General features: G+C 47.4%; 2 protein-coding genes across 2 annotated transcripts; both read right to left on the reverse strand.

Moving 5' to 3' along the window:
• Positions 1-12,936: 12,936 nt before the first annotated feature.
• Positions 12,937-178,214, reverse strand: LOC127568331 (guanine nucleotide exchange factor VAV3). Its single transcript, XM_052011949.1, has 28 exons — positions 177,877-178,214; positions 174,634-174,750; positions 120,298-120,356; positions 115,412-115,477; positions 110,325-110,433; positions 104,833-104,925; positions 99,463-99,531; positions 98,979-99,082; positions 93,631-93,730; positions 92,625-92,720; positions 90,623-90,691; positions 87,322-87,408; positions 87,127-87,212; positions 86,348-86,480; positions 75,240-75,349; positions 54,474-54,575; positions 52,858-52,955; positions 47,746-47,768; positions 45,703-45,748; positions 38,965-39,012; positions 37,324-37,457; positions 31,543-31,608; positions 23,491-23,525; positions 22,280-22,396; positions 19,764-19,851; positions 14,751-14,880; positions 13,949-14,100; positions 12,937-13,285 (listed from the first exon to the last, which is right to left on the reverse strand). The coding sequence occupies exons 1-28, from the start codon at positions 178,078-178,080 to the stop codon at positions 13,232-13,234; spliced, it is 2,595 nt and encodes an 864-aa protein (XP_051867909.1). The 5' UTR covers positions 178,081-178,214; the 3' UTR covers positions 12,937-13,231.
• Positions 178,215-196,852: 18,638 nt separating this feature from the next.
• slc25a24 (solute carrier family 25 member 24) lies at positions 196,853-240,258 on the reverse strand. The gene is made up of 11 exons (XM_052011950.1): positions 240,120-240,258; positions 239,976-240,089; positions 230,603-230,729; positions 229,556-229,643; positions 213,975-214,086; positions 208,382-208,540; positions 207,346-207,498; positions 203,408-203,515; positions 201,618-201,785; positions 200,677-200,827; positions 196,853-198,817 (listed from the first exon to the last, which is right to left on the reverse strand). Exons 1-11 carry the CDS (start codon positions 240,171-240,173, stop codon positions 198,633-198,635), a joined length of 1,419 nt encoding a protein of 472 aa, XP_051867910.1. The 5' UTR covers positions 240,174-240,258; the 3' UTR covers positions 196,853-198,632.
• Positions 240,259-256,870: the final 16,612 nt, after the last annotated feature.

Genomic DNA, 256,870 nt, shown 5'->3' on the forward strand with positions numbered 1-256,870 from the left:
CCAATGTTGAAAGATAACATAAATATCTTTGCCAGGGCCACAATTACTTCCTTTGCTTCCCACAATAATCAAGGATACACTTGGGTGGTAGTTGAGAGTTGTTTGTCAGATTGGACGCCATTGACCAGTGGTGTGCTGCAGGGCTTGGTACTGGGTCCACTGTTGTTTATCATATATATATTCTCAATTTGGATTAGAAAGTAGGTGGCTTTATTTCTCTTATAGCCAGGAGAGCTGTGTTGCTTAAATGGAAGGAAGTCACTCCGCCTACTCATGCTCAATGGTTACGGGATGTTAGGTCATACCTAAATTTAGAGAAGATCCGTTGTTCAATTTCTGAATCTAACTTAGATTTTCAAACGCTGTGGGGACTTTTTTTGAATTATTTCCAAAACCTTTGATTTGGTGGCTAAAATACAGATATTGGCTGATATTGTCATGTGTCAAGGGTTTTTCCTTGTCCTTTCCTTTATTAAACAGCTTCGGTCTTGGTAGGGGGGTTAGATTTTTTTATATAATAAAATTATTCCAATTTGTTTGTTATTAATTAATTATCATGTGTGATTATTAACATAGAATATTGTGATTTCAAGTATGATTTAACGCAATATATTTAGTAGTACTTTTACCTTTTTGATTCATGTACTCTGTATTTTCTTTGCGGAATTAATAAAAATATTGTAAAAAGAAAGAAAGAAAGTAGGTGGCAATGATTAGTAGCTCTGTGGATGAAACCAAAAATCTGTGGTGTGGTGGACAGTGTAGAAGGTTGTCTAAAGATACAACAGGATTGAGATCAACTGGGAAAATTGGCTAAGGAATGGAAGATGTAATTTAACTTGGACAAATATGAAGTGGTGCATTTTGGGAAGTTAGTTAAACCAGGTCAGAACATACAGAGTGAATGACAGGACCTTGAGCGGTATTGTAGAACAGAGAGACCAAGGGCTACAAGTACATACTTCCATGAAAGTGGTGACACAGGTCAACAAGGTGATGAAGAAAGCATATGGCACAGGGCATTGAGTACAAGATTTGGGACATCATGTTACAGTTGTACAAGACATTGGTGAAGCTGCACTTGGAATGTTATTGTTGTTCTTGTTGCTGTAGTGAGTTGATAGACCTGTTGATTAACTAATTTGATAATTGGGCAGCATCTGCCAATAAAAAGAAGTTAGGGTCAAGTGGAGTGGCCATCGTGGAGTGGCTATTATGTAATTGGACAGTGTTAGAGTGGGCAGCTGAGGCTTTGGCAAAAGACGCTTTGACGTAAAGAGGCAGAGTAGGTGAGTGGGCACTTCTGGTAGGTTCTCTTTCTTTCTTTGTTATTTATAATTTTTAATTCATCTCAGATATCTGCTCACTCCCAAATGAAATGGCACAGTCTATCATCCATACTAATCCCATTTTCAAGCACTTGGTCCATGGCCTTCTATGTCTAGGTGATTGAAGTGTAGACACTTTTTAAATGCTGTCAGCTCTTCCACCATATTCTCAGGCAATGTATTCCAAGTACTCACCACTCTGAATGATAAAAGATCCCCTCTAAATATTTAACTCCTTACCCTAAATCTCTGACCTCTCATTTGATATACTTCTGATATAGAACACAGAACAGAACAGCCAAACTGTTCCTGTCCTTTACTTTTCTATGTTCCACGTCTATCTACTCCATCTTGATTTGTTGTAACTAATCTGGGAGCAGGATATGGGGGAGACAGTTAGAGCAGTGATGTGCTCCTTATGCGGTATGTGGGAGGTCAGGGTCAGCACAGTTGTCCCTGATGACCACACCTGCAAAAGGTGCGTCCAGCTGCAGCTCCTAGTAGACCGAGTTAGGGAATTGGAGCAGCAGCTGGATGAACTATGGATCATTCGGGAGGCGGAGGCAGAGATAGATAAGAGTTATCGGGAGATAGACACATCGATAAGACAGGAGGAGAGTAACTGGGTAACTGTCAGGAGAGGGAAGGGGAGCAGGCAGAGAGAGCAGAGCACCCCTGTGGCTGTCCCCATCAATAATAGGTATACCACTTTGGATACTGTTGGTGGGGATGACCTACCAGGAACTAGTTGCGGAGGTCTGGTCTCTGGCACCGAGAGTGGACCCTCAACTCAGAAGGGGAAGAAGGAAGTGAGGAGAGCGGTAGTGATAGGGGATTCTATAGTCAGGGGGATAGATGGGATATTCTGTGGGGATGATCGGGAATTCCGGATGGTCTGTTGCCTCCCTGGTGCCAGGGTCCGGGATATCTCTGATCGGGTTCAGGTTATTCTCAGGAGGGAGGGCGTGAACCCAGATGTTGTGATCCATGTAGGGACTAACGACGTGGGCAGGAAAAGAGAGGAGGTCCTGTGTAAGGAGTTCAGGGAGTTAGGTGCTAAGTTGAGGGGCAGGACATCCAGGGTAACAATCTCAGGATTGCTACCTGTGCCACATGCGAGTGAGGAGAGGAATAGGAAGATTAGGCAGATTAATACGTGGCTGAGGGGATGGTGCGAGAGGGAGGGCTTCAGGTTTATGGATAATTGGGATTTGTTCCAGGGAAGATGGGATCTGTTCCAACGGAATGGTTTACACCTGAACTGGAGGGGTACTGACATTCTTGCAGGAAGGTTTGCTAATGCTGCTCGGGGGGGGGTTTAAACTAAATTTGCAGGGGGAGGGGATCCAGAATGAGAGAGAGGATAGCGAGATGGAGGGTAGAGGACAGGTAGGAACTACACAATTTCGGAACATTAATATGATTGGAGAGAGGAGAAATGGGTTAAAAATCCTATATCTGAATGCACGGTGTGTCAGGAATAAGGTAGGCGAGCTTGAAGCTCAGATACGAATGGGTAAGTATGATGTTGTTGGGATAACGGAGACATGGCTGCAGGGAGATCATACCTGGGAAATGAATTTTCAAGGGTATACATGCTATCGTAAGGACAGGAAGGTGGGCAGAGGGGGTAGGGTGGCCCTGTTGGTGAGGAATGAGATTCAGTCCCTTGCAAGGGGGGGACATTGAATCAGGAGAAGTTGAGTCAGTGTGGATAGAACTGAGGAACTGTAAGGGCAAAAAGACCCTAATGGGTGTTATCTACAGGCCTCCGAACTGTGGCATGGATATTGGGTGCAAGCTGAATAGTGAGTTAATGTTGGCATGTGGCAAGGGTAATGTCACAGTAGTTATGGGGGATTTCAATATGCAAGTGGACTGGGAAAATCAGGCTGGTACTGGACCCCAGGAAAGGGAGTTTATAGAGTGCCTCCGGGATGCATTCTTGGAGCAGCTGGTACGAGAGCCGACCAGGGAGAGGGCTATTCTGGATTTAGTGCTGTGTAATGAGCAGGATTTGATAAGAGAACTGGAAGTAAAGGAGCCATTGGGAGGTAGTGACCATAACATGATAAGTTTTTATCTGCAATTGGCGAGGGAAAAGGGCAAATCAGAAGGGTCAATTTTGCAGTTGAACAGAGGAGACTATGGAGCCATGAGGGAGGAGCTGGCTAAAGTTGACTGGGCGGGCATCCTAGCAGAATTGTCAGTGGAACAGCAATGGCAGGTATTCTTGGGAATAATGCACAAGGTGCAGGATCAGTTTATTCCCCAGAGAAGGAAAGACTCAAAGAGGGGAAAGGGGCCACCGTGGCTGACAAAGGAAGTCAGAGATAGCATTGTGTTAAAAAGGAAGAAGTATGGCAGAGCCAAGCTGAGTGGGAAGATAGAAGATTGGGAAATTTTTAAGGTGCAGCAGAATTTAACTAAAAAGGTAATTCGGGAAGAAGAAATGAGGTACGAAGGCAAGCTAGCCAGGAATATTAAGGAGGATAGCAAAAGCTTTTTTAGGTATGTGAAGGGAACGAAGTTAGTTAGGAACAATGTTGGGCCCTTGAAGACCGAATCGGGTGAAATTATTATGGGAAACAGGGAGATGGCAGTCGAATTTAATAAGTACTTTGGATCTGTCTTCACGGGGGAAGATGTAAGAAATCTCCCAGAGGTAAAGATGGACAAAAGGCAGAGGGTGACAGAGGAACTGAAGTGGATTGACATTAGGAAAGAAATGGTGATGGGTAGACTAATGGGGCTGAAGACTGACAAATCCCCAGGTCCAGATGGTCTGCATCCCAGGGTACTGAAGGAGGTGGCTCTAGAAATTGTGGATGCATTGGTGATCATTTTCCGATGTTCCTTAGATTCGGGGTCAGTTCCTGAGGATTGGAAAATGGCTAATGTTATCCCACTTTTTAAGAAAGGAGGGAGGGAGAAAACGGGGAACTATCGTCCAGTTAGCCTAACATCTGTGGTGGGGAAGATGCTAGAATCCATTATTAAGGATGAAATAGCGGCATATTTGGATAGCAATGATAGGATTGGGTCGAGTCAAAATGGATTTACTAAGGGCGGGTTGCACTTGAATCCTAGGGGGACCAATATCCTGGTGGGGAGGTTTGCTAAGGCTACTGGGGAGAGTTTAAACTAGAATTGTTGGGGGGTGGGATCCAAACTGGAGAGACTGGGGAAGAGCTGTTTGGCTCTCAAATAGAGAAAGCTAGTAGTAGGTACGATAGGTAGGTGATAGAGAAGGGATGTGCTCAGACCGGTTTGAGATATGTCTATTTTAACGCAAGGAGTATTGTGAACAAGGTGGATGAGCTTAGAGCTTGGATCAATACTTGGAGCTATGATGTGGTGGCCATTACGGAGACTTGGATGGCTCAGGGACTGGAATGGTTACTTCAAGTGCTGGGTTTCAGATGTTTCAGAAAGGACAGGAAGGGAGGCAAAAGAGGTGGGGGGTGGCACTGTTGATCAAAGATAGTGTCACGGCTGCGGAAATGGTGGACGTCCTGGAGGGACTGTCTCCGGAGTCTCTGTGGGTGGAGGTTAGGAACAGGAAGGGGTCGATAACTTTACTGGGTGTTTTTTATAGGCCGCCCAATAGTAACAGGGATATTGAGGAGCAGATAGGGAAGAAGATCCTAGAAAGGTGTGAGAATAACAGACTTGTTGTGATGGGGGATTTTAATTTCCCAAACATCGATTGGCATCTCCAGACAGTGAGGGGTTTAGATGTGGAGGAGTTTGTTAAGTGTGTTCAGGAAGGATTCTTGACACAGTATGTAGATAGGACTACAAGAGGAGAGGCTGTGCTTGATTTGGTATTGGGAAATGAACCTGGTCAGGTGTCAGATCTCTCAGTGGGTGAACATTTTGGAGATAGTGATCATAATTCTATCTCTCTTACATTAGCACTGGAGAGAGATAGGAACAGACAGACTAGAAAGGTGTTTAGTTGGAGTAAAGGGAATTATGAGGCTCTCAGGCAGGAAATTGGAAGATTAAATTGGGAACAGATGTTCTCATGGAAAAGTACGGAAGAAATGTGGCAAATATTCAGGGGATGTTTGTGTGGAGTTCTGCATAGGCATGTTCTGATGAGACAGGGGAGTCACGAGAGGATACAGGAACCGTGGTGTACAAAGGCTATGATAAATCTAGTCAAAAGGAAAAGAAAAGCTTACAAAAGGTTCAGAGAGCTAGGTAATGTTAGAGATCTGGAAGAGTATAAGACTAATAGGAAGGAGCTTAAGAAGGAGATTACAAGAGCCAGAAAGGGGCATGAGAAGGCCTTGGCGGGCAGGATTAAGGAAAGCCCCAAGGCATTGTACAAGTATGTGAAGAGCAAGAGGATAAGATGCGAAAGAATAGGACCTATCAAGTGCAGAGTGGGAAAGTGTGTATGGATCCGGAAGAAATGGTGGAGGTACTTAATGAATACTTTACATCAGTATTCACTACGGGAAAAGATCTGGGGGGTTGTAGTGGGGACTTGCAGCAGCCTGAAAAGCTTGAGCATGTAGATATTAGGAAAGAGGAGGTGCTGAATCTTTTGGAAAGCATCAAGTTGGATAAGTCGCCAGGACCGGATGAGATGTACCCCAGGCTGCTGTGGGAGGTGAGGGAAGAGATTGCGGAGCTTCTGACAATTATCTTTGCATTGTCGATGGAGACGGGAGAGGTTCCAGAAGATTGGAGGGTTGCGGATGTTGTTCCCTTATTCAAGAAAGGGAGTAGAGATAGCCCACAAAATTATAGACCTGTGAGTCTTACTTCAGTCGTTGGTAAGCTAATGGAGAAAATCCTGAGAGGCAGGATTTATGAACATTTGGAGAGGTATAATATGATTAGGAATAGTCAGCATGGCTTTGTTAAGGGCAGGTCCTGCCTTACGAGTCTGATTGGATTTTTTGAGGATGTGAATAAACACATCGATGAAGGGAGAGCAGTAGATGTAGTGTATATGGATTTCAGCAAAGCATTTGATAGGGTACCCCATGCAAGGCTTATTGAGAAAGTAAGGAGGCATGAGATCCAAGGGGACATTGCAGTGTGGATCCAGAACTGGCTGGCCCACAGAAGGCAAAGAGTGGTTGCTGAAGGGTCGTATTCTGCATGGAGGTCGGTGACCAGTGGTGTACCTCAGGGATCTGTACTGGGACCCTTGCTCTTTGTGATTTTTATAAATGACCTGGATGAGGAAGTGGAGGGGTGGGTTAGTAAGTTTGCGGATGACACAAAGGTTGGGGGTGTTGTGGATAGTTTGGAGGGCTGTCAGAGGTTACAGAGGGACATAGATAGGATGCAAAGTTGGGCTGAGAATATGCAGTTCAACCCAGATAAGTGTGAAGTGGTTCATTTTGGTGGGTCAAATATGACGGAAAAATATAGTCTTAAATGGTAGGACTCTTGGCAGTGTGGAGGATCAGAGAGATCTTGGGGTCCAAGTCCATAGGACGCTCAAAGCGGCTGTGCAGGTTGACTCTGTGGTTAAGAAGGCATATGGTGTATTGTCCTTCATCAATCAGGGAATTGAATTTAGGAGCCGAGAGGTAATGTTGCAGCTATATAGGTCCCTGGTCAGACCCCACTTGGAGTACTGCACTCAGTTCTGATCACCTCACTACAGGAAGGATGTGGAAGCCATAGAGAGGGTGCAGAGGAGATTTACAAGGATGCTGCCTGGAATGCAGAGCATGCCTTATGAAAGAAGGTTGAGGGAACTTGGCCTTTTCTCCTTGGAGTGACAAAGGATGGGGGGGGACTTGATAGAGGTATATAAGATGATGAGAGGTATTGATTGGGTGGATAGTCAGAGGCTTTTCCCCATGGCTGAATTGGTGACCACGAGAGGACATGGGTTTAAGGTGCTGGGGAGTAGATATAGAGGAGATGTCAGGGGTAAGTTTTTTACTCAGAGAGTGGTGAGTACATGGAATGGGCTACCGGCAATGGTGGTGGAGGCGGATACGATAGGGTCTTTTAAGAGACTTTTGAATAGGTACATGGAGCTGAGAAAAATAGAGGGCTATGGGTAAGCCTAGTAATTTCTAGGGTAGGGACATGTTCCGCACAGCTTTGTGGGCTGAAGGGCCTGAGTTGTGCTGTGGTTTTTCTATGTTTCTAAGTCCACCAATCCAGGCAACATCCTGGTGAATCTCCTCTTTACTCTCTCCGGTTATTAAGGGACCCCTTGTCAATTTATTTTCTTCTGCAAAGTAATATGCTTAAATTCAGTGGGTTGTCACATCTGATCTAAGGTCACAGACAGAGGAGATGCAGTGGGCACTAGGCTCTGCATTTAAGGGGATGAAGAGGAGCTAAGCCCCTCTGAGATGCCCCAGCCATACACTCTAGAGCCTGCAGCAAGAAAGCATGATTGATTGTTCAAGCAACCTTCAGACAGGCAATAGACCTAGGAGAAACCTGTGGCCGCAGTCTGTTCGAAGTGTTGATGATCAATGTGTCCCACAATTCACATTAATTCTCACAGCTAGCTGTGTTCTTCAATGCACTAGCCAAGTGACCCAGTGCCTGAGAGGTTCCTTTGGGATTTTATTGTTGTTTTGCCAGCCTCAGAGCTTCCTTTGCTCCTTCTCCACCTGTCAGCTTGCAACAACAGTTGTTTCTTGTCTTCCTTCCCTCAACAGAGGGACCTTGGTGTGCAAGTCCAAAGATCCCTGAAGGTGGCAGCGCTATTAGATTACGTGGTTAATAATCAGATGGGATATTGGTCTTCATTAAAGAGCAGAGAGGTTATGCTCCAATTTTATATAACACTGATCAGACCTCAGCTGCAGTATTGCGTGCAATTCTAGTTATCTTGAGCAAAGGTATAATGGTACTAGCGAGGGTACAGAGGAGATTCACCAGGATGTTGGCTGGGATTGAGCATCTCCGTTACAAGGAGAGGCTACAGAGCCCTGGTCTGTTTACCCTGGCGCGGAGGAGGTTAGGGTCAGGTGATCAGGGAGAGGTAGGCTGATATTCTGGGGCATGTTGATATCAAGAAGGAGGATTTGTTGGTCTCTTGAAAAATATTAAGGTGGATAAGTCCCCAGGGCCTGATGGGATCTATCCCAGGTTATTGAGAGGCAAGAGAGGAGATTGATGGGGCATTGACAGTGTATCTGCTTTAGCCAAAGGCAAAGTCCCAGAGGACTGAAGAATAGCCAGCTGATCCTTTGTTTAAGAAGGGAAATAGCGATAACCCAGCAAATTATAGGTTGGTGAGCCTTACATCAATGGTAGCAAAATTATTAGAGAAGATTCTTAGGGACAGGATTTACTCACATCTGGAAAAGCATAAACTATTAGTGCTTTAAAGTAGGATTTATGCAATGGCCACTGGCCAGCATGTATGTGGTGGGACAAATGGTTTCTTTCCATGCAGTATGACTCTATGTCCGTTTGTTGCAGACCTTGTCAGAAAAACACCCTTCCACCTTCCGCCTCTTGCCAACATAACTTGGATCCCTGTGCCTTAACCTTCCGGACAAGCCTACTGTGTGGCACCTTGTCAAAAGATAAGAGATGATTTCTTTATTAGTCACATGTACATCGAAACACGCAGTGAAATACACCTTTTGCGTGGAGTGTTCTGGGGGCAGCCCACAAGTGTCACCACGCTTCTGGCGCTAAATTAGCATGCCCACAACTTCCTAACCCATACGTCTTTAGAATGTGGGAGGAAACCGGAGTACCCGGTGGAAACCCACGCAGAGAAGGAGAGAACGTACAAACTCCTTACAGACAGTGGCTGGAATTGAACCTGGGTCACTGGCACTGTAATAGTGTTATGCTAACTGCTACACTGTGGAGTCCATGTAAGCCACTTTACATGGTTCACGACTCTTTCACTTGCAGTCGTGCGGAGGGAAGGAGACGTCTAGGTAACCCTGTTCAACGGCAAAGGGAATTGAGTGACTACGACCAGAAGTGTCCTGCTCAAGGGGCAGTGTTATTCTCCCTTTCAAAGCGTGCATAAAAGGCACTGAGCTCATCAGGAAGTGAGGCATCACTGCCATTTACGCTGTTAGGTTTCACTTTATAGGTATGCACGCCTTAATGGCATGCAAATCCTGCCACAGCTCTGGTTTGGGAAGACTTGGTATGTTCTCAGCGGCACACACTCGTCCACGCAGGTCTTGATGAAGTGGCATATTCATTCAGATGCAGAGATGAATCCCTGAATATAGTCCAGTGCACCAATTCAAAGCAGTCCTGTAAATGCTCCTCCGCCTCCCTTGACCATATCTTCACGGTCCTCACCACTGATGCTGAGGTCCTCAGTCTCTGTGTTAATGCCAGCAGTAGAAGTACAGCCCGGTGATCAGACTTGCCAAAATGCAGGTGTGGGATAGCACGGTGAGTGTTCTTGATGGTGGTGTAACAGTGATCGAGTGTGTTGGCTCTTCTGGTTCCACAGGTAATATGTTGGTGGTAGTTGGTCAGAGACTGCTTCACACCAGCCTGGTTGAAGTCCCTCGTGATGATTGGGAAGGCATCAGGGTGCACTGTCTCGTGACTATTGATCACAGTTCTTAGCTCCTTCAATGCCAGCTTGACCGTTGCCAGAGGCGGAATGTACACTGATACCAGGATGACAGCAGGGAACTCCCCAGGCAGATAAAATGGATGACCCTCCTTCAATACCGCCCCTTTTTTTTAATAATAAACGTTTATTCACTAAAAGCACTACAAAAGACAACCAGTGTCAATACACTACATCTAATATAGAAAAGAAGAAACTACGCAACGACATACTATGGTAGAGAATGCAAACTAATACTAACGAAACACACATACGCCGCTACACCCGTCAACGCGACATGTGACACTTCAAATAAGAATCGCGTTTGTACCGTCCATGACACACGCGATCCCCTGAGGGGCCCACCGAGCACGGAACTCAGCTAGGGTGCCCGCGGAAACCGCGTACTCCCTCTCTAAACGCACCCGTGCATGCACGTAAGCGCGGAAGACAGGCAGGCAGGCTGACCTGCCGGTACCCTCAGCCGCCCGCTGCTGCGTCCCATGGATGGCCAGCTTGGCCAGGCCCAGCATGAGACCCACCAGGAGATCCGCCGCGCGCCCCTGCCCGCGCTGCACCGGGTGCCCGTAGACCAACAGCGCCGGGCTGAAGTGCAACCAGAACTTCAGCAGCAGCCCCCGCAGATACTCGAAGAGGGGCTGCAACCTCTCGCACTCCGCGTATGCGTGGTACACCGTCTCCTCCCGGCCGCAGAAGTGACAGGCGGTCGGTCAATACCGCCCCTTTTTTTTGTACAAAACGTTTATTCGTTAAAAACTCTACAAAACAACCAACAGCAAACACGCTGCGTCGAGTACAGAAATAAACAACCTGGCCGAAACCAATACCCGCGCAACGCTACGCCCGCAACCGCAAAACGCACGACACTTCACACCAGAATCGCGTCCATCTCGTCCACCACACACGCGATCCCCTGAGGGGCCCAGCGAGCGCGGAACTCGGCCAGGGCGCCCGAGGAGACCGCGTGCTCCCTTTCCAACAACACCCGCGCGCGCACGTAAGCGCGGAAGATGGGCAGGCAGGCCGACCTGCCGGGACCCTCGGCCGCCCGCCGCCACGTCCCGTGGATGGCCAGCTTGGCCAGGCCCAGCAGGAGACCCACCAGGAGATCCGTCGTGCACCCCTCCCCGCGCCGCACCGGGTGCCCGTAGACCAACAGTGCTGGGCTGAAGTGCAGCCAGAACTTCAGCAGCAGGCCCCGCAGATACCCGAAGAGGGGCTGCAACCTCTCGCACTCCGCGTATGTGTGGTACACTGTCTCCTCCCGGCCGCAGAAGTGACAGGCGGCCGGTCAATACCGCCCCTCCCACAGTGTGACCCTCCCTCAGTACTGCCCCTCCCACAGATGTTCCAGGTCAGGGGAGCAGGACTATGACAGAACTGCCATGTCTGTGCACCACGAAGAGTTAATCATGAAGCAAATGCTGCTGCCTCTGCCTTTACCTAATGCCACCGTCTGGCCCATGCAGTGGGTGATGAAGCCCTCGGGCTAGAGTGCTGTATCCGGAGTGCTGGGGGTGAGCCATGTCTCTGTGAAACAGAGTACACAACAGTCCCTGATGTCCCTCTGGTACTGCAGTCTCGCTCTGAGGTCTTCAATTTTATTTTCCAGAGATTGTACATTAGCCAGGAGGATGGTAGGAAGGGGGGGGGGGGGCGTGGAGGGCCCTTAGGACCCTGCGTTACAGTTTTACCTGCAGCCCTGCCCTGCAGCCACGTTTCCTGAGACCTTCCCTGAGCTCCAAGCTGCTGCACTCGCTCCCTGGGTGCTCTGGACACCCAAATCTGCCGGTTCTTTTAAATGACTTGAAACAGTGTTGCTTACTGCAGTGTTTGTGGCTGCAGATTTCAGCTGTAGTAGTTGTAAACAGGAGTATTTTATAATCCCCTTGGGAGCTGCATACAAAAAGTCTCCTCTCTCCGTCGCCAATTTATCTTATCTGTGGGGGGAAAGGAATTGTTGACTTTTCAGGTGGAAACCCTGCATCAGGACACACAGCTGTGGTGTCGCTGAGGGGCTCAGCTCCCAAAGTGTAGACCTCTCTGTGTCTGCCCGTGTTTGACCATTGCCCCCTGGGCATTACCTTTGCACATGGTCAGGGACAACACTTCCCTCAGCACACTGCATCTCCCTGTGTTGGGGTTTCATTCCATTGCCTCCCCAGTTTACCTCAGGGATGGCAGGGCACACAATGCAGGGATCATTGTTGGGTGGGATTGTGGGGTACTGCAACCGCCTGTAAGGGGGTAACAATGGAAGCCTCCCCTTCCCTCAATGAAGAGCTTCCATGGGGAGCTCGGGCACCGTGACCATTGGGACTTGATGACCTGACCCTGTGACCCCTGGCTGCTGGGTTTAGAACATAGAACATTACAGCACAGTACAGGCCCTTCGGCCCACAATGTTGTGCTGACATTTTATCCTGCTCTAAGATCTATCTAACCCATCCCTCCCACATAGCTCCTCATTTCTCTATCATTCATGTGTGAAGGGATGACGGCCTGAGATGATGCAGTAGATTCAAGCAAGAAAAGCTCATTCAATAAATAACATTTCTCAACAACCTCATTTTAATAAAAGGGTTTACTTAATAAACTGTGAATGTACATCCTAAGAAAGTCTTTATAATTGTAAATACAAATGATCTTTATGCTCATTGTCTCTCTGACCTTTAACCTTGACAATAACTTGGTAAAAGGTCAATTGATTTGGTTTGTGTCAAATTTCACACAGTAAGATCCCACAAGATGTCCATGTGATACTTCTTAGTAATGTTCATCTTCATAATCATGCTGTGGGATATTTGGCGTCTGCTTCAGCCCTGGGATTTATGTCTTCACAATAGATACCATCTCATGACTGCCCCTCCCACAGTGGGACACTCCCTCAGTACTGCCCCCTCCACCCCACAGTGTGACCCTCCCTCAGTACCGACCCTCCCAGTGTGCCCCACCCTCAGTACTGCCCCTCCCACAGTGTGACCCTCCCTCAGTATCACCTCTCCCACATTGTGCCCCTCCCTCAGCACCACCCCTCCCACAGTGTGACCCTCCCTCAGTACTGCCCTCCAACAAAACAGTGACACCATTCCCAGCAGCTGGTGCCAGGGCTCAGGACCAGAATCAGAGGGGCCGCAGTTCCCACCCTGGAGTTGATTGGGTTTTCCCCTCCTGTCCCACCTACACCCCATCCCAGCAGACCAAAATCCAGACCCCTCCAGCAGCTCCAGGATCCTGGACGCACTTGCTCTCCCTGTCTGCTGAGTGCTGCCTCCCAAAACCTCCGACGATGAGGTTATCATGAAGCAATCCTCTTCCTGCATCCCACTCCTCTGGCACTGATTCAGTAAAGGAAGCAATCCTCCTCCTCTACATAGGTGGAGGGGAACCAACCAATCTGCAGGCAAACAAGCAGCTGTTAGACAACCTGGCAGCAAGACTGCAGACCCCGTGGGAAACACCAATGCAGTTGGGCAGCATCTGTGGAGCAAGAAACAGGGACAGACCTGCAGCCTGCAGTGGGTGATCCCTGGTCGCAGCCTCCTCGCATGTTGGCCCAGTCCAGCGGTGTTCATTCACCTGTCTGCCCACAGTCGGACTTTCCCTCTGTCCAGTCCCCTCAGTTAGACACTCCCCCATTCACGAAATCACCTCCTGTCGGACTTCCTACATCCATCATGGGGCTGCCGACAGTCTGTTCACCTGCCTGTTCAGCTGGCCACACACAGTCAGACTCACCCTCCTGTTCACCCAGTCACCTACGGTCGGACTCACCCTCCCGTTCACCCAGTCACCTACAGTCGGACCCACCCTCCCATTCACCCAGTCACCTACAGTCGGACTCACCCTCCCGCTCACCCAGTCACCTACAGTCGGACACCCTCCCGTTCACCCAGCCACCTACAGTCGGACTCATCCTCCCGTTCACCCAGCCACCTACAGTCGGACTCACCCTCCCGTTCACCCAGCCACCTACAGTCGGACTCAGCAACCCGTTCACCCAGTCACCTACAGTCAGACTCACCCTCCCGTTTACCCAGCCACCTTCAGTCGGACTCACCCTCCCGTTCACTGAGCCACGCCACCACCCATTGGGTCCTGTCTTGCTGTGAATCGTCACCACATCTCCTTCCTGCAGGGACAACTCTCTCATGTCCCGGGCGGAGAAATCGTATTGAGCCACGGCTACACCGACCACCTTTGGTCTCACAACTGTCAACAGAAGCAGAGGTGCATTGATGGTCGGCATGAAATTAGTGGGCTGAATGGCCTGCTTCTGTATCTCCAACACCAACACCCGTACACCCCCTGTAACCCTATCCAGCCCCAACACCCCACCCCGTCTCTGTAAATCCCTCCGGCCCCTACACCCCTCCCTGTCTCTAACGCCATCCATCCCCGACACCTCTCCCTGTCTCTGCAACCCCTACTGGCCCTTACACCCCTCCCCGTCTCTGTAACGCCATCCATCCCTGACACCTCTCCCTGTCCCTGCAACCCCTTCTGGCCCCTACACCCCTCCCCATCTCTGTAACCCCCTCCGGCCCCTAAACCCCTCTCCACCTCTGTCACACCATCCATCCCTGACACCTCTCCCTCCCTGTAACCCCCTCTGGCCCTTACACCCCTCCAGCCCTCCCTGTCTCTGTAACCCCCTCCAGCCACTAGCCAATCACTTATGACCACCTCCAATGCTAACATATCTTCTCATAAATGAGGTGATCAAAACTACAGACTACTTTAGGATTGGGAGGTCTAAGTAGCAGCCAGTACAACAAACTGAGGTTTGGATCTCCTGTTCTGGACAATGTGGGTCAGTGAGGACCTGGTCCATCAGTGGCTAGGCCAGGGGAGGTACTCACACAATCCTGCTGACTGTGCAGCTCTGTTACCACTGGCACCTTCTGGGATCTTATATGGAATCTGCAAGGTGGTATCCAGACAGCGGAAACCTTCCTTCAAGGAGTGGTAGCTGTAATAGTCCACGAGCTCCTGTCACCAGAAAGTGAGAGTGAATATGAGCAACCACCAGGCCTGGTGAGTGCAATACAGAAGACGAGGGGCCACAAAGTTCAGTGCCCCACTGCTCACCTGATCGCTTCACTACTGAATTGTTTCCCGGCGGAGTGTTCATCAGAGGCTTTCAATCCATTGCACTTTCACAGAGAGATGGCATCACTGATAGTGTGACCCTCCCTCAGTACTGCCCCTCCCACAGTGTGACACTCCCTCAGTACCACCCTTTTTTTACATAAATGTAAGTCTTTATGACATATTACACACGCACTACAAATCAACCACCAGCACAGACAACAAAAGAACACAATTCAACCGAACATCCAGGCAACGCAACAACACTCGCCTTGCCCCCCTTGCCCCCCCCCCCACAGTCACGGACACAGCTTGTAACCCACTGTCCAGACTGACTGACAGAGGCACAGTTGTTAATCAACAAATAGTACGTCTATATTACATATTACACACACACTACAAATTAACTCCAGCACAGACCACAAAAAGAACACAATTCTACCGAACATTTTGGTAAACGCAACACCACTCGCCTCATCCACCTCCCCCCACCACCCCCACCCCCCCGCCACAGTCTCGGACATGGCCTGGAAACCACCATCCAGACCGACTGACGGAGGCACAGATGGAGGCACAGAACTGTGCACAGCAATTCACAAAGACACCAGACTGAAAGGCGATGTCTTCATAGGAGCCATGCCTCCAGGAGCTACAACTGCTGTGTAGGACCGAGGCCGCGCCATCTTAGAGCCTTTACAGCCGCCATGACAAGGCACTACACAGTCAGTAATCACAGAACACTGCTGGTGCGATAAACAGCGACACAACCAGCAGAGCACACCAGTAATTAGTCCCGTAAAGGAGCAGTGCAGAGAAAGGAAAGGTGGGGGTTTTCTCCAGATAAGCAGACAGTCTGTGGGATGAAACTCCAGCGCCGTCCCTCCACAGCGCCTGTAACACAGACTCCAACACCTGGCAAAACAGAGTCCTTGCAAGAAGAAAACTGCTCCAGCCCACTGCTCCAGATGAAAACCACACTCCTCCACCTTCCAACATGCTCCACAACTGCACTTTTGGATTTATACAATTACATCTTCGGTTCAACGGGAGAGCGCACTCAGTACCCCGCTTCCCACAGGGTGACACTCCCTCAGTACTGCCCCTCCCACAGTGTGATACTCCCTCAGTACTGCCGCTCCCACAGTCTGACACTCCCTCAGTACTGCCTCACCCACAAAGTGACCTCCCTCAGTACTGCCGCTTCCCACAGTCTGACCCTCCCACTGCCCACCCCACAGTCTGACACTCCCTCAGTACTGCCCCTCCGATGGCTCGTTGCTCCCTTATCTTGTAACTATATCTCCTCATTCAGGACATTCCCACTTGATGGAACATCTCAAAATCTAACATGTCGTGCTCCCCTAGAATCTCCTGTTTCAAAGAAATATCTAAGTTCCTCCAATAGCTTGCTTTTTTGCTCCAGATCCAAGTATCTGCACTCTCTTATATCTGCTAGATATAGTGATGATAAGATGATCCATCTCATCTCGGAATTAGCCTGGTGAATCTCTTCTGGACTGCTCCTAATGCTTGTATACCCAAATATCTATGGGACACTTACACTTCCAAATCCAGCCTAGATCCAGAAGAACTCCTTCTTTAACATAGGTCATAGAATCATAGTGTTGTACAGCACAGAAACAGGCTCATCATGTCCATGCCGACGATTTGCCAGCGATAGTCTATATAAAGATAATCCATATCCTTCAACGCCTGTTTCTGTCTAAATGTCTCTTAAATGTAGCAATTGTATCTAATTCGACCACTTACTCTGGCATAGTGTTATAGATATCAACCACTCTCTGTGTAAAATACTTAACCCTCAGTCCCCTTTCTCCTCTCTCTCACCTTCAACTTATGCCCTCTTGTTTTTGATACTCCTACAATGGGAAAAACATTTTGATTATCTACTGTCTAGGGCTCTTATAATCTTGTATTCTTCTATCAGGTCACCCCTCAGACTCCTTTGTTCCAGGAAAAACAAACCCAGCCTATCCAATCTCTTCCCATAACTAAGGTCCTCCAATCCATGCAACGTCCTGCTGAATCTCTCCAGCGAATCACATGTTTCCTATAGTGTGGCAAACAGAACTACACATGTTACTCAAGTTCGGTCTAACCTGTGTTTTGTAAGGATGAAACATAACATCCCAACTCTTATATTCTAGCTCTGACCTGTGAAGGCAAGTGTGCCACATGCCTTCTTCACATAGAACCATAGAACACTACAGCACAGAAAAACAGGTCATTCTGCCCTTCTAGTCTGTGCCGAAACGTTATTCCGCTAGTCCCATTTACCTGCACCCAGTCCATAACCATCCAGACCTCTCCCGTCCATGTATCTATCCAATTTATTCTTAAAACTCAAGAGTGAGCCCGCATTTACTACATCAGATGGCAGCCCGTTCCATACTCCCACCACTCTTTGAGTGAAGAAGCTCCCCCTAATGCTCCCCCAAACCTTTCCCCTTTCACCCTAAAGCCATGTCCTCTCATACTTATCTCTCCTAATCTAGGTGGAAAGAGCCTATTCACATTAACTCTGTCTATACCCCTCATAATTTTGTAAACCTCTATCAAATCTTCCCTCATTCTTCTGCGCTCCAAAGAATAAAGTCCTAACCTATTCAATCTTTCCCTGTAACTCAACTCCTGAAGACCTGACAACATTCTAGTAAATCTCCTCTGCACTCTTTCAATCTTACTGATATCTTTCCTATAGTTAGGTGACCAGAACTGCACACAATACTCCAAACTTGGCCTCACCAATGTCTTATACAACCTCACCATAACATCCCAACTCCTGTACTCAATACTTTGATTTATGAATGCCAGGATGCCAAAAGCCTTTTTTACAACCCTGTCTACCTGCGACGCCACTTTCAGGGAATTATGTATCTGAACTCCCAGATCCCTTTGTTCCTCCGCACTCCTCAGTGCCCTACCATTTACTGTGTATGTCGTACCTTGATTTGTCCTTCCAAAATGCAACACCTCACACTTGTCTGCATTAAATTCCATCTGCCATTTTCTGGCCCATTCTTCCATTTGGTTCAGATCCCTCTGCAAGTTTTGAAAGCCTTCCTCGCTGTCCACTACGCCTCCGATCTTAGTGTCATCAGCAAACTTGCTGATCCAATTTACTACATTACCATCTAGATCATTGATATAGACAACAAACAACAATGGTCCCAGCACAGATCCCTGAGGCACACCACCAGTCACAGGCCTCCAGTCTGAGAAACAACCATCCACTACCACTCTCTGTCTTCTCCCACACAGCCAATTTCAAATCCAGTTTACAACCTCTCCATGGATACCTAGTGTCTGAACCTTCTGAACTAACCTCCCATGTGGGTCCTTGTCAAAGGCCTTACTAAAGTCCATGTAGACAACATCCACAGCCTTTCCTTCATCTACTTCCGTGGTAACCTCCTCGAAAAACTCTACAAGATTCGTTAAACACGATCTACCACACACAAAGCCATGCTGACTAAACTTAATCAGCCCTTGGTTGTCGAAATACTTGTATATCCGATCTCTCAGAACACCTTCCAATAATTTACCCGCTGCTGATGTCAGGCTCACCCGCCTGTAATTACCTGGCTTACTTTTAGATCCTTTTTTAAACAACGGAACAACATGAGCTACCCTCCAGTCCTCCAGCACCACACCCGTGGCTAAGGACATTTTAAATATATCTGCCAGGGCCCCTGCAATTTCTATACTAGTCTCCCTCAATGTCCGAAGAAGTATCTTATCTGGCCCAGGGGATTTATCTACCTTTATTCGCTGTAAGGCAGAAAGCACCTCCTCCTCTTTAATCTCTATATGTTCCATGACACTACTGCTTGTTTCCCTTCCTTCCATATACACTATGCCCGTTTCCTGCGTAAATACTGATGCAAAAAAATTAAGATCTCCCCCATCTCCTGAGGCTCCACACATAGACGACAACTCTGATCTTCTAGGTGACCAATTTTGTCCCTTACTATCCTTTTATTCTTCATATACTTGTAGAAACCCTTCAGGTTTACCTTCACATTATCTGCCAAAGCAACATCATGCCTTCTTTTTGCCTTCCTGATTTCCTTTTTTAGTATTTTCTTACTTTTTCTATACTCTTCAAGTACCTCATTTGTTCCACCCTATTGACTTCAGGGAACAATAGACTGTTCATCAACATTCTTTCGTGCCCTACTGTTTAATGTATCTGTCCTACCCCAATCTGACTTCCCAAAATATATTACTTTGCACTTGTTGGGACACTTTGTAAATAGTTCACACAAACCAACTGTATATTTATTATTATCTACAATGATCTTTCTACTCCTTTTCCTGACATTAAGCCACAAGCAAAACAACAAAAAGCACCAGGATCAATTGAAGCTTGGGTTTCTGTGTATATCTTTTCTTAAATGAGAGAAAAACTGTACACAAATTGCAATCCCACAGCACTGTACAGTTCCCATCCCTGGCTGCTCCAACAATACCTCCCTAAATTCTAAGCTCTATCACAAAAAGGACAAGGACTGCAGGGAACACCATCACCTGCAGGTTTCCCTCCAAGTAGATACCATCCTAACTTGGAGGGAAACCTGCAATGTCTCTGGTCCTTCACTGTCACTGGGTCTAAATCCTGGAATTCCCTCCCTGCAGCAGAGCACTGCAGCAGTTCGAGAAGGTGGCTCATCACAATATTCGAAAGTACAGTTAAGGCTGGGCAATAAATGCTGGCCTTGTCAGTGGAGCCCAGATCCTCCCTCAGAGCGAAGGTCACTCACCTGTAATGTATGAAATCTCTTGTTCTGTGCGATGTAGAAGGATGAATCTCTGGAAATAATCTTAATGTGTTTCACTTCATTGTTGTAGCTGCCAAGAGATTGGAAGGTGATGAGAGTGAGTCACATAGGGACACAGATCTAGTACACCCACCACCCCCTTCGATCGTGTCCATCTCACCAACCCTGTGGTTAACTTGAACTCATTATCAAGGATGCTTTCACCGTGTAGGATTAGTGTAAATCTGACCAGATGGTGAGACCGCACTTGGAGTATTGTGCACAATGTAGGTAGGATGTCATTAAGCAGGAGAGGGTGCAGAAAATATTCACAAGGGTGTTACAATCTGCTGGAGGAACTCAGCGGCTCAAGCAGCATTTGAGGGGGGGCAGGAAATGTTGACATTTAGGGTCGAAACCCTGCATCAGGACTGCATCATTTCCTTTCCCCCTGCAGATGCTGCTTGACCGGCTGACTTCCCCCAGATGCAACAGTTTGTTGTTCCAGATTCCAGCATCTGCAGTCTCTTGTGTCTTCACAATGTACTTGCAATGACTGGAGGGTTTGAATTATAAGCAGAGATTGGATAGGCCGGGGCTTTTTTTCCCTGGAGTGTACGAGGCTGAGAGGTATCGATAAGGTGAATGGTCACAATCTTTTTCTCAGGGTAGCAGAGCCTAAACAGAGGGCATAGGTTTAAGGTGAGAGGGGAAAGATTTAAAAGGGCTTGAGGGGCATGCTTTTCACACAGAGGGCAGTGGGTTGATAATCAAGCTGCCAAAGAGTACAGTTACAACATTTAAAAGACATTTGGACAGGACTTAGACAGGAAAAATTTTAGAGGGATATGGGCCAAATGCAGGCAAATGGGACTAACTCAGGTAGGCACCTTGGTTAGCATGGACGGTTGGGCCAAAGGGCTTGTTTCTGTGCTGCTTAATTCTATGACTCTAAATGGGTGGTAGATGATTTGTCTGGACTTGGTGGACCAAAGGACCTATTTCCATACTGTATTTTTCTATGACTCTATGAAAATGTTTGGACTAGAGACGAGCAGTGTCAGCCAGCAGAAAAACAGGAAATGCTGGAAACACTCAACAGACTAACACTGTCCATTTGTTTGGGAAAACTCTACCAGTTACTTATCAGTTAGTAAAAAGGTGTCACCTTACTCAGCGTGTTATGAGCCAGGTTGCTACTTGGTGACTGTCCCTTTAAGTCACCTGGACAGCAGAGTAGTGGTGTGTGTGTGCTATCTACAAGCTTCAAGACGGCAAGACTATAAGACTATAATTGGAGCTGGACTGGCTATTTGCACAGAGAGTCAGAGGGAGGGAGAGAGTCAGAGAGAGAGAGAGGGAGACTGACTGCTGGTCTCTGCATCAATGGATGAAAAATTATAGCTGTGTCTGTCACTGCAATCCATGTATGGATTTTTGGAGCAATCAAAGTGGAGTTCACTTTGTCGTTAACCTGTACTGGAAAGCAGGTATTTCTGTGGGCAGCCACGTATCGAATGCCTTCAGGGTGGCAGATACTTCGGAATAAAGCAGTGGAGATCTTCAGTGATTGAGGTGTCACATGGGTTCCATCGTGGAACATGTGGATTTCGTAAATTCTCTCTCTATATTCTCTTTACATTTTCTCTTCAGTCAACGGTGGTTTTGCAAAAGCCTTTGCTCACATTCTACCTTATGACTTGCTGAACTGAACCTTGAGAACTATTCCCAGACTTGGGGTTTGGGAATCTGCCACACATACACATTTCTCGTTTAGTTTTGGGGTTAATGTTTAATATCTAACATTTTTACTTTTCTTATCATTACAAGTAGTTATTAATAAAATAGTTTTTAACACTTACACATGGCTTGTTGCGTTTCTATTGTCGCTGGTATGTAACACCAGCATCTGCAGTCCTTTCTTTTGCTACATCACTATAGTTACCTCTCCCTACATCAGGACATCCCATTTAGGCCTGAGGCTTTGCCCTCTGGAACTCTGCCAATTTGCTCCCTGTTTCCTCCCTTTCTAATAGGGTCATACAGCATGGAAGCAGGTTCTGTGGCCTGCCAACATGCTGACCATCAAGCATCCACTTGCACTAATCCCACACTAATTCCACTTTTATTCTCCCCACATTCCTCTCAACTACCTCACCAAGATTCCACCACTCATCTATATCTTGGTGACAATTAACCAACTTACCTTCCCATGTCTTTGGGAAGAAACCCACGCACTTACATTAATGTTAAAACTCCACACAGATAACACCGGAGGTCTGATCAAACCCAGATCGCTGGAGGTGAGACAGCTGCATCACCAGTTGTGCCTCTGTGCCTCAAGGGTGTTGGAAGTTCCCAATGAGCTCATCGTTTGGACAATGGTTCAGCTCAGTGTCTTTGGTGAATGGAGGTGAAATGGTCACCTGGAGTGAATCCCATTGAACAGGCACTCTTTTTATTTGCAAGACTATAAGAATAACAAGAGCTCTGCCCTTGTGCAGGTAGCAGCAACTCACTTGATGCTGATGGCAAATTCCTCCAACTCCTTAGGCCTCTGCCGAACAAGGAAAGTGCTGTTCCCACGGTTGATCAATTCAGCCTCTGCCTGCAGCCGATCGACTGCTCCAGCAAACCTGATCAGTGGGCAAACTCTGCCAGTTACTCATCGGTCAATAAAACAGTGTCACCTCACTCAGTAAAGGCAGACAGACTCCACATCACTATAGTCACCTCTCCCCACACCAGGACAGCCCAAAATGCTCACAATCACTGGAGTACTGGTTTAGAACATAGTACGATCCCGCATATTAAAATCTGGAAATGACCTGCCAATTACTTCCGAATCCTTTTTTGCCCATGAAATGTGATGGTCATTTTAGAGGCAGCCAATAACATCATCAATAACATCAATAACATCATCACAGAATGGAAATAACCAGGTCATTTTCAGCGGGAAGCTGCAGGGATTGGTGCTGGGACCCTGGCTGTTCACAATCATATTAATGGGGAATCAAGTCTAATATATCCAAGTACATGGTAGTGTAGCAGTTAGTGTAACGCTTTACAGCACCAGCGACCCAGGTTCAATTCCGGCCGCTGCCTGTAAGGAGTTTGTACGTTCTCCCTGTGTCTGCGTGGGTTTCCTCTGGGTGCTCCGGTTTCCTCCTGCATTCCAAAGGCGTATGGGTTAGGAAGTTGTGGGCATGCTATGTTGGCGCCGGAAGCGTGGCGACACTTGTGGGCTGCCCCAGAACACTCTACGCAAAAGATGTATTTCACTGTGTGTTTCAATGTACATGTGACTAATAAAGATAGCTTATCTTATCTTAGATTGTGCAGAGAGGCTGCAGGTGGGTATAGGCAGAGTAAGTGAATGGGGCAGGTCCAAGGCAAGTGGAGTATAATGTGGAAAAATGTGAGGTCATCTATTTTGGCAGAAAAAATAGAGAGTCAGAGTAATATTAAAATGGTCCTTCCCTCCTGGAAAAGAAGAGAGCTGCTGACAGGCAGCAGTCAGTCCTTCTCACACGCTGAAACCAGTGAACCTGAAGTAAAGTGCTTTATACAATTTACCTCCCAACCCCAGGCTGTGAGCTCTGCCAGAGCTATGCACTGTACACTGCCAACCACAGGCAGCCGCTGCTTTGACCTACTGAGTCAATGATTGTTTGCCAGTCTGCCAGTGTTGGGCTGCGCCTCCAAGCAATGGTGTGATGCACATACGTACCATGCAAACCCTGAGTAATCCACACGTTTCGGAACCTGCAAACGAAGCAAAGGGCAAACCATCAGGGACTGCACTCTGGGAGAACTGTCATCAGAAATATATTGAGAGAGTCCACCGATCTTTATAATGTCAGGGATGTTGGGATTTATACCAGAGTTTGGAGCATGAAGGGCAGAGATTACATGAGAACAACACAAAAGCCCTGTTGGACCACACCTGTAGCTCTGGGACCAGCTGTGCTCCCACACTGGTTCACTGGGACCAGACCTGGTCACACATTGGTGCACTGGGAGCAGCTCTGTTCCCACATTGCTGCACTGGGAGCAGACCTGGTCACACACTGGTGCACTGGGACGAGACCTGGTCACACACTGGTGCTCTGGGAGCAGACCTGATCACACAATGGTGCACTGGGACCAGACCTGGTCACACACTGGTGCACTGGGACCAGACCTGGTCACACACTGGTGCACTGGGATCAGACCTGGAACACTGAGCGCAGTGAGGTCCCACAGCATAGGCTGGTCCAGAAAGTTAAGGCACATGGATCCAGGACAAGCCAACTAATCGGATCAAACATTATCTTAGTGATAGCAGAGGGCAGTGGTGGAAGGATGTTTTCCTGTGACTACTGGTGTACGGATTGGTGCTGGGACCTCTGACGTTTGTGATACATATTAATGACTTGGATGTGAATACAGGAGGTATGATTAGTAAGTTCATGGAAGACATTAAAATTGGTGTTGCGGATAGCGAGGAAGGTTGTCTCAGGTTACAGTGGCATATAGATCAGAAGGAAAGTTGGGTGGAGAATTGGCAGATGGAATTTATTCCTGACAATTTTGAGGTGATGTCTTTGGGAAGTCAAATAAGGGTAGGGCATAGACAGTAAATGGTAGGACACTAAGCAATGTTGATCAACGGGGACACTTCAGGGTCCAAGGTGGTCGCCCTGCCGTAGGAAAGATGTTATTGAACTGGAAAGAGTGCAGAAAAGATTTACAAGAATGTTGCCAAGACATGAGGGACTGAGTTATAGGAAGAGGTTGGACAGGCTAGGAGCATAGAAGAATGAGAGGTGTTCTCAGGCTTCGGTTCGGAGGACTTTGGAGCAGCTAAATGTTTTCTCTGTTTATCACTTTTATTAGGGTTTTTAGGTGTAAGGGTTAGTTTTTGTTAGGGTTTTTAGTGTAAGGGTTAGATTTTTATAAGTTTTTTCTAAGTAGTCGAGTGGGGGCTGGACTGCGCAGGCACGGTGCAGGCAGCTTAAAAAGGAAACAGCCTATACAGCGGGCAGCATCGGAGCGGGCAGCGGAGTGAGTGGCAGCAGAGTGTTCTGGGCTTTGGCTCAAGGGGCTTCGGCGTGAAGGGGCAAGGAGGGTAAGTAGCTGGTAAGTAGGTAAAGGCAAGGTTTACCTGTTGTTCATTATAGATTTGTAGGTGGGACTAACTAGGGAAAAAAGAAAGGTAGTCAGATGGAGGACATGGTCATATGCTGCAGCTGTTTGATGTGGGAACTCGTGGACCTTGCTGCGGTCCAAGATGGCCACATCTGCAGTAAGTGCTTGAGGCTGGACGAACTTCTGCTCAGAGTTGATGAGCTGGAGTCGCAGCTACAAACACTGCGCAGCATAAGGGAGGGAGAGAGTTATGTAGACACGGTCCATCAGGTGACAGTCACCCCCGTTAGGGTAGGTACATCTGAGGTTCAGGAGGCAGATGGAATGGTGACTGTCAGGGGAGGGAAGAGGAAGAAGAAGTCAGGCAGGCAGACAGAGCAGGGAACCCTGGAGGCTGTTCCCCTCAGTAACAAGTTTTCTGCTGTGGAAGCTGTTGAGGGGGATGACCTGCAGGGGCCTAGCTGCAGTTACCAGGTCTCTGGCACTGGCACTAGTACTGCTGCTCAGAAGGGAAGGGTGGGAAAGAGACATGCGGTAGTGATAGGGGACTCGATAGTCAGGGAAACAGACAGGAGGTTCTGTGGCAGTGAGCATGAATCCCGGATGGTATGTTGCCTCCCAGGTGCCAGGGTCTGGGATGTCACTGATCGGGTCCACAGGATTCTTGAGCGGGAGGGAGAGCAGCCAGAAGTTGTGGTCCATATTGGCACCAACGACATAGGTAGGAAGGGGGATGAGGTCCTGAAGAGTGAGTTCAGGGAGCTAGGCAGAAAATTGAGGAACAGGACCTCAAGGGTAGCGATCTCGGGATTGCTGCCAGTGCCACGCGATAGTGAGGGCAGGAATAGGAGGAGGTGGCAGATAAATGCGTGGCTGAGGAGCTGGTGCAGGAGGGAGGGTTTTAGATTTCTGGATCATTGGGATCTCTTCTCGGGAAGGTGGGACCCGTAGAGAGAGGACGGGTTACACCCGATCCAGAAGGGGGCCAATATCCTTGTGGCTAGGTTTGCTAGGGTGGTTCGGGAGGGTTTAAACTATTTTGTGAGGGGGAAGGGAACTGGAGGAGTAGGTCAGAGGAAGAAGGGAATGAGGAAAAGTTAGATCAAACAGGTAGAGAGGCTTTGGGGAAGGAGAAGCAGAATACAGGCTATGAAAGTAGTAAGGTAGATGGACTGAAGTGTGTTTACTTAAATGCAAGAAGTGTCAGGAATAAGGGGGATGAACTGAGGGCTTGGATAAGTATGGGGGACTATGATATCGTGGCTATTACTGAGACGAGGCTGACGTCAGGAGAGGAGTGGATATTGAATATTCCTGGTTTTCGGTGTTTTAAGAGGGATGGGGAAGGGGGGAGAAGAGGAGGAGGGGTGGCGATACTGGTCAGGGACACTGTTACGGCTGTGGAAAAAATGGATGTTGTAGAAGGATCATCTCTAGAGTCCATATGGGTGGAATTAAGGAAAAAGAAAGGAGCAGTTACTCTACTAGGAGTATTCTATAGGCCCCCCGGTAGCAGTAGAGATATAGAGGAGCAGATTGGCAGGCAGTGTTTGGAGAGAAGCAAAAATAACAGGGTTGTTATAATGGGAGACTTCAACTTCCCAAATATAGACTGGAACCTGCTTAGTGCCAAAGGTTTAGATGGGACGGAATTTGTTAAATGTGTCCAGGAGGGATTCCTGACGCAGTATGTTGACAGGCCGACTAGAGGGAATGCCATGTTAGATCTAGTTTTAGGAAATGAACCGGGACAGGTGAAGGATCTATTGGTGGGTGAGCATTTGGGGGACAGTGACCGTTGCTCTATAACCTTTAAAATTGTCATGGACAGGGACAGGTGCAGATAGGACAAGAGGATTTTCAGTTGGGGAAGGGCGAACTATGAGGCTATAAGGAGAGAACTTGGGAGTGTAAATTGGGATGTCCTTTTTGAAGGAAAATGTACCATGGAGATGTGGTTGATGTTCAGGGATCTTATGCAGGATGTTAGGGATAAATATGTCCCGGTGAGGCAGAGAAGGAATGGCAGGGTGAAGGAACCCTGGGTGACGAGAGAGGTGGAACGACTTGTTAGGGAGAAGAAGGTAGCGTACGTGAGGTATAAGCAGCAAGGTTCAGACAGGGCCCATGAGGAATATAGGGTAGCGAGGAAGGGACTTAAGAAAGGGCTGAGGAGAGCTAGAAGGGGACATGAAAAGGCTTTGGCTAGTAGGGTTAAGGAAAATCCCAAGGCCTTTTTCAAGTATGTGAAGGGTAGGAGGATGGCTAGGGTAAAGGTAGGTCCGATTAAAGACAAAGGTGGGAGAGTTTGCCTGGAGGCGGCGGAAGTGGGAGAAGTTCTCAATGAGCACTTCTCTTCGGTATTCACCAGGGAGAGGGGCTTGATGACGCGAAAGGGAGTGCTGGTAGGGGTAATGTTCTCGAGGTTGTAGATATCAAGAGAGAGGATGTGTTGAAGTTGTTAAATAATATTAAGACAGATAAATCTCCGGGCCCTGACAGGATTTACCCCAGGCTGCTTCGAGAGGCTAGGGAGGAGATTGTTGAACCGCTGGTAAGGATCTTTGAGTCCTCGTTGTCCACGGGGATGGTGCCGGAGGATTGGAGGGTTGCGAATGTTGTCCCCTTGTTCAAAAAAGGTAATAAGGATAGGCCAGGGAACTATAGACCGGTGAGTCTCACGTCTGTGGTGGGTAAGCTGTTAGAAAGGATTCTAAGGGATAGGATTTATGAACACCTAGAGAATCATGGACTGATTAGGGACAGCCAGCATGGCTTTGTGAAGGGAAGATCTTGCCTCACAAGCCTGATAGAGTTCTTTGAGGAGGTGACCAGGAAGATTGATGAGGGCAGTGCAGTGGATGTGGTTTACATGGATTTTAGTAAGGCGTTTGATAAGGTTCCTCATGGTAGGCTTCTTCAGAAGGTCAGAGGCCAAGGGATCCAAGGAAGCTTGGCTGTGTGGATTAGGAATTGGCTTGCATGTAGAAAGCAGAGGGTTGTGGTGGAAGGAGTGCCCTCGGATTGGAAGGCAGTGACTAGTGGTGTCCCGCAGGGATCGGTTCTGGGACCTCTACTTTTTGTGATATTTATAGATGACTTAGATGAGGGGCTGGAGGGCTGGGTTAGTAAGTTTGCGGATGACACTAAGATAGGCGGTGTTGTGGATAGCGTGGAGGGCTGTCGGAGCTTACAGAGGGATATTGATAGGATGCAGAGCTGGGCTGACAAGTGGCAGATGGAGTTCAACCCGGAGAAGTGTGAGGTGGTACACTTTGGAAGGACAAACTCCAGGGCAGAGTACTGGGTGAATGGCAAGGTACTTGGCAGTGTGGAGGAGCAGAGGGATCTGGGGGTTCATATTCACAGTTCATTGAAAGTTGCCTCACAGGTGGAAAGAGCAGTTAAGAAGGCCAATGGGATGTTGGCTTTCATAAGTCGCGGGATTGAGTTTAAGAGCCGCCAGGTGATGATGCAGCTTTACAAAACTCTAGTTAGGCCACACTTAGAATGCTGTGTTCAGTTCTGGTCACCTCATTATAGGAAGGATGTGGAGGCGTTGGAGAGGGTGCAGAGGAGATTTACCAGGATGCTGCCTGGATTAGAGAGTATTGAATATGAGGAGAGGCTTAAGGTGCTAGGGCTTTATTCACTGGAAAGGAGGAGGATGAGAGGAGACATGATAGAGGTATATAAAATACTGAGAGGAATAGATAGAGTAGACAGTCAGCGCCTCCTACCCAGGGCACCAATGCTCAAGATGAGAGGGCATGGCTTTAAGGTTATGGGTGGGGGGTTCAGGGGAGATGTCAGGGGGAGGTTTTTCACCCAGAGAGTGGTTGGTGCATGGAATACACTGCCTGGGGTGGTGGTGGAGGCAGATACATTGAACAGGTTCAAGAGCTTGTTGGATAGGCATATGGAGGAGTGTGGGATGGGGGGATATGCGGGAGGAAGGGGTTAGGTAGTGTGAGGGTGGTTTGATGGACGGCACAACATGGTGGGCTGAAGGGCCTGTTTTGTGCTGTATGGTTCTATGTTTCCATGGTTCTTAAATTATGAGGGGCATAGATAGGGTGAATGCACTCAGTCTTTTTCCAGGGTTGGGGAATCAAGAACTAGAGGGCATAGGTTTAAGGTGAGAGGGGAAAGATTTAATAACAACATGAGGGTTAACCTTTTTACACAAGGGGTGGTATGTATGTGGAATGAGGTGCCAGAGGAAGTGGTTGAGACAGTTAGAATAACATTTAAAAGACAGTTGGACAGGTACATAGATAGGAAAGGTTTAGAAGGATATAGACCAAGTGCTGGCAAATGGGACTAGTTTGGATGGGGCATCTTGGTCAACATGAACCAATTGGGCCGAAGGGTATTTCCCTGCCTTAAAGCTCTTTGAACTCCAGCACTGGGCACACACCTGGAATACCAGGAGCATGCTGGTATCCACACCTGGAACACCAGGAGCGCTCTGGGATCCACACCTGGAACACCGGGAGCTCTCTGGGATCCACACCTGGAACACCACGAGCTCTCTGGGACTCACACCTGGAACACCACGAGTTCTCTCAGATCCACACCTAGAACACCAGGAGTGCTCTGGGTTCCACACCTGGAATACCAGGAGTGCTCTGGGATCCACACCTGAAACAACAGGAGTGCTCTGGGACTCACACCTGGAACACCAGGAGTTCTCTGGGATCCACACCTGGAACACCAGGAGTGCTCTGGGATCCACACCTGGAACAACAGGAGTGCTCTGGGACTCATACCTGGAACACCAGAAGCTCTCTGGGACCCACGCCCGGAACACCAGGAGCACTCTGGGACTCACACCTGGAACACCAGGAGTTCTCTGGGACTCATACCTGGAACACCAGAAGCTCTCTGGGATCCACACCTAGAACACCAGGAGCTCTCTGGGACCCACATTTGTGGCAGAAGATTTACCAGAATGTTAATTGGGGGGACATACTCCCCTTTAGTTGCATACATTGACCCAGTCAGCCTGAGTCCCAGCTGGTGCTGCCGCACAGCTCCAGAGATCCGCGTTCAACCCGAACTTCTGATGTTGTCTGCATGGAGTTTGGATGTTCTCCTAATGATGAAGGATAGTGCCAGAGCATGGTGACACGTTGCAAGCTGCTCTCTGCAGATCTACTCATTTACCATGTGGGTTTCCTCTGGGTTTCTCCCACATCCCAAAGATGTGCGGGGTTGGTGGTTTAATTGGCCACTGTAAATTATCCCTAGAGTGGTAGTGAACTTGGGGAGCATTTGATGAGGACGTAGACTGACAGTGAGATTTGTGTAAGTGGAGACACAAGAGGCTGCAGACGCTGGAATCTGGAGCAACAAACAATCTGCTGGAGGAACTCAATGGGTCGAGCAGCATCTGCGGGAAGAAAGGAATTGTCGATGTTTCAGGTCGAAACCTTGCATCAGGACTGAGAGTGGAGAAGCGAGATGGCTGGTATAAGGGGAGGTGCGAGAAAGGATTCTGAGGTGACTGGTGGACTGAGGAGGGATGTAACATGACAGGCAGGTGGTGCCAGGTAGGGTAGGGGAGGAGAGGTGGACTTGGAAAACAGTGGGAGATGGAGGCAGACAGAGAGAGGGAAAAGGGAAAAGCAGATGGGGCGAGGTGGTGGGAGGGAAGGGTGAAGGTGGGAGACGGCTGCTAGAGGGAGAGAAGCAGGAACACAAAGGGCTGCCAGTGCTGGACTCTAATACGTAAAGGAGGTGAGAATGGGACCATTGGGGGAGAGGTGAACGGCAGATGGAACCAAATGGGGGGTGGGCGGGGGGAACGTGTGTGAAGTGAGCGGCTGGAACCCGGGCAGGAACAAAGATGAGTGAAAGGGGGCTCGAAGTGTGTGGGAAAGGGAACAAAAATGGGAGGACTGGAGGGGGGGTGGGTAAAACAGTGTAAAATTATACTTAATGGTGGGCAGAGGCTCGGTGGGCTGAAGGGCGTATATTGGTGCAGCACCATCAGGGTGACCAGGTTGCTGAGACAGTGAAATGGCAGGAAATTGAACAAAAGGAAGACCACTTCCTGGAACTCACTAACTGCTGGATACCTAACCTACTGCAGAGAACGGAGGGATATGGACCTTGTGTAGACAGAAGGGATTAGTTTAGTTAGCTGTTTAATTACTAGGTTAATTAGTCTGGCACAACATCGTGCGCCGAAGGGCCTGTTCCTGTGCTGTACTGTTCTGTGTTCTATGCTCTATCACGGGAACAACCTTCCCCACCATCGAGGACATCTTCAAGAGGCGGTGCCTCAAGAAGGCAACATCCAGCACTGAGGACCCTCAACATCCGTGACATGCCCTCTTCTCATTACTACCATCAGGGAGGAAGTTCAGGAGCCTGAAGACCCACACTCAATGATTTAGAAACAGCTTCTTCCCCTCCACCATCAGATACCTGAGCAGTCCATGAACCCGACAAAACTGCCTCATTATTCCTTTTTGTCGCACTATTTATTTTGTAATTTATAGGATCTTTTATGTCTTTGCATTGTACTGCAGCCGCAAGACAACAAATTTCACATCAAATAAGTCATTAATAATAAACCTGATTCTGATTCTATGTTCTATGTTTTACTTTGAGTGGAAGAAAAGAATGGGTTGGTTTTACTCACACAGGGCAAGGGCTTGACGCAGTCTCGGGGGAAGAAGCCCTCTTCCCTCGTTGTCAGATTTCGACCCTTCAACAGAAACAGAGTGAGCGTTACATCACAGCCAGGCAGTGCCCCCACTCAGCCCCAAGGGATGGCCCAGAGTCCTTAGGTGCAGCCAATCTGTACACAGCAAGATCCCAAACACAGGAAAGTGACCAGTTGGGATGAATGAGTGATCCCGGGGAGGGGCAGCAGTGAGGCTCACCAGATCTTCTTCAGACCACAGGCCAGGAAACTTCCCCTCCCACCTGAGATCCCACAGCTCTTACATAGAGTTATATAGCATGGAAACAGGCCCTTTGCCAACCAAGGTGCCTACCTGACTTGGTCACATTTGGCCCATATCTCTCTAAACCTTTCCTATCCATGAAACTGTTCAAATGTAATTGTACCTGCCGCTACCATTTCCTCTGGCAGCTTGTTCCATATACCCACCACCCTCTGTGTGAAAAAGTTACCCCTTTGAATCTTTCCCCTCTCACCTTAAACCTATGCCCTCCAGTTCTAGACCCCCTACCCTGGGGAAAAGTCACCTTATCTATGCGTTTCATGATTTTTATATACCTCGGCCCAACCAGTCCATGCTGACCATGGTGCCCACCCAGCTAGTCCCAATTTCCTGCGTTCAGCCCATAACCCTCCAAGCCCCGCCCCTCCATGTACCTGTCCAAGTGCTTCTTAAATGATACTGTTGTACCTGCCTCACCCACGTCCTCTGGCACCTTGTTCCATACACTCACCACCCTCTGTGTGAAAAAGTTGGCCCTCAGATCCCTTTTAAATCTTTCCCCTCTCACCCTAAACCTATGCCGCTTAATATTGGACTCCCCCCCCCCCCCCCTCCGGGGAAAAGTCTGTTACCATCCACCTTATCTGTGCCTCTCATGATTTTAAACACTTCTATAAAGTGTTTAAAAGGAATAAAGAACTAGCGTGGCCAACCTCTGCTGATTACTCAGGCCTTCTAGTCCTGGCAACATCCTCGTAAATCTCCTCTGCACCCTTTCCAGTTTAACCACGTCTTTCCTATAATGACACTAAATTGAGTGGAGAAGCAAATTGTGCAGAGGATGTGGAGAGTCTGCAGAGATATAGATTGGTTAAGTGAGTGGGCAAGAGTCTGGCAGATGGAGTATAATGTTGGCAAATGTGAGGTCATCCACTTGGGAAGGAAAAATAGAAGATCAGATTATTATTTAAATGGTGAAAGATTGAAGCATGCTTTTGCGCAGAGGGACTTGGGAGTGCTTGTGCATGAATCGCAAAAGGTTGGTTTGCAGGTGCAACAGGTTATCAAGAAGGCAAATGGAATGTTGGCCTTCATTGCTGGAGGGATTGAATTTAAGAGCAGAGAGGTTATGCTGTAACTGTACAGGGTACTAGTGAGGTTGCACCTGGAGTACTGCGTGCAGTTCTGGTCTCCTTACTTGAGGAAAGATATACTGGCTTTAGAGGTGATGCAGAGGCGGTTCACCAGGTTGATTCCGGAGATGAGGGGGTTAGCCTGTGAGGAAAGATTGTGTTGCCGAGGACTATACTCACTGAAATTCAGAAGAATGAGAGGGGATCTTATAGAAACATATAAAATTATGAAAGGGATAGATAAGATTGAGGCAGGAGCGCAGAAGAATGAGGGGAGATTTGTAGAGGTTTACAAAATTATGAGGGGTATGGACAGAGCAAATGCGAGCAGGCTCTTTCCACCTAGATTAGGAGAGATAAGTACGAGAGGACATGGCTTTCGGGTGAAAGGGGAAAGGTTTAGGGGGAACATCAAGGGGAACTTCTTCACTCAGAGAGTGGTGGGAGTGTGGAACAAGCTGCCGCCTTACGTGGTAAATGCGGGCTCACTCTTAAGTTTTAAGAATAAATTGGATAGATGCATGGATGGGAAAGGTATTGGTATTGGTATTGGTTTATTATTGTCACTTGTACCGAGGTACAGTGAAAAGCTTGTCTTACAAACTGATCGTACAGGTCAATTCATTACACAGTGCAGTTACAATGAGTCAGTACAGAGTGCATTGATATAGTACAGATAAAAACAATAACAGTACAGAGTAAAGTGTCACAGCTACAGAGAAAGTGCAGTGCAATAAGGTGCAAGGTCACAACAAGGTAGATCGTGAGGTCAGAGTCCATCTCATTGTATAGGGGAACTGTTCAATAGTCTTATCACAGTGAGGTAGAAGCTGTCCTTAAGTCTGGTGGTACGTGCCCTCAGGCTCCTGTATCTTCTACCCGACGGAAGAGTAGAGAAGAGAGAATGTCCCAGGTGGGTGGGGTCTTTGATTACAAAGGTCACAACAAGGTAGATCATGAGGTCATAGTCCATCTCATTGTATAAGGGAACCGTTCAATAGTCTTATCACAGTGGGGTAGAAGCTGTCCTTAAGTTTGGTGGTACGTGTCCTCAGGCTCCTGTATCTTCTACCTGATAGAAGAGGAGAGAAAAGAGAATGTCCCGGGTGGGTGGGGTCTTTGATTATGCTGGCTGCTTCACCAAGACAGCGAGAGGTAAAGACAAGAGTCCAAGGAGGGGAGGCTGGTGTCCGTAATGTGCTGGGCTGTGTCCACAACTCTCTGCAGTTTCTTGCGGTCCTGCGCAGAGCAGTTGCCGTACCAAGCCATGATACATCCAGATAGGATGCTTTCTATGGTGCATCTGTAAAAGTTGGTGAGAGTCAAAGGGGACAAACCAAATTTCTTTAGCCTCCTGAGGAAGTAGAGGCGCTGGTGAGCTTTCTTGGTCATGGCTTCTACGTGATTTGACCAGGACAGGCTGTTGGTGATGGTGGTCTGGAGGGTTATGGACTTAGTGCAGGTCAATGGGACTAGTGGAATAGGGTTTCGGCACAGACTAGAAGGGCCAAATGGCCTGTTTTCTGTGCTGTAGTGTTCTATGGTTCTAGGAAGGTTGTTTCCATTGGTAGGTGAGACTAGAACTAGGGGACATGGCCTCAAGGTTCGGGGGAGTACATTTAGGGCAGAGATGAGAAGGAACTGCTTTTCCCAGAGAGTAGTGAATCTATGAAATTCTCTGCCCAGGGAAGCAGTAGAGGCTACCTCATTTAATACATTTAAGACACAGTTAGATAGATTTTTGCATAGTAGGGGAATTAAGGTTTATGGGGAAAAGGCAGGTAGGTGGATCTGAGTCCATGGTCAGATCAGCAATGATCTTACTGAATGGCAGAGCAAGCTTGATGGTCCAGATAGCCTACTCCTGCTCCTATTTAGAACATAGAACAATTACAGCACAATTCAGGCCTTTTGGCCCGCAAAGCTGTGCCGAACATGTCCCTACCCTAGAAATTACTAGGCTTACCCATAGCCCTCTATTTTACTCAATAGGATGACCAGAACTGTACACAGTACTCCAAGTGCAACCTCACCAACAACTTATAGAACTGCAACATTATATTCCAACTCCTGTACACAGTGCCCTAATTGATGAAGGCCAGCATGCTAAATGCCTTTTTCACCACCCTGTCTGCCTGTGACGCTGCTTTCAATGAACTATGCACTTGTACTCCTCAGTCCCTCTGTTCCATTACACTCCTAGTGCCCCACCATTCATACTATGCTGGTTTGATTTTCCAAAATGACTCACTTCATACAATCGGTGTTGCCACTCCTCGGCCCTCTTCCCTAACTGATCAAGGTCCCCCAGTAATTTACGATAACCTTCTTCACTATCAATAACACCTCCTACTTTCGAGTCATCTACAAACTTACTGATCAAGCCTTGTACATTCGCATCTAAATCATTTATATAAATAATGAATGACAAGGGTCCCAACATAGACACCTGCAACATTCCACTAGTCACTGGACTCATTCTGGGAAACAATCTTCAACCACGACCCTCTGCTTCCTACCTCCAAGTCAACTTTGAATCAGTCTAACTAGCTCTGTCTGGATTCTATGGGACCTAACCTTCCACTGTTCCCTGCTGCAGGTATCTAATCTGAAAAACAACCCTCCACTGTCATTCTCTCTCTCTTCCATCAAGCCATTTTTGTAACCAATAGGCTCGCTCACCCTGGATCCCATACAATCTAACCTTCCAGGCCAGTCGACCACGTAGGATCTTCTCAACACTTTGCTAAAGTTCACGTGGACAATGTCTACCATACTGCCCTTGTCAATCATCTTGGTCACCTCTTTAAAAACCTCAATCCAACTTGTGAGACACAATTTCTCATGCATAAAGCTATGTTGACTATTAGTCCTTGCCTTTCCAAACACAGATAGATCCTGCCTCTCAGAATCCCTTCAGGTAACTTTCTCACCACTTATATTAGGCTCACCAGCCTGTAGTTCCCTGACTTGTCCTTGCAGTCCTCCTTAAATAAAGGCACAACATTAGCTACCCTCCAGTCTTCAGATACCTCACCTGTAACTAAGGAAGATAAAAAAAATCTCTGCTAGGGCCCCAGCAATTTCTACCCTTCCCGCCCATAACATACAAGGATACACTTGGTCAGGCCCCAAGAATTTATCCACCTCTATGTGCCTCAACACTGACAGCATTTCCTCCTTCGTAATGTTTCTATGTTTCAGGACATCTCAATTATCTTTTCCAATTCCCTAACTTCCATAACTTTTTGCACAGAAAATAGAGACGAGAAGCATTCATTCAAGACCTCACCCATCTTCTGTAGCTCCACACACAGAGGAACATACTCTGCTGATCCAAAATTAGTCACCTAATGGTCAGTGAAGAAGATTGTCTAAGATTACAACAGGATTAGTAGTCCAAAGAATGGCAGATGGAATTTAACTTGAACAGTGCGAAGTGACGCACTTTGGGAAGTTAAACCAGGGCAGGACAACACAGTGAATGACAAGGCCCTGGAGAGTGTGGCAGAACAGAGAGACCAAGGGGTACAAGTACATTGTTCCCTGAAACAGGAGACACGGGTAGACAAGGTGGTGGAAAAGGCATATGGTGTGCTTGCTTCAACAGATGGGGCATTGAGTACAAGAGTTTGGATGTCATGCTGCAGCTGTACATGGAGTTGGTGAGTCAATACATGGAATACCATGTACTGTTCTGGTTACCATTCTATAGGAAGGATGTGATTAAGCTAGAGAAAGTGCAGAAAAGATTCAGAAGGATGTTGTCAGGACTTGAGGGCTTGAGTTATTTGGAGAGACAATGACTCTATGTACTCCTATATCCCTTATACTCCTGAAGGGATTGACTTGATCTCAGTGCCTATACCTGACTATGCCTTCTTTTTCCTGAAATTGAGGAAAGGCACCTTCAATAGTACGGCTCTTCCTCAGTACTGCCCCTCCTACAGTATGACACAGTACCGCCCTTCCAACAGTGCAGTGTTCCCTCACCACCGCCCCCCCACAGTGTAACCCTCCCTCACCACCACCACCCCCAACAGTGCGGCAATCCCGCACCACCGCCCCCCCCCCCACAGTGTAACCCTCCGTCACCACCACCACCCCTCCCACAGTGCTGCAATCCCTCACCACCACCCCCCCCCCCACAGTGCGGCACTTCCTCACCACTGCCCCTCCCACAGTGCGGCAGTCCCTCACCACCACCCCTCCCACAGTGTGATGTTCCCTCAGTACTGCCACAGGACTGAGGCCAGGATATTTGGAGTGAGCCTCAGGCAGTGTTGCACCCAGGGAGCAGATTGTTCCTGGGGGCGACCCTGCATTGGCAGTGCTGGGAGGGGCTGCTCCATTTAGATGTGTTGAACTGTTTCCTCATACCTTCCACCAGATAGAATGTGCCTCAGCACCGTGAACCTCGATAACATCTCCCTGCTGAATGGTCAGCGCTGGACCGGTGTGGGGTGGCTGCGGTGTTCCTTCATAGCACCTGGTCACCTGCATTCTTGGCAGTCCTGAAGGGGGAGAAGCAAGTCCGGGCAGTCATTACCAATCTGTCCTGTTTCCAACCTGTCAGCTGTCTGTCTTCATCCCCCAGCCAAGCCAGTGAATGTCCAAATCACTGGCAGCCACAGGACATTGTACTTCTCTGCACTCACTGTCTATGGACTTTATCCCAACCCATTCAAGAGAGTTCCAGATCATCTGTGGATTTACAGTGTGGCTGCAGCATACTGACAGTTGTCAAGAACAATATTTATTTGTATTTGGAAAGGCAGGAACGGATTAGGAAGAGTCAGCTAGCCCCTGTGTGTGGGAAATCATGTCTCACATATTTGACATAATGAATGGCAGGGTCCTGGGGAGTGTTGTTGAACAGAGAGATTTTGTGGGTACAAGCACATAGTTCCCTTAAGTTTCAACATAGATTGACGGGTGGTGAAGAAGGTGTAAAGCACACTTGTTATCATCAGCCATGGCATTGCGTAGAGTCACAGAACAATACAGCATGGATACAGGCTCTTTGGCCCAGTAAGTCCACGCTGACCACAGCGTCCACCCAATTCATCCCAATTTCCTGCATTCGGTCCATATCCTTCTAAGCCCTGCCCACCATGTACCTATCCAAGAGGTTCTTAGATGATATTATTGTACCTGCCTCAACCACTTCCTCTGGCAGCTCGTTCCATATACCCACCACCCTCTGGGTAAAAAGGTTGCCCTTCAGGTCCCTTTTAAGTCTTTCCCATCTCACTTTAAACCTATGCCCCCCAGTTTTGGACTCCCCTACCCTGGAGAAAAGACTGTTACCATCCACCTTATCTATGCCTCATAATTTTAAAAATTTCTATAAGGTCGCCCTTCATTCTCCTACAATCCAAAGAATAAAGACCCAGCCTGGCCAACCTCTGCTGATAACTCAGGCTTTCTGGTCCTGGCAATATCCTTGTAAGTTTTCTTTGCACCCTTTCCAGTTTAACCATACCTTTCAAAACTGTACACAGTACTCCAAGTGTGGCCTCACTAACGACTTACACAACTGCATCATAATGTCCCAACTCCTATACTCAGTGCCCTGACTGATGAAGGCCGTTGTGCTAAGTGCCTTTTTCACCACCCTGCCTACCTGTGACACCACTTTCAATGAACTATGCACTTGTACTCCTAGGTTCCTCTGTTCCATTGCACTCCCTAGTACCCTACCATTCATAGTGCAAGTCCTATGTTGTTTTGACTTTCCAAAATGCATCATCACACTTAATCTGTATTGAAATCCATATACCATTCCTTGGTGCACTTCCCTAACTGATCAAGATCCCCCTGTAATCTATGATAACCTTCTTCACTATCAACAATACCTCCTAATTTTGTGTCATCTGCAAATTTACTGATGAAGCCTTGTGCATTTGCATCCAAATCATTTATATAAATAACAAATAACAAGATTAACATGTCAAAGGGTCATACAGCATGGAAACAAGCACATCAGCAAAACTTGTCCATGGAGATTAAGATGCCTACCTGAGCTAACTTGGCCCAGATCCTTCTGAACCTTTCCTATCCATGTACCTGTCCAAAGGTTATTAACAACATAAGTTGGGATGTCATGTTACATGGAGCACAGACATGCTAGGCTGAAGGGCATGTTCCTATGCTGTACTGTTCTGTGTTCAATGTTCATCCAACACTCAGCAGGCTGTAGGACTGGCTGTGAGCCTGGTCATTTCCCACAAGCTCAGGGACACTCAGTGTGTGACCCCACTGTAAACTGGCCAAAATGAACACGTGGCAGTAAAAGGAATTGGAGGTTAGAATCACAGAACATATACAACACAGAATGAAGGGGTTCAGCTCATTCTGCTTGTGTTGGTTGGAAAAGACCACTCATTTTGATCTCATCTTGCAGGACTGGATCTGAAGTCATACACAATTCTTCAGCTGCACATCAGATCCTGTGTATGACCTCAGATTACAGAGTTTCCGCCCCCCAGACAGCGAGTCCCATATCCACCCCCACCATCTGGGTGAAAAACGTCCCTATCAAGATTACTCCGTGCCAAGAAATGGAAAGATAGTGCAGTTAAATGCATGGCTAAGGATCTGGTGCAGGAAGGAGGGTTTGAGGTATATGGATCATTGATGTCTCTTCCAGGGTAGGTGGGACCTGTGCAGGAGGGAGGGGTTTGAGGCTGGCAGGGAGGTGGGATCCAAAGATGTGGTGTGGCAGGTGGGAAGTTGAGGCTTATATAAATGCTAAAATGAGCAAGTTCAGTAGATGGGACAGGTTAAGAGCTAGGCAGGGAGGTGACAAAGAGGATTGGTCATGTCAGGAATGTGTATATGTTGTCTACATGGACTTTGGCAAGGCCTTTGTCAAGCTCCCTCATTGTAGGTTGGTCTGGAGGGTGAGATCATGTGGGATCCAGGGTGAGCGAGTCAATAGGATACAAAATTGGCTTGGTGGTAGGAGCCAGAGGGTGGTAGTGGAGGCCTGTGATCAGTGGTGTGTCTATATGACAAACAAATTGGCTGGTGCAAGGGCAGGAATGGCTGCTGGATATTCCGGGGTTTAGATGTTTCTGAAGAGACAGGGATGGAGGTAAAAGAGGTGGGGGAGTGGCTTTGCTGATCAGGGACAGTGTCACAGCTGTAGAAAGGGAGGATGTCCTGGATGAATTGTCCACTGAGTCAGTGTGGGTGAAGTCAGAAACAAGAAGGGAGCGATCACTCTATTGGGAGTATTCTACAGACCACCCCCCCCCCCCCCCCCAATAGCAGAGAAATGCTGAGGAGCAGATCAGGAGGCAGATTTTGGAGAGGTGCAAAAATAACAGGGTTGTTGTCATGGGTGTTTTCAACTTCCTTAATATTGATTGGCACCTCCTTGGTGTAAAGGGGATAGATAGAGCAGAGTTTGTTCGGTGTGTACAGGAAGGGTTCCTGACACAGTATGTGGACAGGCCAACTAGAGGAGAGGCCATACTGGACCTGGTACTAGGCAATGAGCCTGATCAGGTTTCAGATCCCTCGGTGGGAGAGCATATTGGAGATAGTGACCATAACCCCCTGACCTTTACCATAGCTTTGGAGAGGGATAGGAGCAGACGATATGGGAAAGTATTTAACTGGGGGAGGGGGAATTATGATGCTATTAGGCAGGAACTTGGGAGCGTAAATTGGGAACAGATGTTCTTGGGAAAGTGCACAGTGGAAATGTGGAGGTTGTTTAAGGAATACTTGCAGGGGGCTCTGGATGGGTTTGTCCCACTGAGGCAGGGTAAGGATGGTAGAGTGAAGGAACCGTGGTTGACATGAGATGTAGAATATCTTGTCAAGAGGAAGAAAGAAGCTTACCTGAGGTTTAGAAAGCATGGATCAGACAGGGCTCTGGAGAGTTACAAGGTAGCCAGGAGGGAGCTTAAGAATGGACTTAGGAGAGCTAGAGGGGGGCATGAGAAGTCCTTGGTGAGTAGGATCAAGGAAAAACCCCAAGGCGTTCTGCATGTATGTGAAGAATAAGAGGATGACTAGAGTGAGGGTAGGACCGATCAGGGATAAAAGAGAAACATGTGCCTGGAGTCGGAAGAGGTAGGGGAGGTCCTTAGTGAATACTTTGCTTCAGTATTCACCAGAGGGAGAGACCATGATGTTTGTGAGGGTGGCGTACGACAGGCTGATACGCTGCGGCATGTCGACGTGAGGAAAGAGGATGTGCTGGAACTATTGAAAAACATTAGGATAGATGTTACAGGGGCTGGATGGGATATATCCAAGGTTATTACGGAAGGTGAGGGAAGAGATTGCTGCGCCTTTGGCGACGATCTTTGCATCCTCACTGGTGACGGGAGTAGTGCCAGATGATTGGAGTGTGGCAAATGTTGTTCCTTTGTTTAAGAAAGGGAGTAGGGATAACCCTGGGAATTACAGACCAGTGAGTCTTACTTCAGTGGTGGGCAAATTACTGGAGAAGATTCTTAGAGACAGGATTTATGGGCATTTAGAGAAGCATAGGCTGATTAGGGGCAGTCAGCATGGCTTTTTGAGGGGCAGGTCGTACCTCATGAGCCTGATGAAATTCTTTGAGGATGTGACAAAGCACATTGATGAAGGTAGAGCAGTGGATGTGGTGTACATGGATTTTAGTTAGGCGTTTGATAAGGTTCCTCATGGAAGGCTTATTCAGAAAGTCAGGAGGCATGGGATCCAGGGAGACTTGGCTGTGTGGATTCAGAATTGCCTTGCCCATAGAAGACAGAGGGTGGTGGTAGATGGAGCATATTCTGCCTGGCGGTCGCTGACCAGTGATGTTCTGCAGGGATCTGTTCTGGGACCCCTGCTCTTTGTGATTTTTATAAATGACTTGGATGAGGATGTAGAAGGGTGGGTTAGTAAGTTTGCTGATGATACAAAGGTTGGTGATGTAGAAGGTTGCTGTAGATTACAACAGGATATTGATAGAATGCAGAGCTGGGCTGAGAAGTGGCAGATGCAGTTCAACCTGGATAAGTGTGAAGTGATACACTTCAGGATATCGTATTTGAAGGCAGAATACAAGGTTAATGGCAGGACTCTTAGCAGTGTGGAGGAACAGAGGGATCTTGGGGCCCACGTCCATAGATCCCTCAAGGTTTCCATGCAGTTCGATAGGGTTGTTAAGAAGGTGTATGGAGTGTTGGCCTTCATTAGTCGGGGTATTGAGTTCAAGAACCACGAGGTGATGTTGCAGCTCTATAGAACTCTGGTCAGACCACACTTGGAGTATTGTGTTCAGTTCTGAATACCTCATTATAGGAAGGATGTGGAAGCTTTAGAGAGGGTGCAGAGGAGATTTCCCAGGATGTTGGCTGGATTGGAGAGCATGTCTTATGAGGATAGGTTGAGCAAGCTAGGGCTTTTCTCTTTGGAGAGGAAATGATAAGATGATAAAATGATAAGATATCATCATCATATCATCAAGAAAATGATAAGATGTACAAGATGATAAGAGGCATAGATCGAGTGGACAGTCAGAGACTTTTTCTCAGTGCGACAATGGCTAACAGGAGGGGACATAATTTTAAGGTGATTGGAGGAAGGTATAAGGGGGATGTCAGGGGTAAGTTTTTACACAGAGAGTGGTGGGTGCGTGGAATGCACTGCCTGCAGAGGTTGTGGGAACAGATACATTAGGGACCTTTAAGAGACTCTTAGATAGACACATGAATGTTAGAAAAACAGGGGGCTATGAGGGAGGGAAGGGTTAGATAGATCTTCGAGCAGGATAAAATGTTGGCACAACATGGTGGGCCGAAGGGCCTGTACTGTGCTGTAGTGTTCTATCTATATTAATGATTTACATGAGATTGTAGTTGGCATTGCGGATGACACCAAGATTGTTGGTGTAGTGGACAGTGAAGATGATTATTGTAACTGCACTGTGGAATGAATTGACCTGTACGATCAGTTTGTAAGACAAGCTTTTCACTGTACTTCGGTACAAGTGACAATAATAAACCAACACCAATACCAATTTAAGATTACAGCAGGATCTAGATCAAGTGGGGGGAGTGGGCCAAAGAAAGGCAGATGCAATTTAACTCAGAGAAGTGCAAACTTGGCTAAGATTTACATGGTAAATGGTAGAGTTCTGGGAAATGTTGTAAAACAGAGAGATCTAGGTGTGTAGGTACATAGTTCCCTGAAGCTGGCGACATAGATAGACAGGGTGGTGAAGAAAGTGTTTGGCACGCTGGCCTTCATCTGTCAGGACAATGAGTACAAGAGTTGGGACGTTATGTTAGTCATTGCTGAGACCACACTTGGAGAGTTGTGCACACTTCTGGTCACCAGCTATAGGAAGGACATCATTAAGCAGGAAAGGATGCAGAAAAGATTATTGAGAGGACGTTACTGGGACTGGAAGGTTTGAGGTATAAGGAGAGGCTTTTATAAGGAGAGTTTTTTCTTGGAGTGTAGGAGGCTCAAGGTAACCTTATAGAGGTTTATAAAATCGAGGGGAATAGATAAGGTGGATGGTCACAGACTTTTTCCCAGGGTATGGCAGTCTAAATCTCAAGTTAGATGCCCCTTAATGCTTAAATTGAGAGGGGAAAGAATTAACAGAAACCTGAGGGACAATTTTTGCCACACAGAATATGCTGGTACATGGAACAAGCCGTTGAGGAAGCTGTACAGGCTGGTACAATCACAATGTTTAAAAGACATTTAGACAGGTACATGTACAAGAAAAGTTTAGAGGAATAAGGGCCAAATGCATTTAAATGGGACTAGCTCAGGTCGATAAATGGTTGGCATGGACAAGTTGGCCGTAGGGCCTGTTTCTGTGCTGGATAACTCTGTGACTCCACAACTCTATCTCCCTGCTACTTCTATCGCAATTACTTTCAATCTCTGCACCCTGGTATTGATCCCTCTAATGATGGAAACAGTTCTTCCCATTTAGTGTCTTTGAACGTCTCTAATTCAGTCCCGCTCAGCCTCATCTGTTATAAAGAAAACAGACCCAGCCCATCTAAATATTTTTCATTGCTACAATTTTACATCCTGGGAGCAACCTCATACATCCATGTGCCCCAGTTCCAAAGTCACAGGAGCAAGATGGGTCGGATGGGTCCTACAGTGCGACGCTCCCTCAGTCTTACCTCTCCCACAGTGTGACACTCCCTCAGTATTGCCCAGTGCAGAGCTCCCTCCCTCAGCACAGCCCTTTTATTTTTACACATACTTATTCACTAAGAGCACTACAGAAGGACATCCAGTGTCAAAACTACAACTACTAATACAGGAAGTAGAAAAAACTATGCAGACAGATTCAACCCACATAACTAATGACTGCAAAATGCACTACTTCAGATAAGAATCTCGTTCACACCGTGCACAACACATGCAATACCCTGAGGAGCCCACTGATCGCGGAGTTCACCCAGGGTGCCCATGGATACCATGTGCTCCCCTCAGTACCACCTCTCCCACAGTGTGACCCTCCCTCGATACTGCCCCTCCCACAGTGTGTCACTCCTTCAGTACTGCCCCTCCCACAGTGTGACCCTCCCTCGATACTGCCCCTCCCACAGTGTGATCCTCCCTCGATACTGCCCCTCCCACAGTGTGTCACTCCTTCAGTACTGCCCCTCCCATGGTGTGTCACTCCCTTAGTACTGCCCCTCCCACAGTGTGACCCTCCCTCAGTACCACCCCTTTTTTTTACAAAACGTTTATTAGTTAAAAGCACTACAAAAGACTACAAATATCAAATGTATATATCTAATACAGAAAGGATCATCTAATCAACTACATAACTTCAGAGATTACTGTAAACTAACACCCGTGAAAACACACATACGTCACTAAGCCCGCTACCGCAACACTCAATACTTCATATCAAAATCGTATTGGTGTCGTCCATGACACACACAATCTCTTGAGGAGCCCACTGAGCGTGGAACTCAGCCAGGATGCCTGCGGAGACCGCGTGCTCCCTTTCCAAAGACACCCGCGCGCGCACGTAAGTGCGGAAGACAGGCAGGCAGGCAGGCAGACCGGCCAGGACCCTTGGCTGCTCGCCGCCACGTCCCATGGATGGCCAGCTTGGCCAGGCCCAGCAGAAGACCCACCAGGAGATCCCCCGCATCGGTACCGCCCCTTTTTTTAATTACAAAACGTTTATTCGCTAAAAGCACTACAAAAGACAACCAATATCAATACATTACAGATAATACAGAAAGAAACAACTAAGCAACTACATAACTATAGAGAATAATGCAAACTAATACCGCGAAACACACTACGCCTGCTACCGCCACACACAACACTTCAGATCAAAATCACATTCGTACTGTCCACGACACACGCGATCCCCTGAGGGGCCCACCGAGCACGGAACTCAGCCAGGGTGCCCGCGGAGACTGCATGCTCCCTCTCCAAAAACACCCGCGTGTGCACGTAAGCACGGAAGATGGGCAGGCAGGCGGACTGGCCGGAACCCTCGGCCGCCCATCGCCGTGTCCCGTGGATGGTCAGCTTGGCCAAGCCCAGCAGAACACCCACCAGGAGATCTGCCGCATCAGTTCCGCCACTCCCACAGTGTGATGTTCCCTCAGTACCACCCCTCCCACAGTGTGATGTTCCCTCAGTACCACCCCTCCCACAGTGTGATGTTCCCTCAGTACCACCCCTCCCACAGTGTGATGTTCCCTCAGTACCACCCCTCCCACAACGCTGCCCCTCCAGTGAATGGTTTACACTGAGGAATGAACTTACCCATGTCCAGTGTGCTGCCTTGCTTCTTGTCTCCTTTGAAGCAATTCTGTGTTAAAGTGCAGACAACTGAGCAAATTACATCGAATTTACAACTGAGGAACAGGCCACTTGGCCCCTCTGATCTGTGCCAGGATTTCTGTCTCACACTGTCCTTTACCCACCATTCCACGCTTTCTTCCTTAGTCTTGTGTTAGTCCAGCCCCTGCTCCCTCCACCCCTCCAGGTCCTGCTATTCCCCTGACCCCTCCCAGTAAGTGTGTCCCAGATCCGACCTCCCCCCTCCAACTGTCATGGGGTGGGGCAGAGTTTTTCCCAAATTTCCCATGGGACTGAGCAGACTTCAGTTAATGGTCCCGAGTTCCAATCTCCCCTCCAAGCGTGGACACATCTCCCTCCAACTCACACCAGAGAACCCCTCCACAACTGCAGGCCATGATAGTCTTCCCATCCCCAGCCATCACCCTGCCAATGGAAGGGTCTCCAGCCCCGATTTACCTCTATGTTCCCCAGATTCAAAAAGAAATCACTAATTATTGCCCAGCCTGTACTTGCTGCATTTCAAACTCAAAATAATTTCTGAAAATGACTCACGAAATTGCAAGTGAACAAAAACAGAGAATGCTGGAAACACTAAGCACGTTGGGCAGTGTCTGAGCAAACAGAAACAGTGGTTTCAAGTCCGTACCCTTCAGCTGCAGGTAAAACCTTCCTCCGATGATCATCGACTCCAGTTACTTACATCATCACCCTGCGAGCCCCTCCACAGAGCTGCTGAACTGCCACCCGATCAAACCTTTCATCAGGAGTCTGGTCACAAACTCCAGCAAGCAGCCACTGCCTGAGACTGGACCTGACTGTTCACCTCTGGTGCCCTGAGATGGCCTTTGCCACGTGGTAACCAAGACACTATTGGTGCCACCCCCTAAGCAATGCCTGAGTCCGCCCTTTCTCAGCTCATCCGCGGCACTGCGAGCTCCCAGACTTGGTAAGTGTGACAGTCTCCAGGCCACTTTGCAAGGTTCAAACCATCAAAAGCCTGTGTTCATGCTCACCCTGACCCGTCACCCTGTCTACTACCATTCGCCCCCATCATGTCGCCCCTTCCCCATTACCCATCTGTTTCCCCACCAGTCTTTCTGTCCATTTCTCATTACCCACCACCCCTTTACACCATCCTGTTCCCCTGTCCATTCTCTCTTCCACCATCTACCCTCCCTGTTCCCCATCAATTCCACGTCCGCTCCCTTGTAGCCCTGTCCACCGTTCCGTCTGGCTACTAGAATCATAGAATCAAAGAGCCACACAGCTCCCTTCAGCCCGAGTCCATGCCAACCCAGCTAGTACCAATTTTCTGTGTTCGGCCCATATCCCTCTAAGCCTCGCCCCTCCAGGTACCTATCCAAGTGCTTCTTAAATGATACTAACGTACCTGCCTCACCCACTTCCTCTGGCAGCTCATCCCGCATACTTACTAACTTCTGCATGAAAAACTTGCCCCTCAGGTCCCTTTTAAATCTTTCCCCTCTCACCCTAAACCTTTGGCCCTAGTTTTGAATTCCCCTACCCTGGGGAAAAGACTGTTATTATCCACCTTATCTATACCTCATAATTTTAAAGATCGCCCCTTATTCTCCTAAATTCCAAGGAATAAAGACTTGCCCAACTTCTCCCTATAACTCAGGCCTTCTAGTCCTGGCAACATCCTCGCAAACCTTTTCTGCACTCTTTTCACTAGTCAATGTCAACTGAGGTGATGAAGGCAGCGAGCATGAAACCAGCCTATCAAGGCAATATGAAGCTAAGTTCACACGTACACAGCCACACACTCAAGCACACAAGGACACATGTGCACAGGTATGCACATACGCGCACACATGCACACGAGCATGCATGCACAAAAACACACACACACACACACACACAAACAAACATATGCAGAGGCATTCACAAGAAGCATAGATCCAAGCACACAACTACATACAGACTGGTACACACATAAAAACACATGTGCGCAATGTCAGCAAAAGCAACATCAGAACTCACCATCTGTTTGCCTCTTCTGGGATCTGAAAAAAGATGAATCACGTAATTAATGGAGTACACAGCAAGATCATAACCCCAGTTTCATACTCACTGCAACTGGCAGCTGCTGAAATTGGAGCTATAGCCTACTCCTCACTGGCCATTTGACTGCTCATTGGCCACTAACCCCTCTTACCAGAACAACAGAGCCCTCAGCCAGATCAGCAGAGCCCCTCTGTCAGACCAACAGAGCCTATGAGACCAGCGGAAACCCACCAGACCAGCAGAGCCCCTGTCAGACAGGTAGAGCCCCGTAGGTAGGTAGGGTGGTGAAGAAGGCAAAGGGATACATGCCTTCATTAGTCAGGGCATAGAACATGAACAGGGGAAATGGGCCAAGGAACGGCAAATGGAATTTAACTCGAACAAGTGTGAAGTGTTGCATTTTGGTCAGTTATACCAGGGTAGGACTTGCACAGTAAATGTAGGCTCTTGGAGAGTGTTATAGAACAGAGAGAGCTTGGGGTACAGGTACATGGTTCCCTGAAAACAGCGACATGTAGTCAGGGCGGTGAAGAAGGCGGTTGACATGTTTGCCTTCATCGGTCAGGACACTGAGTACAGGAGTTGTGTGGTCATGTTACAGCCATACAAGTTGTTGTTGAGATCACACATGGAATATTATAAACAGTTCTGGTCTCCCAGCTATAGGAAGGATGTCATTAAGATGGAAATGATGCAGAAAAGATTCACAAGGATGTTATCAGGCAGGCTTGAGTTGTAAGGAGAGGCTGGGACTTTTTCCTCCTGGAGAGTAGAAGGTTGAGGGGTGACCATATAGAGGCTTATAAAATCATGAGTGATGTAGATAAGGTGGATGGTCACAGTTTTTTTCCCAGAGTAGGGAGACTAAATCAGATTTAAGTTGAGAGGGGAAAAATTTAAAAGGGACCTGAGGGACAACTTTTTCACACAGAGGATGGTGGGCATATGGAACAAGCTGCCAGAGGAAGCTGTAGAGGTGGGTACAATTGCAATGGTTAAAAGACATTTGGACATGGATAGAAAAGGCCCAGAAGGATATGGGTGAAGGGTAGGAGATTAAAGAGGAATCGATAATTTTTTTGTTTGTCATCCAGAGGGTGGTTAGAGTCTGTATCACACACTGAAAAGGTGGTGAAGGCAGGTACTCACAACATTTAAGAAGCAACTTTATGAGCACTTGAACTGAGGATGGAGTGGGTCAGGACCAGAGGGTTGGGTGGGGTGATTGTGATTGATACAGAGCTGTGGAGAGAGAGTGGGGCAGTGGGGTTGGTTTGGGATTCTCACAGGGCTTTGGATACATAAGGCAGTAGTACTAGAGTCACAGAGCTACACAGCACCATTTACTGAGTAAGTTTAACTTCCCAACATGCATGACCTTGCACTTGTCCAGGTTAAATTCTATCTGCAGTTCCTCAGCCCACTTTCCCAATTGATCTAGATCCTGTTGTAATCTTGGATAATCTTCTTCACTGTCCAATATAACACAATTTTGATGTCATTTGCAAACTTACTAACCATGCCAACTACATTCTCACACAAATCGTTAATATATGCCATGCTAAATATATAATCATACCAAAGGCCTTGCTAAAGCCCATGTAGACAACGTCTACTGCCCTGCCCTTGTCTCGGTTACTTCTTCAAAAAACTCAAATTTGTGAGACACAATTTCCCACACACAAAGCCATGCTGACTATCCCTAATCAGTCCTTGATTTTCCAAACACAGATATATCCTGTCTCTCAGAATTCCCTCCAGTAACTTTCCCACCACTGATGTTAGGCTCACTGGCCTATAGTTCTCTGGCTTGTCCTTGCAGCCTTTCTTAAATAAAGGCACAACATTAGCCACCCTCCAGTCTTTCCGTATCTCACCTGTGGCTAATAATGGTGCAAATATATCTGTCAGGGCCCCAGGAATTTCTTCCCTGGCTTTCCATAATGTCCTAGGATTCACTTGGTCATGCCCCTGGCCTTTATCAACCCTTATGCACTTTAAGACCACCAGCACCTCCTCTTTTGTAATATCGATATGTTTCAAGACATCACTATTCTCTTACCCTTCACTCCAACAGGAACATATTGGTTTGAACTCTCCTTATCTCACTTTTAAAAGCCTCCCACTTGCCAGATTTACCTGCAAACAGCCTCTCAATCAACCTTTGAAAGTTTCTGTCTAATGCCAGCAAAACTCCTGCCTCCAGCCCTCTTCTTCCACCTGGACTCCCCCACCAGGCCCGTTACCTTCCCTGGACCTATTCATAGCCAACCGTCAGCAGGACATCAGCAGCCTCCTCCCCTCACCAACTCCAATCTCAGCCCTTCTGAACGTTCTGCTCTCCACTCCCTCCGCACCAACCCTGACATTGTCACCAAACCAACTGACAGAGGTGGTGCCGCGGTAGTCTGGCGTACTGACCTCTACCTTGCAGAGACCAGATGTCAACTTTGAGACACTTTCTCCTACCTACCCCTTAACCGTGACCCCACCAAGGGCCACCAAGATATTTATCTCCCGCACCATCACTAACCTCATCACCTTGGGAGATCTCCCCCCACAGCTATGACTATGATAGTCCTTCGACCTAGGACTGCCCACTTCTATCTTCTCCCCAAAATCCACAAGATGGACCGTCCCAGCAGACCTATTGTCTCCACATGCTCTTGTCTGACAGAGCTTGTATCCTCGTACCTGGACACTATCCTGTCCCCCTGGTCCAATCCCTTCCCACCTACATCCATGGCACATCACCAACTCTTCTATATCTTTAAGTTCTCCAGCATGCGCAACCTCGTCTTCACTATGGACGTCCAGTCCTTATATACCTCTATTCCCCACCGCCCTCTGCTTCTTTCTTGACCAGAGACAGAACCAGTCCCCTTCCACTAACACTCTCCTCTGCCTGGCTGAACTTGTCCTCATCCTAAGCAACATTACTTTCGATTCCTCTCCCTTTCCACAGACCAAGGGTGTAGCTATGGGCACTCGCATGCGCCCCAACTATGCCTGCCATTTCGTTGGCTATGTTGAACAGTTTCAGTTCCAAGCCTACTCCATCCCCATTCCTCAGCTCTTTCTCCGCTATATTGATGACTGCACTGGTGCCACCTCTTGTACCGTGTGGAACCCGACAGTTTCATAAATTTTGCCACTAATTTTCACCCTGCTCTCCAATTCACTTGGATGATCTCTGACACCTCTCTCTCCTTCCTCAATCCTTCCATCTCTATCTCAGGAGATTCCGTATCCACCGACATCTTCTACAAACCCACTGACGCCCACGGCTACCTCGATTACAGCTCCTCCCACCCTGTCTCTTGCAAGGACGCGATCCCTTTTTCTCAATTTCTCCGCCTCCACCGCATCTGCTCCCATGACGAGGCTTCCCACTCCGGGACACCCGAGATGTCCAACTTATTTTCTAACCGTGGCTTCCCCCCATCTGTGGTCAAGAGAGATCGCACCCGCATCTCTACCATTTCCTGCACCTCTGGTCTCACCCACACCCCTCCCACAGGGATAGGGATCCCCTTCTCCTCACATTTCATCCTACCAGCCTACATATCCAACACATCATTCTCCGCCACTTCCGCCATCTCCAACGGGACCCCACCACCAAGTATATCTTCCTCTCCCCACCCCTTTCTGCCTTTTGCAGGGACCATTCTCTCTGCGACTCCCTAGTTCACTCTTCCTCCTACCCCCCACCCATCTCGCTCTCACGCCAGGAACTTTCCACTGCCCCCGCCATAGGTGCAACATCTCTCCCTACACCATGTCCCCCTACACCACCTCCATCACCTCCATCCAGAGATCCAAACTTCTTTCAGGTGAGACAGAGATTTACCTGCACCTCCTTTAATATCACCTACTGCACTTGGTGCTCCAAGTGTGGTCTCCTCTACATTGGCGAGACCAGACGCATACTAGGTGACTGCGCTCCGTCTGTAACCGCGATCTGCATCTCCCTGTTGTCAGTCACTTCAACTCCCCCTCCCACACTATCACTGATATGTCAGTCCTCGGCCTCCTCCAATGCAGGAGAAATCCAAGTGCAAACTGGAGGAACAGCACCTCATTTTCCATCTTGGAACCTTGCAGCCTAATGGCATGAACATTAAATTCTCCCACTTTAAATAACCCCTACCCCCTCCACACACATCATGCCTCTTCTTTTCTTCCCTTTCCTAGCCTATCTCTCTTTTTTCTGCCCCCCCTTTTTTCCTCCTTACCTTTGACCCATCCCCTGGTGAATCTGCTCTCCCCTCCTCCCCCGCACCTGTCTATCACTGCCTCTTACCTGCATCTACCTATCATCACCTTGTGCCCATCCTGCCTCCCCTCTTTTGTCCACCTATCATTGCTCTGCTTTTCCCTCCTTTATATTGGGCTTCCTGTTTTCCTATCTTCAATCCTGACCCGAAACGTTCACCGCCTGTTTTTCTCCACGGATGCTGCCTGGTCTGCTGAGTTCCTCCAGCAGCATCATGTTTTTTCATCTAGATTCCAGCCTCTGCAGTCCTTTGTTTCTCCAGCAAAATTAGCCTTGCCCCAATTTAGGACTTTAATTTGTGGACCAGTTCTGTGTTTAATCCGTAACTATTTTAAAACTAATAGAACTATGGTCATTGGTCCCAAAGTGCTCTCTCACTGACACTTGAGTCACTTGACCATCCACATTTCCCAATGGGAGGTTGAATTTTGTTCCTTCTCTGATAGGGCCATCTACATATTGCATGAGGAAGCTTTCCAGGACACATTTAACAAATTCCGCCACATCCAAGCCCTTAGCACTATGGCAGTACCAGTCAATATTAGGGAAGTTAAAATCACCCACTATTATAATCCTGTTATTTCTGCAGCTATCTACAATTCACTTTAGGGCTGCGGGGATAAAGCCAGTCAGTGGGATTAGTTTGGGATTGATACAGGGTTGTGGGGAGAGCGTGGGGCAGTGGGATTAGTTAGGGGATTGATACAATTCTAAAACATTAATGATGAACCTGTCACTTTTATTGGTTTCCTTGGTGCTGACATTTATTTCCCAATGTGTATTGGTGAAGACACATTCCATTGGTTAATTACCTGCTTCAGCTTTGCTGCAGACTCCAATTCTGCCCAAGCACTCTTTGTGGGCACCCGTTCCACACCTCATGCACAGATATCCCTGGTAAAATGTCCCTCTGAGGGAAAAGCAGGAGCCAACATTAAAACAACTCAGTGCACACACAGCGACACGAAAAAGTAAAATGCAAGAGTAAACCAGAGACACTCAGGAGGGGCCTGGACAGGAAAGCAAATTCTGGTCACACAGGGGAGGGTGTGCAATGAGCGTCTGAATGGGAGGATGAGGTGGAGAAGGTCAGGAAGGAAATCCGGGGCTCAGACAGCGGCATGCCAGAGCAGGAGAATGTCGCAAGGTTCTGGTACCTGTTTCACCATGGCTCGCTCTGTACCTCAGTCTCTCCCCATCTGATGCTCACATCCATTAATTCCAATAATCTGCAGATCACAACCAGGATACAGAATACAGAGCCTCTGTGTGAGGAAATCTGTCAAGGTAACTCACTCATTATCAAGTTCCACAACTTCAGGTAACTCACTTTCTCTGGAAACACAAGAAACTACAGATGCTGGAATCTGGAGCAACAAGCAAGATGCTGGAGGAACTCAGTAGGTCAGTCCAGTCAGGATGAAGAGTTTCGACCCGAAATTATGTATGTCTGTTTCCTTCCACAGATGCTGCCTGACCCACCGAGTATCTCCAGCATCTTGTTTGCAACTCAATTTCTCTGTTTATATCAGAAGTAGGCAGTTTTGATGAAGGTTATCGATCTGTGAATGACTCAGTTGTTCTCTCTCCATCAGCACAGCCTGACCTGTTGGGCATTTCCTCCGGCTCTGCGCTTCACAGCTTTTCCATTCCATCACTCATGGTCTCTTTTTCCTATCAGTCAGGCCAACAAGACATTCCGTGTCTATACAACCTGTCCCTTGACCTGTCCATGCACCCCCACCTTCTCTGCAATTTCAAACTAACTTGGCCTCACTTCCTCAACTCCAGTGATGGATTTTAAATCTGAAACGTTCACTGTTTCTCCCTCCACAGATGTTACCTGACCTGCTGTTTCCAGTATTTTCTGTTGCCGTTTCTTTGCCCCTGATCTCTGCCACATGTAGCTGCTGGTGGAATCAACCCCTCTTCACATCAACACCTGCCCTCGGCTCCATTTCCCCATCACCAATTGCTCATACCCCCCCAGATTTCCAGATCTTGTCTGTCCAAAGCGCAGACCAGCCCGGGACCACCCCCTCTGGAGTCGCTGCCTGGTCATTGCTTCATTTTGGCAGAGTGGGAGCTGGGAGCTGGATGTGGGAGCTGGGAGCTGGGAGCCAGAAGCTGGGATTCGGAGCTGGGAGCCGGGAACTGGATGTGGGAACTGGGAGTTGGAGCCAGGAGCCAGGAACTCGATGTGGAAAGCAGGAGCTGGATGTACGAACTGGGAGCTGGAGCTGGGAGCCCGGAGCTGGGATCCAGAGCTGGGAGCTGAGAGCTGGGAGCCAGGAACTCGATGTGGGAACCAGGAGCCAGATGTGGGAGCTGGGAGTTGGAGCTGGAACCGAAGGTCAGTACCAAAAGCTGGAGATGGGCACTGGGGGCTGGGAGTTGAAGTCAGAAGAGGATCCTGAACTGGACTCACCGGAGCAACATGCGGCAGGCACTGCAGACGGTGACCTGGTCGAAGGTGTACATGGTGAAACTGTGCTCATTGCTGTCACTGTGTTCTGGGCGAATGTTGGACCTACAGCAAGACAGAGAACAGGTGCAGCTGTCAGGTGAAGCCTTGAATCCCGAGACCCCAGACGCAGTGCAGAAGCCCTCACAGCTCGAGGGAGGACACACTCTGAGCAGAACCAGTTCCATCCTGGGCCAGGCACAATGGGGCTGTGATCTGCCACAGTTACATCCATGGGGATGCTGGGTACTGACCTCATCATGGAAAGAAGGTCACTGATGAAACAGCTGAAGATCGTTGGGCCAAGGACACTGTCTGAGGAACTCCTGTAATGATGACCTGGGGCTGGGATGACTGACCTCCAATAACCACCATCATCTTCCTTTGTGTGATGTGTGACTCCAGTCACTGGAATACTTTCCCTTTAGTGCCAAAGACATCAGTTTTACCCTTGATGCCACACTTGGTCAAATGCTGCACTGATGTCAAGGGTGGTCACTCTCACCTAACCTCTGGAATTCTGTTTTCTAGTCCATATTTGGAATAGGGCAGTGATAAGGTTTGGAGCTGAGTTGAGAATGTAGGGTATGATAAGTAAGTTTGCAGATGACAGAGAAATTGGTGGGGTCGTACATAGTGAAGAAGGTTGTTTAAAGATATGGCAGGACATAGCTGGAAAGTAGGGTGGAGTGGTAGCACATGGAATTTAATTCAGGCAAGTGTGAGGTAATGCACTTTGGGAGGTCAAATTTTGGTAGAGAGTAAATAGCAGGGACTTAGGAGTGTTGATGTTCAGAGACACCTTGTGGTGCAAGCCCATATCTCCCTGAAAGTGGCAGCACAGGTGGATAGTGTAAAAGTTGTCCCGTGCTGAAATAAAGCAGGTGACAACAGCAGAACCAAAGAGCGTATAATTAATGCTTTATTATTTTAATGCTTTATTATTTTAATGCTAGCGGGAGTGAGGGATACAGAGAAAGAGTAAACAGTGTAACCAGAGCTCTGTACTGATCCCCACTCAGAGATTTACATGTTAGTATCCCTTCTTTTATACTTAATCTAAAGAAGCCTATGTGGGAAACTGCACATACTGTATGCCTTAAGCACTTCTTTGTCTCTCACCAGCACCTGCACAACTTGCAGTCATAACTATAGTCACACCATGGTTGAAGGAATATCATGCCATGGTAGAAGAAATAATAGCGGCACACCATTAACCCTTACATTTCCAGTTACCTTCTACAATAGGGTAGTGAAAAAGGGATTGAGTATGTTTACCTTCATAGGCTGAGGCATTGAGTATAAGAGTTGGACGTCATGTTGCAGTTGTACAAAACTTTGGTTAGACCACACTTAAAAGTACTGTGAACACTTCTGGTCGCCACACTGTGGAAGGATGTGGTAGCATTAGAGAGAATGCAGAAGAGATTCACCAGAATGTTGCCTGGAATGGAGGGCTGTAGCTATAAGAAGAGATTAGACAGGCTGTTTACTCTCACAGGAACATAGGATGCCGAGGGGTGACCTTATAATGGTTTACAAAATTATACAGGGGCACAGATAGGACAGATACAATCTTTCCTTCAGGGCAGGGGAGTCTGGAACTAAAGGGCACAGGTTGAAGGTGAGGGGGGAGAAATTTAAAGGAGCTCTGAGGGGTTTGTTTTTCACACAGAGGAAGGTGAATATCTGTAATGAGCATCGAGAGAAAGTGGTGGAGGCAGGAGGCTCTTATTACAGGCATATAAAATCATGAGGTGCATGAATTAGGTGAATGTTCACAGACTTTTTCCTAGGGTAGGGGAGTATAAAACTAGAGTGATAGATTTCAGGTAAGAGGGAAAAGGCTTAAAGGGGACGTGAGGGGCAACTTTTTCACACAGAGGGTGGCGAATATCTGGACGAGCTGCCAGAGAAGGTGGTGGAGGCAGGTACAATTACAACACTTAAAAGGCATTTGGACAGATAATGGATTAGGAAAGGAATATGTGCCTAATGCAGGCAAATGGGATTAGTGTAGATCGGCATCACGGTCGGCACATGTGAGGTGGGCTGAAGGGCCCACTTCTGTACTGTACGATTCGATGAATGGTCCATGTGAAAACTAAACTGGGCAATGGTAAGCAGGTTGTCAGAACATAGAATATAGAAAACCTACAGCACAATTCAGGCCCTTCGGCCCACAAAGATGTGCCGAACATGTCCCTACCTTAGAAATAACTAGGCTTACCCATAGCCCTCTATTTTTCTCAGCTCCATGTACCTATCCAAAAGTCTCTTAAAAGACCCTATCGTATCCGCCTCCACCACTGTTGCTGGCAGCCCATTCCACACACTCACCACTCTCTGAGTAAAAAACTTACCCCTGACACCTCCTCTATACCTACTCCCCAGCACCTTAAACCTATGTCCTCTTGTGGCAACCATTTCAGCCCTGGGAAAAAGCCTCTGACTATCCACACGATCAAAACCTCTCATCATCTTATACACCTCTGTCAGGTCCCCCCTCATCCTCCGTCACTCCAAGGAGAAAAGGCCGAGTTCCCTCAACCGGTTTTCATAAGGCATACTCCACAATCCAGGCAGCATCCTTGTAAATCTCCTCTGCACCCTCTCTATGGCTTCCACATCCTTCCTGTAGTGAGGCGACCAGAACTGAGCACAGTACTCCAAGTGGGGTCTGACCAGGGTCCTATATAGCTGCAACATTACCTCTCGGCTCCTAAATTCAATTCCATGATTGATGAAGGACAATACACCATATGCCTTCTTAACCACAGAGTCAACCTGTGCAGCTGCTTTGAGCGTCCTATGGACTCGGACCCCAAGATCCCTCTGATCCTCCACACTGCCAAGGGTCCTACCATAAATACTATACTCTGCCATCATATTTGACCTACCAAACTGAACCACTTCACACTTATCTGGGTTGAACTCCATCTGCCACTTCTCAGCCCAACTTTGCATCCTATGTCCCGCTGTAACCTCTGACAGCCCTCCATACTATCCACAACACCTCCAACCTTTGTGTCATCAGCAAACTTACTAACCCATCCCTCCACTTCCTCATCCAGGTCGTTTATAAAAATCACAAAGAGTAAGTTTGCTGATCCTTGAGGTACACCACTGGTCACTGATCTCCATGCAGAATATGACCCGTCAACAACCACTTTTTGCCTTCTGCGGGCCATCCAGTTCTGAATCCGCAAAGCAATGTCCCCTTGGATCTCATGCCTCCTTACTTTCTCAATAAGCCTTGCATGGGGTACCTTATCAAATGCCTTGCTGAAGTCCATATACACTACATCTACTGCTCTCCCTTCATCGATGTGTTTAGTCACATCCTCAAAAAATTCAATCAGGCTCGTAAGGCAGGACCTGCCCTTGACAAAGCCATGCTGACTATTTCTAATCATATTATACCTCTCCAAATGTTCATAAATTCTGCCTCTCAGGATCTTCTCCATCAACTTACCAATGACTGAAGTAAGACTCACTGGTCTATAATTTCGTGGGCTATCTCTACTCCCTTTCTTGAATGAGGGAACAACATCCACAACCCTCCAATCCTCCGGAACCTCTCCCGTCTCCATTGATGATGCAAAGATCATCATCAGAGGCTCCGCAATCTCCTCCCTCGCCTCCCACAGTAACTTGGGGTACATCTCATCCGATCCCGGTGACTTATCCAACTTGATGCTTTCCAAAAGTTTCAGCACCACCTCTTTCTTAATATCTACATGCTCAAGCTTTTCAGCCCGCTGCAAGTCCTCACTACAATCTCCAAGATCTTTTTCCGTAGTGAATACTGATGTAAAGTATTCATTAAGTACCTCTGCTATTTCTTCTGGATCCATACACACTTTCCCACTGTTGCACTTGATAGATCCTACTCGTTCGCATCTTATCCTCTTGCTCTTCACATACTTGTACAATGCCTTGGGGTTTTCCTTAATCCTGCCCGCCAAGGCCTTCTCACGTCCCCTTCTGGCTCTCCTAATTTCCTTCTTAAGCTCCTTCCTGTTAGCCTTATACTCTCCAGATCTCTAACATTACCGAGCTCTCTGAACCTTTTGTGAGCTTTTCTTTTCCTTTTGACTAGATTTATTACAGCCTTTGTACACTACGGTTCCTGTATCCTATCATAACTTCCCTGTCTCATTGGAACATGCCTATGCAGAACTCCACACAAATATCCCCTGAATATTTGCCACATTTCTTCTGTACTTTTCCCTGACAACATCTCTTCCCAATTTAAGTTTCCAATTTCCTGCCTGAGAGCCTCATAATTCCCTTTACTCCAACTGAACGCCTTTCTAGTCTGTCTGTTCCTCTCTCTCTCCAATGCTATTGTAAAGGAGATAGAATTTGATCACTATCTTCAAAATGCTCTCCCACTGTGAGATCTGACACCTGACCAGGTTCACTTCCCAATACCAAATCAAGCACAGCCTCTCCTCTTGTAGGCTTACAGTGGCATGCAAAAGTTTGGGCACCCCGGTCAAAATTTCTATTACTGTGAATAGTTAAGTGAGTAGAAGATGTACTGATCTCCAAAAGTCATAAAGTTAAAGATGAAACGATCTTTTCAACATTTTAAGCAAGATTAGTGTATTATTTTTGTTTTGTACAATTTTAGAGTGAAAAAAGGAAAGGAGCACCATGCAAAAGTTTGGGCACCCCAAGAAGTTTGAGATCTCAGATAACTTTTACTAAGGTCTCAGTCCTTCATTAGCTTGTTAGGGCTATGGCTTGTTCACAGTCATCGTTGGGAAAGGCCAGGTGATGTAAATTTCAAAGCTTTATAAATACCCTGACTCCTCAAACCTTGTCCCAACAATCAGCAGCCATGGGCTCCTCTAAGCAGCTGCCTAGCACTCTGAAAATTAAAATAAATGATGCCCACAAAGCGGGAGAAGGCTATAAGAAGATAGCAAAGTGTTTTCAGGTAGCTGTTTCCTCAGTTCGTAATGTAATTAAGAAATGGCAGTTAACAGGAATGGTGGAGGTCAAGTTGAGGTCTGGAAGACCAAGAAAACTTTCCGAGAGAACTGCTTGTAGGATTGCTAGAAAGGCAAATCAAAACCCCCGTTTGACTGCAAAAGACCTTCAGGAAGATTTAGCAGACTCTGGAGTGGTGGAGCACTGTTCTACTGTGCAGCAACACCTGCACAAATATGACCTTCATGGAAGAGTCATCAGAAGAAAACCTTTCCTGCATCCTCACCACAAAATTCAGCTTCAGAAGTTTGCAAAGGAACATCTAAACAAGCCTGATGTATTTTGGAAACAAGTCCTGTGGACTGATGAAGTTAAAATAGAACATTTTGGCCGCAATGAGCAAAGGTACGTTTGGAGAAAAAAGGGTGCAGAATTTCATGAAAAGAACACCTCGCCAACTGTTAAGCATGGGGGTGGATTGATCATGCTTTGGGCTTGTGTTACAGCCAGTGGCATGGGGAACATTTTACTGGTAGAGGGAAGAATGAATTCAATTAAATACCAGCAAATTCTGGAAGCAAACATCACATCGTCCGTAAAAAAGCTGAAGACGAAAAGAGGATGGCTTCTACAACAGGCTGATGATCCTAAATACACCTCAAAATTCACAATGGATTACCTCAACAGGCACAAGCTGAAGGTTTTGCCATGGCCCTCACAGTCCCCCGACCTAAACATCATTGAAAATCTGTGGATAGACCTCAAAAGAGCAGTGCATGAAAGACAGCCCAAGAATCTCACAGAACTAGAAGACTTTTGCAAGGAAGGATGGACGAAAATCCCCCAAACAAGAATTGAAAGACTCTTAGCTGGCTACAGAAAGCATTTATAAGCTGTCATACTTGCCAAAAGGGGTGTTACTAAGTACTGACCATGCAGGGTGCCCAAACTTTTGCTTTGGGCCCTTTTCCTTTTTTGTTATTTTGAAATCGTAAAAGATGGAAATAAAAAAGTAATCTTGCTTAAAATATCAACAATATGTTTCATCTTTAACTTTATGCCTTTTGGAAATCAGGTCATTTTCTACTTGCTTAGCTATTCACAGTAACAGAAATTTTGACCAGTGGTGCCCAAACTTTTGCATGCCCCTATATCTATATATTGTATCAAGAATCCTTCCTGAACACATTTAACAAACTCCACCCCATCTAAACCCCTTGCTGTATGGAGATGCCAATTGATATTTGGGAAATTAAAATCTCCCATCACAACAATGTTATTATCACACCTTTCAAGGATCTGTTGCCCTATCTGCTCCTCGATATCCCCGTTACTATTGGGCGGCCTATAAAAAACACCCAATAAAGTTATTGACTCCTTCCTGTTCCTAACCTCCACCCAAAGAGACTCCGTAGACAATCCCTCCATGACATCCACCTTTTCTGCAGCCGTGACACTATCTCTGATCAACAGAGCTACTCCTGCACCTCTTTTGGCTCCCTCCCTGTCCTTTCTGAAACATCTAAAGCCCGGCACTTGAAGTAACCATTCTTGTTGGTGAATAAGTGCCAATTAACAGCACTGCTGATGACACCTTCCATCACTTTGCTGATGATTTAGATTGACTGGGTGGTAATTGGCCAGAATGGAGTTTTCCCATTACATACCCGGGCAACTTTTCATGTTGTTGGGCAGTTACCAGTGTTGTAACACTGGAACAGCTTGGTTAGGGGAGTGCCTTGTCCTGAAGCACAGGTCCTGAGACATTGGTCCTGTAGTCTCTGCTGTATACAGTGCTCTCAGCCAGTTCTTAATATCATGCAGAGTGAACGTCATTGGCTGGAGACTGGCTTCTGTGATGCTGGGATCTCAGGAGGAAACCAAGATGGATCACCCACTCAGTCCTTCTGATTGTGAACTGGTTGTGAAAGCTTCAACCTTGACACTTGTTGGATCTTATCACTGAGTATTGGGGGTCTTCCAAGTCCATAGCTCCCCGAAAGTGGCTGCACAGAGAGATAGGGAGGTAAAGAAGGCATATGGCATGCTTGCCTTTATTAGTTGAGGCACTGAGTTCAAGAGTTAGGAAGTTATGTTGCAGCTTTATAAAACTCTGGTTAGGTGCACTTGGAGTGTTGCATTCAATTCTGGTCAGGAAGGATGCAAAGGCTTTGGAGGGGGTGCAGAAGATGTTTACCAGGATGATGCCTGGATTAGAGGGCATGTGCTATGGAGAGAGGTTGGACAGGCTTCAGTTGTTTTCTCTGGAGTGGTGAAGGATGAGGGGAGAACTGATAGAAGTTTCTAAGATTATAAGGCATTGATAGCCAGTATCTTTCTCCCAGGGTACAAACGTCTAATACTAGAAGGCATGCATTTAAGGTCAGAGGGAGAAAGAACAAAGAAGATACGCAGGGCAAGTTTTCTTTACACACAGAGAGTGGTATGTGCCTGGAATGTGCTGCCAGGTGGTGGAGGCAAATATGATAGAGACGTTTAAGAGGCTCTTAGATAGGCACATGAATGTGCAGAGAATGGAGGGACATGGACCTTGTGAAGGAATTTGTGTTTAATTAATTTGGCACAACATCATGGGCTGAGGAGCCTGTTTCAGTGCTATACTGTTCTATGTTCTCAGAGCCTCCTCACACTTGATGTAGCAAGACTGCAGAGCCTCTACTTCTAACGTCCTCAAGGATGCCAGTTTTGAGCTGCCAGATTCACTCTGAGTGTGTCCTGTTCAGTACATAGATTGTGCAACACAACAGGATGGAGAGAGTCCTCAGTATGAAAAGATGGGTGACTCCACCTGGAGTGAACAGTAACCCTTCCTATCAATGGTGCCATGGACAAATATGTCTGCTATAAAGAGATTGGTGGAGGTGCAGGCTACTACAAAAACCTCTGAATTTCACCAGCCTTGAGTATCCCAGAGATGCAGCTGGTAGAGCCATAGCCTCACAGCTCCAGAGACCCAGGTTCAATCTGTGTGGAGTTTGTACGTTCTCCCTGTGACTTGGTGGGTTTCCTCTGGGTGCTCTGGTTTCTTGGACATCCCAAAGATGTGTGGGCTGCTATAAATTGACCCTAGTGAGTGGCTGAATAAGAATCAGGGAGAGTTGATGGGAATATGGGGAGAACAGGTTACAGGGAATATCAGTGAGGAATGGGATTGCTCTTTGAGCTGGTAAAGACTTGATGGACCAAATCAAGTGTAAGACCTCAAGCAGGGGGTTAGGAAAGCCAAAAGAGGCCATGAAATATCCATGGCAAGTAGCATTAAAGAGAATCCCAAGGCGGTTTGTACTTACATTTAAAGAAAGAGGGTGACGAGGGAAAGGGTAGGACCACTCAAGGATAAAAGAGGAAATTTATGCCTGGAATCAGAGGATGTGGGCGAGGTACTAAATGAGTACTTTGGTCAGTATTCACCAAGGAGAAGGACATGGACGATAGTGAGAGCAGTGTGAGGTATGCTAGTATGCTTGGGCATTTTGAGATCAAGTAAGGGACAAAATTGGTCCCCTAGAAGATCAGAGCGGACGTCTATGTGTGGAGCCTCAGGAGGTAGGGGAGATCTTAAACAGTTTTCTTGCATCAGTATTTACTCAGGTAACGGGCATAGAGGATATGGTAGGAAGAGAAACAAGCAGTAGTGTCATGGAACATATAGAGATTAAAGAGCAGGAGGTGCTTCCTGCTTTACAGCGAATAAAGGTAGATAAATCCCCCGGGCCTGACAAGATATTTCCTCGGACATTGAGAGAGACTGGTGTAGAAATTGCAGGGGTCCTGGCAGATATATTTAAAATGTCCTTAGCCATGGGTGCGGTGCCAGAGGACTGGAGGGTAGCTCATGTTGTTCCGTTGTTTAAAAAAGGCTCTAATAGTAAACCAGGTAATTACAGGCGGGTGAGCCTGACATCAGTATTGGAATTATTGGAAAGTGTTCTGAGAGATTGGATATACAAGTATTTGGACAGCCAAGGGCTGATTAAGGATGATCAGCATGGCTTTGTGCGTGGTAGATCATGTTTAATGAATCTTGTAGAGTTTTTTGAGGAGGTCACCAAGAAAGTAAATGAAGGAAAGGCAGTGGATGTTGTCTACATGGACTTTACTAAGGCCTTTGACAAGGTACCACATGGGAGGTTAGTTCATAAGGTTCAGTCACTAGGCATCCATGGAAAGGTTGTAAACTGGATTTGAAATTGGCTGTGTGGGAGAAGGCAGAGAGTGGTAGTGGATGATTGTTTCTCAGACTGGAGGCCTGTGACTAGTGGTGTGCCTCAGGGATCTGTGCTGGGACCATTGTTGTTTGTTGTCTATATCAATGATCTAGATGATAATGTGGTAAATTGGATCAGCAAGTTTGCTGATGACACTAAGATTGGAGGTGTAGTGGACAGCGAGGAAGGATTTCAAAGCTTGCAGAGGGATCTGAACCGACTGGAAGAATGGGCCAGAAAATGGCAGATGGAATTTAATGCAGACAAGTGTGAGGTGTTGCATTTTGGAAGGACAAATCAAGGGAGGACATACACAGTAAATGGTAGGGCACTGGGGAGTACGGAGGAACAAAGGGATCTGGGAGTTCAGATACGTAATTCCCTGAAAGTGGCGTCACAGGTAGACAGGGTTGTAAAGAAGGCTTTTGGCATCCTGGCATTCATAAATCAAAGTATTGAGTATAGGAGTTGAGATGTTATGGTGAGGTTGTATAAGTCACTGGTGAGGCCAAATTTGGAGTATTGTGTGCAGTTCTGGTCACCTAACTATAGAAAGGATATCAGTAAGATTGAAAGAGTGCAGAGGAGATTTACTAGAATGTTGCCAGGTCTTCAGGAGTTGAGTTACAGGGAAAGACCGAACAGGTTAGGACTTTATTCCTTGGAGTGCAGAAGAATGAGGGGAGATTTGATAGAGGTTTACAAAATTATGACGGGCATAGACAGAGTTAATGCGAGTAGGCTCTTTCCACCTAGATTAGGAGAGATAAGTACGAGAGGAAATGGCTTTAGGGTAAAAGGGGAAAAGCTTAGCGAGAACATCAGGGGGAAACTTCTTCACTCAAAGAGTGGTGGGAGTATGGAACGGGCTGCCATCTGATGTAGTGAATGCGGGCTCACTCTTGAGTTTTAAGAATAAATTGGATAGATACATGGACGGGAGAGGTCTGGAGGGTTATGGACTGGGTGCAGGTAAATGGGACTAGAGGAATACCGTTTCAGCACAGACTAGAAGGGCCAAATGGCCTGTTTTCTGTGCTGTAGTGTTCTATGGTTCTATATTACAGCTGCAGAAAGGGTGGATAATGAAGAAGGATCCTCTCTAGAGTCAATATGGGTGGAAGTTAGGAACAAGTAAGGAGCAGTTACTCTACTGGGAGTATTCTATAGGCACCCCGGTAGCAGCAGGGATACTGAGGAGCAGATTGGGAGGCAGATTTTGGAAAGATGCAAAAGTAACAGGGTTATTATCGTGGGAGACTTCAACTTCCCAAATATTGATTGGCACCTGCTTAGTGCCAAAGGTTTAGACGGGGCAGAGTTTGTTAAGTGTGTCCAGGACAGATTCCTGTCACAGTATGTTGACAGACCGACTAGAGGGGATGCCATATTTGATGTAGTTTTAGGTAATGAACCAGGTCAGGTGACAGATATCTCAGTGGGTGAGCATTTGGGGGACAGTGACCATTGCTCCATAACCTTTAGCATTGTCATGGACAGGGATAGGAGCAAAGAGGACAGGAAGATGTTTAATTGGAGAAAGGCAAATTATGAGGCTATAAGGCGAGGAGAGTGTAAATGGGGATGACATTTTTGAAGGGTAATGTACGATGGAGATGTGGTCGATGTTCAGGGATCTCTTGCAGGGTGTTAGGGATAAATTTGTCCTGGTGAGGCAGAGAAAGAATGGCAGGGTGAAGGAACCATGGGTGACAAGGGAGGTTGAACAACTAGTTAGGAAGAAGAAGGCAACATACATAAGGTGTAAGCAGCTAAGATCAGATAGGGTTCATGCGGAATATAGAATAGCAAGGAAAGAAGTTAAGAAGGGGCTGAAGAGAGCAAGAAGGGGGACATGAAAAGGCTTTAGCGAGTAGGGATAAGGAGAATCCCAAGGCTTTCTTATCCTATGTGAAGAGAAGGATGGCTAGAGTAAAGGTAGGTCCGATTAAAGACAAAGATGGGAAGATGTGCCTGGAGGCTGTGGAAGTGAGTGAGGTTCTCAATGAATACTTCTCTTCAGTATTCACCAAGGAGAGGGGTCTTGATGATGCTGAGGACAGTGTTGGTAAGGGTAATGTTCTAGAGTATGTTGATATCAAAAGAGAGGATGTGTTGGAGCTGTTAGAAAATATTAGGACGGACAAATCCCCGGGGCCTGACGGAATATTCCCCAGGCTGCTTCGTGAGGCAAGGGAGGAGATGGCTGAACCGTTGCCTAGGATCTTTGAGACCTTGATGTTCATGGGAATGGTACCGGAGGACTGGAGGGTGGCAAATGTGTCCACTTATTCAAAAAAGGTAGTAGGGATAGTCCAGGGAATTACAGACCAGTGAGTCTCACGTCTATGGTGGGTAAGCTGTTAGAAAGGATTCTAAGAGATAGAATCTATGAGCACTTAGAGAATCATGGACTGATTAGGGACAGCCAGCATGGCTTTGTGAAGGGAAGATCTTGCCTCACAAGCCTGATAGGGTTCTTTGAGGAGGTGACCAGATTGATGAGGGTAGTGCAGTAGATGTGGTCTACATGGATTTTGGTAAGGCTTTGACAAGGTTCCACATGGTAGGCTTCTTCAGAAGGTCCGAGGCCAAGGGATCCCGGAAGGTTTGGCCGTGTAGATTCAGAATTTGCTTGCCTGTAGAAAGCAGAGGGTTGTGGTGGAGAGAGTGCATTCGGATTGGAGGGCGGTGACTATTGGTGTCCCACAGGGATCGGTTCTGGGACCTCTACTTTTTGTGATATTTATTAATGACTTAGATGAGGGGGTGGAAGGGTGGGTTAGCAAGTTTGCAGATGACACAAAGATCAGTGGTGTTGTGGATAGTGTGGAGGGCTGTCGAACTTACGGAGGGACAATGATAGGATGCAGAAATGGGCTGAGAAGTGGCAGATGGAGTTCAATCCGGAGAAGTGTGAGGTGGTACACTTTGGAAGGAGAAACTCCAAGGTGGAGTACAAGGTCAATGGCAGGATTCTGGGCAGTGTGGTGGAGCAGAGGGATCTGGGGGTTCATATCCACATGTCACTGAAAGTTGCCTCACAGGTGGATAGGGTAGTTAAGAAAGTTTATGGGATGTTAGCTTTCATAAGTCGTGGGATTGAGTTTAAGAGCCGCGAAGTAATGATGCAGCTTTACAAAACTCTGGTTAGACCACACTTCGAGTACCGTGTCCAGTTCTGGTTGCCTCATTATAGGAAGGATGTGGAGGTGTTGGAGATGATGCAGAGGTGATTTACCAGGATGCTACCTGGATTAGAGAGTATGGATTATGAGAAGAGACTAAAGGAGCGAGGGCTTTACTCATTGCAGAGAAGGATGAGGGGAGACATGATAGAGGTATACAAGATATTAAGAGGAATAGATAGAGTGGACAGCCAGCACCTCTTTCCCAGGGCACCACTGCTCAAAACAAGAGGACATGGCTTTAAGGTAATGGGTGGGAAGTTCAAGGGAGATGTCAGAGGGAGGTTTTCAGCCAGAGAGTGGTTGGTGCATGGAATCCGCTGCCTGGGGTGGTGGTGGAGGCTGATACATTGGTCAAGTTCAAGAGATTGTTAGAAAAGCATATGGAGGAATTTAAGATAGAGGGATATGTGGGTGGAAGGGGTTAGATGGTCTTAGGTAAGGTTTGAAGATCGGCACAACATGGTGGGCCAAAGGGCCTGTATTGTGCTGTATTGTTCTATGGTTCTATGGAAGGGTGTTGTTCTGGTTGAAGGTCCATGACCAGTGGTGTTCCATGGGGATCGGTGCTCGGGCCTCTGTTGTTTGTGATAGAAAGAAATCACTTGGATGAAAATGCTGATGGGTGAGTTAGTAAGTTTGCAGATGAACCATAGAACCATACAGCACAAAACAGGCCCTTCGGCCCACCATGTTGTGCCGTCCATCAAACCACCCTCACACTATCTAACCCTTTCCTCCCGCGTATCTCTCTATCTCACATTCCTCCATATGCCTATCCAACAAACTCTTGAACCTGTCCAATGAATCTGCCTCCACCACCACCCCAGGCAGTGCATTCCATGCACCAACCACTCTCTGGGTGAAAAACCTCCCCTTGACATCTCCCCTGAACCTCCCACCCATAACCTTAAAGCCATGCCCTCTTGTCTTCAGGATTGGTGCCCTGGGTAGGAGGCGCTGACTGTCTACTCTATCTATTCCTCTCAATATTTTATATACCTCTATCATGTCTCCTCTCATCCTCCTCCTTTCCAGTGAATAAAGCCCTAGCACTCTAAGCCTCTCCTCATATTCCATACGCTCTAGTCCAGGCAGCATCCTGGTAAATCTCCTCTGCACCCTCTCCAACGCCTCCACATCCTTCCTATAATGCGGCGACCAGAACTGATCACAGTACTCTAAGTGTGGTCTAACTAGAGTTTTGTAAAGCTGCATCATCACTTCCGGGCTCTTAAACTCAATCCCAAGACTTATGAAAGCTAACATCCCATAGGCCTTCTTAACTGCTCTCTCTACCTGTGAGGCAACTTTCAGTGAACTGTGAATATGAACCCCCAGATCCCTCTGCTCCTCTACACTGCCAAGTACCTTGCCATTTACCCTGTACTCTGCCCTGGAGTTTGTCCTTCCAAAGTGTACCACCTCACACTTCTCCGGATTGAACTCCATCTGCCACTTGTCAGCCCAGCTCTGCATCCTATCAATATCTCTCAGTAAGCTCTGTCAGCCCTCCACACTATCCACAACACCGCCAATCTTAGTGTCGTCCACAAACTTACTAATCCAGCCTCCCACCCCCTCATCTAAGTCATCTATAAATATCACAAAAAGTAGAGGTCCCAGAACCGATCCCTGCGGGACACCACTAGTCACTGTCCTCCAATCTGAGGGTACTCCCTCCACTACAACCCTCTGCTTTCTACAGGCAAGCCAATTCCTAATCCACACAGCCAAGCTTCCCTGGATCCCTTGGCCTCTGACCTTCTGAAGAAGCCTACCATGAGGAACCTTATCAAACGCCTTACTAAAATCCATATAGACCACATCCACCACACTACCCTCATCAATCTTCCTCATCACCTCCTCAAAGAACTCTATCAGGCTTGTGAGGCAAGATCTTCCCTTCACAAAGCCATGCTGGCTGTCCCTAATCAGTCCATGATTCTCTAGGTGTTCATAGATCCTATCTCTTAGAATCCTTTCTAACAGCTTACCCACCATAGACGTGAGACTCACCGGTCTGTAATTCCCTGGATTATCCCTACTACCTTTTTTGAACAAGGGGACAACATTCGCCACACTCCAATCCTCCGGCACCATCCCCGTGGACAGCGAGGACTCAAAGATCCTTACCAGCGGTTCAACAATCTCCTCCCTCGCCTCTCGAAGCAGCCTGGGGAAAATCCCGTCAGGCCCCGGTTTTTTATCTGTCTTGATATTATTTAACAACTTCAACACATCCTCTCTCTTGATATCTACAACCTCGAGAACATTACACTTACCAGCACTCCCTTCCGCGTCATCAAGACCCCTCTCCTCGGTGAATACCGAAGAGAAGTATTCATTGAGAACTTCTCCCACTTCCGCCGCCTCCAGGCACATTCTCCCACCTTTGTCTTTAATCGGACCTACCTTAACCCTAGCCATCCTCCTACCCTTCATGTACGTGAAAAGGCCTTTTGATTTTCCTTAACCCTACTAGCCAAAGCCTTTTCATGTCCCCTTCTAGCTCTCCTCAGCCCTTTCTTAAGTTCCTTCCTCGCTACTCTATATTCCTCACGGGGCCTGTCTGAACAGATGACACAAAGTTAATTGAATTTTTGATGATGTGACCAAGAAGGTCAATTAGGGCAGGGTGGGAGACATAGTCTGTAGGGGCTTCAGTTAGGTCTTTGATAAGGTTCCACATGGTAGTCTACTCTGCAAGGTGAGATCTTATGGAACCCAGGGAGAACTGGTTAATTGGATACACAGTTGGCTGACAGTAGAAAGCAGAGGGTGATGGTGGAAGGTTGTTTCTTGGACTGGAGGCCCGTGACCAGTGGTGTGCCTCAGAGGTTGGTGCTGGGCCCATAGTTGTTTGTCATCTATATCAACGATTTGGATAAGAGTGCACAAGGCATGGTTAGTGAGTTTGCAGATGACACTAAAATCAATGGTGCAGTGGACAATGAAGAAGGTTATCAAAAATTACAGGGGAATTTTATACAGCTGAGTAAGTGGTCTGAGGAATGGCAAATGGAGTTTAATTTGGATTAGTGCGAGGTGTGACATCTTGAAAAGTCAAATCCAGGTAGGACTTTCACAATGAACAGCAGGATTCTGGGGAGTGTTGTACAACAGAGGGACTGTGAAGTACGAGTACATGGTTCACAGAAAGTGGAGTCACAGGTAGGGAGGTGAAGAAGGCTTTTGGCACGCTGGCCTTCAATAGCACTGAGTACAGAAGTTGGGAGATTATGGTGCAGTTGTACATGATGCTAGTGAGGCTGCACTTGGAGTATTGTGTTCAGTTTCATAGAATCATAGAACAATAGAATCACAGCATAATACAGGCCCTTCGGCCCACAATGTAGAGCCGACATTTAAACCTCACCTAAGTCTATCTAACCCCTCCCTCCCACATATCCCTGTATTTTAAATTCCTCCATATGCTTATCTAGCAATCTCTTGAATTTGACCAATGTACTGCCTCCACCACCACCCTAGGCAGCACATTCCATGCCCCAACCACTCCCTGGTAAAAAAAAACCTCCGTCTGATATCTCCCTTGAACTTCCCACCCATTACTTTAAAGCCATACCCTCTTGTATTGAGCATTGGTGCCCTGGGAAAGAGGCGCTGGCTGTCCACTCTATCTATCCTTCTTAATATTTTGTATACCTCTATCATGTCTCCTCTCATCCTCTTTCTGTCCAAAGAGTAAAGCCCTACCTCCCTTTGTCTCTCCTCATAATCCATACTCTCTAAACCAGGCAGCATCCTGGTAAATCTCCTCAGCACCCTTTCCAACGCCTCCACATCCTTCCTATAATGAGGCAACCAGAACTAGACACAGTACTCTAAGTGTCGTCTAACCAGAGTTTTGTAGAGCTGCATCATTACCTCGCGGCTCTTAAACTTGATCCCACGACTTATGAATGATAATATCCCATAAGCTTTCTTAACTACCCTATCCACCTGTGAGGCAACTTTCAGGGATCTGTGGATATGGATCCCAGATCCCTCTGCTCCTCCACACTGCCCAGAAACCTGCCATTAACTTTGTACTCTGCCTTGGAGTTTGTCCTTCCAAAGTGTACCACCTCACATTTCTCCGGATTGAACTCCATCTGCCACCTCTCAGCCCAACTCTGCATCCTATCAATGTCCCTCTGCAATCTTCGACAATCCTTCACACTATCCACAACACCACCAACCTTTGTGTCGTCTGCAAACTTGCCAACCCACCCTTCTACCCCCTCATCCAAGTCATTAATAAAAATCACGAAAAGCAGAGGTCCCAGAACCGATCGTTGTGGGACGCCGCTAGTCACAGCCCTCCAATCTGAATGCACTCCCTCCACCACATCCCTCTGCTTTCTGCAGGCAAGCCAATTCTGAATCCACACGGCCAAACTTGTCTGGATACCATGCCCTCTGACCTCCTGAAGAAGCCTATCATATGGAACCTTGTCAAATGCCTTACTAAAATCCATGTAGACCACATCTACTGCACTACCCTCATCAATCTGTCTGGTCACTTCCTCAAAGAACACTATCAGGCTTGTGAGACATGATCTGCCCTCATAAAGCCATGCTGGCTGTCCCTGTTCAGACCATGATTCTCTAAATGCCCATAGATCCTATCTCTAAGAATCCTTTCCAACAGCTTGCCCACCATAGACGTAAGGCTCACTGGTCTATAATTCCCTGGACTATCCCTACTACCTTTTTTGAATAAGGGGACAACATTTGCCACCCTCCAATCCTCCAGTACCATTCCTGTGGACAATGAGGACTCAAAGATCCTAGCTAACGGTTCAGCAATCTCCTTCCTCGCCTCACGGAGTAGCCTGGGGAAAATTCCGTCAGGCCCCGGGGACTTATCTGTCCTAATATTTTCTAACAGCTCCAACATATCCTCTCTCTTGATATCTACATACTCTCGAACATTAACCTTACCAACACTGTCCTCAGCATTATCAAGGCCCCTCTCCTTGGTGAATACTGAAGAGAAGTATTCATTGAGAACCTCACCCACTTCCACAGCTTCCAGACACATCTTCCCACCTTTGTCTCTAATCAGTCCTACCTTTACTCTCGTCATCCTTCTGCTCTTCACATAAGTGAAAAATGCCTTGGGGTTTTCCTGAACCCTACTCGCCAAGGCCTTTTCATGTCCCCTTCTTGCTCTCCTCAGCCCCTTCTTAAGTTCCTTCCTTGCTACCCTATATTCCTCAAGAGCCCCATCTGATCCTTGCTGCCTACACCTTAAGTACGCTGCCTTCTCCCTCCTAACTAGATGTTCCACCTCTCTTGTCACCCATGGTTCCTTCACCCTGCCATTCCTTCTCTGCCTCACCGGGACAAATTTATCCCTAAAATCCTGCAAGAGATCCCTGAACAACGACCACATCTCCATAGAACATTTCCCTTCAAAAATGTCATCCCAATTCACACCCGCAGGTTCCAGCCTTATAGCCTCATAATTTGCCCTTCCCCAATTAAATATCTTCCCGTCCTCTTTGCTCCTATCCCTGTCCATGACAATTCTAAAGGTTATGGAGCAATGGTCACTGTCCCCCAAATGCTCACCCACTGAGAGATCCGTCACCTGACCCGGTTCATTACCTAACACTGGATCTAATATGGCATTCCCTCTAGTCGGCCTGTCAACATACTGTGACAGGAATCCTTCCTGGACACACTTAGCAAACTCTGCCCTGTCTAAACCTTTGGTACTTAGCAGGTGCCAATCAATATTTCAAAAGTTGAAGTCTCCCATGATAACAACCCTGTCATTTTTGCACCTTTCCAATCTGCTCCTCAGTATCCTTGCTGCTACCAGGGAGTCTATAGGATACTCCCAGTAGAGTAACTGCTCCTTTCTTGTTCCTAACTTCCACCCATACTGACTCTAGAGAGGATCCTTCTACATTATCCACCCTTTCTGCAGCTGTAATAGTATCCCTGACCAGTAACGCCAACTCTCCTCCTCTTCTGCCCCCTCCACCCCTTTTGAAACACTGAAATCCGGGAATATTCAGTATCCATTCCTGGTCTGGTGACAGCCAAGTCTCTGCAAGAGGCACAATATCATAGTTCCATGTATTTATCCAAACTCTCAGTTCATCACCCTTATTCCTGATGCTTCTTGCATTTAAGCAAATGCACTTTAGCCCATCCACCTTACTACTTTTATACCCTATACTCTGCTTCTCCTTCCTCAAAGCCTCTCTGTACGTTCTATCTGTCTTTACTCCATGCACTTCAACCACAGACCTATCCCTCTGGTTCCCATCCCCCTTGCAAACTAGTTAAAACCCTCCCGAACCACAGTAACAAACCTGCCTGCAAGGATATTGGTCCCCCTTGAATTCAGGTGTAACCCATCCACTCTGTACAGGTCCCACCTTCCCCAGAAGAGATCCCAATGATCCAAAAATCTAAAACCTTGCCCCCTGCTCCAACTCCTCAGCCACACATTCATCTGCCATCTCCTCCTTTTCTTACCTTCACTACCATGTGGCACTGGCAGCAATCCTGAGATTTTGGTCACTCTGCTGTAGAAAAAATGTTACTAAACTGGAAAGAGTGCAGGAAAGATTTACATGGATGTTGCCAGGATTTGAGGGACTGAGTTATTGGGAAAGGTTGGACAAGCTTGGGATGTACTGTATTTCTCATAAAGTAGACTGAGAGGTGATCTTATAGAGGTGTATAAAATCATGAGGGGCATAGATAGGGTGAATGCGCTCTATGGTCTTTTTCCCAGGGTTGTGGAATCAAGAACTAGAGGGTATAGGTTTAAGGTGAGAGGGGAAAGAATTAATAGGAACTTGAAGGGCATCATTTTTTTACACACAGAAGGTATGTGGAATGAGATGTCAGAGTAAGTAGTTGAAGCAGGTACAATAACAACTTTTAAAAGATAGTTGGACAGGTAGTGTAGCGGTTAGCATAACGCTTTACAGTGCCAGTGATCCAGGTTCAATTCCGGCCACTGTCTGTAAGGAGTTTGTACGTCCTCCCCCGTTTCTGCATGGGTTTCCTCCGGGTGCTCCGGTTTCCTCCCACATTCCAAAGACGTACGGGTTAGGAAGTTGTGGGCATGCTACGTTGGCGCTGGAAGCGTGGCGACACTTGCAGGCTGCCCCCAGAACACTCTACGCAAAAGATGCATTTCACTGTGTGTTTCGATGTACATGTGACTAATAAAGAAATCTTATCTTATCTTATCTTACATGGATAGGAAAGGTTTGGAAGGTTATATGCCAAATTCAGGCAAATGGGACTAGTTTGGATGAGCAACTTGATCAGCATGGACCAGTTAGACCGAAGCGCCTGTTGCTGTATGACTGTATGACAAAGATTGGTGAAGTTGTGCAAATGTAGAGGGCTATCAAAAGATACAGCAGGATGTGGATCAGTTACAGTTATGGGCGGAGAAATGGCAGATGGAGTTTAATTCGAGCAAGTGTGAGGTGTTGCACTTTGGGAGGTATAGAGAAAGTATACAGTTAACGGCAGGACCCTTAACAGCATTGCTGTACAGAGGGATCTTGGGGTCCAAGTCCATAGCTCCCTGAAAGTGGCCACACATGTAGATAGGGTGGTAAAGAAAGTGTATGGCCTGCTTGCTTTCATTGGTTGGGGCATTGAATATAACAGTAAAGAAGTCATGGTTCAGCTGTATAAAATTTTGGTTAGACTGCACTTGGAGTAGATGTGCAATTCTGGTTGGTCCATTGTAGGAAGGATGTGGAGTCTTTAGAAAGGGTGCAAAAGAGGTTTACCAGGATGCTGCCTGGAATAGAGTATATGAGCTATAAGGAGAGGTTAGACAAACTTGGACTGTTTTCTCTGGAACATCAGAGGCAGAGGGGCGACCTGATATGAAAGGCATAGATAGGGTAGACAGTCAGAATCTCTCTCCCAGGGTAGAAATGTCAAATACCTGAGGACATGCATTTAAGGAGAGGGGAAAAATTTAAAGGAGGGCCTGATTTTTTTACATACAGAGAATGATAGGTACCTGGAATGGGCTGCCAGGGGTAGTGATGGAAGCAGATGCAATAGTGGCATTTAAAAGGCTGTTAGATAGACACATGAATATGCAGGGAATGGAGGGGTATGGTCTAGGAATAGGCAGAAGAGATTTAGTATAATTTGGCATCATGTTCAACCGGACATCATGGGCTGAAGGACTATTCCTGTGCTGTACTGTTTTACGTGCTATGTTCAAGTGGCCTCCTTCTATGTGGGGTGGATGTATGGGAGAACACTGCAGAGCTAAACACCAGTGCATTTTCCCATCCCAGTGTAAGTTGGTGTTTTGGAACCCTCTCCTGGTGAGACCCAGTGTGTGCTGCACAGATAATACTCACAGAGCCATTGCAAACTGCTCCAGCCACTTTTTCTTCAATTCCTTGGTCTTACAGAAGAATTCAAACCCGTTGTGTCCATGGAGATGTGTGAGGTAGAATCCATGGGACCACTGTGCCAATGGGAGAGAGATGGAGTTAAACACATTGGAAGCCAATCGTTTGCAAATTCTATCCCAGCTGTTCAATTCCAGCAGGAATCTCACAGCCTCACTGGAAGTGTCCTTGGAGTCAAGGAATGAGATAGGGGCTTCAGCTTGCACTCTAGGGACTCTAGCACAAACTCCAGGCAGGGTCTCCAATATAAGAAGGCTTTAGTGATACCAAATGAGGGAAGACTATGGGCCAGGAGCATGACAGAAGTTCGCCGATGCTTCAGAGAAAAAAACCATCTGTGTTTTCATCCCTTCGTTGAAGGGAGTGTGCTGTGGGATGGACAGTGCTGAGGGAGTGTTGTATTGTCAGAATTCCCTCAAACAATATGTACTAGAGAGGGGACAACACCTGACCCCTTCTTGGAAAATGATGTGCCGTGGAGAGTACTTTGGACCAGTGACCATAATTCTGATAGTTTAAGATAGTTATGGAAAAAGACAGGACTGGTCCACAAGTTAAGGTCCTAAATTGGGGCAAGGCTAACTTTGAGGGCATTAGACAGGAACTTGTAAAGGTAATTGAGAGGCTATTTGCAGGTAAAGGGACATCTGGCAAGTGGGAGGCTTTTCAAAGTAAAATAGGGAGAGTTCAATAACAGCATGTTCCTGCTAGAGTGAAGGGTAAGGTTGGCAGGATTTGGAACCCTGGTTAATGAGGGATATTGAAGCTCTGGTCAGGAAAAAGGAGGCAGCTGGGATTAAGTGAATCCCTTGCCGAGTATAAGGGATGCAGGAGTACACTTAGGAAGGAAATCAGGAGGGCAAAAAGGGGACATGAGATATCTTTGGCAGATAAGGTAAAGGAAAATCCTGAAAGATTCTATAAATATATTAAGAGCAAAACGGTAGTGTAGCGGTTAGCATAACACTATTACAGCGCCAGCCACCCGGGTTCAATTCCGGCTGCTGTCTCTAAGGAGCTTGTATGTTCTCCCCGTGTCTGCGTGGGTTTCCTCCGGGTGCTCCAGTTTTCTCCCACATTCCAAAGACGTACAGGTTAGGAAGTTGTGGGCATGCTATGTTGGTGCCAGAAACATGGTGACACTTGCGGGTTGCCCCCAGTACACCCTACGCAAGGATGTATTTCACTGTGTGTTTCGACGTACATGTGACAAATAAAGATATCTTATCTTAAAGAAGGGTAATGAGGGAGAGAATAAGTCCCTTAGGGATCAACATGGTCATCTGTGTGTGGAGATAAGGTGGACAGTCATAGTCTTTTCTTCAGTGTTGGGGAGTCCATAACTAGAGGGTACAGATAAGAAAAGATGAACGAGGAGCAGGAGTCGGCCATGTGGCCCATCGAGCCTGCTCTGCCATTCAATAATATCATGGCTGATCTTACTGATAAAAGATAAGGGGGGGAGAGATTTAAGAGAGACCTGAGGTAACTTCTTTACACAGAGGGTAATGAGTACCTGGAATGAGCTCCCAGAGGAAGTGTCGAGGCGGGTACAATTACAACAGAAGAGGCATTTTGATAGGTACATGGAGGGGAGGAGCTTGGAGGGTTATGGATTGAACACAGGCAACTGGGACAAGCAGGGAGTATGCTGTGGTCAGCATGGACCAGTTGGGCTGAAGGGCCCGTTTCCGTGCTGTATTACTCTATGACTCTACCTGTCCAAATGTATTTAAAAATTGTAATTCTACTTGACTCTCCCAATTCCTCTGGCAGCTCATACCCACCATCCTCTCTGTGAAAAATGTGCCCCTTAGATGTCATTTAACTCTTTCCCCTTTCACCTTAAACCTCTGCCCTCTAGCTTTAGACTCCACTACCTGGGAAAAAGACCGTGACCATCTATCTTATTTATGCCCCTCATGATTTTATAAACCTCTATAACGTCACCTCTCAGCCTCCTTTGCTCCAGGGAAAACAATCCCAACCTATCCAGTCTTTCCTTATAACTCAAGCCCTCCAATCCTGGTAACATCTTTGTGAATCCTTTCTGCACCTTCTCTACCTTAATCACATCCTTCCTATAGTATGGTGACCAGAACTGCACACAACACTCCAGGTGTTGTGTCATCAATGTCACGTACAGCTGTAACATGTACTCTTGTACTCAATGCCCCATCCAATGAAGGAAAGCACCACCTTATATACCAGTGTAGCTACTTTCAGGGAACTATATACTCGTACCCCTAAGTTCCTGTTCGACAATAGTCCCCAGGGCCCTGACATTCAATGTGTATATCCTGCCGTGGTTTCACTTCCCAAAATGCATCACTTTGCACTTACAACATAGAACATTGAACAGTACAGCACAGGAACAGGCCCTACAGCCCATGATATTGCGCCGAGCTAATTAAACCAATGACTCCTAATTAATCTTGTCCCTCTTTCCCCACACATTGACCATGTCCCTCCTTTCTCTGCATATTCATGTGCCTGTCTAAGAGTCTTCAAAACGCTCCTAAGCTATCTGCCTTCACCACCACCCCTGGCAGTACATCCCAGATACCCACGACTCTGTGTGAAAAACTTACCCCGCACATCTCCTTTGTACTTTCCCCTTCTCACCTTAAATACATTCCCTTTAGTACTAGACATTTCAATCCGGGAAAAAGATACTGGCTATCTACTCTATCTTATCTATGCCTTGTGTAATTTTATAAACTTCAATCAAGTCTCCCCTCAGCCTCCACCACTCCAGGGAAAACAGCCCCAGCTTGTCCAACCTCTCCTTATAGCATATGTCCTCCAAACCAGACAGCATCCTGGTAAGCCTCCTCTGACCCTCTCCAAAGCCTCCACATCCTTCCAATACTGAGGAGACCAGAATTGAACACAATACTCTAAATATGGCCTAACTAGAGTTTTATAAAGTGTAACATAACTTCCTGGCTCTTGAACTCAATGCCTCATCTAATGAAGGCAAGCATGCCATACGCCTTCTTTGCCACCCTATCAACCTGTGCAGCCACTTTTAGGGGGCCATGTACCGAAAATCCATGTAGACAACATCCATTGCTACACCCTCAATTACCTTCGTCACCTCCTTGAAACACTCAATCAGATTAGTCAGACATGACCTGCCCCAAACAAAGCCATGCTGACTGTCCCTAATTAGACTGTGCTTTTCCAAATGCTCTTAAATCTTTTCCCAAAGAATCCATTAGTTTCCCTACCACTGAAGTGAGACTCACCAGTCTATAATTTTTAGGATTATCCTTATTTCCCTTCTTGAACAAAGGAACAACATTCACTCCCCGCCAGTCCTCTGGGACCTCACCTGTGGCCAGCGAAGATACACATATCTTGGTCAAAGCCCCAGCAATCTCATCCCTCCACTCTTTCAATAACCTGGCGTAGATCTCATCGGGCCCTGGGGACTTACCCACCTTAATGTTTTTTTCAAGAGACCTAACACTACCTCGTTCCTAACCTCAAAATGCCCTAGCATTTTAGCATGCTCCACTCTGATCTCACGATCCTCTACATCCTTCTCCTTGGTAAACACTGATGCAAAGCACTCATTTAGGTTCTTGGCCACATCCTCTGCCTCTAAGCACAAATTCCTTCTTTTATCCTTGAGCAGTTTTTCAGGGGGATGGGAACCCAAGTGATAGTTGGTGCATTTAGTGTACAAGTAAATGAAACGTATGCAAAGACGGTGAGGAAGGAAAGGCAGCTGAAAGGGCAAAATTGCAGTCAGTTGGATGGGCTGAAATGTGTCTACTTCAATGTGAGAAGTATCAAACAAGGGTGATGAACTTAGAGCGTGGGTAAGTACATGGAACTACAATGTGGTGGCCATTACAGAGAATTGGCTGTCACAAGGGCAGGAATGGCTGCTGGATACTCCGGGGTTTAGATGTTTCAAAAGGGACAGGGACGGAGGTAAAAGAGGTGGGGGAGTGGCTTTGCTGATCAGGGACAGTGTCACAGCTGTAGAAAGGGAGGATGTCCTGGAGGGACCGTCTACTGAGCCAGTTTGGATGGAAGTCAGAAACAGGAAGGGAGCGATCACTCTATTGGGAGTATTCTACAGAGCCCCCCCAATAGCAGAGAGATGCTGAGGAGCAGATCAGCAGGCAGATTTTGGAGAGGTGCAAAAATAACAGGGCTGTTGTCATTAGTGATTTCAGCTTCCCTAATATTGATTGGCACCACTTTAGTATAAAGGGGATAGATGGGGCAAAGTTTGTTAGTTGTGTCCAGGAAGGATCCGTGACACAGTATGTGGACAGGCCGACAAGAGGAGAGGCCATACTGGACCTTATACTAGGCAGTGAGCCTGATCAGGTTTCAGATCTCTTGGTGGGAGAGCATTTTGGAGATAGTGACCATAACTCCTTGACCTTTACTACCGCCTTGGAGAGGGATAGGAGCAGACAATGTAGGAAAGTATTTAATTGGGGGAGGGGGAACTATGGTACTATTAGGCAGGAACTTGGCAGAGTAAATTGGGAAATGTTCTTGGGGAAGTGCACAATGGACTCTGGTTAGACCACACTTAGAGTACTGTGTCCAGTTCTGGTTGCCTCATTATAAGAAGGATGTGGAAGCGTTGGAAAGGGTGCAGAGGAGATTTACCAGGATGCTGCCTGGTTTGGAGAATATGGATTATGAGGACAGACTAAGGGAGCTAGGGTTTTACTCTTTGGAGAGAAGGAGGATGAGGGGAGACATGATAGAGGTGTACAAAATATTAAGAGGAATAGATAAGAGTGGACAGCCAGCGCCTCTTTCCCAGGGCACCAATGCTCAATACAAGAGGCCATGACTTTAAGGTAATGGGTGGGAAGTTCAAGGGAGATATCAGAGGGAGGTTTTTCACCCAGAGAGTGGTTGGTGCATGGAATGCACTACCTGGGGTGGTGGTGGAGGCAGATACATTGGTCAAATTCAAGAGATTGTTAGATAAGCATATGGAGGAATTTAAGATAGAGGGATATGTGGGAGGAAGGGGTTAGATAGTCTCAAGCAAGGTTTAAATGTTGGCACAACATGGTGGGCAGAAGGGCCTGTATTGTGCTGTATTGTTCTATGGAAATGTGGAAGTTGTTTAGGGAGTACTTGCATGGGGCTCTGGATAGGTTTGTCCCACTGAGGCAGGGGAAGGATGGTCAAGTGAAGGAACCGTAGTTGACACGAGATGTAGAATATCTTGTCAAGAGGAAGAAAGAAGCTTACCTAAGATTTAGAAAGCATGGATCAGACAGGGCTCTGGAGAGTTACAAGGTAGCCAGGAGGGAGCTCAACAATGGAATTAGAGGGACCTAGAAGGGGGCATGAAAAAACCTTGGTGAATAGGATTAAGGAAAACCCCAAGGCATTCTACATGTATGTGAAGAATAGGGAGATGACCAGAGTGAGGGTAGGACCGATCAGGAATAAAAGAGGAAACTTGTGCCTGGAGTCGGAAGAGGTAGGGGAGGTCCTTAATGAATATTTTGCTTCAGTATTCACCAGTAAGAGACACTTTGATGTTTGTGAGTATGTTGTACAACAGGCTGATACGCTAGGGCATGTCGAAGTGAGGAAAGAGGATGTGCTGAAACTTTTGAAAAACGTGAGGATAGATAAGTCACTGGGGCCGGATGGGATATATCCAAGGTTATAATGGGAAGCAAGGGAAGAGATTGCTGCACCCTTGGTGATGATCTTTGCACCCTCACTGGCCACAGGAGTAGTGCCAGATGATTGGAGGGTGGCAAATGTTGTTCCTTTGTTTAAGAAAGGGAGTAGGGATAACCCTGGGAATTACAGGACAGTGAGTCTTACTTCAATGATGAGCAAATTACTGGAGAAGATTCTCAGAGATAGGATTTGTGGGCATTTAGAGAAGCATAGGCTGATTAGGGACAGTCAACATGGTTTTGTGAGGGGCAGGTCCTGCCTTACGAGCCTGATGGAATTCTTTAAGGATGTGACAAAGCACATTGATGAAGGTTGAGCAGTGGATGTGGTGTACATGGATTTTAGTAAGGTGTTTGATAAGTTTCCTCATGGAAGGGTCATTCAGAAAGTCAGGAGGCATGGGATCCAGGGAAACTTGGCTGTGTGGATTCAGAATTGGCTCACCCATAGAAGACAGAGGGTGGGGGTAGATGGACCGTATTCTGCCTGGAGTTCGGTGACCAGTGGTGTTCCACAGGAATCTGTTCTGGGACCCCTACTCTTTGTATTTTTATAAATGACTTGGATGAGGATGTGGAAGGGTGGGTTAGTAAGTTTGCTGATGACACGAAGGTTGGTGGTGTTGTGGATAGTGTAGAAGGTTGCTGTAGGTTACAACAGGACATTGATAGGATGCAGAGCTGGGCTGAGAAGTGGCAGATGGAGTTCAACCCAGAAAAATGTGAAGGGATACACTTTGGTACATCAAATTTGAAGGCAGAATACAAGGTTAATGGCAGGACTGCTTAGTGTGAAGGAACAGAGGGATCTTGGGGTCCACGTCCATAGATCCCAAGGTTGCCGTGCAGGTTGATTGGGTTGTTAAGAAGGTGTATGGTGTGTTGGCCCTCATTAGTCGTGGTATTGAGTTCAAGAGCTGCGAGGTAATGTTGCAGCCCTATAAGATTTTGGTTAGATGGAGTACTGTGTTCAGTTCTGGTCGCCTCATTATAGGAAGGATGTGGAAGCTTTTGAGAGGGTGCAGAGGGGATTTACCAGGTTGCTGCCTGGACTGGAGAGCGTGTCTTATGAGGATAGATTGAGCGAGCTCGGGCTTTTCTCTTTGGAGTGAAGGAGGATGAAAGGAAACTTGATAGAGGTGTACAAGATGATAAGAGGCATAGATCGAGTGGATAGTCAGAGACTTTTTCCTAGGGCGACAATGGCTAACACAAGGGGACATAATTTTAAGGTGATTGGAGGAAGGTGTAGAGGGGATGTCAGAGGTATGTTTTTTATACAGAGAGTTGTGGGTGCGTGGAATGCAATGCTGACAGAGGTGGTGGTGGCAGATACATTAGGGACATTTAAGAGAGATAGGCACATGAATGATAGAAAAAATGGAGGGGTCTGTGGGAGGGAAGGGTTAGATAGATCTTAGAGCAGGATAAAATATTGGCACAACATCATGAGCCGAAGGGCCTGTACTGTGCTGTAATGTTCTATGTTCTCTTCCTAGTTATTCTCTTGCTCTTGATGTATGTGTAGAATGCCTTGGGATTCCTTAATCCTAGTCGCCAAGGACTTTTCATGTTTCCTTCTTGAGTTTCTTTCTGGTTCCTTTATAGTCCTCAAGCATCCTGTTCGATTCCAGCTTCCTAAGTCTTACATATGCCTCCTTCTTCTTCTTGACTAAATTAACTACTTGTCTCGTCATCTAAGGTTCCTGAACCTTGCCATCCCTGTCCTTCCTTCTAACTGGAACTAACCAGTCCTGATCTCTGTGCAGCTGGTCTTTAAACAACCTCCATGTGTCAGATGTTGATCTAGATCCTGTTGTAACCCAACCTTCTTCACTCTCCACCAATTTTGATGTCAACTGCAAACTTACCACGCCATGTAGATTCTCATCCAAATCATTGATATACATGAGAAACAACAGTGGACCCAGCACTGATCCATGGCACACCACTGGTCACAGGCCTCCAATCTAAAAAACAACTCTCCACTACCACCCTCTGACTCTTACCACCAAGCCAATTTTGTATCCAACTGGCTTGCTCACCCTGGATCCCACGTACTCTGGCATTCCATACCAGCCTACCATGTCAGACATCATGAAAGGTCTTGCTAAAGACCCTGTTGACATCCACTGCCCCGCCCTCCTCAATCCTCTAGGACAGCTCTTCATAAAACTCAGTGAAACTCATGATTTGCCATACACAAAGCCATGCTGACTATCCCTAATCTGTCCTTGGCTTTTGAAATGCAAATAAATCTTGCCTCTCAGAACCCCTTCCAATATCTTTTCCATCACTGATTTAGGCTCACTGGCCTGTAGTTGCCTGGGTATCCCTGCTGCCTTTCTTAAATAAAAGGCATAACATGGGATAAGGAGAGAAGTAAAAGATGAGGGGAGGGGGGAGTGGCATTGCTAATCAGGGATAGTATCACAGGTACAGAAAGGGAAGACATCACGGAGGGATTGTCTACTGAGTCATAAAACAGGAAGGGAACAATCACTCTATTAAGAGTATTTTATAGGCCCCCCAATAGCAACCAGGACACAGAGGAACAGATGAGTAGGCAAATTTTGGAAAGGTGCAAAAATAACAGGGTTGTTGTCATAGGTGACTTCAACTTCCCTGATATTGATTGGCACCTCCTTAGTGCAAAAGGTTTGGATAAGGCAGAATTTGTCAGGTGTCCAGGAAAGATTCCCACACAGTATGTGGACAGGCCGACTAGAGGAGAGGCCATACTGGACCTAGTACTAGGCAATGAACCTGGTCAGGTGACAGACCTCTTGGTGGGTGAGCGTTTTGGAGATAGTGACCACAACTCCCTGACTTTTAGCATAGCCATGGTCAAGGATAGGAGGACACAATATGGGGAAGCATTTAATTGGGGGAGGGCTAATTACGATGGTGTTAGGCAGGAACTTGGGAGCATAAATTGGGAAAATATGTTCTCAGTGAAATGCATAGAAGAAATGTGGAGGTTGTTTAGGGACCACTTACATGGGGTTCTGGATAGGTTTGTCCCACTGAGACAGGGAAAGGATGGGAGGGTGAAGGAACCATGGTTGACAAGAGAAGTGGAACATTTGGTCAAGAGGAAGAAGGAAGCATGGGAAACAAAAATCAGACAGGGCTCTTGAGAATTATAAGGTAGCTAGGAAGGAGCTTAAGAAGGGACTTAGGTGAGCTAGAAGGGGACATGAGAAGGCCTTGGAGAGTAGGATTAAAGAAAACCCCAAGACGTTCTACACATGCACAAAGAACAGGGGATGACTAGAGTGGGGGTAGGATTGCTCAGGGATAAAGGGGGAAATATGCCTGGAGGCAGAGGAGATAGGAGAGGTCCTTAATGAATACTTTGCTTCAGTATTCACCAGTGAGAGAGATATTAACGTTCATGAGGATGGTGTACAACAGGCTGATATGCTAGGGCATGTCGATGTGAGGATAGAGGATGTGCTGGAACTTTTGAAAAACATGAGGATAGATAAGTCACCAGGACCAGATGGGATATATCCAAGGTTATTACAGGAAGCTAGGGAAGAGATTGCTGCACCCTTGGTGATGATCTTTGTACCCTCATTGGTCACAGGAGTAGTGCCAGATGATTGGAGGGTGGCAAATGTTGTTCCTTTGTTTAAAAAAGGGAGTAGGGATAACCCTGGGAATTACGGGACAGTGAGTCTTACTTCAGTGGTGGGCAAATTACTGGAGAAGATTCTTAGAGACAGGATTTATGGGCATTTGGAGAAGCATAGGCTGATTAGGAATAGTCAACATGGCTTTGTGAGGGGAAAGTTGTGCCTCACAAGCCTGAATGAATTCTTTAAGGATGTGATAAAGCACATTGATGAAGGTTGAGCAGTGGATGTGGTGTATATGGATTTTAGTAAGGTTCCTCATGGAAGGCTTATTGAGAAAGTCAGGAGGCATGGGATCCAAGGAAACCTGGCTGTGTGCATACAGAATTGGCCATCTATAGAAGAAAGAGGGTAGTGGTAGATGGAGTGTATTCTGCCTGGAGGTCGGTTTCTAGTGCTGTTTCACACGGATCTGTTCTGGGACCCCTGCTCTTTGTGATTTTTATAAATGACTTGGATGAGGATGTGCAAGGGTGGGTTAGTAATTTTGCAGATGACACGAAAGTTGGAGGTGTTGTGGATGGTATAGAAGGTTGTCACAGGTTTCATTGGGATATAGACAGGATGCAGATTTGGGCGGAGAAGTGGCCGATGGAGTTTAATCCAGAGAAGTGTGAAGTGATACACTTTGGAAAATAAAACTTGAAGGGGGAGCATAAGGTTAATGGCAGGATTCTTAGCAGTGTGGAGGAACAGCGGGATCTTGGGGTCCAAGTCTATAGATCCCTCAAAGTTGCCACGCAAGTTAATTGGGTGGTTAAGAAGGTATATGGTGTGCTGGCCTTCATTAGTCGGGGGATTGAGTTCAAGAGCCACAAGGTAATGTTGCAACTCCAAAACTCTGGTTGGACCACACTTGGAATATTGTGTTCAGTTCTGGTCGCCTCATCATAGGAAGGATGTGTAGGCTTTAGAGAGGGTACAGTGGAAATTTACCAGGATGCTGCCTGGATTAGAGAACATGTCTTATGAGGAAAGGTTGAGCGAGCTAGGGCTTTTCTCTTTGGAGTGATGGAGGATGAGAGGCAACTTGATAGAGATGTATAAGATTATGAGATGCATTGATAGAGTGGACAGCCAGCACCTTTTCCTCAGGGTGGCAATGGCCAATACGAGAGGATGTCCATTTCAGGTGAATGGAGGAAAGTTTAGTGGAGATGGCAGAGGTATGTTTTCTTGCAGAGTGGTTGGTGCCTGGAATGCACTGCTGTGGGTGGTGATAGAGGCTGATACAAAAGGGATATTTAAAAGACTTTTAGGTAGACACATAGATGTAAGAAAAATGAAGGGTTATAGGCTGTGTAGGAGGGAAGGGTTCAATTGATCATGGAGTAAGTTTGTATAGGTCGGCACAATGTTGTGGGCCCAAGGGCCCATACTGTGCTGTACTGTTCTATGTTCTATGGGGAGGGGTGTTGTGACTGGAGGGGTTCAAAGAGATGGGGTGGGGTGTAGGGGCAGGTCCATGGAGGATGGGGTGGAAAATCTGGATGGTTGAAGCAGGGGATTGGTAGGGACAGAGTGGGTGAAGGTGAGGATGGGGAATGGGGAGGGTCAGACTGAGAGATAAAATGGTGAAGGGTGGGAAAGGAAAGGGTGAGGGATGGTGTGATGGGGTGGAAAGGGGTGGGGGATAAGGAGAAACGGAGTGGAGGAAGAGAGAAGCAGTGGGGGGTGGTTCCTGGGAAGGGGAGTTGCTGATGGGAACCTCAATTGGTTCACACACCTTCTTGTTTTCCTTGTCTGTTGTTGGGTTGTTGGTGATCTTGTAGCTGTTCAGGTCGATAATTTCCTTCATTTCATAGTTGTCTCCTCGCCTCTTGCACACAATGACTGCTTTGTCAAACAGGAAGGCATAGCTGGGCCGGGAGAGAATACATATGATATCTGGTCAGTGTCTCAGCAACGGGAATTGACAGGTCCATAAAGGAGCACCTACCTGTTTCACCTCAGTCCACCTCCCCTCAGGCACTGTGACACCCACTCCAGGAGGGAAGTGGCTGTACAGGGTCTCTGCGGACAGAGTGTAGCTGGTCACTGCATTTACAGTGTCAGCTACAGTCTGAGGACAGCATGAGAGCATGCTCCAGAATGTGGAGGACTGAGGCCAGGGTCTGGAGGTAACTCAGTGACTGATGTCCCTCAAGGGGTGGGGTGGAGCACAACAGGGGAAAATCCCTGCTGTTCAGCGTGATATCAGGGAGCCCCCACACATTGGCCAGGACTCTGTTGTTCTTGGGATCAGTGGAGCAGGCAGGACAGGACAGCAAGGGATATGGAGAAAGACATGGCTGGGAGTAAGCTGCAGGTCAGGGAGATTCAATACAGTTCTCATGGGCACAGTCACATTCAGGTGTCTACACACACGCGCGCGCATGCAGGTGTGCACATTCACAGACTAACACCATTGTCATTTCTGTTATGCTGAGTAACCTCATAGCCACATAGCCACAGTGCATTTACAGTGAGCAGCTATAGCTCCAATAGAGGCACCTTGCCACTCACCGGTCCTGCCGACCTCGTTTGTCCAGAGTGAGTATCCGTAGCTCCCCATCCACCTTGGGCCGTCCGTAGATCTCCAGCGGCTGATTCTGCAACATAGACATTTACACTCAGTCACATCTCAGGGAACCAAAGGCAGCAGAATATGTGGTGGGGAGGTGGGGCAACGGTTCTTCACACAGATTGCCCCTCACTCACCATGTTATCGATGCAGTGCTGGAACTGGGCAATCTCTCGAAGAGTCTCACTGTCACGCTTCACCTCATTCACGTATTGAGCTAAGTCCTGGAGACACAGAGCAAAGAACGAGGTGAAATCAACAAAGGCAGTGAAACCTCCCAGAAAATAAATACAGGCAACGTAGCTCATGTCTGCAGTGTGTTATCACCTGTTGCCCATGTCTGTTGTGCATTAATACCTGTAACTCATAGCTACAGTGTGTTACCAACTGTTGCCCACATTGGTATTGGTACTAGTTTATTATTGTCACTTGTACTGAGGTACAGCGAAAAATTTGTCTTGCATATCATTCATACAGATCAATTCATTGCACAGTGCATTGAGGTAGCACAGGGTAAAAACAATAGCAGAACACATAGTAAAGTGTCACAGCTACGGAGGAAGTGCAATAAGATGCAAGGTCATAACAAGGTAGATTGTGAGGTCAAGAGTCCATCTTATCGTGTAAGGGAACCATTCAATAGTCTTATCACAGTGGGATGGAAGCTGACCTTGAGCCTGGTGGTATGTGCTCTCAGGCTCCATTAAACGTGGTGACACTTGCGGGCTGCCCCCAGAACACTCTATACAAAAGATGCATTTCATTGTGTGTTTCAGTGCACATGTGACTAATAAAGATATCTTATGCCTAATGGGAGAGGGAAGAAGAGAGAATGACCTGGGTGGGTGGGGTCTTTGATTACGTTGGCTGCTTCACCAAGGCAGCAAGAGCTATAGACAAGAGTCCATGGAGGGGAGGCTGGTTTCCCTGATGTGCTGGGATGTGTCCACAACTCTCTACAGTTTCTTGCAGTTCCGGCAGAGCAGTTGCCGTACCAAGCCATGATGCATCCAGGTAGAATGCTTTCTACGGTGCATTGATAAAAGTTGGTGAGTGTCAAAGGGGATGTGCTAAATTTCTTTAGCCTCTTGAGAAAGTAGAGGTGCTGGTGAGCTTTCTTGGCTGTGGTGTCTACGTGGTTGGACCAGGACAGGCTATTGGTGATGTTCACTCCTAGGAACTTGAAGCTCTCAACCCTCTCAACCTCAGCACCATTGATGTAGACAGGAGCATGTACACCGCCCCCTTTCCTGAAGTCAATGACCAGCTCTTTTGTCTTGCTGACATTGAGGGAAAGGTTGTTGACATGACACCATGTTGCGAATGATCGTGCTGGAGGTGTTGCTGCCTATCCTCACTGATTGTGGTCTGTTGGTCAGAAAGTCAAGGCTTCAGCTGCAGAGGGAGGTGTGGAGTCCCAGGTCTCGGAGTTTGGTGATCTTACGTCTTCAACAATGACCAGGGGTTCAGTTGCATTGGAGGCTGTCAGGGTGGGTGTTAAAACCATGCATAGAATGCATTAAGCTCATCAGGAAGGGATGTGCTGTTGTTAACAATGCTGCCCAACTTCAGTTTGTAGCCCATTACAGCATGTAAACCCTGCCACAACTGATAGCTGGTCTGGGACTCTATTTTGAACCGTGGCATTCCTGATAGCTTTCTGAAGGTCATATCTCGAATTCTTGTAAAGGTTAGGGTCACCTGATTGGAATGCAGCAGTCGACTTCAGTAGGGAGTGGATCTCCTGGTTCATCCATGGTTTCTGGTTTGGGAACACCCGTATTGTCCTCTTTGGTACACAGTCGTCAACACATTTGCTGATAAAATCTGTGATGGTGGTGACATACTCATCTTGGCTGGCAGCTGAGTCTTTGAACATGGACCAGTCCACTGTCTCAAAGCAGTTGCATAGAAGCTCATCTATTTCCTCAGACCAGCACTGCAAGACTCTCTATACCAGATCCTCCCGTTTCAGTTTCTGCTTGTATGCAGGGAGGAGCACAGCCTGGTGGTCTGACTTACCAAAGTGAGGGGGTGGGGTGACTTTCTGCAGTGTGTTACCGCCAGTTCCCCACATCTGCAGTGTGTTATCGCCTGTTGCCCACATCTGCAGTGTTTTGCAAGTCCATATCTCTCTGTAAATGGCAACACTAGCACATAGTAAATAAGGTGTATGGCATGCTTTCCTTCATTGGCTGAGGCTTTATTAAAAAGAGGCAGGAGACTTTGGAGAGGATGCAAAATGGTTTCACCAGGATGTTGCCTGGATTAGAGAGCATCAGCTATAAGGAGAGGCTGGAGAAACTTGGATCTTTTCCTCTGAAGTGTTGGAGGCTGAGCAGTGATCTGATAGAAGTACACAAAATAATGAGAGGCATAGATAGGTTAGATAGTCTGAGTCCTAATCCAAGGATGGCAAAGTTTAAAGGAGATGTGCGAGGCAACTTGTTTTTTATTACACAGAGGGTGGTAGGTGCCTGGCATGTGATGCCTGGGGGAGGGGAGGAGGTGGTGGAAGCAGATACAACAGTAACATTTAACAGGCATTTAGACAGTCACATGAACATGCAGGGAATGGAGTGATATTTATCATGTGTAGGCAGGTGGGATTAGTTTAATTGGCATCATGGTTGACACAGAGATTATGGGCTGAAGGGCCTGTTCCTGTGCTGTAGTGTTCTATGTTCTATGCAGTCCATTGCTGCAGTGTGCTACTGTTTATAACCTGTGTCTGCAAAGTGTTACTGCCTCCAGCCCAATGTGTAGAGTGGTTTAGCACTTGTAGCCTATACTGTATCTGCAATCTGTTACCTCCTGTAGTCTGGGTTTACAATGTATTCACTGTGTTACCACTGCCTGTAGCCCAGGTCTACAGTGCATTGCTACTGCCTAGTCCCAAGATCTACAGGGTGTTATTACCTGGTCGTCCATGTCTACAGTGTGTTACTGCTTGTGGTCTATCTCCTGACTCCAGAGTGTCTTACCACCTGTAGTTGCCACATAACCTGTGTCCACAATGTGTTACGACTTGTAGTGTGTAGTACCCTGTGTTTACAGTGTGATTTATCCTGTACAATGTGTCCAGTATGTTATAGTCCATATCCTGTGTCTACAATGTGTTATTACCTGTAGCCCACGCTACAGTAAGTTACTGCCTGTCACTAGGTCTACAGTGTGTTTCATTTTGTAACCTTATTCTGAAAACACAATTTGTGATACTCATTTCTACCCTAAGGGAACAGCCCCATCTTTCCCAATCTCACCAGTGAGCTGAGGTCCCTCACCCATGGACTACTCTAGGGCCTGGACACTATCCTGATCCCTGGACCCAGAATTGGTTGCATTCCTCTGGCTGACTGCATGTTCTGCTTTAGTAAGGGGTCTGTGTTTGAAGCTCCCATTGGAATCCAGAGACTCCTCCCCTCACCATCCTCTCACCTTCATGGCATCCAGCGCCAGGCGTAGGTTGGCCTTCTCTGGCCACTCAGTGGTTTGCTTCGCCAGCTCCTGCAACGTCAGAGATGTGGGTTAAACGCCCAAACAGACCATCCGATTGGATCCCAGCTGGAAGAGTCCTGACCAACTGCCCAGCCACTCTCCCCGAAAACTTGGTCAACCAGTCTTGTTGTAACTTCCCTCTCCCATTCTATCACCATTCAGAGAACCCATTTGCCAGTTTTAGAATTACAGTAGACAATGTCACACTTGTCCCCATTAAACTGCATCTGCAATGCATTTGCTCACTTACGCAACTTGTCTAAAACACATTGAAGCATCTTTGCATCCTCTTAACAACTGAGAGCACCCCACACACACACATACACCCTGCTTTTTTGTCAACTGCAAACTTGGAAATGTTACAATTAGTTCCCTCATCCAGATCATTGTGACATAGTGGGGCTCCCCACTGGTCTCTGTCCACCACCTTGGAACAGAGTCCTTTAATATGACTCCCTATTTCCTGTCAACCAGTTTTCATGACAGAATATTACTCCCAGTCCCATGTGCTTTAATTTGGTAGTACCACCCCTCCCACAGTGCAGTGCTCCCTCAGTACCGCCCTTCCCACAGTGTGACCCTCCCTCAGTACTACCCCTCCCACAGTGTGACTCTCCCTCAGTAGCGCCCTTTTTTTAATAATAAACGTTTATTCACTAAAAGCACTACAAAAGACAACCAGTGTCAATACACAACATCTAATACAGAAAAGAAGAAACTACACAACGACATACTACAGTAGAGAATGCAAATTAATAATACCGAAACACACACGCGACTCTACACCCGTCAACGCGACACTTCAAATAAGAATCGCGTCCGTACCGTCCACGACACACGCAATCCCCTCAGGGGCCCACCGAGCGCGGAACTCGGCTAGGGTGCCCGCGGAAACCGCGTGCTCCCTCTCTAGATGCACCCGCGCGCGCACGTAAGCGCGGAAGACGGGCAGGCAGGCCGACCTGCCGGGACCCTCGGCCACCTGCCGACGCGTCCCGTGGATGGCCAGCTTGGCCAGGCCCAGCAGGAGACCCACCAGGAGATCCGCTGCGTGCCCCTCCCCGCGCCGCACCGGGTGCCCGTAGACCAACAGCGCCGGGCTGAAGTGCAACCAGAACTTCAGCAGCAGCCCCCGCAGATACTTGAAGAGGGGCTGCAACCTCTCGCACTCCGCGTACGTGTGGTACACCGTCTCCTCCCAGCCGCAGAAGTGACAGGCGGCCAGGGTGTCGGTGAACCGTCTCAAGAATCGGTTGCACGGCACGGCCTGGTGCAACACCCTCCACCCCAGGTCCCCGACGTACAGCGGGAGGACTCCCGCATAGAGAGACCCCCACCGGGGACCGCCCTCGCCGCCCGCCGGCAAGACGGACCGCCACGGCGTGTCCGGCCGGCAGACCAAGGCAAGGAAGTGAAAGGTGTGCAGGAGCAGCCCGTACAAGAACCGCCTCAGCGCCTTGCGGAACGGCACCATCGGCTTGTCCGCCAGGTGGCTCAGGTTGTGCCACACCACCTCCCGCGAGAGACGCCGGGCCCTGGGCCCGACCAGCAACTCCAGCGGGGCCAGCGCCGGCGCGGCCTCAGTACCGCCCTTCCCACAGTGTGACCCTCCCTCAGTACCACCCCTCCCACCGTGTGACCCTCCCTCAGTACTGCCCCTCCCACAGTGTGATACTCTCTCAATACAGCCCCTTCCGCAGTGCGGCCCCTCCTTCAGTACTGCCCTTCCTCAGTACTGTCCCTCCCTCAGTACTGCCCATCCCTCAGTACCACCTCTCCCTCAGTACTGTCCCTCTCAAAGTGCAGTGTTTGGATTTAGTCATCCTGTCCATGGGGTGTGAGTGAGTGTGACGGTGAGCGTGCTGGTGCTGAGGTTCTGCATAGTTGCTGGGTGGATGTTGTGTGAATTACTTGTCACCCTCGAACAAGCTGAGTGACTCACCTGAAGCAGGAGATGGTACTTGAGGACTCTTTGCATGGGCACCACCAACAGATCTCTCAAGGTGAACTTTCCATTGTTGGCTCGCCTTGCACATTCCTACACAACAACAACCTGCATTGATATGGTTGCACACAGAGACACAAGAGATTCTATAGATGCTGGAATCTGGAGCAACACACACAAAATGCTGGGGGACCTCATACTTCCCTCCAAAGATGCTGCCTGACCTGCTGAGTTCCTCCAGCATTTTGTGTGTGTTGATATTGTTGCATCAATATAGCAAACATCCCCAGTGATGGTCAGGAGCAATCACTGGGCAGGTGACAGCACAGGTGAACAATGAGATAAGCTCTGGAGTGAAAGTGGTTGCAGAGACATCAAGGTGAGGACTGTGTCAGATGCTGGTGTTTGGATAGTGAAACCATTTTGTGTGGTTTTAATGTGTGAACTGTGAGGTCATCCTGTGGAATATTAATTCCCAGAGAGTTCTGTAGGATGTTTACGCCCCAACTGTGTGTCACATTGGGATATTGATGTACAGAGTCTGAAATCACACATCTGGATATGAATTCTAAAATCAGCCTGTGGGATATTTATTGACGAGATTGTGAAATTACACTGAGTCAATCAGACCATTAGACATTCATTTCCACAGGGTGAAAGGGAATTCTGGGATATTATATCCAGTTTGTGAAATCACACTCTGTAATTTTATTTTCTATTGTTAAGATTTTGAGATTTCAAGTCACATTTTAATGTATGTGATTTGAAATCATTCTGTGTGATATAAATTTCTGGATTGTGAAATTTCATTGTGGGATTTTATCAGCTGATCCTGAAACCACACTGTAGATACTGAAGCTCAGTGAGGTCCAGTGTCAGATGATGAATGAATGTCCAAAGTAAATAAATTTCGTTGAATTGCATGGCTTGTTCTCATACTAATCCTGCACAAAAGAATTTAACTGTAAATAGTATTAACAAAAATACTGAGCTTGATTATTACCTCAAACTTCAGCCGCAGATCTTGTCTTGATTTACTGATCTCATCCAAGCACTTTATGGCATCCTCCACTTTACTACAATACTCGCCGTAAATTAGCAACCTTCAGAGTGGAGACAGAGAAGGAGAAAGAGAAGCACAAAGAGAGAGAGGGAGAGAGGGAGAGAGACAGAAGGAGACAAGAGAGGGGAAAAGAAAGAGAGATCAAAGACAGAGGGAGAGATAGAAATAGATAGAGAGGGAGGGGGAAGAGAGCCAGACAGACAGACAGACATAGCCAGAGACAGAGAGACAGACAGACAGACAGACATAGCCAGAGACAGAGAGACAGACAGAGAGAGAAAGAGTTAGAGAAGGTGAAAAGAGAAACAAGACAAGAGAGAGGTTGAGAGAGAAACAGAGAAAGAGTCAGGAAGCGAGACAGTGAGACATACACAAAAAGTGAGTGAGATAGAACAGAGAGATCAGTAAAGGGAGATCAGATTGACGGAGGGAGACAGACAGAGAGATGAAGACAGAGAGAGAGAGGGGGAAAATGAATTAATAAACCATGAAGAAGTAAGCACAGTTCTATGTGCCTTTCAGCACACCAGACAGTACCAAGTACCTTGCAGACTGAAGTACGATGGGTGCAGGTGTATAGGCAATTAGGCATCCAAGAGATTGGATGATCTGGTATCTACTGGTGCTGGGCACTGGCCCAGCACTATACGAGATCTACAACCTCCACACCATAAACAAATGGCATCTCAGTCCAACATTTTGTCTGAGAGTCAGTAATTATTTCTTCTGCTTTGTTGTTGTTTTAATCCGTTCGTTCCTCAGTACTTTCATTTTTAATGGGCTGACTATTAGACATGTTTCGTTCATGACCTTTGATGGCTGATGCACCTGCCAAAGCCACAGTGTGGGAAATGGGGTATCAGGATCTCCTCACTCACTGGAGCACGATAAAAGTTTGGAGCGTGATGGAATACTCCAAAAGCTCGAGAAAAGCAACACCATCCAGGGCAAGCAGTCTGCTCACTCTAAACACCCTCCCTCCACCACCAGCACACAGTGGCTACAAAATGCACTGTCTACAAAATGCATTACAGATACTTATCCAGACCACTCTGACAGCACCTCTCAAATCCATGACCTCCATCACCAAGGACAAGGGCAGCAGGTGCGGGGAACACCACCACTTGCAGATTCCCCTCCAAGTCATGCACTCTCATAACTGGGAAATAAATCACTCTTCCTTCATCGTCACATGGATCTAAATCCTGGAACTCTCTCTCCAGCAGCACTGTGGGACCACCTTCACCAGAAGGACTGCAGCCATTCAGGGAGGTAGCTCACCCCCACCTTCTCAATGGCAATTAGGGATGGGGACTAAATGCTGACCTTGTCAGTGACACCACATCCCGAGAGGGAATGAAATATGATTGGCATTGATAAAAGGTGGGGCAGGGTTGAAGGACCGTGGACCACCCCTGAAATCTACTGAGTTCTATGGACAAAATGGAGATGACTGGGGCTTGAAACAGCCTGTAATGATTAGCAAGTCGGCACGGGTTGGCATCACTGCCTCACTGGGGATAACCCAGCATTGACAGAGTCATCATCCTGAAATGTTGACTGTTTCTGTCTCCACAGACACTGCTGACCTACTGAGTGGTTTCAGCACTTCCTGCTTTTAATTTATATTTCCAGTAAACCTTCTCTGAGATGGTTCCAACATGTTAACATCCTTCTTCAGAACAGGAGTCCCCAATACTGTACACAATCATCCAGACGCGATCACACCAGGTCCCCTCCATAAATGAAGCAGACAGCACCTCCCTACTTCAGTATTCGATTCACCCAGGAATAAGTGACAACCTCATTTTAGTTCTCCTATTTACTTGCTGTTCCTGCACACAAGCGTTTTGTGAGGCAGCCCTCAGGTTATGTAAGGACTCCATTCCTGAGAAATGTCCGTAAACCAATTTTTTCATATCAGAAACAATTTCCCCCAAAACCAAGACAAAGATGCACTGCCAGAAATAGTTGAGCCTCCCCTTCCTGATGAACTACTCTCAATACAATTTCTCTCAATAGTGCATTGTGCCAACATCCATTTTCTGTAGCTATCCATATTGTATAAATTAGACCGGAATGAGAAGGTTGTAATGTCAAAACTCTGCTCTCCTATTGTTCGTAAATCCTGATAATTCAGCATCAAGCTCACTGGGATGCTGTTTCCCGCACTCCCTTTAAACCCACTGGGCCCCATTTCCCGCTCTCTCTTCACCCACTGGGGCCCCAAGGAGTAGTGTGGTTCTGGGACTTACCGTTTTACAGTTTATATAAATGACTTGAATGAGCTCACTGAAGGCATGGTTACTAACTTTTCTGATCACACTTTGCATCTGTATACACCAAGGAGAAGAACATGGAGGAAAGTGAGATCAGGGAGAGATACGCTGATAGTCAAAGGCATACTGATATCAAGAAAGAGGAGGTGTTGGGTCTTTTGAAGAACATTAAGGTGTATGTCCCCAGGGCCTGATGGGATCTATCCCAGTTACTGAGAATGGCAAGGGAGGAGAATGCTGGTGCCTTGACAGAAATCTTTGTATCCTCTTTAGCCACTGGTGAGGTCCCAGAGGACTGGAGAGTTGCCAACATTGTTTAAGAAGGGCAATAGGGTCAAATCAGGAAATAATAAGCTGGTAAGCTTTACATCAGTGGTATGAAAATTATGAGAGAAGGTTCTCAGGGACAACATTTACCCTCATCTGAAAAAGCATGGACTCATTAGGTATAGACAGCATGGCTTTGTGTGGGGGAGGTCATGTCTTACAAACTTGATTGAGTTTTTTGAGGAAGTCACAAAGATGATTGATGAGGGTAGGGCAGTGGTTGTTGTCAATATGGACTTTAGTAAAGCTTTTGACAAGGTCCTTCATGGTACGCTATTCCAGAAGATTAAGGCATATGGGATCCATGTAGATTTGGTAGAATGGATTCAAAATTGGCTTGGCCACAGAAGACAGAGGGTAGTGGTGGAGGGGTGTTATTCTGACTGGAGGTCTGTGACCAGTGGCGTTCTGCAAGGATCAGTGCTGGACCTCTGTTGTTTGTGATATTTATAAATGACTTGGACAAAAACGTAGGTGCTCTGATTAGTAAACTTGCAGACACAAAAATTGGCAGAGTTATAGATAGTGAAGATAGTTGTCAAAGGATACAGCAAGTAATAGATCAGTAGGAAATGTGGGTGAAGAAGTAGCAGGTGGAATTTAATCCAGACAAGTTGAGATGATTGACTTTAGGAGGTCAAATGTAAAAGGAAAGTATATAGTATATGGCAGAACCCTTAGGAACATTGATGTACAGGGGGATCTTGGTGTGCAAGTCCCTAGCTCTCTGAGAGTGCCAATACAAGTATTCAAAGTGCCAATACAAAGGTGGTAAAGAAAGTGTACGGCATGCTTGCCTTCATCAGTCAGGGTGTTCAGTATAAAAGTTGGGAAGTTATGTTGCATCTGTATAAAATTTTGGTTAGGCCACATTTGGAGTACTGTGTGCAGTTCTGGTCACCACACTAAAGGAAGGATGTGGAGACTTTAGAGGGGATGCCAAAGAAGTTCACCAGGATGCTGCCTGGATTAGAGAGCATTAGATATAAGGAAAAGTTGGACAAACTCTGGAGCGTCAGAGGCTGAGGGGAGACCTGATAGAAGTTTATAAAGTTATTGGAGGCATAGACAGGGTAGATAGTCAGTCTTTTCTCCAGAGTGGAAATGTCAAATATTACAGGGCACAGATCTCAGTGAGAGTAGATTTGTAAGGGACAGAGAGTGGTTGATGTCAGTGGAACATGCTGCTAGGTGTGTTGGTGGAAGCACATATGATAGTGCAAAGTCATTCAGTTTGGGAAGTTAAACCAGGGCAGGACATAAACAGTGAATGACAGGGCCCTGGGGAGTGTTATGGAACAGAGAGACCTAGGGGTACAAATACAATGTTCCCTGAAAGTGGCGACATAGGTAGACAAAGTGGTGAAGAAGGTGCATGGCACATTTGCCTTCATTGGACAGGGCATTGATTATAAGAGTTGGGACAACAGCTGTGCAAGACATTGGTGAGACCATACCTGGAATATTGTGTGCATTTCTGGTTGCCCAGCTATAGGAACAATATGGTTAAGCTAGAGAGGGTGAAGAAAAGATTCACAAGGATGTTGCCGGGACTGGAGGGCTTGAGTTATAAGGAGAGACTGGACAGGCTGGGACTGTTTTCCCTGGAGTGAAGAAGACTGGGTGTGACCTTATGGAGGTTTATAAAATCATGAGGGGCTTTGATAAGGCGGATGGTCACAGTCCCTTTTGCCAGGGTCAGGGAGTCTAAAACTACATGGCACAGGTTTAAGGTGAGAGGGGAAAGATTTAAAATGGATCTGAGGGATAAGTTTTTCACATAGAGGGTGGTGGGTATATGGAACCAGCTACCAAAGGAAGTGGTAGAGGCTGGTACAATTACAGTGTTTAAAAGACATCTGGACAGGTGCATGGATAGGAAGGATTTAGAGAGATATGGGCCAAATGCAGGCATGGACGAGTTGGGTTGATGGACCATTTTCCATGCTGTATAAATCCATGAGTCTATGATGGTAATACTTAAGAAGCATTTATACAGGCACATGAACTGGCAGGGTGTGGAGGGATATAGACCATGGGATTAGCTTAAATTGGCATTATGGTTGGGACAAGCATCTTAGACTGAAAGGTCTGTTCCTGTGCTGTCATGTTCTATGTTCTACAGATAGCTCAAATGTTGTGGAGAGGACATAAGGATCTGTATCTGTTGAGGTTTAGAAGAATGAGGTGAAATCTTATTAAAAACATAGAAGGTCCTGAGGGGACAAGGCAGGGGAGACTTGAAGATGGTTCCATCAGTGGGAGAGTCTCAAACAAGGGGATGCAGTTACAGGATTAGGGGGCGGACATTTAAAACTGGGGTGTGTAGGGACTTCTCACAGAGGGAGGTGAATCTGTGGGATTCTCTGCCCCAGGGGGTGTGGAGACTGGATCACTGGGGGGATCCAAAGAGGAGGGAGGTAAATGTTTGAAAGATCAGGGAACTGAGGGCAATGGGGAACTGGCACAGAAGAGGAGATGAGGCCTGGGGCAGATCAGCCATGGTCATATTGAATGGTGGGACAGGAATGAGGGGCCGAGTAGCCTACTCCTGCTCCTATTTTCCTGTTTTCTTCTGTGATGGAAGAGAAAGAGCAAACTGTTCCTAGTTTGGCAATTCTTGCAATTTAATACACAACTCGAATAGATGTTAGAAATGCCCCAACCAGAGCAGTCAGTTACCTTTCCTTATACTTGAGGAAGACCTGGTAGAGGGTCTGGTGATTTTGGGACATGATAACAGACTTCACTTCCGTATTCAAATCCCTGTGTACATTAACCAGAGCCTGGGCAGAGAGAGAAAACATCTCAGCAGTTGTTACAACCATTATAATCCTCTGTACATTCTTGTAAATAATGAGACATTTAATATATATCCAGTGCATTCCAGTGTATATCTATCTCAATACACAGAACCTATTTACATTCACGTTCTACAGACAGCCTGCAAACTCACTCTCAAGGACACTCATTCATAATCTTACTCAATCACTCCTCTCACTACCACCCACTTCCTCATCTCCCTCTCCCTCACACACTTGCCCACTCACTCCTGTCTCCTTCCCCCGCATCCCATCCAGGCCCCCTCACAGTCACCCACTCCACTTGTTCTCAGCTCTCTCTCCCCCAATTACCCCCACCCCCAATATCCTCCCCCAGTCCTCACCTCCATGTTGATGAAGATTGTCTCCATATCGGCCGCTGTTAAATGTTGTCTCAATGGGCCCATGAAATACTGCAACCGAAAGACAGAGCTGGTGTGAGAGCCTCGCTCTGTCACCCGCAATCCTGGGTGAAGGGGGGTCAGCCAGTTGACCCAGGGCATCCCAGTAATCACTCCACCCACTGTGGGACCACACATGCACGAGGAAACTCAGGGGATCGGAGGACCAGAGCTCAGAGGGAGGAAGGGGGACAGCTGGGATGGAGTGGAGGGGTGGGAGGGAATATGGGGATGGGGAGTCATAGAGCAATACAGTACGGATACAGGCCCTTCAGCCCAACAAGTCCATGCCAACCACGGTGCCCACCCAGCTAGTCCCAATTTCCTGCATTTGGCCCATATCCCTCTAACCTCGCCCTGCCATGTACCTATCCAAGTGCTTCTTAAATGTTACTATTTTACCTGCCTCAACCACTTCCTTTGGCAGCTTGTTCCATATACTCACCACCCTCTGTGTGAAAAAGTTGCCCCTCAGGTCCCTTTTAAATCTTTCCCCTCTCACCCTAAACCTATGCCCCCTAGTTTTGGACTCCCCTAACCCAGGGAAAAGACTGTTATCATCCACTTTATCTATGAATCCTCTCATAATTTTAAATACCACTATAAGGTTGCCCCTCATTCTCCTACGTTCCAAGGAATACAGACCTAGCCTGGCCAAGCTCCGGTCCTGGCAGCATCCTTGTAAATCTTCTCTGCACTCTTTCTAGTCTTTCCTATAACATGGTGACCAAAACTGTACACAGTGCTCCAAGTGCGGCCTCACCAACGACTTATATAACTGCAACATATTATCCAAACTCCTATTCTCAATGCCCTGATGAAAGCCACTGTGATAAACGTCTTTTTCACCACCCTGTCTACCTGTGATGCTGCTTTCAATGAACTATGCACTTGTACTCCTAGGTCCCTCTGTTCCATTACACTCCTTAGTCCCCTACCATTCATAGTATAAGTCCTATGCTGGTTTGACTTTCCAAAATGCATCACATCACACTTACCTGTATTGAAATCCATTTGCCACTCCTCATTTCACTTCCCTAACTGATCAAGATCCCCTGTAATCTCTGATAACCTTTTTCACTATCAACAACACCTCCTAATTTCCCTCAATGTCAGCAAAACAAAAGACCTTGTCATTGACTTCAGGAAAGGGGATGGCGTACATGCTCTTGTCTCCGTCAGTGGTGCTGAGGTTGTGAGGGTTGAGAGCTTCAAGTTCCTAGGAGTGAACATCACCAATAGCCTGTCCTGGTCCAACCACATAGACACCATGGCCAAGAAAGCTCACCAGCGCCTCTACTTCCTCAGGAGGCTAAAGCAATTTGGCATGTCCCCTTTGACACTCACCAACTTTTATCGATGCACCATAGAAAGCATCCTATCTGGATGCACCACAGCTTGGAATGGCAACTGCTCTGCCGGGGAATGCAAGAAACTGCAGGGAGTTGTTGACACAGCCCAGCACATCACGGAAACCAGCTTCCCCTCCATGGACTCTGTCTATACTCTCGCCGCCTTGGTGAAGCAGCCAGAATAATCAAAGACCCCACCCACCCGGGTCATTCTCTCTTCTCTCCTCTCCCATCAGGCAGAAGATTCAGGAACCTGAGGGGACATACTACTAGGCTCAAGGACAGTTTCTATCCCACTGTGATAAGACTATTGAGCGGTTCCCTTATACAATGAGATGGACTCTTGACCTCACAATCTACTTTGTTATGACCTTGCACCTTATTGTCTACTTGCAATGCACTTCCCTGCAGCTGTGACACTTTACTCTGTATTCTGTTATTGTTTTTACCCTGTACGACCTCAATGGACTGTGTAATGAATTGATCTGTACCGCAGTACAAGTTACAATAATAAACCAATACCAATACCAATAATTTCATGTCATCTGCAAACTTACTGATCAGGCATTCGTCATTTATATAATTTGTCATTTATACAAATAATGAATAACAAGGGTCCCAACACCCACCCCTGCGGCTCACCACTAGTCACCGGCCTCCATTCCGAGAAACTACTTTCGACCATCACCATCTGCTGCCTACCTCCGAGCCAGTTTGGAATCCACCTAATTAGCTCTCCCTGGGTTCCAGGGGACCTAACCTTCCAGACCAGCCTACCATATGGGATCTTGTCAAAGGCCTTGCTGAAGTCAAAATATACAACATCCACTGCCCTACCCTTGACTACCTTTTTGGTTACCTCTTCAAAAAACTCTAAAATATTTGTCAAGCATGACTTCCATGCACAAAGCCATGCTGACTCCTCCTAATCAAATGTTGTCTATCCAAATTCTGGTAGATTCTGCCCCTCAGAATTCCCTCCAATAACTTCCCCACTAGTGATGTCAGGCTGACCATGGCTTGTCCTTGCTACCCTTCTTAAACAACAGAATGACATTAGTCACCTTCCAGTCTTCGGGAACTTCACTAGTGGGTAATGATGAAGCAAGTGTCTCTGCAAGGGCCTCCGCAATTTCTTCTCTAGCCTCCCACAATGTCCAAGGATGCAACTGGTCAGGTCCTGGGGCTTTATCAAACTTAATGTGCTATAAGGCTGCAAATACCTCCTCTCTGGTAATACGAGTGTTCTACAAAACATCTCAACTTGTTTTCCTTCTCTCCTGAGCAACCATGGTTTTCTCCTCAGTGCTTGTTAAAAATCCCACTCATCTCCTGTGGCTTGAGACATAGGCACCCTGCTGATCTCTAAGGGTATCTGCTCTCTCCCTAGCTACCCTCTTACTCTTAATATAGCTATAGAACCTCTTGGGATTTTCCTTAACCTTACCTATCAGATCCATCTCATACCCTCTCTTTGCCCTCCTGATTTCCCTCTTAAGTGTATTCTTAATCTTTTTATTGTCATCTTGGGATTCACTCGTCCCTGACCCCCTAAACCCAATGTATGCTTCCTTCTTTTTCCTGACCAGAGACTCAATATCTCTAGTCAGCCAAAGTTCCCTAAACTTGCCAGGTTTACTCTTCATCTTAACAGGGACAGACTGCCCCTGGACTCTTGATATCTCACCATTAAAAGCCTCCCACTTACAGTTTGTTCCTTTCCCTTCAAACAGGCTCTCCCAATGGACCTTTGCTAGACCCTGCTTAATTCCCCCAAAATCAGCCCTGCTCCAGTTTAGGACCCTAACCTGTGGACCTGTCCTATCCTTTTCCATCACTATCTTAAAACCAATAGAATTATGGTCACTGGAGCCAAAGTGCTCACCGACAGACACTTCTGCTACTTGTCCTACCTCATTTTCTAGGAGGAGGAACGGTGTCACACCCTCCCAAGTCGGGCCCTCTATATATTGACTCAGGAGACTTTTCTGGACACATTTCACAAATTCTATCCTGTCCATGCCCTTAACACTCTTGATGGCCCAGTCAATACTGGGAAAATTAAAACCTCCCACTTATACAACCCTATTATTCTTACAACTGTGAGCAATTGTGACCCCCCACTGATTATTGGGGGGTCTATAATACAGCCCCACTAGAGTGATGCTCCCCTTCTTGTTTCTAAGTTCTACCCATATGGCCACATTGCACAATGAATGCCCCAAGAATGGCATCTCCAAGCACTGCTGTTATGTCCTCCCTTATCAAAAAGGCAACACCCCTTCTCACTTACCTGTACCTCTGTCATGCCTGTAGCATCTGTATCCTGGAACATTGAGCTGCCAGTCCTGCTTTTCTCTCAGCCATGTTTCTGTTATGACTATAACATCCCAGTCCCCAGAGCCAACCCACACTCTAAGTTTGTCCACCTTACCTGCCGAACCTTGTGCATTGAAATAAATGCAGTTCAAGTGGGTATTCCATTCCCTCCCTCTACTGTGCCCATGGCTATCCTGATTACTAACCTTGCTCTTGCTGGCTGCTGCTTTATCCTATGACTTGCTCCTACTCAGAGTCCCACTGCCCCAGCCAATCTAGCTTAAACCCTCCCGTGTAGCTCTCGCAAATTTCCCTGCAAGGATATTGGTTCCCCTCTCTGGTTCAAGGGTAACCCATCCCTCTTATACAGGTCGCCTCTACCCCAGAAGAGATCCCAATGGTCCAAGAACCTGAATCCTTGCCCCCGAACCAAGTCTTCAGCCACACATTGATCTGGCCTATCTTTCTATTTCTGACCTCCCTAGTACGTGGCACAGGGAGTAATCCGGAGATCACTGCCCTCGAGGTCCGGCTTCTTAACTTCTTACCCAACTCCCTGTGCTCATTCTGTAGGACCTCATCCCTCGTTCTGCCTACGTCAGTGTACCAACGTGTACAACAACCTCTAGCTGTTCACCCTCCTCCTCAAGAATGTTCTGCACCCACTCAGAGACGTCCCTGACCCTGGCACCTAAGAGGCAACACACCTTCCTGGCATCTCTTCTGCGGCCACAAAATCTCCTGCCCGTTTCCCTCACTGTGGAGTCCCCTATCACTATCACCCTGTCTGACTGCATCCTTTCCCTCAGAGCTGGTCACAGTGCCAGAGACCTGACTACTGCTGCTAGCCCCTGAAAGAATATCCCCATCAACAGTATCCAAAGAGGTATACCTGATAGTGAGGGGAATGGCCACAGAGGAACCCTGCACTGTCTGCCTACTGCCCTTACTTCTCCAGGTATCTGAAGTCTGTACCTTGTCACCCATCTATCTGAAGCCTGTACCACCTCAGTAAAAGTGTCATCTATGATGCTCTCAGCATCCCAGATATTCCTGAGTATGGAGGATGGAAATGAGTATGAGGAAGGAGGGAAAGGTGAGGGAGGAGGGAGAAGAGTGTGAGGGAAGTGTGAGGGAGGGAAGTGTGGGGGAGGGAGTGTGGGGGAGGGGAATGTGGTGGAGGAGGGAGGGGAGCCTGAGGGAGGGGAGTGTGAGGGAGGAGGGTGTGAGGGAGGGGAGTGTGGGGAAGGAGGGAGGGGAGCCTGAGGGAGGGGAGTGTGAGGGAGGAGGGTGTGAGGGAGGGGAGTGTGGGGAAGAAGGGAGGGGAGCTGGAGGAAGGAGGGAGAGGAGCCTGAGGGACTGGAATGTAAGAGAGGGAGGGAAGTGTGGAGGAGGGGGATGTGGTGGAGGAGGGAGGGGAGCCTGAGGGAGGGGAGTGTGAGGGAGGGGAGAATGGTGAGGGGAGTGTGAGGGAGGGGAATGTGGGGGAGGGAGGAGCATGTGAGGGAGGGGGTTGTGAGGGAGGTGTGGGGGAGGGGGTTATGAGGGAGGAGGGTGTGAGGGAGGGGAGTGTGATGGGCAGTGAGCAGAGTGTGAGGGCACTCTGGGGTATCGACCCACTAACCTGGCCCTCCCCAATTACCTTCTCGATGGACTCCAGGGTCTCCGTGTACTTCTCTTCCGTCTGCTTAATCTCCAGCAGGCAGCAAGTGCGGATGTCACTCTCTGTCGGTCTCTGCTCAGGGACAGAGGTTGTGATTCACACAGGACCTTCTGATAGAGCCCGGAAGGTAATCTAAATCTCAAGCCCTTCACAGGAGAGAAAAGCAGGCAAAGAACCCACACACATCTTGGCAAGAACAGGACAGCAGGAGAGAAGCTCAGCCAAGGAGTGTGGACAACCCATCAACACGAAGGGCAGATTTCCAGAATGGAGCTCAGGGGCTGCTGAAGAGATGGGCAGCTGTGGCAAAATGATTAAAATCAGAAACAATCTGAATGTGCAGCTGTAAAGGGCCCTAAAGAGTCAGGGAGGGATGTAGGGGATGGAGGGGGTTACAGAGACAGGGAGGGGTGTAGGGGCTGGTGGGGGTTACAGAGACAGGGAAGGGGTGTAGCGGCTAGTGGGGGTTACATGGATGGAGGGGTGTAGGGGCTGGTAAGGTTACCGAGATGGAGGTGTGTTGGGGAAGGAGGGGGTTACAGAGACAGGGAGGGGTGTAGGAGCCAGAGGGGGTTACAGAGATAGGGAGGGGTGTAGGGGCTGGTGGGAGTTACAGAGATGGGGAGGGGTGTAGGAGCCAGAGGAAGTTACAGAGATGGGGAGGGGTGTAGGGGCTGGTGGGAGTTACAGAGATGGGGAGGAGTGTAGGGGCTGACGGAGAGCAGAGAGTGTCAGCAGCGGAGAGCGGAGAGTGCCGGAAATTAACAAGGAGCAAGTTTTTTTCTCTTTCTAGCGTTCGGGATAGCGGCGAGTGACTGCGCAGGCGCGTGTCGTCACTCGGCAGCGCGCGGGCGATTTAAAAAGAAGACCCGCCATATCCAGCGGGCAGTGTCGGAGCGGGCAGCGGAGTGAGAGGGAGCATAGTGGTTTGGGCTTTGGCTCAACGGGCTTTGGCGAGACCGGGTAAGAGGCGAGATTTATAGAGAGGGGGTAAGTTATTAGTTTATTTATCTCAGTAGTATAGTATTGGACAGTGCTATAGCAGTATGCATCTGGGGTTGGTCTTATGTTTGGAGTGCCAGATGTGGGGACCCTGGGAGACTACCAGCCTCCCCAATAACTACATCTGCACAAAGTCCATTGAGATGCGGCTCCTCAAGGAACGTGTTGAGAGTCTGGAGCAGCAGCTCGATGACCTTCGGCTGATTAGGGAGAGTGAGCAGGAAATAGACAGGAGTTATAAGGAGTTTGTGGACAGTACCTCTGTGGCGGTCCCCCTTGAAAATCGGTATCTCATTTTAGATTCCGTTAGAGAGGATGACCCGACAGAGGAAGACCTCAGCAACCGGGACCTTGGCACCGTGCCTGGTGCTGTGGTCCAGTGGGGAAAGAGTAGTGCAGTGGTTATTGGGGATTCTATAGTGAGGGGAACGGATAATAGATTCTGCGAAACTGACAATGAATCTCGGATGGTGTGTTGCCTCCCTGGTGCCAGGGTACGGGATGTCACGGACCGGGTCCAGAATATTCTGAGGGGAGAGGGTGATCAGCCAAAAGTCTTGGTACATGTAGGTACCAATGACATAGGTAGAAAAAAAGAAGAGGTCCTGAAGGAGGAATACAAGGAGTTAGGAAGAAAGTTGAGAAGTAGGGCCTCTAAGGTGGTAATTTCAGGATTACTACCTGTGCTACGTGCTAATGGTAGTAAGAATAGAAAGATCTGGCAGATGAATGTGTGGCTAAGTGACTGGTGCAGGGGGCAGGGCTTCAGATTTCTGGATCATTGGGACCTTTCTTGGGGGAGGCATGACCTATTTACTAAGGATGAGTTACACCTAAACTCCAAACGGTCCAATATCCTGGCGGGAATGTTTAAGTTAGCTGTTTGGAAGGGTTTAAACTAATCTGGCAGGGGGATGGAAATCAGGATGTTAGGATACAAGCTGTTAGGGTAAGGGAGGAGGTTTATAGAAACAAGTCCAAGACAGTGTGCAATGAGGATGGCAAGAAGGACAGGCAGGTGAAAAGTCAGGATAATTTGCTGAACAATAGAAGTACAACAAACCAGGATGTTAGGATACAGGACGTTAGGATAGAGGATGAGGTATACATAAACAAGTCCACGATAGTGTGTAGTGAGGATAGTAAGAAGGACAGGCAGGTGAGAAGTCAGGATAATTTGTTGAACAATAGAAGTACAACAAAATCAATAGCAGATACTGGACTAAATGTACTATATTTAAATGCACGTAGCATTAGGAATAAAGTAGATGACCTAGTGGCACAACTACAGATTAATTAATACGACATTGTGGCAAACACCGAGTCATGGCTTTATGACGGACGTGATTGGGAACTGAATGTCCAGGGGTACACAGTGTATAGGAAGGATAGGCAGGTAGGCAGAGGGGGTGGTGTGGCCATGATGATTAGTAATGCTATAAGATCAATAGAAAGGAAGGACATTGGGTCAGAAGAGGTGGAATCCTTATGGGTGGAGCTAAGAAATAGCAAGGGTAAAAGGATAACAGTAGCAGTTATATATAGGCCCCCTAATAACTGTCAGGAAGTGGACTATAAGTTGCAGTTAGAAATAGAAAAAGAGTGTCAGAGCGACCGCGTTAAGGTAATTATGGGGATTTTAACATGAAGGTGGACTGGGAAATCCAGCAAGCCAGTAGATCTCAGGAGAGTGAATTTGTGGAATGTCTACGGGAGGGCTTTTTGGAGCAACTTGATGAGCCCACCAGGTGATCGGCTGTTTTGGATTGGGTGCTGTGTAATGAACTGGAGGTGATTAGGGACCTAAAGGTAAAGGAACCATTAGGAACTAGTGATGACAATATGATTGAGTTCAGTTTCAAATTTGAGAAGGAGAAGCTGATAACTGGCGCATCGATATTTCAGTGGAACAAAGGAAATTACAGTGGTATGAGAGAGGAGCTGACCCAAACTGATTGGAAGAGTAAGCTAGCTGGAGGGATGGAGGAGCAGAAATGGATGGAATTTCTACAAGAAATAAGGAAAATGCAGGATAGATATATTCCAAGAAAAAAGGTTTTGAATGGAAAAAAGGCACAAATGTGGATAACAAAAGAGGTGAAGGCTAAAATAAAAGCAAAAGGGAGAGCATACAAGGAAGCAAGAATTAGTGGGAAAACAGAAGGCTGGGAAACTTTTAAAAACCTGCAGAAAGAAACTAAGAAGGTCATTAGGAAAGAAAAGATGAATTATGAAAGGAAGTTGGCAGATAACATTTGAAAAGATACTAAGAGTTTTTTTAAATATATAAGGAGTAAAAGAGAGACACGGGTTGATATAGGACCAATCGATAATGGTGCGGGAGAGATTATAATGGATGATAAAGAGATGGCACAGGAACTAAATGAGTATTTTGCATCGGTCTTCACTGTGGAGGACATCAGCAATATACCGGATAGTCAGGGGTCTCAAGGAATGGAACTGAGTTCAGTTAAGATTACTAGAGAGAAGGTGCTAGGAAAGCTAAATGGACTAAATACTGATAAATCTCCCGGACCGGATGAGGTGCATCCCCGGGTTCTGAAGGAGGTGGCTTTAGAGATAGTGGAGGCATTGGTGATAATTTTCCAGGAATCGATAGACTCTGGCATGGTTCCGGAGGACTGGAGGGTCACAAATGTAGTTCCGCAGTATAAGAAAGGTGGGAGGCAGCACAAAGGAAATTACAGACCTATTAGTCTGATGTTGGTGGTGGGAAAGTTATTGGAATCGATCCTCAAGGATGAGGTTATGGAAAACCTAGAGGTGCAAGGCAAGATAGGTACAAGCTAACATGGCTTCGTGAAGGGAAGATCCTGCCTGACCAACCTATTGGAGTTTTTTGAAGAAATCTCAGGTAGGGTGGATAAGGGAGAGGCGGTAGATGTTGTGTATTTAGACTTTCAAAAGGCCTTCAACAAGGTGCTGCACAAGAGACTGATTGATTAATAAGATGAGAGGTCATGGAATTACAGGTAGGATATTGGAATGGGTGGAGCATTGGCTGGTTGGCAGGAAGCAAAGGGTGGGAATAAAAGGATCCCGTTCTGGTTGGCTACCAGTTACTAGTGGTGTTCCGCAGGGGTCGGTGTTGGGGCCGCTTCTTTTTACCCTGTACATTAACGATTTGGATGATGGAGTAAATAGTTTTGTGGCTAGGTTCGCGGATGACACCAAGATAGGTGGAGGAGTAGAGAGTATTGAGGAGACAGGAAGGTTGCAGAGAGACCTAGATAGTTTAGGAGAATGGGCAAGGAAATGGCAGATGAAATTCAATGTTGAGAAATGTGCAGTTGTACACTTTGGAAACAGAAATAAACGGGCAGATTATTATCTAGAAGGGGATAAAATTCAAAGTACAGAAGTACAAAGGGACTTGGGGGTACTCGTGCAGGATACCTCAAAGGTTAACCACCAGGTCGGATCGGTGGTAAGGAAAGCGAATGCTATGTTGGCATTCATTTCGAGAGGTATTGTGTATAAAAGTAAGGAAGTGTTGATGAGGCTCTACGGGGCACTAGTGAGGCCTCATTTGGAATACTGTGTACAGTTTTGGGCCCCATATCTTAGGAAGGATGTGCTGATGTTGGAGAGGGTTCAGAGAAGATTTATGAGGATGATTCCCGGAATGAAAGGACTTACGTATGATGAGCGTTTGTCGGCTCTTGGACTGTACTCACTGGAGTACAGAAGAATGAGAGGGGACCTCATGGAAACATTTAAAATGTTGAAAGGACTGGACGGAGTAGATGTGGCCAAGCTGTTTCCCTTGGTGGGTGAGTCCAGGACCAGAAGGCACAATCTTAGAATTAGAGGGTACAGGTTTAAAACAGAGATGAGGAGAAATTTCTTTAGCCAGAGGGTGGTGAATTTATGGAATTCCTTGCCAGGTACAGCAGTGGAGGCCAGATCATTGGAGGTGTTTAAGGAGGAGATAGATCGATATCTAATTAGTCAAGGTATCAAGGGATATGGGGATAAGGCTGGAAATTGGGGTTAGAATAGTTTATTTTTGCTCATGGAGCAGATTTCGCTCCCCCCCACCCCCATTTCTCATTTCTTTTTTCTTTCTCCCCTTTTCTTTGGAGCAGACTCGATAGGCCAAATGGCCTACTTCTTCTCCCTTGTCTTGCGACCTTGTGATCTTGTGGTGGGGGTTACAGAGACGGGGAGGGGTGTAGGGGCTGGTGGGGTTACAGATGTAGCTGTCGGATGATCGATGGCTTTGAACATGTGGCTGAGAACTGTAATCAGCATCCCTCACACATGCTTCCCACCAACACTGCCAGTGAAGTGAGCTGGAACAGGGGACACTGGGAGACATACTGGGGACAAACTCCATTTGAAACTTCCCTTCCCAACTCTCAATTAAATCTCCCTTTCCCAGACAAAGCAGCACCTCCCACCCAGGTCCGTGGAGTTGGCTGCAGGAGTTGTACAGAGGGTCTTACTGCTGGCTGGGCTGCTTCAACCTTCATCAAGTCCTCGTAAACCTCCCCACCCTCGTCATCGCCGTAGACACAGTCATAGAGATCTTCATCATCTTCAACACTCTCCTCACTGTAACACAAACCACAGGATCAGCAGTGGGGAGGGGAGTACAGCATGAACACCATGTAGACATGGGCTCCCACAGCGCGGACAGAAAACAACACAAGGCAGTCCACCGCCGGAGACTCCCACCAGTCTTAACCAGGGACATGTCACAGCTTCCAGAGCAGAGCAGGCAGCAGAGAGAGTGGCAGCTCCCAGCAGGAATTACTGAGCAGTTCCTCTGTCCACACTGCTGTGGGTCGAGGCACGAATTCTCTGCCCAGTGACACCAGGAACATCTGCCCAGACTTTCTCTTCAATGTTGACTCAACACCAAAGGCAAAACTGGGGCTGGTGAAAACATCCCATCTGAACAACAGCACTCCCTCAGTCCTGCCCCTTTTTCATTTCTTTTCTTGGTTTATTTCATTTGAAATAAAGAATCAAACTTCAGCACATTCCCCGTGGTTCTTAACAACCTGCACCTTTCTGCAATGCTGTCTCCTGACACAGCGTCACTCCCTTAGTACTGCCCCATCAATAGAGCAGCATTCCCTCAGTACTACTCCTCCCACAGTGTAACCCTCCCTCAGTACTGCCCCTTTTTCTTTTCTTATATATAATACGTTTATTAACTAAAAGCACTAGTTTAAATGACACTAAGATTGGAGGTGTAGTGGACAGTGAGGAAGGCTTTCAAAGCTTGCAGAGGGATCTGAACCATTTGGAAGAATGGGCCAGAAAATGGCAGATGGAATTTAATGCAGACAAATGTGAGGTGTTGCATTTTGGAAGGACAAATCAAGGTAGGACATACACAGTAAATGGTAGGGCACTGAGGAGTACGGAGGAACAAAGGGATCTGGGAGTTCAGATAAGTAATTCCCTGAAAGTGGCGTCACAGGTAGACAGGGTTGTAAAGAAGGCTTTTGGCATCTGGCATTGATAATCAAAGTATTGAGTATAGGAGTTGGAATGTTTTGGTGAGGTTGTATAAGTCATTGGTGAGACCAAATTTAGAATATTGTGTGCAGTTCTGGTCGCCGAACTACAGGAAGGATGTCAGTAAGATTGAAAGAGTGCAGAGGAGATTTACAAGAATGTTGCCGGGTCTTCAGGAGCTGAGTTACAGGGAAAGACTGAGTATGTTAGGACTTTATTCCTTGGAGTGGAAAAGAATGAGGGGAGATATGATAGAGGTTTACAAAATGATGAGGGGCATAGACAGAGTTAATGCAAGTAGGCTCTTTCCACCTAGATTAGGAGAGATAAGTACGAGAGGACATGGCTTTAGGGTGAAAGGGGAAAGGTTTAGGGGGAACAGTAGAGGGAACTTCTTTACTCAAAGAGTGGTGGGAGTGTGGAATGGGCTGCCATCTGATGTGGTAAATGCGGGCTCGCTCTTAACTTTTAAGAGTAAATTGGATAGGGACATGGACGAGAGAGGTCTGGAGGGGTATGGGCTGCGGGCAGGTAAATGGGACTAGCAGAATAATGTTTTGGCACAGACTAGAAGGGCCGAATGGCCGGTTTTCTGTGCTGTAGTTTTCTGTGGTTCTATGGTTCACTACAAAAAAGGACAAACCAACCCGCGCCGCACCGGGTGGCCGTAAACCAACAGCGCCGGGCTGAAGTGCAGCCAGAACTTAAGCAGCAGCTCCCGCAGATACTCGAAGAGGGGCTGCAACCTCTCGCACTCCGCGTACGCGTGGTACACCATCTCCTCCTCAGTACCACCCCTTTTTTTTACAAAACGTTTATTCACTAGAAACACTACAAAAAACACCCAACATCAAATACAGCACATCTAATACAGAAAGAAACTAGGCAAAACTAATACCCACGCAACACCACGCCCCCCAACCGCAACACTCAATACTTTATACCAAAATCACATTGGTGTCGTCCACGTCACACACGATCCCCTGAGGGGCCCACTGAGCGTGGAACTCGGCCAGGATGCCCCGCGGAGACCGCGTGCTCCCGTTCCAAAGACACCCGCGCGCGCACGTAAGCGCGGAAGACGGGCAGGCAAGCAGACCAGCCAGTACCCTTGGCCGCCTGCCGCCATGTCCCGTGGATGACCAGCTTGGCCAGGCCCAGCAGAAGACCCACCAGGAGATCCTCTGGGCGCCCTGCCCCACACAGCACCGGGTGCCCGTAAACCAACAGCGCTGGGCTGAAGTGTAACCAGAACTTCAGCAGCAGCCTCCGCAGATACTCAAAGAGGGGCTGCAACCTCTTGCACTCTGCATATGCGTGGTACACCGTCTCCTCCTCAGTACCGCCCCTTTTTTTGTACAAAACATTTATTCTTTAAAAAACACTACAAAAAACCAACAGCAAACATGCTACACCTAGTACAGAAGAAACAACCTGGCCAAAACCAATTCCCGTGCAACACTACGCCCGCTACCGCAACGCACAACACTTCATATCAAAATCGCATCCGTCTTGTCCATGACACACGCGATCCCCCGAAGGGCCCACCGAGCGTGGAACTTGGCCAGGGCGCCCGAGGAGACCGCGTGCTCCCGTTCCAAGGACACCCGCGCGTGCACGTAAGCGCGGAAGACGGGCAGGCAGGTCGACCTGCTAGAACCCTCGGCCGCCCACCGCTGCATCCCGTGGATCGCCAGCTTGGCCAGGCCCAGCAGGAGACCCACCAGGAGATCCGCCGCGCGCCCCTCCCCGCGCCGCACCGGGTGCCTGTAAACCAACAGCGTCGGGCTGAAGTGCAGCCAGAACTTAAGCAGCAGCCCCCGTAGATACTCGAAGAGGGGCTGCAACCTCTCGCACTCTGCGTACGCGTGGTACACCGTCTCCTCCTCAGTACCGGCCCTTTTTTTTTAATAATAAACGTTTATTCACTAAAAGCACTAGAAAAGACAACGTGTCAATACACCACGTCTAATACAGAAAAGAGAAACTACACAACGACATACTACGGTAGAGAATGCAAACTAATACTAACGAAAACCACATGCGACTCTACACCTGTCAACGTGACACGCGACACTTCAAATAAGAATCACGTTCGTACTGTCCACGACACACGCGATCCCCTGAGGGGCCCACCGAGTGCGGAACTCGGCTAGGGTGCCCGCGGAAACCGCGTGCTCCCTCTCTAGACGCACCCGCGCGCGCACGTAAGCGCGGAAGATGGGCAGGCAGGCCGACCTGCCGGGACCCTCGGCCGCCCGCCGCCGCGTCCCATGGATGGCCAGCTTGGCCAGGCCCAGCAGGAGACCCACCAGGAGATCCACTGCGTGCCCCTCCCCGCGCCGCACCAGGTGCCCGTAGACCAACAGTGCCGGGCTGAAGTGCAACCAGAACTTCAGCAGCAGCCCCCGCAGATACTCGAAGAGGGGCTGCAACCTCTCGCACTCTGCGTATGCGTGGTACACCGTCTCCTCCCGGCCGCAGAAGTGACAGGTGGCCGGGGTGTCGGTGAACCGGCTCAAGAATCGGCTGCACGGCACGGCCCGGTGCAACACCCTCCACCCCAGGTCCCCGATGTACAGCGGGAGGACTCCCGCGTAGAGAGACCCCCACCAGGGACCACCCTCGCCGCCCGCCGGCAAGACGGACTGCCATGGCGTGTCCGGCCGGCAGACCAGGGCGAGGAAGTGAAAGGTGTGCAGGAGCAGCCCGTACAAGAACCGCCTCAGCGCCTCGCGGAACGGCACTGTCGGCGTGTCCGCCAGGCGGCTCAGGTTGTGCCACACCACCTCCCGCGAGAGACGCCGGGCCCTGGGCCCGACCAGCAACTCCGGTGGGGCTGGCGCCGGCGCAGCCGGGACCCCCCCCAGGACCCGCCGCGACCCGAGGGGGAGCAGCCGCGCGCTTGCCGCGCGACACCGCGCCCCACACCCGCATCAGATCCCGGTAGAACCCGGGCAGTTCCCGCGGGGCGGCTCGGCTGCCGCCCGCCGCCAGGAGACGCGCCCCCTCCCGGAGGCAGCGTCCCCGGCGGAGGAAGTAGGTTGCCAGCGCGTGCCACCGCGGGGGATTCTCCGCGTACAGGTACCTCTGCAGCGCCCGGAGGCGGAGGGCCGCCAGCTGGGTGCGCACGCACACCAGCGACTGACCCCCCTCTGCCGACGGCAGACTCAGGACCACCACAGAGACCCAGTGCCTCCGGCCGCCCCAGAAGAAGTCCGTCAACCTCCTCTGGGTGGTGGCGATGAAGACGTTGGGCGGCACCAGTGTGGCCAGCCGGTACCACAGCACGGACGCCACCAGCTAGTTGATGACCAGCACCCTGCCCCGGTACGAGATCGCCCGGAGCAGACCCGACCAGCGCCCCAGCTGGGCGGAGACATTTGCCCCCAACTCCTGCCAGTTCGCTGGCCAGGACTCCTCGGCCGGGGACAGGTAGACCCCCAGGTAGAGGAGGTGCGTGGTGCTCCACTCGAAGGGCCGCAACTCCTCCGGCAGGGAGTCCGCCCGCCACGGACCCACCAGCAGACCCGAACACTTCGCCCAGTTGACCCTGGCGGAGGACGCGGCCGAGTAGACCCGCTGGCACTCGCGCATCCTCCGCAGGTCCGCCGGGTCGGTGACCGCCAGGAGGACGTCGTCGGCGTAAGCTCAGCACTGTCCTTCCCACAGTGTGACCGTCCCTCAGTACGCCCCTCCCACTGTGCAGCACTCCCTCTGCACTGCGCCTTCTCTCCCACATTCCCATGAACTCCGCCAGGTTCTACCACTCACCTACAGACAAGAGGAAAATTACAACATTCGACCAAACTACCAACCTGCACGTCTTTGGGATGTGGGAGGAAACTAGAGCCCCCGGGGGAAACCCATGCGGTCACAGGGAGAACATGCAAACTCCACACAGACAGCACCAGTGGTCAGGATCAAACCTGGGTCTCTGGAGCTGTGAGGAAGCTGCTTAATTAGCTACACTATTGTGCAATGCCATAAGAACAGAATTTATACATTTAAAGGATTTACTAACGACCTGAATGTATTTTAAGCCATAAAGTATTCAACCTACTCAATAAGGTCAGCAAGGCTCCTGTAAATGTCCTCGTCAGCATCGGACTCTTCAGTGGGAAATGGTCTGAAAAAGAATCACATGAAATGTTGCAGTTGTACCAGGTGTTTTTTGAGGCCGCATTTGGAATATTGTGTTCAGATTTGCTCATTCTGCTATGGGAAAGATGCCATTAAGCTGGAACGAGTGGAAAGGAGATTTGCGAGGATATTGCCAGGACTCAAGGGACTGAGTCATGGAGAGAGGTTGAGAAGGTTGGGACTGCTTTCAATGTAACATAAGAGAATGAGGGGTGATCTTATAGAGGTGTATAAAATCATGAGAGGCATAGATGGGGTGAATCTGCTCATCTTTTTCCCAGGGTTGGGGAAACAAGAACCAGGGGGCATAGTTTTAAGGTGAGAGGGGAGAGGTTTAATAGGGACCTAAGGGGCAACTTTTTCGCCCAGAGAGTGGTCAGTACATGGAATGAGCTGCCAGAGGAAGTGGTTGAGGCAGGTTCATTATTTAAAAGGCAACATTTAAAAGACATTTGGACGGATACATGGATAGGAAAGGTTTAGAGGGATAGGCGCTAAACACAGGAAATGGGACAAGCTTAGATGGGAATCTTGGTCGGCATAGACCAGTTGGGCAGAAGGGCCTGTTTCCATGCTGTGTGACTCTGTGACCCTATGACTTTAGGTGGTAATGAGGACAGGGTAGTAACAAGCCAGGTGTAAACTTCGAAGCATGGAAGGGAAGTGTGGGTGTCACTGAGTCGTAGAATGACACAGGATTGGAGGGCTTGAGTTATAAGGAGAGACTGGATAAGCTGTGCCCTGGAGCAAAGGAAGCTGACAGCTGACATGATGGAGGTATACAAAATTATGAGAGGAATAGATAGGGTAGATAGCCAGAGTATCCTATGGAAGGGGTATCCATAACTAGAGGCATAGGTTTAAGGTGAGAGGGAGGATCTGAGGGGTAAATATTTCACACACAGAGTAGTTGGTATCTGGAATGAGCTGCAAGAGGAGGTGGTGGAGGCAGGAACAGTAACAACATCTGGACAGGTATTTGGGCATAGAGGTAATGGGCTGAATGGCCCGTTTCTCTGCTCACCACCTGGACAGCAGGGGCAGTGCTGTTCCCATTTTAGAATGACCAGTTAGTCAGCAGGGACAGTGTGGGTCCTAGTGGGGAGTGGTCATCCAGCCAGAAGAGGGCATAGTGGGTCCTGGTGGGGTGGTCATCCAGCCAGCAGAGGGCAGAGTGGGTCCTGGTGGGGAGTTGTGGGGGAGGTGGTCGGGGGGAGGGGTTGGGTGGTGTTGTGGTGAGTCTGGTGTGGAATGGGTTCTTCTGTAGAGTGACCATCCAGCCAGCTGGGAGTAGTGTCATTTCCAGAAGACACCAGAGACTGCAGATGCTGGAATCTGGAGCAACAAACAATATGATGAAGGAACTAGTGGGTCAAGCAGCATCTGTGGGGGAAAGGAATTGTCCACGTTTAGGGCTGAAACCCTGCATCAGCTCTGAGAGTGGAGATGGGAGATGGCTGGTATAAAGAGGAGGAGCGGAGTGTCCCAGGTGATTATTCCCCATCTGGAGTTGCCATCCAGCCAGTAAGTTGGGCCAGAGTGGGTCCCAGTGTTGGATGAACACCCTCCCTGAAGGGGTAGTGTTTCCTGGTTTAGAGTGACTTTGTCCTCATGTTTCATCCCACCAGCCTACGTATCCAACACATCATTCTCCGCCACTTCCGCCATCTCCAACGGGACCCCACTGCCAAGCATATCTTCCACTCCCCACCCCTTTCAGCCTTTCGTAAGGAATGTCCTCTCCACGATTCCCTAGTTCACCCCTCCCCCCCTACCCATCCTGTTCCCACCCCAGGGACTTTCCATTGCCCCTGCCATAGGTGTAACACCTGTCCCTACACCACCTCCATCATTTCCATCCAGGGACCCAAATAGTCCTTTCAGGTGAGACAGAGATTCACCTGCACCTCCCTTAATATCATGTTCTGCATTCGGTGCTCCATGTGTGGCCTCCTCTACATCGATGAGACCAAACGCAGACTAGTTGACTGTTTCGCAGAACATCTGCACTCCGTCCATAACCACGATCTGCATCTCCCCGTTGCCAGTCACTTCAACTCCCCCTCTCACTCCATCAGTGATATGTCAGTCCTCAGGCTCCTCCACTGACAGGAGGAGTTCAAACGCAAACTGGAGGAACAGGACCTCATTTTCGATCTTGGAATCTTACAGCCTAATGGGATGAACATCGAATTCTCCCACTTTAAGTAAACCAAACCCTCTGCACCCCACTTTGCCTCTTCTTTTCTTCCCTTTCCCAGCCTCTCTTGCTTCTTATTTTTTAATCTCTCTTTTTCCTCTCATCCCATCCCCCTATGCTGCCTGCCTCCACACCTTTGACCCATCCCCCAGTGGATCTGCTCTCCCCTCCTCCCCCACATCTGCCTATCACTATCTCTTACTTGCATTTACCCTTGCATCTTCCCTGCCTTCCCTCTTTTGTCCACCTATCATGGAACCATAGAAAAATACAGCACAATACAGGTCCTTCGGCCCAACATCTTGTGCTGACCTTCTAACCACACCTAAGACTATCTAAGACTATCATTGCTCTGTTTTTCACTCCTATATATTGGGCTTCCCTTTTCCTATCTTCAGACCCGAAGAAGGTCCTGACCCAAAACGTTGACTACCTGCTTTTCTCTACAGATGCTGCCTGATCTGCTGAGTTCCTCCAGCATCTTCAGTCTCTAGCGTGACCATCTGACCAGCAGGTGTCAGTGTGGGACCTGGTGTAGAGTGACCATCTGACCAGCAGGTGTCAGTGTGGGACCCGGTGTGGAGTGACCGTACGACCAGCAGGGGCCAGAGTGTCCTGACCATCGGGAAGTCTGGGCTCGACTCTTGGCACAAAGAGCCCATGTTACGTTTCCAGTGGAGCCCTTTGCAACATCAGACACTGGGGTGTACACTCACCTCAAAAACTATTCCAGGCTGTGTTGGAGATAGCAGGGACTGAGGGACTTGGCTCTCAAGGATGAGTAGGAACACAGGGGCTTTATTTAAACAGGTGAAGTACATGAGTGAGGAAATCATGATGAGACCAAAAATATCCAAACAATAACAGATAATGAAGGGAGCAACTTAAAGCAATCTGCATCGCTCAAGAAAAGTACCAGGAACACTCATGGGCAAAGGTCCACAAGACCCCTGCACTTGACATGTATAAGATTTTTTGTTAGTCACATGTACATCGAAACACACAGTGAAATACATCTTTTTGCACAGAGTGTCCTGGGGACAGCCCGCAATTGTCACCACGCTTCCGGCACCAACATAGCATGCCCACAACTTCCTAACCTGTACATCTTTGGAATGTGGGAGGAAAGTGGAGCACCCGGAGGAAACCCACGCAATCACAGGGAGAATGTACAAAATTCTTACAGACAGCAGCAGGAATTGAACCCAGGTCACCGGCACTGTAATAGCATTACGCTAACCACTACACTACCGTGCTTGCCCTACACTGCTCTACTTGCCCATATGAGGGTCAAGTATTTGCAGAGATAGTGGGTGTATCAATGAAAATTCCCTGGATTCTGGAGGTGTCTCAGAGGATTCAAAACAGCAAATGTAACACTACAGTTCAAGAATGGAGGGAGGCAGGAAGAAGGAAATTATCCGTCAATTAGCCTGACAACTGTCACTGGAAAAAAGGCCTGAATCCATCATCAGGGATATTTAGAAAATCATTACCCAATCATGATTCAGCATTGTTTCACAACAAGGACATGGTTTGATAAATTTGCTGGAGGATGTAACAGATAGAGGGACTTAGTAGGAGTGCTGTATTTGGATTTCCAAAGGCATTTGTTAAGGTGCTGCAAAAGGTTACTGCACAGGTACACACGGGATAGGGGGCAATATATCGGCAGAGACAGGGGTGTGGATAACTGACAGGAAACAAAGTAGGGATAAAGGGCCACAGTCAGATTGTCAGTCAGTAACTGGTGAGGTGCCGCAGGAAGTAGTCCTGGGGGCCCAACTACAATCTATGTTAATGACTTTGGTGAAGACAAATTCGCTGATGATACAAAGATAGGTGGATCAGCAAGGTGTCAGGGGCACTCAAAGTCTGCAGAGGGATAGAAATATGTTCAGTAAGTCGGCCAAGAGTTGGCAGATGGTGATAATGTGGGACCTTGTGAGGTTACCAACAATGAAAATCAAGTGTTATATCAACAGACTTAGACTGCAAAATGTTCTGGTATAAAACGGTCTGGGTGTGCCCCACTGAATGTAACACAATGGGTTTACCTGTAGGCATCAGTGAGGAGGTGGGTGTGTCAGTGAGGAGGTGGGTGTGTCATAGGGGTCAGTGAGGGCTGGCTGTGTCAGTGAGGGGCTGGGTGAGTCAGTGAGGGGTCAGTGAAAGGTCAGTGAGATGCTGGGTGTGTCAGTGAAGAGTCAGTGAAGGGTCAGTGGGAGGCTGGGTGTGTCAGAGAGTGGGTGCATGTGTCAGTGAGGGGGTGGTTGTGTCAGTGAGGGTCAGTGAAGGGTCAATGGGAGGCTGGGTGTGTCAGTGAGGGGGTGGGCGTGTCAGTGAGGGGTCAGTGAAGGGTAGTGGGATGGGTCAGTGTTAAGAGGACAGTGGGAGTCAGATGAGGTGGTAAATGGGCAGTGTTTAGAGTTGAGGGGTTGGCTCAGGATGGGGGGATTTGGATTGGGGGGTGGTCATGGGGTGGCGGAGATGGGATGGGGGGAGAAAGGCAAGGGTTTGGGAGAGATGTTGGAGGGAGGTACGGGGTGGGAGTAGATGGAGTGGGGGGAGTGGACAAAGACAGCAGGAAACGACTCGGTCCTTACCTGACCCCAGAGCTCAGGGCGACGGCTGTGTGCGAGAGACGGGACAGGGTGTCGATCACCTGGGGAAAGGAACCGACAGTGAATATGTGACAGACCCACTCCCTGACCCTACTGTGGTCAGCCTCCTGACCTGCACCATCCAACCCCATCACCAAACCCCTTCACCAGTCTTGGCCCTCTACAACCCTCGCCCTCCTCCTCCCCAGACCTATCTCTGTAACCGCTTCCAGCCCCTCCCTCCTCCCCATCTCTGTAACCCCCTCTGGCCCCTTCCCCTCTCCCTGTCTCTGTAACCCCCCTCTGGCCCCTACACCCCTCCCCGTCTGTAACCCCCTCCGACCCCTTCACCTCTCCCCATCTCTGTAACTCCCTCTGGCCCCTATACCCCTCCCCATCTCTGTAACTCCCTCCGGCCCCTACACCCCTCCCCGTCTCTGTAACCCCCTCTGGCCCCTACACCCCTCCCCGTCTCTGTAACCCCCTCTGGCCCCTACATCCCTCCCCATCTCTGTAATCCGCTTCAAGTTTGTTTTACTGACTCTCACTTAAACATTTTGTTTATCCACTTTTTTCCCTTCGGAACTTAACTCTGTACCTAAATCATTTTACTGTGTTTTTAAGCAAAAAACAATAAATTAAATCATTATTCTCTGTGTCCAGGAGCAATCCAGTTGGTGTGGAACTAATGGGTCCCAGAAGGTCTCCAGCTAGCCAGCGGATACCCGTGTGCGTGGACACCCAGGCATGGACGTATCCTTGGAAGAGGGGCAGGCTGTTGACTCAGATTGAACCCTCGACAGCCAGCTGCCCGGACCTGTGAAGGGCCACTCTGGCCAGGCCCAGGAACAGACCAATGACAGTTCCTTCACATCTTGTTCCCTTCACCCTCCTGCACCGGGTGCCCAAAGAGCAGGATCCTGTTGCATGGGATTGCTCGATGCAAAACTCTCAATCCACAGTTTCCAATGTAAAGAGGGAGGATTCCCCCATTGAGAGACTTCCACTGGGGATGCCCCATTTATATAAATGATTTGGATGTGAATGTACATGGTTAGTAACTGTGTGGATGATACTAAAATAGGTGGTGTTGTAGACAGTGTAGAAGGTTATAAAAAGTTACAGAAGAATTTTGATCAGCTGGGTATGTGGGCTGAGGATTGGCAAATGGCTTTCAATCCAGATAAATATGAGGTTTTGCATTTTGGGAGATCAAACAGGGTAGGACTCATACAGTGAATGGTAGGGTCCTGGGGAGTGTTATGGAACAGAGGGACCTAGGAGTGCAAGTGCATAGCTGGCTGAAAGTGGCATCACAGGTAGATAGGGTGGTGAAGAAGGGGTTTGGCACACTGGCCTTCATCAGTCAGGATATTGAATATAGGAGTTGGGAAGTTATGACGCAGTTATATAAGACGTTGGTGAGGCCACACTTGTAGTATTGTGTACAATTTTGGTCACCCTGTTATAGGAAAGATGTTATTAAACTCGCAAGAGTGCAGAGAAGATTTACCAGGATGTTGCCTGGACTTGGAGGTCTGAGTAATGAGGAGGTTGCGTAGACTAGGATTTTATGCTCTGGAAAGCAGGAGATTGAGGGGTGACCAGATAGAGGTATATAAGATCATGAGGAGCATAGACAAGGTGAAAGCACATAGTCTTTTTCCCAGGGACGGGGTGCTAAAAACAAGAGGGCACAGGTTTAAGATCAGAGGCGAGAGATTTAAAAGGGACATCAGCACTTGTCTGCTTTAACATTTGTACTTGCCTCAGCTATCCCATCCGCCCCATCCCTGTTTACATCACACAGAAAGGTTTTATTTTCACCTTGTGCACACTTCTCCTCTCCTCCCACCAATAGGAGATGGAAGGAGATGGAAAAACAAGCCAACTTTCTCCCCTGAACTCCAAAGGCTCCTTTGCTCTGCATTACAGCTGTTACTCACTGACTAGAGTTAGGTACCCTAGTTAATAAATCGATTATGTTTGTGGAGGGAGCTTCACTCTGTGTCTAGTACATGTCCTGGGAGTATGTGATGGGTCAGTGTGGAGGGAGCTTCACTCCGTGTTGAACCATTGCTTACCCTGCCCAGGGAATGCGTAACAGGGCAGTACAGAAGGAGCTTCACTTTGTATGTGAAATGCAATGTCCCTGCCCTGGGAATGTGTGAGGGCAGTGTAGAGCAGCTTCACTCTGTCTAACTTGTGCTGTACCTGCCTTGCAAGGGAAGAGAAAATGGATAGTGTGATGGAGACAAAGAGACAGGCAGACAGACAGAGAGTTACGGAGAGAGTGAGAGAGACAATTAGAGAGATACACAGACGGAGTGAGAGAGAGAGAGAAAGACAAGGATGGAAAAAACTGAAAGGGAGTGAGGGATATATAAATTAGAGAAAGATCAGGAGGAGATAGGAGAGAGAAAGAGTTTGATAAAGTGATAGAGAGAGATTGAGAGAGAGAGCAAAAGAGACAAACAGAGATAGAGGCAGACACAGACACAGACACAGAGGGAGATAGAGAGAGAGGTTCAGAGACAGCTGATCAGACAGGCACTGCAAGAAACTTTGTATGGTTGACCACATACAAACCTCCTGAAGCAAGCTGCATTTCTGATGTCCTGTTGACAACACTTCCCTTCACAGCTGCACCTAATCTGTTAAACCAAAACCTCTCAACAGGTCAGAACATTGCAGAGTCTGAGAAGCAAGCAAACAAACCCAGACTTACACAGCACAGAGCGGACAGACTCTCTGAGTTACTTCAATGAACTGAAATCCAACTTCAGTCTGGCTCTTGTGGGGTGTAAAAGGATCCCTGTAGGGTCCTGAGCCATCAATACTCCTTCGGTCTGTGCAGCACAGTGCCATAGTGCTGTCTGTGTGGAGTTTGCATGTTTTCCAATGTGACGGTGTGGGTTTCCCCCAGGTGCTCCGGTTTCCTCCCATATCCCAACGGTATGCGGAGTCGGTGGGTTCATTGGCTACTGTAAATTGTCCCCAGTGTGTGACTGAGGGGTAGAATCTGGGGGGAGTTTATGGGAATGTGGGGAGAATGGGTTATAGGGAAAATCAGCGGGAAGATGGTCCAAGAGCCAGGATAAATTCGATGGGCAAAGTAGTCTCCTATGTCTTAGAGAATATGAAATACTGATCAGTGGTATGCACAAATAGTCACTTTACTGTTCATGGGATCTTAACTGTGCACAATCTGGGCTTTTTTGAGTTGGTACTTCCCACTGCCTGATTTTGGACAAGTTCTATGCTGTGTCTAGGGCCTCCTGACTGCTGGACAGGGAGAGGATTCAGCTTGGCTGTAATTGCTGTATGAACCATCCTCAGCCCAATGGCAGCACTGACCAACACACACCTTTGGCCAATTTTTAGCCCAAGGCAATTACACTTAATGACTTTAATCATCTGTTTACAGTGAACAGCACTCCCAGGGAAATGGGTGGAGCCATTCATTAAGTCTGAATAAAGAGCACCTTATTGCACTGCACTTCCCCTGTAGCTGTGACACTTTACTCTGTACTGTTACTGTTCTTACCTGTACTACGTCAATGCACTCTGTACTAACTCAATGTAACTGCACCGTGTAATGAATTGACCAGTACGATCGGTTTGTAAGACAAGCTTTTCACTGGACCTTGGTACAAGTGACAATAATAAACCAATCCCAATACCAATAAAGAGCAACACCAAACTGCTGGAGGAACAACAGGTCAGGCAGCATCTGTGAAGGGAAATGGACAGGCGACATTTTGGGTTGAGACACTTCATCTGGACTGAAAGACAGGGAGGTAGCCAGTACAGAGAGGTGAGGGGAAGGGGTGGAGCAAGAGCTGGCAGGTGATAGGTGGATCCAGGTGAAGAGGGGTGGAGAGCAGAAATAGCTAAAGAGGCCGGGAGGTGAGAGGTGGAGGCAACAGAGGGCTGCAGATGGTGGGATCTGACAGGAGAGGAAGGTGGAACATGGAACCAAGTGAGGGAGGTGGGGAGAGCAGACGGGAACAGGGGGGAGTGGACGCAGTGGCAGGGGTGTGTGGGTGATGGGCAGATGGAGGTGAGGAAAGAAACAGTGATGGGGTGGGGTGGGGGTAGGAGGAACTGGGTAGATCAGGAGAGGAGAGAAAAGGACGGGGGAAGCAGGTTACCTGAGATTGGAGAATCCAATGTTCATGCCGTTGGGGTGTGGACTCCCCAGGCAGAATATGAGGGGCTGTTCCTCTAGTTTGTGTTTAGCCTCACCCTGGCAGTGGAGGCTGAGGACACATAGGTCGGTGTGGGAATGGGGAGGGGAATTAAAGTGGCTGGCAACCAGGAGCTCCAGACAGCCACAGCGGATGGAACACAGGTGTTCGGCAAAGTGGTCCCCTAGTCTGCGCCTGGTCTTACTGATGTAGAGGAGGTCACATCAGGAGCACTGGATGAAATAAGTAAGGCTGGAGGATTTGTATGTGAATCTCTGCCTCACCTGGAAGGGCTGTTTAGAGTGCTGAATGGTGGTGAGGGAGGAGGTGCAGGGACGGGTGTTACACCTCCTACAGTCACAGGTGCCTGAGGAGGGGGAGGGATGGGTGGGGAGGGATGAGCGGACCAGAGAGTCACAGAGAGAGTGGTCCTTGTGGAAAGCAGAAAGGGGTGGGGAGGGCAAGATGTGGTTGATGATGGGATCACGTTGTAGCTGGTGGGAGTTACAAAGAATGATGTGCTGGATGTCATACAGTCATAGAATTATAGAGTAATACAGCATGGATAAAGGCCTTTCAGCCCAACTCGCTCATGCCGACCATGGTGCCCACCGAGCTAGTCCCATTTGCCTGCATTCGGCCCATCACCCTCCAAACCGTTCCTCTCTATGTACCTGTCCAACTGTCTTTTCAAAGTTGTTATTGTACCTGCCTTAACCACTTCCTCTGGCAGCTCATTCCATATACTCACCACCCTCCGGGTGAAAAAGTTGTCCCTCAGTTTCCTATTAAATCCATCCCCTCTCACCTAAAACCTATGCCTTCTAGAACACAGCACAGTACAGCACAGGAACAGGCCCTTCGGCCCACAATGTTGTGCCGAACTAATCAAATTAGTCATCAAATGCCCAACTAAACTAATCCCTTCTGCCCACACAATGTTCTTATCCCTCCATTTCCCACACATTCCTGTACCTATCTAAAAACCTCTTAAATGCCCCTATCATATCTGCCTCCACCACCACCCCAGGCAGTGCATTTCAGGCACCCACCACTCTCTGTGTAAAAAACTTGACCCTCACATCTCCTTTGAACTTTCGCCCTCTCACCTTAAATACATGCCCTCTGGTATTAGACATTTCAACCCTGGGGAAAAGATACTGGCTGTCTACTCTGTCTTTGCCTCACATAATCTTATAAATCTTTATCAGGTCTCCCCTCAGCCTCCGCTGCTCCAGAGAAAACAACTCAACTTTGTCTAACTTTTCCTTATAGTACATGCACTCTAATCCAGGCAGCATCCAGGTAAACCTCTTCTGCACCCTTCTGCAAACCCTCGACATCCTTCCTATAATGGGGCGACCAGAACTGAATGCAATACTCCAGTTGCAGCCTAACCAGAGTTTTATAAAGCTGCAACATAACTTCCTGACTCCGTACTCAAAGCCTCGATTAATGAAGGCAAGTGTGCCATACACCTTCTTTACCACCCTATCAACCTGTGCAGCCACTTTCAGGGAGCTATGAACTTGGACCCTAAGATCACACTTTACATCAACACTGTTAATGGTCCTGCCATTGACAGTGTACTGTCTCTTTACATTTGATGTCCCAAGGTGCAACACTTCAAATTTGGCTGGGTTAAACTCCATCTGCCATTTCTCCACCCATATCTGCAACTGATCTATATCCAGCTGTATTCTTTGGCAGTGTTCTACGCTATCCATAACACCACCAATCTTTGTATCATCTGCAAACTTACTAACCCACCCATCTATGTTTTCATCCAGCTCATAGAGGTCCCATTATGAATCCCTGCAAAACGCCACTAGTCACAAACCTCCAGCCAGAATAAGTCCCATCAACCACTACCCTCTGTCTTCTATGGGCAAGCCAATTCTGAATCCAAACAGCCAATTCACTGTGGATCCCATGCATCTTAATCTTCTGCATGAGCCTCCCATGAGGTACCTTGTCAAACCTTACTGAAGTCCATGTAAACAACATCCACAACTCTACCTTCATCAATCACTTTTGTCACATCCTCGAAAAAAATCAAGTTAGTAAGACACGACTTGCCCCGCACAAAGCCATGCTGACTGTCCCTAATTAAGCCATGGTTTTCCCAAATGCTCATAAATCCTATCCCTAAGAATCCTCTCCAGTAACTTCCCTACCACTGATGTGAGACTCAACAGTCTATAGATACCAGGATTATCCCTGTCTCCCTTCTTGAATAATGGAACAACATTAGCTACTCACTAGTCCTCTGGGACCTCACCTATGGCTAGAGAGGACATGAAGATATTGGTCAAAGCCCCAGCAATCTCATCTCTTGCCTTCATAATAAACTGGGGTATATCCCATCAGGCCCTGGGGACATCCACCTTAATGCTCATTAAGAGATCCAACACGACCTCCTCCTTTATCTTGAAATTCCCCAGCATATTAGCACACTCTCCCTGTCCCCCATGTCCTTCTCCTTGGTAAATACGGATGCAAAGTACTCATTTAGGACCTCACCCACATCCACCACCTCCAAGCACATGTTCCCTCCTTTATTCTTGAGTGGTCCTACCTGCTCCCTAGTTATCCTCTTGGTCTTGATGTATATATGGAATGCCTTGGGATTCTCTTCAATCCTACTTGCCAAGGACTTTTCATGGACCCTCCTGGCTTTCCTAATTCCCTTTTTGTGTTTTTTCTGGCTTCTTTATAATCCTCAAGGGCTCTGTTTGATCTTAGCTTCCTAAGCCTTACATATGTTTCCTTTTTCTTCTTGACTAAATTCACCACCTCTCTTAGCATCCAAGGTTCCCCTCTAGTTTGTTCCATATACTGACCACCCTCTGGGTTATTCCTCAGGTTCCTTTTAAATATCTCCCCTCTCACCCTAAACCTATGCCCTCTAGTTCTTGATTCCTCAACCCTTGGAAAAAGACTGAGTGCATTCACCCTATCTATGCCCCTCATGATTTTATACACCTCTATAAGATCACCCCTCATTCTACTATCCTCCAATGAAAAAAGTCCAAGCCTGTCCAACCTCTCCCTATACCCCAGTCCCTTGAGTCCTGGCAACATCCTTATAAATCTTTCTGCACTCTTTCCAGTTTAATAACATCTTCCCCTTAGCAGGGTGACTAAAACCAAACACAATACTCCAAGTCTGGCTTCAGCAGCATCCTGTACAACCACACCATGACCTCCCAACTTCTATATTCAATGCCCTGACCAATGAAGGCCTGCATGCCAAAAGCCTTCTTCACCACCCTGTCTTCACCACCCTATAAGTACAAGAGGACATGGCATAAGTACAAGAGGACATGGTATAAGTACGGGAGGACATGGCTTTAGGGTGAAAGGGGAAAGGTTTAGGGGGAACATTAGAGGGAACTTCTTCACTCAAAGGATGGTGGTAGTGTGGAATGGGCTGCCATCTGATGTGGTAAGTGCGGGCTCGCTCTTAACTTTTAAGAGTAAATTGGATAGATACATGGACGAGAGAGGTCTGGAGGGGTATGGGCTGGGGGCAGGTAAATGGGACTAGCAGAATAATGTTTCGGCACAGACTAGAAGGGCTGAATGGCCTGTTTTCTGTGCTGTAGTTTTCTATGGTCCTATGGTCTAACTGTGATTCCAGTTTCAGGGAACCATGCACCTGAACTCTAAGATCTCTCTGTTCTACAACACTCCCCAGTGCCCTACCGTTCACTGTGAAAGTCCTATTTTGATTTGACTTTTCAAATTGCAACACCTTGCACTTATCCGAATTAAACTCCATTTGCCATTCCTTGGCCAACTTACGCAGCTGACCAAGATCCCCCTGCAATTTTTAATCACCTCCTTCATTGTCAATGATACAACCTATTTTAGTGTTATCTGCAAACTTACTAACCATGCCTTGTACATTCTCATCCAAATCATTGATATAGATGACAAAAAAACAATGGACCCATCACCGACCCCTGGGGCACACTACTAGTCACGGGCCTCTAGTCCAAAAAACTCTTCCTACCATCAAGCCAACTGTGTATACAATTAGCCAGCTTTCCCTGGATTCCATAAGATCTAACCTTCCAGAGCAGCCTACCACATGGAACCCTATCAAAGGCCTTACTAAAGTCCATGTAGACTATGTCTACTGTACTGCCCTTATTGACCTGTTGGTTACTTCTCCAAAAAAATTTATCAAATTTGTGAGACATGATCTCCCATGCACAAAGCCATGCTGACTGTCCCTAATCAACCCGTCTTTCCAAATGCTTGTATATCTTATCCCTCAGAATCCTCTCTAGTAACTTAACTACCACAGATGTTAGGCCTACTGGTCTATAGTTTCCAGGTTTTTCTTTGCAGCCCTTCTTAAATTCCCAGGGTTATCCCTACTTCCTTTCTTAAACAAAGGAACAACATTTACCAACCTCCAATCATCTGGCATTACTCCTGTGGTCAGTGAGGATGTAAAGATCATTGCCAAAGGTGCAGCAATCCCTTCCCTCACTTCCCGTAATAAACTTGGATATATCCCATCCAGCCCGGGTGATTTACCTATCCTAATGTTTTTCAAAACTTCCAGCACATCCTCTTTCCTCACATCGACATGCCCTAGCGTATCAGTCTGTCGTACGCCATCCTCACAAATGCCAAGGTCTCTCACTCTGGTTAATACTGAAGCAAAGTATTCATTAAGGACCTCCCCTACCTCTTCCAACTCCAGGTATATGTTTTCTTTTTTATCCCTGATCAGTCCTACCCTCATTCTAGTCATCCTCCTATTCTTCACATACGTGTATAATGTCTTGGGGTTTTCCTTAATCCTACTCGCCAAGGCCTTCGCATGCCCCCTTCTAGCTCTCCTAAGTCCATTCTTAAGCTCCCTCCTGGCTACCTTGTAACTCTCTGGAGCCATGTCTGATCCATGCTTTCTAAACCTTAGGTAAACTTCTTTCTTCCTCTTGACAAGATATTCTACGTCTCTTGTCAACCATGGTTCCCTCACTCTACCACCTTTCCCCTGCCTCAATGGGACAAACCTATCCAGAACCACATGCAAGTATTCCTTAAACAACCCCCACATTTCTGCTGTGCACTTCCCCAAGAACATCTGTTCCCAATTTATGCTCCTAATTTTCTGCCTAATTGCATCATATTCCCCCTCCCCCAGTTAAATACTTTCCCAAATCATCTGCTCCAATCCCTCTCCAAGGCTATGGTAAAGGTCAAGGAGTTATGGTCACTTTCTCCAAAATGCTCTCCCACCGAGAGATCTGAAACCTGATCAGGCTCATTGCCTGGTACCAGGTCCAGTATGGCCTCTCCTCTAGTCGGCCTGTCCACATACTGTGTCAGGATTCCTTCCTGGATACACCGAACAAAGTCCGCTCCACCTATCCCCTTTACACTAAGGAGGTGCCAATCAATATTTGGGAAGTTGAAATCACCCATGACAACAACCCTGTTATTTTTGCACCTCTCCAAAAGCTGCCTCCCGATCTGCTCCTCAGTGTCTCTTCTGCTATTGGGGGTTCTGTAGAATACTCCCAATAGAGTGATCGCTCCCTCCCTGTTTCTGACTTCCACCCACACTGCCTCAGTGGACGATCCCTCCAGGACATCCTCCCTTTCTTCAGATGTGACACTGTCCCTGATCAGCAAAGCCACTCCCCCACCTCTTTTATCTCCGTCCCTGTCCCTTTAGAAACATCTAAACCCCGGAATATCCAGCAGCCATCCCTGCCCTTGCGACAGCCAAGTCTCTGTAATGGCCACCACGTCATAGTTCCAAGTACTTATCCATGCTCTAAGTTCATCAGCCTTGTTCCTGATACTTCTTGCATTATAGTAGACACACTTCAGCCCATCCAACTGACTGCAATTTTGCCCTTTCAGCTGCCTATCCTTCCTCACAGTCTCTCTACACTCTGCATCTACTTGTACACCAACCTCTGACCTATCACTCTGGTTCCCATCCCCCAAACTAGCCAAACTAGTTTAAACCCTCCCCAACAGTTCTAGCAAACCTGCCCACAAGAATATTTCATCTCAGACTATTATCATGATGTTAGAACATAGAACAGTACAGCATTTGGCCCATGATGTTGTGTTGAACTACATGAAATATTAGACCCCTCCAGTTAAGGTGTAACCCGTCACTTTTGTACAGGTTGTACCTTCCCCAGAAGAGCTCCCAATGATCCACAAATCATGGACAAGGATAGGAGCAAAGAGGACAGGAAGATATTTAATTGGGGAAGGGCAAATTATGAAGCTATAAGACTAGAACTTGGGAGTGTAAATTGGGATGATACTTACGAAGGGAAATGTACCATGGAGATGTGGTCGTTGTTCAGGGATCTCTTGCAGGATATTAGGGATAAATTCAAAGAATGGCAGGGTGAAGGAACCATGGGTGACAAGAGAGGTGGAACAACTAGTTAGGAGTAAGAAGGCAGCATACATAAGGTGTAGGCAGCAAGGATCAGAAAGGGCTCAAGAGGAATATAGGGTAGCAAGGAAGGAACTTAAGAAGGGGCTGAGGAGAGCAAGAAGGGGACATGAAAAGGCCTTGGCGAGTAGGGTTAAGGAAAATTCCAAGGCTTTTTTCACGTACGTGAAGAGCAGAAGGATGACGAGAGTAAAGGTAGGACTGATTAGAGACAAAGGTGGGAGGATGTGCCTGGAAGCTGTGGAAGTGGGTGAGGTTCTCAATGAATACTTCAGTATTCACCAAGGAGAGGGGCCTTGATGACGCTGAGGACAGTGTTGGTAAGGTTAATGTTCTAGAGCATGTAGATATCAAGAGAGAGGATGTGTTGGAGCTGTTAGGAAATATTAGGACAGCTAAGTCCCCGGGGCCTGACGGGATATTCCCCAGGCTGCTCCGCAAGGTGATGAGGAGATTGCTGAACCTTTGTCTAGGATCTTTGAGTCCTCGTTGTCCACGGGAATGGTACCGGAAGATTGGAGGGTGGCAAATGTTGTCCCCTTATTCAAAAAAGGTAGTAGGGATAGTCCAGGGAATTACAGACCAGTGAGCCTTACGTCTGTGGTGGGCAAGCTGTTGGAAAGGATTCTAAGGGATAGAATCTATGATCATTTAGAGAATCATGGACTGATTAGGGACAGCCAGCATGGATTTGTGAAGGGAAGATCATTTCTCACAAGCCTGATGGGATTCTTTGAGGAGATGACCAGGAAGATTGATGAGGGTAGTGCAATAGATATGGTCTACATAGATTTTAGTAAGGCATTTGACAAGGTTCCACATGGTAGGCTTCTTCAGAAGGTCAGAGGGCATAGGATCCAGGGATGCTTGGGCGAGTGGATTCAGAATTGGCTTGCCTGTAGAAAGCAGAGGGTTGTGGTGGAGGGGGTGCATTCAGATTGGAGGGCTGTGACTAGTGGTGTCCCACAAGGGTTGGTTCTGGGACCTCTACTTTTTATGATATTTATTAATGACTTGGATGAGGGGGTAGATGGGTGGGTTAGCAAGTTTGCAGACGACACAAAGGTCGGAGGTGTTGTGGATAGTGTGGAGGGCTGTAGGAGACTGCAGAGGGATATTGATAGGATGCAGAGCTAGGCTGAGAAGTGGCAGATGGAGTTCAATCTGGACGGGTGTGAGGTGGTACACTTTGGAAGGACAAACTCCAAGGCAGAATACAAGGTAAATGGCAGGAATCTGGGTAGTGTGGAGGATCAGAGGGATCTTGGGGTTCATATCCACAGATCATTGAAAGTTGCCTCGCAGGTGGATAGGGTAGTTAAGAAAGCTTATGGGATGTTAGCTTTCATAAGTCGGGGGATCGAGTTTAAGAGCTGTGAGGTAATGCCTACCATGAAGTCAAGAAGTTATGATGCATCTCTACTGAACTCTGGTTAAGCCGCATGAGAGAGAGAGAGAGAGAGAGAGAGAGAGAGAGAGAGAGAGAGAGAGAGAGAGATTGTTATTAGTCACATGTACAGTACATTGAAACACACAGTGAAATGCACGAAGACACGGGGAGAATGTACAAACCCCTTACAGACAGTGGCCGGAATTGAACCTGGGTTGCTGGCGCTGTACTAGTGTTACGCTAACCACTACACTACTGTGCCTGCCCTGACTACCGTGCCTGCCTCCTCTGAATCTTTCCTATCCATGTACCATTCCAATAGTCTGTTAAATGTTATTAATGTACCTGCCTCACCCACTTCCTCTGGCACCTCATTCCATATACTGACCAATCTCTGGGTGAAGAAGTTGCCCCTCAGGTTCCTATTAAATATCTCCCCTCTCCCCTTAAACCTATGTCCTCTAGTTCTTGATGCCCCGACCCTGGGATAAAGACAGTGGCCATTCATCCAACGTATACCCCTCATCATTTTATACACCTCTGTAAGGTTACCCTTCATTGTCCTACATTTCAATGAATTAAAGTCCCATCCTGCTCAACCCCTCTCCATAATGCAATGCTGTTCACCTCACTACAGGAAGGATGTCAAGGCTTTAGAAGAGAGGTTTACTAGGATGCTGCCTGGATTAGAGGGCATGTGCTATCAGGAGAGGCTGGACAAACTTGGGCTCTTTTATCTGGAGCGACAGAGGCTGAGGGGTGATCTGTTGGAGGTGTATAAAATTATGAGGGGCATAGATAGGGCGGACAAGCAAGATCTTTCTCCCATTATTGAGCGATCCAATACTAGAGGGCATGCATTTAAGGTGAGAGGGGGTAGGTTCAGAACAGATGTGAGGGGTACGTTTTTTTACTGAGAGAGTGGTGGATGCCTGGAATGCGTTGCCTGATAGGGTGGTGGAAGCAAATTCACTGGGGGCTTTTAAGAGGGGCTTGGATGGGCACATGAATAAGAGGAAAATAGAGGGATATGGGCATTCTGTAGGTAGGGGGGAATAGCGATGTCAACAAAACATTGTGGGCCGAAGGGCCTGTTCTGTGTAGTACTGTTCTATGTTCTATAATTCGGATAAGTACAAGTTATTGCATTTTGGGAAGACAAATGAGGACTTTCACAGTGAACAGTAGAGCCCTGGGGAGTGTTGTAGAACAGAGGGACCTAGGAGTACAAGTACGTCGTTCCCTGCTGACCTTCATCAGTCAGGGCATTGAGTGTAGAAGTTGGAATATTATGTTGCAGTTGAACAAGATGCTGGTGACACCGCACTTGGAATATTGTGTTCAGTTTTGGTCGCCCTGCTAGGAGTGAAGAGGAGATTTATGAGTATGTGCCAGGACTTGAGGGACTGACTTATGGAGAGAGGTTGAGCAGGATGTGACCTTATTCATTAGAACGTAGGACAATGAAAGGTAACCTTACAGAGGTGTATAAAATGAAGAGGGGTTTACCTAGGCTGAATAACCACTGTCTTTATCCCAGGGTTAGGGAATCAAGAACTAGAGGACATAGGTTTAAGGTGAGAGGGGAGAGATTTAATAGGAACCTGAGGGGCAACTTCTTCACCCAGAGAGTGGTCCATATATGGAATGAGCTGCCAGAGGAAGTGGTTGAGGCAGGTACATTAATAACATTTAAAAGACAATTGGACAGGTACATGGAAAGAGAAGGTTCAGAGGGATATGGGCTAAATGTGGGCAAAAGGGACAAGCTTAGATGGGAATCTTGGTCAGCATGGATCAGTTGGATCAAAGCACCTGTTTCAGTGCTGTATGACTATATGACTCTACATGTGGCAATGATAAACCAATACCAGTACTACTACAAATATCTCTGCCAGGGCTCCAGCAATTTCTATCCTGGCTTCCCACAATGTCCTTGGATACACTTGGTCAGGTCCTGGGGATTTATCTACCCTTTATTCACTTAAAGACCGCCAGCACTTCCTCATGTGTAGTGAGGGTATGTTTCAAGACATCCCTCTTCCCTTCCCTAAAATTCCAAGCTTCCATAACCTTCTCCACAGTATGAGAAATATTCATTTAAAATCTCGTGCATCTCCTGTGGCTCCACACACACAGGACCACGCTGATCCTTATCAGGAACCGATTCTCTCCCTGGTTACATTTTTACTTTCAATATTCTCATAAAATCTCTTTTGATTCTCTTTTACCTTATCTGCCAAAGTTATCTCATGTTCTCTTTTTGCCCTCCTGATTCCCCTCTTAACTGTACTCCCTAATCCCTTATACTTCTTAAGGAATTTATTTGATCCCAGCTGCCAATACTTGACCCATGCTTCCTTTGTCCTGACCAATGCCTCAATATCCCTCATCAACCAGGTTTCCCTAATCCTGCCAGCCTTGTACTTCACTCTATCAGGAACATGTTGGCCCTGAACTCTCCCTCTCACACATTTAAAAGCCTTTGTGGGCCAAAGACCTGTTTCCATGCTGCATGACTATGCCTCTGGCCAGATATCGCAAGACTGCTTACATTGGTGTAAAACTTTCTGAACAGTAGTTAAAAATGGAACTGGGTACAGAAGAGCAAATGGCAAGTGCCTATCGTGAGAAGCAACTGGGAAGTGAGTCTTGACTGCATGAAGCCAATGTAAAGCGTACGTTTAACCCCGAGTGCAATGCTCCAGAGTATTGGTCTGTAATCAGTCACACTAAAGGTAGTCAAGGTGATGAACACAGAGAGGAATTCTACTCAAACTGAAGAAAGGGCATTGGATTATCAATGGATTGGAATGCTTTCCTCAGTTTCCATCTAGCAGGATAATTTACCCTGGTCACTGATCCCAAGCCTGGAAAGAGTGAGAGAACTTGGGATGTGATGGTAATCAAGGGATTTGGAGTTAGTGCAGGAAGTTGCACTGAAGTAAAAGATCAGCCATGATCTTGTTGAATGATGGAGCAGGCAGGATGGGCCAAATGGTCTGCTACTGGAATTATGTTCTTCAATTCTAGATCAGGAATTAGGACAGCATGCAAAGGAGGTTCATGTGGACAGGGAACAGGGAACGATTGGTTCGGGTTGCTCACTTTGGAACAGAGAAGATAGAGGGAAGACTGAATTGAGTTGAATATAATTATGAGGGAGATAGAATAAATAGGAAGGACCCATTTCCCTAAGCAGAGGGACTAATAAAAACGGAGGGCAGAGATAGGGAGGGGTGATGGGGAGGGATACAGAGATAGGGAGAGGTGTAGGGGCTGGAGGGGTTACTGAGATAGGGAGAGGCGTAGGGGCTGGAGGGAGTTACAGAGACATGGAGGGTGTAGGGGCCAGACGGGGTTACAGAGACAGGGAGGGGTGTCGGGGCTAGTGGGGCGTTACAGAGACAGGGAGGATGCAGGGGCTGGAGGGGGTTACAGAGACACAGAGGGTGTAGGGGCCGGAGGGATGTAGGACTGGAGGGGTTTACAGAGGGAGGGGTGTAGGGATGGAGGGGGTTACAGAGACAGGGAGGGGTGTCGGGGCCAGTGGGGGTTACAGAGACAGGGAGGAGTGTAGGGGCCGGAGGGGGTTCCATAGACAAGGAGGGGTGTAGGGACTGGAGGGGTTCCAGAGACAGGGAAGGGTGTAGGGATGGAGGGTGGTCACAGAGACAGGGAGGGGTGTCGGGACCAGTGGGGGTTACAGAGACAGGGAGGGGTGTTGGGGCTGGAGGGGGTTACAGAGACAGGGAGGGGTGTAGGGATGGAGGGTGGTCACAGAGACAGGGAGGGGTGTAGGGGATACAGTGATGTTTCAAGTGGAGTACGAGCCTCTGCTGCTGCTGAACGAGACTAACCCCTGGCAGCAGCAAATCCGAGGAAGCAGTCGGAGAGGATACAGAGTGAATAACAGGAAGTGAGTGGGGAATTCTGCACATTTCCTGCCCCCCTGTTGATAGTTCTGAAGCAGTTCAAACATCAGCGTCACTGGCAATGGCCCAGCTGGGATAAGAACTGCCCCTCACCCCAGGGGCCCCTTCACCTCCTTCAGCTCACATTTCCTTGTTTGTTCTTGGAGGCCATCATCAGCCCAGCTCTCTCTCTCTACATTCAGCGCCTCTCCTTTCTATAGACTCTCCAACCCAGGGACAGGCTGTTCAGCCCTCTCCTGCATGCTACCTCCTCCCACCTTCACAATTTTCCTCTCCTTTTCTCTGCTTATCCATCTCTCCTCTCTCTGCTCTCCCCTGAACCCTGCCCATGGAAGCATGCCCCAGAATTCCCCACCGCCCCCAAGTCTCGAGGTAACAAACTCTTTCCTGAATTCCTGATGGAATTGACCAAACTGTCTGACCTTTATGGCCCTGAGTTCTGGTCACTCTCTCACCCATCAATCTTATGTGTGAAAAACTTGCCCCTCAGATCCCCTTTAAACCTCCTCCCTCTCACCTTAAACCTCCGTCCTCTTGTATTAGACATCCCTGCCATGGGAAACAGACTCTGGCTAGTTACCCTATCTGTGCCTCTCATAATTTTACATGCCCCTATCATGTCAATTCTCAGCCTCCTTTGCTCGAGTGAAAACAGACCCCTTTTATAACTCAAACCCACCAGTCCGGGAACATGCTTGTCAATCTGTTCTGCACCCAGTCTAGCTTAATCACATCTTTGCTGTAGAGTGAGGACCAGAACTGCACACAGTACTCCAAGTGCGAGCTCACCAACATCTTGTACAGTTGTAATATGGCATCCCAAATCCTGTACTGAATACTTTGGCCAATGAAGGAAAGTGCCCTATCACCTGTGTTGCCACTTTCAGGGAACTATGTACCTGTACTCCAAGGTCTCTTCAACAGCACTCCCCAGGGCCCTACCATTGCAGTGCAGTTGTACGACATAGAAAGAGGTCCTTCGGCCCATTGTGTCTTTGGTGACCATCATGATTTAACTTCAGAAAATGCATCACTTCACACTTGTGAGTTAAATTCTTTATTCACTTTATTCATTGGCACATTGGAGACTGAAAGGTGATCTTCTCGTGGTATATAAAATCATGAGAGGCATAGATAGGATGAATGCACAGTCTTTTTCCCAGGGTTGGGGAATCAAGAACTTGGTTTAGGGTGAGAAGGCAGAGATTTAATAGGAACCTGAGGAGTAACCCAAAGGGTGGTCAGTATGTGGAACGAGCTGCCAGTGGAGGTGGTTGAGGCAGGTAAATTAACAACATTTAAAAGACACTTCGACAGGTACGTGGATAGGAAATGTTCAGAGGGATATGGCCCAAACATGGGCAAATAGGACTAGCTTAGATGGGAATCTTGGTCAGCATAGACTAGTTGGGTTGGAGGACCTGTTTCTGTGCTGTATGACTCTTTTCTTCTGATCCTAAATGTTGGGACTATTCACGTAATTCCAATTTTTTTTCACCTCCTCCAAAAGCCTTTTACAAAAAGTGCTGAGAACCAAGAATGGTGGTCTCTGTCGTCAGACCATGGTTTGGACATAAAACCAGACAACGCTGGCAACACTCAGCAGGCCAGGCAGTGTTGTGGGGAGAGGAACAGAGTCAGTGTTTCAGATCTGAGACCCCTCATCTGCCCTGTCTTTGACCTGAAACATTGACTCTGTTTCTCACAAAACATTTTCTGCTTTTATTTCAGATCTCCAGCATCTTCAGACACAAGAGAGACTGCAGATGCTGGACATCTAGAACAACGCAAACAAAATGCTGGAGGAACTCAGTGGGTCAGGCAGCATCTATAGAGGGAAATGAATAGCTGATGTTTCAGGCCGAGACCCTTCATCAGGACTGGAAAGGAAGAGTGCAGAAGCCAGAATAAAAGGGTAGGGGGAGGGGAAGGGGGTGGAGCATGAGATGGCAGGTGATAGGTGAGTCCAGGTGAGAGGGGGAAGATAGGTAGGTGGGGGGGGTGGTTAAAAGGGAGTGATGTGAGAAGTTGGGAGGTGACAGATGGAAGAGGCAAAGGGCTGAAGAAGGAATCTGATAGGAGAGGGCAGTGGATCATGGAATAAAAGGAAGGAGGTGGGCAGTTCGTGTGGATGGGGGAGGGGAAAAAGATGGGGTGAAGGGGCCACAGGAATAAGGGAAAACAAAGGGGGTGAGGAGGAAGAAAACAGAGGGGAGGGGTTACCGGAAGTCAGAGAAATCGATGTTGATGCCATCAGGTTGGAGACACCAAGACAGAACATGAGGTGTTGCTCCTCCAACCTGTGTGTGGCCTCAATGTGGCAGTAGAGGAGGCCATGAACAGTCATGTCAGTATGGGAGTGGGATGTGCAATGTGGAATTGAAGTGGGTAGCCACTGGGAGGTCCTGGCTGTTGTGGCAGATGGAGTGAAGGTGCTCGACAAAGCGGCCACCCAATCTACGTCGGGTCTCACTGATGTAGAGGAGGCCGCACCAGGAGCACCGGATGAAATAAAAGACACTAATGGATTCACAGCTGAAGCGCTGCCTCACCTGGAAGGACTGTCTAGGGCCCTGAATGGTGGTGAGAGAGGAGGTGTAGGGGCAGGTGTGGCACTTTGCACGGTTGTAGGGATAAGTGCCATAAGGTGATCGGTGGGGAGGGACGAGTGGACAAGTGAGTCGCGAAGGGAGCGATCCCTATGGAAAGCAGAGAGGGGAAGATGTGCCTGGTGGTGGGATCCCGTTGGAGATGGCGGAAGTTGCGGAGAATGATGTGTTGGATGCAGAGGCTTGTGGGGTGTTAGGTGAGGACAAGGGGAACCCTATCCCTGTTACGTCAGGGTGGAGATGGGGTGAGGGCATCCCACCCTGACATAACAAGGATAGGGTTCCCCTTGTCCTCACCTAATACCCCACAAGCGTCTGCATCCAACATGTCACCCTCCGCATCTTCCGCCATCTCCAACAGGATCCCACCATCAGGCACGTCTTCCTCTCTCTGGAGGAGATGTGGGTAAGGGCTGCATTTATAATAGCGGAGGGAAACCTGTTTTTTGAAAAAAGAGGACATCTCTGATGTCCTGGAATGGAAAGACTCATAGGACATAGAACTGCACAGCACAATACAGGCCCTTCGGCCCACAATGTTGAGAACAGATCTTGAGAACAGAACAATCTTGAGAACAGATGCAGCAAATCTGCAAAAAGAGCATCTGCAGTAGTTTTACTTTTCAAACCAGGGTTTAGTCTGTTTTACATCCTGCTCCACTTGTCACTTCCACCTCTCCGGAATGAAGGTTATTGTCAGAACTGGTGTGGTGAACTGCATGTGTAATAAACTGAAATATTAACTTTTATTTGTAAAAATAATTAATGTTCACAGATTCATATAGCACAGAAACAGGGCCTGTCAGAAGAGGTGTCAGAAGGTTGGAGGACTGCTAATGTGCTGTGTGGAACAAGGGATAAACTGAATAATTAGAGGCCAGTTAATTTCCATTTATGGTGAAAGTATTGGAATCCATTCCAAGCAATGGTATAACTCTACCATTCAGAAAGGCACAATTAATGGACAGTCATTGTGGATTTGCTGTTGACCAGGCAGAAGAGAAACAGGAACCAACATGGCATGTTTGTCAGGACTGTAGAAACCCACAACAGGGTGGCAAACTGGAACCAAAGCTAGTTCAGTGGCAGGAAGTGGTAACAGTTGGTGCATGTTTGTGTGAGAGTGAATGGCAGGAAGAGGGAACCCTGGTTCATAAGTGATATTGAAGCTCTGGTCAGGAAATAGGAGACATATGTCAGGTATAGGCAGCTAGGATCAAGAGAATCCCTTGTAGAACATTACAGCACAGTATAGGCCCTATGGCCCATAATGTTCTGCCAACATGTTATCCTGCTCAAATATCTATCTAACCCTTCCCTCCCACAGAGCCCTCCATTTTTCTATCATTCATGTCTCTAAGAGTCTCTTAAATGTCCCTAATGTATCTGCCCCCACAACCTCTGCAGGCAGTGCATTCTACACACCCACCACTCTCATGTAAAAAAACTTACCTCTAACATCCTCCTTATACCTTCCTCCAATCACCTTAAAATTATGCCCCCTCGTGTTAGCCATTTTTGCCCTGGGAAAAAGTCTCTGACTGTCCACTCAATCTATGCCTCTTATCTTGTGCACCTCTATCTAGTCACCTCTTATCCTCCTTCACTCCAAAGAGAAAAGCCCTAGCTTGCTCAACCTATCCTCATAGGACATGCTCTCCAATCCAGGCAGCATTCTGGTACATCTACTCTGCACCCTCTCTAAAGCTTCCACATCCTTCCTATAATGAGGCGACCAGAACTGAACACAATACTCCAAGTGTGGTCTAACCAGAATTTTATAGAGCTGCAACATTACCTTGCAGCTCTTGAACTTAATACCCTGACTAATAAAGGCCAACACACCATACGCCTTCGTAACAATGCTATCGACCTGCATGGCAACCTAGAGATCCAAGATCCCTCTGTTCCTCCACACTGCTAAGAGTCCTGCCATTAATCTTGTATTCTGCCTTCAAATTCGATCATCCAAAGTGTATCACTTCACACTTATCCAGGTTGAACTCCATCTGCCACTTCTCAGCTCAGCTCTGCATCCTATCAATGTCCTGTTGTTATCTACAGCAACCTTCTACACTATCCACAACACCACCAACCTTCATGTCATCAGCAAACTTACTAACCCACCCTTCCACTTCCTCATTGTCATTTATAAAAATCACAAAGAGTAGGGGTCCCAGAACAGATCCCTGCGGAACACTGCTGGTCACTGACCTCCAGGCAGAATATGCTCCATCTACCACCACCCTCTGTCTTCTATGGGCGAGCCAATTCTGAATCCACACAGCCAGGTTTCCCTGGATCTCATGCCTCCTGACTTTCTGAATAAGCCTTCCATGAGGAATCTTATCAAACACCTTATTAAAATCCATGTACACCACATCCACTGCTCTACTCTTATCAATGTGCTTTGTCACATCCTCAAAGAATTCCATCAGGCTTATGAGGCACGACCTGCCCCTCACAAAGCCATGCAGAATTGGCCCGGAGAGACGGAGGAGCAGCGGGTCCCTCACAGGTACGGGCTAACTGTTTAAAAAGCTTGTGTGTTTTCGTGGGCCTTTTTTTTCTCGCAGAATTAAGAAGGGCCAATAAAAAGGGGGTCGTGTAAAGTGGAGCGGTCATCGTGGAGCGGCCATTGTCGTAGTGGTCTGAGTCAGAGTGGTAAGGCTTTGGCTCAACAGGCAAGAAGCAAGGTAAGTGGGTAAGTTGACTTCTTTTTCCTTGTTACATTCTTTGTAGAATTAGGTGGCATGTCTGCAGGGTTAGTGCTTTGTTCAGGGTGTCAGATGTAGGAATCCTGGGAGACTTCCAGCCTCCCCGATGGCCACATTTGTGCCAGGTGTGCTGAGATGCAGCTCCATGTTAAGGAACTGGAGCCGCAACTTGATGACCTACGGCTTGTTAGGGAAAGTGAGGAGGTGATAGACAGGAGCTACAGGGAGGTAGTCATCCCTAGGCTACAGGAGTCAGATAACTGTGTGATTGTCAGGAGAGGGAAGGGAAATGCCCAGATAGTGGAGAGCACCCCTATGGCTGTCCCCCTCAGCAATCAGTATATCGTTTTGGATGCTGTTGAGTGGGATGACCTGACAGAGGACGGCCACGGTGACCAGGTCTCTAGCGCTGAGCCTGGCTCTGTTGCGCAGAAGGGAAGGAGGGAGAAGAGGAATGCGGTAGTCATAGGGCATTCCATAGTGAGGGGAACGGACAGGAGATTCTGTGGGCCTGATAGAGACACCTGCCATGGTGTGTTGCCTCCCAGGTGCCAGGGTACAGGATGTCTCGGATCAGGTCCAATGTATTCTGAAGGGAGAGGGCGAGCAGCCATAAGTCTTGGTACATGTTGGTACCAATGACATAGGTAGAAATAGGGAAGAGGTACTGAAGAGAGAATACAGGGAGTTAGGAAGACAGCTGAGAAGCAGGACCTCCAGGGTAGTAATCTCAGGATTGCTGCCCATGCCACGTGTTAGTAAGGGCAAGAATAGCAGGATCAGGCAGATGAATGCGTGGCTGAGAGACTGGTGCAGGGGGAAGGGCTTCAGATTCTTGGATCATTGGGATCTCTTCTGGGGGAAGTACGACTTGTACAAAAAGGATAGGTTACACCTGAACCCGAAGGGGACCAATATCCTAGCGGGCAGGTTTAATAGGGCTGTTAGGGAGGGTTTAAGCTAATTTGGCAGGGTGATGGGAACCGGAGTGATAGGGCTGAGGAAGGGGAAAACACTAATAAGTCAAAGATAGCGTGCAGTAAAGAGGACAGGAAGGACAGGCAGGTGATGGGGCAAATTTGCAACCAGTGGGATGAGTTGCAGTGCAATAGAGTTGCAGTGCGATCAAAGCAAAAACTACCAAATACTGCACTTAAAGTATTATACTTAAATGCACACAGCATAAGGTGGATGATCTTGAAATACAGCTACAGATTGGCAAGTATGATATTGTGGCCATCACTGAGACGTGGCTAAAGGATGGATGTATTTGGGAGCTGAACATCCAAGGATACACGGTGTATCAGAAGGATAGGCAGGTAGGCAGAGGGGGTGGCATGGCTTTGCTGGTAAGAAATAATATTAAATCATTAGAAAGAGGTGACATAGGATCAGAAGGTGTAGAATGTTTATGGGTTGAGTTAAGAAATCGCAAGGGTAAAAGGACCCTGATGGCAGTTATATTCAGGCCTCCAAACAGCTGCTGTGATGTGGACTACAAATTACAAGAGGAAATAGAAAAGGCTTGTCAGAAGGGCAATGTTATGATAATCGTGGGGAATTTTAACATGTGAGTGGATTGGGAAAATCAGGTTGGTACTGGATCTCAAGAGAGAATTTGTAGAATGTCTACGAGATGGCTTTTTAGAACAGCTTGTTGTTGAGCCCACTAGGGGATCAGCTGTACTGGATTGGGTATTGTGTAATGAACCAGAGGTGATTAGAGAGCTTAAGGTGAAGGAACCCTCAGGAGGCAGTGATCACAACATGATGAGTTCACTTTGAAATTTGAGAAGGAGAAGCCGAAATCCGATGTGTTGGGATTTCAGTGGAGTAAAGGAAATTACAGCAGCATGAGAGAGGAACTGGCCAAAGTTGACTGGAAAGGGACACCAGCGGGAAGGACGGCAGAGCAGAAGTGGCTGGAGTTTCTGCAAGAAGTGAGGAAAGTGCCAGACAGATGTATTCCAAAAAAGAAGAAATTTTCGAATGGAAAAAAGACACAACCGTGGCTGACAAGAGAAGTTAAAGCCAAAGTAAAAGCAAAGGAGCAAAGGAGAGGGCATACAAGAAGCAAAAATTAGTGGGAAGATAGAGGATTGGGAAGCTTTTAAAAACTAAGGCAACTAAGAAAGGTCATTAGGAAGGAAGAGATGAATTGTGAAAGGAAGCTAGCAAATAATATCAAAGAGGATACTAAAAGCTTTTTCAAGTATATAAGGAGTAAAAGACAGGTGAGAGTAGATATAGGACCGATAGAAAACGACACTGGAGAAATTGTAATGGAAGACAAGGAGGTGGCAGAGGAACTGAATGAGTATTTTGCATCAGTCTTCACTGAGGAAGACATCAGCAGTATATCGGACACTCAAGGGTGTCAGGGAAGAGAAGTGTGTGCAGTCACAATTACAACAGAGAAGGTACTCAGGAAGCTGAATGGTCTAAGGGTAGATAAATCTCCCGGACGAGATGGAATGCACCCTTGTGTTCTGAAGGAAGTAACTGTAGAGATTGCATAGGTTTTAGTAATGATCTTTCAAGAATCAATAGATTCTGGCATGGTTCCGGAGGACTGGAAAATTACAAATATCACTCCGCTATTTAAGAAGGGTGCGAGGCAGCAAAAAGGGAATTATAGACCTGTTAGCCTGACATCGGTGGTTGGGAAGTTGTTGGAGTCGATTGTCAAGGATGAGGTTACGGAGTACCTGGAGGCACATGACCAGATAGGCCAAACTCAGCATGGTTTTCTTAAAGGAAAATCCTGCCTGACAAACCTATTGCAATTTTTTGAGGAAATTACAAGCAGGCTAGACAAAGGAGATGCAGTGGATGTTGTGTATTTGGATTTTCAGAAGGCCTTTGACAAGGTGCCGCACATGAGGCTGCTAAACAAGATAAGAGCCCATGGAATTACAGGGAAGTTACGAGCATGGTAGAGCATTGGCTGATTGACAGGAAACAGAGAGTGGGAATAAAGGGATCCCATTCTGGTTGGCTGCCAGTTACCAGTAGTGTTCGCAGGGGTCTGTGTTGGGGCCGCTTCTTTTTACGTTGTATATCAACGATTTGGATTATAGAATAATTGGCTTTGTGGCTAAGTTTGCCAATGGTACAAAGATAGGTGGAGGGGCAGGTAGTGTTGAGGAAATGGAGAGTCTGCAGAGAGACTTGGATAGACTAGCAGAATGGGCAAAAAAGTGGCAAATAAAATACAATGTTGGGAAGTGTATGGTCATGCACTTTGGTAGAAGAAATAAACGGGCAGACTATTATTTAAGTGGGGAGAAAATTCAAAATTCAGAGACGCAAAGGGACTCGGGAGTCCTCGTGCAGGATACCCTAAAAGTTAACAACCAGGTTGAGTTGGTGGTGAAGAAGGCAAAAGCAATGTTGGCATTCATTTCTGGAGGAATAGAATATAAGAGCAGGAGTGTGATGTTGAGGCTCTATAAGGTATTGGTAAGACCTCACTTGCAGTACGTTGTGCAGTTTTGGGCTCTATTTAAGAAAGGATGTGCTGACGTTGGAGAGGGTTCAGAGAAGATTCACTAGAATGATTCCAGGAATGAGAGGGCTAACATATGAGGAACGTTTGATGGCTCTTGGGCTGTACTCCTTGGAGTTCCGAAGAATGAGGGGGGACCTCATAGAAACATTTTGAATGTTAAAAGGCCTGGACAGAATAGATGTGGCAAAGTTGTCTCCCATGGTAGGGGAGTCTAGTGTAAGAGGGCACGACTTCAGGATTGAAGGGCGCCCATTCAGAACAGAGATGCGGAGAAATTTCTTTAGCCAGAAAGTGGCGAATCTGTGGAATTTGTTGCCACGGGCGGCTGTGGAGGCAAAGTCATTGGGTGTATTTAAGGCAGAGATTGATAGGTATCTGTGTAGCAAGGGCATCAAAGGTTATGGTGAGAAGGCAGGGGGAGTGGGGCTAAATGGGAGAATGGATCAGCTCATGATAGAATGGCGGAGCAGACTCGATGGGCCGAAGGGACAACTTCTGCTCCTTTGTCTTATGGTCTTATGACTGTCTCTAATCAGCCTATGCTTCTCTAAATGCCCATAAATTCTGTCTCTAAGAATCTTCTCCAGTAATTTGCCCACCATTGAAGTAAGACTCACTCTACTGTAATTCCCAGGGTTATCCCTACTCCCTTTCTTAAACAAAGGAACAACATTTGCCACCCTCCAATCATCTGGCACTACTCCTGTGGCCAGTGAGGACACAAAGATCATCCCCAAAGATGCAGCAATCTCTTCCCTGCGCCATGAATCATGCACTTTCATAAAGTCAGTGTTAGAGTCATGGAGTCATACAGCATCCCTTCCAATAGTACAACACTCCACTCTGCTTTGGAGCACCTAGACAAATGCAAGACATATGTCAGGCTACTGTTCATTGATTACAGCTCAGCATTCAACATCATTATTCCCTCAGTACTAATAACCAAACTTCAAAACCTGGGCTTCTGTACCTCCCTCTGCAACTGGATCCTCAGCTTCCTTATAGGGAGACCACTGTCAGTGTGGATTGGTAATAACATTTCCTTTTTGCTGACAATCAATACAGGCGCACCTCAAGGATGTGTGGTTAGCCCACTGCTCTACTCTCTCTAAACTCATGACTGTGTGGCTGAGCACAGCTCAAACAACATCTATAAATTCGCTGATGACACCACCGATGTTGGTAGAATCTCAGATGGTGATGAGGAGGTGTACAGGAGTGAGGTAGATCAGCTGGTTGAGTGGTGTTGCAACAACAACCTTGCACTCAACATCAGCAAGACCAAAGAACTGATTGTGGACTTCAGGAAGGGGAAGTCAGGAGAACACACACCAGTCCTCATTGAGGGGTCAGAGGTGGAAAGGGTGAGCAGCTTCAAGTTCCTGGGCGTCAACATCTCAGAGGACCTATCCTGGGCCCAGCACATTGATGCAATCATGAAGAAGGCATGCGGCTCAACTTCATTAGGAGTTTGAGGAGATTTTATATGTCACCAAAGATTCTATAGGTGTATTGTGGAGAGCATTCTGAGCTGGTTGCATCACACCCTAGTATGGAACCTCCAATGCACAAGAGGCTGCAGAGGGTTGTAGACTCAACCAGCTCCATCACGGGCACAACCCTCCCCTCCATCGAGGACATCTTCAAGAGGCAGTGCCTCAAGAAGGCGGCATGCATCATTAAGGACCCTCACCATCCAGGACGTGCCCTCTTCTCGGTACTACCATCAGGGAGGAGGTACAGGAGCCTGAAGACCCACATTTGACGAATCAGGAACAGCTTCTTCCCCTCTGCCATCAGATTCCTTCATGGTTCATGAATCCATGAACACCACCTCGTTATTCCTTTTTATTGTACTATTTATTTTTGTCTTTGGACTGTACTGCTGCCGCAAAACAACAAATTTCACGTCATATGTCAGTGATAATAAATCTGATTCTGATTCTGACTCCCGCAGTACTGCCCCTCCCACAATGCGACACTCCCTCAGTACTGCCCCCCAACAGTGCGACACTCCCTCAGTACTGCCCCCCAACAGTGCGACACTCCCTCAGTACTGCCCCCCCAACAGTGTGACACACCCTCAGTACTGCCCCTTCCACAATGTGAGACTCCCTCAGTACCACACAACCCCCGCAGTGTGATGTTCCCTCACTACTGCCCCCCCCCCCACAGTGCGGTGCTCCCTCAGTACCACCCCTCCCACAGCTGCCACCACTTTTGTCCACTGATAACACACAGCTGTTATGTCTTTGTTTGCTGTGGGATCACAGTGTACAACATTTGGCTGCATGTCGTTTATTACAAGGGACTGCTTCACTTTCGAGCTTCACTTCCTGCAAGGCCCTTTGGGATTTGCTGGGGTGAGAACCTTCTCTGGGAAGGAAGGGTCATGTCTGTCAGGAAGTTGGATGGTGCCGATTCTGAGCTATAATTAGAGGGAAGCTTCTGTGAAATTTCCCCTTACAGGTTTCATTCTGAGCCAGAGCTGCAGCCCCAGGGCATGACGTACAAGCAAGCGGTTCCACATGTTTAGTTAATATCTGTTGACCAATTCCTGCTCTCAGTAAAAGCAGAAAATCTGCAAACATTCAGCAGCATCTGTGGGGAGAGAACCAGAAGCTGACACAAGTTGTCAGAACTGGGCCACAGTTTCTCTCTCTACAGATGCTGCCTGACCTGCTGAGCATTCCCAGTACTTTCTGATTTTATTTCAGATTTTCAGCACCTGGATTTTTTGTGTTTTTTTCTCATTAAAGGTAACTTGAAGGCTGACCTGGTCTGGTCAATCAGTGGCCACCCTGTCACATCTGCATTACTAAGCTCACTCCTCATCTTCTAAACCCCACAAAGTATCCACTCACACTCCCTTAGCCACTGGCTCACATCTCCAATGACTTGGGTTCAATCCTGACCTCCAATGCCCTCTGTGTGGAGTTTGTACGTTCTCCTTGTGACTCTGGGTTTTCTCCAGGTGCCATAGAGCTATAGAGTCATACAGCACAGATACAGGCACTTCAGCCCATCAAGTCCATGCTGACTATCACGTCCCGCATCAGCCTTCTAGGCCTTGGCAATTCAAGTGCTTATCCAGCAACTTCTTAAATATTGTGAGAGTCTCTGCTTCCATCACCCCCTCAGCCAGTGAGTTCCAAATTACAACCACCCTGTGGGTGAAAAAAAAATCCTCCTAAGGTCCCCTCTAAATCTCTTCCCCTTTACTCTAAACCTATGCCTTCCAGCTTATTCTGGGGAAAAGTTTCAAACTATCTACCCTGTCTATGCCTCTCATAATTTTATATATCAGAAAACAACCCCAGCCCCTCCAGTCTCTCCTCCAAACTGAGACACTCCATTCCAGGCAACATCCTGGTGAATCTTCTCTGCACCTTGTCCGGTGCAATCACATCTTTCCTGTAGTGCGGTAACCAGAACTGCACTCATACTCCAGCTGTGGGCTAAGCAGCATTTCATACGTTTTCACCTTCACCTCTCTGTCTTATATTCTAAGCCCTACACTTGTGCACTGTACTTAGATTTTCATTGGTATTTGATATGGTGCCACACCAAAGGTTACTGCAAAAAATGAAAGCTCTTCGTGAGAGCTAACATGAAGGCTAACAGGAAATAGAAAGTAGTTAAGATGGTTTCTCTTCTGGTTGACAAGGTGTAACGGATGTGGCACAGAGATCAGTGCTGGGGTCTCAACATTTTACAATTTATAGAAATGACTTGGATAAAGAGACCAGAGCTGCAGTTGTAAAAAGTTGTAAAATGCTGTTGGCACAGAGGTATGTGAGGAAGTAAACTGTGAACATAGAACACAGAACAGTACAGCACAAGAACAGGCCCTTCAGCCCACCATCTCTGTGCCAATCATGATGCCAATCCAATCTAAACCCAGCTACCTGCACAGAGTCTATATCCGTCCATCCCTTGCCTGTTCATGTGCCTGTCAAACATCACCATCATATCTGCTTCCACCTCTTCCCCTGGCAACACAGTCCAGGCACCTACCATTCATAGTGTGAAATACTTGCTTCATAAGTCTCTTTTAAATAATCCCCCTCTCACACACAAACCAGCCTCCCTTCCACTAACTCTGTTTATATTTTCCACTGCCATGGGAAAGCAGCCAATATAATCAAGGACCCTTCCTAACCCCGTCATTCTCTCTTCTCCCCTCCCCTGCTCCGCCTTCCTCTCCTATCAGATTCCATCATCTTCAGCCATATGTCACCTCCACCTATCCCCTCCCAGCTTCTGACATTATTCCCACTCTTCCCTCCCCCTCACCTGGATCCACCTATCACCTGCCAGCTCTTGTTCCACCTTTTCCCCCCACCTCTTTATACCGGCTCTCTCCCCTCCATCTTCCAGTCCGGATGAAGGGCCTCGATCTGAAACATCAACTGTCCATTTCCCTCCATAGATGCTGCCTGACCTGCTGAGTTCTTCCAGCTTTATCTGTGTTGCTATCTCCAGCCACACTTCCTTCACTTTGGTCTTTTATGCACCCCTCCACCCCCAATATTCATTCTATCCTGTGTGACTGGGGCTTCAGCCATGCAGGATCCACACACCAGAATTTCTGCTCTCTAACACTCTGCATCAGCATCTTTTTCAGTTAAGCATTTGCTTCACATTTCGTCCATGTGAGTTCTCCCCATGCTCTTGTGAACCACAGTTGTAACACTGCCTCTTTGTAGGTTGTAACCAAATGACAAACTGCTGGAGGAACTATCTGGAAAACACATGGGACACGTATTGCTCCAGATTCCAGCATCTGCAGTCTTGTGTCTCCTTGTTACCAAATTGCACTGTTTCTGAAGGTTTTAGCTGAGAGAACTTCACAGTGAATTGCAGGGCCCTGGAGAGCATTGCAGGACCTTCGAGTACAAGTACATGAAGATGATGGAATCTGATAGGAGAGGAAGGTGGCGCAGAGTCATAGGTAGACAGGGTGGTGAAGAAGGCTTTTGGCACGCTGACCTTCAGTCAGGGAATTGAGTATAGAAGTTAGGAGGTGATGGTGCGGTTGTACAGGATGCTGGTGAGGCTGCACTTGGAGTATTGTGTTCAGTTTTGGTCGCCCTGCTATAGGGAAGATGTTATTAAACTGGAAAGAGTGTAGAAAAGATTTACAAGGAAGTTGCCAGGACTTGAGGGACTGAGTTACAGGGAGAGGATGGGCAGGCTAGGACTTTATTCCTTAGAGCGTAGCAGACTGAGAGGTGGTCATATTGAGGTGTACAAAATTATGAGGGGCATAGATAGGGTGAATGCACACAGTCTTTTTCCCAGGGTTGGGGAATCAAGAACTTGAGGACATAGGTTTAAGGTGAGAGGGGAGGCAATTAATAGGAACATGAGGGGCAACTGTTTTACCCAAAGGGTGGTATGTACATGGAATGAGCTGCCAGAGGAAGTGGTTGAGGCAGGTACAATAACAGCTTTTAAAAGACAGTTGGACAGGTACATGGATAGGAAAGGTTTAGGAAGTTATATGCTGGTAAATGGGACTAGCTTGGATGGGGCATCTTGGTCAGCATGGACCAGTTGGGCAGAAGGGCCTGTTACCATGCTGTAACTCTACGAAGCCTACAAGAGAAGGACATACACAGTAAATCGCAGAGCCCTGGGGAACATTGTTGGAGAGAGGAACCTTAAGGATACAACTACATAGTTCCCTTAAAGTGGTGACAAAGATTGACAGGGTATTGAAGAAGATGCTTGGCACACTTGCCTTCATTGGTCAGGGCTTTGAGTATAAGAGATGGGATGTCACTTTACAAATGTATAGACATTGGTGAGACCACCCTTGGAGTATTGTGTGTTCACCTGGGTATTAGAAGGATGTGATTAAGCTGGAAAGGGTACAGAAAAGATTCATAAGGATGTTACTGGGTCTGTAGGGCTTGAGTTATGAGGAGAGACTGGACAGGCTGGGGCTTTTCTCACTGAAGCATGAGGGGCTGAGGGGTGATTTTATAGAAGTTTATAAAATCTTGAGGGACATGGATAAAGTAAATGGTCACAGTCTTTTTCCCAGGGTAGAGGAGTCTAAAACTAGAGGGCAGAGGTTTAAGGTGAGAGGGGAAAAAATTAAAGGGAACCTGAGAGGCAATATCTTCCACGCAGGGGTTAGTGGGTATATGGAACAAGCTGCCAGAGGAAGTGGTCGAGGTGGGTATAATTACAATGTTTAAAAGACATTTGGACAATCACATAGATAGGAAAGGTCCAGAGGGATATGGGCCAAATGCAGGCAAATGGGACTGGCTCAGGTAGGCAACTTGGTCAGCAGGGACCGGTTGTGCCGAAGGGCCTGTTTCCATGCTGTATAACTCAAAGTCCACAATAAGCACTAATTTACCAGTCTGCACTGATTCCATTTACCAGCATTTGTTCCATTTCCTTTTATGAATTGGCAACTGAACTGCTAGTCTAGATACCTTAAAATTTTGTGAAAATCTCTGCATCCACCATCACTGGGGCGGAAACAATTCTTCCTCAAATCATATCTAAACCTCTTACTCCTTGCCCTAAACCTATTCCCTCTCATTTTTGACAGCTCTACTATGGGGATAAAGTTCTCATTAACCACCCTGTTCATGCCCCCTCTTAATTTTGTACACGTCCATCAGGTCCTCCCTCAGCCTCCTCTGCTCAAAGAAAAACAAATTCAACCTATCCAGTCTCACCTCATAACTGAAACCATTCTTTTTCAATCTTTTTATTGAATTTCAAATTAATTCAATATACATAACATCAATGATTCTACACACGGTGCGAAGAGATTGGGATAACAATAATGACAGTTAATATTTATACTCACAAGGAGTAAAATATGTAATCTAGACCTCCTGCTCTCTTGCTGTGAACATGATACCAAAAAAAATTGAAAAGAAATGTGATTATATGAAAAGAAAACCCCCAAATCAAATAAAAAGTATAATAATAAACAAAAGCAAACCAAAAACTTAAAAAAAAACTGGACTGATATTTCTTCGGTTAAAAAAATAACATTATTATGTTGTCAGCTCCGCTCCTCTTCATAACTGAAACCTTCCATTTCCTGGCAACATCCTGGTAAATCTCCTCTGCACCCTCCCCAGTGTAGTCATGGTCCTTCCTATAACTGTGGTGACTAAAATTGTACACAGGACTCCAGCTGTGGCTTAAGTAATGTTTTACAAAATTTACACCATAACCTCTTTGCTCTTAATCTATTGTCCTGGCTGAAGAAGACATGTATCCTGTATGCCTTCTTCTCCACCTTATCTATCCATGCTGTCACTTATAGGGATCCCTGGATTTGTACATTAAGATCCCTCTGTTCCCCCTGGAACCACTGTGTGGGTCCTACTCTTAATAGACATCCCAAAGTGCATCACCTTCTATCATCAGCCATTGCCCTATCCAGCTTACCAACTGATCAATATTCTGTAACTTAAGACAAGTCACTTCATTATCAACAACACTAGAGTACGATGTGGGAAAATGTGAAAATTTCCATCTTGGCAGGAAAAAAAATAGAAATATATTATCTAAGTGGTGAGAGATGGCAGAGCTCTGAGATGTAGAGGGATTTGGGTGTCCCAATGCATGATTCACAAAAGGCTCGTGTTCATGAGCAGCAAGTAACCAGGAGAACTAACAGGATATTGTCATTTATTGCTGGGGGAATCAAACACAAAAGTAGAGAGGTAATGATTCATTTACAGAGGGACTGCTGTGACCACATCTGGAGCACTGTGTAACAGTCTACTTTAAGGGCGGATGTTAATGCGTTGGAGGTTAAATGTAGCCCCTGCCCTAGAGACGATCACTTTACACAGAGCGGCTGCAGGCACAACAAGGAGCCTTGAAAGAGGTCAAATAATTAGCGTCTTGCCATCTGGTTGCCATTTCCGCTGTTTGAACAGTTAAACTCACAAAACAGCTGAGGGATCCAGCCCACTGCCCTGTCCTGACTGCAGGAAACTGCTCAACTGAATTATGGCAGGTATGAACACACTAGGGGACAAACTGCCCTCCTTCCCTCCATCAGAAGGGCAATACTGAGGGAGGGTCACACTGTGGGAGGGGCAGTACTGAGGGAGGGTCACACTGTGGGAGGGTCAGTACTGAGGGAGGGTCAGTACTGTGGGAGGGTCAGTACTGAGGGAGGGTCACTATGAGAGGGGCAGTACTGAGGGAGGGTCACACTGTGGGAGGGGCGGTACTGAGGGAGTGATGCATAGTTGGAGGAATGTCTTTTAGTCCTATCTCGATTTAAACTGGTGAACACTTCCTCTGCACCCTCTTTCCAATATTTATTTATTAAGGCCAATATTCATTCCTCCTGAAGTGTCATCACCAACAAATGACTCAGTCCTTATCATCTTGCTCTTTGTGGGTTCTTGCTGTGTAGAAGTTCCACACACATCACCAGTCTCTTTGGCTCCATTGCCGTGCTGCTGTGGCAGCTGATTGCGAGGGATGTGTTCAGATTAAAGGTTGGGCCCCGTGTTCAGGAAGTGCGATTTCAGTGCTTTTAAATGCCACGGAGCTATAATTAGAAATGAAGCGTCGCTGAGGTTTCCCCTTCATGAGAACAAGAGAAACAGGAGCAGAGGGAGGTCACTTGGCCCCTCATACCTGCGGCACCATTCAGCAAGATCAAGACTGACCTTCTACCTCAGCACCATTTTTCACACTATCCCACTGTGTCTCGAGTCCCTTAATGTCCAGAAATCTAACCATCTGTGTTTTGAACGAACACAGCGACTGGACCTTCACAGCTCTTTTGAGTAGAGAGTTCCAAAGATTCACTATCCCCTGTGGGAAGAATTTCCCCTGGCCTCAGTCCTGATGGGTCAACTCTTTGTTCTGAGACTATAACACCCAGACAGGGGAAACACCCTCCCGACATTCACTTGTCTAGCCCTGTAGAAATTTTCAGTGAGATCATTTCTAATTCTTTTCAGCTTCAGAGAACATAGTCATGGTCTCCACAATCCCTCCTCATACGTCAAACACACCCACCCGAGGAACAGTCTAGTGAAGCTTCGCAGGTCTCTGGAGTAAAGGGTTCCAAAGATTCGCTATCCTCTGATGCTATCTGTCAATGGCAAGTATATCCCTTCTTTGGTAAGGACAGCAAAACTACTCATAATCCTCCAGGTACAGTCTTAGCAAAGCCCTGTACAATTGCAATAAAACACCTCTACTCCTCAATTCAAATCCTCTTGTGATAAAGACCAACGTCCTATTTGGTATTGATATCGGAATTGGTTGATTATTGTCACTTGTACCGAGGTCCAGTGAAAAGCTTGTCTTACAAACCGATCGTACAGGTCAATTAATTACACAGTGCAGTTACATTGAGTTAGTACAGAGTGCATTGATGTAGTACAGGCAAAAACAATAACAGTACAGAGTAAAGAAAGTGTCACAGCTACAGAGAAAGTGCAGTGCAATAAGGTGCAAGGTCATAACAAGGTAGATCGTGAGGTCATAGACCATCTCATTGTATAAGGGAACCGTTCAATAGTCTTATCACAGCGGGGTAGAAGCTGTCCTTAAGTCTGGTGGTATGTGCCCTCAGGCTCCTGTATCTTCTACCCGATGGAAGAGGAGAGAAGAGAGAATGTCCCAGGTGAGTGGGGTCTTTGATTATGCTGGCTGCTTCACCAAGACTGCGAGAGGTAAACACAGAGTCTGCGGAGGGGAGGCTGGTGTCCGTGATGCGCTGGGCTATGTCCACAACTCTCTGCAGTTTCTTGCGGTCCTGGGCAGAGCAGTTGCCATACCAAGCCGTGATACATCCAGATAGGGTGCTTTCTATGGTGCATCGATAAAAGTTGGTGAGAGTCAAAGGGGACAAACCAAATTTCTTTAGCCTCCTGAGGAAGTAGAGGTGCTGGTGAGCTTTCTTGGCCATGGCATCGACATGATTTGACCAGGACAGACTGTTGTGATGTTCACTCCTAGGAACTTGAAGCTCTCAACCCTCTCGACCTCGGCACCATTGATGTAGACAGGTGCATGTACACCGCCCCCTTTCCTGAAGTCAATGACCAGCTCTTTTGTTTTGTTGACATTGAGGGAAAGGTTGTTGTCATGACACCATTCCACTAAGCTCTCTAGCCCCTTCCTGTACTCCGACTCATCGCTGTTTGAGATACGGCCTACAACGGTGGTATCATCTGCAAACTTGTAGATAGAGTTAGAGCAGAATCTCGCCACACAGTCATGAGTGTATAGGGAGTAGAGCAAGAGGGCTGAGGACGCAGACTTGTGGGGCTGCGGTGTTGAGAATAATTGTGCCGGAGGAATTGCTACCTATCCTCACTGATTGCGGTCTGTTTGTTAGAAAGTCAAGAATCCAGTTACAGAGGGAGATGTTGAGTCCTAGGTCTTGGAGTTTGGTGACAAGCTTGCTTGGAATTATTGTATTGTACAAACACACCCAGTCCCTTTGAACATCAGCATTACCCAACTTCTCAGCAGTTTGCAAATAATCTGGCACGTACACTGACGTGGATGACATCACATTTTTCCACAGTCTGTTCCATCTGCTATTTTCCCACCCACTCACTCAGCTTGTCCACATCCCCTTGAAGTCCTTTTTACTTCCTCTTTTACACTCACAACCCTACCTAGTTTAGTATCGTCAGCAAACTGGGAAATGTTACATTTGGTCCCTCAGTCCAATCACTGATAGACTGTAAATATCTGGGGCCCAAAACCATTCCCTGTAGTACACAAATAGACACAGCTTAATGATCTGAAAAAGATACATTTAATGTCAGTTCTTTGTTCTCTGTACATTTACAATTCCCAATCTATATATTCCTTACTTGATTACAATGTAGAAGGAAGCCATGCAGCCATCGAGTCTATGCCAACCCACAGAGCAATCCCATCCCCCCATAATTTTCCCTGTAACCCATTCTCCCCACATTCCCATCAACTTGCCCTAGATTCTACCCCTCACCCATACACTAGAGATAATTTACAGCAGCCAATTATCCCACTGATCCGCACGTCATTAGGATGTGTGAGGGAACCGGAGCATCCAGGGGAAACCCGTGCAGTCACAGACAGAACGTGCAAACTCCACATAGACCGCACAGGAGGTTGGGATCAAACTTGGGTCTCTGGAGCTATGAGGCAGCGGCTCTGCCCGCTGAGCCAGTGTGACACCTAAACGTCAGTATATTTTCAGAAAATGCTGGAAACAGCAAGTCAGGTAGCATCTGTGGAGGTAACATACAGTTGAGACCCTTCATGTAGACTGAGAGACAAGGGATATAGCCAGTATAAGTCCAGCTCCAACGGGATCCCACCACATCATTTCTTCCCCTCTGCCCTATTTCTGCTTCCTGCAGGGACCACTCTCTCCATGACTCCCCAGTTCAATGTTCCTTCCCCTCCCTTGGTTCTTTCCCCTGCAACCATAGGAGGTGTAACACCTATCTCTACACCTCCCTCACCACCATCCAGGGACCTAAGCAGCCCTTCCAGGTAATATAGAGACTCACATGCATCTCCTCCAACCTCATCTATTACATTTAGCGCCTCCTTGTCCTCCTCTACTTTGGCATAGACGAAGCAAACATTTTGCAGAGCACTTGCACTGTCTGCAACAGCCATCATAAGCTTCTGGTTACATGTCACTTCAACTCCACTTCCCATTCCCACACCAACCTGTCTGTCTGGCCTTTGCCACTGCCAGAGTGAGGCCAAACACAAACTAAAGGAACAGTGTGTCACATTCTCCTTGGGTTGCTTACAACCCAGTGGTACGAACATTAAATTTTCCAATTTCAGGTAACCCACTCCATTGGTCCACCCAGGGTCCCCCTTTCCCCATTACATAAAATATAGAATAGTATACCACAGAACAGGCCCTTCAGCCTACCAATGTTGTGCCGACATAGCTATTCCCTCCTACCTACAGAATGCCCATATCCCTCTATTTTCCTCACATTCACGTGCCCATCCAAGCCCCTCTTAAAAGCCCCCAATGAATTTGCCTCCATCACCATATCAGGCAACACATTCCAGGCATCTGCCACTCTCTCACTAAAAAACGTACCCCTCACGTCTGTTCTGAACCTACCTCTCTCACCTTAAATGCATCCCCTCTGGTATTGAATTGTTCAATAATGGGAAAAAGATCTTGCTTGTCCACCATATCTATACGCCTCATAATTTTATACACTTCCAACAGATCACCCCTCAGCCTCCGCTGCTCGAGAGAAACAAGCCCAAGTTTGTCCAGCCTCTCCTGATAGCACATGCCCTCTAATCCAAGCAGCATCCTAGTAAACCTAGTAAAAGCAGGTTGAGGGAACTCGGCCTTTTCTCCTTGGAGTGACGGAGGATGAGGGGGGACCTGATAGAGGTATATAAGATGATGAAAGGCATTGATCGGGTGGATAGTCGGAGGCTTTTTCCCAGGGCTGAAATGATTGCCACAAGAGGACACAGGTTTAAGGTGTTGGGGAGTAGGTATAGAGGAGATGTCAGGGGTAAGTTTTTTTTACTCAGAGAGTGGTGAGTGTGTGGAATGAGCTACTGGCAACGGTGGTGGAAGCGGATATGCTAGGGTCTTTCAAGAGATTTCTGGATAGCTACATGGAGCTGAGGGCTATGGGTAAGCCTAGTAATATCTAAGGTAGGGACATGTTCAGTACAGCTTTGTGGGCCGATGGGCCTGAATTGTGCTGTAGGGTTTCTATGTTTCTAAACCTCCTCTGCATCCTCTCTAAAGCCTCGACATCCTTCCTATAGTGAGGTGATCAGAATTGCACGCAATACTCTAAATGCGGCCTAACCAGAGTTCTATAGAGATTCATCATAACTTCTTGACTCCTATACTCAGTACCCCAATTAATAAATGCAAGCATTCCATAAGCCTTCTTAACCACCCTGTCTACCTGTGTAGCCACTTTCAATGAGTAATGGACTTGCACCCCAAGGTCTTTCTGCTCTTCAACACTGTTAAGGGTCTTGCCCTTCAGAGTGTACTGCCTCTTGACATTAGTCCTACCAAGGTGCAACCCCTCACATTTATCCGGGTTAAACTCCATCTGCCATTTCTCTGCCCACATCTGCAGCTGTTCTATATCACGTCGTGTCCGTCACCAGTCTTCTACACTATTCTCAACTGCACCAATCTTGGTATCATCTGCAAACTTACTAACCCACCCATCAACATATTCATCCAGGTCATTTATGTACATCACAAACAGTAGAGGTCCCAGCACAGATCCCTGAGGAACACCACTACTCACAGGCCTCCAGCCCGAATACGTCCCTTCAACCACCAACCTTTGTCTTCTACAGACAAGCCAGTTGTGGATCCACACAGCCAATTCTCCACTGACCCCATGCAGACAAACTTTCTTGATTAACCGATTATGTGGGACCTTGTCAAATGCCTTACTGAAGTCCATAGAGATGACATCCACAGCTCTACTTTCATCAGTCTCTCTCGTCACCCTGTCAAAAAACTCAACCAGGTTAGTAAGACATGACTTGCCCTTCACAAAGCCATGCTGGGTTTCCCTAATCAAACCATTGGATTCCAGATGCTCGTATATCCTATCTCTAAGAATTTTCTCCAGCAATTTCCCTGCAACTGATGTGAGACTCACCGGTCTATAGTTCCCCAGATTTTCCCTTGTTCCTTTCCTAAATAGAGGAACAACATTAACCACTCACCAGTCCTCCGGGACCTAACCTCTGGTCAAAGAGGACACAAAGATGCTGGTCAAGGCCCCAGCAATTTCCTTTCTCACCTCCCTCAGTAACCTGGGGTATATCCCATCGGGTCCCAGGGACTTATCCACCTTAATCCTTTTTAGGAGACCTAACACTACCTCCTCCTTGACCTCTAAATGCCCTAACATGTTTCCACCCTCAGTTCCAATTTCTGCATCCTGCATGTCCCTTTCCTGGGTAAATACTGAAGAGAAATACTCGTTCAGAACCTCACCCACATCCTTTGCATCCAAACATAGATTCCCTTCTTTATCCTTAAATGGTCCTACCCTTTCCCTCGTTATCCTCGTATTCCTGACATAGGTATAGAATGCCTTTGGATTCTCCTTAATCCTACTTGCTAACGACTTTTCATGGCCCCTGCTGGCTTTCCTAATTCTTTTCTTGAGTTCATTTCTAGCTTCTCTATAATCCTCACGTGCTCTGTCTGATCCTAACTTCCGAAGCTCTAAGTACTTGCCCTTTTTCTTCTTGACTAAGTTCATTACTTCTCTGGACATCCAAGGTTCCCTTATTACCAAGGTTAGTTACCCATCCCAACCTGGTTCCATCTGCTGATCACCACCACACCTATCCTTCCTATCCCCTTGCCCACCTGGTTCCATCTTCCTGTGATCCCCCACCTACCTGGTTCCACCTATCATCTACCAGCCTCTGTCTCACCCCTGCCTCCCACTTCAAAATATTGGTTATTTCAGGTCTCGACCCAAAACGTCATCCACCCCCTTGCCTCCACAGATGCTGCTTGACCCACTGAGTTCCTCCACCAATACTTCACCAGTCATAGCCTGAACTGTTTATTCCCACTCTATGTTTTCTGCCTGATAACTAATTCTTAATCCATGCCAATATATTACTCTTGATACCATTGGTTGAACTTTGTTGACTAACCTCCTGAGTGGGACCTTATCAGAAGCCTTCAGAAAATCCAAATATACCACACCCACTGGCTCCTCTTTATCCATTCCACCAGTGTCATCCTCAAAGACCTCCAGTAGAGTCATAGTCATAGAGCAATACCGCATGGATACAGGCCCTTTGGCCCAACGAGTCCATGCCTGTACCATGAGTCCATCCGCAGTACACTGATGACAACAGATTTTCCTTTCATTATTCCATGTCGACTCTACCTGACCTTATTAGTTTTTGGAAGTTGTTCTGTTATTCCTTCCTTGGTTATAGATATCAGCATTTTCCCAACCACTGACGTCAGGCTAACCAGTCAGTGGTTCTCTGTTTCCTCTCTCTTCCCCCTTTCTTAAGTAGGGTGGTCACACCTACTACCCTCCAATATGAGGAACAAGTCTGGATTTGTAGAACTGTGGTAGATGGTAACAAGAGTGTACGGAGCATCAGAGTGCGAGTGAGCAGCCTGCAGAGGGGAAGCAACCTACCTTGGAGCTGATTAGTGGAGCAACCTATCTTCACTCAGGCGCGTGACATCAGCCAGTAGAGCGGGAAAGGTTTAAAAAGAAGACCGCCATATCCAGCAGGCAGCGTTCGGAGTGGGCAGTGGAGTGAGAGGTAGCAGAGTGATAGGGCTTTGACTCAACGGGCTTAGGCGGAAGCGGGACAAGGTAGGTTTACCTGTGCTAATTGCGGAAAGGAAGTAGAATGAGTGCGGTTTTCTGTGCTCGGTGTCAGATGTGGGAGGTCCTGGAGTCTCCCAGCCTCCAGGATGGCCACATCTGCACCCGGTGTGTCGAGCTGCAGCTCCTGAGGGACTGTGTTAGGGAACTGGAGATGCAGCTCGGTGACCTTCGTCTGGTCAGGGAGAGTGAGGAGGTGATAGAAAGGAGTTATAGGCAGGTGGTCACACCGGGGCCACGGGAGACACGGGTCACAGTCAGGAGGGGGGAGGGGAAGAGTCAAGTACTAGAGAGTACCCCTGTGGCTGTACCCCTTGACAATAAGTACTCCTGTTTGAGTACTGCTGGGGGGTGGACAGCCTACCTGGGGGAAGCAACAGTGGCTGTGCCTCTAGCACAGAGTCTGGCCCTGTGACTCAGAAGGGGAGGGAAAGGAAGAGGAAGACAGTAGTGATAGGGGTCAGACAGGCGATTCTGTGGTAGTTTGCTTCCCAGGTGCCAGGGTCCGGGATGTTTCAGATCACGTCCAAGATATCCTGCAGAGGGAGGGAGAACAGACAGAGGTCGTGGTACATATTGGTACCAATGACATAGGTAGGAAGAGGGATGAGGTCCTGAAAAAAGTCTACAGGGAGTTAGGAAGGAAGTTGAGAAGCAGGACCACCAAGGTAATAATCTCAGGATTACTACCTGTGCCACATGACAGTGAGTATAGGAATAGAATGAGGTGGAGGATAAATGTGTGGCTGAGGGATTGGAGCAGGGGGCAGGGATTCAGATTTCTGGATCATTGGGGCCTCTTTTGGGGCAGGTATGACCTGTACAAAAAGGACGGGTTGCACTTGAATCCCAGGGGAACCAATATCCTGGTGGGGAGGTTTGCTCAGGCTACTGGGGAGAGTTTAAATTAGAATTATCGGGGGGTGGGAACTGAACTGAAGAGATTGAGGAAGAGGCAATTGGCTCTCAAATAGAGAAGGCTTGTAGACAGTGCGAGAGGGAGGACAGGCAGGTGACAGAGAAGGGACGTACTCAGACCGACGGTTTGAGATGTGTCTATTTTAATGCAAGGAGTATTGTGAACAAAGCGGATGAGCTTAGAGCTTGGATCAATACTTGGAGCTATGATATGGTGGCCATTACAGAAACTTAGATGGCTCAGGGACAGGAATGGTTACTTCAAGTGCCGGGTTTTAGATGTTTCGGAAAGGACAGGGAGGGAGGCAAAAGAGGTGGGGGAGTGGCACTGTTGATCAGAGATAGTGTCACGGCTGCAGAAAAGGTGGACGTCATGGCTGGATTGTCTACGAAGTCTCTGTGGGTGGAGGTTAGGTAAAGGAAAGGGTCAATAACTGTACTGGGTGTTTTTTATAGGCCACCCAATAGTAACAGAGATATCGAGAAGATAGGGAAACAGATCTAAGAAAGGTGCGATAATAACTTAGTTGTCATGATGGGAGATTTTAATTTCCCAAATAATGATTGGCATCTCACGAGAGCAAGGGGTTTAGATGGGGTGGAGTTTGTTAGGTGTGTTCAGGAAGGTTTCTTGACACAACATGTAGATAAGCCAACAAGAGGAGAGACTGTACTTGAATTGGTGTTGGGAAATAGAACATAGAACAAAATATAATACAGCACAATACAGGCCCTTCGGCCCACCATGTTGTACCAACCTTTAAATTTCACTTAAGACTAGTTAAAACCCTTCCTCCCATGTATTCCTCCTATTTCAAATTCCTCCATATGCTTATCTAACAATCTCTTGAACTTGACCAGTGTACCTGCCTCCACCAACAGGCAGCACATTCCATGCCCCAGCCACTATCTGGGTGAAAAACCTCCCTCTGATATCTCCCTTGAACTTCCCACCCATTAAAGGCATGCCCTCTTGTATTGAGCATTGGTGTCCTGGGGAAGAGGCGCTGGCTGTCCACTCTATCTATTCCTCTTAATATTTTGTATGCCTCTTATCATGTCTTCCCTCATCCTCCTTCTCTCCAATAAGTAAAGCCTGAACTCCCTTAGTCTCTCCTCATAATCCATACTCTCCAATCCAGGCAGCATCCTGGTAAATCTTCTCTGCACCCTTTCCAATGCCTCCACATCCTTCCAATAATAAGGCGACCAGAATTGGCCAAGTGTGGTCTAACCAGAGTTTTGCAGAGCTGCATCATTACCTCACGGCTCTTAAACTCAATCCCACGATTTATGAAAGCTAACATCTCATAAACTTTCTTAATTACCCTATCCACCTGTGAGGCAACTTTCAGTGATCTGTGGATACGAACCCCTAGATCCCTCTGCTCCTCCACACTACCCAGAATCCTGCCATTAACCTTGTACTCTGCCTTGGAATTTGTCCTTCCAAAGAGTACCACCTCGCACTTCTCCGGATTGAACTCCATCTGCCACTTCTCAGCCCAGCTCTGCATCCTATCAATATCCCTCTGCAATCTCCTACAGTCCTCCACACTATCCACAACACCTCCGACCTTTGTGTCATTTGCAAACTTGCTAACCCACCCTTCTACCCCCTCATCCAAGTCATTAATAAATATCACAAAAAGTAGAGGTCCCAGAACCGACCCTTGTGGGACACCACTAGTCACAGTCCTCCAATCTGAATGCACTCCCTCCACCACAACCCTCTGCCTTCTTCAGGCAAGCCAATTCTGAATCCACTCGCCCAAGCGTCCCTGGATCCCATGCCCTCTGACCTTCTGAAGAAGCCTACCATGTGGAACCTTGTCAAATACCTTACTAAAATCCATGTAGACCACATCTACTGCACTACCCTCATCAATCTTCCTGGTCACCTCCTCAAAGAATCCCATCAGGCTTGTGAGAAATGATCTTCCCTTCACAAATCCATGCTGGCTGTCCCTAATCAGTCCATGATTCTCTAAGTGAATCTGGTCAGGTGTCAGATCTCTGAGTGGGAGAGCATTTTGGAGATAGTGATCATAATTCTATCTCCTTTACAATAGCACTGGAGAGAGATAGGAACAGACAGGTTAGAAAAGCATTTAATTGGAGTAAGGGGAATTATGAGGCTCTCAGGCAGGAAATTGGAAGCTTAAATTGGGAACAGATGTTCTCAGTGTAAAATACGGAAGAAATGTGGCAAATGTTCACGGGATATTTGTGTGGAGTTCTGCATCGGTACGTTCCAATGAGACAGGGAGTTATGATAGGGTACAGGAACCGTGGCGTACCAAGGATGTAATAAATCTAGTCAAGAAGAAAAGAAAAGCTTACAAAAGGTTCAGAGAGCTAGGTAATGTTAGAGATCTGAAGGATTATAAGGCTAACAGGAAGGAGCTTAAGAAGGAAATTAGGAGAGCCAGAAGGGGCCATGAAAAGGCCTTGGCGGGCAGGATTAAGGAAAACCCCAAGGCATTCTACAAGTATGTGAAGAGCAAGAGGATAAGACGTGAAAGAACAGGACCAATGTGTGTGGATCCAGAGGAAATGGCAGAGGTACTTAATGAATACTTTACATCAGTATTCACTATGGAAAAGGTTCTTGGTGATTGTAGTGATGACTTGCAGCAGACTGAAAAGCTTGAGCATGTAGATATTAAGAAAGAGGAGATGCTGGAGCTTTTGAAAAGCATCAAATTGGATAAGTCGCCGGGACCGGATGAGGCATACCCCAGAACTCTGTGGGAGGTGAGGGAGGAGATTGCTGAGCCTCTGGTGATAATCTTTGCATCATCAATGGGGACGGGAGAGGTTCCGGATGATTGGAGGGTTGCGGATGTTGTTCCTTTATTCAAGAAGGGGAGTAGAAATAGCCCAGGAAATTATAGACCGGTGAGTCTTAAGTCAGTGGTTGGTAAGTTGATGGAGAAGATCCTGAGAGGCAGGATTTATGAACATTTGGAGAGGTATAATATGATTAGGAATAGTCAGCATGGCTTTGTCAAGGGCAGTTCCTGCCTTACGAGCCTTATTGAATTTTTTGAGGATGTGACTAAACACATTGATGAAGGGAGAGCAGTAGATGTAGTGTATATGGATTTCAGCAAGGCATTTGATAAGGTACCCCATGCAAGGCTTATTATGAAAGGTAAGGAGGCACAGGATCCAAGAGGACATTGCTTTGTGTATTCAGAACTGGCTGGCCCACAGAAGGCAAAGAGTGGTTGTTGACGGGTCATATTCCGCATGGAGGTCGGTGACCGGCAGTGTGACTCAGGGATCTGTTCTGGGACCCTTACTCTTCGTGATCTTTATAAATGACCTGGATCAGGAAGTGGAGGGATGAGTTAGTAAGTTTGCTGATGACACAAAGGTTGGAGGTGTTGTGGGTAGTGTGGAGGGCTGTCAGAGGTAACAGTGGGACATAGATAGGATGCAGAAATGGGCTGAGAAGTGGCAGATGGAGTTCAACCCAGATAAGTGTGAAGTGGTTCATTTTGGTAGGTCAAATATAGAACATAGAACCATAGAACACTATAGCACAGAAAACGGGCCATTTGGCCCTTCTAGTCTGTGCCAAAACTTTATTCCGCTAGTCCCATTGACCTGCACCCAGTCCATAACTCTCCAGACCTCTCCCATCCATGTATCTATCCAATTTACCATGTCAGATGGTAGCTCGTTCCACATTCCCACCACCCTCTGAGTGAAAAAGTTCCCCCTAATGTTTGCCCAAACCTTTCCCCTTTCACCCTAAAGCCATGTCCTCTCATACTTATCTCTCTTAATCTAGGTGGAAAGAGCCTACTCACATTTACTCTGTCCATACCCCTCATAATTTTGTAAACCTCTTTCAAATCTCCCCTCATTCTTCTGCGCTCCAAGGAATAAAGTCCTAACCTGTTCAATCTTTCCCTGTAACTCAACTCCTGAAGACCCGGCAACATTCTAGTAAATCTTCTCTGCACTCTTTCAATCTTACTGATATCCTTCCTATAGTTAGGTGACCAGAACTGCACACAATACTCCAAATTTGGCCTCAACAATGTTTTATACAACCTCACCATAACATCCCAACTCCTATACTCAATACTTTGATTTATGAATGCCAGGATGCCAAAAACCTTCTTTACAACCCTGTCTACCTGTGACGCTACTTTCAGGGAATTATGTATCTGAACTCCCAGATCCCTTTGTTCCTCCGCACCCCTCAGTGCCCTACCATTTACTGTGTATGTCCTACTTTGATTTGTCCTTCCAAAATGCAACACCTCACACTTGTCTGCATTAAATTCCATCTGCCATTTTCTGGCCCATTCTTCTAGTTGGTTCAGATCCCTCTGCAAGCTTTGAAAGCCTTCCTCGCTGTCCACTACACCTCCAATCTTAGTATCATCAGCAAACTTGCTGATCCAATTTGCCACATTATCATCTAGATCATTGATATAGACAACAAACAACAATGGCCCCAGCACAGATCCCTGAGGCACACCACTAGTCACAGGCCTCCAGTCTGAGAAACAATCATCCACAACCACTCTCTGTCTTCTCCCACACAGCCAATTTCAAATCCAGTTTACAACCTCTCCATGGATACCTAGTGTCTGAACCTTCTGAACTAACCTCCCATGTGGGACCTTGTCAAAGGCCTTACTGGAGTCCATGTACACAACATCCACTGCCTTTCCTTCATCTACTTTCTTGGTAACCTCCTCAAAAAAACTCTACAAGATTCGTTAAACACGATCTACCACGCACAAAGCCATGCTGACTATCCTTAATCAGCCCTCGGCTGTCCAAATACTTGTATATCCGATCTCTCAGAATACCTTCCAATAATTTACCCACTACTGATGTCAGGCTCACCGGCCTGTAATTACCTGGTTTACTTTTAGGGTCTTTTTTAAACAACAAAACAACATGAGCTACCCTCCAGTCCTCCTGCACCGCACCTGTGGCTAAGGACATTTTAAATATATCTGCCAGGGCCCCTGCAATTTCTACATCAGTCTTTCTCAAGGTCCGAGGAAATATCATGTCAGGCCCGGGGGATTTATCTACCTTTATTCGGTGCAAGGCAGCAAGCACCTTCTCTTCTTTAAATCTCTATGTTCCATGACACTACTGCTTGTTTCCCTTCCTTCCATATCCACGATGCCAGTTTCCTGAGTAAATACTGATGCAAACAAACTATTTAAGATCTCCCCCATCTCCTGAGGCTCCACACATAGCTGATCACTCTGATCTTGTAGGGGACCAATTTTGTCCCTTACTATCCTTTTACTCTTAATATACTTGTAGAAACCCTTCGGATTTACCTTCACATAATCTGCCAAAGCAGCCTCAAGTCTTCTTTTTAGAAATATAGAAACATAGAAAACCTACAGCACAATTCAGGCCCTTTAGCCCACAAAGCTGTTCCGAACATGTCCCTACCTTAGAAATTACTAGGCTTACCCATAGCCCTCTATTTTTCTTAGCTCCATGTACCTATCCAGAAGTCTCTTAAAAGACCCTATCGTATCCGCTTCAATCACCGTTGCTGGTAGCCCATCCCATGCACTCACCACTCTCTGAGTAAAAAACTTACCCCTGACATCTCCTCTATACCTGCTCCCCAGCACCTTAAACCTATGTCCTCTTGTGGCAGCCATTTCAGCCCTGGGGAAAAGCCTCTGACTATCTACCCGATCAATGCCTCTCATTGTCTCATCTACCTCTATCAGGTCCCCCTCATCCTCTGTCACTCCAAGGAGAAAAGGCTGAGTTCCCTCAACCTGCTTTCATAAGGCATGCTCCACCTTCCTGATTTCCTTCTTTAGTATTTTCTTACATTTTCTATACTCTTCAAGTACCTCATTTGTTCCTAGTTGCCTATACCTGCTATACACCTCTTTTTCTTAACCAGAGCACCAATATCCCTTGAAAACCAAGGTTCCCTATGCTTGTTAACTTTGCCTTTAATCCTGGCAGGAACGTGCAAACTCTGCACTCTCAAAATTTCGCCTTTGAAGGCCTTCCACTTACTGAACACATCCTTGCTGAAATCCCAATCCACTCTTCCTAGATCCTTTCTCATTTCCACAAAATTGGCCTTTCTCCAATTTAGAACCTCAGCTCAAGGACCAGACCTGTCCTTATCCATAATTAACTTGAAACGAATGACATTATGGTCACTGGACCCAAAACGTTCGCCTCCACATACTTCTGTCACCTGACCTGTCTGGTTCCCTAATGGGAGATCAAGTATTGCATTCTCTCTCATTGGTATCTCTATATATATTGATTTAGAAAACTTTCCTGAACAGATTTGACAAACTCCAAGCCAAACTCAAATATGATGGCAGAATATAGTATTAAAGGTAAGACTCTTGGCAGTGTGGAGGATCAGAGGGATCTTGGGGTCCAAGTCCATAGGACGCTCAAAGCAGCTGCACAGGTTGACTCTGTGGTTAAGAAAGCATATGGTGTACTGTCCTTCATCAATTGCGGAATTGAATTTAGGAGCCGAGAGGTAATGTTGCAGCTATATAGGACCCTGGTCAGACCCCACTTTGAGTACTGTGCTCAGTTCTGGTCACCTCACTACAGAAAGGATGTGGAAGCCATAGAGAGAGTGAAGAGGAGATTTACAAGGATGCTGCCTGGATTGGGGAGCATGCCTTATGAAAACAGGTTGAGTGAACTCGGCCTTTTCTCATTGGACCGACGGAGAACAAGGGGTGACCTGATACAGGTGTATAAGATGATGAGAGGCATTGATCATATGGATAATCAGAGGCTTTTTTCCAGGTCTGAAATGGTTGCCACAAGAGGACGCAGGTTTAAGATGCTGGGGAGTAGATAAAAAGATGTCAAGGGTAAGTTTTTTATTCAGAGAGCGGTGAGTGTGTGGAATGGGCGTGAGTGCGCGGCAACGGTGGTGGAGGCGGATACGATAGGGTCTTTTAGGAGACTTTTGGATAGGTACATGGAGCTTAGGAAAACAGAAATTACTAAGCTTACCCATAGCCCTCTAGGGACATGTTCGGCACAACTTTGTGGGCTGAAGGGCCTGAACTGTGCTGTAGGTTTTCTATGTTCTATGTTCTGAGAGCACTGATCATCTCTAAAGCCACCTCTTCCAGAACTCTTGTATGTAGATCATTGGCTCCTTAAGATGTATAATCCTTCAGTCTCACACAATTTCTCTTGTGCTTTTTTCAATAATTACTAATGTCCTTTGTGTCCTTGTTATCACTATACCCCTGGCTCTCCAGTATTTTTAGACTCTATTCCAATCCACAGTTCCTACCATTGGATGGGATATCTGAGATAACCCTGGTCAAGCCATGTGGACCAAGAATTCAAAATCAGGGGAAACTGTTTGCAGTGTGGGAGGATGGAGAAGCACAGAAGTGGTCCAGTGTAAGGAGGGGAGGAGGAGATGTTTCCCAATGACATTTGGGATGCACTGTCTGAAAGGGCAGTGGGAACAGATTTGGTGCCTGTCCCAATGACCAACTGTGGCTCAGTTCTTACTTCTCCCTACAGCAGTTTGTGGGTTCAAGTCTCACTCTGGAGACCTCGCCACAAGAACTTCAGCTCACACTTTCACTGTAACAGTGAGGGGTTGCTGCATTACCACAAGGGATGATTTCATGAAGTATTATACTGAGGACAAGGTCTGTCCCTCTGCTGGATGTAAAACCTTGAACAATGGGGTACCAGTATTCATTTCTCATTGACTAGGATGTGGGGAGGGGTGGGGGAAGCAGGTTATCTGGCTGTCTGCACTATTACATCGAGTTATAGTGTACAGAAACAGGCCCTTTGGCCCACTGTGCTAGCCATCAAACATCCACTTACACCCCTTGTTCAGAGATATAGCACAGAAACAGGCTCTTCAGCCCACTGAGTCCATGCTGACCAACAAGCACCCAGTTACCATAGAACAGTACAGCACAACACAGGCCCTTCGGCCCACCATGTTGTGCCAACCTTTAAACCATGCCTAAGACTATCTAACTCCTTCCTCCCACATATCCCCTTATTTTAAATTCATCCGTATGCTTATCTAACAATCTCTTGAATTTGACCAACGTACCTGCCTCCACCACCACCCCAGGCAGTGCATTCCATGCACCAACCACTCTCTGGGTGAAAAACCTCCCTCTGACATCTCCCTTGAACTTCCCACCCATTACTTTAAAGCCATGCCCTCTTGTATTGAGCATTGGTGCCCTGGGAAAGAGGCGCTGGCTGTCCACTCTATCTATTCCTCTTAACATCTTGTACACCTCTATCATGTCTCCCCTCATCCTCCTTCTCTCCAATGAGTAAAGCCCTAGCTCCCTTAGTCTCTGCTCATAATCCATACTCTCCAAACCAGGCAGCATCCTGGTAAATCTCCTATGCACCCTTTCCAATGCTTCCACATCCTTCTTGTATTGAGGCGACCAGAAATGGACACAGTACTCTAAGTGTGGTCTAACCAGAGTTTTGTAAAGCTGCATCATTACTTCGCGGCTCAAACTCGATCCCACGATTTATGAAAGCTAACATCACATAAGCTTTCTTAACTACCCCATCCATCTGTGAGGCAACTTTCAGTGATCTGTGGATATGAACCCCCAGATCCCTCTGCTCCTCCACACTACCCAGAATCCTGCCGTTAACCTTGTACTCTGCCTTGGAGTTTGTCCTTCCAAAGTGTACCACCTCACACTTCCCTGGATTACAATAATCTCACATTAATCCCATTTTATTCTCTTCACATTCCCATCAACTCCCCCCACATTCTACCCCTTACCCACACACTGAAGACAATTTACAGTGGTCAATTAACCCATTGACCTACACATCTTTGGAATGTGGGAGGAAACTGGAGCACCCAGGGGAAACCCATGTGGTAACCGGGAGAATGTGCAAACTCCACACAGACAGCACCAGAGGTCAGGACAGAACCTGATTCAGGGAACTGTGAGGCAGTAGGTGTACCAGCTCATCCACTGTGCTTGCTGTGGGAGATTGTTGTACACAAACGAGCAGCAACTCCAGCTTCTTCACACAATATTCCAAACGTCTATAGATCACATGGGATCCAGGGGAGATAACCAATTGGGTACAAAATTTGCTTGGTGGAAGAAGGCAGTGGGTGGTAGTGGAGGATTGTTTCTCAGGCTGGAGGCCTGTGACCAGTGGTGTGCCATAGGGATTGGTGCTGGGTCCCCTGCTGTTTGTCACCTACGTTAATGATTTAGATAACAACATTGGTTAGTAACTGCAGACAACACCAAAATTGGTTGTGTAGTGGGCAGAAAAGACAGTTATCTCAGTTTACAAGGGGACGTAGGCTAACTGGGGATGTGGGCCAAAGAATGGCAAATGGAATTAAACTCGGACAAGTGTGAGGTGTTTCACTTAGTAAGTTAAATCAGGACAGGACTTACACAGAAGTGGTAGGACCCTGGAAAGTGTTGTAGAATAGAGGGACATAGTTCCCTGAAAGTGGAGACACAGGTAGAAAGACTGGTGAAGAAGGTGTTTGGGACACTTTGTTTTATTGTTCAGAACACTGAGTACAAGAGTTGGGACGTCACGTTACAGCTGTACAAGACATTGGTGAGACGGCACTTGGGAGTATTGAGTGCAGTTCTGGTCTCCTGGGTATAAACTGGAGAAGGCGCAGAAAAGATTCCTGAGGATGGTATCGGGCATGGAGGGCTTAAGTTATAAGGAGAGATTGGATAGGCTGGGACTGTTTTCCCTGAACCTTAGAAGGCTGAGGGCTGAAGTTATAGAAGTTTATAAAATCATGAGGGGAATAGATAAGGTGAATGGTCACAGCCTTTTTCCCAGGATAGGGGAGTTTAAAACTAGAGGGCTTAGGTTTCGGGTGAGTGGAGAAAGATTTAAAAGGGATCTGAGGGGGAGATTTTCACACAGAGAGTGGTGGGTATGTTAAATGAGCTGGCAGAAGATGTAGAGGCGGGTACAAGTACAACATAGAACATAGGACATAGAACAGTACAGCACAGTACGGGCCCTTCGGCCCACCATGTTGTGCCAACCTATATAAACCTACCCCACGATCAATCTAACCCTTCCCTCCTACACAGCCCATAACCTTCCATTTTTCTTACATCCATGTGCCTATCTAAGAGTCTTTTAAATGTCCCTATTGTATCAGTTTCTACCACCAACCCCGCAATGCGTTCCAGGCACCCACCACTCTCTGTGTAAAATACCTGCCTCTGACAAGTCCTCTAATCTTTCCTCCAATCACCTTAAACAGATGTCCTCTGGTATTGGCCATTGCCACCCTGGGAAAAAGGTATTGGCTGTCCACTCGATCTATGCCCCTCATAATCTTATACATCTCTATCTTATATATCTCATCCTGTGTCACTCTAAAGAGAAAAGCCCTAGCTCACTCAACCTTTCCTCATTGGACATGTTCTCTAATCCAGGCAGCATCCTGGTAAATCTCCTCTGCACCCTCTCTAAAGTTTCCACATCCTTCCTATAATGAGGCGACCAGAACTGAACAGAATACTCTTAAGCGGGGTCTAATCAGGGTTTTATAGAGCTGAAACATTACCTCGCGGCTCTTGAATTCAATCCCCTGACTAATGAAGGTCAGAACACCACATGCCTTCTTCACCACCCTATTAACTTGTGCGGCAACTTTGAGGGATCTCTGGGCATCTAAAAGGTTCATAGATAGGAAAGGTTTAGAGGGATTTGGGCCAAATGTAGTCAAGTAGGACTACAACTTGGTCAGCATGGACAAGTTGGGCCGAAAGGCCTCTTTCCATGCTGTATAACTATGTCTCTATATAGGGGTGGTGCGCAAGGACTGAAAATCTGCATATGTTACACCCCTGTGCAAACATGGTGCTGAACAGCTACAGTCTGCAGTTTAACCTCAGTGGTGGGGAAACAATCAGGAACAGAATTAGGCAAGAGTGGACTGATGAGGCCAAATGAACATGATTTAGTTAAAAGGCAAATCACGTCTATAATAAAATCTGTCTGGATAGTTAAATTAACAGAGGTTTAAGAGGAAAAACATAGTGGATGCAGTATAAAGGGTGCCATATTGTAGTCTGTTATCAAGGTAAAATGCCTTGGAATAAAAGCAGACAAGGAAGCATAATCAGGGAATTGCAGATGCTGGAATCTGGAACAACACACAAAAAGCTGGAGGAACCCAGCAGATCAGGCAGCGTCTGTGGAGTGAAATGGACAGCTGACGTCTTGGATAGCATAAAGAAAGCACAATCTGCCTCCAATTGTCACATTAACTCCTCTGGTCTCATCCCATCGCAGATCTTCCCTTTGCTCTACCTATTCCTTCTCCACCTTCTCTACTACTGAAAAATAATGTGTCTCTTTCTGAGCTTTGACAAAGGGTCTCAGATCTGGAACATTAACCCTATTTCTCTCTCCACCGATATGACCTGACCTGCTGAGTGTTTCCCGTATCTTTTGTTTCATTTAGAACGACAGGGTCTGTAGCAGCAAGCAATGACAACTGGCGAAGAAAGAGGAACAGAGTAGTTGTGAGGGTTGTTTCTCAGGATGGAGGGAAATGTACGGTGGGGTTCCCCAGGAGGTGTTTTTTGGGCTTTGCCGATGACGTGGACCTGGGTAAACTGGCCTCAATTTTCAAATTTGCAGATGATGCAACCCTTGAAGTCCTCATGAACGGTGACAAAAATAGTAATGGACTTCAAGGAGATATAGATAGGATAGTGCATAGGCAGAGAAGTGGCAGATGAAGTTTAACGCTGAGAAATATGAAGCATTGTATTTTGGTTGGAAGAATGAGGAGAGGCAAAATGAACCAGAGGGTGCAATTCTAAAAAAGGAAAGAGATCACTGGTGGCACATTAGTGTAGCAGATAGAGCCACCACTTCATGGCTCCAGAGACCCAGTTTCGATCCTGACCTCCGGCGCTGTCTGTGTGAACTTTGCACGTTCTCCCTGTGATCATTTGGGTTTCCCTGCAGGTGCTCCGGTTTCCTCCCACATTCCTGAAGGATGTGGATTGGTAAATTAATTGTTGTAAATTGCCCCCAGTGTAGATGAGGGATAGAATCTAGGAATGTAGGAAATGTAGGGTAGAATTAGTGTAAAAATAGGTGCTTTGTCGTCAGCATGGACTCAGTGGGCCCTCCGGCACCTTTCTGTGCTGTATTGCTCTATCTGGTTGAGAAAGTGATTAAAAAAAAACATTGAGATCCTGGGCATTATAAGTAGAGGCGGGGAGTAGGTGGTAAATGGGACCAGATTGGATGGGGCACGTTGGTCAGCATGGACCATAGAACATTACAGCACAGTACAGGCCCTTTGGCCCACAATGTTGTGCTGACATTTTATCCTGCTCTAAGATCTAGCTAACCCTTCCCTCTCCCATAACCCTCCATTTCTTTATCACTCATCTGTCTATCGAAGAGTCTCTTATATGTGTCTAATGTATCTGCCCCCATCACCTCTGCCAGCAGTGCATTCCACGCACGCACCACCCTCTGTGTAAAAAAACCTACCCCGACATCCCCCTTATATCTTCCTCCAATCACTTTAAAATATGTCCCCTCATGTTAGCCATTGTTGACCTGGGAAAAAGTCTCTGAATGTCCACTTGATCTATGCCTCTTATCATCTTGTACATCTCTATCAAGTCAAGTCTACCAGTTGGGCCAAAGGGCCTGTTTCCATGCTGCATGAGTCCATGACTCCATGAGTACCAGATCAAGGAACTCATGATGGAAACTGGTTCAGCCACTTCTGGAGGATTGTGTCTAGTCCTGGACACAACACTTTAGTGTAGATGTGAAGGCCTTGGAGAGAGTGCAGAAGGGATTTAGTGAAATGGTTCTCAGATGAGACACTTTAGTTCTGTGGATGGACTGGAGAGTCTGGCTGGGAAGAGGAAATGAGTTCTGGGCAGATCAGCCACGATCATGTCGAATAGTGGTGCAGATTTGATGGGCCGAGTGGCCTACTCCTGTTTCCTTGTGTACTGTGTTCTTGAGTAATTCCTTAATTCCTCTGCCATTTTCCTATTCCCCATTATAAGTTCTCTCTCTGTCAATAAGGTGCCCACACTTAACCTCACGTCTTTTCCTTTCATCCTACCTGTGAAAGCTCTTGTAGTCCGATCTTAAGTTCCTCACACAGTTTGGTACCATGCAAACTCCCCCATTATCCAACAATGAGATCAGGATTGCCGACTGGATTAAAGTCACCTCCCTACCTTTGCAAAGTCACGGACATCAAAAAGATCAAAAGCATCGAACAGGTCGCTCCTCCGCATGCCAAATGTGTCACAACAGGTAGAAAGGAAGGTCCGAATGTTCTTCAGACACAGGAACTGAAGGGGAAAGGAAACTTCATGTGAACAGATTAATTGTAACAGTGCAGGAAATTCCAGACCCCATAACATACATCTGCAGTGTCCTCGCCCCAAAATAAAACAATCAGAAATAAACTGAAACACAAGACAGACTGCATATGCTGGAAATCTGGAGCAACGCACAAAAAAATGCTGGAGGAACTCAGCAGGTCAAGCAGCATCTATAGAGGGAAACTATGGATGGAGACTGTTCATTTCCCTCCATAGAAATAAACTCAGACAGAGCTTCAGAGTCATACAACATGTAAACAGGCACCTGCCATGTCGACCATCAACCACCCATTTACACCAATCCCATTTTATTCTCCCCACATTCCCATCAACACCCCCCAGATCCTACCCCTCATCCACGCACAGGGGGTAATTTACAGCAGCCAATTAACCTACAAACCAGCACATCTTCAGAAGAATCAATTGCATGGGTTGGGGCTGTTTACTTTATAATAGGAGGCTGAGGGAGGCTGAATTTGAGGGGCCCAGAGAGAGTAAATAAGAAAAATCTTGTTTCCCTCAGCAGAGGGGTCAATACCTCAAAGTGAGGGTTAAAGTAATTGGGAGAGGGATTAGAGGGGAGACAGGGAAATTGTGCTTCGCCCAGAGGATGGGAGAGACCTGTTGTGGATCAAGAGCTGTGATCCTTGGGATATGGACCCAGTCCTGGGTGGGTGCGATTGGGCTGGGACAGAACAGTTATGATGGGGGAATGGTCCCTTTCTGTGTTGCAGAACTTCCACAGTTGATCCTGCAGCCAACACACTGAGGACAATCCTGAGGTCTGATGAGTGTGTGGCAGTGCGGGTAGGGCAGGGAAGTCTGCTGCAACAATCCCTCAGCTTTAACTTTGGGATCCAGGATATGAGAGCAAAATCCGTGGAATTCTCCATCCCAGCTCCAGACTGATCACACAGCTCAGGAGAGCACAGGGCACCGGAGTAAGGCAGATCTTTCTTTCTTTTTCAATCTTTTTATTAGTTTTCAAATTAATATAGATTAATATATAACATCAATGTTTGTACATGTAATACAAAGAGATCAGGAGAACAATCATGGCACAGATAATCATAAAGAACAATAAAATATTTTTAAAAATCTTTAGATCTCATGATCTCTTAGTAAATGAATATAATATAAAAGAAAGAAAAAGATTTATTATATATATATGTAAAAGAAAGAAAAAAAATCCCCAAATCAATAAGAAAAATCATAAACAATATATCAAACCAAACTAAACAGAAAAATTTCAAAAAAACAAAATAAAAAAAAGACTGGACTGAAATTTCTCAGTAGAAACAGAGCAATATTATGTCATCAACTCCGTTCCTCTAAATTGGAAAGCTATTGAAAGGGGATCTACATCATGTGAAAATATAGAATAAATGGACTCCAAATATCTTCAAATTTAAGCGAAAGGCAGATCGGACCAGCCCCTCAGGAGAGACCCCATCCCTCAGGGGGAACCTCACTCTAGACCACAGTCACTGGTTCATGTTGCCATTCAGAAAATGGATCAAACAAGGACTGAGACAGGCCGAGCTAAGGGAACGCCCCACTTCCGAGGGAGCGTCCCACAGTCTGAGAGAACGTGCTGAGGGAGTGCCCCACAGCCTGAGAGAATGTACTGAGGGAGCATCCCACAGTCCAAGAGAATGTGCTGAGGGAGTGGTTGAGGGCTGAAATGGTTGCCACAAGAGGACACAGGTTTAAGGTGCTGGGGAGTAGGTATAGAGGAGATGTCAGGGGTAAGTTTTTTACTCAGAGAGTGGTGAGTGCATGGAATGGGCTGCCGGCAATGGTGGTGGAGGCGGATACGATAGGGTCTTTTAACAGACTTTTGGATAGATACACGGAGCTTAGAAAAATAGAGGGCTATGGGAAGCCTAGTAATTTCTAAGGTAGGGACATGTTCGGCACAACTTTGTGGGCCAAAGGGCCTGTACTGTGCTGTAGGTTTTCCATGTTTCTATTTTATGCTGAGGGAGCACCCCACAGTCCGAGGGAGCGCCCCATAGTCTGAGAGAACGTGCTGAGGGAGCGCCCCACAGGCGAGGGAGTGCCCCAGCCTCCCCAGGAACATGCTGAGCGAGCACCCCACAGTTCGAGGGAGCGCCCCACAGTCCAAGAGACCATGCTGATGGAGTGCCCCACCCGCCCAGAAAACATGCTAAGGGAGTGCCTCTGTGGGAGGGGCTGTCATAGAGTCACAGAGCAATACAGCATGGATACAGGCCCTTCAGCCCAACCAGTCCCTGCCGACCACGATGCCCACCCAGCTAGTCCCAATTTCCTGTGTTCGCCCATATCCCTCCAAGCCCCGCCCCTCCGTGCTTCTTCAATGACACAGTTGTACCTGCCTCAACCACTTCCTCTGGCAGCTCGTTCCATATATTCACCACCCTCTGCGTGAAAGAGTTGACTGACAGGCCCCTTTTAAATCTTTCCCCTCTCACCCTAAACCCATGCCCCCTAGTTTTGGACTCCCCTACCCTGGGGAAAAGATTATCATCCACCTTATCGAAGCCTTTCATAATTTTAAACACTTCTATAAGGTTGCCCCTCATTCTCCTATGTTACGGAACAAAGACCTCGCCTGCCCAACTTCTCCCCGTAACTCAGGCCCTGGAGTCCTGGCAACATCCTCGTAAATCTCTGCACTCTTTCCAGTTTAACCGCGTCTTTCCTGTTACAGGGCGACCAAACTGTACCCAGTGCTCCAAGTGCGGCCTCACCAACGACATAATGTCCCAGCTCCTGTACTCAGTGCCCTGACTGATGAAGGTCTGGGGGCTAAACGCCTTTTTCACCACCCTGTCTACCTGTGACTCTCTGCCACATCCCTCCAAATCTTTCCAGTCCCTGTACCTGTCCGAACACAGTAATTGTTCCCGCCCCCACCACCTCCTCTGGCAGCTGATTCCACACCCAACACCCTCTGTGTTGAAGAGGTTGCCCCTCAGGTCCCCTCTCAGCTTATCCCTGTGCCCTCAGTTTCAGACGCCCCACCCCGGGGACAGACTCTGACCACCCACCCGGAGGGAGCGCTGTCACTGGGAGGGGTCGGGGGTCTCTCCGCCCCGCGGTCCTTACCTGGGACATGTGCGGCCGCTGGCTGATGTGTTTGCTGCTGATGCAGCCGGGCCGCAGCGTCCCGAGCAGCCGGCACAGCAGCACCCCGTCCCGCAGGCCCTGCGCCAACTCGAACAGCCGCGCCTCGGGGCCGATCAGCCGGTGTCCGGGGGGCAAAACCCCGCAAGCCGCCAGCCAGATCGTGCACTGGCGCCAGAGCTCCATCCCGCAGCCGTGTCCTGCGCTCGCCCCTCACCCTCTCCCCATCCGCCGCTCTCCTGCCCGGGTGCCTCCGATCGCTGCCTCCCTCCGCGCGGAGCCACTCCCTCGCTCCCCCTGCCCCCTCCCCTCCCCTCCCTCCTCTCCTCCCCTCCCCTCCCTCCTCTCCTCCCCTCCCTCCTCCCCTCTCCTCCCCTCTCCTCTCCTCCCTCCTCCCCTCCCCTCCCTCCTCCCCTCCCCTCTCCTCCCTCCTCCCCTCCCCTCCCTCCTCCCCTCCCCGCTCCCTCTCTCTCTCCCCCGCCTCCCCCTCTCTCCGTCTCCCTCCCCCTCTCCCCCCCGCCTCTCTCTCCCCCCCGCCCCTCTCTCTCTCCCCCCCCGCCTCTCTCTCTCCCCCCCCCTCTCTCTCCCCCCCCCCTCTCTCTCTCCCCCCCCCGACTCTCTCTCTCCCCCCCCCGACTCTCTCTCTCCCCCCCCCGCCTCTCTCTCTCTCCCCCCCCGCCTCTCTCTCTCCCCCCCCCCGCCTCTCTCTCTCCCCCCCCCGCCTCTCTCTCTCCCCCCCCGCCTCTCTCTCTCCCCCCCCCGCCTCTCTCTCTCCCCCCCCCGCCTCTCTCTCTCCCCCCCCCGCCTCTCTCTCTCCCCCCCCCGCCTCTCTCTCTCCCCCCCCCCGCCTCTCTCTCTCCCCCCCCCGCCTCTCTCTCTCCCCCCCCCCGCCTCTCTCTCTCCCCCCCCCGCCTCTCTCTCTCTCCCCCCCCGCCTCTCTCTCTCCCCCCCCCGCCTCTCTCTCTCCCCCCCCCGCCTCTCTCTCTCCCCCCCCCCGCCTCTCTCTCTCTCCCCCCCCCCGCCTCTCTCTCTCCCCCCCCCGCCTCTCTCTCTCCCCCCCCCGCCTCTCTCTCTCCCCCCCCCCGCCTCTCTCTCTCCCCCCCGCCGCCTCTCTCTCTCCCCCCCCCGCCTCTCTCTCTCCCCCCCCCCGCCTCTCTCTCTCCCCCCCCCGCCTCTCTCTCTCTCCCCCCCCCCGCCTCTCTCTCTCCCCCCCCCCCGCCTCTCTCTCGCTCTCCCCCCGCCTCTCTCTCTCTCCCCCCGCCTCTCTCGCTCTCCCCCCGCCTCTCTCGCTCTCCCCCCGCCTCTCTCGCTCTCCCCCCGCCTCTCTCGCTCTCCCCCCCCCGCCTCTCTCTCTCCCCCCCCCCCGCCTCTCTCTCTCCCCCCTCTCGATCCCTCCAAACCCCGCCGAGCCGACGGTTTCTTTTCCCTGTCGGAACCCCTCCCGTCCGCTACTTTGGCCTCTCCAGAGCGCGCCCGAGACTCGAAGGCGCGCACCCTCCTGTCCTGACGAGAGCGCGCTCCGGGGAGGGACTCGGGGCCGCTCTTAGCGGAGAGGTGACCGTGGGCGCGGAAAGAGGGTCAGCAGGAGGCGGCGCCGCTCGGCCCATCCAATGCATGGCGGCTCTCTGCGCGGTTATTCCCGGGAAGCCCGAACCAGGCTGTGCGCTGTCGTCACGGCACGAACCCTCGCCCTGTCCCTGACCCACCCTGTGACCGGGTGTGCCCGCGGGAGGAACCGTAGCCCGGGTTCGATCCCCACCTCCGGCGCTGCCTGTGTGGAGTCCGCACGTTCTCCCTGTGACCGGGTGTGTTTCCTCCCAAAGGGTGATCGGTGGGTGTGCGGCAGACCTCTAGCACCAGCCCCTTCGGCCCATCTATTCTATGCATGTCATGCCATTTACTGCGCTCGCCTGGATTGTTCTTAAATGTTGAGAGAGTCTTTGCCCCCATCCCCTCAGGCAGTGAGTTCCAGATCCCACAGTCTGCAGGGACAAAACCTTCCTTATATCCTGCCTTACACTTTATCCTCTGGTTATAGACACCTCTGTGGAAAGGTTTCCGACTGCTGACCCTCGCTGTGCCCCTGTGCTGCCACCTTCAGGGACCTTTGGACTGTACACCAAGAATCCTATCCTCAATACTCCCGTGTTGGTATTGGGGTTATTTTTGTATGACACATGCTTGAAGCACACTTCAATTAGACTTCCCACATTAGCATCTAAGTCTTTAATGTATAGAGAGTCATAGAGCATGGAAACATTCATTCGGCCCAACTCGTCCATGCTGACCAAATTGCCTAACCGACCTCGTCCGATTTACCTGCATTTGACCCATATCCCTCTAAACCTTTCCTAGCCATGTACCTGTCCAAGTGTCTTCTAAATGTTGCAATTGTACCCACTTCTACCATTTCCTCTGACAGCTCATTCCATCTACCCACTACCCTCTGTGTGAAAACATTGCCCCTCAGGTCTCTTTTAAATCCTTTGCTTCTCACCTTAAATGTGTGCCCTCTAGTTCTGAACTTGTCTGACCTGGGGAAAAGACTGTGACCACTCACTTTATTTGTGCCCCTCATGATTTTATAAACCTCCATAAGGTCACCCCTCAGCATCCTTCACTCCCGGGAAAACAGTCCCAGCGTACAACAAATAGTTCAGGTCCCTGTGTTTACATGCTTCTAATCACAAAAGCTAACTTCATTCATCATCCTGTCTCTTACTAAACCGCCATCAAAAAATCGATATCGAGAATGTGAGCAGGTGGTGCTCCCAGATGCAGTTCTGTATAGATGTTATCAGTTTAGGTTTGTCATAGAGTTATAAAGAAACAGGTCCTTCACCCAACTTGTCCATGTTGACCAAGTTGCCTAACCAAGCAAGACCCATTTGCCTGTGTTTGGCCCATATTCCCCCTAAAAAGTACCTGGACAGATGCATGGATAGAACATAGCAGAGTACAGGCCCTTCGGCCCACGATGTGCCAACCTATATAAACCTACTCCATGATCAATCTAACTCTTCCCTCCTGCACAGCCGATAACCCTCCATTTTTCTTACATCCATGTGCCTATCTAGGAGTCTCTTATATGTCCCTGTATTTAATAGATCGAGTGGACAGTCAGAGACTTTTTCCCAGGGCGAAAATGGCTAAGATGAAGGGGCAAAATTTTAACGTGATTGGAGGAAGGTATAAGGGGGATGTCAGAGGTAAGTTTTTCACATAGTGAGTGGTGGGTGTGTGGAACGCACTGCTGGCAGAGGTTGTGGGGGCAGATACATTAGGGACATTTAAGAGACTCTTAGATAGCCACATGACTGATAGAGAAATAGGAGGGAACAGTTAGATAGATATTGGAAGAGGATAAGATGTCATAGAATCATAGAAAATACAGCACATTACAGGCCATTCGGCCCACATGGTTGTGCTAACCTTTAAACCTTGCCTAAGACTATCTAACCCCTTCCCCCCACGTATCCCTCTATTTTAAATTCAACCATATGCCTATCTAGCACTCTCTTGAATTTGACCAATGTACCTGCCTCCACCACCGCCCCAGGCAGCACATTCCATGCCCCAACCACTCTCTGGGTGAAAAACCTCCCTCTGATATCTCCCTTGAACTTCCCACCCATTACCTTAAAGCCATGTCCTCTTGTATTGAGCATTGGTGCCCTGGAAAAGAGGCACTGGCTGTCTACTCTTATCTATTCCTCTTAATATTTTGTATGCCTCTATCATGTCTCCTCTCATCCTCCTTCTCTACAAAGAGTAAAGCCCTAGCTCCCTTAGTCTCTCCTCACAATCCATACTTTCTAAACCAGGCAGCGTCCTGGTAAATCTCCTCTGAACCCTTTCCAACGCTTCCACATTCTTCCTATAACGAGGCGACCAGACCTGGACACAGTACTCTAAGTGTGGTCTAACCAGAGTTTTGTAGAGCTGCATCATTACCTTGCGGCTCTTAAACTCGATCCCATGACTTATGAAAGCTGACATTCCATGAGCTTTCTTAACTACCCTATCCACCTGTGAGGCAACTTTCAGTGATCTGTGGATATGAACCCCCAGATCCCTCTGCTCCTCCACACTGCTCAGAATCCTGCCATTAACTTTGTACTCCGCCTTGGAGTTTGTCCTTCCAAAGTGTACCACCTCACACTTCTCTGGATTGAACTCCATCTGCCACTTCTCAGCCCAGCACTGCATCCTATCAATGTCCCTCTGCAATCTTCAACAACCCTCCACACTATCCACAACACCACCAACCTTTGTGTCATCTGCAAACTTGCCAAACCACCCTTCTACCACCTCATCCAGGTCATTAATAAAAGTCACGAAAAGTAGAGGTCCCAGAACCAATCCTTGTGGGACACCGCTAGTCACAGCCCTCCAATATGAATGCCCTCCCTCCACCACAACCCTCTGCCTTCTATAGGCAAGCCAATTCTGAATCCACATGGCCAAGCTTCCCCAGATCCCATGCCCTCCGACCTTCTGAAGAAGCCTACCATGTGGAACCTTGTCAAACACCTTACTAAAATCCACATAGACCACATCTACTGCACTACCCTCATCAATCTTCACGGTCAGCTTCTCAAAGACCCTATCAGGCTTGTGAGACATGATCTGCCCTTCACAAAGCCATGCTGGCTATCCCTGATCAGACCATGATTCTCTAAATGCCTATAGATCCTATCTCTAAGAATATTTTCTAACAGCTCGCCAACCACAGATGTAAGGCTCACTGGTCTATAATTCCCTGGACTATCCCTACTTCCTTTTTTGAATAAGGGGACAACATTTGCCATCCTCCAATCCTCCGGTACCATTCCCGTGGACAACGAGGACTCAAAGATCCTAGCCAACCGTTCAGCAATCTCCTCCCTTGCCTCGCGGAGCAGCCTGGGGAATATTCCATCAGGCCCCGGGGACTTATCCGTCCTAACATTTTCTAACAGCTCCAACACCTCCTCCCTTTTGATATCTACATGCTCCAGAACATTAACCTTACCAACACTGTCCAGAGCGTCATCAAGACCCCTCTCCTCTGTGAATACTGAAGAGAAGTATTCCTTGAGGACCTCACCCACTTCCACATCTTCCCGGCACATCTTCCCACCTTTGTCTCTAATCCAGTCCTACCTTCACTCTCGTCATCACGCTCTTCACATAAGTGAAAAAAGCCTTGGGATTTTCCTTAACGCTACTCACCAAGGCCTTTTCATGCCCCCTTCTTGCTCTCCTCAGACCTTTCTTAAGTTCCTTCCTCAAGAGACCTGTCTGATCCTTGCTTCCTAAACCTTATGTACGCTGCCTTATTCTTCCTAACTAGTTGTTCCACCTCTCTTGTCACCCACGGTTCCTTCACCCTGCCATTCCTTCTCTGCCTCACCGGTACAAATTTATCCCTAACCTCCTGCAAGAGGTCCCTGAACAATGACCACATCTCCACCGTACACTTCCCTTCAAAAATGTCATCCCAATTTACATACCCGAGTTCTAGCCTTATAGCCTCATAATTTGCACTTCCCCAATTAAATATCTTCCTGTCCTCTTTGCTCCTATCCTTGTCCATGACAATGCTAAAAGTTAGAGAGCGGTGGTCACTGTCCCCCAAATGCTCACCCACTGAGAGATTTGTTACCTGACCTGGTTCATTACCTAACACTAGATCTAATATGGCATTCCCTCTAGTTGGCCTGTCAACATACTGTGACAGGAATCCGTCCCATACACACTTTACAAACTCTGCCCCATCTAAACCTTTGGTACTAAGCAGATGCCAATCAATACTTGGGAAGTTGAAGTCTCCCATGATAACAACCCTGTTATTCTTGCACCTTTCCAAAATCTGCCTCCCAATCTGCTCCTCAGTATCTTTGCTGCTACCTGGGGGCCTATAGAATACTCCCAGTAGAGTAACTGCTCCTTTCTTATTCCTAACTTCCACCCATACTGACTCTAGAGAGGATCCCTCTACATTATCCACGCTTTCTGCAGCTGTAATAGTATCCCTGACCAGTAACACCACCCCTCCTCCTCATCTCCCCCCCCCCCATCCCTTTTTAAAACACTGAAATCCAGGAATATTCAGTATTCATTCCTGCCCTGGTGACAGCCAAGTCTCTGCAAGAGCCACAATATCATAGTTCCACGTTTTTATCCAGGCTCTTAATTCATCACCCTTATTCTTGCTACTTAAGTAAATGCACTTTAGCCCATCCACCTTACTACTTTTATACCCTGTACTCTGTTTCTCCTTCCTCAAAGCCTCTCTACATGTTATATCTGACTTTACTCCATGCACTTCTTCCACTGACCTATCCCTCCGGTTCCCATCCCTCTCGCAAACTAGTTTAAACCCTCCCGAACCACAGTAACAAACCTGCCTGCAAGGATATTGGTCCCCCTTGAGTTCGGGTGTAACCCATCCACTCTGTACAGGTCCCACCTTCCCCAGAGGAGATCCCAATGATCCAAAAATCTAAATCTTTGCCCTCTGCACCAATTCCTCAGCCTCACATTCAACTGCCATCTCCTCCTATTCTTACTTTCACTATCACGTGGTACTGGCAGCAATCCTGAGATTGCCACCCTTGAAGTTCTGTTCTTCAGCCTTCTGCCTAGCTCTGTAAACTCCCTTTTCAGGACCTCATCCCCCTTCCCACCTACCTGATCTCTAAACTCCTAACCTAGGACTTTGCATCTCCCAATGCAACTGGATCCCTGACTTCTAGACCAATAGATCGCAATCAGTAAGGATCAGCAGCAACACCTCCACCACGACTATCTTCAACACTGGTGCCCCACAAGGCTGCATCCTTAGCCCCCTACTTTACTCTTTGTACACTCACAACTGTGTGGCCAGATTCTGCTCTAACGCCATCTACAAGTTTGCAGATGACCCCAACATCATTGGCCGGATCTCAAACAACGAAGTGGAGTACAGGAAGAAGATAGAGAGCCTAGTGGCATGTGTCAAGACAACATCCTTCCTCTCAATGTTGGCAAAATGAAGGAACTAGTCATTGACTTCAGGAAGGAGGGTGGAGTAAACATCCCTCTCTGTATCAATGATGCTGAGGTTGAGATGGTTGATAACTTCAAGTTCTTAAATGTTAATATCACCAATAATTTGTCCTGGTCTAGCTACATAGATGCTACGGCCAAGAAAGCTCACCAGAAGGCTAAGGAAATTCAGCATGTCTCTGAAGACTCTTACCAATTTTTACAGATGCAGCATTGAAAGCATTCTGTCCGGATGCATCACAGCTTGGCATGGAACTGCTCTGTCCAAGACTACAAGAAATTGAAAAGAGTTGTGGACACAGCCCAGTGCACCAATCAAACCAGCCTCCCCTTCATGGACTCCATCTACATTTCCTGCTGCAGCCAACATAATCAAGGATCCCTCCCACTCCAGTCATTCTCTCTTCTCTCCCCTCTTGTCAGGCAGAAGATAAAACAGTTTGAGAGCATGAACCACCAGACTCAGGGACAGCTTCTATCCCGCTGTTATCGGACCCTTGAATGGACCTTTCATACACTAAGATGAATTCTTGATCTCTCAATTACCTCGGTGTGGACCCTATTTTCTGCCTGCATGGCACTTTCTCTGTAACTGCAACACTATATTTCTGCATTCTCTTTTCTTTTTACTACCTTGATGTACTTATGGATGGCATGATCTGTCTGGATGGCACACAAAACAAACGCCTTTCACTATATCTCGGTGCATGTGACAATAATAAACCATTTACCATTATCTGTGTTACCACATTCCAAAAACTAAGTATTGTGTACAGATCTGGTACTAGAGTATTGTGTGCAGTTCTGGTCACCTACCTACAGGAAAGATATCAATAAGCCTGAAAAACTGCAGAGAAAATTTACACGCATATTGCCGGGACTTGAGGACCTGAGTTACAGGGAAAGGTTGAATAGGTTAGGGCTTTATTCCCTGGAGCGCAGGAGAATGAAGGCGATCTTATAAAGGTATACAAAATTTTGAGGGGTATAGATAGGGTGAATTCATTTTGAGAGGTATTGTGTATAAAAGTAAGGAAGTATTGATGAGGCTCTACGGGGCACTAGTGAGGCCTCATTTGGAATACTGTGCACAGTTTTGGGCCCCATATCTTAGGAAAGATGTGCTGATGTTGGAGAGGGTTCAGAGGAGATTTACGAGGATGATTCCCAGAATGAAAGGGCTTACGTATGATGAGTGTTTGTTGGCTCTTGGACTGTACTCACTGGAGTACAGAAGAATGAGAGGGGACCTCATAGAGACATTTAAAATGTTTGAAAGGACTGGACAGAGTAGATGTGGCTCAGCTGTTTCCCTTGGTGGGTGAGTCCAGGACCAGAAGGCACAATCTTAGAATTAGAGGGTACAGGTTTAAAACAGAGATGAGGAGAAATTTCTTTAGCCAGAGGGTAGTGAATTTGTGGAATTCCTTGCCAGGTACAGCAGTGGAGGCCAGATCATTGGAGGCATTTAAGGAAGAGATAGATAGATATATAAATAGTCGGGGTATCAAGGGATATGGGGATAAGGCCGGGAATTGCCCCCCCCCCCAATTTCTCATTTCTTTTTCTTTTTTCCCTTTTCCTTGGAGCAGACTCGATGGGCCGAATGGCCTACTTCTGCTCCCTTGTCTTGTGATCTTGTGAATGGATGCAGGCTTTTTCCCCTCAGGTTGGGTGAGGCTAGAACTAGGACATAAGTTTAGGGTGAAAGGTGAAATATTTAAGGGGAATCTGAGGGGGAACTTCTTCACTCAGAGGGTGGTGCGGGTGTGGAACAAGTTGCCAATGGAATTGGTGGATATCGGTTCAATTCTCTTAAATAAGTTTGCATAGGTACATGAATGAGAGAGGTACGAGAGAATGGAGGCTATGGGCAGGTGTAGGTAGATGGGACTAGGCAGAAAACCAGGCTGGCATGAACTAGATGGGCGAAAGGCCTGTTTCTGTGTTGTAGTGCTCTATGACTCTAAGGATTTGGACCACTAAGTGTCTCTGTTCATCAACCTAGAGCCCTGCCTTAAGCTGCGAATGTCCAAGCCCTTCTGGCGTGATGGATTCAAGGCTCTTACCGGGACTGGATGTCTTGAGTTATAAGGAGAGGCTGGAAAGCTGGGGCTCTGTAGGAGGCTGAGGAGTGACCTTCAGGGCATAGATAAGGTGGATAGCCACAGTCTTTTCCCCAGGGTAGGGGAGTCCAAAACCAGAGGGTATAGGTATGTGAAAGGTTTAAAAGTGACCTGAGGGACAACTTTTTTTCACACAGGGTCAAAGTCAAAGTTCGAGTTCATTGTCCTATTCAAAGGACAATCCTTGCAGTCAACTGGTCACAGATTTCCAATCCTTTCTGTGAAAAGCATCCTTCCACTACATTCTGTCTCCTATCACCAAGCCAATTTTGGATCCAATTAGCCAGTTTACCCTGGATCCAATGTGCCTTAAACTTCTGGACCAGATTATCATACAGGAAAGTCAAATGCTTTACACACAACATCTACCATGCCTGCAACAATCTCCTATGTTACCTCCTCTAAAAACGGAATCAAGTTTGTGAGACAAGAATTACCCACACAATGGGGAAGGTCATGTCTCACAAATTTCAGTGAGTTTTTTGAGGAATTGGCAGAAGTGGTTGATGAAGGTGGGGGAGCCTACCTTGTCTACATGGACTTTAGTAAAGCATTTGACAAGGTTCCCCATGGTAGGCTGATCCAGAGGATTAAGTCACATGAGACCCTTGGTGAATTGGTAAATTGGTTTGAAAATTGGCTTGGCCATAGAAGAGAGAGAATAGTGTGGAGGGATGTTATTCTGACAGGAGGTTTGTGACCAGTGATGTTTAAAGTCAAAGTCGAGTTTATTGTCATATGCACAAGTACATGTGTGCACAGATGCGATGAAAAAGTTACTTGCAGCAGCATCAAAGGCACGTAGCATCAGATAAGCAGCATTCATAAGAAAAACATAAATTAAACATAAAGTAAATGCAATTTTTACAAGAAAGAACACAACTAGAACACAAAAAAGTCTATTTCTGCAAGAATCAATGCTGGGATCTCTTGTTGTAACATATACTGATCATTTGGATGAAAATGTAGGTGGTCTGATTAGTAAGTTTGCAGGCAACTTGAAACTTGGTGGAGTTGTGGATAAGATAATATTTCTTTATTAGTCACGTGTACATCGAAACACACAGTGAAATGCATCTTTTGTGTAGAGTGTTCTGGGGGCAGCCCGCAAGTGTCGCCACGCTTCCGGCCCCAACATAGCATGCCCGCAACTTCCTAACCCGTACATCTTTGGAATGTGGGAGGAAACTGGAGCACCCGGAGGAAACCCACGCAGACACTGGGAGAATGTACAAACTCCTTACAGACAGTGGCCGGAATTGAATCCAGGTCGCTGGCGCTGTAAAGCGTTACGCTAACTGTTACACTAGGAAGGTTGTCAAAGGGTATTTTACGGGGGGGAGGACACTGTGTGGATGAGGTAGGGGGAGTCCCACACTGTGTCTGACCTGTATTCTGGGAGCGCTTGGTGCCCACACAAGTGGATAGGGTAGTAAAAAAAGCGGGATATACATCAGTTGGAAATTTGGGCAGAGAAATGGGAGGTGAAGTTTAATCTGGACAAGTGTGAGGTGTTGCACTTTGGGAGGTCCAATGTAAGAAGAAAGTCTACAGTAAATGGCAGGATCCTTCAGAGCATTGATGTACAGAGAGATCTTGGGGTACAAATCCACAGCTCCCTGAAAGTGGCCACACAAGTGGATAGGGTAATAAAAAAAGTGTTCAGCATGATTTCCTTCATCGGTTGGGGCTCACCACTGGTCACAGGCCTCCAATCTGAAAAACAACCAGCCTCTGACTCTTTCCACCAAACCGTACAAAGTCATACTGATCATCCTTCTTTAAGGCTGTCAGCGACCCAGCTTCAACAACTTTCTAAGGTAGTGCTATTCAGGTACTTACCACTCTCTGGATGTGAGAAAGGTCATGGGATGTTAGCTTTCATAAGTCGGGGGATCGAATTTAAGAGCCGTGAAGTAATGATGCAACTTTACAAAACTCTGGTTAGGCCACACTTAGAGTACTGTGTCCAGTTCTGGTCGCCTCATTATAGGAAGGATGTGGAGGTGTTGGAAAGGGTGCAGAGGAGATTTACCAGGATGCTGCCTGGATTAGAGAGTACGGATTATGAGGAGAGACTAAGGGAGCTAGGGCTGTTCTCATTGGAGAGAAGGAGGATGAGGGGAGACATGATATAGAGGGATACAAGATATTAAGAGGAATAGATAGAGTGGACAGCCAGCGCCTCTTTCCCAGGGCACTGATGCTCAAAACAAGAGTGCACGGCTTTAAGGTAATGGGTGGGAAGTTCAAGGGAGATGTCGGAAGGAGGTTTTTCACCCAGAGAGTGGCTGGTGCATGGAATGCGCTGCATGGGGTGGTGGCGGAGGCTGATACGTTGGACAAGTTCAAGAGATTGTTAGATAAGCATATGGAGGAATTTAAGATAGAGGGATATGTGGGAGGAAGGGGTTAAATAGTCTTAGGTGTGGTTTGAAGGGCGGCACAACATGGTGGGCCGAAGGGCCTGTATTGTGTTGTGTTGTTCTATGGTTCACAGAGTCATAGAGTCATACAGCACAGAAATAGGCCCTTCAGCCCAGCTTGCCCGTGCTGACCAAGGTGCCTACCTGAGCTAGTCCCTTTTGCCCATATCTCTAAACCTTACCTATCCATGTACCTGTCTAAACATCTTTTAAATGGTGCAGCATAGGAAAAGACCTGAAGGTCAGATGGAGTGGGTGAGAGGAGGGGAAAGAAACAGGGTGATGGAGGCTGTGGTGAATGTAGGAGGAACTGGGTAGATAAGGAGGAAAGAGAGAAGGGACAGAGGGGGAAGGGACGGCCTCACCACCATCCAGGGCCCTAAGTAACCCCTCCAGGTGAGGCCGTCATTCACATCCAAGCCCCCTGGCTTTGCTTATTGCATCTGGCGCTCCTGATGTGGCTCCCCCTACGTCAGTGAGACCAGACACAGACTAGGTGACTGACAAACACCTGTGTTCCGTCCGCTGTGACTGTCTAGAACTCCCGGTGACCAGCCGTTTTAATTCCCCTCCCCATTCCCACACCGACCTGTGAGTCCTCAGCCTCCTCCACTGCCAGGGTGAGGTTAAACACAAACTAGAGGAACAGCCCCTCATATTCTGCCTGGGGAGTCTACACCCCAATGGTATGAACATTGGATTCTCCAATCTCAGGTAACCCACTCCCCCCTTCCTTTTCTCTCTCCTCCCGATTTACCCAGTTCCTCCTACCCCCACCCCCTCCCTCATCACCCTGTTTCTTTCCTCACCTCCACCCATTCCATCTGTCCATAGCACTCACACCCTTCCCACTGGGTCATCTCCCCCCACTGTTCCCATTTGCCCTGCCCACCTCCCTTATTTGGTTCCATGCTCCTTCTCCTATCAGATTCGATCATCTTCAGCCCTTTGTCACCTCCACCTGTCACCTCCCAGCCTCTGTTGCTATTCCCACTCCCCCTCCTCATCGGCCTATCTTGCCTCCTCACCTCGATCCACCTATCACTTGGTATTGGTATTGGTTTATTATTGTCACTTGGACTGAGGTACAGTGAAAAACTTGTCTTCCATACCGATCAATTCATTACACAGCGCAGTTACATGGAGTCAGTACAGAGTGCATTGATGTAGTACAGGTAAAAACAATAACAGTACAAAGTGTCACAGCTACAGAGAAAGTGCAGTGCAATAAGGTGCAAGGTCACAACAAGGTAGATCGTGAGGTCATGAGGTCATAGGTCATAGTCCATCTCATTGTCAGGTCAGGTGATAGAAGTACATGTAGGAGAACATTTTGGGTCCAGTGACCATAATGTCATTAGTTTCAAGTTAATTATGGATAAGGACAGGTCTGGTCCTTGAGTTGAGGTTCTAAATTGGAGAAAGGCCAATTTTGTGGAAATGAGAAAGGATCTAGGAAGAGTGGATTGGGATGAGTTGTTTGCTGGCAAGGATGTGTTCAGTAAGTGGAAGGCCTTCAAAGGCGAAATTTTGAGAGTGCAGAGTTTGCATGTTCCTGCCAGGATTAAAGGCAAAGTTAACAAGCATAGGGAACCTTGGTTTTCAAGAGATATTGGTGCTCTGGTTAAGAAAAAGAGAGAGGTGTATAGCAGGTATAGGCAACTAGGAACAAATGAGGAACTTGAAGAGTATAGAAAAAGTAAGAAAATACTAAAGAAGGAAATCAGGAGGGCAAAAAGAAGACATGAGGTTGCTTTGGCAGATAATGTGAAGGTAAACCCGAAGTATATTAAGAGTAAAAGGACAGCAAGGGACAAAATTGGTCCCCTAGAAGATCAGAGTGGTCAGCTATGTGTGGAGCCTCAGGAGATGGGGGAGATCTTAAACAGTTTTTTTGCATCAGTATTTACTAAGGAAACTGGCATCGTGGATATGGAAGGAAGGGAAACAAGCAGTAGTGTCATGGAAGATTAAAGAGGAGGAGGTGCTTGCTGCCTTACAGCGAATAAAGGTAAATAAATCCCCTGGGCCTGCATGATATTTCCTTGGACCTTGAGAGAGACTAGTGTAGAAATTGCAGGGGCCCTGGCATATTTAAAATGTCCTTAGCCACGAGTGCAGTGCTGGAGGACTGGAGGGTAGCTCATGTTGTTCCGTTGTTTAAAAAAGGCTCTAAAAGTAAACCAGTGAGCCTGTGAGCCTGACATCAGTAGTAGGTAAATTACTGGAAGGTGATCTGAGAGATCGGATATACAAGTATTTGGACAGCCAAGAGCTGATTAAGGATAGCCAGCATGGCTTTGTGCGTGGTAGATCGTGTTTAACAAATCTTGTGGAGTTTTTGAGGACGTTACCAAGAAAGTAGATGAAGGAAAGGCTGTGGATGTTGTCTACATGGACTTTAGTAAGGCCTTTGACAAGGTCCCACATGGGAGGTTAGTTCAGGAGGTTCAGACACTAGGTATCCATAGAAGGTTGTAAACTGGATTTGAAATTGGCTGTGTGGGAGAAGACAGAGAGTGGTAGTGGATGATTGTTTCTCAGACTGGAGGCCTGTGACTAGTGGTGTGCCTCAGGGATCTGTGCTGGGACCATTGTTGTTTGTTGTCTATATCAATGATCTAGATAATTGGATCAGCAAGTTTGCTGATGACACTAAGATTGGAGGCATTGTGGACAGCGAGGAAGGTTTTCAAAGCTTGCAGAGGGATCTGAACCAACTGGAGGAATGGGCCAGAAAATGGCAGATGGAATTTAATGCAGACAAGTGTGAGGTGTTGCATTTTGGAAGGACAAATCGAGGTAGGACATACACAGTAAACGGTAGGGCACTGAAGATAGCGATCTGGTAGTTCAGATACATAATTCCCTGAAAGTGGCGTCACAGGTTGACAGGGTTGTAAAGAAGGCTTTTGGCATCCTGGCATTCATAAATCAAAGTATTGAGTATAGGAGTTGGGATGTTATGGTGAGGTTGTATAAGACATTGGTGAGGCTAAATTTGGGGTATTGTGTGCAGTTCTGGTCACCTAACTATAGGAAGGATATCAGTAAGATTGAAAGAGTGCAGAGAAGATTTACTAGAATGTTGCTGGGTCTTCAGGAGTTGAGTTACAGGGAAATATTGAACAGGTTAGGACTTTATTCCTTGGAGCGTAGAAGAATGAGGGGAGATTTGATAGAGGTTTACAAAATTATGAGGGGTATAGACAGAGTTAATGCAAGTAGGCTCTTTCCACTTATATTAGGAGAGATAAGTACGAGGGGACATGGCTTTAGGGTGAAAAGGGAAAGGTTTGGGGGAACAGTAGGGGGAACTTCTTCACAGAGTGGTGGGAGTGTGGAATGAGCTGCCATCTGATGGTAAATGCGGGCTCACTCTCAAGTGTTAAGAATAAGTTGGATAGATACATGGATGGGAGAGGTCTGGAGGGTTATGGACTGGGTGTAGATCAATGGGACTTAAGGAATAAAGTTTTGGCACAGACTAGAATGGCCGAATGGCCAAATGGCCTGTTTTCTGTGCTGTAGTGTTCTATGGTTCTATGGTTCTATCCTCACTGATTGCGGTCTGTTGGTTAGAAAGTCAAGTATCTAGCTACAGAGGGAGGTGTTGATTCCTAGGTCTCGGAGTTTGGTGACAAGTTTGCTTGGGATTATAGTATTGAAGGCAGAGTTGTAGTCAATAAACAATAGTCTAACTTAGGTGTTTTTACTCCACCCTTCTCCTCTTCTCCTCTTTATACTGTCTTTTTCTGCCCTATCTTTCAGTCCAGATGAAGCGCCTTAGCTTGAAACGTTGACGGTCCATTTCCCTCCATAGATGTTGCCTGACCTGCTAAGTTCCTCCAACATCTTGTGAATTTCCAAGTCAGGATGGAGTGTGGCTTGGATGGCAAGTTCCTGAGGGCGGTGTTCCCCCTGCTTTTGCTGCCCTTTGCCTTCTTCTGGCAGAGGTGGTGGGTTTTGAAGATGCTGTCTCAGGAGTCTTGGTGAGTTGCTGCTGTGAGTTGGTGGTTGAGTGAGTGAATGGTTGTGGACGGGGTGCTTGATGTCCTGTGCAGTGTGGAGTTTCTTGAATTTTTTTGAAGCTGCACTCATCCAGGCAAACCTTGAGCCTTGGAGACAGTAGACAGGCTTTGGGGAGCTAAAATGTAAGTTGGTCTGCCGGGGTGGTGGTGGAAGCAGATACAATAGTGGTGTTTAAGAGACTGTTAAGACACATGGATGTACAGGGAATGGAGGGATATGGATCATGTACAGGCAGAAGTGACCTAGTTTACTTCAGCATCATGTTTGGCACAGACATTGTGGACTGAAGGACCTGCTTCTGTGCTGTACTGTTCTATGTAGCCACACTGTGTACATAGCTACTCCAGTTCAATGTCTGGTCAGTGGTGACCCCCAGAATAGTGATGGTGGGGGAATTCAGTGATGGTAATGTCATTGAACATCAGGGGCCGATAGCTGGATTTTCTCTTTTTGAATATTGTCATTGCCCGGCACTTGTGTGGCACAGATATTTCGTGTCACCTATCAGTCCAGGCCTGGATATTGTCTGGTTTTGAAGGAAAATGTACTATGGAGATCTTGTAGGATGTTAGGGATAAATTTGTACCGGTGAGGCAGAGAAAGAATGGCAGGGTGAAGGAACCATGGATAGCAAGACAGGTGGAACATCTAGTTAGGAGGAAGAAGGCAGCATACATAAGGTGTAGGCAGCAAGGATCAGATAGGTCTCTTGAGGAATATAGGGTAGCAAGGAAAGAAGAAGGGGCTGAGGAAAGCAAGAAGGGGGCATGAAAAGGCCTTGGCGAGTTGGGGTAAGGAAAACCCCAAGGCATTTTTCACTTATGTGAAGAGCAGAAAGATGACAGGAGTAAAGGTAGGACCGATTAGGGATAAAGATGGGAAGATGTGCCTGGAAGCTGTGGAAGTAGGTGAGGTCCTCAATGAATACTTCTCTTCAGTATTCACAGAGGAGAGGGGTCTTGATGACGCTCTGGACAGTGTTGGTAAGGTTAATGTTCTAGAGCATGTTGATATCAAGAGAGAGGATGTGTTGGAGCTGTTAGAAAATACTAGGACAGATAAGTCCCTGGGGCCTGACGGAATATTCCCCAGGCTGCTCCGCGAGGCAAGGGAGGAGATTGCTGAACCACTGGCTAGGATTTTTGAGTCCTCATTGTCCACGGGAATGGTACCGGAGGATTGGAAGATGGCAAATGTTGTCCCCTTATTCAAAAAAGGAAGTAGGGATAGTCCAGGGAATTACAGACCTGTGAGCCTTACGTCTATGGTGGGCAACCTGTTGGAAAGGATTCTTAGAGGTAGGATCTAAGGGCATTTGGAGAATCATTGTCTGATCAGGAACAGCCAGCATGGCTTTGTGAGGGCAGATCATGTCTCACAAGCCTGATAGTGTTCTTTGAGGAGGTGACCAGATTGATGAGGCTAGTTCAGTAGATGTGGTCTACATGGATTTTAGTAAGGCACTTGACAAGGTTCCACATGGTAGGCTTCTTCAGAAGGTCAGAGGGCATGGGATCTGGGGAAGCTTGGCCATGTGGATTCAGAATTGGCTTGCCTATAGAAGGCAGAGGGTTGTGGTGGAGGGAGGGCATTCATATTGGAGGGCTGTGACTAGCGGTGTCCCACAAGGATTGGTTCTGGGACCTCTGCTTTTCATGATTTTTATTAACGACTTGGATGAGGTGGTAGAAGGGTGGTTTGGCAAGTTTGCAGATGACACAAAGGTTGGTGATGTTGTGGATAGTGTAGAGGATTGTTGAAGATTGCAGAGGAACATTGATAGGATGCAGAGCTGGGCTGAGAAGTGGCAGATGGAGTTCAATCCAGAGAAGTGTGAGGTGGTACACTTTGGAAGGAGAAACTCCAAGGCGGAGTACAAAGTAAATGGCAGGATTCTGGGTAGTGTGGAGGAGCAGAGGGATCTGGGGGTCCATATCCACAGATCCCTGAAAGTTGCCTCACAGGTAGATAGGGTAGTTAAGAAAGCTTGTGGGATGTTAACATTCATAAGTCGTGGGATCGAGTTTAAGAGCCACGAGGAAATGATGCAGCTCTATAAAACTCTGGTTAGACGACACTTAGAGTACTGTGTCCAGTTCTGGTCGCCTCATTATAGGAAGGATGTGGAGGCGTTGGAAAGGGTGCAGAGGAGATTTACCAGGATGCTGCCTGGTTTAGAGAGTATGCATTATGAGGAGAGACTAAGGGAGCTAGGGCTTTACTTTTTTTTGTAGAGGAGGATGAGGGGAGACATGATAGAGGTATACAAAATATTAAGAGGAATAGATAGAGTGGACAGCCAGCACCTCTTTCCCAGGGCACTAATGCTTAATACAAGAGGGCATGGCTTTAAAATAATGTGTGGGAAGTTCAAGGGAGGTATCAGAAGAAGGTTTTTTACCCAGAGAGTGGTTGGGGCATGGAATGTGCTGCCTGGGTTGGTGGTGGAGGCAGTTACATTGGTCAAATTCAAGAGATTACTAGATAGGCATATGAAGGAATTTAAAATAGAGGGATATGTGGAAGGAAGGGGTTAGATAGGCTTAGGCGAGGTTTAAAGGTCGGCACAACATTGTGGGCCGAAGGGCCTGTGTTGTGCTGTACTGTTCTATGTTGTCAGCTGAGATGTACCCCCATTGTAAATGTGTCATTTTATGTCTATGTTTGTGTGATTTTATGGTCATGTGTCTACACTGAAAATGTTGAAATCAACTGTGCAATTATAACTATTGAGATTGTCTTGAGCACAAAGATCACAGAAGGTGATTATATGAAGACTCAATGTACTTTGAGTTCAGGCAGATTCTGCCAATAGATTTTCCTGCTGAATGTCTGCTTATGCTAAATGAAGATCTGTCACATCTGCAGTCTGGTCTCTGTGTGGCTCATTTAAAGTCATAGTGTTCCAAGTGAGAACTATATTTATGAAATGCATTTGGTGCAGTGTCTGTATTGGGGTGTTTGTGAGTGGCTACATGGCATTGCAGAATGCATGCATTCATTCTCATTTCTCTGCACATTGGGGTGTTCGTGCTGAAAAATCAAAAAATTGGAAGTCTAAGTTAATTCAGAAAATGCTGGAATCACTCAGCAGGTCAGGCAGTGTCTGTGGTTTACATTCTCACAAAGGGTTTCAGACCTGAAATGTTAACTCTGTTTCTTTCCCCACAGATGCTGCCCAATCCTCTGAGTGTTTCCAGTATGTGTGCCTATGTGATCATCCACCAGCAGCCACAGGTGTTGATGGACTTTGTTCAACGTTAAGTGTAGTTTCATCAAGTGAGGGAGTAATCAATGACTCCTGTGTCAGAACAGTGAACATGAAGCAGTTTCCACAAACTGTTGTAAATACACCATAGTAATTTATTGATAAAAATCCATGCAAATCCAATATAAAAAGAAATACAAAAGTACAGGAGCAAGGAAGAGAAACAGATCCATCTGTCGTGTGTGATCACTTTAGATTTAATCTGAATCTACGCTCTGCTCAAATTAGTGCCATTACTTATTTAAGGTGTATCACAGGCTGAGTCATGCTTGAGGCAAACCAGGAAAGTCGCTGACTCAAATCATTGAAGGATCCCCACCCACTGAAAAGGCACAGAGTGCAAACTGAACACTGAAAGCAAATTTGTTAAATGCATTTGATTTGAATAAAATGTACTCTACCAGGAGCAAAGGGTTATTTAACAATTTGCAGAATTAAAGCCAAACTGAAAGCAAATTCAAAAATTTTATTCCCAGAGATTGAAGGTATTGGGAAATATTCTGTAACAATTCACACAATGATTCCCACTACCGACAGAAGGCATGATGTGCACTTCTCAGCTGGGTAGTAACTGATTGGAGGGTTCCCAGAAGCAGTGCATGCACCAGAACAAGAACATCAAGAGCAGAACAAGATTTAACCAACATTAACCACCATCAACAGCAGTGCAATGTTCGGGGTCAGGAACAGCAGGAGGTCCTTCAGTCCAAGCTCGTTACATGTCATACAGTCACAGAGCACGGAAACAGGCCTCTTGGCTCATGCTGACCACCAAGGGCCAATGTTACACCAATTTCCACTTCTATTAACCTCCCCACATTCCCATCAAATCTGCCAGATTCCGTGATATCTGATGTGGGTGATATCTATCCCTTCACCAACAGATAACATGGTCATGATCCCATTGCTCTTTGTGAGGCCATGCTCTGTGCAAATTGAAGCTGTGATTTCTACATTATAAAAAGAACTGTGTTTAAAATAAGTCACTTGGTTGGACTGCAAAATGCTTTGGGACATCTTAAAAGAAATACAAGACTGTGGAAGTTTGGAATGCAAGAAGGTTATGGGCCAAATGGGGGCAAATGGGATGAACTTGGATGGGCATCTTTGCCAGCTTGGACCAGTTGGGCCAAAGGGCCTATTTCTGCGCTGCATGAATCTATGACTTTTTCCACCCCTGACCTACACACTGGGAGGACAATTTATTGCACCTACCAACCCACAGTTCTTGGAATGTGGGAGGAAACCCGAGCAACGGGGGGAAACCCATGTGGTCACAGGGAGAACGTGCAACCTCCACACAGACAGTGCCGGAGGTCAGGATTTAACCTGGGTCTCTGGGGTTGTGAGGCAGCGACTACCTGCTGTGCCACCCACAGAACCCACAATTTCCCCTAATTTCCTCTGCCTTTCTCACTTTCCCCAGTAACCAGTTGCCCAATTGCCTGGCATTCTGGAGGGAAATTAGGAAATCTCTCAAAGATGGTCCAAATGTGGACCTTCCGCACACCACAAGTAGAAGATTTTCTCTTGGTTAACACTCAAATCTGTGATTCATAAACGTTTGTTAGGCTGGGGTTTGGAGAACATGGTACCAAAGTGGTGGATGGAGTTCTTGTGTAGGCTCAGGTCAATGAGTGCTCGCTGGTCAGCATGGTCAGTGGGCTGAAGGGCTTGTTTCCGCACTGTATGACTCTCTGACTCTTGGAACTGTAACGGATAAGGATCTGGGAGTTGAGTGCTGGGGAGGTGGAGACTGAGGGTCTAGGGTTCAGGGTTGGATTGACAGACACAAGCAGTGAGTGGAATTTGGCGATTTGCTGAGATCTGTTCCCTGAGTGGATACTTTTGGCTTTAGGTGGACTGTATTCCCAAAGCCATCCTCATGCGTTCGTAGACCACATAGCTGATGCTAACAGCAGGAATCACCTTCATGAAGTTGGGGGCCAGCCCTCTGTAGAGCCCAAAGGGGCCCTCTTTGGCCACAATTTTCCGGAAGAGCTCCATCATGTTGAGCTGCTGTTTTCCCTCCAACGAAGCTGCAAAGACATTAGTTCCTGTGTTAACAAGGCGTCACAACAGGGAATAATGTTTGTTCGTTACCCTGACAGGGACTGGGCTGGTAACCGTACAAACTCGGGAAACAGAGAGCCAACCACTGGGGTGGGAATGGAGTCACATTGAGGTCTGGATCAATTCAAAAACCAAAAATGCTGGAAGTACTCAGCAGGTCAAGCAGCAAGAACATCAGAGCAGGAAGAGGCCACTCAGCCCCTCAGTTCCATCCCACCATACAATATGAACATGGCTGACCTGCCCCAGGCCTCATCTCCTCTTCTGTGCCAGTTCCCCATTGCCCTCAATCCCCTGATCTTTCAAACATTTACCTCCCTCCTCTTTAAATTCCCCCAGTGATCCAGTCTCCACACCCTCTGGGGCAGAGAATCCCACAGATTCCCCTCCCTCTGTGAGAAGAAGTCCCTACACACCTCAGTTTTAAATGTCCACCCCCTAATCCTGTAACTGTGCTCCCTCGTTCGAGACTCTCCCACTGGTGGAAACATCTCCACATCTCCCCTGTCCTGTCCCCTCAGGGCCTGAGATGTTTCAGTGAGGTCACCCTCATTCATCTAACCTTCATGCAAGTCAGACCCAACCTGTCCAGTAATTAGCTCAGTGAATCTATTCTGGATGGCAGTATTTCCTTAACAAGGTAAAGGGACCAAAACTGTGCACAGTACTCAGGTGTGGCCAACACCCTGTACAACTGCAATAATATTGTCACTTGTACTGAGGTACAATGAAAAACTTATCTTGCATACCATTGATACAGATCAATTCATTACACCGTGCAATGAGGTAGTACAGGCTAAAACAATAACAGAATACTTCCTATCCTGAACTAACCCTCCTGCAATGAAGGACAAGGTGCCAATTGCCCTCCCAACAACTTGCTGAACCTACCTAACTTTCTGGGAATCGTTCAGACGAGCAGCTGGATCCCTCTGCACTGTGCTCAGTGAGAGAGAGTTAAAGTTTCCAGGCAATAACTACTCCTCAGGTCCTGCTGATGAACGCACTCCGAGTAGCTCAACCTTCCTGACTTTACTTCAGGTTTCCAGCATGCAGAGGATCAGCGTTCGGGTGACATTCGGTTTTTGGTTCATTTTAGAGGGTTGGTTTTTATTCACACCCAGGGAGGGGGGGGGATCTCACCCAGGTGGGGGGGGGGGGGGGGTCACACCCGGGGCGAGGGGAATGGGTCACACCCAGGGAGGGAGGAGCGAGGGTGTCACATCCGGGGTGGGGTCACACCGGGGTGGGGGGGAGGGTTAGGTCACACCTGGAGAGGGAGTGGGAGTCACACCCAGGATGGGGCATGGGTCACACCCAGGGAGGGAGGGGCGAGTGGGGGGTGTTCACACCTGGGGAGGGAGGTGGGTCACACTGAGTGGGGGGGGGGGGGGGGGGGTGGAGTCAACACCTGGAGAGAGTGTGGGGGTCACACCCCAGATGGGGTCACACCTGGACAGGGAGTGGTGGGGGTCACACTCTGGGTGGGGGGGGTCACACCTGGGGTGGGGGAGTGGGTCACACCTGGAGAGGGAGGTGGGGGTGGGTCACACCAGGGATGGGGTCACACCTGGAGGGAGTGGGAGTCACACCCGGGGTAGGGGATGGGTCACACCCAGGGAGGGAGAAGCGAGGGGGGGGGTGTCACACCTGGGGAGGGAGATGGGTCTCACCTGGTACAGGGGGAGGTGGGGTCACACCTGTAGAGGGAGTTGGGGTCACAACCGGGGTGGGGGATGGGTCACACCCGGGGCATGATGGGAACCACCCCTCCGGCTCCGCTGTTACCCATGGGGGGCTGGGAAAATTCCTCGGATTTGCTCACCTTGTGCTTGCATCCGTGTCCGGACTAGGGCCAGTGGGTAACTGGCCAGCTGGCCACAGGTGCTGGAGATGGTGCCGCAGGTTAACAGGACCAGTACCCCCGGGTCTGCAGAATCCTTGGCGTACTTAGTCAGCCAGGTCTTCTTCAATGTCTGTGTGGGAGCGAGAGAAGGGCAGGAGCAATGAGAGGGACCAGCGAGATTACACATCCCCAGCTCTCTGCACAATATGCAACATCACCATATAAAGTCATAGAAGCACAGAAACAGGCCCTTCAGCCCAATTCGTCCATGCTGACCACAGTGGCTACCAAGCTAGTCCCATTTGCCTGTGTTTGGTCCACATCCCTGTAAACCTTTCCTGTCCATGGACCTGTCCAAGTGTCTTTTAAACGTTGTTATTGTACCTGCTTCAACCACTTCCTCCGGTAGCTCGTTCCATATACCCACCACCCTCTTTGTGGAGAAGTCACCCTTCAGGTCCCTTTTAAATCTTTCCCCTCTCACTGTAAAACCTATGCCCTCTACTTTTGAACACTGTGTGCATTCACCTGATTTATATCCCCTCATGATTTTATATGTCTCTATGAGGTCACCCCTCAATCTCCTACAGTCCAAGGAATAAAGACCTAGTCTGTCCAACCTCTCCCTATAACTCAGGCCCTCAAGTCCTGGCAGCATCCTCATAAATCTTTGTTTGTGACTATCTCATGAATTAGATATCTTGATAACTACCCCGTCAAGCCCCCTCAGGATCTTATACACTGAAATAAGGTTATCCCTCATTCTTCTAAACTCCAACAAATAGAGACCCAAAAGGTCTAAGCTTCTTCTGACAGGACAACCCTCTCATCCCAGGAATTAGCCCACTGAACCTCCTTTGGGCTACCTCCAATGCTACGCCATCCTATTGCTCTGCGACTCCACAACTCTAGAGACCCACCTCATAAATAGCCAGGTCGATGCCAGCGTAGGGGATAATGCCCAGAATATTCGGAATATAGCCTTTGTAAAATGCAATCAATCCTTCATTCTTCCAAATCTTCTTCACACAGTCTGCTACTCCTGAGTATTGTCCGGTCTTCCGCAAGGCCATTCTGGTCTTCAGGACCTAGTGATGATCAAAAAACGGCAAGAGGTTTGGTCTCCCTGCTGAGCACCATTCACTCTGAACTCTGTGCCTGTTATCCCTGGGACCCATTGGGTTTCACCTGGAGTCTCTGATAATTAAAGAAAATTCCACCTGACCTTGGTTGTGGGCTCTGATTGGTGCATTCCAGCCAATGAGAACCAGATGTGGGCAACCAATCCCTGGTGTGATGTTCCAGAAGGCGAGGTCTGTCTGGACAGTGGATCCCTCAGTCAAGCTAAGACAACATCAGATTCCTCATTCCTGCACTTTAGAAAGGGAGGCCCTGGATCTTGACATCCATTCGCTGGGAAACCCACATCCGATCACTTCGAGTGGGTGGAGTGAGTTTCACCTCCATCAGGAGGACACTGAAACAAGTTTAGTCACTCAGACATATGGGAAGACTCCGATAATCCGGTACACTTGGGACTTTACTGGTGCCGGACTGGCAGATTTTCCCGACTATTGGATATTGTTAATTCTCATTTTTAAAAAGATATTACACAATGGAATGATAACTGTTTCAGAGAATTCAGTAAGTTTCAAGGGAGCATAGGAAACAGAACTAAGTGAGTTTAAAGAGAACTGGGGCTAAGTATGTTAAAGGGAGTGATAATTCTGTAGCTCTAGGAGTTGGAAAGGAGTACGGGAGGTGGGCTCCAGTGGATTTAAAGGGAGGGAGGGAAACAGGGCTTTTTGTCCTAGGGAGGGGGAAATGAAGCAAACATCTGGTGAGCCAGATGCTGCAACATTGGGTTTTCTGAAGGTGGACAGCAGATTATAGGAATTTTACTGTAGTTCACTGATATCAGGGAAACAGCCAACAATGTGAAGTGATTAAGATCATGGCAGACCCAGAGCGAAAAGCCTGAAGGGTTAGTGGGCCAGAGGAGGTTATAAAGAAAGAGAGGGAGAGACCTTGGAGAGAAGGGTGAGAATGTTTCTCCAGGGTCATCCAGGACATGATGAAGCTGACCTGGAGTGAGTATAAAGGCAGTGGAACTGTTGATAGAAGAAACAATCAGGTGGGGTAGTCAGACCTACAGGTAAATGGCTTGGACAGGGCATCTAGCAAGTTAAGAGGAGCAGTGATAGGGTAGGTAGTGAGAAACTTTTCCCCATAGCAAGGTGTCTAAGACCAGTTTTAAGGTGAGGAGTAAGAGGTTTAGAGGATATTGAGGAAGATTTCTTTCACCTAGAGGATGGTTGGAATCTGGAACTGCCTGAGGGGTTGGTGAGTCAGCGACTCCCTGAACATTTACGAAGTATCTGACGAGCACTTGAATCGCCAAGACATAGAAGGCTATGGACCAATGGGGTTAGTGTAGATGGGTACTCGAAGGTTGGCATGAATTCGATGGGCCGAAGGGCCTATTTCCATGCATCTAACCCTTTGAGATGCTGGGAACAGAACGAGTTTGTGAGCTGGATAAACTCGCAAGGGAGAAAGGAAGCAAATTCGAAGGTGGGGTGAGATGTAAGTGTTTGGGAAGGGTCTTGTGGAGATATGGACAGATTGTAGCTGGGAGAATCTTGTGATTGGGGCTCTCAAGGATCTGAGATCGCTCGTGGTTTTGGGATCTCTTCTGATCGGTACATACCTCCATTGGATAAATGCTGGTCTGAGCTGTTGCGCCAGCAAAAGATCCAGCGAGAAACCGCTCATGGGTACGAATGTTTTGACGATCCTGTGCGAGCAGTTTCTTCAACTGGAAGACAGAGCAAGTGTGAAAAAATCAAGAAGGTCTAAGCCAGAGTTAATCCGTTATCCCTGTCCAAACCTAATGGGAATCTCTTAAAACATAGAACAGTACAGCCCAGCACAGGAACGGGCTCTTCGGCCCACGATGTTGTGCTGAACTAATTAAATTAGTAATCAAATGCCGAACTATACTAATCCTTTGTGCCTACAAAATGTCCATATCCTTACATTTCCTGCACATTCATGTACCTATCTAAGAGCCTCTTGAACGCTTCTATCATGTTTGCCTCCACCCGCACCCCTGGCCACACATTCCAGGTACCCACAACTCTGTGCAAAAACTTGCCCGTACATCTCCTTTGAACTTGCCCCGCTCACTTTAAATGCATCCCCTCTGGTAACAGACATTTCAACCCTGTGTAAAAGATAATGCCTGTCTATCTATGCATCTCATAATCTTAAACCTCTATCAGATCTCCCCTCAGCCTCCACCGCACCAGAGAAAACAACCCAAGTTTGTCCAACCTCCCCACTGCAATTTGCCTATCACTGAAACAGGTCCACAGCGGACGCCATCTCCCTGGCCCTACACTCAGCTCTGGAGTATCTGGACAGTAAAGACACCTACGTTAGACTATTGTTTATTGACTACAGCTCTGCCTTCAATACAATAATCCCAAGCAAGCCCATCACCAAACTCTAAGACCTAGGACTCAACATCTCCCTCTGTAACTGGATCCTTGACTTTCTAACAAACAGACCGCAATCAGTGAGAATAGGTAGCAATACCTCCGGCACGATTATTCTCAACACTGGTGCCCCACAAGGCTGTGTCCTCAGCCCTCTACTCTACTCCCTATACACTCATGACTGTGTGGCCAGATTCTGCTCTAACTCCATCTACAAGTTTGCAGATGATACCACTGTTGTAGGCCGTATCTCAAACAGCGATGAGTCGGAGTACAGGAAGGAGATAGAGAGCTTAGTGGAATGGTGTCATGACAACAACCTTTCCCTCAATGTCAACAAATCAAAAGAGCTGGTCATTGACTTCAGGAAAGGGGGCGGTGTACATGCACCTGTCTACATCAATGGCGCTGAGGTCGAGAGGGTTGACAGCTTCAAGTTCCTAGGAGTGAACATCACCAACAGCCTGTCCTGGTCAAATCACGTAGAAGCCACGGCCAAGAAAGCTCACCAGCGCCTCTACTTCCTCAGGAGGCTGAAGAAATTTGGTTTGTCCCATTTGACTCTCACCAACCTTTACAGATGCACCATAGAAAGCATCCTATCTGGATGTATCACGGCTTGGTATGGCAACTGCTCTGCCCAGGACCGCAAGAAACTGCAGAGAGTTGTGGACACAGCCCAGCGCATTACGGACACCAGCCTCCCCTCTTTGGACTCTGTCTTTACCTCTCATTGTCTTGGTGAAGCAGCCAGCATAATCAAAGACCCCACCCACCCAGGTCATTCTCTCTTCTCTTCCATCGGGTAGAAGATACAGGAGCCTGAGGGCACGTACCACCAGACTTAAGGACAGCTTCTACCCCACTGTGACAAGACTATTGAACAGTTCCCTTATACAATGAGATGGTCTATGACCTCACGATCTACCTTGTTGTGACCTTGCACCTTATTGCACTGCACTTTCTCTGTAGCTGTGACACTTTGTACTGTTATTGTTTTTACCTGTACTACCTCAATGCACTGTGTACTGACTCATTGTAACTGCACTGTGTAATGAATTGACCTGTACGATTGGTTTGTAAGACAAGCTTTTCACTGGACCTCGGTACAAGTGACAATAATAAACCAATACCAATACATCCACCTTAATGTTCTTTAAGAGACCCAACACTACCTCCTTCTTTGTCTCAAAATGCCCCAGCATATTAGCATGCTCCACACTGATCTCCCTATCCCCCACGTCCTTCTCCTTGGTAAATACTGATGCAAAGTACTCAAATAGGACATCTCCCACATCTTCTGCCTTGAAGCACATGTTCCCTCCTAACCAATAGCTCTCAAGGTCCCCAGATCTGTATGGACCCAGGTCCATAAGACAATCCTCGACTGGAATCCTAAACCAAGGCCCATCTGGACCTGTATCCCTGTATAGATAGTGATCCGAAGTCATTCTATAGGCATATTAGGAGCAAGTGTAGACAGGAAAGTGTGAGTGGCCCTAGGGACCAAAGGGATAATCTATTTGTGAAGCCAGATGAGGAAGGAGGTCTTAAATTAATGCTTCTCATCTGTATTCACCAAAAAGGACGAGGAGGACAGTGAGTTCAGGGAGGGCTATGTTGATAGAGACACAAGAGACTGAAGCTGCTGGAATCTGGAGCAAAAAACAAGCAGCTGGAGGAACTCAGCAGTTGAGTAGCATCTGTGGAGACGAAGGGATGGTTGGTGTTTTGTGTCGAGACCCTGCATTGGGATATGTTCATAGTCTGAAGCACGTCAAAAGGAGGTAATGTTAAATGTCTTGGAAAGCATAAGAACAAAGGACATAGAAGGGTGCAGCATTTGCCTGCACATGGTCGACATCCCTCCATTCTCTGCCTGTTCATGTGTCTGTTTAATTGCCTTAAATGTTACTGTCATACCTTCTTCCACCACTTCCCTGGCAGCTGTTCCAGACACTACCACTCTATGTAAAAAAAACTTACCTCATGAATATCCTTTAAACTTTCCCCTCTCACCTTTGAGCCATATCATCTCATGTTTGATGTTTCTACACTGGGAAAAAGACTCTGTCCACCTTATCCATAATTTTATAAACTTCTATCAGGTCTCCCCTCATCCTCCGACACGCCAGAGAAAACCCAAGTTTGTCCAACCTCTCCTTAAATCTAAAACTTTCTAATCCAGGCAGCATCCTGGTGAACCTTTTCAGCACTCTCAGCAAAAGCTCCACATCCTTCCTGTAATGCAGTGACCAGAACTGCACACAATGCTCCATAGCAGCAACATGATTTCCCGACTATTATACTCAACAACTTGACTGACGAAGGCAAGTGTGCTGAATGCCTTCTTTACCATCTTATTTATTTGTGTTGTCAATTTCAGGAAGCTATGGACTTGGACCCCAAGATCCCTCTGTACATCAATGTTCCTTAGGGTTCTGCCACTTACTGTATATTTTCCTCTTGTATCAAAAGTCAAAGTCAAGTTTATTGTCATATGCACAGGTGCAATGAAAAACTTACTTGCAGCAGCATAACAGGCACATAAGATATTTATTTATTAGTCACATGTACATTGAAACACACAGTGAAATGCATCTTTCTGCGTTACTGAGAAGGTGCTGGGGCAGCCTGCAAGTGTCGACACTCTTCCGGCGCCGACATAGCAGGCCCACAGCTGTCTTTGGAATGTCGGAGGAAACTGGAGTACCCGGAGGAAACTTACGCAGACACGGGGAGAACGCACAAACTCCTTACAGACAGCGGCTGGAATTGAACCCGGGTCACTGGCGCTGTAATAGCATTACACTAACTGCTACACTACCTGCATAGCATCATATAAACAACATTAACAAGAAAAACATAAATCAGACATAAATTATACACAATTTTTACACGAAAGAACACAATTAAAACAAAAAAAAAGTCCCTGACCTCCCCAAGTGCAACACCTCACACTTGTCCGGATTAAACTCCTTTTTCTGCCTACATTTCCAACTGATTCAAATTCTGCTGGACCCTTTGACAACCTTCCTCACTGTCCACAACTCTGCCAATTTTTGATGAGATGGTTGCAGAGCTACAGGTCACTGTGTTGTATGCCACTTTAGTCTCCCTATGACTGTAAGTTCTCAAACAGCAGTACCTGCTCATAGGCCATGAACTTGATTGCTGTTTCCGGGGCGATCTTCACTACGTTCATACCGTTGCCCCTCCACAGGGACATCACTCCACCCTCCTTCAACATTTGCTTAAACCCACTGTACACACTCATCTGGTTTGTTTTGGAAGCGTGAACCTGGTTTAAAACAATTCAAAATTTGTTATGTGAATAAATATGCCGTATGATCTACGACAAAAAACAGAAATACAGTAAAACTGATAATCCAGCAGGTTCAAAACTTGGGTGGTGCCAGATTTTTGGGACCATTGGGTATTATTTCTATTAATACCCCAATGCTCTTTCAATTCTCTTGATTTACGTGTTACAGGGTGGTGTCAAGTTTTTTTCAGTGGAATGAGAACCCGGTTAGCTGGAGACTGAACTATTGGACAATGAGAGCAACACCACAGAAGCTTCTGTTCTGGTGGTTTTTGTGTGGATGACAACTCCACCTGTACCGAAAAAAACGATCACACCCTAACAGAGTGATAGGAGTTGAAATTAGAGCAAGATTCTCTGCAAGATGCCCATTGAATGCACACAGCATGATCATAATAGTGGATGTTAACTCCTGCTGCATTGTGAGACCATATTTAGATTAAAATGAAAATTAAAAAAAAACTGCAGATGCTGGAAATCTGAAAAAAATAACAGAAAATGCTGGAAACACTCAGTCTGTCAGTCAGTGTCTGTGAAGAGAGAAACAGTTAACACTCCAAGTCTGAGAATGAAAGGTTTGGCTCTTCTAATGAACAATCTTTACCCTGAATGTTAACTCTGTTTCTCTCCCCATAGATTCTACCCGAACTACTGGCATCTCTGGCATTGTGTTATTTCAGATTTCCTCTTATGTTGGGTACAATACTACAAAACACCGACTTACCGATTAAACTGTGAAGACATTATGTCATTCTTACGTCAATCTTTGGTGCCAATCACTGCTGGTGTTTGTGAGCCAACAGATGGAAAGAAAGAGATCTTCTGCCTGCATATGGTGCTCAATAAAGTTCACACCTACCTGCATTAGGACTTTCAGCCGATCGAGGGGAGCAGTACCCGTACGAGACACGGCCCCAGCCACTGCTCCGGACAGCAGCTGTCTCCACCACATTCCTGACTTCCTTTCCTCCTCTGTGAATTCATCAGGAATGGTCAAACTATCCCCAATATCCAGAACCTGTGGGCACAAAGGGTTAGGGTTAGGCACGAGGGTTAGTATCACGGACAACCCACCGTTGACATTGTGTCCAACCAATCCTGACTTCATCAATGACTTGGACAACACTACAACTTGTTAAATTCACACTGATTTGATGGTGTCAATCTGACTGAAACATTAACTCTGTTTCTCCACAGATGCTGCCTGACCTGCTGAGTATTTCCAGCATGTTATGATTTTATTGTGATGTGTGAGGGAGGAGGGAAGTTTCCCTGGAATGGAGGCAGTCAGACTTTATGGAATCAGTACTCGGTAAACAATCCTCCCAGTACCACCTCCTGTTCCTTCTCCACATCCCAACAAAGTTCTCTCCAAAGTTCCCATCTAAAATCCCTGGTTGATGCCTTACCTGCAGTGAATTTCAGATCATCATAATTCTCTGAGTGAAAAAAAGGCTTCCTCATACTCCCTTCTTGCATCCTTTGAATTGGGTTCACTAATCAGCTGGTAATCATAGAGCCATAGAATTCTCTACCCTGGGACCTAACACCCTCTCACATCTTTCCTCTAGCATGGTTACCAGATCAGCACACAATGCTGCAGGTGTAGTCTTACCAATGTCTACCGCACAACATGATGTCTGGACTCTTGTACTCAATGCCCTGATGAAGGTAAGCATGTCATAAGCCTTCTTCACCATCTTGTCTACCTGTGTCTCCACCTCTGGGCATTATATACTTGTAATCTGAGGTCCCTCTGTTCTACAACACTCTCTAGGGCCTTGTCATTCACTGTGTCATCCACCTGCTATTCCTTTGTCCACTTTCCCAATTAAACTAGATCTTATTATAGCCTTAGACAACCATCTTCACTGTCCACCATACCACCAATTTTGTATCCTCTGCAACCTTACTAATCATGCCACCTACATTCTTATTTAATTCATTAATGTATATGACAAACAACAGGAGACCCAGCAAAAACCCCTGTGGCACATAACTGGTCAGAGACCTCCACTACCACCCTATGGCTCCTTCTACTAAGCCAAATATGTATCCCATTGGCTAGCTCTGCCTGGATCTCATGTGATCTAAACCTTCTAGACCAGTCTACCACACAAGACCATGCGGACAATGTCTACTGCCCTGTCCTCATCAATACTCTTGCTCACCTCTTAGTCATTTATACAGCATGGAAACAGGCCATTTGGCCCAACTGGTTCATGCCAACCAAGATGCCCATCTAAGCCAGTCCCATTTGCCTACATTTGGCCCATATCCCTATAAACCTTTCTCATCCATGTACCCATGCTGAAACAGGTCCACAGCGGACGCCATCTCCCTGGCCCTACACTCAGCACTGGAGCATCTGGACAGTAAAGACACCTACGTTAGACTATTGTTTATTGACTACAGCTCTGCCTTCAGTACAATAATCCTAAGCAAACTTGTCACCAAACTCCGAGACCTAGGACTCAACACCTCCCTCTGTAATTGGATTCTTGACTTTCTAACCAACAGACCGCAATCAGTGAGGATAGGCAGCAATACCTCTGGCATGATTATTCTCAACACTGGTGCCCCATAAGGCTGTGTCCTCAGCCCTCTACTCTACTCCCTATACACTCATGACTGTGTGGCCAGATTCTGCTCTAACTCCATCTACAAGTTTGCAGATGATACCACCATTGTAGGCCGTATCTCAAACGGCAATGAGTCGGAGTACAGGAAGAAGATAAAGAGCTTCGTGGAATGGTGTCATGACAACAACCTTTCCCCTTAATGTCAACAAAACAAAAGAGCTGGTCATTGACTTCAGGAAAGGGAGCAGTGTACGTGCACCTGTCTACATCAATGGTGCTGAGGTCGAGAGGGTTAAGAGCTTCAAGTTCCTGGGAGTGAACATCACCAACAGACTGTCCTGGTCCAGGACCACAAGAAACTGCAGAGAGTTGTGGACACGGCCCAGCACATCACGGACACCAGCCTCCCCTCCTTGGACTCTGTCTTTACCTCTTGCTGTCTTGGTGAAGCAGCCAGCATAATCCAAGACCCCACCCATTTGGGTCATTCTCCCTTCTCTCCTCTTCCATCGGGTAGAAGATACAGGAGCCTGAGGGCACGTTCCACCAGACTTAAGGACAGCTTCTACCCTACTGTGATAAGACTATTGAACGGTTCGCTTATACGATGAGATGGACTCTGACCTCACGATCTACCTTGTTGAACACAGTACTCCAAATGCTGCTTCACCAACATCTTGTATAACTGCAAGGTAACATCCCAACTTCTACATTCATTGCCCTGAGTGATGGCCAGAATTAGGTGCCACACACCTTCTTCATACCCCATCTACTTCTGATACCACTTTCAGGGAACTAAGTACTTATTACTCCAAGGTCCCTCTGTTCTACATCAATCCCAAGGGCTCAACCACTCACCATGAAAGTCCTACTGTGATTTGACCACCTAAATTGCAACACCTAGGACTTGCCCAAATTAAACTCCATTTGCCATTCCTCAGCCCACTTACCCTGCTGATTAAGATCCCTCAGTAATTATTGATCTTCACTATCCATCTTTGCTTTCCATGACACCACCTATTTTAGTGTCATCTGTAAACTTACTATCCATGCCTTGTACATTCTCATCCATATCGTTCATGTGGATGACAAATATCAATGGGCCTAGTACCAACCCCTGGGGAAACACCACTAGTCACGGGCCTGCAGTCCGAAAAACAACCTTCCATCGTCACCCTCTGCTTCCTACCATCAATGGGGATGAGATGTACCCCAGGCTGCTGTGGGAGGCGAGGGAGGAAATTGCGGAGCCTCTGACAATGATCTTAGCGTCGTCCATGGAGACGGGAGAGGTTCCGGAAGATTGGAGGGTTGCGGATGTTGTTCCCTTATTCAAGAAGGGGAGTAGGGATAACCCAGGGAATTATAGACCGGTGAGTCTTACCTCAGTGGTTGGTAAGCTGATGGAGAAGATCCTGAGAGGCAGGATTTATGAACATTTGGAGAGGTATAATATGATTAGGAATAGTCAGCATGGCTTTGTTAAGGGCAGGTCCTGCCTTACGAGCCTGATTGAATTTTTTCAGGATGTGACTAAGCACATCGATGAAGGGAGAGCGGTAGATGTAGTGTATATGGATTTCAGCAAGGCGTTTGATAAGGTACCCCATGCGAGGCTTATGGAGAAGATGAGGAGACATGGAATCCAAGGGGACATTGCAGTGTGGATCCAGAACTGGCTGGCCCACAGAAGGCAAAGAGTGGTTGTTGAAGGGTCGTATTCTGAGTGGAGGTCGGTGACCAGTGGTGTACCTCAGGGGTCTGTACTGGGACCCTTGCTCTTTGTGATTTTTATAAACGACCTGGATGAGGAAGTGGAGGGGTGGATTAGTAAGTTTGCGGATGACATGAAGGTTGGGGGTGTTGTGGATAGTTTGGAGGGATGTCAGAGGTTACAGAGGGACATAGATAGGATGCAGAGTTGGGCTGAGAAGTGGCAGATGCAGTTCAACCCAGATAAGTGTGAAGTGGTTCATTTTGGTAGGTCAAATATGTTGGCAGAATATAGTATTAATGGTAGGACCCTTGGTAGTGTGGAGGATCAGAGGGATCTTGGGGTCCGAGTTCATAGGACGCTCAAAGCGGCTGCGCAGGTTGACTCTGTGGTTAAGAAGGCATATGGTGTATTGTCCTTCATCAATTGGGGAATTGAATTCAGGAGCCGAGAGGTATTGTTGCAGCTATATAGGTCCCTGGTCAGGCCCCACTTGGAGTATTGTGCTCAGTTCTGGTTGCCTCACCACAGGAAAGATGTGAAAGCCATAGAGAGGGTACAGAGGAGATTTACAAGGATGCTGCTTGGAATGCGGAGCATGCCTTATGAAAGCAGGCTGAGGGAACTCGGCCTTTTCTCCTTGGAGAGACGGAGGATGAGGGTGGACCTGATAGAGGTGTATAAGATGATGAGAGGTATTGATCGGGTAGATAGTCAGAGGCTTTTCCCCAGGGCTGCAATGGTGGCCACAAGAGGACATAGGTTTTAGGTGCTGGGGAGTAGGTATAGAGGAGATGTCAGGGGTAAGTTTTTTACTCAGAGAGTGGTGAGTGCATGGAATGGGCTGCCAGAAACGGTGGTGGAGGCGGATACGATAGGCTCTTTCAAGAGACTGTTAAATAGGTACATGGAGCTGAATAAGATGGAGGGTTATGGGTAAGCCTAGTAATTTCTAGGGTAGGGACATGTTTGGCACAGCTTTGTGGGCCGAAGGGCCTGAATTGTGCTGTAGTTTTTCTATGTTTCAATGTTTCTAAACCAATTCTGTGTCCAGTTAGCTAGCTCCCCTGGATCCCATGCAGTCTAACTGTCCATACCGGTCTACAATGCAGAACCTTACAAAAGGCCTTACTGAAGTTCATATAGATCACGTCTACCGCCCTGCCCTCATCAACCTTCTTAGTTAGAGAAACAAAGGACTGCAGATCCTGGAATATCTAGATGAAAAACATCATGATGCTGGAGGAACTCAGCAGGCCAGGCAGCATCCGTGGAGAAAATCAGACAGTCAAGGTTTTGGGTCAGGACCCTTCTTCAGGACTGAAGATTGGAAAAGGGGAAGCCCAATGTATACGAGGGAAAAGCAGAGTGGTGATAGGTGGACAAAAGAGGGGAGGCGGACTGGGCACAAGGAGGTGATAGGCCCACCCAATCTGTGCTGACCATCGAGCATCCACTGTATTTACACTAATAATTATGATGGTTGGCAAGGTCAAAAGGCCAGTTTCAGCTACCCCATTCTGACTTCCATTGACTGCAGTCAGGAAGGCATGCTAGGGGCTCTGCTTCGTTTCAAGTTTGAGGAGATTTTGGTAGGTCACCAAAGACTCTTACAAATTTCTATAGATGTACTATGGAGAGCATTCTGACTGTTGCATCACAGGCTGGTGTGGAGGCCCAATGCACGGGATGGCAAGAGGCTACAGAAGGTCAGACTCAGCCAGCTCCATCACCAGCACAACCCTCCCCACCATTGAAGACATCTTCAAGAGGTGGTGCCTCAAGTCCATCACTAAGGACTCACCATCCAGGACATGCCCTCTTCTCATTACTACCATCAGGGAGGAGGTACAGGAGCCGGAAGACCCACACTCAACGATTCAGAGACAGCTTCTTCCCCTCCGCCATCAGATTTCTGAATGGTCCATGAAACCATAAACACGACTTAGTTATTCCTTTTTTTTGCACTATTTTTGTAACTTAAGAGTAACTTGATGTCTTTGCTGCCACAAAACAACAAATTTCACAACATTCAAGTCAGTGGTAATAAATCTTTCTGATTCTGAATCAATATTGGGCTGTAGGAAGGTCTTCTGACACCAGGCAGCCAGAGTCAGGCTGCTGTGTAATGTAAAGTAAAAACCCTCTCTGCTCACCGTTGAATGCTTCCAGAACCGGATGATTTCTTGAATATTGGTTGCCGGGTTGAACAAGAAGTGATCTCGCCATTCATTCCAGTCAACAGTCATTGTGCCATCTTCATCCATGCTGCAGAACAGAGAAGGAATGGGGGGGGGGGGGGGGTCAGAGGGCACAGTTCTCCTCTACACCCTACACCCTCTCCAACTCTGACAACAGTGTGCTCTCATGACATTACAGAAAACTCTCTAGGCAGAGCTTTAAAGTTATACTAATCATTTCACCCATTGAGCACTCATCTATACAGATTCAATTTTATTCTCCCTCCTTCCCATCAACTCCCCCCAGATTCTATCCCTCAGCCACACACTGGGGGTGATTTACAGTGACCAATTAACCACCAATCTGTACATATCTAAGATGTGGGAGGAAACCGGAGCACCCAGGGGAAACCCAGCCACTGGGAGACCAGCACCAGAAGTCAGGATGAACCTGGGTCACTGGGGCTGTGAGGCAGCAGCTCTACCAGCTGTACCAATGTATTGCTTGTTTCTGACATGATGAATAAAAGCCAGCTGATGTCAATCAGGAAACACTGGAAACTAAAAGCAATTGCAGCTGCTGAAAATCTGAAAAATAAAACAAAATGTCAGAAATATTCAAGAGCACAAGAAAACAGGAGCAGGAGGAGGCCACTCGGCCCCTCAGTCCTGTCCCACCATTCTATGTGACCATGGCTGACCTGCCCCAGGTCTCATCTCTTCTGTGCCAGTTCCCCATCACCCTCAATCCCCTGCTCTTTCAAACATTTATCTCCCTCCTCTTTAAATCCCCCCAGTGATCCAATCTCCACATACTCTGGGGCAGAGAATCCCACAGACTCCCCTCCCTCTGTGAGAAGAAGTCCCTACACACCTCCGTTTTAAATGTCCCCCCCCCCCCCCGCCAATCCTGTAACTGTGTCCCCTCATTTGAGACACTCCCACCAGTGGAAACATCTCCACATCTCACCTGTCATGTCCCCTAAGGATCTGAGATGTTTCAATAAGATCACCCTCATTCTAAACTCCCAATGCCTTGTGTTAGTACGGGTAGGGATCGGAGGATAGGGTAGATGAATGTGCAGCTGAGAAGATAGTGCAGGGGGCAAGGATTCAGACCATTGGGATCACTTCTGGAGCACAGCTGACTTGTACAAGAGGGATAGGTTTCACCTGAACTGGAAGGGGACCAATATCCTGATTTGCAGATTCATCGGATCGATGAAGGTAGAGCTGTGGATGTTGTCTACATGGATTTTAGTAAAATGTTTGACAAGGTCCCTCAGGGTAGGCTCATCCAGAAGATTAAGATGCATGCAATCCATGGTGACTTGGCTGTTTGGATTCAGAATTGGCTTGCCCATAGAAGACAAAGAGTAGTGGTCAATGGGACTTATTCTGGCTGGAGGTCCGTGACTAGTGGCGTTCCACAGGGATCTGTACTGAGATCTCTGCTACTTGTGATATATATAAATGACCTGGATGAAAATGTAAATAGTTGGGTTAGTAAGTTCGCAGACGGTATGAAGATTGGTAGTGTTGTGGATATTGCAGAAGATTGCCAAAAGATACAGTGGGATTTAGATCTGTTGCAGATATGGGCGGAGAAATGGCAGATGGAGATTAATCCCGCCAAATGTGAGGTGTTGCACTTTGGGAGATCAAATGTAAAGGGACAGTACACTGTTAATGGCAAGACTCTTGCAAATTTTTACAGATGTACGGTGGAGAGCATTCTGACTGGTTGCATCATTGCCTGGTATGGAGGCTCCAATGTGCAGAGAGTTGTAGACTCAGCAGGCTCAATTATGGGCACAGTCCTCCCCGCCATCAAAGATATCTTCAAGAGGTGCTCTCTCAAGAAGGTGGCATCCATCATTAAGGACCCTCACCACCCAGAGCATGCCCTCTTCATGTTACTACCATCGGGGAGGAGATACAGGAGTCTGAAGACCCCTCCGCCATCATATTTCTGAACGTTCCATGAACACTGCTTTGTTATTCCACTTTTGCACTATATATTTATTTTTGTAACTTATCATAATTTTATGTCTCTATGTCTTGCACTGTTCTGCTGCCACAAAGGCATATGGCAGTGATTATAAACCCGATTCTGATTCTTAATAGTGAGATGTACAGAGGGATCTTGGGGTCCAAGTCCATAGCTCCCTGACAGCAGCTGCACAGGTTAATAGGGTGGTAAAGAAGGCATATGCACGTTTGCCTTTTTTAGTCCAGGCACTGAGTTCAAGAATCGGGAAGTTATGTTGCAGTTTTATAAAACTCTAGTTAGGCCACATCTGGATAGGAAGGATGTGGAAGCTTTGGAGAGGGTGCAGAAGAGGTTTACCAGGATGTTGTCTGGTTTAGAGGGCATGTGCTATGAGGAGATGTTAGACAAATTTGGGTTGTTTTCTCTAGAGCAGTGAAGGCTGAGGGGAGACCTGATAGAAGCTTATAAGATTATGAGAGGCAGAGATAGGATAGACAGCTGCTATCTTTTCTCCAAGGTCAAAACGTCTAATACCAGAGGGCATGCACTTAAGGTGAGCGGGGTTAAGTTCAAAGGGGATGTGCAGGGCAAGTTTTCTTGCACAGAGAGTGGTGGGTGCCTGGAATGTGCTGCCAGGGGTGGTAGTGCAGGGAAATACAATAGAGGTGTTTAAGAGGGTCTTAAATAAGCACATGAATGTGCAGAGCATCGAGGGATATGGACATTGTGAAGGCAGAAGCGATTAGTTTGGTTAGGCATTTAATTATGAGTTTAATTAGTTCAACACAACAATGTGGGCTGAAGGGACTGTTCCTGTGATGTACTGTTCTATGTTCTAAGTACCAGGTGTTGCATTTTCAAATGTCAGATCAAGGTAGGACTTTCACATTAAACAATAGGGCCCTGGCGAGTGTTGAAGAACAGAGGAACCTTGGAGTTCAGGTACATGGTTCCCTGAAAGTGGCATCACAAGGTGGTGAAGAAGGGTTTTGGCAGGTTATATTGCAGGTGTACAGGACACTGGTGAGGAGTATTGAGTTTAGTTTCAGTTACTCTGCTACAGGAAAGATGTGGATGTGATTAAAGTGGAAAGAGTGCAGAGAAGATTTACACGGACATTGCCAGGATTAAAGGGACTGAGTTATAGGGAGAGGTTGGACAGGCTAAGACTATTTTCCTTGGAGAGTAGGAGACTGAGGGGTGATGTTATATTAGTATATATAATCATGAGGGACATAGGGTGCATGCACTCAGTCCTTTTCCCAGGGATGGGGAATCAAGAACTAGAGACATGAAGACTTGGAGTGCAAAGGTTTAATGTGAGAGGGGAGAGAGATTTTTTTTACACAGAGGGTGGTGTGTAGATGGACTGAGCTGCCAGACGAAGCAGTTGAGACAGGTACATTAACAACATTTAAAAGACAGTTGGACAGGTACTTGGATACGATAGGTTTAGAAGGATATGGGCCAAATGCAGGCAAATGGGACTAGCTTGCATGGGCATTTAGTTGGCATGGACCAGTTGTCCGAAGGCTGTTTCTGTGCTGTATGGCTATATAATAGTCTAAACTGCCTTTATTTTAATGCAAGAAGCCTGACAGGTAAGGCAGATGAACAAAGGGTGTGGATCGGTATATGGGAATGGGATTGGGACCGGTATGTGGGATCAGTAGATGGGCCAGAACAGAAACAGGTTGAGAGAGCGGCAGCACTGACAGCTCACTGTTCCAGGGTACAGAAACTACAGGTATGATAGAGGTGAAAGTAAGAGAGAAGAGAAAGTTGTATTTTTGATTAGGGACAACTTCATGCTGGTAGAGAAGATATTCTTGGGGGATCGTCCAGTGAGGCTATAATGGATGGAACTTAGAAACAAGAAGAGGACCCTGGTCAGACCCCACTTGGAGTACGGTGCTCAGTTCTGGTCACCTCACTACAGAAAGGATGTGGAAGCCATAGAAAGGGTGCAGAAGAGATTTACAAGGATGTTGCCCGGATTGGGGAGCATGCCTTATGAAAACAGGTTGAGTGAACTCGGCCTTTTCTCCTTGGAGCGACGGAGGATGAGAGGTGACCTGATAGAGGTGTATAAGATGATAAGAGGCAATGATCATGTGGATAGTCAGAGGCTTTTTCCCAGGACTGAAATGGTTGCCGCAAGTACGACACAGGTTTAAGGTGCTGGGGAGTAGGTACAGAGGAGATGTCAGGGGTAAGTATTTTACTCAGAGAGTGGTGAGTGCGTGGAATGGGCTGCCGGCAACAGTGGTGGAGGTGGATACGATAGGGTCTTTTAAGAGATTTTTGGATAAGTACATGGAGCTTAGAAAAATAGAGGGCTATGGGTAAGCTTAGTAATTCCTAAGGTAGGGACATGTTCGGCACAACTTTGTGGGCCGAAGGACCTGTATTGTGCTGTAGGTTTTCTATGTTTCTATGTTAAGAGAGTGACCACTTTGCTGGGATTGTACCATAGGTCCCTCCAATAGTCGGCAGGAACTAGAGGAACAAATGTGTAGGGAGATCGCAGATAGCTCTCAGAATAATAGGGTTGTAATAGTAGGTGATTTCAACTTCCCTCAGATTGACCGGGACAGCCACAGAGCAAAGGGCTTGGATGGGGTGGAATTTGTTAAATGCTTCTTATATCAAACAGTATGTAGATGGCTCTACTAGAGAGGGGGATCATTGGACCTCTACTGGGAAATGAGGCTGGGCAAGTGATACTTTGGGACTAGTGACCATAATTCTATTAGTTTACGGAGAAAAGTATGACTGGTCCACATACTGAAGTCTGAAATTGGGGCTGGTTATGGCACGCATCAACTCCAGCCTCCCAGACAACCTCGATCAATTGCAATTCGCCTACCACCAAAACAGGTCCATGGCGGACCTCCCTGGGCCTACACTCATCTCTGGAGCATCTGGACAGTAAACGCACTTACGCTAGACTATTGTTTATTGACTACAGCTCTGCCTTCAATATTATAATTCTAAGCAAACTCATCTCCAAACTCATAGACCTAGGACTTTGCACTTCCCTTTGCAAATAGATCCTGACCAACAGACTGCAATCAGTAAGAATAGTCAGCAACACCTCTGCCACGACTATTCTCAACACTGGTGCCCCAGAAGCTACATCCTCAGCCCCCTACTCTACTCCCTATACACTCACGGCTGCATGGCCAGATTCTGCTCTAACTCCATCTACAAGCTTGCAGACGACACTACCATAGTGGGCTGAATCTCAAATAATGATAAATTGGAGTACAGGAAAGAGATAGAGAGCCTAGTGACATGGTGTCATGACAACAACCTTTCCCTCAATGTCAGTAAAACAAAAGAGTTAGCCATTGACTTCAGGAAGGGGAGCTGTGCACACACTCCTGTTTAATGGTGCAGAGTTCAAGAGGGTTGAGGGCTTCAAGCTCCTAGAAGTGAACATCACCAATAGCCTGTCCTGGTTCAATCACATTGACACCATGGCCAAGAAAGTTCACCAGCGCCTCTACTTCCTCAGGAGGCTAAAGAAATTTGGCATGTCTTTACATTCCTGTTAGAATAAAAGGCAAGGCTAGAAACTTTAGGAAACCTTGGTTATCGGGGGATATTGAGGCCCCGGTAAAGAAAAGGATGGAGGTGTATATCAGGTATAGGCAGTTAGGATCAAATGAGGCATTTGAGGAGTATAAGAAATGTAAGAGAACACACAGGAGAGAAATCAGGAGAGTAAAAAGACATAAGGTTGCTCTGGCAGACAGGGTGAAAGAGAATCTTAAGGGTTTTTATAGCTTATTAAGAGCAAAATGATAGCAAGGGACAAAATTGGTCCTCTTGAAGGTCAGCGTGGTCATCTATGTGTGGAGATGAAAGAGATGTGGTTGATCTTAAATGAATTTTTTGCATCTGTATTTACTCTGGAGACAGACATAGAGACTATAGAACTGAGGCAAAAGAGTAGTGAGGTCATGGACTGTATCTGGATTATGGAAGATGAGGTGCTGGCTGCTTTACGGTGAATTAAGGTGGATAAATCCCCAGAACCTGATGACATGTCCCCTTGGACCTTGTGGGAGGCTAGTGCAGAAATTGCAGAGGCCCTGGCAGAGATATTTAAAACATCCTTAGCCACGGGTGAGGTGCCGGAGGACTGGAGGATAGCTAATGTTGTTCAAAAAAGGCTTTAAGAATAAGCTGGTAAATTATAGGATGGTGAATCTGAAGTCAGTCGTGCGTAAATTATTGCAAGGTATTCTGAGGGACAGGATATATTTGGATAGACAGGTCCTGATTAGGGATAGTCAACATGGCCTTGTGTGTGGCAGGTCATGTCTAACCAATCTAGTAGAGTTTTTCGAGGAGGTTGCCAGGAAGGTTGATGAAGGGAAGGCGGTGGACGTTGTCTACATGGACTTTAGCAAGGCCTTTGACAAAGTCCCGCATTGGAGACTGCTCCAGAAGGTTAAGTCGCTTGGCAATCAGGATGAAATAGTCAATTGGATTCAACACTGGCTTAGCGGGAGAAGCCAGAGAGTGGTAGTAGATGGTTGTCTCTCTGGTTGAAGGCCTGTGACTGTGGTGTGCCACAGGGATTGGTGCTGGGTCCGTTGTTGTTTATCATTTATATTAATGATTTAGATGATAACATGGTAAACTGGATAAGCAAATTTGCATATGACACCAAGATTGGGGGTGCAGTGGACATTGGGGAAGACTATCAAAGCTTGCAGCGTGATCGGGTCCAGTTGGGTAAATGGGCTGAAAAATGGCAGATGGAATTTAATGCATACAAGTGTGAGGTGATGCACTTTGGGAGGACAAACCAGGGTAAGACTTACCCAGTGAATGGTAGGGCTCTGAGGTGTGGGGTAGAACAGAGAGACCTGGGAATACAGATCCATAGATACTTGACAGTGGTGTCACAGGTAGATAGGGTCATAAAGAGAGCTTCTGGCACTTTGGCCTTTGCAAATCAAGGCTTTGTGTACAGGAGTTGGGATGTTATGTTGAAGTTGTAGGAGATATTGGTTAGGGCGAATTTAGAGTATTGTGTGCAGTTCTGGTCACTTACTGACAGGAAAGACATCAATAAGCTCGAAGGAGTGCAGAGAAAATTTAGGACTTGAGGACCCGAGTTATAGGCACGGCAGGCACGATAGTGTAGTGGTTAGCATAACGCTTTACAGTGCCAGCGACCCGGGTTCAAATCTGGCCACTGACTGTAAGGAGTTTGTACGTTCTCCCCGTGTCTGTGTGGGTTTCCTCTGGGTGCTCCGGTTTCCTCCCACATTCCAAAGACGTACGGGTTAGGAAGCTCTGGGCATGCTATGTTGGCGCCGGAAGCATGGCGACGCTTGCGGGCTGCTCTCTAGAACATTATGCAAAAAAATGTATTTCACTGTGTTTCGATGTACATGTGACTAATAAAGATATCTTATCTTATAGGGAAAGGTTAAAAAGGTTAGAACTTTATTCCCTGGAGCGCAGGAGAGTGAGAGATCTTTTAGAGGTATACAAAATTATAGGGGGAATAGATAGGGTGAATGCATGCAGGCTTTTTCCCCTCAGGTTGGGTGAGACTAGAACTAGAGGACAAAGGTTTACCATAGAACAACACAGCACAATACAGGCCTTTCGGTCCACCATGTTGTGCCGCCCTTCAAACCACACCTAAGACTATCTAACACCTTCTTCCCACATATCCCTCTATCTTAAATTCCTCCATATGCTTATCTAACAATCTCTTGAACTTGACCAATGTATCAGCCTCCACCACCACCTCAGTCAGCGCATTCCATGCACCAACCACTCTCTGGGTGAAAAACCTCCCTCTGACATCTCCCTTGAACTTCCCACCCATTACCTTAAAGCCATGTCCTCTTGTTTTAAGCATTGGTGCCCTGGGAAAGAGGCGCTGGTTGTCCACTCCTCTTAATATCTTGTATACCTCTATCATGTCTCCCCTCATCCTCCTTCTCTCCAATGAGTAAAGCCCTAGCTCTTTTAGTCTCTCCTCATAATCCATACTCTCTAATCCAGGCAGCATCCTGGTAAATCTCCTCTGCACCCTTTCTAACGCCTCCACATCCTTCCTATAATGAATCAGAACTGGACACAGTACTCTAAGTGTGGTCTAACCAGAGTTTTGTAAAGCTGCATCATTACTTCGCGGCTCTTAAACTCAATCCCATGATTTATGAAAGCTAACATCCCATAAGCTTTCTTAACTACCCTATCCACCTGTGAGGCAACTTTCAGTGATCTGTGGATATGAACCCCCAGATCCCTCTGCTCCTCTACACTGCCCAGAATCCTGCCATTTACCTTGTACTCTGCCTTGGAGTTTGTCTTTCCAAAGTGTACCACCTCAGACTTCTCTGGATTGAACTCCATCTGCCACTTGTCAACCCAGCTCTGCATCCTATCAATATCCCTCTGTAAGCTTCAACAGCCCTCCAAACTATCCACAACACCACCGATCTTTGTGTCATCTGCAAACTTGCTAGCCCACCCTTCCACCCCATCATCTAAGTCATTAATAAATACCACAAAAAGTAGAGGACCCAGAACTGATCCCTGTGGGACACCACTAGTCACAGCCCTCCAATCTGAATGCACTCCCTCCACCACAACCCTCTGCTTTCTACAGGCAAGCCAATTCTGAATCCACACTGCCAAGCCTCCCTGGATCCCTTGGCCTTTGACCTTCTGAAGAAGCCAACTATGAGGAACCTTATCAAACACCTTACTAAAATCCATGTAGACCACATCCACAACACTACCCTCATCAATCTTCCTGGTCACCTCCTCAGAGAATCCTATGAGGCAAGATCTTCCCTTCACAAAGCCATGCTGGCTGTCCCTAATCAGTCCATGATTCTTTAAATGCTCATAGATCCTATCTCTTAGAATCCTTTCTAACAGCTTACCCACCACAGACGTAAGGCTCACTGGTCTGTAATTCCCTGGACTATCCCTACTACCTTTTTTTGAATAAGGGGACAACATTCGCCACCCTCCAATCCTCTGGTACCATCCCCGTGGACAACGTGGACTCAAAGATCCTAACCAGCAGTTCAGCAATCTCCTCCCTCGCCTCACAAAGCAGCCTGGGGAACAGCCTGGGTAAGGCCCCGGGGACTTATCCGTCCAAATATTTTCTAACTGTTCCAACATCCTCTCTCTTGATATCTGCATACTCTAGAACATTACCCTTACCAACACTGTCCTCAGCATCATCAAGACCCCTCTCCTTGGTGAATACTGAAGAAAAGTATTCATTGAGAACCTCACCCACTTCCACAGCTTCCAGGCACATCCTCCCACCTTTGTCTTTAATTGGACCTACCTTTACTCTAGCCATCCTTCTGCTCTTCACATACGAGAAAAAAGCCTTGGGATTCTCCTTAACCCTACTTGCCAAACCCTTTTCATGTCCCCTTCTCGCTCTCCTCAGCCCTTTCTTAAGCTCCTTCCTTGCTACTCTATATTCCTCATGAGCCCTGTCTGATCCTTGCTGCTTACACCTTACGTATGCTGCCCTCTTCTTCCTAACTAGTTGTCCTACCTCTCTCGTCACCCACGGTTCCTTCACCCTGCCATTCCTTCTATGCCTTACTGGGACAAATTTATCCCTAACGTCCTGCACGAGATCCCTGAACATCGACCACATCTCCATAGTACATTTCCCTTCAAAAATGTCATTCCAATTTACACTCCCAAGTTCTCGCCTTATAGCCTCATAATTTGCCTTTCCCCAATTAAATATCTTCCGGTCCCCTTTGCTCCTATCCCTGTCCATGACAATTCTAAAGGTTATGGAGCAATGATCACTGTCCCCCAAATGCTCACCCACCGATAGCTCTGTCACCTGTCCCCGTTAATTACCTAAAACTGCATCTAATATGGCATTCCCTCTAGTCGGCCTGTCAACATACTGTGTCAGGAATCCATCCTGGACACACTTAACAAACTCCGCCCCGTATAAACCTTTGGCACTAAGTAGGTGCCAATCAATATTTGGGAAGTTGAAGTCTCCCATTATAATAACCCTGTTATTTTTGCATCTTTCCAAAAGCTGCCTCCCAATCTGCTCCTCAGTATCCCTACTGCTACCGGGAGGCCTACAAAATACTCCCAGGAGGGTAACTGCTCTTTTCTTGTTCCTAACTTCCACCCATATTGACTCCAGAAAGGATCCTTCTATATTATCTACCCTTTCTGCAGCTGTAACAGTGTCCCTGACCAGTATCACCACCTCTCCTCCTCCTCTCCACCCCCCCCATTCCTTTTGAAACACTGAAAACCAGGAATATTCCATCTCCATTCCTGTCCTGCTGTCAGCCATGTCTCTGTAATAGCCACAATATCGTAGTCCCATGTACTTATCCAAGCTCTCAGTTCACCTCCCTTATTCCTGATGCTTCTTGCATTTAAGTAAATGCACTTTAGCCCATCCACCTTACTACTTTTATAGCCTTTTATATACTTCTAGGGTGAAAGGTGAAATATTTAAGGGGAATCTGAGGGGAAACTTCTTCACTCAGAGGGTGGCGCAAGTGTGGAATGAGCTACCAGTGGAAGTGGTAGATGCGGGTTCAATTGTAAAATTTAAGGGAAGTTTGGATGGGTACATGTATGAGGGAGGTATGGAGATTATGGTCTGGGTGCAGTTAGATGGGACTAGGCAGATCAGGCAGCATGGACTAGATGGGCCAAAGGGCCTGTTTCTCTGTTGTAGTGCTCTATGACTCTTTGTCCCCTTTGACCCTCACCAATTTTTATCGATGCACCATAGAAAGCATCTTATCCGGATGCATCACAACTTGATATGGCAACTGCTCTACTGCTCTGCCCATGACTGCAAGAAACTGCAGAGAGTTGTGGACACAGCTCAGCACATCATGGAAACCAGCCTCCCCTCCATGGTCTCTGTCTACACTTCCCGCTGCCTTGGTAAAGCAGCCAACATAATCAAAGACCCCCACCCACCCTGAACATTCTCTCTTCTCCCCCCTCCCATCAGGCAGAAGATACAAAAGCCTGAAAGCATGTACCACCAGGCTCAAGGACAGCTTCTATCCTGTTGCTTTGAGACTACTGAATGGTTCCCCAGTACGATAAGATGGACTCTTGACCTCACAATCTACCTCATTATTGCCTTGCACTTTATTGTCTGCTTGCACTGCACTTTCTCTGTAAATGTAAAACTTTATTCTGCATCATTATTGTCTTCTCTTGTACTCCCTCCATGCACTGTTGTGATGAAATGATCCGTATGGATGGCATGCAAAACAAAGTTTTTTACTCTACCTCGGAACATGTGACAATAATAAACCAATTTACCAAGGCAAATTTTGAAGGCACTATACAGGAACTTGCAAAGGTTGATTGGAAGAGGCCGTTTGCAGATAAAGGGCTGTCTGGAACGTGGGAGACTTTTAAAAGTGAGATTGGGCAAGTTAGGGCCAGCATGTTCCTGTTCGAGTGAAAGGAAAGGGGGAAAGGCTGGCTAGATTAGGGAACCCCAGTTGATTGGGGGGGGGGGGGGCGGCGGGGGGTGGGGGGCGGGGGGGGTATTGAGTGCCTGCCTGGTCAGTAAAAAGAAGGCGCTTGCCAGGTATAGGGAGCTGGGAACAACTGAATACCTTAAAAAGTATGACATGCAGGAGTACACAAGGGTAAAATCAGGAGGGCAAAATGAGGATATGAGATAGTCTTGGTAGATAAAGTAAAGGAGAATCCTAAGAGATTCTATAAGTATATTAAGAGGGTAACGAGGGAAAGAAAGAAGTCCCTTTAAGGATCAGTGTGGTCATTCAAATGTGGAGCCACTGGAGATAGTTGAGGTTTTTAATGAATATTTCTCATCTGTATTTACTATGGAGAAGGTCATGGAGCTAAGGAATTAAGGTAAATAGTGAAGTATTGGAACATATCCACATTACATCACAGGAGGTACTGGCGGGCATGGCATATTAAGGTAGATCAATCCCCGGGGCCTGATCAAGTGTATCTTGGCAGAGGTATTTGCATCATCTTTAGCCATGGGTGCAGTACTGGAAGACTGGAGCATGGCTAATGTTGTGCCTTTATTGAAGAAGGGCTGCAAGGACAAGCCAGCGAACTACAGGCCAGTAAAGCCTAACGGTGGGAAGGTTACTGAAGGGGATTATGTGAGACAGCAACTACCAGTATTTGGAAAGGCAAGGACTAATCAGGAATAGTCAGCATGGTTCTGGGTGTGGGAAATCGTGTCTCTCATATCTTGTGAGTTTTCTGAAGAGATAAAGAATAAGGCTGATGAGGGCAGGGCAGTGGACGTTGTCTAAATAGTCTTTAGCAAGGCCTTTAACGATGTACCGCATAGTAGGCTAGTCTGGAAAGATAAATCACGTGGGATACAGGGTGAGCTATTGTTTGTCATCTACATTAACAACTCGGATCCTAATGTTGTTAATGTAGTTAGTAAGTCAGATGACACCAAAATTGCTGGTGTGGTGAACAGTGAAGAAAGTTGACTAAGATTACAAAAGGATCCAGATCAACTGAGAAAGTGGTTCAAGGAACGGCAGATGGAATTTAACTCAGACAAGTGTGAAGCGTTGCATTTTGGGAAGTTAAACCAAGGCAGAACTTACACAGTAAATGGCAGGGCCCTGGGGAGCTTTGTAAAACAGAGAGACCTCGGGCTACAGGTACATAGTTCCCTGAAAGTGGAGACACAGGTAAACAGGGTGATGAAGAAGGCATTTGGCAGGCTTGTCCTCATCGGTCAGTGCAGTACAGTAATTGGGATGTCATGTTGCAACTGTACAAGTTGTTGGTGAGATTACACTTGGAGTATTGTATGTAGTTCCGGCTGCCCAGCTATCGGAAGGATGTCGTTAAGCTGGAAGTGGGGCAGTAAAGATTCACAAGGATGTTGCTGGGACTGGAAGGTTTGAATTATAAGGAGAGACTGGATGGCTGGGACTGTTTTCCCTGGAGCGAAGGAGGCCAAGGCATAACCTTATAGAACATAGAACATTACAGCACAATGTTGTGCTGACATCTTATCCTGCTCTAAGTTCCATCTAACCCTTCCCTCCCACAGAGCCCTCCATTTTTCTATCATTAATATGGCTATCTAAGAGTCCCTTAAATGTCCCTAATGTATCTGCCTCCACCACCTCTGCCACCAGTGCTCTTGCCTCTGACATCCCCCCCTTTTACCTTCCTCCAATCACCTTAAAATTATGCACCCTCGTGTTAGCCATTTTTGCCCTGGGAAAAAGTCTCTGACAGTCCACTTGATCTATGCCTCTTATCACCTTGAACACCTCTATCAAGTCACCTCTCATCCTCCTTTGCTCCAAAGAGAAAAGCCCTAGCTCGCTCAACCTATCCTCATAAGACATGCTCTCCAATCTAGGCAGTGTCCTGGTAAATCTCCTCTGCATCCTCTCTAAAGCTCCCACATCCTTCCTATAATGAGGTGACCAGAACTGAACACAATACGCCAAGTGTGGTCTAACCAGAGTTCTATAGAGCTGCAACATTACCTTGCAGCTCTTGAACTCAATACTCTGACTAATGAAGGCCAACACACCATACGCCTTCTTAACAACCCTAGCAACCTGTGCGGCAACCTTGAGGGATCTATGGAAGTGGACCCCTAGATCCCACAATTCCTCCACACTGCAAAGAGTCCTGCCATTAACCTTGTATTCTGCCTTCACTTCACACTTTTGCGGGTTGAACTCCATCTGCTACTTCTCAGCCCAGCTCTGCATCCTGTTGTAACCTACAGCAACCTTCTATACGATCCACAACACCACCAACCTGTCACCTGCAGACTTACTAACCCACCCTTCCACATCCACATCCAAGTCATTGATAAAAATCACAAAGAGCAGGGGTCCCAAAACAGATCCCTGCAGAACACCGACCTCCAGGCAGAATACGCTCCATCTACAACCACCCTCTGTCTTCTATGGGTGAGCCAATTCTGAATCCATGCAGCCAAGTTTCCCTAAATCACATGCCTCCTGCCTTTCTGAATGAGCCTTCCATGAAGAACCTTATCAAACGCCTTACTAAAATCCACGTACACCACATCCACTGTTCGACCTTCATCAATGTGCTTTGTCACATCCTCAAAGAATTCAATCAAGCTTGTGAGGCACGACCTGCCCCTCACAAAGCCACGTTGACTGCCCCTAATCAGCTTATGCTTCTCCAAATGCCCATAAATCCCATCTCTAAGAATCTTCTCCAATAATTTGTCCACCACTGAAGTAAGACTCACTGGTCTGTAATTCCCAGGGTTATCCCTACTCCCTTTCTTAAACAAAGGAACAACATTTGCCACCCTCCAATCATCTGGCACTACTCCTCTGGCCAGTGAGGACACAAAGATCATTGCCAAAGGTGCAGCAATCTCTTCCCTCGCTTCCCATAATAACCTTGGATATATCCCACCTGGCCCCAGTGACTTATCTATCCTAATGTTTTTCAAAACTTCCAGCACATCCTCTTTCCTCACGTCGACATGCCCTAGTGTATCAGCCTGTCGTACACCATCCTCATGAACATCAAGGTCTCTCTCACTGGTGAATATTGAAGCATAGTATTCATTAAGGACCTCCCCTACCTCTTCTGACCCAAGTCACATGTTTCCTCTTTTATCCATGATCAGTCCTACCCTCACTCTAGTCATTTTTCTATTCTTCATATACGTTAGAACACCTTGTGGTTTTCCTTTATCCTACTCGCCAAGGACTTCTCATGCCCCTTCTAACTCCCCTAAGTCCATTCTTAAGCTCCCTCCTGGCTACCTCGTAACTCTCCAGGGCCCTGGCTGATCCATGCTTTCTAAACCTCAGGTAAGCTGCTTTCTTCCTTTAGACAAGAGGTTTATAAAATCATGAGGGGCATATATAAGGTGAATGTTCATAGTCTTTTCCCCAGGGTAGGGGAGTCTAAAACTACAGAGCGTAGGTTTAAGGTGAGAGGGGAAAGATTTAAAATTGATTTGAGGGGAAATTTTTCACACAGTGGCTGGTGGGTATATGGAATGATCAGAGGAAGTGGTAAAGGTGGGTACAATTACAACATTTAAAAGTGATCTGCACAGGTACATGGATAGAAAAGATTTAGATGGGAATGGGCCAAACACAGGCAAATGATGCTAGCTCAGACTCCTTGGTCAGTACAGACCAGTTGGCCAAAAGGCCCATTTCTGTGCTGTTCCTAAGAAGGCAATGAGGAAAGGGAAGGGGGTGGGATGGTGGGACCCTTAGGATTGCTGCTTCAAAGAGTGAGCGCAGTCTGTGGCCGAACAGCCTCCTCTTGTGCCACAAAATTTTATACCATTCACCAGCTGCGCAGGTTCAGGAAGGTGCCTCTGATCCGAGGACTTGTTGCAATGGGCTCTAACAGCTAGGCTTTCAAACACACCCACATCCTCCAAACCAACAACAAAAAACACAACCGTCGCCTTTGTGTCAAAAGCTTAACCACAATTTAAATAAAGGTGTGTTTGTGGCAGGTACAGCCTGAAGTTCCAGGGAAATCAGCTTACGAGTGAAGAATCTTCTCTGCATTCTGAAGACTGATCTGAATTCCCAGACTCTTGAGGGACTCGACAACTTCACCAGCGTCAATCTTGCCTAAAATAAAACAACAGTTCAGTAAAATTCATTAATATTAAAATCTTAAGTCAGCATAGGACTGCGGTACAGTCACCGATAGATACCACAGTACTGCAACAGAGCCAGTCATCACAGCTCAGGACTGCAGCAGTGCAACTGAGAGACAGCACAGGACTGCAGCGGAGCATGGAACATTGAACAGCACAGCAGAGGAATAGGCCCTTCGGCCCACAATGTCCGTGCCGAGCATGATACCATGAAATGAAACTCATCCCATCTGCCTGCACATGATCCATACCTGCGTTTGTCTAAATGTCTTAAAAGCCACTATCGCTTCTGCTTTCCACCTCCCCAGCCAGCCCGTTCCAGGCACCTGCTAGTCTCTGTGTAAAAGAGCTGACCCCAAACATCTCCCTCAAACTTTCCCCCCTCACTGTAAAGCTATGCCTCCAATATTTTCACCTTGAGAAAAAGACTGAGTGTCTACCCTATCTATCATCCTCATAATTTTATAAACCTCTGTCAGGTCACCCCTCAGCCTTCGATGCTCCAGAGAAAACAATTCAAGTTTCTCCAACCTCTCCTTGTAGCTAATACTCTCTAATCCAGGTAACACTTTGGTGAACCTCTTTTGCAGCCTCTCCAAAGCCTCCGCATCCTTCCTGTAATGGGACAGCCAGAACTGAACACAATACTACCAATGTGGCCTAACCAAAGCTTTATACAGCTGCAACATGACTTCCTGTCTCTTATGCTCAATGCCTCGACCCAAACGCAGCGCAGGACTGTGATAGAGCAACCAAAATTCAGTGCAGGACTTCAGTATTGCATGCAAGACACAGTGGAGGACGTGTCCATCACAATCCCTCCCCCCCAAAGTCCCCGAACACTGCACCACTAGCCTGCACCTCATTCACCGGCCTTCACTGTCAGGTTATGATCATTTTCAATGGAGCTGAAATTTCAGTGACACTCACCATCGTTATTTTTATCCAAGCTTTTGAAGGCCAGGCGAAGTTTCTTCTCGTGGTTTTGGAGGTAGTTGGTGAACTCTGTGAAATCCAGCTCATTGTCCTGGTCACTGTCCCCAGAGTGTAATATTTTCTGTTACAAAGCAGAAATTGGAGTCAGTTACACAGCATGGGTACAGACCCTTTGGCCCACCAAGTCCGTGCAAGCACCCATTTACACTAATCAGTCATACAATCCCTTCCCCAACACCCATTATGTTCCCACACATATCCCCTTCTCCAGTGCACAATGTACGGCACTCCCATTCTTCTGTCCGCACCAAACATTACAGAATATAAGAAACAAAAACAGGAGTAGGTCACTCAGACCCTCAGAGCTCCACCACCTTTCAGTAACATTACAGCTAATCTTTACAGTTGATCTTGGTGCACTTTCCTGCACAAACCAAATATCTCCTGATCCAAAAATCGATCAATCGCTGCCTTGAATACACTCGGTGACTAAAGCTCCACAACACTCTCTGCTGGAGAATTCTAAAGAATCAGCACCCTCTGGCTGAAGAAATTTCCTCTCACCTCTGTCTAAAACTAGAGGGTACAGGTTTAGAACATAGAAGAATACAGCACAGAATCTGGGCCATGATGCCAAATTAAATAATTCCATCTGCCTGCACATGATCCATGTCCCTCCATTCCCTGCCTGTTCATATATCTGTCTAAATGTCTCTCAAACATTGTTATTTTATGTTTCTACCACCTCCCCTGGCAGCATGTTCTAGGCACCTACCATTCTGTGTCAAAAACATTCCCCACAAATCTCCTTTAAATTTCCCCTCTCTCACTTTAAACCTATGGCTTCTAGTATTTGACATTTCCACTCTGGGGAAAAAAGACTCTATCTACCCTATCTATGCCTCTCATAAGTTTATATACGTCTATCAGGTCGCCTCTCGTTCTCTGACGCTCCAGAGAAAACAACCCAAGTTTGTCCAACCTCTCCTTACAGCTCATGCCCTCCAATCCAGGCAACATCCTGGTGAACCTCTTCTGTACCCTCTCCAAAGCATCTACATCCTCTTTATAGCATTGCGACCACGACTACACACAAGACTCCAATGTTGCCAAACCAAAGTTTTATACAGTTGCATCATGACTTTGTAACTTTTATACTCAATGCCCCAATTGATGAAGGCAAGCATGCCATATGCCTTCTTTACCACCTTATCCACGTGTTGCCAGTTTCATCGAGCTATAGAATTGTACCCCAAGATCCCTCTGTACATCAGTGCTCCTAAGGGTCCTGCCATTTACTGTATACTTTCCTCTTACATTTGACCTCCCAAATTACATCTGCTCACATTTGCCCAGATTAAACTTCATCCAAATGTCTCCACCCAAATTTCCAACTGATCTATATTCTGCTGTATCCTTTGGCAATCTTGATAGCTATCCATAACTCCACCAATTTTCATGTCGTTCTGCAAACTTACTAATCAGGCCATCTACATTTTCATCCAAATTATTAACATATAGCACAAACAACAGAGGTCCCACACTGATCCTTCCAAAACACCACTGGCCACATGCAGCCCAAGTGACTTAATCTTCTGGACCAGCCTACTATGAGGGATCTTGTCAAATGATTTATAAAGTCCACGTAGACAACATCCATTGACCCACTCTCGCCAATCATCTTCATCACTTCCTCAAAAAACTCAATCAAATTTGTGTGACAGGACCTCCCCTGCACAAGACCATGCTGAATATCCCTAATGCATCCCAAGTTTTTCCAAATGCGACCAAATCCTGTTCCTGAGAATCTTGTCCAATAATTTTGCTACCACTGATGTAAAGCTCACTGGCTTAAAATTTCCTGTTTTCTCCTTGTTGCTCTTCTTAAACAAAGGAAAAAATTGGTTATTCACCTCTCCCGTGGCTAAACAGGATACAAAGATCTCTGTCAAGGCCGTAGCACTCGCCTCCCTTGCATCCCGCAATATCTTGGGACAAATCTCATCAGGCCCTGGGGACTAAGCACCTTAATGCTTTTCAATTACCCAGCAGCTCCTCTTCCTCAATATCGACATGCTCTAGAATATCAACATACCCCCTCCCTGAGCCCACCATTATGTCCTCCTCCTTCATTTCTTTCCCATTTCTCATGAAGTTCACAGACCCGAAACGTTAACTGTTTCTCTTTTAATAGTGTAGTGGTTAATGTAACGTTATTACAGCGCCAGTGACCTGGGTTCAATTCCAGCCACTGTCTGTAAGGAGTCTGTACGTTCTCCCCGTGTCTGCATGGGTTTCCTCCGGTTCCCTCCCACATTCCAAAGACGTACGGGTTAGGAAGTTGTGGGCATGCTATGTTGGCACTGGAAGCGTGGCGACACTTGCGGGCTGCCCCCAGAACACTCTACGCAAAAGGTGCATTTCACTGTGTGTTTCAATGTACATGTGACTAATAAAGATCTTATCTTATTTAACCAATACACACTTTACGCTCTAAATTTATTTAGTAGTCTCTTGTATGGCAGTTTATCAAAAGCCTTCTGAAAGTACAAATGCATAACAGCAAGTACTTCTCTTTTTGTCTTTTTTGTTCATTACAACCTCAAAAGACCACAAATAGATTTGTCAGATCACAATTTCCCATTCATAAATCCATCTTGGTGAAGCAGAGATTTACTTGCACCTCTTCCAATCTAGTCAACTGCATTCTGTGTTCACAATGTGATGTCCTCTACACTGGAGTAACAATTCACGGATTGGGTGGATGGCTTTGCTCAGCATCTGTATTCAGTCCACAGGAGTGACCTGAACTTCCAGTGCCTACCACCTTAATTCGCCATCCCACTGTCTCTCTGTGACCTCCTGCACTGTTCTAACAAGATCCAGTACAAGCTTTGAAAGCAACACCTCATCTTCCATCTGGGCATGCTGCAGTATTTCGGACTTTTACAACTTTGGACAATTCACTCTTTTTCTCTGAATCAGAGCAGGCCAAGTCATCCTTCTGTGATAATGGATTCATTTAGCACAGAAACAGGTCTTTTGGCCCACCACATCCATGCCGACCAGCAGGTACCATCTATACTCATCCCATTTACAGCAGTTGGTGTGTCATCTTCTATGCCTTGTGATATTGGTATAGGTACTGGTATTGGTTTATTACTGTCACTTGTACCGAGGTGCAGTGAAAAGCTTGTCTTACAAACCGATCGTACAGGTCAATTCATTACACAGTGCAGTTACATTGAGTCAGTACAGAGTACATTGATGTAGTACAAGTAAAAACAATAACAGTACAAAGTGTCACAGCTACAGAGAAAGTGCAGTGCAATAAGGTGCGAGGTCACAACAAGGTAGATCGTGAGGTCATAGTCCACCTCATTGTATAAAGGAACTGTTCAATAGTCTTATTACAGTGGGGTAGAAACTGTCCTTAAGTCTGGTGGTACGTGCCTTCAGGATCCTGTATCTTCTACCCGATGGAAGAGGAGAGAAGACAGAATGTCCTGGGTGGGTGGGGTTCAGTTTGTCTCTCCCCATGAGCACAGCCGAGCTACTGAGCACGTCCTACACCCCTGGATTTCACAACATTTTACACTCCTTTATCTGTGCCATTAACCCATTTAACTGCATGACTCATCCCCAGTAACCCTGGCCCCACCCTACCAGAGATATTCCATTTATCCTATCCAATCCTTCCCCACCTTCCCTGTAGTCATCTTTCCTATAATGAGGCGACCAGAAATTAACATAGTACTCTGAGTGTGAGGCAGGTACAGTAGTATAATTTAAGAAGCACTTGGATAGGTAAATGGAGGGGATGGGGCTTGGAGAGATATGGGCTGAATGCAGGAAATTGGGACTAGCTGGGTCGACTCCATGGTCGGCAAGGACTGGTTGGGCCGAAGGGCCTGTATCTGTGCTGTATTGCTCTATGACTCTATAACTTAAAACTATTTGTTTTCTCTCCTTCGTAGTTCTGATGAAGGGTCTTTGACCTGAAACATTAACTGTTTCTCTCTCCACTGATGCTGCCTGACCCACTGAGTATTTCTAGCATTTTCTATTTCTATTTCCGAATTCTAGAACCTGCAGGGTCTTTTGGATTTTCTGTATCCAGTGTTTTTGATCATTTTTTGATATCATCTGGAAGGATTTAAATTGGCAAAGGAATGGAGTTTTGTGTAGAGATCTGGTTTTCCCACCCAAGATAAGATAGACATGTGACAGGGAGAGTGAAAGAGTAGAGAATGGTGTGTACAAGTCTAGTCTCCCTACCTAAGGGAGGATATATGTGCAATAGAGGGAATGCAATAGATGTCTTCTCCAATTCCAGGCTGGACCACACCTGGAATATTGTGCACATGTCCTCTGGGTAGACTAGGTCCTCTTAAAGACCATCAGGGCTGCCTATGTGTGGAACCGCAGGACATGGCCAAGATTTTTAATGTCTTTTTCTCCTAGTGTTTACTAAGGCAAATATCATGGATGCTAAAGAAATTAGGGTAATAAGTAGTGAGGTCTTGGATCATATGCAAATTACAAGGAAGGAGATATTTGCAGCCTTGAAGCACATTAAGGTGGGCAAATCCCCAGGGCCTGAGCAAGTGCACCCCTGGACTTCATGGAAGGCCAGGGAAGAAATCACAGAGACCCTTGCAGAGATATTTACTTTATTGTCAGCCACTGGCAAAGTTCCAGAAGACTAGAGGCTGGAAGACAGCTAATGCTCCATTGTTCAATAAGGGTAGCAAGGACAAGCCAGGGAACTACAGGCCAGTGAGCCTGACTTCAGTTGTAGGGAAGTTACCGAGGGAATTCTGAGGGACAAGATCTACCATCACTTGGATCGTCAAGGCCTGATCAGGAATAGTCAGCATGGTTTTGTGTATGGAAGGTCACGACTAATGAATCTTTTGGAGTTTTTCGAAGAGGTAACTAAGGGGATAGATGAAGGTAGGGCAGTGGATGTTGTCTACGTGGACTTTAGTAAGGCCTTTGACATGACACGGCAGGCTCATTTGGAAGGTTAGGTCGCATGGGATTCAGAATGATAGGAAGCAGAGGGTGATGGTTGAAGGTCAATTCTCCGACTGGAGGCCTGTGACTAGTGGGGTGCCCCAGGGGTCAGTGTTGGTACCTCTGTTATTCATTATGTATGTAAATGACTTGGACATGAAATTACATGGCACAATTAGCAAGTTTGTCGATGGTACTAAATTAGGGAGTCTTGTTGATAGTGAAGCAGATTACAGTGAATTGCAAAGAGATCTTCATCAGTTAGGGAGATGGGCTGATGAATGTCAAATGGATTTCAACTCAGATAAGTGTGAGGTGTTGCATTTTGGACATCCAGACCAGGATAGGACCTATATAGTGAATGGCAGGGCACTGACGAGTGTTGTGGAACAGAGGGAGCTGGGAGTACAGGTGCATAGTTCGCTGAAAGCGGCCACGCAAGTAGACAGGGTGGTGAAGAAGGCATTTAGCACACTGGTCTTCATCAGTCAGGGCATCGAGAACAGAAGTAGGGACATTATGTTGCAGTTATATAAGTTGTTGGTGAGGCCGCACTTGAAGTATTGTTTACATTTTTGGTCACCCTGTTATAGGAAAGACATCGTTAAGCTGGAGAGGGTGCAGAAGAGATTTACAAGGATGCTGCCTGGACTGGAAGGCCTGAGTTATAGACCGAGGTTGGCCATGCTGGATCTTTATTTCTTGTAGTGTTTGAGAATGAGGGGTGACCTCATAGAAGTTTATAAATTCATAAGGGGTATGGATAAGGTGGATGGTTATAGTCTTTTCCCCAGCGTTGGGGAGTCCATAACTAGAGGGCACAGATACAAGATAAGATGGCGAGGTTTAAAAGAGACCCGAGAGATAACTTATTTACACAGATGGTATTGAGTACCTGGAATGAGCTGCCTGAGGAAGTGGCTGAAGAGAGTACAACTGCAACATCTAAGATGCATCTGAATAGGTACGGAGGGGAGAGACTTGGAGGGTTATAGGCCGAACACGGACAACTGAGACTCGCAGGGAGGATGCTGTGGTCGGCATGGACCAGTTGGGCTGAAGGGCCTGTTTCTGTGCTATATTACTCCATGACACTAGGTCTGGTCTCCCAACACAAGGATGACATACTTGTGACACAGGTAGTTCAAGGACCACTGCTTTTTCTTAAAATATATTCAATGACTTGGATTTGGGTGTACAGGGCACAATTTCCTAACCTGGTGAGACAAACATGGTGGCACGTGAACTGTGAGGAGGATAGCAAGAGAGTATTATTCCAAAATTACACTGGGGAATGGCACTTCAGTCACCTTGGACAAAATGAGAAGCTGGAATTGCTTCCACAGAAAAGAGGAAGTTGAGAGGGGTGGCAGACGTGTTTAATAGTCATTATGTACTCAGAGCACAGAAACAGACTCTTCAGCCTGCCCTGTCCATGCTTACTGTTAGATAAGATATCAATAGTAATCCCATCTACCAGCATTTGGTCCATAGCTTTCTCTGCCTTGATGATTCAAGTGCCCGCCCAAATGCGTCATAAACATTCTGAGAGTCTCTGCCTCCACCCCCTCATGCAGTGCATTCCAGATTCCAACCATCATCTGGGAGAAAATAAAAAATGTTCCTCAAATCCCCCGTAGACCTCTTACTCCTCACCTTAAAACAAAGTCCACTGGTTGTAGACATCTCCGTTATGGGGAAAAGTTTCCTATTACCTAGCCTATCTATGCTCCTCATAATTTATTCTTACACCTCTATCAGGTCCCCCCTCAGTCCCCTCTGCTCCAGGGAAAACAAAACCAGCCTATCCAATTTCTCCTCACAATTGAAACCTTCCATTTCTGGGTGACACTCTGGTGTATCTCCTCTGCACCCTATCCAATACAATCACATCCTTTAAGATCATGAAGGGTATAGAAAGAGTAGAAAGAAACTGTTCAACAAATAAGAAGCTTGGTAAAAGAATCAAGTGTAACATGGGGATTTTATTCACTGCAACTAATCATTAGAGTGTGGAATGCACTGCTGGGGTGCATGTCAGTACCAGATTCTATTGTACCAGAGAGAATCCAGAGAACTGGGTGAGGTCAGGGGAAAGGAGACTAGCTGGATTGGTGTTACATAGACCAAACGCTGGTAAATGGGACTAGCTTCCATGGGCATCTTGGTCGGGATGGACCAGTTGGGCTAAAGGGCCTGTTTCCAAGTTGTATGACTCTAGAAACAGTACTGAGTCCAATGGGGCAAAGGGCCTCCTGTACTTTTAGAGGGTTGCCTTATCACAAACAAGAATCAGGTCTATTATTTGAAGTTCAGAAGAATGAGGGGAGATCTTATTGAAACATCTCAGGTCCTGAGGGAGTATGACAAGGTAGATGTAGAGATGTTTCCACGAGTTGGAGAGGCTCGAATGAGGGGATGTCGTAATTACAAGATTACGGGCCAGACATTTGAAACTGAAATGCAGAGGAGCTTCTTTTCATAGAGGGAGGTGAATAGATTTGGTATCTCACCTAAGACTCTTACAAATTTCTATCAATGTACGGTGGAGAGCATTCTTACTGGTTGCATCACAGCCTGGTATGGAGGCTCCAATGCACAGGATTCCAAGAGGCTGCAGAGGTTATAGACTTAGCCAGCTCGATCACGGGCACAATCCTCCCCACCATCAAGGACAAGAAGGCGGCATCCATCACTAAGGACCCTTACCAGCCGGGACATGCCCCCTTCTTGTTACTACCATTGGGAGGAGGTTCAGGAGCCTTAAGACACACACTAAACTTTTTCCCCTCCGCCATCAGATTTCTGAATAGTCCATGAAACTTCTGAACAGTACCTCGTTTTTCCTTTTTTTAAACACTATTTATTTTTGTAATTTATAGTAATTTTTATATCTTTGCACTGTATTGCTGCCACAAAACAACAAATTTGATTCTTATTCTGAGTCAGACAGCATGGAAACAGGCCCTTCGGCTGAACTCAAAGATTTCTCTGCCGCAGAGGTTTGAGCAGGCTTGATACTCGGGAGGGGAGTGGTATTTTAAGAGGATGGTAATTTAAGATAAATGTTTGAAAGATCAGGAAGTTGAGGGTGATGGGGAACTGGCACAGAAGAGGAGATGAGGCCTGGGGCAGATCAGCTGTGGTCACATTGAATGGTGGGACGAGGTGGAGGGGGCACATTGTGAGCTCAGTTTCTTTTGTTGTTGATCTGCCTGGCGACTGTCCCCCGACCCCCACCTCCCCCCCAGACACCTATTGGCAAATGTGACCTTCTAACTCCTCTGTTACCAGGCATATCCTCACTGACCCATTCCTAAGCACCCCTCCAATGCCCACTGTGCTCCTCCAGTTGAGCTCTCACACCTGCCTGTTCCAGTTACACCCTTCTCCCCGCACCCCACCTCCCCGCAGCCCTCACCTCCCCGCACCCATCACCTCCCCGCACCCATCACCTCCCCGCACCCATCACCTCCCCGCAGCCCTCACCTCCCCAGTCACCCTCTTGGGACCCCACTGCATCTCCCCCATTGTGCTCCCTCTGCTTCACCGTCTCACCTGACATTCCCCTTCCCTGGCACCTCCACATTCATCCACCCCTCCCCATTGCTGCTTTACGCCACCCACCCTTCCCCCCTCCTCCACTCCCACTCTACCCCCACTACCACCCACAGCCCCTCCCACCACTCCCTCGCCCCTCCCCTCCTCCTCTCAACTCCCCCACCCTCCTCTTCCCTCCACCCCCTCCCAATACTCCCCTGATCCTCCCACCTCCCTCTACTGCCCCCACTGTGCCCCTCACTCCCCCACTCTCTACCCTCCCTCCACTGCTCCCCACCCTCCCCTCCACCTCCCCCATCCTCCCCTCTCCACTCCCAAACCCCCCTCCCTCCACTCCACCTTCCCACCCTCCCCTCCATCTCCTCCACCCCCTCCCTCCCCTCTCCCCTCCCTCTCCCCTCCCTCCCTCTCCCCTCCCTCTCCCCTCCCTCCCTCTCCCCTCCCTCCCTCTCCCCCTCCCCTCCCTCCCTCTCCCCCTCCCCTCCCTCCCTCTCCCCCTCCCCTCCCTCCCTCTCCCCCTCCCCTCCCTCCCTCTCCTCCTCCCCTCCCTCCCTCTCCTCCTCCCCTCCCTCCCTCTCCTCCTCCCCTCCACCTCCTCCCTCCCTCCCCCACTCCCCTCCACCCCCACTCCCCTCCACCTCCTCCCTCCCTCCCTCCCCCCCTCCTCCCTCCCTCCCCCCTCCACCTTCCTCCTCTCCCTCCCCTCCTTTCCTCCACCTCCCCAACCTCCCTCCACTCCCCGTCCCCTCTGTTCATCGACTGCCCACCATCCCTCACCCTCACTAACCTCCTGGGCCTCCGGCCCCAGGCCGCGGGCCCTCAGCGCCGCCTGCAGCTCCCGAACGTCGATCCGCCCGTCGCGGTTGGTGTCGAGCTGGGAGAACAGCTCGGAGTAGCGGCGCTGGGCCTGGGCCTGGGCCTGGGCCTGGGCCTGGGCCTGGGCCTGGGCCTGGGCCTGGGGTTGGGGTTGGGCGGGCGACGGCATCGCAGCGTAGGAGAGACCGGGAGAGGAGGAAGGGAGGGAGGGAGTGAGGGAGGGGGGAATGCGGGAAGGAGGAGTGGAGGAGGGAGGGAGGGGCCCGGGGGGAAGGGAAGGGAGGAGGAGGAGGAGGGGCCTGAGGGCCGGGAAAGGAAGGTGAACAGGAAGAGAGGAGGCGAATGAGGGAAGTGGGCCGAGGGAGGGAGGGATGAGGGAGGGATGAGGGGGGAGGGGGGAGGGAGGGATGAGGGGGGAGGGGGGAGGGAGGGATGAGGGGGGAGGGGGGAGGGAGGGATGAGGGGGGAGGAGGGAGGGATGAGGGGGGAGGAGGGAGGGATGAGGGGGGAGGGAGGGATGAGGGGGGAGGAGGGAGGGAGGGAGGGATGAGGGGGGAGGAGGGAGGGAGGGAGGGATGAGGGGGGAGGAGGGAGGGAGGGAGGGATGAGGGGGGAGGAGGGAGGGAGGGATGAGGGGGGAGGAGGGAGGGAGGGATGAGGGGGGAGGAGGGAGGGAGGGATGAGGGGGGAGGAGGGAGGGAGGGATGAGGGGGGAGGAGGGAGGGAGGGATGAGGGGGAGGGGAGGGAGGGATGAGGGGGGGAGGGGAGGGGGGGAGGGGAGGGAGGGGAGGGGGGGAAGGGAGGGATGAGGGGGGGAGGGGGGAAGGGAGGGATGAGGGGGGAGGGGAGGGAGGGATGGGGGAGGGGAGGGATGAGGGGGGAGGGGAGGGAGGGATGAGGGGGGAGGGGAGGGAGGGATGAGGGGGGAGGGGAGGGAGGGATGAGGGGGGAGGGATGAGGGGGAGGGGGAGGGAGGGATGAGGGGGAGGGGGGAGGGAGGGATGAGGGGGGGGAGGGAGGGAGGGATGAGGGGGGGAGGGAGGGATGGGGGAGGGATGAGGAGGGAGGGATGGGGGAGGGATGAGGGAGGGAGGGATGAGGGGGGAACGGGAGGTAGGGATGAGGGGGGAGAGGGAGGGATGAGGGGGAGAGGGAGGGAGGGATGAGGGGGGAGAGGGAGGGAGGGATGAGGGGGGAGGAGGGAGGGAGGGATGAGGGGGAGGAGGGAGGGAGGGATGAGGGGGGAGGAGGGAGGGAGGGATGAGGGGGGAGGGGGGAGGAGGGAGGGAGGGATGGGGGGGGAGGGGGGGAAGGGAGGGATGAGGGGGGGAAGGGAGGGATGAGGGGGGAGGGGAGGGGAGGGAGGGATGGGGGAGGGGAGGGATGAGGGGGGAGGGATGAGGGGGGAGGGAGGGATGGGGGGGAGGGGAGGGAGGGATGAGGGGGGAGGGGAGGGAGGGATGGGGGGGGAGGGAGGGATGAGGGGGGGAGGGAGGGAGGGATGAGGGGGGGAGGGATGAGGAGGGAGGGATGGGGGGAGGGATGAGGGAGGGAGGGATGAGGGGGGAACGGGAGGTAGGGATGAGGGGGGAGAGGGAGGGATGAGGGAGGGATGAGGGGGAGAGGGAGGGATGAGGGGGGAGAGGGAGGGAGGGATGAGGGGGAGAGGGAGGGATGAGGGGGGAGAGGGAGGGAGGGATGGGGGGGGGAGAGGGAGGGAGGGATGAGGGGGGAGAGGGAGGGAGGGATGAGGGGGGAGAGGGAGGGAGGGATGAGGGGGGAGAGGGAGGGAGGGATGAGGGGGGAGAGGGAGGGATGGGGGAGTGGGACGGAGGGAGGGATGGGGGGAGTGGGACGGAGGGAGGGATGGGGGGAGTGGGACGGAGGGAGGGATGGGGGAGGGAGGGGAGGGGGGAGTGAGGGGGGAGGGAGGGATGAGGGAGGGAGGGAGGGATGAGGGGGGAGGGAGGAGGGGGGAGGGGGGGAGGGATGAGGGAGGGAGGGATGAGGGGGGAACGGGAGGGAGGGATGAGGGGGGAGAGGGAGGATGAGGGAGGGATGGGGAGAGGGAGGGATGAGGGGGGAGAGGGAGGGAGGGATGGGGGAGAGGGAGGGATGGGGAGAGGGAGGGATGAGGGGGGGAGGGAGGGATGGGGGGGGAGAGGGAGGGATGGGGAGAGGGAAGGAGGGAGGGATGGGGGAGAGGGAGGGAGGGATGGGGGGGAGAGGGAGGGATGGGGGAAGGGAGGGAGGGATGAGGGGGGAGGGATGGGGGGAGGGAGGGAGAGGGGGGAGGAGTGGTGAAGGAGGGGGAGGGAGGGTGGACGGAGGGGGAGGGAGGGTGGAGGGGGGGAGAGGGGGAGGGGGGAGGAGAGAGCGGGGGAGGGGAGGAGGGGGAGGGGGGAGGGAGGGAGAGAGGGGGATGGATGAGAGGGGGAGGGAGGGACGAGGGTGGTAAGGGAGGGAGGAGGGAGGGAGAGGGAAGGAGAGAGGGGGGAGGGAGGGAGGGAGTGGGGGGAGGAGGGGGCGAGGGGGTGGAAGGGGGAGAGAGTGGGGGGAGGGAGGGAGAGGGGGAGGGAGAGTGGGGGGAGGGAGGGAGAGGGGGAGGGAGAGGGAGGGCAGGGGGAGAGGGAGAGGGAGGGAGGGAGGGGGAGGGGAGAGAGGGAGGGGAGAGGGTAGGGAGGGGAGGGGGGTAGGGGAGAGAGGGAGGGGAGAGTGGAGGGGATGGGGAGGGGAGGGGTGAGAGGGAGGGGGAGGAGAGAGAGGGAGGGGAGGGAGAGAGAGGGAGGGGAGGGGTAGAGAGGGAGGGGGGATGGGAGTGGGGACAGAGGGGGGATGGGAGTGGGGACAGAGGGGGGGAGGGGAGGGGGATAGCGGGGAGGGGGGGAGGGGGAGAGAGGCGGAGGGGAGGGGGAGACAGGGGGGAGGGGTGGGGGAGAGGGAGGGGAGGGGGATGTGAGTGGGGAGAGAGGCGGGGAGGGGGATGGGGAGGGAGGGGGAGGGGGAGAGGGAGGGCAGGAGGGGGAGAGAGGGGGGGGAGAGACGGAGGGGTTAGGGAGGGGAGAGGGGGAGGGAGAGGGGAGAGGAGAGGAGAGAGGGGAGGGGGAGAGGAGTGGGGAGGGGGAGAGGAGGGAGGGAGGGGGAGAGGGGAGGGGAAGGGGGTAGAGAGGGGAAGAGGAGAGGGGAGGGGGGTGGGGGTAGGCGAGGGGTGGGAAGGGGTGGGGGGAGGAGGGGAGGACGGTGGGGAGGGGGAGGAGAAGGGGAGGAGGGTGGGGTGCGAGGAGGGGAGGGTGGGGGGAAGGGAGGGAGGGGGAAGATGAGGGGAGGGGGAGGAGGGAGGGGAGGTGGAGGCAAGGAAGGAGGGGGGAGGGAGGTAGTGGGGACAGGGAGGGAGGTTTGTATTTTCAATCCAGTAGAGTATGAAATAATTTGACCCCGGATATAAGCTTTAAAGCTATCCCATAATATCCCACTGGAAATTTCTTCCATAGAATTAGTTGAATAGAAAAAGGAAATCTGTTCTTTAATGGAACAACATGCGCTATCCTCCAGTCCTCTGGCACCGCACCCGTGGCTAAGGACATTTTAAATACATCTGCCAGGGCCCCTGCAATTTCTAAACTAGTCTCTCTCAAGGTCCGAGGAAATATCTTGTCAGTCCCTGGGGATTTATCTACCTTTATTCGTTGTAAAGCATCAAGCACCTGCTCCTCTTTAATCTCTATATGTTCCATGACACTACTGCTTGTTTCCCTTCCTTCCATATCCACGATGCCAGTTTCCTGAGTATATGTGTGGAGCCTTAGGAGATGGGGGAGATCTTAAACAGTTTTTTTGCATCAGTATTCACTCAGGAAACTGGCATCGTGGATATGGAAGGAAGGGAAACAAGCAGTAGTGTCATGGAACATATAGAGATTAAAGAGGAGGAGGTGCTTGATGCTTTACAGCGAATAAAGGTAGATAAATCCCCCGGGCCTGACAAGATATTTCCTCCGACCTTGAGAGAGACTCTTGTAGAAATTGCAGGGGCCCTGGCAGATGTATTTAAAATGTCCTTAGCCACGGGTGCGGTGCCAGAGGACTGGAGGATAGCGCATGTTGTTCCATTGTTTAAGAAAGGCTCGAAGAGTAAACCAGGTAATTACAGGCCAGTGAGCCTGACATCAGTAGTGGGTAAATTATTGGAAGGTGTTCTGAGAGATAGGACATATAAGTATTTTGGACAGCCAAGGGTTGATTAAGGATAGTCAGCATGGCTTTGTGCATGGTAGATCGTGTTTAACAAATCTTGTGGAGTTTTTTGAGGCGGTCACTAAGAAAGTAGATGAAGGTAAGGCTATGGATGTTGTCTACATGGACTTTAGTAAGGCCTTTGACAAGGTCCCACATGGGAGGTTAGTTCAGAAGGTTCAGTCAATGGGTATCCATGGAAAGGTTGTAAACTGGATTCGATATTGGCTGAGTGGGAGAAGACAGAGAGTGGTTGTGGATGGTTGTTTCTCAGATTGGAGGCCTGCGACTAGTGGTGTGCCTCAGGGATCTGTGTTGGGGCCATTGTTGTTTGTTGTCTATATCAATGATCTAGACGATAATATGGTAAATTGGATTAGTAAGTTTGCGGATGACACTAAGATTGGAGGTGTAGTGGACAGTGAGGAAGGCTTTCAAAGCTTGCGGAGGGATCTGAACCAAATGGAAAAATGGTCCAGAAAATGGCAGATGGAATTTAATGCAGACAAGTGTGAGGTGTTGCATTTTGGAAGGACAAATCAAGGGAGGACATACACAGTAAATGGTAGGGCACTGAGGAGTGTGGAGGAACAAAGGGATCTGGGAGGTCAGGTACATAATTCCTTGAAAGTAGAGTTACAGGTAGACAGGGTTGTGAAAAAGGCTTTTGGCATCCTGGCATTTATAAATCAAAGTATTGAGTATAGGAGTTGGAATGTTTTGGTGAGGTTGTATAAGTCATTGGTGAGACCAAATTTAGAATATTGTGTGCAGTTCTGGTCACTGAACTACAGGAAGGATGTCAGTAAGATTGAAAGAGTGCAGAGCAGATTTACAAGAATGTTGCTGGGTCTTCAGGAGTTGAGTTATAAGGAAAGATTGAGCATGTTAGGACTTTATTCCTTGGAGCGGAGAAGAATGAGGGGAGATATGCTAGAGGTTTATAAAATGATGAGGGGCATAGACAGAGTTAATGCAAGTAGGCTCTTTCCACCTAGATTAGGAGAGATAAGTACGAGAGGACATGGCTTTAGGGTGAAAGGGGAAAGGTTTTGGGGGGAACACTAGAGGGAACTTCTTCACTCAAAGAGTGGGAGTGTGGAATGGGCTGCCATCTGATGTGGTAAATGCGGGCTCACTCTTAACTTTTAAGAGTAAATTGGATAGATACATGGACGAGAGAGGTCTGGAGGGGTATGGGCTGGGGGCAGGTAAATGGGACTAGCCGGATAATGTTTCGGCAAAGACTAGAAGGGCCGAATGGCCTGTCTTCTGTGCTGTAGTTTTTCTATGGTTCTAAAATGAACAAAGTCTAAATCCTGCAATAGAGAAGAATTGAGTCGCCCTTGTCTGACACCAGAGAGTACATCCGCTAATTTAATTGTTAGTTTCAATGGCGCATGATCAGAAATGGCAATTGCGTTGTACTTACAGTCAATAAGAGATGGAGCTAATCACGAGTCAATAGAAAAGTAATCAATCCTAGAATAGTTGTGATAAACATGGGAAAAGAATGAAAATTCTTTATCATATGGGTGTAGAAATGTCCAAACTTCTAAAATTCCAGAATCAACTAAGAAGGAATTATTAAAGACAGTGGATTTGTTTGGAAGTATGTGATTCGACACACATCTATCCTTCAAAGGGTTTCAACAGCAATTGAAATCTCCACCCATAATCAATGTATATTCGTTTAAATTAGGAAAAGATGCAAATAAATGTTTCAAAACCTCAGGATGATCAACATTAGGTGCATAAACATTCACCATAACCACTGTTTTATTATGAAGTAAGCCAGTAAGTAATAGAAATCTACCATTCGGGTCTGAAATTGTTTCATGATGAACAAATGAAATTGAGGAGTCTATAAAAATAGAAACTCCTTTCACCTTCGCTTGTGAATTAGAATGAAACTGTTGACCCCTCCAAAATCTAAAAAAAACGCTGATTATCCTCTCTCCTAATATGAGTCTCCTGTGCAAAAATAATCTGAGCATTCAGTCTATGAAAAACTTTAAAGGTCTTCTTGCGCTTAATTGGATTATTTAAACTGTTCGTATTCCATGAAACAAAATTAATCATCTTATCCATTTTAACAAACTAAAAAATATGGTATGTAAAGGGTTAACCTTATTGCAGCGGAGACTCCTAAACAGGAAGAGGAAAAAAAGTTCAAAGAGGAGCCAGATATGATGACAATTCAGGCATATTTGTAGTTTATCAGTCCAGAGGAAAAAAACAACTAACCTAAACACAGCCCCACCCCACCGCCCCCCCCCCACCCCACCCACAAAAGCCCGAAAACTGACCAAAAGACAACCGGAACGCTACCCATTACGTAATTTAACCCCACCTCTTTTGGTGGCAAATCTCCAAGTTAAGAAGAATGCCAAAAACCACCATCAGTCAAAACATGATAACAAGTATCCAAAACAAAAATTTTGAAATGTAAACAGACTTGCTAACAGAGTTCTACAGAAACAAGAATACCGACAATCTACATCTAAAGAATACAATCTTACTATTATTTCAAAAGGAAAAAAAAGTGATCAGTCACTCAGTCAGATTCTTAATTATTACCAAAGCAAACCATTAAAAATATTAAAGTAACATAGTAAAAAGAAAATAAAAGATATGTTAAGTAGAGATATGATAAGTATCCATGTTCCAGAACCAAGCACGAAAGTGTTAACAGAGGGCAGGAAAAATATCTCTGAACTTAAAAAGCTCTCAAGTCTGTAAGTTAATTATTACCTAATAGACCAAATAGGTATAAAAATCAAAGAATAACACGTTTCTTAACCATCTGAAGTCAAGAGTTAATGTTGAAGGAATTTGTCAGCTTCCTCGACGGAATTAAACCATCAGCGTGATTTATCGGGGACTACAATCCTCAAACATGCAGAAAACACTAATGCAGGTTGATAGTTCCCTTGATAAAGCCGCGACATAATCGGTTTGTAACGCAGTCCCTCTCTCATAGCTTCTGGGCTGTAATCTTCAACCAGGCGAAACTTCCAATCTTTATATTGGATCATTCCTTGACGACGAGCGATTCAAATCAAATGCTCTTTGGTACTCACATAGTGAAATTTCAGTAATACTGGCCGTGGTTTTTGCTCTGCAGGAGATTTTGGTCTTAACGCTCGATGAGCATGATCAAGTATGGGATGTACAGAAAAAACTTCAGAGCGGAACACATCCATCAGAAGTTTAGAAAAGAATTCAGTAGGATTACCAGCTTCAGCGTCTTCGGGAAAGCCTATGACCCTCAAATTATTTCTCCGACTGTGGTTTTCTAAATCAGTAATCCTCTGTCTTTGCTGTTCCAGACTCTGGATGGTCGCAGTTAAATCTTTTTCCAGCTCAGTCTGCGATCCCTCTCTTTGCCAGCTTCATCCAGTTGAACAATTAATTGCTGTTGTCGAGCATTCTCCCGTATGAATGTCGTTTGTCTGTCTTCAATATCCTTTAACAATGTTTCCAAAGTAGCAAATCTCTGGTCAAGCTTTTTATCCAGTTTAGAAATAGCTTCCAAAGTAAGTTGAGGGTCTCCATTAACCTTACCATTAGCTGCAGCTTTAGCTCTGGTGTTCATTTTGAGGCACTAGGCAAGGTTGCCCTTTGAGTCTTTTATTATTTGACATTGCCTTGGAACCCTTGGCAATTGCCCTTCAGGACTCTTCTAACATATTTGCTATGACTCGTGGAAAGGGGATCCATAAGATATCAATATATGCAGATGACCTGTTACTCTATATCTCTAACCCGGAGAAATCTATCCCTGCAGCATTCTCATGGCTTGCCCAGTTTAGTGTTTTCTCTGGTTATAGATTAAATCTTAATAAGAGTGAACTTTTTCCCATTAAATATGCAAGTCCCAATTTATAGACAACTACCATTTAGATTAGTGACTGATCATTTTACGTATCTGGGTGTTAAAATTACCAAGAAGCATAAGGACTTATTCAAACTTAACTTTTTACCTTTAATTGATCATGTTAAACAATTGTTTACTAAATGGTCCCCATTGTCTCTATTATTGATTGGTCGAATTAACGCGGTTAAGATGAATATTTTACCAAAATTTTTGTATTTATTTCAGGCGGTTCCAACTTTCATTTCAAAATCCTTTTTCGATTCTATTGATTCTAAAATTCTTTCATATATATGGCAAAATAAAAATCCAAGATTAAGTAAGAAATATTTACAAAAAGTGAAAAAAAGGATAGTGGTATGGCTTTGCCTAACTTTAGATTTTACTATTGGGCAATTGATATTAGATACTTAATTTTCTGAGCACAAGATTTAGATGTAATTCAATGTCCTTGATGGGTGCATCTTGAGTATGGGAATCAGGGCAAGGATTTTCAGTAGCTTCTATTTTAGGAGCCTCACTCCCTTTTGCACTTACTAAATTGAGTAAACAAATGATTAACCCAATTGTTAAACATACAATATGAATATGGTTTCAATTTTGTATGAAAGGAATAACATGTTTTCGTGATTTATTCATTGATAACTGTTTCATGTCCTTTGAACAGTTGTCTAATAAATACAATTTGCCTAGATCACATTTTTTTTCGCTATTTACAGATTAGAAACTTTTTAAAAATCACTTTACCTTCTTTTCTGATACTATATAAAACTGAAATTATGGGAAAAATCTTAGGTTTTAATCCTTATCAGAAGGGCTCGATAGCAATAATCTATGATCTGATTATGAAAATATGTCTAGAGACACTTGATAAAATTAAGAATGAATGGGAAAGAGAACTCTAGATACTCTTACCTACAGAAACATGGAAGAAAACTCTCCAATTAGTTAATACATCTTCAATGTGCGCTAGACACTCTTTGATACAGTTTAATGTGGTCCACAGGACCCATATGTCGAAGGACAAGTTAGCCTGTTTTTATCACAATATAAATCCTATATGCGACAGATGTAATTCGGAGGTGGCTTCCCTGGCACACATGTTTTGGTCCTGTCCTCTTTTGGAAAAATATTGCAAAGACATTTTTAATATTATTTCAACTGTATTGAATATTGATCTACAACCCCATCCTATTACTGCAAATTTTGGTTTACCAGTGATGGATTCTGGCCATTTATCCGCTTCTGCTTGTCGTATGATTGCTTTTGTTACATTAATGGCCAAGAGATCCATTCTATTTAACTGGAAAGACCCTATACCCCCTACTATATTTTAATGGTTTTCTCAAACTATAACGTTTAAACTTAGAAAAAATTACGAGTGGGACTGTTGATCTTTCGCTTAAATTTGAGTAAGTTTGGAATCCATTTATTCAGTATTTCCATACGATATGAGCAGACCTTTTTTGAATCCCCTTCAATAACCTCTAAATATAGAGGAACAGAGCTGATGACATAATAATGTGTTTTTTTAATCGAAGAAATATCAGTCCAGTTTTTTTTTCTTTGAAGTTTTTGGTCTGCTTTAGTTTAATATTATACTTTTTTTTTGATTTGGGGGTTTTCTCTTCATATAATTAAATTTCTTTTCAATTTTTTTCCCATCATGTACACTTAGCAAGAGAGCAGGAGGTCTAGATTACATATCTTACTCCTTGTGAGTATAAATATTAACTGTTATTATTGTTATCCCGATCTCTTCGCACCGTATGTAGATCATTGATGTTTTGTACATCAATTGAATTAATTTGAAATTCAATAAAAAGATTGAAAAAGAAAGAAAGAGAGAGGAGGGGAGGGATGGAGGGGAGAGGAGGGGAGGGGAGGGATGGAGGAAGGAGGAGAGGAGGGGAGGGAAGAGGTGGGGAGAGGAGGGGAGGGAGAGGGAGGGAGGAGGAGCGGGTGGAAGGAGGAGGGAAGAAGGAGGAGGGAAGAAGGAGGAGGGGGAGGTAGAAGGGGAGGGAGGAGGATGGGGAGGGAGGAGGAGGGGAAGGAGGGAGGAGTAGGGAACGGAGAGGGAGGGAGAAGGAGGGGAAGGAGGAGGGGAGGGGGAAGAGGAGGGAGAGAGGAAGAGAGGGAGGCAGGAGGAAGGTAGGAGGGAGAGGGAGGGAGGAAGGGGGAGGGAGGGAGGAGGGGGGAAGGAGGAGGAGGTGAGGGAGGAAGGAAGTGAACGTTGAAGGAGGGTAGGAGGGGGAGGGAGGGAGGAGAAGAGGAAGGCAGAAGGCAACTGTGAAAGGAGGCAAATGGTGAAGGATGAAACTGAAGATAAGCGAGAAGATGATGGACTGGGGACAATGTCATTGAGCTATGAAAAAAGGTATAAACTAAAGGCCTGCGGGCTTTCTACAGCTACCCTTTCTGCAGCTGTAATGGTGTCCCTGACCAGTATCGCCACCCCTCCTCCTCTTCTCCCCACCTCCCTATCCCTTTTAGAACACTGAAAACCAGGAATATTCAATATCCAATCCTGCCCTGGTGTCAGCCATGTCTCTGTGATAGTCACAATATCATAGTCCCAGGTACTTATCCAAACTCTCAGTTCATCTCCCTTATTCCTGATACTTCTTGCATTTAAGTAAATGCACTTTAGCCCATCCCTTTCTACTTCTACAGCCTGTGCTCTGCTTCTCCTTCCTCAAAGCCTCTCTACCTGTTAGATCTGACTTTCCCCATCCCCTTCTTCCTCTGACCTACTTGTCCAGTTCCCATCCCCCTCGCAAACTAGTTTAAACCCTCCCGAACCACCCTAGCAAACCTGGCTGCTAAGATATTGGCCCCCCTCAGGTTCGGGTGTAACCCGTCCCCTCTGTACAGGTCCCACCTTCCCCAGAAGAGATCCCGATGATCCAAAAATCTAAACCCCTCCGTCCTGCACCAACTTCTCAGCCACGCATTTATTTGCTATCTCCTCCTATTCCTACCTTCACTATTGCATGGCACTGGCAGCAATCCCAAGAGTGCTACCCTCGAGGTCCTGTTCTTCAACCTTCTGCCTAGCTCCCTAAACTCACTTTTCAGGACCTCATCCCTCTTCCTACCTATGTCATTGGTACCAACATGTACCACGACTTCTGGCTGTTCAGCCTCCTGCTCAAGAATCTTGGGACCCGATCAGAGACATCTGGACCCTGGCACCTGGGAGGCAACATACCATCCGGGATTCATGCTCACTGCCACAGAACTTCCTATCTGTTTCCCTGGCTATCGAGTCCCCTATCACTACTGCCTTCCTCTTCTCCTCCCTTCCCTTCTGAGCAGCAGGACCGCTCCCAGTGCCATAGACCTGGCTACTGCTGCTAGGCCCCTGCAGGTCATCCCCCTCAACAGCTTCCAAAGTGGAAAACCTGTTACTGAGGGGAACAGCCTCTGGGGTCCTCTGCTCTATCTGCCTGTTTGTTTTCTTTTTCCTTTTCTCTCCCCTGACAGTCACCCTTCTATCTACTTCCTGGACTCCAGAAGTACCTGCTCTAAGGGGAAGGACTGTCTCCTGATGTACAGTATCTACATAACTCTCCCCCTCCCTGACGTTGCGCAGTGTTTGAAGCTGCAACTCCAGCTCACCAATTTTGAGCCGAAGTTCCTCCAGCCTCAAGCACTTACTGCAGATGTGGCCGTTGTGGACCGCAGCAAGGTCCACGAGTTCCCATATCAAGCAGCTACAGCACACAACCATGTCCTCCATCTGAACTAATTCTTTTTTTTCCCCACTACCTAGTTTTTTCCTACTTAAAAATTTCTAACTGATAACAGGTAAACCTTACCTTTACTTACCAGCTACTCACCTGCCTCACCCCTTTAAGCCGAAGCCCCTTGAGCCAAAGCCCAAATCACTCTGCTCCCTCTCACTCAGCTGCCCACTCCGATGCTGCCCGCTGGATACGGTGGTTTGCTTTTTAAACTGCCCGCGCTTTACCTGCTGACGTCACGCGCCTGCGCAGTCCTGCCCCCACTATTCCCGATGAGAAATTATATTAAAAAACTTATAAAAAAGAACCTTATAAAACAAAACCTCAAATAATAAAAACCTTATAACAAAAAAAAGAAAAACTTATCTGTTCCGAAGTCCCGATGCCTGTTGAAGTGAAACTCACGAAACCTCTGAAGTTTCTTTTTCTACCTGCTTTTTAAACTGCCCACGCTTTACCTAGGTCCCAGTACAGATCCCTGTGGAACACCAGTACTCACGGGCCTCCAGCTCGAATAATTCCCTTCAACTACCACCCTCTGTCTTTTGTGGGGCAAGCTAGTTCTGGATCCACACAGCCAATTCTCCACTGACCCTATGCATCCGAACACGGGGATCTTGGGATGCAAATCCATAGCTCTTTGAAAGAGGCAACACAAGTGGATAAGGTGACAAGGGAAGGCATACAGCATGCTTTCTTTCATTGGTTGGGCATTGAGTATAAAAGTTGGCAAATCATTTTGCTGCTGTATAAAGATTTAGTTGGAGTATTGTGTGCAATTCTGGTCACCACACTTTTGGGAGAATATGCAGGCTTAGGGTGCAGAAGAAATTCACCAAGATTTGCCTGTATTGGAGTGTATTAGCTGTAAGGAGAAGTTGGACAAACTTAGATTGTACATAGATATGGTAGATAGTCAGGGGCTTTTTTCCCCCAAGAAGGAAATATCAAATACTTTTAAGGTTGCATAGCTTTAAGGTGAGAGGGGGAATAACTTAAAGGAGATTTGAGAGGGAGCATTTTTTACACAGAGAGTGGTAGGTGCCAAGGTGGTAGGAGCAGATACAACAGTGGCATTTAAAAGGCATCCAGACAGACACGTGAACAGGCAGGAAATAGAGGAAGTTACACAAAACACTGCAGATGTGGAATTTGGAACTAAAAACAAACTGCTGGAGGAACTCAGAGGATCAGGAAGCATCTGTGGAGGCAAAGAGGGAATAGAGGGATACGGACTATGTGTAGACAGATGGGATTGATTTATATTGGCATCGTGATCAGCATGAACATGATGGGCCGAAAGACCTGTTCCTGTGCTGTACTGTTCTAAGCTGTTTGTGTGTTACACTGTTAAAAGCTGCTAAGTGAATGGAGATGATTGATGTTCAATGGATAGTGATTTTATAACTGGACCAATAAACCAGTAGAGCAAACAATTGGTATTGGTTTATTATTGACATTTGTACTGAGGTACAGTGAAAAACTTGTCCTACATACCAATCGATTCATTACACAGTGCAGTTACATTGGATTAGTACAGATTGCACTGAGGTAGCACAGAGCGCATTGATGCAGTACAGGTAAAAACAATAACAGTACAGAGTAAAGTGTCACAGCTACAAAGAAAGTGCAGTGCAAGAGATGTGTTCAAATCCAACCATACCAATTCAAAAGTTTATATTCAGTAACTTTAGCTGGCTGGTAGGTTCACTACCTTACTTTATCGGTGACTCAGGTTCGATCCTGACCTTGGGTGCTCTCTGTGTGGAGTTTGCACATTCTCCCTGTGACTGTGGGTTTTCCTCGGGTGCTCTGGTTTCCTCCCACATCCTAAAGACATGCGGGTTGGTGGATTAATTGGCTGCTGTAAATTTCCCCCAGTTTATAGGTGAGGGGTAGAATCTGGAGGGAATTGTTGGAAATGTGGGAAGAATAGGTTACAGAGAAAATTAGTGGGGAATGGGATTTCTCTGTGAGCCAACATAGACTGGATGGGCTGAATGACCTCCTTCAGTTATCAGAGGATGTGGACATAGGTCTGTGCTGGCTCTCTGTTAGTGTAACGCTCTCGCTCTATTGCTCAACTTCCTCTCCATTCCAAATGTTTCTCCACCATATATTTATACAGTTCCATCTTGAAGGCCACAATGAATCCTGCTGCCACCACATCTGCAGGCAGTGCATTCTAGGTTCCACACATCAATCTTCTTTTCACCTGCAACCTCTCGTCTTTGAGCCCCTACCGAAAGCAACAACCTTCCACTATTCACTCTGTCCCAATCCTTCATCATTATACATACTTTTATCCACTCCACACCTGGTTTGCTGCAGCTATGAGCCATCAGCTCTACTAGTTGGCCCACTGTGCTGCCCAATGAAAAAATGGCAGTGATGATGGAGAGACTAAGTCACAGGGAAAAATCAGTGGGGAATGGGATTGTTCTATGAGCAGAAGTCGTAGAGTCATACAGCTCAGAAACAGTCCCTTCAGCCCACTGAGTCTGTACCAACCATTGTACCCATCTATACTAATGCCATTGACCAGCACTTCCTATGCAGTCTTCTATGCCTTGATTATTCAAGTGCTTGTCTAGATACTGCTTAAATACTGTGAAAGTCTCTGCCTCCAACACTCCCTTGGGCAGTGTGTTCCAGATTGATGATGTCCCACTTGGTAGGCTGGGCCAGAAGGCTGAAGCACGTAGGTTACAATCAAGCTGGTTAACTGGATCAAAAATTGGCTTGGTGATAGGAGGCAGTGGGCAGTGGCGAAAAGGTGTTTTCCGTTTGGAAGTCTGTGACCAAGGATGTATCGCAGTGACTGGCGCTGGGACCGCTGGTGATTACGATATATTTATGACTTTGATGTGAATGTAGGAGGTATAGAACATAGAACACTATAGCACAGAACAGGCCCTTCGGCCCACAATGTTGTGCTGACATTTTATCCTGCTCTAAGATCTATATAACCCTTCCCACCCACATAGCCCTCCATTTCTCTATCATTCATGTGTCTATCAAAGAGTCTCTTAAATGTCCCTAATATATTTGCCCCCACAACCTCTGCCAGCAGTGCGTTCCATGCACCCACCACTCTCTGTGTAAAAAAAAACTTACCCTTGACACCCCCACATATCTTCCTCCAATCACCTTAAAATTATGTCCCCTCTTGTTAGCCATTATCGCACTGGCCAAAAGTCTCTGACTGTCCACTCGATCTATGCCTCTTATTACCTTGTACATCTCTGTCAAGAACCAACTAAGATGGAGCAGTCATGTTGTTCGGATGAAAGACGAACGTCTGCCGAAACAAATCTTCTACTCCCAGCTTAAAGTAGGCAAACATAAAAGAGGCGGACAACAGAAGAGATTCAAAGACGTCTTAAAAGCCAACATGAAGAAATGTAACATCGACATCAACAATTCGGAAACCAATACCAAGGACAGAAAGCTCTGGCAAATCATCATCTGAGAAGGAACAGCAACTTTTGAAGCCAACAGATGTGCAGAATTAGAGAAAAAGAGAAGATGGAAAGAGAGGCAGAAACACCCAAAGCCCGATCTGCCGTCTGGAACTACCCGTCCTGAATGCGGAAGAACTTTCAGAGCCAAGATTGGACTCATAAGCCACTTGAGAGCCCATAAGTAGATCAACGGAATGAAGACCATCATCCTCATCCTCGACCTCGAGGGACAGCCACGACGACGACGACATCTCTGTCAAGTCACCTCTCATCCTCCTTCTCTCCAAAAAGAAAAGTCCCAGCTCACTCAACCTATCCTCATAAGACATGCTCTCCAATCCAGGCAGCATCCTGGTAAATCTCCTCTGCACCCTCTCTAAAGCTTCCACATTCTTCCAATAATGAGGCAACCAGAACTGAACACAATACTCCAGGTGTGGTCTCACCAGAGTCCTATAGAGCTGCAACATTACCTTGTGGCTCTTGAACTCAGTACCCCAACTAATGAAGGCCAACAGTCCATACGCCTTCTTAACAACCCTATCGACCTGCGCAGCAACCTTGAGGGCTCTATGGACATGCACCCCAAGATCTCTCTGTTCCTTCACACTGCTGAGTCCTACCAATAACCTTGTATTCTGCCTTCAAATTTGATCTCCTGAAGTGTATCACTTCACACTTTTCCAGGTTGAACTCCATCTGCCACTTCTCAGCCCAGCTCTGCATCTACCAATATCCTGTTGTAATCTACAGCACCCTTCTAACTATCCACAACACCACCAACCTTTGTATCATCAGCAAACTTACTAACCCACCCTTCCACATCCTCATCCAAGTCATTGATAAAAATCAGAAAGAGCAGGGGTCCCAGAACAGATCCCTGCAGAACACCGACCTCTAGTCAGAATATGCTCCATCTACAACCACCCTCTGTGTTCTATGGGTGAGCCAATTCTGAATCCACATAGCCAAGTTTCCCTGGATCCCATGCCTCCTGAATTCCTGAATGAGCCTTCCATGAGGAATCTTAACAAATGCCTTACTAAAATCCATGTACACCACATCCACTGCTCGACCTTCATCAATGTGCTTTGTCACATCCTCAAAGAATTCAATCAGGCTCGTGAGGCACGGCCTTCCCTTCACAAAGCCATGGTGATTATCCCTAATCAGACTATGCTTCTCCAAATGCCCATAAATCCTATTGCTAAGAATCTTCTCAGCCCACCACTGAAGTAAAACTCACTCTACTGTAATTCCCAGGGTTATCCCTACTCCCTTTCTTAAACAAAGTAACAACATTTGCCACCCTCCAATCATCTGGCACTACTCCTGTGGCCAGTGAGGATGCAAAGATCATCGCCAAAGGTGCAGCAATCTCTTCCCTCGCTTCCCATAATAACCTTGGATATATCCCATCCGGCCCAGGTGACTTATCTATCCTAACGTTTTTCAATAGTTCCAGCACATCCTCCTTCCTCACTTCGACATGCCCTAGCGTATCAGCCTGTCGTACGCCATCCTCACAATCGTAAAGGTCTCTCT

Source organism: Pristis pectinata, chromosome 3 (assembly GCF_009764475.1).
Source record: "Pristis pectinata isolate sPriPec2 chromosome 3, sPriPec2.1.pri, whole genome shotgun sequence".
Classification (NCBI taxonomy): domain Eukaryota; kingdom Metazoa; phylum Chordata; class Chondrichthyes; order Rhinopristiformes; family Pristidae; genus Pristis; species Pristis pectinata.

Bases quoted from the DNA above. Each gene is read 5' to 3' on its own strand.
- LOC127568331 (XM_052011949.1), bottom strand. From the start codon at position 178,080: ATGGAGCTCTGGCGCCAGTGCACGATCTGGCTGGCGGCTTGCGGGGTT. The intron at 54,576-75,239 runs GTGAGTATTATC...GTCTTGCTGTAG, and splicing joins GAGCAGTTTGCAATGGCTCT to GTCCAACATTCGCCCAGAAC. The intron at 47,769-52,857 runs GTAATTAACCAA...ATCTTTTTTCAG, and splicing joins CTGCAGCAAAGCTGAAGCAG to ATCCCAGAAGAGGCAAACAG.
- slc25a24 (XM_052011950.1), bottom strand. From the start codon at position 240,173: ATGCCGTCGCCCGCCCAACCCCAACCCCAGGCCCAGGCCCAGGCCCAG. The intron at 229,644-230,602 runs GTGAGTGTCACT...GTTTTATTTTAG, and splicing joins CTTGGATAAAAATAACGATG to GCAAGATTGACGCTGGTGAA. The intron at 208,541-213,974 runs GTGAGCAGAGAG...TTGTGCCCACAG, and splicing joins GGTTCTGGAAGCATTCAACG to GTTCTGGATATTGGGGATAG.